The sequence below is a fragment of the Grampus griseus genome (assembly GCF_964374135.1).
Source record: "Grampus griseus genome assembly, chromosome: 18".
NCBI classification, from domain to species: Eukaryota; Metazoa; Chordata; class Mammalia; order Artiodactyla; family Delphinidae; genus Grampus; species Grampus griseus.
The window spans coordinates 79470837-79710801 of record NC_139012.1 but is presented as its reverse complement, the minus strand read 5'-3'; the positions used below and the strand labels follow the sequence as shown (position 1 = coordinate 79710801).

Sequence of the window (239965 nt, the reverse complement as noted above, 5' to 3'; positions counted from 1 at the left end):
GCTGGGACGAAGTGAGAGAGTGACATGGACGTATATACACTACCAAATGTAAAATAGATAGCTAGTGGGAAGCAGCCGCATAGCACAGGGAGATCAGCTCGGTGCTTTGTGACCACCTAGAGGGGTGGGATAGGGAGGGTGGGAGGGAGACGCAAGAGGGAGGAGATATGGGGACATATGTATATGTATAGCTGATTCGCTTTGTTATGAAGCAGAAGCTAACACACCATGGTAAAGCAATTATACTCCAATAAAGATGTAAAAAAAAAAAGACCAGTTCAGAGGACTTAAGAACTCACCCAGGACAAATCTAGATCCAGAGGTGGGTCTGAGCAGCCATGCTGGCTTCAGCCTGCCATGTCCAGCACAGGCCGGGCACATGACACAGACTGTTCTGAAAACGGTGAAAGATTCATTACAGAGTTTTTTTTTTTTTTTTTTTTCACTGTTGGGCATTGAGAGCAAGTTAGATTAACCTACATAGCATAGTCTAATATCTTTCACAGTATCTATCATCATTCCCGTCTACACACTGATAATTTTAAATCAATTTGAGTGTAAAAGACAATCAATACCTATGAAGTTAATAAATATTAATGCGAAAGAAATGCAGTATATGAGTCTAAAGTTCTACATGGCTTCTTAAAGCATACGTACCCCAAACTGCAATATCAATTAGACATCACATTTGATCTTACTTTGTTAATCTTCGTGTTAAAGGAGAGAACAAATATCAAAATTAAAAGTACAAATTATAAGTCTGACACCTTTAATTAAATAATTAATTAGTTAGTTAATTCGTTTATTTATTTATTTATTTATTTGCGGTATACAGGCCTCTCACTGCTGTGGCTTCTCCCGTTGCGGAGCACAGGCTCCGGACGCGCAGGCTCAGCGACCATGGCTCACGGGCCCAGCCGCTCCGTGGCATGTGGGATCTTCCCGGACCGGGGCACGAACCCGTGTCCCCCGCATTGGCAGGCGGACTCTCAACCACTGCGCCACCAGGGAAGCCCCGTTTATTTATTTTAAAGCGGAGCTGACTGTAGTCCAGAGAGGTGTGGGTCTGTCTTGAGTGACCGGTTTCTAAGGGTCAGAGCCCAGAGTGAACACAGGCCTCCCGCCTCTGTGAGAGGCCTCTGCTTCTGCTTCACATCACCGCCGCCATCCACTGCAGCCTCGCTATAGAATCAGAGCTCTAGAATTATGTGAAGGAGAAATCCAGTTCATTCCACAAGACCTTTTAACCATCTTTCGAATATCTAAGGAGGCATTAGGGACTTATAATGTATTTTGTATAGAATTAGGAGATCTACAAGAAGAATTTTATGGAAATTCTGTTTAAAAGTTCATTTTAATGTTAAAATTTTATTATACAAATTTCAGGTTTTATACAGAGAATGTTGGAATTCCTCATTTTCCTCAAGATTTTGAAGTTGCAAAATATAACACCTTGGTAAAAGTAAGAGTCTGATTTCTATTTGGAGGAACAGAACTGTTTGAAAGTTCTGTTCTAATTATTTTTCCTGTTTGATAATTTTTTTGTTGTTTGAAAAATTGTGCATATCCTGAATAAATATTCCTTAGTATATGAGTTGATTTTTAATAGTCAAGAAAATTTTTACATTTAAAATTTAATGTTTAATTTTTAGCTTATTGTAAAAGAAATGCATGCTTATAATAAAAATGTAAACAGTATAAAATCTTAATATGACATTAAAAAATAAAGGTACTCCTCCCTGTTATTAACAGTTTCTTGTATTTTAAGAGTAGACACCAAGTCTACTTTGACACCCAGTATTTATACTATGTTGAATTTCCATTACTTTTCATTAGAAAGAAAAACAAAAAACTTTTCCTGCGACGTCATACAAATGCAAAATAACACCAGCATTCAAAATGATGTTCCGTTTGTATCTTTTAGATATTTTAATAAAATGTTACTTGAAAATAACATTTCTTCTGTGATTAAGAAAGTATGAAAAGTGGTACAGTTTAAACATATACAGGTGTATCTATAGCAAAAATACTGGAAGGAAATATAACAAAATATTACTAGTGATTATATATCTGTAGTAGGACTTCAGATGATTTTTTTCTATTTACTTTCTATATTTTCTAAATTATATCTGCAAATGAACATGTATCAGTTTTATAATCAACATTTTAAAATGGCGTGTATGGTTTGTTATTTAATGAATGCAGCTTATGAAAGAACAACCTGTTTTCCAGGTAGGGACAGAGGGAGGTAAGGAGACGGCCATGGTGGAGCTGAGGTGCCCCCAGAGCCCCAAGGACCCCGGGGACCACAGCTTTCTTATATCCGCACACTTCCTCCCAGCCGACGGCATCGAGGTACAGTCTTCATGTTGACTCCTATGTGTTTATCCACCTTGCTCATAGCTAATTTCTCAGCAAAGGAAAACATTCCCTGGGGTGCAGGTTCCTGCTCCTGTTCTGAGTCACTTATGGAAACTTTCCTAATGTCCACACCTCACAGAGATCCCTTCACACACTTCACTAAGCACCTGCTGTGTAGCAAGCAGCCAACTAGAGACCAGGCCCAAAGATGAAAAGACTTCATACCCCACCCCTCAGAAACTGCCACCTGGGAGGGACAACACATCGTGATCCCATCCCCCATGACTCAACTGATCCTGAAATGTACGCGAAGTGCCCTGGGCTCAGGGACAGCAAGGAGGGCTGCATAGAGGCCACGACCTTCGCTAGGTTTGTGTCAGGTCAAAGGCATGGTTCCAACCTAAAACAATAATGGAACAAAAACAAACCCAGAGCCGATACCTAAAGTTCCAGTAAAATCTGCAGCCCATGTCAGAGTGTCTTCTGTCCAGACACTCAGACTTCCGGAGGGCTCAGGACTCCTCAGCAGCGTCCACAGAGCAGTTCCCTCAGGCTCTGGGAGCTCCTCACTTTGCCCCACTCGAGGTGTCAGCTCTGGTTTGAGGAAGGAGATTCACATCTCTCCAGGGGCCCAGACCTCCTGTGATGCAGCCCAGGGAAGGGCAGTTATGCAGGGCCCTGGGCCCAGGGCTCGGGCTTGCCGCCCACTGTCTGCATTCACTCACTGACCTCCGGTCCCGGGACAGGTTATTAAGGAGAGGTCTTTGATACCCAAGGAGTTTTGCCTAATGTTATATCTGGCATCCACTCTTATCCAGATTCCATGGAAACATATAAAAAGTTAACCCAAGGTCAAATGTGTCCAAGAAGGAGAAAGGCTTTTGTTAACCTTTTACCTAAAAATGTATACCATATTTTGTGGAGAATTTAGTTGTGTGGGTAAAAAGTAAGTAAAAATCAAGTTGGAAACCATGATAGGATGTGTTAAGAGTTTTTTCTTCATTGGAAAGGAAGCCGTCCCTTCTGGCCTCCCTCACTCACCTCGTGCGCGACTGTGAGTCTGTTCCCTCGAAGGGAGTAACCCTCCCTGACCAGATGGACAGAGCTTTTCTGTACAAGAGGCTTTTTGAGCTGGCCCTTCTCCTTTGTTAAACCATTTTGGTGGAAATCTCCCAAAATTATGTTAAATTTTACCTTCCTGAATGAAGTGACTTGGACGTGGTGTGTGCCCTGCAACCAGCGCAGGAGGCTTATGCCGAGCAAGCCCTCCACATTCTCCAAGGTTAAGGCGGGGGCAGGATTTCGGGAAGACAAACACCCCATCAGGACGGCTGGGATGACGGAGGCATTCGCCTATGCAGGAGCCCCTCCCGGCCTGCCATTACCTTGGTTTGCATGACGTGCCAGCATCCCCGCCTTTCTCCTTGCCAAGGGGGATACTTTCGTTTAGACCGTGTCCTGTCTCTAACAATGCCTCATTTCCTTTTTTTTTTTTCTAATTGCTTTATAAAAGACACTATCCAGAAAACAGAGCTACGTGCCTTAGCTGTGGAGGAAATATTTGCAAAATATGTGTCTGGTATAAAATTTGTTTTTAGAATATATAAATAACTCCTACAAATCAGTAAAGAGAAAAACAACCAGATAAAATTATAGACAAAAGATCTGAACACATAATTTGCAAAAGAAGGTATATGAGTGAAAAATAAACACATGAAAAGATGCTCAACATTATTAGTAATTAGGGAAATGTAAATCCAAACCACGATAAGATACCATTACGCTCCTATCAGAATGGCTAAAATAAGAAAACAAAAAAATCCTGATAATAGCAAGTTTGGGCAAAGATGCAGAGCATTTGGAACTCTCATACACTGCTAAGGAGAATGCGAAATGGTTTAGACACTGGTAAACAGCTTGGTACTTTTTTTTTTTTTTTTTTTTTTTTTGCGGTACGCGGGCCTCTCACGGCTGTGGCCTCTCCCGTTGCGGAGCACAGGCTCCAGACGCTCAGGCTCGGCGGCCATGGCGCACGGGCCAAGCCGCTCCGCGGCATGTGGGATCTTCCTGGACCGGGGCACGAACCCGTGTCCCCCGCATCGGCAGGCGGACTCTCAACCACTGCGCCACCAGGGAAGCCCCCAGCACCACTTATTGAAGAGGCTGTTTTTTCTCCATTGTATATTCTTGCCTCCTTTATCAAAGATAAGATGACCATATGTACATGGGTTTATCTCTGGGCTTTCTATCCTGTTCCATTGATCTATATTTCTGTTTTTGTGCCAATACCCTAACTGTCTTGATTACTGTAGCTTTGTGGTATAGTTTGAAGTCGGGGAGCCTGATTCCTCCAGCTCCGTTTTTCTTTCTCAAGATTGCTTTGGCTATTTGGGGTCTTTTTTGTTTCCATACAAATTGTAAAATTTTTTGTTCTAATTCTGTGAAGAATGCCATTGGTAGTTTCATAGGGATTGCATTGAATCTATAGATTGCTTTGGGTAGTATAGTCATTTTCACAATATTGATTCTTCCAATCCAAGAACATGGTATATTTCTCCATCTGTTTATGTCATCTTTGATTTCTTTCATCAGTGTTTTATAGTTTTCCAAGTACAAGTCTTTTGTCTCCTCAGGCAGAGTTATTCCTAGGTATTTTATTCTTTTTGTTGCAATGGTAAATGGGAGTGTTTCCTTAATTTCTCCTTCTGATTTTTCGTTGTTGTTGTATAGGAATGCCAGAGATTTCTGTGCATTAATTTTATATCCTGCAACCTGACCAAATTCATTGATTAGTTGTAGTAGTTTTTTGGTGGCATCTTTAGGATTTTCTGTGTATAGTATCATGTCATCCACAAACAGTGACAGTTTTACTTCTTCTTTTCCAATTTATATTCCTTTTATTTCTCTTTCTTCTCTGATTGCTGTGTCTTGGACTTCCAAAACTATGTTGAATAAGAGTGGTGAGAGTGGACATCCTTGTCTTGTTCCTGATCTTAGTGGAAATGCTTTCAGTTTTTTACCATTGAGTATGATGCTTGCTGTGGGTTTGTCATATATGGCCTTTACCATGGTATATTCTTGCCTCCTTTGTCATAGATTAATTGACCAAAGTGTGTGGGTTTATTTCTGGGCTCTGTGTCCTGTTCTATTGATTTATGTGTCTGTTTCTGTGCCAGTACCATACTGTCTTGATTACTGTAGCTTTCTAGTATAGTCTGAAGTCAGGGAGCATGATCCCTCCAGCTCCGTTCTTCTTTCTCAAGATTGTTTTAGCTTGATTTGGCTTTGAGCCTCCCCTAGGTATCTGAGGAGTCTAGTAACAGTGACAGTAGAATCAGGAAGGGAGTCACCAGCTTTTTCCAGGGAGTCAAAGGGAAGGAGCAGCTGCATTTTCAAGCCTTGAAGGGAGCAGCAACCATCTAATGTAACTACAGCAAGCCGTTGGCGATCTCAAACCACCCCATCCCCAGGTATTAAAGAATTCATACATCAAAAGTGGGCCTCTCCCTAGGGAGAGATTCTGCTGCTGTGAAAAAGTAGATTCTCTCCATTTCATTTCACGAATAATGACTTTTTCATATTAATTGTTTTCTAGTTATAAAATTCACGTTCTTTTCTAAAAGCTTAGAAAGTATGTGAAAACATGAAGAAAATTAAAGATCGCCCAAAATCTCACCACCCAGCGATAACGCAGAGATAATATAACCACTGTTAGCATTTTGGTATAGAACGTTTTCCCAGTTGGATCACTGATGCTTCTCTGCACCCAGAGGGTGCTGGGAAGCCAACTGTCTGAAATAAAAGTTGTGGTTAGTAACATCTGCCGATTTGCTCAGCACGTTCCGGTAACCAGCCAGCCCCCAAAGCCCGGTCCCTCGGCAGCCCCCTGGTCTGTCCCCACACTCCCCATCTTAGTCACCCCGAGCCATCGTCGATTCTCTCTCCCTCGTCCGCACATCCCCGTTCTGTCAGCTCTGCCTCCAAAAGCCGTTTACCCTTGGCTTCTTGCCTTGAGCAGAGACCACGTCCCTGCAGCAGCAGCCTTCCTGATGTTCCTTCCATCCTGCCCATCCAGTTAACTTTCCCCAAACAACCAGTTAGATCTTAGCACACGTATTTGGCCACGTCCAATAAATGTCACCTCCAAAGCAAAGCCTTACTTGGCCACCATCTCTCTGAACCTGGTTGGCTTGCTGAGCAGCACAGAAGATCAGATGTTTGTCACCTTGACTTCTGTCTCTCTCATCATAAGCTCCATGAGGCAGAGGCCTTGTTATCTTATTGCCAGTGCTGGTAGAGTACTAGGCACGGGGTGTATTTGTTAAATAAATGCATGAGTGTTGAATGAATGAACTTATTCAATTAGTATGTTCTATATATTATATATTCGATAAAATATGGGATCATATTTTGCTTAATGTTTTATAATATACTTTTTCTTTAATTAATTAATTAATTAATTTATTTTTTGGCTGCGTTGGGTCTTTGTTGCTGCACGTGGGCTTTCTCCAGTTGCGGCGAGCGGGGGCTACTCTTCGTTGTGGTGCGCAGGCTTCTCACTGCAGTGGCTTCTCTTTGTTGCGGAACACAGGCTCTAGGCATGCAGACTGCAGTAGTTGTGGCATGTGGGCTCAGTAGTTGTGGCTCGCGGCCTCTAGAGCGCAGGCTCAGTACTTGTGGCACACAGGCTTAGTTGTTCTGCGGCATGTGGGATCGGCCTGGACCAGGGCTCAAACCCATGTCCCCTGCATTGGCAGGCAGATTCTTAACCACTACGCCAGCAGGGAAGTCCTTATAACCTACTTCTAACACTTATTTTTTGCTATAAGGTTTGCTTTATACCTTATTTATTTTAAATTTTTTTTAATTATTTATTTATTTATTTTTGGCTGTGTTGAGTCTTTGTTGCTGCGTGCGGGCTTTCTCTAGTTGTGGTGAGCGGGGGCTGCTCTTCATTGCAGTGCACGGGCTTCTCATTGCAGTAACTTCTCTTGTTGTGGAGGGCAGGCTCCAGGCGTGCAGGCTTCAGTAGTTGTGGCACATGGGCTTAGTGGTTGTGGCTTGTGGGCTCTAGAGCTCAGGCTCAGTAATTGTGGAGCACGGGCTTAGTTGCTCCGCGGCATGTGGGATGTTCCTGGGCCAGGGCTCAAACTCGTGTCCCCTGCATTGGCAAGCAGATTCTTAACCACTGTGCCACCAGGGAAGCCCCCCTTATTTATTTCTAAGAGTGTGATTTTTTAATGGCTGCATAGTATTTCCAAGAAATGTTGCATTGTGATTCATTGAATCAGTTCTCTAATAATAGACATTTGGGTTGGTTTGGGTTTTCTGCTAATAATAATTTTTTATTTTGTTTTCAATTATGTAATTTCAAGGTTTTCTTCTAATTCTTACAGTAAGAGTCCAGTGGACATCTTGCAGATATTTAGAGTTGGCCGACTGAGTGAAACCACAGCGTTTTTGAGCCACCTTGGCAATGTGACGCCCTTGCTGCACAGGTCCCCTGTACAGAGCTTTGTAGGAATCCTATCCTGGTAAGAGCACGCCATCTTTAGTTTCCACATTTTTCAGCCTCACAAATGTGTACATGGATCTGTTACATTAAAATCAGCCAGCTTATTGAATTCCAGAGAAAACTGAACACTTTAAATTATAATTAAGTATGTGATTTAAGTCATAGATTAATTATTATACATATTTTAAAGTGTAGTGCATGGATATGAATTGCTTCTTGAAGATAGTATCATGCGAATAGGGGACTCTCTATTTCCTGACTCTTCTGTGTGTATCTATTCTAGGGATAGTCCAGAAATTAAAGTGCCCAGATACCATGAATTACCTATTCAAAACATAGCTCTGATTTTCTGTTTGCTTTGAATAACACTTAATAGTGTGGCTGAAACTGAAGTCACAAGGAGCAGGGGGGAAACATGATTAAATCTGTATCCTTAGTTAAATATCTAAGCAGAAACGTAAAAAGAGAGACTTCCCTGGTGGCACCGTGGTTAAGAATCCGCCTTCCAATGCAGAGGACGCGGGTTCGATCCTTGTCGGGGAACTAAGAGCCCACATGCCTCGGAGCAACTGAGCCCGCCGGTCACAGCTACTGAGCCTACGCTCCACAAGGAAAGAAAGAGCCCATGTGTGGCAACTAAGACACAACGCAGCCAAAAAAAAAAAAAAAAAAAAAAGAACGAAGGAAAAAAAAGAAACGTAAGATCCATCTGGAGGGACTTCCCTGCTGGCGCAGTGGTTAAGCATGGTATACACACACACACACATGCACGTAATTTGGTTATGTTTTTTCAAAAGGCAAGGTAATGGGAAAACTAATAAAACTAATAAAATATTATCTAGAGGGGGAAGGGGAGGAGACAAGGATGGAAGTTAGGTTTCTCCTAATGTACATTGTTTTATGGTTTTGACTTTGAAACTATGAAAATATTTTACATAATAAAGATCAGATATCAGGGAATTGAGATTGAATATGTTAAATTATGCCATGGGGACGTAGTCAGCAATGTCTGGAATACGAGGAAATAAATGGCAAGAGAAAAAAGAGAGGGGGCTTCCCTGGTGGCGCAGTGGTTGAGAGTCCGCCTGCCGATGCAGGGCACACGGGTTCGTGCCCTGGTCCGGGAAGATCCCACATGCCGCGGAGCGGCTGGTCCCGTGAGCCGTGGCCGCTGAGCCTGCGCGTCCGGAGCCTGTGCTCCGCAACGGGAGGCGCCGAAAAAAAAAAAAAAGAGAAAAAAGAGGGGAGGGGTGAAACCTATAACTTAAAGGATATTTGAAATGAGGCAATATGTAGCCTTTGGATCCTGATTTGAACAAAACCCATTGTATTAAAAAAAAAACAACAACAACAATTACAGAAATTTAAACATTACCTGGATATTTTGTGATATTAAAGAATTATTCATTACTATCTTTAAATTTCATGCTTAGGAAAAAGTTCTTATCCCTTAGAGATAACATACTTACAGATGAAATTAAAATAAACTAGTAGGTCTATTTGTACCCTCTCACAAGAACTGATTAAATTCTCTACTCCCAGGGAACTCCCTGCCGGTCCAGTGGTTAGGACTCCGGGCTTTCACTGCCGAGGACTCGGGTTCAATCCCCGGTCGGGGAACTAAGATCCCACAAGACAGGCAGCCAAAAATAACAAAAAAACAAAAAACAAACAATGTCACACAAGCAATATTGTGTAATTGCAGAGGCAGGATTTGAACCCATCGCTTAACCACCGTACTACTCTGATGGCCCTTTCCCAGTTCACAGGGGACAAAAATCAAAGATGGAGAGAATTCTCCGAATTTTCAGTTTCCCCCCATATTCTTTAGTATATGTTACCATTTGTTTGCTAACAGGTTCTAGCAGATAACAAAACAAATGAGGAAGTAGCTAATTAATATTAATGAAAAATCTCAGAATTCTTCTGAGTCTTCAGTAGACTTGAGTATTTGACACCATTTCTGAACACAAATGTGAAGTTGTTACGTTATGCACATTTTACTAGTAAGTTGTTCGTGGTTTGTGTGCTAAAGCTAAACATATGCTAGTTTCTTGGGTGACTCTCGGGTACTTTACAGGTAAAGAATCCAGTTGAGAACTCCTGGGACAGTAGAAAGCAGTTTGCAAAGTAGCGTTGAGCCTGTACTCAAAGAGTGGAAAGGGAGCGACAGCAAACCAACACATGAAGGGGAGAAGCAGCTTGAGTTATGCCCGTCTTACCCCTAGGTTCTTCATGACCTTTTTTTTTTTCTTAGATTCCATATATATGTGTTAGCGTATGGTATTTGTTTTTCTCTTTCTGACTTACTTCACTCTGTAGGACAGACTCTAAAGACACAGACCTACCAGAGCATGGACTTGAGGACACGGGGAGGGGGAAGGGTAACACGTGACAAAGTGAGAGAGTGGCATGGACATATATACACTACCAAGTGTAAAATGGATAGCTAGTGGGAAGCAGCCGCATGGCACAGGGAGATTAGCTGGGTGGTTTGTGATCACCTGGAGGGGTGGGATAGGGAGGGTGGGAGGGAGGGAGACGCAAGAGGGAAGAGATATGGGAACATATGTATATGTATAACTGATTCACTTTGTTATAAAGCAGAAACTAACACACCATTGTAAAGCAATTATACTCCAATAAAGATATTAGAAAAAAAAAAAGAAGCTTGAGTTGTCCTGGAGGCAACAAGAACGTCTGCGAAGCATGTGGAAGCCGGGCAGCGAGGAGGTTACTATATTTCAAATGTTTTGAATAAGTTCAAAGCACCATGTCAGGCCACTGGAAGAACTTTCATAAAATGTCAGAAAGGAAAAGAAAAAAGTCAGAGAGAACTGCTTTTACTAAGTATCATAATTTTTGACAGATTTTGTCTGATATAATGTGCTGGATTTGGTACCACATTACATTTCATATATAATTATATTCTGAAGTTGATGGAAAAATGTTTTTAATCTAGGAATATTCCCTGGGATTTTGAGAAAATAAAGAAAGCAAGTGAATGGCTGAGAAGAACTGAAGGGCAGTATCCATCTATCTGCCAACGGCTCGAGCTGGGGAAAGACTAGGACTCTGCCACCAAACAGCTGCTGGGGCCCCAACCCGGACACACCACTTCCCCTCTTCACAGGCTTCTTAAGTACAGTCAAGGCTGAAGCACATGAACTTGTCTTTTAAACTTTTTTCATGCTTCCATGTATACAATAATCAGATACTAATAGATACCTATAATGAAATCTAATTATGATTTTATTCAGTGTAGCAATCACTTTAAAATAAGTGGAAGCAGTCTATTGTTTTAATGAACGAACCAGCAATTATAAAATTAAAATTCCAGGGAATTCCCTGGCAGTCCAGTGGTTAGGACTCCGAGCTTTTAGTGCCGGGGACCTAGGTTCCACCCCTGGTTGGGGAGCTAAGATCCCATAAGCTGAGCAGCACAGCCAAAAAAAAGTTTTTTTAATAAAAAAATTTTAAATTCCAGTATTACAGACTTTTTGTGTTTGAATACTTTAAGGTGATGAGAGACACATCGGGGTGGTGCTGGAGGCTTATTTCCTTCTCCCCTCTCAGGAGGCTGGCAGGGAGCCGGTGCAGCCAGGCTGAGCAAGCTGGGAGGAAACAAGCCTGTTTCTGGGCCGGGTGTTGAACCCGGGCCCCCCTGGCACTTGGTGTGCACGCTCCCTGGTATGGACCCTCAGCTGCAGATCCCTGCGCAGCTGTTTTTCTTTTTTTTTTTTTTGGCTGCACCACGCAGCTTGTGGCATCGCAGGTCCCTGACCAGGGATCCCACCGGCCCGGCAGTGAAAGCACGGAGTCCTAACCACTGGCCTGCCAGGGAAGTCCCTGGACACCTTTCTTATCGTTTAGAGACACTAGGTGTCTCGAGCAATTCTTCGGTGGATCATGCTTTTGGTGTTGCATCTAAAAATCTCATCACCAAACGAAGGCCATCTAGATTTTCTCCTATGTTATGTTCTAGAAGTTTTATAGTTTTGCATTGTTTGTTTAGGCCTCTGATCCATCTTGAGTTTTTCTTGTGAAGGGAGTGAGGTCTCTGTCCAGCCTACTCCACACGATGCCTTCCAGTCCATTTCCGCTCTGTCTTTACGTAGAACCCCGGTGTCTTTGACATACAGTCTTTTTTTTTTTTTAATATTTCTTTCTTTCTTTATTTATTTTTGGCTGTGTTGTGCCTTCGTTTCTGTGCGAGGGCTTTCTCCAGGTGTGGCAAGCGGGGGCCACTCTTCATCGCGGTGCGCTGGCCTCCCACTATTGCGGCCTCTCTTGTTGCGGAGCACAGGCTCCGGACACGCAGGCTCAGCGGCCATGGCTCATGGGCCTAGTTGCTCCGTGGCATGTGGGATCTTCCTGGACCAGGGCTCGAACCCGTGTCCCCTGCATCGGCAGGCAGATTCTCAACCACTGCGCCAAGACTGACATACAGTCTTGGCTGTCCTCCCACCCATCCTGCCCATCACCCCTCACGCACACAGGTGCAGGGTTTCCTTCCTGCTGCGGGGCCTGCCCGCCTGCCTCTCCAGTGGCTCCCAACACCCTGATGAGGGACCCTGTGAGCCTGCTGGTGCCCGAGGGAATGGGAGGCTTGTGAGGAGCTGCCTAAAGGCCTCCTCCCACCTTCCTCCCCGATGAGGCAAGAAGCTCAGGACCTGTCCCACTACTCACGCTGCAGACGTCCGGCTCCATTCGGGGCCGTGGGCCCAAGGCCAAGGGGAGCTGGCATCTTTGACTACTCTGCCTTTTGCTGTTTATATATGTATAAACCATCTAAATCTGAAACAGGCTTGTTATATCTTTACTGGCCAAATCAGTCAGGTCTTAGCCCTGGCCTGCCCTGCTTGTTTGCTTGACGTAATTACAGAAGACAAACTGGGTACCTCCTTACATTGTTACTGGAGACGTATACTAGTAAAACAAAATTTTGCAATGTTTATCAAAATTTAAATCACAATGTGGTGGTCATTTCATAATGTATAGAAATATCGAATTACTATGTTATGCACCAGGAACTAATATAGTGTTGTAGGTCAATTATGCTTCCAAAAGAAACAAGCAAACTCATGGAAAAAGAGATCAGACCTGTGGTTACCAGAGATGGGGGTGGTGGAAGGGGAGAGTGCGCAAAGGTGGTCCAAAGGTGCAAACTTCCAGTCATACGACAAGTAAGTATTAGGGCCGTGATGTGCAGCATGACGAATAGAATGAGCGCTGCTGTGTGTTACATATAAGGGTTGTTCGGAGACTAGATCCCAAGAGTTCTCTTCACAGGAAAAATATTTTTCTTTTATTTTGTGTCTATTTGAGATGATGGATGTTCACTAGACTTACCGTGGTCATCATTTCATCGTGTATGTAAGTCATACCATTATGCTGTACATCTAAAACTTACACAATGCTGTATGTCAATTATATCTCAATCAAACTGGAAGAAAAAATTAAATCACTACCCTCTTTGACATATAAATTCCACTAGTAGGAATTCTACTTCTAGAAATTCATCTTACAGAAATATGGACACACCAACACATGCATGTATTTTATGTGCATACATACACAGTGCAGTGGCAGAGCATGTGCAATAGAGCTCATTTCAAAAGTTGTATAAGGGCTTCCCTGGTGGCGCAGTGGTTGGGGGTTTGCCTGCCGATGCGGGGGACACGGGTTCATGCCCCGGTCCGGGAGGATCCCACGTGTCGCGGAGCTGGGCCCGTGAGCCATGGCCGCTGAGCCTGCATGTCCGGAGCCTGTGCTCCACAACGGGAGAGGCCACAACAGTGAGAGGCCCGCAAAAAAAAAAAAAAAAAAGTTGTATAAATGGGTGTTTATATATATATGAGATAAAAATCCGTCATGTCATATTCCAAACTAGTTACCTTTGAGGAACAGGAACTTTATTTCTATCTTATACATTTTTGAATTAATTGAAAAAATTTTACAATGAACATATATACTTAATTTCAAAAATACATAAAAGCAGAGTAAATAGTGTAATTAACTCCCTCAAGACTTAAAATGCTTTGTCAAGTTTTTGGACGCTTAGAACGGCCTTTTCTTCCCTCTTTTGCTGCTGAGGAAACGGGTTGGCTCTCCTACAGGATGTCCCACATTCTGGACATGTCTCTTTCCATTTCTCTTTCCCCATATTTCTTGTAAACTGGAAATTAGATCTAAAGTCCTGAGTAGATTAAGGATCAGCATTTCTGTCAACATGAGCCGTGAAGGCTGGTTGTTCTACTGTAATAATGCTAACATTGATCAGCGGGTTTCCACTGTGGCCTACAGCCAACACTCACCTGTGGACAGATACTTTGGCATCCAGTTTCTCTTCAGTCTGTCAGCTAACGATTCTGTTGTCTGAATCATTTTATGAAATATTGTGGTTCTCTATTTTTTCTTCTATACTTGTTAGCTGGAATTCTTGTGAAATAATCAGCTTTCCCCCATCAACTAACGTTGCTTTATAATATTTTTTAAACTTATTTAAAAAAAATATGGAAGCATTAGAATTGCTGTGTCTTCCCTTAGAGATGAGAGTGCCTGGCGGGCAGGCTATGGTGTAGCGATCGCTGTGTTCCTAATGCCTAGGATGCCTTCTGTGAGCCAACTCAAACATCTGGCGCTGCTCTCAAAAGGCGCCTGCCAGATCATAGTCTTAAATGAACTCAGGGAGCCCATTTAAAAGAGTTAATTTTGTAAATTAAGTTGCCAGGTGAAAATTCTCACTCGAGGATGAGGTCATTAGCCACCACAGCTGCGGACCTTCAAGGCCTCCTGAGAGGAGCTCAGGGCGGAGATCAGGAGTGAGGCGCTCTGTGCTCTGGGGAAAGCTGGAGAAGGTTTTAGGAGCCCGGTTCTCGCCTCCCCTCACATCTAGAAAGGCACAAAATCATTAACGGGGTGTCCGCTCCTCGTGGCCAGCAGCAGCGCGTGCTTGACCGCTCGTCTGCTGGCCGGTCACCCAGGCCCTGAGCTGCTGAGGCGCTGTCCCCTGGACATAGGGGACATTTTGCCCCAAATAAAACCCAACTCGCAACTCTCACCTTGTGCATTTATTTTCAGTCGACAAAGTTCACTGTTAAATAAAAAGCTCGCTGCTACAAAGACTTTATTTGCTTATTTGCAATTCAAACTGAGAAATATTTCACCTAGCAACTCTGGGCGACAATTCATTTTGAGGGGTGACTATTTTTGTCAATCATTCATAACGTGTACAAATTACTTTTATCACCTCCTCTGATTTTTCTCTGTGGGAATTAAAAAAACAAAACAAAACCCTACTAGAAATTGGAAAATAAATGTTTTCCTTATCTTTAAACAGCACTCCCTAAAATATAACAGCACTATAGGCTGTGTTTGATTGGATCCTCCACAGGCGTTAATCGAATCAAAATCACCCAGATAAGGGTCACCTGCTCTGGGCAGCGGGCGGCACGAAGAGAACCCGCCACGAACCAGACCCGCGCGCTGACCCTCTCGCCCCGCCCACTTCTCGCCCAAGTCCCGCAATCCCCGCCCACCAGCGCTACAATGCAGCCTCCGCTCCGCGGCTCCCTTCCCCTCAGCCCACACCCCGCCCACGCTCCTCAAGCCCCGCCCACCGGCGCTACACCGCGGCCTCTCCTAGCGCCTCCATCGGCCTGCTCTTCCTTCCGCCCGGGGCATCCCCACCTCGGCCAGCCCACCCGCTTCCTGTGGGTGGTGCGGGGCTCCGGCGCGCCCGCCTGACGTGATTGTTGTGCGCGCGCGTCGCTCTGGGGTCCCGAGCCCGCCATTGGCGTTTTCTAGTCAGCGGCATCCTGCTGGCGGGGGTTCGGGGCCGAGCGCGGGGCGCGCGTCGCAACCGCTCTCCCCGCGGCTGGCAGAGCTCCGTTATGGCTGCGGCGGAGGCGGAGGGGGCGAGCGCGGCTGCAGTTCCTGGTTCGGGTGCCGACGGCAGTGGCAAGTCGCCCGGAGTCGAAGGAGAGGGAGGAGGAGCGGTGGGCAAAGAGAAGGACGCGGCCGCGAAAGGAGCGGAGGCCGTCGGGGACAGTGAGGATGACGGCGAGGATGTGTTCGAGGTGGAGAAAATCCTGGACATGAAGATCGATGGGGTACATGCGGGGCCCGGGCCGGGGGGAGGCTCACGCGCGGCGATCGGCGCGGCCGGAGTGGTGCTGCCCGCTCAGGAGGCGCTGGAGGCGGTGTAGACGGATGTCCACGGCGCGGGGACATTGAGAGGAGGCTTCCTTCTTAGGCTCCGTCCGCGCCATCCCCATCCCCATCCCCGGGGGACGGCGTCTCGGGTCTGAGAGCCTGAGCATCCTCGCCCGCTCTCCCTGTGCGGCGTGTGCCAGCAGCCTCTCAGGAGCCTTGAATTCCTCGCCGCGCCCTGCCCGGCGCTTCCCGCCCAGTGTCTGTGTGAAAGACGTGTTTCACCCTGGTCCCCGCAGAGTGTGGTGCTTCCCCATTTATGCCCTTCAAGCTTATCGTTCTTTACATGTTTGTCTCCTGCTAGATTGTAGGCTCCTTTGGTAGACTATGCTTTTTATTAATTCGTTATCGCTGACACTTTAATCCAGTGCCTAGCATGCCGTGCTTGCTTTGTGTATATCAGATTGAGTGAATGAATTGTGGGCTGGAGGCTGGGGGGAAGGTGAGAGGGTGGGAGGATGGGCAATGGGAAAATAATCTGTTTTAGTAAATAGGTGTAAGATGACCAAAGGCCCTACACGGTGGTCGTTCTGTATATTGTGTTCTTTTTATTTATTTTATTTTTTTGCGGTACGCGGGCCTCTCACTGCTGTGGCCTCTCCCGTTGCGGAGCACAGGCTCCGGACGCGCAGGCTCAACGGCCATGGCTCACGGGCCCAGCCGCTCCGCGGCATGTGGGATCTTCCCGGACCGGGGCACGAACCCGTGTCACCTGCATCGGCAGGCGGACTCTCAACCACTGCTCCACCAGGGAAGTCCCCCTGTGTTCTTTTTATTGTCTGTTATTTCCCATTTGTCATACGCTACCTTATATTTTTTTGTCCATTCATTCAGCAGACTTTTTTTGTTTTCAACTACTGCATGGGTAGGTGCTGTGTTAGGTCCTGAGGATATAGAGATGAGTTGTAGCATACACAGTTGCTGACATTAAAGATTCTCCTGGAGCTTCCCTGGTGGCGCAGTGGTTGAGAGTCCGCCTGCCGATGCAGGGGACACGGGTTCGTGCCCCGGTCCGGGAAGATCCCACATACCGCGGAGCGGCTGGGCCCGTGAGCCATGGCCGTTGAGCCTGCGCGTCCGGAGCCTGTGCTCCGCAACGGGAGAGGCCACAACACTGAGAGGCCCGCGTACCGCAAAAAAAAAAAAAAAAAAAGATTCTCCTGTACAGTGGGGGATAAATAACCGAAATCCAGCGTCATCAATCTTATTGTTAGTTGCAGTAAAGATAGGGACATTTCTATGTATAATTTTCCCAGATACCTTGTAAGCACCTTGAGGTGATAGGTGTATCACCTGCGTTTAACATAGTGCTTGGCAGGTGAAAGATATTCAGAAAATATTTGGTTAGGAGCGTAATATCTTCAGAATTGTTGATTCACTTCTTTTACAATATTCAATTTTGCCAGTTCCAAAGAACTGTAGGCACTGTACCTAAAGCCCCACATTAAAAAAAATTTTTTTCTTTCATTTAAATGGAATCTCACTATATTTGTTTGGTGTGTGTCTGCATTTTTTGCTCAACAATATCTTTGTGAGATTTATTCCATGTTGTTGGAGCTATAGTTTCTTTCCTTTTCATTGCTGCATAGTTGTTGGCCCTCAAACAACTTGGGGCCTAGGGGTGCCTGACCCCTGTACAGCTGAAAAGCCACTTATAAACTCCCCCAGAACCTAACTAATAGCCTTCTACCAGAAGGGGAAGCCTTACCCATAGTAGAAACAGTCAGTTAACACATATTTTGTATATTATGTGTATTGTATACTGTATCCTTAATTAAAAAGTAAACTAAAGAAAAGAAAATATTTAAAAAATCAGAAGGAAGAGAAAATGTATTTACAGTAATTTATACCCTAAGTATACATCTTCTGTTTATGAGATGAATTGCTTGTCAGAACCTACATCAATATTGTCTTATATGATACAAAACACTGTAGATGTTATATGTATTACCAGCACTGGACATCAAAAATGAAAAGATAATGTGAAAAAGTTTATTGATTCATACTTTATGGTAGCCTAGTGTAATCGATAAAATTGCTTCCCAGTAGCCTAGCCTAGACACTAATGAATGAATTGTTAGAAAATTTTTGTGGCGTATGGTATTACAGTCATATTCATAGTACAGTATCAGAAACATTATTACATTTTTAAAGAAGTCACTTACCTGTAATAATCTAATACTCACTTTCTCCAATTAGAAAAGAATATGGTAATATAATTCTTTGAAAGCAAAGTTATAAAACGTTAAGAAAACTAACACATTAATTTTACATTAAATATCACACACCTTATGTCTTTGTAATGACCGACCAGTATTTACATATACTTTATTCATTCATTGCATACCTTTTTCTTAATCATTTCAGTACTTCTGGCTATGTGTTTCGTCTGTGACTTTTTTCAGATTGTTGGAAATCTCCAAAAAATTTTCATATATACATATATATATATTTTGGCTGTGTTGGGTCTTTGTTGCTGCACGCAGGCTTTGTCTAGTTGTGGCGAGCGGGGGCTACTCTTCATTGTGGTGTGTGGGCTTCTCATTGCAGTGACTTCTCTTGTTGTGGAGCACGGGCTCTAGGCGTGTGGGCTTCAGTAGTTGTGGCACATGGGCTCAGTAGTTGTGGCTCGCGGGCTCTAGAGTGCAGGCTCAGTAGTTGTGGTGCACAGGCTTAGTTGCTCCACAGCATCAAAAATGAAACATCAAATGGACATCAAAAGAGATGTGGGATCTTCCCGGACCAGGGCTCGAACCCGTGTCCCCTGCATTGGCAGGCAGACTCTTAACCACTGTGCCACCAGGGAAGTCCAAATTTTCCAATATATTTATTGAAAAATATCTGCATATAGGTGGACCCCGCAGTTCAAACCCATGTTTTTAAAGGGTCAAGTGTATTCAGTTGTATGAACATACTACAGTCTCTCTTTTCTACTACTGTTGATGGGCATTTGGGTTTCCAGTTTTTGGCTATTGTGAATAACGCTTCTGTGAACTTTATTGAACATGTCTCCTGGTGTATTGTGCACAAATGTTTCTCTTGGTTGTATATACCTAGGAGTGGAGTTGTTCAGACAGGATGCATGTGTCTTCAGCTTTAAGTGGAAACTGTTTTTGAAATTGGTTGTACCAATTTACACTACTGCTAATGTTTTATGAGAATTCCTTTTGTTAAGCATCCTATTGGCACTTGATATTGTCAGTCTTTATACTTTTAGCCAGTACTGGTGGGGTATCTGATGGTATTTCCTACTTGTAATTTATATTTCTCTGGATTCTGCACTAGTAATCAGTGTTGAAATCATTGAGCATCTTTTCATATATTGGGTTGGCCAAAAAACGGACTTTTTGGCCAACCCAATACTTATTTTTTGGTCATTTGGTTATCTTTTATGAAGTGCCTGTTCAGGTCTCTTTCTACTTTGTCTTTCTTTATTAATTTGTTGTATTCTAGATTCAAATCCTTTGTGGGTGATGTCATGTATATCTCTTTTCCTGCTATGTCTTTTTTGGTCAGTAGAAGTTCATATGATTAATGTAGAAAAACTTAATCTTTGTCTTGATGTTGAGTGCTTTTTTTTTTTTGCGGTATGCGGGCCTCTCACCGTTGTGGCCTCTCCCGTCGCGGAGCACAGGCTCCGGACGCGCAGGCCCAGCGGCCACGGCCCACGGGCCCAGCCACTCCGCGGCACGTGGGATCCTCCCGGACCGGGGCACGAACCCGTGTCACCTGCATCGGCAGGCAGACTCCCAACCACTGCGCCACCAGGGAAGCCCAATGTTGAGTGCTTTTTATGTCTGGTTTGAGAAATCTTTCCCTACCCTAAATATTCTCTCTTTTTTTTTTTCCTGAAAGCTCTGTTGTTTTGCCTTTCAGATTTTATATTTACATTTCACTTGGAATTGATTTTGTGTATAGTGTAATGTAGGGATCAGGTTTCATTGAGCAAATCTGTCTTTTTATTCTTTAACAATGCCTTATAAATTTTAGAATCAACTTGTCAATATCCTTGCACACATTAAAAACTTTGAATTTTTATTGGGATTCGCATTGAATCTGTGGGTAAATTTAGGATCAATTTAATTTCTTTCAATAATGTTTTATAGCTTTCTGTGTTGAGGTCTTAGTAAGTTGATTTTTAGGTATAATTGATATTTTTGATGCAGTGGTAAATGGTCTTTTGAAAAGTTTCATTGTCTTATTTGTTGCTCATACAATTAATTTTTGTGTATTTACCCTTTGTTAAAGAAATTCCATTTATTTCTAGTTGCTAAATACTTTTATTGCGAAAGGATGTTGAATTTTATTAAATTTTTTCCTGCATCTGTTAAGATGATCGCATAATTTTTCTCCCTTATATCACTAATGTGATAAACTACATTGATTTCCTAATGTTAAATCAACTTTGTGTTCATAGAATAAACCAAAGTTTGTTGTGATGTTACCCTTTTTTAGTGTTAGATTATATATTTCTTTATTTTTTCATTTATTTCTGCTTTTTCTTTTTTTATAAATTTATTTTATTTATTTTTTATTTTTGGCTGCATTGGGTCTTCGTTGCAGTGCGCCACCTTCTCATTGTGGTGACTTCTCTTGTTGCAGAGCATGAGCTCTAGGTGCGCGGGCTGCAGTAGTTGTGGCACATGGGCTCGGTAGTTGTCGCGCATGGGCTTAGTTGCTCCGTGGCATGTGGGATCTTCCCGGACCAGGGCTCGAACCCATGTCCCCTTCATTGGCAGGCGGATTCTTAACCACTGTGCCACCAGGGAAGCCCAACAAAAATTTTTAGCTAATTATCTAGTATATACAACCTAAGAGGATAAGAGGACGGACCATCTGCTGCCATTTAGTTTGTCCCACTGATTAAGCGAAAGATAATGTGGCTACCAAGAAAATAGACATTTGGGGAATTTTGAAGATAAGTTTATAGATCCCAGGGCTATCATGAAATTTCTTAATATACAGCAAAGTCTTGGGCAATATTTGGGTTGACATTATTCCTATAAAAAAACATGTAATTCAGGTTTTCATTTGTTTTGTATACTGCTATACACATAGTGACCCTCAGTAAATATTTGTTGAATGAATGAATGAAGCAAAACTGCTGAAATGAAGGCTGTTAACAATTATCAGTCAGTTAAATCTGGAGCTAAAATTGAGATGTATTCCTTGTACTTGAGAATGATTGTTAATACTCCCTCATTCTCATTGACTAGATCAAACCTAATTGATAACAAGTATTAAATTTATATGTGTTCATTACTGCCTTTTTTTTTAATCATCAGAAAAGTTGCAAGAATTGTGTAGAATCTCCCATACGCCTTTACCCAGATCCCCCAGTTGTTGATATTGGCTTTATTTTTTTCTCTCTTTATTTATATACATTTTTTTCTGGCCCATTTGAAAGTAAATAGTGTTTTTTAAAAGCAACTTTGAGTAACACATTTAGCACTATTTTTATGCACACAAAACTAAGGTGGCCCACAGGTAAGGATCTTTGGTCTCCGAGCCCTGTTGTTGGGTACATTCAGGCATCCCTCCACTCCCCTGTAGTGGTGTAACTTCTCCTGTGGTATTTGTGCCAAGAGCAGGAGTGCCGCCACGAGGACCTAAGCAAGCCGCTCTCTCACCTTGGTTTATCTCCAGTTTTAACTGCGCCTTCATAGAGCTCTTACAGGGTTGTGTATTAATAGTTTTCTCTTTCCACACTGTTTTGCTAAAAAGCATACGCATGCATTTTCAGTTGTTATAATCACTGCCCTGCACCCAGTTATATAGCTGAACCGTTAAACTGACATGCTTTCTCTTTTTTTTGGGGGGGGGCCCACCATGCGGGATCTTAGTTCCCTGACCACGGATCAAACTCACGCCCTGTGCAGTGGAAGCTCGGAGTCTTAACCATTAGACTGCCAGGGAATTCCCAACATAGACTCTTCTTTTTTTTTTTTTTTTTGCGGTACGCGGGCCTCTCACTGTTGTGGCCTCTCCCGCTGTGGAGCACAGGCTCCGGACGCGCAGGCTCAGCGGCCATGGCTCACGGACCCAGCCGCTCTGCGGCATGTGGGATCTTCCCAAACCGGGGCACGAACCCGTGTCCCCTGCATCGGCAGGCAGACTCTCAACCACTGCGCCACCAGGGAAGCCCCCAACATAGACTCTTAATTATTATTTTAAAATTATAAAGATTTTCAGGATTATTTCTAAAAGTTAAGAGACTACTCTTTTCCCACTATTTCTTAGTTTCTAATCCTGTTAGATGCTAATGCTTGGTCTTTCTACAGATGGCAGAATGATTGAAAGGCAGTGTGGGCATGATGGAAGGGTGCAATAGGAGGGAACAGTGGTTGGCAGTCAGTTTCGAAAGTTGATTGCCTTGGTGGTTGTATGAATAAAATCAGACAAGTGTTAAGAGTATAGCTAGAATGGTGCTCTGCAATTCGTGCAGAAAACTATTGCATGAGTATGTTCTTGCTTCTCAGTGAGATTGGGTATTGAGCAGAAAAGAAAAATCAGAAATCTGGAAAAGCAAGAATTTGGAATATATATGACAAAGATTTAATAGCCATCAAGTATTAAAAAGAAAGGGAATTCCCTGGCAGTCCAGTGGTTACGACTTGGCACTTTCGCTGCCATAGCCCGGGTTCAATCCTTGGTGGGGGAACTGATCCCGCAAGCCGTGTGGCAAGGCCAAAAAAAGAAGTATTAAAGAGAAAAATTCTCATAAATGAGCGAGAAAATGGGCAAAAGATACAACAGGTAACTTTAAAATATTGTTGATGTAGTTTATATATATGATTTTATATGTGTATCTTTTTTTTTTTTATATATGTGTATCTTAAACTTTTTCATTTCAACCATTTTTCAGTGTGTGGTTCAGTGGCATTAAGTACATCCACACTGATGTGCAGTCATCATCACCATCCAGCTCCGGAACTTTTCCATCTTCCCAAGCTGAAACTCTGTACCCATTAAATACTAATTCCCTATTCTCCCTCCTCTCAGCCCCTGGCAGCCACTATTCTCCTTTCTGTCTTCATGAGTTTCCCTATTCTAGGTACTTCATATAAATGGAATCATAAATACTGGGTTGGCCAAAAAGTTCATTTGGGTTTTTACAGAACGAACTTTTTGGCCAGTTCAGCATTTTCCTTCTGTGTCTGGCTTATTTCACCTAGCATAATGTTTTTTAAGGTTCATCCATATTGTAGCATGTGTTAGAATTTCCTTCCCTTTTAAGGCTGAATAATCCATTATATGTGTATACCACATTTTGTTTATATATTCATCTGTTGATTGTTTGTTTGGGTTGTTTCCCACTTTTTAGCTATTGTGAATAATGCTGCCCTGAAATGTGTGTTCAGATATCTGTTTGAGTCTCTGTTTTCAGTTCTTTTGGATATATACCTTGGAGAAGAATTACTGGATTATGAGGTAATTCTGTTTAACTTTTTGAGGAGTTGCCAAACTGTTTTCCACAGCAGTTGTACCATTTCAGGTTCCCACCATCAATGTGAGAACGTTCTCATTTCTCCACATCCTCACCAACACTTGTTACTTTCTATGTTTTTGTTTGACCTAGTGGGTGTGAGGTAGTATCTTGTGGTTTTGAAATTTGCGTTTCCCAAAGGACTAATGATGTTGAGCATCTTTCCAGGTGCTATTGGTCATTGGTATATCTTCCTGGAGAAATGTCTATTCATGTCCTTCCTTTGTCCTTTTTTTTTTTTTTTTTTTGCGCTACACGGGCCTCTCACTGTTGTGGCCTCTCCCATTGCGGAGCACAGGCTCCGGACGCGCAGGCCCAGCGGCCATGGCTCACGGGCCTAGCCGCTCCACGGCATGTGGGATCCTCCCGGAACAGGGCACGAACCCGTGTCCCCTGCATCGGCAGGCGGACCCCCAACCACTGCGCCACCAGGGAAGCCCCCCTTTGTCCATTTATAACTGTGTTGTCTCGTTTTGGGATTGGAGGAGGTTTTTTTTTTAAATATATTCTGGATGTTGATCCCTTATGAGATGTCATTTGGAAATATTCTCTCCAGTTACATGGGTTTCCTTTTCACTCTATTGATAATGTCCTTTATTCGCACAAAAGTTTTTGTTTTTGATGAAGTTATTTTACCTATTTTTTTCTTTTGTTTGGGCTTTTGATGTTTTGATGTTGTATATATACCTTGCTCACTTCATATATACATGCTCACTTCATGTCTCTGTGTCACATTTTGGTAATTCTCACAATATTTCACACTTTTTCATTATTTCTATATTTGTTATGGTGATCTGTGACCAGTGATTTTTGATGTTACTATGGCAAAAAGATTACCGCTCACTGGAGACTCAGATGATGGTTAGCATTTTTTAGCAATGAAGTGTTTTTTAATTAAGGTAGGTGCATTGTTTTCTTAGATAATGCTACTGCATACTCAGTAGACCAAGGTATAAATATAAACATAACATTTATATGCACTGCAAAACCGAAAAAATTGTGTGACCTGCTTTATTGTGATATTTATTGCAGTGGTCTGGAGCCAAACTCACAATATCTCTTAGGTATGCCTGTATCCAAGAATTCATTGTCAAATCCAAGGTCCTGAAGATATACCCCTGTGTTTTCTTCTAAGAATTTTATGGTTTTAGCTTTTAAATTTAGGTCTTTGATCTATTTTGAGTTAATTTTTGTGTATGGTGTGAGATAGGGATTTAACTTCATTCTTTCATATGTGAAAATCCAGTTGTCCCAGCACAATTTGTGTCCCTGTTCATTGGACTTGGCACCTTTATCAAATATCAGTTGGCCTTAGATGTGTGGGTTTATTTCTGGACTCCATGTATCTGTTCTTATGCCAGTACCATACTGTTTTGATTATTGTGGCTCTGTAGTAAAATTTGAAATCAAGAAGTGTGAGTCCTCCAAATTTGTTCTTTTTCAAGATTATTTTGCCTATTCAGGACTTCTTCCAATTCCATATGAATTTGCGGTTTGTCTTTACTACCTTTGCAAACGAGGCTATTGGAATTTTGATAGGGACCTGAGGTCACTTTGGTAGTGTTGACATCTTAACGGTATTAAGTCTTCCTACCAAAGAACACAGATGTCTTTCCATTTACTTGTATCTTCTCTAATTACTTTCAGCAGTGTTTTGTAGTTTTTAGTATGCAAGTCTTTTATGTCCTTAGCTAAGTTTATTCTTGAGTATTTTATACTTTAGATGCTATTGTAAATGGAATTGCTTTCTTAATTTCATTTTTGGTTTGGGCATTTCAGATGTATAGAAACAATTAATTTTTGTGTGTATTGTACCCTGCAACTTTGCTGAGTTCATTTATTAGAGATGGTTACTTTCTTGTGTATTCTTTGGGATTTTTTTATAAATAGAATCATATCATCCATGAATATAGTTTCATTTCTTCCTTTCCAACCTGGATGCGTTTTATAGCTTTTTCTTACCTAATTGCTCTGGCTAGAACTTCCAGTACAACGTTGAATAGCAGTGGTGAAAGTGGGCACATAGCAGGTAATTTTTCAAAGAAAAAATGTAAATGGCTTAATGATAATTTTGTAAGTGGATGTGGAATATGGCAGAACTTTTTTTATAAATTGCCATATAGTAAACATTTTAGACTTTGTAGGCTGAGAGACAATTTGGGGGTTTAGAGTTGGTGTTCCTTGTCGTGGTAGAAATGTGACCTCATTCTCCTAAAAAACTTTCGTTCTCTCAAAGACAGTGATCTTCCTTCTTGGGAACTCACTAGAACGTGTTACCCGCATCTGCCTTTGGCATTTACACGTATTGCCTTCACAGTGCGGACTGACTTTCTGCATGCAGCCCAGGTCCTGGGTTTGGATTTCAGCTGTACTACTCTTTTTTTTTTTTTTTTTTTTTTGCGGTACGCGGGCCTCTCAGTGCTGCGGCTTCTCCCATTGCGGAGCACAGGCTCCGGATGCGCAGGCTCAACGGCCATGGCTCACGGGCCCAGCCGCTCTGCGGCATGTGGGATCTTCCCGGACCGGGGCACGAACCCGCGTCCCCTGCATCGGCAGGCGGACCCTCAACCACTGCGCCACCAGGGAAGCCCTGAACTACTCCTTAGCTGTGTAATCATTAGTAGTTAGTCTGTCTAGAAGCTTCAGTTTCCTCATCTGTAAAATGAATATTAATACTTCACAGGGTTATTCTAAAGATTAAGTGAACCAATAAATGAAGAGATTTTGACAGTGCACAACACATTTTGAGGCACTTGATGTAAATATAATTCTTCTTTTGATTTGTTTTTGTGTGTTTGTTTTAATTTTTTTTTAGTTGAAGTGAAATTCACTTAGAATATTACATTAGTTTCAGGTGTAATGATCGGGTGATTTGTTTTCAACCATTTAAAAATGTAAAACCATTCTTAGCTTACAGGATGAGCAAAAACAGAGGCAGGCCCTGCTACAGTTTGCTGATCCCTGCTCTTGTATCGGATGAGGTGAAAGTTGGAGCATCTTTTCTGGAAGACATTTGACAGTGCATTTTTACAATCTTTAAATGGCTTTATTATTTGATCCCGTCTCTCTTTTGGGAATTTATTCTAACAACCTAATCAGAGTCACAGTGTTACTTATAAAAAACACAAATTGGAGACAATCAAAACAACCTTTGGTTTCCAAAGGGAGAGTTTTCATTGTTGTTTGTTTGGTTTTTGTGTGTGTGTGTGTGGTATGCGGGCCTCTCACTGCTGTGGCCTCTCCCGTTGCGGAGCACAGGCTCCGGACGCGCAGGCTCAGCGGCCATGGCTCACGGGCCCAGCCGCTCCGCGGTATGTGGGATCTTCCCAGACCGGGGCACGAACCCGCGTTCCCTGCATCGGCAGGCGGACTCTCAACCACTGCGCCACCAGGGAAGCCCATGTATTTTTTGTTATATTTATATGATGGAATAATGTTCAGTCACTAAAAATTATGTTTCTGGAAGATATTAAAGCAAGAAATGTTTGATATATCAGTGAGAAAGCAAGATAAAACTGATAGTATCCCAGTGTTTTAAGTATATATACATTAAATATATACTTATAAATGCAAAAGGCGAAGGAAATAGATCAAATTGTTGTCAGTATTTTGAGGTGACTTTTATTTGTTTTTTCCTGTTTTTCATTGATTTTCAAAGACTGCACATTGCTTATAGAATCAGAAAAAGACCTCAGTCTTTGGATTATTAAAAACATGGATTGATGGTATTGTGGTTTTATTTGTTTGTTTATTTTAATTTTTTTAAAATTGAGGTATTGGGCTTCCCTGGTGGTGCAGTGGTTGAAAGTCCGCCTGCCGATGCAGGGGACACAGGTTCGTGCCCGGGTCTGGAGGGATCCCACATGCCGCGGAGCGGCTGGGCCCGTGAGACACGGCCGCTGAGCCTGCGCGTCCGGAGCCTGTGCTCCGCAACGGGAGAGGCCACAACAGAGAGAGGCCCACGTACCGCAAAAAAAAAAAAAAAAAAAATTGAGGTATTATTGACATTATATATAACATTATAATAGCCTTAGGTGTACGACATAATGATTTGATATTTGTATACATTGTGAAATGATCACCACAGGAAGTCTAGTTAACATCTAACATTTTTTTCTTGTGCTGAGAACGTTTAAGATCTGCACTCTTAGCACCTTTCGAATGTGCAGCACAGCATTATTAACTGGCCACACGCTGCACATTTGTCACATCCCCGCCACATATTTACCTTGTAACTGGAAGTTTGCGCTTCTTGACCCCTCACCCATTTCCCACCCCCACCCCTGCCTCTGGCAACCACCGGTCTGCTTTCTGTATCTGTGAGCTTGGGTTTGTTTGCTTGTTTTTCTTTTCCTTTTAAATATTTATTTATTTATTTATTTTTGGCTGCCTTGGGTCTTAGTTGCTGCGTGGGGGCTTTCTCTAGTTGCAGCAAGCTGGGACTACTCTTCCATGCAGTGCGCGGGCTTCTCTTGTTGAGGAGCACGGGCTCTAGGCACGCGGGCTCTAGAGCGCAGGCTCAGTAGTTGTGGCTCACGGGCTTAGTTGCTCCGCGGCATGTGGGATCTTCCTGGACCAGGGTTCGAGCCCGCATCCCCTGCATTGGCAGGCGGATTTCTTAACCACTGCGCCACCAGGGAAGCCCTGTTTTTCTTTTTATATTACATGTGTAAGTGAGATCATGTAGTGTTTATCTTTCTCTGACTTATTTCACTTATCGTAAGGCCCTTGAGGTCCATCCATGTTGTTGCACATGGCAAGACTTCATTCTTTTTTTTAATGGCTGAATAATTGTGTGAGTGTGTGTGTGTGTGTGTACATACATATATGTGTGATGTATATGATTATATATGTATGTGATATATATGTGTGTGTCTATATACACATACTGCGTTTTCTGTATTCATTTATTGATGGTCACTTGGATTGTTTCCACTTTTTGGCTATTGTAACTAATGCTGCGGTGAACATGGGGTACGTATATCTTTTCCAGTTAGTATTTTCATTTTCTTTTGATAAGTACCCAGAAGTGGGATTGATGAATCATATGGTAGTTCTGTTTTTAATTTTTTGAGGGTCTTCCATACTGTTTTTCTTAGTGGCTACACCAATTTACAGTCTCACCCAGAAGTGCAAAAAAGAGGTCTTTTTCTCCACATCCTCGTCAGCACTTGATATTTCTTCTGTTTTTGATAATCGCCATTCTAACAGGTGTGAGGTGACAACTCATTGTGGTTTTGATTTGCATTCCTCTAATAATTAGTGATGTTGAGCATCTTTTTAGCTATCTGTTGGCCATCTGTATGTCTTCTTTGGAAAACTGTTCAGTTGTTCTGCCCATTTTTTAATCAGATTGTTTTTTGCTTTTTACTTGTATCAGTTTTTTATGTATTCTGGATATTGACTCTCAGATATATGATTTGCTAATATCTTCCCACTCAGTAGGTTGCCTTTTCATTTTATTAATGGTTTCCTTTGCTGTGTAGAAGCTTTTTAGTATGATGTAGTATGACTTGTTTACTTTTGCTTTTGTTGCTTTTGCTTTTGGTGTGATACTGTTTTTGTTTTTGTTTTTGCCACTTGCTTCAGGAGATTAACATTTTTTTACATTTGTTTTATTGTGGTTATTTAATTTAAAAATTAGTTATTAAGTGAAAAGTAATACGTGCAAAATAGATTGAAGATTGACTCTCCTTCCTTCCTTCTCCCCAGAAACTGTTACAATTACCAGCTTCTCATGTCTTGCAGAGAACATTTTAAGAGAGGCTTTTAGGCTGATTCACATTTGGAGGGGACAGATTAAAATATGACTGATATTTTATTATTCCACTACAGTAAGCACTTGCCCTCAGAGGGAGAAGCTACAGCTGTACTTAGATCGGATGGACTTTCATTATGTATTTTAAGGAATTCACAAATGATCTCAGGAGATGAACAGTCTTTACCATGATTTTAATCTCCATTTCAGGTTGGTTCATGTATTCTCAGCAACTGTATGGCTTTGGAGCTATAGTCAAGTCTAATATCCTCTATTTGCCTGTTTTTAATTTATATAACAGGGCAAGATCGTTTATAAAGTTCGATGGAAAGGATACACATCAGATGATGATACCTGGGAGCCTGAGGTTCACCTTGAGGACTGTAAAGAAGTTCTTCTTGAATTTAGGAAGAAAGTTGCGGATAACAAAGCTAAACCAGTGAAGAAGGATGTCCAGGTATTATATTTTATCTCATAGTGGGTTTTTTTAGTATAATAAGTTTATTATAAATTTTAGTAATATACAGAATGTATAGTAAGGAATTTACAAATAATAATAAAATATACAGCATTCCTATTGTGAGTTCTGTATAGCCAGTTGATTCTCATAGAATGCTTTCATTGATTTTTGCCAGGCTCTTTTTTCTGTAGCCAAGCTGTGATTGCAGGTGACATACAGGTATAGTTGGGGCATGTTGTTATTTTCCTTTAAGTTAAGAGTAAGATGATAGTGGGGAGAAAAGAGATGTGTTGAAACTTTACTTGTTCGTCCATGATGTGAGCATCATGTTTTTGTATACCTGAGGAATATTTTTTATGCTATTCATCATAGTATTATTAACTATGGTCACATTATTATTATTAACTATGGTCACATTAAATATGGTCATATTCATCATGTTTTTGTATACCTGAGGAAAATTTATGTTACTATCACAGATACAACACATACTCTTATATTTAATCAGCATTATTAACATATTTCTAAGTCTGACTTTTCTGCTAATTCAAACAATTCTTAGATCACTTTATAAAGCTATAAATTTTAATCCGTTTCAGATTATTCATAGGTCTGATTATCTCCGGGTCTTCTGTTTTTCTTTTCTATTTCCACTTCAATTTTTAACCACTTTATGGTTTTTTAGTAGCTCTTGTTGGTGGTAAGGAAGGATAAAGAATTGAAAGGAACTCAGATGAGTTAAACTTCTATCATCAGCAGTTTGAAAAAAGACTTGATGGTGGTCTAAAGTGGGATAACATTAAAACTAATGCACAAACTTGGTTTAAGAGTTTCCTTCTATGGATTTGTCCATTGTTTTATCCTTGATTCTCATATTCCATACATTATTGAATTGGCTTTATTTATGAATCTTCTAAGAATTTCCCATTTTACTTTTCTTTGTAAGTTTCATTTATAGCTTCTATTTATAAATTGAACTGACTCTAATTCAACTTATTGCTTTTGCTTTTAGTTTTCTTTTTCATTAGAAATAATTATCATTTTTTAGAATACTGACAGAGGTTCTTGAACTTAGAACTATATAGTGAAAATTGCTCACAATAAAGAGTCTTAGTTGTTGAGGTTATTTTTTAAGGGCTGAATATTGATCCCTTCTTTCCCAACAATTTGAGTTTCAGCTGCATACTTAGTATTTTTTAAATGACAAAAACAGTATTGGGACTTGACTGTGTGTAGCGGTTGTTAACAATAATAGCCGTGATAGAGGCAGCTTCTGCTCACCCAGCACATGTCCTCTGTCTGTGCCAAATGCTGGGCCAGCACTTTCATGGATTAAGATGAGAAAACGGAGGCTTAGGTAAGTTCAGTGCCAGCCCAGATTCACCCATTAGTAGTGACAGAGACAGGCAGCCACACTCTTAACCACTATGGTAGGTTTTCTTTTGGTTTGGGCTGTAGTTTGAAATCCATTTAGAGGAGTAGAATTACCAGTTTTTTAATTGTATGCTGTAGTGGCAGGGTCTTTAATAAATACAGTTTTTAAATTACTAAGCAAAACCTTCAGTACTTTTAAAATTTTTGTAAAGGAAATCCTTCACAAGATGAGTTCAGATTAGAGAATGTTTTCTTTAGTTTTTTGCTGCAGTTATACTTCACTTTTCTAGAATGGGTGCCTACTCCCTCCTTCCCTATTTCTTTCAGTAAAAACACTATACAAATACAAATGCACCTGTCTTACTAAGTGATTGGTTCATATTACTCTCAAAGTTTAGACATTTTGATTGAAATCTTCTTAAATTTATTTCTAACTTTCCTGCTTTTATTAGTGAGATAAGTTTGCTGAAACTTCTCCCAAGAAGTCTTGACTTATAGAATACTGGCTTTATTGGCCCTTTCACTTTATCAAGGCTCTGGTTAAACCCAACTTGCAACTCTCTTGATTTAAAATTATTGATGACAGTCTGAATGAGAATGATTCCTGATCGACTGGTCTGTTTGAGGCTTATTCTTTTTTTTTTTTTACTTTTTTAATTTATTTGGCTGCATCTGGTCTTAGTTGCGGCTCACCGGATCTTCGTTGTGGCATGCGGGATCTTTCGTTGTGGTGCATGGGCTTCTCTCTAGTTGTGGCGCTCAGTAGTTGGGGCGAGTGGGCTTAGTTGTCCTTTGGCCTGTGGGATCTTAGTTCACCGACCAGGGATCGAACCCACTTCCCCTGCATTGGAAGGCGGATTCTCAACCACTGGACCACCAGGGAAGTCCCTGAGGCTTATTCTTAATCCTTGTCCTAGTTTAAGGAAGACACTTGTCCACTTGGAAGTGTCTTTTTCTAAGCTATCCTTACTATTTTATAAGTAACTTAAAATTCTAGGCACTAACAACATTTTGAATTTTTATAAGACTGAAACCTCTATTTCTTATGTCAGGTGAACTTTCTCCTGAATTCTGTCTTTTATAAAGTATTCCAGTATTTATACTGCTATGACTTTTTGACCTAATCATTGAGTAGTATCAGTGGACAGGCATATGGCAAAAATGCACTGGTCGCTAACCTTTTCCCACTTTAGCAAAATAGTTTTTTTTGTTTTTTGCGGTACGCGGGCCTCTCACCGTCGTGGCCCCTCCCGCTGCGGAGCACAGGCTCCGGACGCGCAGGCTCAGCGGCCATGTCACGGGCCCAGCCGCTCCGCGGCATTGTGGGATCCCCCCGGACCTGGGCACGAACCCGTGTCTCCTGCATCAGCAGGCGGACTCTCAACCACCGCGCCACCAGGGAAGCCCAGCAAAATAGTTTTGCTGTTCATAGGTTCTTGTGATTCTTTCACTGTAGGTATAGAAGTAGAGAGCCAGTAGGAGAAAATGCTTTGTTCATCTCGTCATCGTTCTGTTCATGCAAGAAACAAATATTTGCTACCTATGTGAAAACTGATATTTCCCATTCACCAAAATCTTTGTCTTGTGGAGAGGTTTTACTACAGCAGTATTTAAGACTATTTGATTCGTCAGTTTATCTACTTAAATCTGGGAGCACTGCTTGCCTAGGACTTAGTAAGCATCACAGAAGTTAGGAATGGATTCTAAAATACCCCAAAAAGTGATTGTTGATACTCTTCACCAGAAAATATACATGATGCAGAAATGGTATTTGTTCATTAAAATACTTTTTGTCATTTAGCATTCGGATACCTTTTTACCTTTTTGCTGACCATTGGGTATTTGAAGCTAAAAAGAAAAACTGAGGTGCTGTTTAACATTCATTTGTGTGAGACTCTCCAGACCTTCATCTTTAGTGACTGAAAATCTACGGACAAGGCGGCCGCTGGTCTGCCTGAGCTTTGATGATGGATGTCCCATGACACAGAAGAACCTCTACTGGCCTGTCATGGCAACACTTTATTGTTTTTACATTTTTGGTTCTTTTTTAAGAGATAGCTTTTTTTTTTCCTTCCCCAAGTAAATATAGAGTGTCTTAAATGGACCAGACCCTTAAATGGTCACAGTTTTATGAAGATAGATCATATGTATCTTTTGCTCTTGAGGGGCCTTACAAGTTGTCCATGTATGATCTTACTTTTAAGAGTAGTACCATATAAAAGGATTTTGCCTTCTGCCTTTCTTTTTTTTTTAATTTATTTATTTTATTTTATTTTTGGCTGTGTTGGGTCTTTGTTGCTGCTTGCAGACTTTCTGTAGTTGTGGTGAGCGGGGGCTACTCTTCGTTGTGGTGCGTGGGCTTCTCATTGTGGTGTTTTCTCTTATTGCAGAGCATGGGCTCTAGACATGCAGGCTTCAGTAGTTGTGGCACGCAGGCTCTAGAGTACGGGCTCAGTAGTTGTGGCGCACGGGCTTAGTTGCTCTGCGGCATGTGGGTTCTTCCCAGACCAGGGCTCAAACCCGTGTCCCCTGCACTGCCAGGTGGATTCTTAACCACTGCGCCACCAGGGAAGCCCCTGCCTTTCTTTTAAAATAATTTTTTATCAATGCATATTCTAACCAGCAAACACCTGTGTTTTTTTTGTTGTTTTTTTTTTTTTTTTTTGCGGTACGTGGGCTTCTCACTGCTGTGGCCTCTCCCGTTGCGGAGCACAGGCTCCGGACGCGCAGGCTCAGCGGCCATGGCTCACGGGCCCAGCCGCTTCGCGGCATGTGGGATCTTCCCGGACCGGGGCACGAACCCATGTCCCCTGCATCGGCAGGCGGACTCTCAACCACTGCGCCACCAGGGAAGCCCACAACTGTGTTTTTTAATAATCATTTGTGTCCCTACTACTCAGCTAGGAGATAGTTTTGCCTTTATTTTAAAATTTGTCTGAGGGTAGCTTTTTGAAATACTGCCTATAAAATAATATATGTACTCTTTTAATGTAAAATGAATTAGAATTTGTGCACCCAAATAGGCTTTATTTTTGAGTGTACATTTTGTGAAGTAAACATTTATTCCAATAGTTCCATGGCCCTAAATGGTTTTAAATTATTTATTTTGGAATTGTCTTCATAAGAATCTATATGTCATGCAAGAAAATTTCTAGTAACGCCTCCTCTTTGTACCCAAGGAAAGCGTGGTGATGGCTCTAAAAGTGCAGGGGTGAGCTTCCAAAAGTTTTTCGAGCAGCGGTTGCACTATTGAAAAGCTCATGGTTTCCAGAGGTGGTTCGGTAGAGGCAGTGATGCTGGGGTGTGCGTGCCTTGTTCAGTTGTTTTGCCATCACACCTCATGCACAGTATTGATCACCATTCCTGTAGGCTGGGCGTTGAGCAGGTGGGGCAGGGTGACTGACCCTGGGCCAGTCCCAGCTTAAAAGCCTGTCGACCTGGTGTGACTGTGATCAGAGTCCCGTTCATTTTCAAAGTTGTCCTAATTTGGATAATAAATAGTATGTTTACTTTATGTGTGAAACTATTAAAATGAGTAAGAAGACAGATTACTAGTATACTGAAAGTGCTCAGACTTGTGATATGTGTGGTTTTAATTTTGTTCGACTATTTTTTAGTTATTTTAAAAGTTAACATTAATTTCTTTGTATCATCTAATACCTGTTGTTTGATGGCAAACAACTGTTCATCAGATGGTAGCTATTTTTTATGTCCTGACTTCACTCAATCTGGCCAGTTACTCCAGGGCTGGATTACCCTGGTGCAACTAACCTACTGATTCATTAGATAATGCTAAATAATAATTTCACACAGAGTATTTTGAAGCCTAAAGCCAAAGTGCTATATTATTTATTTGCATCAACCCATTTATTTAAAACATACAGGTTGTAACTATCTTGGGAGTAGTCTAATGACCAGAGGAAAAGTCTTGTTTCAAAGTTTTGTGCTAAGGAGCCAGCGTTAGAGCTCTTCCCAGGTGACTGAGGAATTAGGATAGGTAGCAGCAGCTCTCTTCACAGTAGCCAAGACATGAAGCAACCTAAGTGTCCGTGGACAGGTGAATGGACACAGAAGATGTGGTACACGGTGGAGTATTAGTCATCAAAAAGAATGAAATCATGCCGTTTGCAGCAGCATGGATGGACCTAGAGATGATCATACTAAGCAAAGTAAGTCAGAGAGACAAATACCATAAAATATCACTTATACGTGGAATCTAAAATATGACACAAATGAACTTATTTACGAAACAGAAACCGACTCACAGACATAGAAAACAAACTGATGGTTACCAAAGGGGAAGGGGTGGGGATGAATTAGGAGTTTGGGGTTAGCAGATACAAACTATCATCTATAGAGTGGATAAACAACAAGGTCCTACTGTAGAGCCCAGGAAACTGTCTGCATACCCGTAATAAACCATCATGGAAAAGGACATAAGTGTGGAGGTGTAACTGAATCGCTTCGCTGTGCGCCAGAAGCTGACGCGGCCTTGTAAATCAGCTGCGCTGGGCAGCAGCCGACGGGTGACCCAGCAGCCACCACATGGGGCCAGCAGCCTGGCTGGTGGCCAGGACCAGGTGAGACAACAGGGAGGCGCCGAGTAGCTGCGCCGAGAGGAGGCTGACCTCGCGCTGTGGGGTCCCAGCTGTGGATTTCGGGGGGGGGGACCCCGGGGGTCTTTCTGTGTACAGGCGAGAGTCTTTGGAATTGTAGACTTCTTTTAAGTTGTTTTACCTGATGAAAGGGATAAGTCCAGCCTCTTGTTTGCTAATTATTTCATGTTCATTCATTAAAAAAATCCATTTCTCATATGTAAGTCATTAGGAGGAAGAAGAATAAGATGCGCCTCTGCCTTCAAGGCGCTCACGGTACGTGAAGGGGAGGGCCAGGTGGACGGAACCTGAAACATGGAGTGAGACACGATCTCGGGCAGCTGTGAGGCCGCTGTGGAAAGTCAGAGGATAAGCATCAAAGGTGCATTACAGAAGATTCGTCCTTTGGCCGAAGCCCTAAGAGATGAGAAATTCAAGGGTCCTAGGAGGGGAGGCAGGTACAAAGATGCAGAGTTTTGCAGAAGCACAGATTTTGGGGTGATGGTGAGAAGTGCCGGAGCTTTCACTTGGAAAGGAGCAGGAGTGACACAGGGGCAGAAATTGGGAAGAAATTCGTGTGCGCCTGGATTTAAACTCAACCGTCTGGGCAGTAGAAGGGCCGGCAGAAGTTTGGAGGGAAGTTGTGTGATGAGATTTATGTTTTAGGAACTTGCTTTTTTGAAGAATTTTATTAGGAAAATTTGGACATATAAAAATGCAGAAGGCTGTATCGTGAGACTTGAGAATTCATCACTCAGTTCCAGTCACTATCAGGACTTCGCCATTCTTCCTGTCTGCGGCTCCCACTCTCCCCTTTTACTTGCTGGAGTATTTTAAGGCAAATACTTTAGTACTCCAGATGGCATATCACTCTACCCTGCAAAACTTTATTAAATTACAGACATTGTGAAAACATAACCGCTATACCATTATCGTACCAAAAAAGTTTACACTTGTTTCTTAATGTCTTCTATTATCTAATAATGTGTTCCCCCCAGCTGTCTCAAAGAAACAAAACAAAACATGTCTTTGTTGATTTGATTGAATTGGGAATTGAAAATGGTCTGCATGTTGTATATCATCAGTAATCTCTAAATATCTTCTAATCTATAACGGCTTCTTCCTCTAACCTTCCCCTATTTTTCCCCATCATGTTTATTTGATGAAGAGACCACATTGTTTTTCTGTAGAATTTCCCATATTCTGGGTTTGGATGAGCACATGATAGCTTATAACATGTTCCTCTGTCCCGTGTTCTTGTGAACTGGTAGCTAGATGTAGAAGCAGGATTGCTCTCAAGTTTGTTGGTTGATTGATTTATTTTGCAAGGATGGTCATGAGTGGTGCTATAACACATCAGAAGGCCCATCTTGTCTAGCTGACTCCTTTCCAGTGAAGTTAACAGGATCGTTGAGATTAGGTGTTTTCAGTCTTATCTACCATTAGAAAACTCCTCACATTTCGTGTGTAGGTTTTAGGAGCCATTGAAGAGTGTTGCCTAGAACTATTATTTCATTGCAGGTTGGAAAATAGTGATTTTCTAATTCTGACATTCCTTCTGCCTTTATTACTAACATCACTGGGAAGGTGATTCTGAGACGCTGTGGTCCTGACCTGACTCTGGAGTGGGGAGAGGCTGCTGGCGGGGAGAGGTGAGGGGCTGAACTGAGGTGGGGAGGTTGGAGAATTGATGCACATAGGATCGGTGACTGAGCTGATGAAGGAAGAAGTGGTGTCAGAGATGTCTCAGGTTACTGGCTTGGGAACCTAGGTAAGTGATGGTGTTATTCAGGGAACAGTTCCAGTTTTGAACACATGAGATTTTAATTACTTACTTGTCATCCAAGTAAAGATGGCCAGTCTCACATTGGCAACATGGGTCTGAGTTGAAGGAGGGAGATCTGGGCTGGAAATGTGGAGTGTGGGGAATCAGTGGAGTGTGCAGGATAGTGTTTCTTATTACTGTGTTCCAACTAAGAGTCTGATGGATTGTAAGTATTTTGAAAAAATAATTGTTTTAGAATTCTTGTTTAAAAGTTTTTTGAAGTAATATTAGTCTTGCACCTAGCAAGCTTCGTTTATTCTTCCTCTTTTCCCCCCTTTTCCCCTTTACCAATGCAGAAAATTTAAGTAAAATCAGTCTGTTCTGCTTGGAAACAAGGAGGTCAACACTAGTCTTTAGGAAAATGGTTTTCAAGAAGGTGGAAGTCAGTTGTAAACTCTTCCGGATTCAGGGAAATTTGAGAAGTCTCTCTTACAGAACTTGCTTAAACCAAAGGGGTAGCTTTCAGGTGAGCCTTGAGCAAGTTGCAGACTTTGCCTTTGTGTTCCTGACCATGTGTATCATAGGAACACAGACCCTCTGCTGCATCAGGACTGGTGATACCTCAGCAGCATGACAGCAGCAGTGCTGTTGTCCCATACACAGCTGGTGCCTGGTGACACCGTGTGGGTTTCCTGGAGGTCCTGGGGTGTCCTTCACCGCTCTCTGTCCTGCATGCGTTTAGTCTCCCGTCTTCGGTTTCCTCTCATCTAGAGCACTCCAGAGCCCTTTGCCCCCCTTTTAAGACACCAGGCCAGTTGTTTTATAGAAGGTTCTTCACATTGGAATTAGATGAATGGTAATTAATGTTAAATCACAAATAGTATTTTTAAAATTGGAATTAGATGATTTGTGGATTTAGTGTAAACATTCTGGCCAGTGTATTCTGTAGGTAAGGTACGTGACATCAAGAGATGAGCCATGTGTCCGTTATCTCATTGCTGATGTTAAATTATAATTATGTGATAAAGTGAGGTGCATCAGTTTTTCTCCCCTTTTAAAGGTACCTTTTTCCCTTGTAAAATAGTAATACGATAATAAGTAACCTGATAGTAAGCAACCTGATTATAAGTAATCTTTGAGATGGTGAGAATCACTTGTTCCCCAACAACCTCTCATCCATGATTTTCAAATACTTTGAAGAATCTTTTATTCTTTTTTTAAAATTTGTATTGGAGTATAGCTGCTTTACAGTGTTGTTAGTTTCTGCTGTGCAGCAAAGTGAATCAGCTATACGTATACATATATTCCCTCTTTTTTAGATTTCCTTCCCACTTAGGTCACCACAGAGCACGGAGTAGAGTTCCCTCTGCTATACAGTAGGTTCTTTTCAGTTATCTATTTTATACATAGTATCAACAGTGTGTATATGTCAATCCCAATCTCCCAATTCATCCCACCCCTCCACTTCCCCCCTTGGTAGCCGGAAGTTCTTTACATCTGCACCTCTATTTCTGCTTTGCAGATAAGTTCATCTGTTCCGTAAAATACTTTGAAGAATCTTGCCTTAATTAGTTATTACTGTGGTGGCTTCAAATAATGACTTTTCTAATCCTGTTATTCCATATTTTTCATTTTGTATCCTATAAAGAGCAGCTCCTCCCACCCCCTTAAATTTTTTAAATACCAGTACACACTCATGGAATCTTTTTATTTAATTACTGTTGTTGTTTACATTAATGCTAAAACGGTCCCACATTGGCTTGTGAGAGCCCCTTTAGGCCAGCTCCTGTGTCCTCTTGCTATGTCCCTGTCTGTTTTGGGCACGTCTTTGCTCTCTGGCACAAGGTTCCCCAGTAGCATGTACTTTCCTGCTCTGGCCCTGATATCACCTATTTTCCAGGGAATCCTGATTCTTTTTAGAGGAGAATAGAATTTAGAAACCAAGATGTACTTATTGAGACTGGGACATCATTATTTCCAGGCCCTTTAGACAGAGATAAAGGGAAAAAATACACGTTTATTTGTTTTAAGTCAAGTTCACTCCGATGTCTGTAATTTCGGTCCATCATCTCAGCGTCCTCCTATCATTCTCACCGTCCGCAGTTCTGTCTCCCTTTTCTTCCATGAGAACTCTGGTTCTCATCAACATTATATGTACTCATTTACTGAGTCCTACAATAATTAGAAATCAGTTTCAGGTTTGCTATGCCCATTCTACTGTAAAATTCCAAATTCATTTGCAGTTCTTTTTGTCCTTACAGTATATTCACTTCGGGTGTTGATTGTTCAAAAGTTACATGGATTAATTCTTTTTTTCTTCTGTGTGGTCATCAGTTTGATAAAGAGGTTTATTTGTTTGTTGTTAATTAGGACCTGTTCTCCCTGCCCTCCCTTCCCTCCATACCCAGTTTGCAGTACTGCTCTCTAATGACAAATCTGAGTTTTCTTTCTCTTATAAATGACTTAGTCTTTTTACCTGATGCCTCAATTTTTTTTATTTTCACTGTTTTGTAGAAACCAGAATTCAGCTGAGGCAATTTGAAGATCTAATTGACTTTATCCAATTCATGGATCGGGCAGCATCCCGTTTAACAAAGGGAAGGTTGCTCCCAGGAGCTGCATAAAAGGGAAGGTTGTTTTTGGCAGAGGAGGTGGGATAAGGAGGTTAAAAGAGTGGATGATTTCAGGCCGGGTCACCTTCCCTTAGGGGGAGACTGGGGGTCTTACTAGGGAAGTTACCTCACCAGTCCTGACCAGGAAATTCCAGACTGAAGCGTTTAAAATTCCAATCACGGGAGAGGTTAGGCATTAGGTCTTGGTGGGCTTACAATGAGTGACTACATTTGGGGCCTCTTTTTAAAGTAGGCGTGTCTTTCGGACATGCTGTTGTCCTTTTTAGGTTAGTTACTCTATTCCTTAGTCTGTTTTTGGTTTTTTTTTCCTTAGTCTGTTTTTTCTTATAACAGTTTAGTAAAATGTTCTATCCCAATCAATTTCTGTTGCTTATATTTATGTGAAATTTCTTTCTCTGAAACTTTAGAAGGCAGAGGAGGAGAACAAGATGATCTGTTTAGCTTCGTGGCTGCTGGGCAGCCTTCTTTACTGTTTTTCGGAGGGTTGGACAGTCTAGCCTTAGACTCCGTGAGGGCTTTTCCGGCTCTGTTTTCGCCCCACCGCCACCACCACCACTTACGTCTGAATCTTCTATTTTCTTTCTGTTTCTCTGTCCTGCTTTATTTGGAATCTGGTCTCTGCTGCTTCTCACTGTGGACCTTGTCTCGGCCATCCTGGCAGGGAGCATCCCCAGGGCCTGGACCAGCCCTGCACCATCTGGTTCCCAAAGCTCCTCCCCTTTCAGCTGCTCCCCACATGGTCACCTGCCAGACTTTTCAGTGATTTCTCCCATTTTCATTGCTGCCTTTGCTCGCTGTTGTGGAGATATTCATGCTACAGAGGTCTTACGGCTATTAGTAGCTTGTCCCTACCAGCTTATATTTTGGGGTTCCTTGGGATACTTGGCCACCTAATTGGGTTATGGATGTCGTCTGTGGGGGGTTTGTTTTGCTCTCCAGTTGCTCTGTCTTTATGAAGCGCGGTAGGAGGAGTCAGAAAGCTTTGCCAATGCCACCACATTCTGCTGCCTTAGTAACCTTGGTGGTGGTCTTTTAACTTCTAAAAATACACCTATCCTTTCTTTCCCTCCTTTGCTTCCCCAAGTCATTTAGAAGAGAATTTGGGGAAATGGGAACTGAAAATGCTTTGCATAGTGTTTTTGTATCTATACAGAGACTTTATTCTTAAGGGGTTTTGTTTGTTTGTTTAGAATAGGAAAAGATATTTTCCAGAGGGGATATTTCAGATTACTGTATTACACGAACCAAGTCAATTGGGGAAGTAAGATTTCTTTGCAGTCTTGCTAGTTTCTTATGTAAACTGTGAAATGTAACAGCAAGTTTAAAGATATTCTGGGATCCAAAGTCTTAAAAAAATCTTTGCGTTTGGGTTTGTAACTACTATTTTGGCATCCAGTAAAGTCTGTACAAATTACTTCCTTGGTGTCTCTGGAAATTCTGAAGTTGGAATCATGTGCAACCCACCATACATATGACTGTTGGGACCTACAGCAGCGTTGACATTTTCTGTCCCCCTGTGTTTTATCTGTTTGCTTAAACTGACCCTTTTTGTCACCACCAAGACCTATTTGTTAAATCAGAAATATAAGTAATACTGTACAACGTTAACTCACGTAAGTAATTTTAAGGAGTTGAGAAACTGCTTGGAGAAAAAAATTCCTACCAGATTGCATTAGTACTGCTGTTCAAAACCTTTTAAATTACTATGTTAATGAGTACTTAAGTCTTTTTTATACTTTATAGAGACTGCCCTTAAATAATGACATATTTGAGGCAAACTCTGATAGTGATCAACAAAGTGAGACCAAAGAAGACACTTCTTCAAAGAAGAAAAAGAAAAAACTAAGGCAAAAAGAAGAGAAAAGCCCAGATGATCTGAAAAAGAAAAAAGCAAAGACTGGGAAACTAAAAGATAAACCCAAACCAGACCTGGAGGGCTCCTCTGAAAGTGTGGTTTTTGATTTAAGGACAAAGAAAAGAATTTTGGAAGCCAAAGAAGAATTAAAGGAATCCAAAAAGCCCAAAAAAGATGATATAAAAGAAACTAAGGAGTTAAAGAAAGTTAAAAAGGGTGAAATAAGAGATTTAAAGACTAAAAAAAGAGAAGATTCCAAAGAAAACAGAAAAATGAAAAAAGAGAAATGTGTTGAATCTCAGGTGGACCCCGAGTTGCGTGTCCTTAGTGAGTCCCCTTTGCAGGAGGAAGGCGGTGGAGATGTGCGTTCTGACCACAGAACCGAGAAGCAGCCAATTAAAGGTGCAAAAGATAAAGCAGAGCCGGAGGCAATTCAAGATACTGTTTCTGATAAACAGCAGGATGGCACTGTGAGCGCTGATGAGGATGATGTCAAAGCAAAGAGGAGGAAAAAGAAGCTGAGAAGGACAGAGGAACTTACAGAGAGCAAAAAGCTAGAAAACAAGAGCCTCTTAGAGAAGAAAAATACACAGAAAAAGCAGAGGAATCCCGACAAAGGCCCAAGTGGCGCTGAGTTAGATAAGCCAATGGCTGCCTCCGCTCCAGCACAGAAGAGCTCCAGACCGTGTGCGGAGGAGAGAGGCTGCAGGCCCGCAGACTCCTCGGGGGAGGTGAGTGCGGAGGTGAGTGCCGGGGCAGGGTGGAGGGGTGGCTCTGTCTGATCGAAGGGCTGTAGCTTGCATCTCACACAACACACAGATGTTCAGATCAAGCTGGCACTCTTGAGTGGTCGGGAAGCTCCACGAGTAATGAGGAGACGGTAAAGCCCAGCAGAGCAACCTCGTTTTCTTGCACTCCACAGATAGTGCCTTTCTTACAGATTGGAGGTCTGTGGGGACCCTGCGTCGATCAGGTTTATCGGCGCCGTTTTCCCAACAGCATCTGCTCACCTCGTGTCTCTGTGCCGCATTTTGGTCATTCTTGCAGCGTTTTAAACTTTTGTTTTGTTTTGTTTTTCGGCCACCCCGTGCGGCATACGGAACTTCCCCAACTAGGGATCGAACCCGGGCCCCCTGCAGTGGAAGTGCGGAGTCTTGACCACTGGACCACTGGGGAGGTTAATACTGTAGGTGTTACAGTGTTTGTGATCGGTGATCTTTGATGTTGCTATCGCAAAAAAGGCTGAAAGCTCAGATGATGGCTAGCATTTTTTAGCAGTAAAGTTTTTTTTTTTAATTAAGGTATGTACGGTTTTTTAGACATAATGCTGTTGCACACTTAATACTACAGTAAAAACATAACTTTTATATGCCCTGGAAGGCAAAAAAAATTGTGACTCACTTTAGTGCAATATTCGCCTTATTTGCAGGGGTCTGGAATCAAACCCACAGTATCTCTGAGGTGTGTCTGTGTACAAAGCTTTTCTACCATTAGGGAGATAATAGTGTATCAGAAGGAAGAAATTCTCCTCTCCCTTCTAGGTTCGTCTGGCTGGTTTAGAATTGAATTGGCATGAGACAGATGAACAGGGGGAAGATCAAACAAGTTTAATAACGCGTACACATGGAAGAGACCCAGGAAAACGGAGTAACTCGCCAAAACGGACGAAGTCCTCACCTCATGTACCGTCCTCAGCCAAAGACCAAAGAGGATGTTGAAGATGGGGAAGCAGTTAGGGGCAGCGACCAGGCAAAGCACAGTAGACAAGGGCGGGGCCGTCACACAGATGGAAGTCCTTGCTGCTCCACTGATGGCTCTGGAGGTTTGGGAGACACCCTTACAAACGGAGATCTCCCTTACAGATGCAAATGTTTCTCACAAGAGGGCAGCTCCTACTTGGTTTTCAGAGTTTTCCCCATGCCTGCTGTTTCTTGGAAAATAAGCAGCTTAAAAGAAGTAATACGCCCAAGAGACATACTTGGGGAGGCAAATTCTGCTCCCCTTCAAGCCTGATTAGTGAGAGGCAGTTATAAATGCTGAACATCCAGCTTTTGAACCGCCCCAGCAGTCTCCAGACTTACTTTCTTTTGGACTGACCGCAACTAGAAAACTGGGGGCGAATTTGTGAACAAAAGTCAGGGGTTTTTAGAGGTATTCAGCTACTATGTAGCATTGTGAAGTAAAGCTTACAGCTTCCTCAGCTTATTTTATTAGCTTTTCACATCCTACTTGTATGTTCCCCCTGTTGTCTCAAGACTATACCACTTGTGGGACTTCCCTGGCGGTCCAGTGATTAAGACTCCGCCCTTCCAGTGCAGGGGGCGTGGGTTCGATTCCTGGTTGAAGAACTAGGATCCCACATGCCGCGCCGCACGGCCAAAAAAAAGAGAGAAGAACATACCACTTTTTCCTTAAATAATAGCACAGAGTGCGCTAACTTTCTGAGTCTTTAAATTCTTGCAAAGATATATTTAATAGAGCTTATCTCACTATTATAAAAATAATTTTACATGTTTTAGTTTTAATAATTCTTCAAAGAGAGTGAGGAAACTTGGTGTTGGCTTTTGAATATGATATTTTGTAAATTGTCAAGGTTGAGGGGTAAGCTTGACTGAGGAAGCATTTGATGTGAGCAGATGTAGTCATCAGGGGTCATGTGCACAGTGCATAAAAGGGGGACCTGATGCCAGGAACCTGTTTTCCAGTTTTCAGAATCGGTGTCAGCTCTATCTGTTCTTGTTTTGGGTCTTACATGTGTCTTTTTCAGGAGAAAGAGACCAAAAAAAATGAACCCAAAGAAAAATACCCGAAAAAGCATGATTTGGACAAGGAAGAAAAAGGCCGAAAAGAGCCCAAGGCATTAAAGAGTGAGTGTGAATACTGACATTTGTCATTTACATGGGTCTTTCAGACAATGAGTCTAGTTCATTGTAAAGACAGACTCTCTTTTCTAAGCTGCAAGGTCATAGAGCTAGAAAATACGTTTACTGGGGAATTTAGAACCTTATGCTACTTTTTGTTTACCAGTTATCTTAGTTACTTACATAATAATTTATATTATTAATATAATTAACTCCCCCCCTTCTGTTTACCTTGTTCTTTTTCCTTTTGGATATGAGGTAGAATATATTCTCTTTATTTTTATTTATTTATTTCTTTTATTGAAGTATAGTCAACTTACAATGTTTTAGTTTCAGGTTGGGGATACATTATCTTTAGAGAGAGAGGAGATTCGTTATGACAGAAAAGTAAATAAGTATCTCTTTTATAGTAGATGCTGAGGTAAACTACTGTTTAATATGTTTATTTATATATTTAGCTCTGTGTCATTTGTATAAATATAATGAATGTACATTTGATCACATCAGGATACAGCTCAGTTAAGGATCCATAGTGCATATTAGTACTGGAACAAGTACTTTATAAGACATTCACCATTACAGTGTTTGAATAAAACTGGATATTTTAGTTCACACACCAGAAAGTACCTGGAACACATGTTCTCGTGGAAGCAGTGATTTCTAAGAGATGGATGATTTCTTGGGGGTTTTCTCCCCAAAGCTGTGTGTAACTGAGGTAATATTAAAAGTGGGTTTGGGTTCTAGGCCTCAGTTTAGACTTGGCAGTAAGCCTCCGGCTGAGGGACTCTGGGAAGGAGCAGCGGTGCTTTGAGGGGTTGTGTGCAGGTGAGTGTAGTGTAAAGACTGTACCTGTTCACAGCGATGTAACAGCTTTAAGCATCTTTTCTTTAGAGAGTGATTGGAGGTTCAAAATATTGTAAGATTAGAACTGGTTAATAACTTTTTCTTCATCCGAGTATCTTATCTGTCAGTTTCAGGTACATTTTTACTGTAAATGTTTAGTCTTAAATGACTATTCGTTAAGTTCACAAGGGCACTCCAGGGAGTCTGATTTGTAGTATCCCTGAAACTAAAATCTGCTTCTGATCCAGGCCTGGTAGGGTGATGTGGCCTCACGGGCCTCACTGTGTCTTCCATTTTCAATTTTCAGAGTCTGTTGACCGTAATCTTGCTGCTTATGTGTACCTGTGCTTATATCTATGCTTGGCACCCAGCCTCCTGGACAGAAATAAAGCTGGGTTGTTGGGTATACTTTGGAAGTGTGCCAGAACTGGTGAACGTGAGAGTCCTTACGTTTCAGATGCTGTGGTGTGATGGCCTTCAGCATCCTCTTCATACAGTAGCTTGGGAAAATGCCAGAATTCAGTTGCCATCAGATTTAAATATGAGAAAAAAAGGACTTATCTGCAGAAAATAGTGGAAAGAATGGTTAACCCTTTTATCTCTGAACATTGAATGAGATAAATTTCTAGCTGCTGTTCTGTATTTTTGTTATTGGACCAATGTTCTATATAAATAATTAGGATGTCACCATTTAATACTCAGAGTTTAAATATGTCTGTAACAATCAACCTCAGTACTGTCACTATACAATATTACCTTCTGCATATGTCATTCTCTGGTGTCAGATACCTTTTTTTTTTTGGCTGCACTGGGTCTTAGTTGCAGCACGCAGGATCTTTAGTTGTGGCATGCAGACTCTTAGTTGCGGCATGCGAGATCTAGTTCCCTGACCAGGGATTGGACCCGGGCCCCTTGCGTTGGTAGCGGGAAATCTTAACCGCTGGACCACCAGGGAAGTCCCCAGGTACTAGTTTTTAGTGAGGTATCTTTAAGGCACATAGTAGAAAACAAAATTGGTAAATTACTTAAGTTCCTTTCACTGTAATTTGGAAACAGTAAATCTTTATCGAGAGAGAGCTTTTTTTGGACTAGCTTTTTTATTGGAAAAAAAAAGGTTCAGTTTGTGTTGGTAAGGATTGCACTCATATTTAATAATGCTTGCTTTTCCGCTGGCCACACCATTTTGAACATTAACCAGAGTACCTGTACTCTTAGCAAACTGTAGTTTATCACAGGTGTTTAAACTATTTGAAACAAGCCTGTGCAGTTCTTGAGGAAGATAAATGAGAAGTGACTTAAGAGTGCTACTGAGAAGATGTCCCTATTTAACATGAAAGAATTGAGTAAAAAAACCTATCCGCTATGTACCCAAAGTTTATAATAGAGTTTTTCTCATATCTTTAGTTAAAAGCGAGTGGATTTCCACAGGCGTCAGGTGCAGTGTTGCCAGGCCACAGTCAGCGTGCTGACACCCTTACACCCCTCCCACTCTCCACCAGAAGTCCTTTTTGTACAAGGTTACCTTCAGGATACAACTGGAGGCAGCTGTCTCAGCAGAAGGACGGTTGGTGGTGTGACTAGGATTATTCTGAGGCTTGCTGTCTGCAGCGGCCTTTGTCAAAACTGGGAGTGGTTCAGAGCCCCAGAAGAATAACCATTTAATTTGGACGTCCTTTCTGAATATGGAGCGGCCAATAGAAAGATGAATGGAAAGAACTTGATGGCTGTGATAGTCAACCTGACCAGACTTTCTAACCAAGGCAGATATTAGTAAGAATTAAGAAAATATCTGTTTTTTTAACACTAACCCAGATTTTCTTTTGGTTACAACAGAAATTTGTGACTCATTTATTATCAACTTATTTTTGTCACTAGCATTTAAGGAAATCAGAAATGCATTTGATTTATTTAAATTAACTCCAGAAGAAAAAAGTGATTTTCCTGAGAATAATCGGAAAAGAGAAGAAGTACCACCAGATTGTAAAGTCACAGGAGACCACAGGAGCAAGGAAAACAAGCAGCTACTTAAAGAAAGGAGAAATACGAGAGATGAGACTGATACATGGGCATATATAGCTGCAGATGGTGGTCAAGAGGTTGTGGACAGCACGCCCCAAGCGGACGAGAATTCTGGTAGGTGTGTCCGTAGTCATTCTGCGGAGCGTTCTCTGTTCTGTGCACTGAGCTGTCTCCCTCACCTTCCTCTCCGCTCCCACGGTCATTCTGATCTCAGGATGGAGTAGAAAACCATTTGAATCTCCTGAATAAGTAACATTTTGTATTGAAGACTTAGATTATCCTGTGATTGCTGAATTGATCAGAAATGGATGTGGTATGCTCAGCACATTAGAAATTATACAGATTTCTGGTTTGCTGCCTTACCTACTGTTGCCAAGCAGTCTGATGGTATATCTTACTAGATTTCTTTCAGAAAGCTATCAAATACTAACTTATTTGTATTCTTCCCTTTTAACTTTGCAGTAAATAACACTTATTAAATGAGGTTAGATTGTAAGTGCTATCCTGAGGATACCGGAATTAGCTGAGGAGGGGAAGGCCGTGTATAGAGTACATAGGACAGTAGCTGTGGAGAAGAGTAATAAAGGGATAGGGCAGAATAAACAAAAGAGGTTAATCTGATAAATTTCTGTGTAACTCGTGAAACAGCTGAAGAGAAGTTCTGAAATATTTGGGATATATGGCAAAGCAGGTAGCTTGGGGGCCCTATTACTACAGAGCAGCTAGGCTCTGGGATACAGACAAGACAGGCCTGAGCTTGCAGGAGACTGGGACAGTGCCTTGGGGCGTGGGGGTGGGGGTGGGGGCAGTGGGTTGCCCAGAGGGCAAATACCAAATAGCACAGCTGCTGCCATACCAAGCAATAAACAGGAGGTCCAGTAGGTGTTGGTCCAGCCACCTGGGGAGCTCCTGGGTGAACCCTGAAACTATCCCCGTTCACAGAGGGCAGGGAGAGACCCAGGAAAGAGGCAGCCACCCTAGGTGGGGAGGTGGCAGCCTGCACTGGCAGAGAACTTCCAGGAGGCCCGTCTTGGGGGCCGCAGGATGAGTAGACGTCGCGCCCGCCCAGCAGAATCTTAACAGTTTTACGAAGAGGCCTTAGTTCAGTCCAGGTGGTCTTAGCAGCTTTTACTCTTTCCAGGCTGTGTCCTTGACACTGTTTCTACTGTGGGAACAGTGGGCACAACATACAGCCCAAGGACAGGGGAGGATGTGAGGGGCCCCCTCCTGGCCAGGGTGTGGGCGGTGAGCACCTCGGACCTTCTCTCACAGTGGAGCATTGGTAAAGCCTAGAAGCTGGTTCATTGAAAGACTAATAGAATAGAGCAGCCTGGGGCACCATTAGTTTAAGGGAAAAAAGAATGAAGACTTAAACAGTATTTCCAGGGAAAAAAGAGACGTGATTATAGATGGCGTCCAGATTAAAAAGATAAAAATTCTATGAGCATTTTCTTACCATAGATTTGAAAACTGATTGAAATGGGAAATTCCTGGAAAGATACAGTTTAACAAAACTGACCCAAAAAGAAATACAAAAATTGGATAGTCTGGGCTTCCCTGGTGGTGCACTGGTTGAGGGTCCGCCTGCCGATGCAGGGGACGCGGGTTCGTGCCCCGGTCTGGGAGGATCCCGCGTGCCGCGGAGGGGCTGGGCCTGAGGGCCATGGCCGCTGGGCCTGCGCGTCTGGAGCCTGTGCTCCTCAACGGGAGGGGCCACAACAGTGAGAGGCCCGCGCGTACCGCCAAAAAAAAAAAAATTGGATAGTCTTATTACTATTAAAGAATGTGAAATAGTAATTTAAAATAGTCTTACAAATTTATGCAAGAGTTCATCAAACTTAGAAGTCTTCCCGAAAGCAGGTGGGTTCAGGAAGTGAGGTACAAGCATATATGCGACTTAGAGCCGTGCATGTAACGTGGAGCAAAGAAACAAAGGCTGTGCTGTTTCTGTGATGGGACGCTTTTAAATCCTTGAACTTTTTTTTTTTTTTTGAAGTATAGTTGACTTACAGTGTTGAGTTAGTTTCAGGTGTACAGCAAAGTGGTTCAGGTATACATACATATATATATTCTTTTTCAGATTCTTATCCATTATAGGTTGTTACAAGATACTGAATGTGGCTCCCTGTGCTATACAGTAGGTCCTTGTTGTTTATCTATTTTATTTTATTATTTTTTTTTAATCTATTTTATATATAGTAGTTTGTATCTTTTTTTTTTTTTTTTGCGGTACGCGGGCCTCTCACTGTTGTGGCCTCTCCCGTTGCGGAGCACAGGCTCCGGACGCGCGGGCTCAGCGGCCACGGCTCACGGGCCCAGCCGCTCCGTGGCATGTGGGATCCCCCCAGACCGAACCCGTGTCCCCTGCATCGGCAGGCGGACTCTCAACCACTGCGCCACCAGGGAAGCCCTCATTGTAGTTTTGATTTGCATTTCTCTGAAAATTAGCAGTGTTGAGCATCTTTCATGTGCCTGCTGGCCATCTGTGTTTAAATCCTTTATCTCTTACCATCAAATATTTGATGGGCTCTTCACTTTTTAAACTAGTGCGGTCATGTTGAATTATCCCCAGATCCCCTCCACTGCACTGCCCGTAGAGAATGAACGTTTTCAGCCGTGGTGTTGACAAACCCGTGGACCAGACACATGAGGGTGGGAATGAGCGCTGGCTTCGTGCGTGCGGGGGGTGGCTCGGAGCCCAGGGCGCTGGGCCCCCATCATGGTGGCGCTTCCGGGGGAGAAACCCAGCCCAATGCGACATGGCCGCAGGCAGTGGCTCTTCTTTACTCACGGATCTGGTCTCTACGTTCAGAATGCCTGTACCTACATGGAGGCGGGGAGCAGTGTACAGCTGCCCCTCCTGTAAGGTGGCGCAGTGCAGTTGATGCTCTGCATCTGGCCCTTCCGGATGAGGAGGGCTGAGCGTCTGTCCAAGAAGAATGGCCGAAGGAAGAAACGTTAGCGCTTCCTCTTACTGAATCCTTGATTTCTCGCTGCCTTTCAGCTTCCAAAGTTCATATGTTATTATTTTACAGTTAATAGTAAACCTATTTGTCTTGATGCCTCTTTGTGTGTGACCTCTAAAAGTGGATAATTCATGTTACTTCCCAAAGGAAATCAGAAATTTAACTAGAGACTCGGTTACGTAGTGACGTATGTTCAAAGTGTGTGTAACATTCTGATTAGGGCACCATATATTTAATAAAACAGCACTGTATTTTTTTTTATAGTCCAGCAAAATGTATCTTAATAAGGCTCTTCTGTGTTGCAGATGGCAGACAACAGATTTTGAGTTTCGGCATGGATTTGCAGTTGGAATGGATGAAATTAGAGGATTTTCAAAAACATCTTGATGGGGAAGATGAGAATTTTACAACAGCAGAAGCAATTCCAAGCAGTGAGTAGTTCTGGAATTACGGGGATCCCCTTCATGAATCTAGGTATGTAAAACCTAATTTATCTTTCCTTTCATTTTAGATGTATTGAGGGATGCTGTGAAAAACGGGGATTATATTACTGTGAAGTTTGCACTTAATTCAAGTGAAGAATATAACCTGGACCAAGAGGTAAAGTGTCTTTGTAAAAATCTCATGAAAGGAAGATGGAAAGTCACTCTTTTATTTATTTATTTATTTATTTATTTAGAAAGTAACTCTTTTAAAATAATTCAGTTTTATTCTTTCTTTTCCTAACTATAAAAGTGATACATGTTGACTTTATGGGATTCAAACATTCTAGAAATGTATAACGTAGAAAATTATAGGGCTTCCCTGGTGGCGCAGTGGTTAAGAATCCACCTGCCAATGCAGGGGACACGGGTTCAAGCCCTGGTCCAGGAAGATCCCACGTGCCGCGGAGCAACTAAGCCCGTGCGCCACAACTACTGAGCCTGTGCTCTAGAGCCTGTGAGCCACAACTACTGAGCCCACGAGCCGCAACTGCTGAGCCCGTGTGCCTAGAGCCCATGCTCTGCAGCAAGAGAAGCCACTGCAATGAAAAGCCCACGTGAAGCAACAAAGACCCAACACAGCCAATAATTTATTTATTATTTTTTTTAAAAATGAAAGAAAATTATAGGTCCCGTAATTCCAACCCTGTATAATGACCATTAGTTTTAGCCGTGATTTGCCTGGTTTTGTCTGTGGTTTAACCTCTGCACTTTGAAGGGAAAGTGACTCCTCGTTTTCATGTCACCATTTGTGTTTCATTGGTAGTTCCCTATTTACAACAACTGCCCATCTTTCTATTGTTTTGTGTGTGTGTGTGTGTGTGTGTGTGTGTGTGTGTGTGTGTGTCCGCGTCCGTGCTGTGAGGCTTGCAGGATCTAGTTCCCCAACCAGGGATCGAACACGTGCCCCCTGTGGTGGAAGCACACAGTCTTAACCACTGAGCCACCAGGGAAATCACCCAGCTTTCTATTGTTGCTGGGTTTTTTCACACTGATTTGTAAAGATTTTAATGGAAGCATATTAACCCATTCTCTGTTTTTACATTTTTATTTTTTGAGTCTTATTGCTTGGAGGGATTTTTATTTTTAGGTAGTTACATCTGTTGATCTTTTCCTTTAAGCCTTTTGGGTGTCCTACCTTGCTTAGAAAAGATTCTTGTATTTTCTTCTTTAGTTTTCTTGCTTTAATAGTGGATTTGTTAGGTTGAATCCTTTACGATTGCAGTAAAAAGATTATTGGGATTTTCATTAAAACCACATGAAATATATAGATTATTTTAGCTCAGAATGGACACTTTGAGTCTTCGATCCAGGAATATGACAACTCTATATTCATTCAGCTCTTCATTTATTCCCTTAAGCAAAGTTCTTTGGGCTTTTTTCTTCATATAGTTCTTGTATGTTTATTTTAGATGTATTCATACATATTTTATAATTTTTAAATCATTTTCCATATATATGCTGTGTACAAGAGACCCACTTCAGACCTGGGGACACATACAGACTGAAAGCGAAGGGATAGAAAAAGATATTCCATGCAAATGGAAATCATAAGAAAGTTGGAGTAGCAATACTCGTTATCAGATAAAATAGACTTTAAAGATTTAACAATAGATAAGGAGGGACACTACATAATGATCAAAGGATCAATCCAGGAAGAAGATATAACAGTTATAAATGTTTATGCACCCAACATAGGAGCACCTCAATGCATAAGGCAAATGCTAACAGCCATGAAAGGAGAAATCGACAGTAACACAATAATAGTAGGGAACTTTAACACCCCACTTTCACCAATGGACAGATCATCCAAACAGAAAATAAATAAGGAAACACAAGCTTTAAATAACACAATAGACCAGATAGATCTAATAGATATTTATAGAACATTCCACCCAAGAGTGGCAGAATACACTTCTCAAGGGCACACGGAACATTCTTGAGGATAGATCACAGCTTGGGTCACAGATCAAGCCTCGGAAAATTTAAGAAAATTGAAATCATATCAAGCATCTTTTCTGACCACAACGTGATGAGATTGGAAATCAGTTACAGGAAAAAAACTGTAAAAAAACACAAATTCGTGGAGGCTAAACACTGCACTATTAAATAACCAAGAGGTCACAGAAGAAATGAAAGGAGAAATTAAAAATACATAGAAACAAATGACAATGAAAACACAATGACCCAAAACCTATGGGATGCAGCAAAAGCAGTTCTAAGAGGGAAGTTTATAGCAATTCACTCTCACCTCAAGAAACAAGAAAAATCTCAAATAAACAATCTAACCCTACACTTAAAACAACTAGAGAAAAAAGAATAAAGAAAACCCAAAGTCAGTAGAAGGAAAGAAATCATAAAGATCAGGGCAGAAATAAATAGAAACGAAGGAAACAGTAGCAAAGATCAATAAAACTAAAAGCTGGTTCTTTGAGAAGATAAACAAAATTGATAAACCCTTAGACTCATCAGGAAAAAAAGGGAGAGGACACAAATCAATAAAATTAGAAATGAAAAAGGAGAAATCACAGCTGACACCGCAGAAATACAAAGGGTTATAAGAGACTACCACAGGGCTTCCCTGGTGGCTCAGTGGTTGAGAGTCCTCCTGCCGATGCAGGGGACATGGGTTCGTGCCCTGGTCCGGGAGGATCCCACATGCCGCGGAGCGGCTGGGCCCGTGAGCCATGGCCGCTGAGCCCGTGCGTCCGGAGACTGTGCTCCGCAACGGGAGAGGCCACAGCAGTGAGAGGCCTGCGTACCGCAAAAAAAAAAAAAAAAAAAAAGAGACTACCACAAACAACTATATGCCAATAAAATGGACAACCACAAAGAAATGGACAAATTCTTGGAAAGGTACAATTTTCCAAGACTGAACCAAGAAGAATTAGAAAATATAAACCTATCACAAGTAAATGAAATTGAAACTGTAATTAAAAATCTTCCAACAAATAAAAGTCGAGGACCAGATGGCTTCACAGGCAAATTCTGTCAAACATTTAGAGAAGAGCTAGCACCCATCCTTCTCACACTGCACGCGGGCTTTTCTCTAGTTGAAGCGAGTGGGGGCTACTCTTAATTGCGGTGCGCGGGCTTCTCATTGCAGTGGCTTGTCTCGTTGCAGAGCACGGGCTCTAGGCGTGTGGGCTTCAGTAGTTGTGGCACCTGGGCTCAGTAGTTGTGGCTCGCGGGCTCTAGAGCACAGGCTCAGTAGTTGTGGTGCACAGACTTAGTTGCTCTGCGGCATGTGGGATCTTACCGGACCAGGGTTCAAACCCGTGTTCCCTGCGTTGGTAGGCGGATTCTTAACCACTGTGCCACCAGGGAAGTCCCCTTATTTCAATTTAAGTGGATCCTGTTGAGTCTGTCTAAAGTACTACGGCCAAGAATCATTTTTCTTATATTTGTGTTCCCTCCAATTATTCAGACACACAAATTTTGCTAGACTTTAAGATTATAGCTAAATTAATTCATACTACTGGAATTTGGTTTTATCAAATGTTATTTAATAAATTGTTCGGTTTTCTCATATGGTGATTGCTTGAACTAGTGATCGGAAATATTTTCGCTAATAGTTACCTTTTTATCTTTTGTCAGCCTTTTGTAGTTTTATCTCTATTAAAAGCACTTTTCTTTAATTTCTCTATTTTGTTATGGACTCTCAGAAACTAACCATGTCAGTGTCCTGTTTGCCACTTCTGAATTTCCTTCTGTATCCTTAGAGAACTCAAACTCTCACTTCCCAACGGTTATATTTACATAGGCCAACATTTGTCTCATCCAGAAAGCATTCATTTTAGTTTGTAACCAATAGAATGGACTTGTGTGACTTCTCACCGTCATTTCTAGCCTTCTGTCTTTGGGCCAACCAGATGAGTATAATGAATATGTGCGTTTCACCTGTTTTACCTAAAACACAGGAGACTTTTGAGGGAAGTGAGTACCTTTGCCATTTATGTGGCTCATGGTTCACTGTTCATTTTGTATCATGCAGAGTGTTGGTATACCTTCAGAACTTAATAAGTGGATGTTGTAAAATTTTTTGGTAACACATATGGAAAAATTCTAAAGGTGATTAGTTTCTGATTGTTAGGGTATTTTAATGAAAAACCTAAGTACGTAGATACATAAATCAATGTATTTCAGTGATTTCGCATTGAAACATAGTAAATGAAAAAACTTAGTTCTAAAATTTTTCTGATTAAATACTGACATGTTTTTTCATAAACAAAACCAATACAGGATTCCAGCGGGATGACACTGGTGATGCTTGCGGCAGCTGGGGGGCAGGACGACCTGCTGAGGCTGCTCCTCAAGAAGGGGGCAAAAGTGAACGGTCGGCAGAAGAACGGGACCACCGCGCTCATCCATGCTGCCGAGAAGGTCGGCCACTCAAGGCTTTGGTTCGATAGTCTTGGGACCGAGACAGAGTCTGTCTCTGCAGGGAAATGTACCGGTCCTACAGTCACGTAACTAAATTTTCATAGTTCAGTTCATCTGTAACTTGTCATAAATGGATACGTTTTTATTGACAGTCATACTTTGTAATTGAATTTGCAAAATCATTTATCTAGTTGGAAGTGATTTATATTGAAAAAGAACTTCTGATTAAGGTATTAATATTCTTAGATCTTTTAAAAATGTTTTCCAATCTAAATTAAGTGTCCCTTTTGTTTAATAATTTAATTAAAATGTTCCCATATATTATCTTATTAAAAGATCGATATGCAGAGTTTCTTATGCTGAAACCAGTGGTTAAACTTGAGGTTGAAGTTTCCGGCAGACGGTGCGCGGCTGTCCGGGTACCTGTGCTGGGCCTGCTCCCCGTGGCCTCCAGCTTTCCCAGGACCCTGCACGGGGGAGCTGTTTATATTGTGTTCACCATCCTGCTTGGGATAGAATCTGAGTACTTTTCCTGGTGGATAAAAATCCTAAAACACCTAGAAATATCTTAGTTGTAAAGAATTTGGGGAATTAAATTTACTTTTTTTTTCTTTAACAGAACTTTTTAACGACAGTGGCTATTCTTTTGGAAGCAGGAGCTTTTGTAAACGTCCAGCAGAGCAATGGTGAGACGGCTCTAATGAAGGTAAATGCCTCCCGTGGAGCAGTCCTCCCCTCAGATGCAACATGGTCCTGCTGGGGTCTCCAGCTGCTGCTGTGCTGGGGCTGGTGTATGATGGGGACGGGACTGTCTGTGGACCTACAGGTCACAGCTGAGTGGGAGAAACAGACCCGCAAAGAGGCAGTTACTCGGTGTGATGAGCAACGTGGTGGGAATAGCACAGGGAGCTATGAGCTTGTGTACAGTGGACACCAGGCTCAGTCGTGTGGATTTGAGCTCAGCCTTGGGATGGACCTGGCAGGTGGCTAAGCCACATCCTCAAGATGCAGGTCAGCAGGGATGAAACGTGCGAGTGGAAGGGAAGCAGGCTGTGCCCTGCGCAGACCTGGGTGTGGAGAAGAGGGACGTGCACGCGTTACTGTTTCACTGGTGACTTCATCTTCTGTGCTCAGAATTGTGGTTTGCAGACAGTGGGGTTTTTTTGTTTTAATTTATTTTTGGCTGCGTTGGGTCTTTGTTGCTGCGTGCGGGGTTTCTCTAGTTGTGGCGAGCGGGGGCTGCTCTTCGTTGCAGTGTGCAGGCTTCTCACTGCCGTGGCTTCTCTTGTTGTGGAGCATGGGCTCTAGGCACGCGGGTTCAGTAGTTGCAGCACACGGGCTCAGTTGTGGCTCACGTGCTCTAGAGCGCAGGCTCAGCAGTTGTGGCGCACAGGCTTAGTTGCTCCGCGGCATGTGGGATCTTCCCGGACCAGGGCTCGAACCTGTGTCCCCTGTATTGGCAGGCGGATTCTTAACCACTGCGCCACCAGGGGAGCCCCCTGCAGACAGTTTTGAGTGGAAGGTTGTTGAAGCCCCCCCTCCCTGTTTAGCAGTCTTTCATTTGCTTCTAGGGGACCCCACCCAGTCGAGCACTTTCCTGTGGCAGCTCCAGGTTTCTGGCCTGATAATGCTGTCCACACAGCAGGCTATGACCTTGTACCGTGCGTGGAGGCTGAGGCTCACTTGCCTGCTCCCTACGTGCAGCTGTGTGAGCTGCTCACCAAGAAGGTGTGTGTCTGTGGTACCTCTTCCCGACCTTCTTTCCTGAGTCAGGAAGGCAGACTGGTCAGAGCCCCCGGTTGGCGGGGGCCCTGGCCCTGAGTCTGTGCTTGACCGTGCAGTTCTTAAGGCCTGCGTCACCTGCTCCTCGGCCTTCTTCCACACTTGGGGGTTAAACCTTGCTCACTGCTGGTGTTTCTGTTTCATTTTTGATTCATGGAAATGTTTATTTTGTCCAGGAGCCCTCCTTTTGAATTTCAACTCTCCTTGTGTGTTTCTACTGAAGTATGTTTAGAGCACAGGTCGCACGTGGAAGCATGAATTTAAAACTTCATCTTACTGAGAAATCACCAGGCACATTCTCAACAGCAGATGCTCGCACAGTCTGAAGCATGGGGGGGCGGTGTGAGACGGGGGTGTGGGGCAGGCTCTCTGCATCTGTGCCAGGGAGCTAGGGGCTAACCCTCACGGCAGCGGGGAGCCATCTGAAGGGCCAGCCTAGAGAAAGACAGAAGCAGAATAAAGGTTGGGTTTCGCTGCATTGTTTTTAATGTCCCCCGTTACAGTGGGGGGAATGGATTGGTTTGCAGACTTGTAGGGAGGTTCTTAAAATTAAGTGGGATAATAATAGTCTGCACGGAAGTAGTGACAGTGGAGACGGAAGTGGACAGACTGACCAGTCTTAAAGAGGTCAAATTCACAGGACTTAGTAATTGAAGGTGATGGTTGGTCCCCTATTTCCTGAGTTAGAGAACACGGGCAGCACAAATGGAAGATTTTTACACGCACTGGACCTGGAAATGCTTAGGTGTTTTACACGTGGATCTTAAGCTAGGAGAGAGGTAGGCGGGAAACTCAGATTTGGCTTGAAAGAGGTCACCCATTAAGGGTCGGAAAAGGCCAGAGATGGAGGAGGGCCAGGAGGGAGAGGCGTTGGACTGCGGTCTGAATGAGGCGGCCCTGTTTGTACTGCACACTGAGGAAAAGGACCACAGCACTTACGCTTCCCAGTTTCCGACCCCAGTGGTTCTTTTCCCTCCCGTCACGGAGAACTTACTCCCCGCTCAGCGTGGAGAGGGTCACTGAGCACAGTCGAGTAATTATTGCTCCTTTATTCCTGACGCAGGCCTGTAAAAGGGGAAATTCAGACATCGTCCGCCTTGTCATTGAGTGCGGGGCTGATTGCAACATTCTGTCAAAGCACCAGAACAGTGCGCTGCATTTCGCAAAGCAGTGTAACAACGTGCTGGTGTATGACCTGCTGAAGAATCACTTAGAGACGTAAGTGTGGAGTGAATGTGCCCGGTGCCTATTCGGACACATAATTGGAGTGGCCTGTGTGTAACTGCTCAGAAAAAGATTGTCAAGTACAAGTCCTGACGGGTCTGTGGTCTCAGAAGATGATGAATTTTAAAAGTGGTGTGTGAATTATTTTTCTGCAAGTTATTGAGGACTTAGAAACTGTCAAACTTATACTAAGAGTATCATCTTAAAATCTTAATTATGCTTAATTTGGCTCCCAAACATTTTCTGAAAACCATTTAGACTTTTAGAGCAGGTTTTAGGTTCCGAGCGAAGCTGAGTAGAAAGTAGAGATTTCCCGTATACCTCCTGCCGCCACATGTGCATACCCTCTCCAGGTGGTGTGTCCATTACAGTTGATGGACCTACAGTGACATGTGCTCATGACCCAGAGCCCCTGGTTCCCCTTGGGTGTTGTCCATCCTGTGGGTTTGGACAAACATAATGACGTGTCTCCACATCGTCGTCTCACTGCCCTAAACATCCTCTGCGTTCCACCTGTTCCTCTCTCCCAAACCCTGGAAACCACTGATACTTTTCCTGTCTTCTCCAGAATGTCATTTGGTTGGAATCACATTCGCCCTTTTCAGATTGGCTTCTTTGATAGGCATTTAAGTTTTCTCCGTATCTTTACATGGCCTGATGAGCTCGTTTCCTTTTAGTACTGAATAATAATTACATTGTCTGGAAACTACCACAGTTTACGCATTCAAGTTCATGCTTTTTCAAATGAATTCTAAGTCATTTTATTGGAAGTTCATATTAGTAGCTTTTTATTGCTTATTTTGGCAACACGAGCTTCAGGAACAGTAGCTAATGCAGGTAGCGTGTTTATTGTTCATGTAACAGAGTCCTGGGTCAGCAGCCTTGGGCAGGAACAGCCACTCTTCCCCTCTCCTCACCCACCAAACATAGGACATGACTTGGATCTTCACACCTGAAAGATGGTTATTCCCCTTCCAGATGTAGGACCCATGTTCTAAGCAGAAAATAAGGTAAATTTCAGACAGGAGACAAAAAAGGCAAAGGCCGAAAAGGGAGTGTGTGCCTGGGTACTCTGCCCACGCAGACAGCCTTCACCCACCCGGGTGGCAGTGACTGGCGGCCAGCAAGCAGGGTGACCAACCTGCCTGGTTTGCCCAAGGCTGAGGGCTTCCTGGGACGCTGGGCTTGGTTTTACATCTGTGACGAAAGGGTTCTTGGGACTGTATACTCCTTGAAGCAGAGCATCCTGGGATGGGGTGGGTTGGTTACATTCCCAGCAGGGTCGTCTGAAAAGACTTGGAATTAGCAGTAATCACCGTATTTGACTGCTTTCTAAACTAAGTACTGTAACAAGACTTTTCTGTGTGTGGCCGTTCTTGGGTTTATTTTCCGACAGAATTCTTATTTCTGATTCATTGACTCATCCGAGGAGTGTGTATGGAGCTCTGTCCGTGTGCTGGGCACTGGGTAGGGGTGGCAGCGGGGTACAGACTTGCCCACTCGGAGCCTCCAGACAGACAGGCATGTGACGTGTCAGGTGTGAGAGCTACGAAAAAAGCAGGGAAGCAGGAGAGAGGCTGCTTTTTAGCCCCCTTAAGGTTGATCTGGGAAAGCCTCATTGTATTCAACAGTCTGATAATGTTGTAGCTCATGGTGCTTCCCTACACAAATGTTAACAGCGTTTACTGTACTTGTTTATTAGACTTTCAAGAGTAGCAGAAGAAACAATAAAGGATTACTTTGAAGCGCGTCTTGCTCTCCTAGAACCAGTTTTCCCAATAGCATGTCATCGTCTCTGTGAGGGCCCAGACTTTTCAATGGATTTCAATTATAGAATCCCACAGAACATACCAGAAGGTAAGCCTGTGTTTTCTCTCATTTTGAAATGTGACATTATAAACTGATTTTCAGGCAGAACTCTTTATGCTTTTAATAAAACCTTAACAAATTCCATTATGTGTAATAATTATGTACAATAGTTAACAGCACTGCTGCTCTGGCAGAAAAAAAGAAACGCAGCGGATACTCACCATCCCAGGCGACCCCAAGGGGTCCACACAGCAGCGTGTTAGCACTTGTTTTAGAAGTATGCAAGTTGACTCTTAATAATTATACTAGTTTTTATTAAAATTGACTTTTATTAAAATTTAGCTTTCAAGATGATAAGCCCAAAATCAATATTTTCCCTGAATTTTATTATCACTAATAGTCTTGCCCTTTTAAAAAGACAAAGAAAAATGAAAACGTCTTGTCCCATAGTACAGTTTAGTAGCAAGAGATAGAACTTCAGTTCTGCTTCCTAGTTTCTGCTTAACAGCTACTTGGTAGGTAGAGACCATGGCCATGGCCCCTCCTCCAGGACACGGGTGCTCCGTATACAGAGTGGAGGAAAGGTAGGAAACGGGGTTCTGGCTTGTTTTATTTAAAAAAAAAAACAACCCACCTGTTTGAAAAATACCTATTTGTTAATGGAAATTTAGTTGAAGAAAATATAGCTCTACCAATCAAAGCCAGCCATTCACAACATCTCAGTGATAGCGAACTGTGGTCTTGACAGTCCAAGTGGACCGTCTGCACTGCCAGGCATGAGCTGGTGAGCTGAGTCCGTGAACTGGCCGGTTACCTACCTCCACACCAGTGCTTCGGTTCAGCTGGACAGTCCTGGGTTACGTATGGCTGTTTTTGCACGTGCACAATGTATGCATCCACTAGTGGTTTTTTCCAAAGATGCCCTGTCGTCCTCAGATGTGAGATCCTGGTAGATTTTCCTGACCCTCGAGACTCAGAGTGTGGTCTCCTCTCAGAGCCTCACCCAGACCAGGACTCTCAGCCAGCACCTTGGTGAGATCTTGGGTGACCTGAAAGCACTCAAGTTTGACAAACACTGACCTTGGTCTGTTGAGGGGTGTGTGGCTCTTAAGAAATGAAGAGAAACAATTATACCATGAAACAAGCACCAGGCACTTGATTAGGGTCCGTTGTGTCATATTCTCCGTATGGATCAAGTATTTCTCAGTCCGAGTAGAGCTGACGAAGGACGACCATTCCTCTGCTGGATACCACTCACCGTGGTCGGCAGGAATAGAAACATGACCTTCGTCAAAGTGTTTTCTAATAGGATTTCACTGCGGACGGCCATCCCCACAGGCTGTCTGACGAGGTTCCACTGCCTGTTCTGCTCTACAGTCACGGGAACACAGCTGCGTTTTCACAGTGGAGCTGAGGGGAAAACAAGCCTCTATCCTCCGCGGACCTTTTCTTCTCCTCTCATCCTCGGTGCTCTAAGCAGGGAAGCTGCGTCATAAAACGGAGAGCAAAACCCTATGTCAAACCTCACATAGCCTGAAAGGAGATAAAAGAGCCAGGGACCTGGTGTGCCCTTTTTTCCTGGAACCAGGACAAATTTTAAAGCCAGTCGTTCTTAGGGGTCTTTTTATGAAGTCTCCTCATTCGCAAGTTTTTAACATCATATTAAAAAACAACTCATGTATCTGTTTTATATTATCAAAAGTAAAGTTTTTGTTCAGAGAATGAATCTTGCAGAATATTTTGCATGTTCAAAAGCTTCAAATCTTACCCAAACTTTTTTTTTTTCAAAAAATAAGATTTTTTTCACATTGTAAGAAAATTCAGAAAAGGCAAAATAGTATGTGGAAGACAGTGGAAAATTCCTCAAACCCACACTCAGAAACCACAGTCTGCAGGTTTCGCTTCCATTGACATTTATACATTCAGCTGGAACTTTTAAATACCACTTAAAAAAAATAACTTCAGTGTAGAAAAAGCATATTTAAAAAGCCTGCCGATGAGCTGTCAGTAGCTACTCAAACTAAAAGTAAAAAGGGTTCTGTGGTCTGAAAAGCACTAGATAAACACCAGCAGGTTTTGCACCTGGAAGACTGCTCAAATCTTACAATCGAGGGTGGGGTACGGGCCGCTTCCTACCCGCATGGGCCTCCTCCCTCAGGCTCTGCAAAGTGGCCCTGTTGGGTGGGGAATTAAAATCTCTATTTGTATCTCCCCAATTCAGGCTCCGGCATCCTGCTGTTTATTTTCCACGCAAACTTTCTGGGTAAAGAGGTCATTGCTCGCCTCTGTGGACCGTGTAGTGTACAAGCTGTCGTTTTAAATGATAAATTTCAACTCCCTGTTTTCCTGGTAAGTTTCTATAGTTCATTACTGAGTACAGTCTTCTAATCAAAAGCACAGATGACATAAATTCTTCTGTTAATTGTAGTTGCTGGAAATGGCAATAATCCATAATCATAAATTGTTTTAATTGGTATCTGTGCTTTAAATTATGTTTACCAAGTCTTGGAACTAACATTTTGAAGAGAAATTCTTAGGTACAAGAAACATCCTATCTAAATATTATGCCTTTTAATGTCATTATAATTACAAATGTTCACTTAAAGGAAATTTAGGGAATTCAAAAAGAAAAGCATGCCTGCGCACGGTTCAAAAACCGAAATATAAACACTGAATAACACTGGTTGTATCTATGCCTAGTTTAATTTTAGGTAATCACAGTATAATTTTGATTTTTATTCATTGTGAACTTTTTGTCTTATAAATTTTATTTTTGGCTGCGTTGGGTTTTCGTTGCTGTGTGTGGGCTTTTCTCTAGTTGTGGCGAGCGGGAACTCCTTTTCGTTGCGGTGCAGTGGCTTCTCTTGTTGGCAGAGCACGGGCTCTAGGCATGTGGGCTTCAGTAGTCGTGGCATACGGGCTTAGCTGCTTCGCAGCATGTGGGATCTTCCCGGACCAGGGCTCGAAGCCATGTCCCCTGCATCGGCAGGCGGATTTAACCACTGCGCCACCAGGGAAGCCCCACTGTGAACGTTTTAAAATATAAATATATAATAACTAAACTAATAGTGGCTATGTAAATTCTTTAGCATTAAAAATGCCCTTGAAGAATCGTTGTGTATGTTTCCTTTGCCACATACAAAATTCTCTCCTTAGGATGAATTTAATTGGTTATGAAGATTTTTAACATGCATGCTGTATATGGCTGGATACATTCTAATGCTGAAGATTTTTTATCTATATATTGTTTTTCCAGATAAATGTTATCTCTTTAATGCAAGGGAAAAGTAAAGAAATCACAGCATGTTGTCTTATAAAGAAATTCAGACAAACTTGGATTTTCTTCTACATCACTAGTCTTAAAGGTTTCTGGAGTCTGGCTGTGTCTAGATGGAGAAGTCTGTCTGCAGAAATGCTGATCTCTCTTTTGGTCTCTTCCCCAGGACAGCCATTTTGTTTACTCGTTCAGCCCTGCCGCAGGCCTCAATAAACTCTTTATAAGGTTGACGGAAGCGCCGTCTGCTAAGGTAAGGATCTCCTTGCATCTGCTCTCACTGCTCAGGTCGTTCCTTCAGGTCACATTATTAGAGAAGGTTTTCAGGAATGTCATGCTGTTCCTGGTGTGCCTGCCTGGGTCTGCAATGATTTCAACCCTCTTTGATATCCATGGTGTGCAGCAGTCTGGTGATGTTCTGTGCTTTTGATATTTAATTGCCAGATGTATGATCACTAGCTGGACCGGAACAATCTGTGTGACAGTACAATTAACGTAGTAACCTAAAAACCCAATTGGACTTTTTAAAATTTATTTATTTTTGGCTGTGTTGGGTCTTCGTTGCTGCGCGCAGGCTTTCTATAGTTATGGCGCGAGTTGGCGCGCAGGCTTCAGTAGTTGTGGCACGTGGGCTCAGCAGTTGTGGCACACGGGCTTAGTTGCTCCGCGGCATGTGGGATCTTCCCGGCCCAGGGCTCGAACCCATGTCCCCTGCATTGGCAGGTGGATTCTTAACCACTGCACCACCAGGGAAATCCCTCAATTGGACTTTTTAATTAAAATAATGGTAGTCTAACAACCCACACTGATAACCAATTTGACAGTATTGCCAAAGAAGGGAAACAAGTCTTGCCCGTGTGTGCTATTTATTTTTCCCCTCTTCTAACAAAGGGCAACTCTTGAAATATATGCTTTTTTTTCTTTCAACAGGTTAAGTTGCTAATAGGTGCGTACAGAGTACAGCTGCAATGACCAAAGAATTGGGAGAGAGTTATTCTCAGACCTATTTCTAAACACTCTTCAAAGCAGTATGGAATTCTGGCACAGCTCACACTTCCAAATTAAAAGTTTCTTCTGTAAGCCTCTTGCATTTAAGGCCTGTCAGTCTGAGAGATGGGGCATGGTGCATCTAACATATAAAACACAGATGTAAGTATTTGTGCCAGTGCTCTGAAATCTAGATATTGTGTCCAGACTGTATGTTTTTCCACAGTGTGGAATGGTTCATATGAGGATTATTTAAGAAAATTAAAACTTTTTTTTAACTTGAAATTTTTTACTAGCCCTAATGAATTTTTGTGTTTAAAAAAAAAAAAAATCCAGTGGGAATGTTAGGACTAAGTTAATGTGTGAGTTTGCATCCCTTGAAGTAGGACTAATCTAAGGTGGTAGGCGGGTTTGAGGGAGGAGGTCTGATCTTTCCAACGTGCTATTGACACAGATCCCGAGTAGGTGACAACTTTATATATCTGCAGGTTACCCTTTATTGTTTGAAAAGATAGTAAATCAATCTGAGATATAGCAAAAAAAAAAAAACCCCAGAAACCAGACATTATGAGCATAAAAGGGGATATTACATGTGGACTTTATCTTTGTTTTGGAATCCATCAAGTCATTTTGAACAGCCAGATCTTGTTACTTATTTTGAACACTGGGAAGGCCAGCCAGGCTTTGCCACACTCTGCCTCCTGAGAAAAGTGATTGCCCACAGGTCTAATGCTTATATTCTTTCAAGAAATATTTGGCAGACTAATGAATCAAGCTGTCTGGGTTATGGAAATGTATAAAATTGTTAATTTCCAGATTAGTTTTATAATTGCGTGAGTTACAATTTTAATGAAAAAAATTCAGAATGTCACATACGTCATCTCTCATCATCCATGGAGAACTGGTTCCAGGACCCCCTCAGATACCAAGATCGGAGGATGCTCGAGTCCTTGTGTCATATTTGCATTTAACCCCTTGAGTATCACCCCATATACTTTAACTCATGTCTGGATTAACTTACAATACCTAATACAAGGTAAATGCTATGTAAATAGTTGTAAACACAGTGTAAATTCTATGTAAAGAGTTCCTGGTGTGCAGCAAATTCAAGTTTTGCTTTTTGGAACTTGCTGGAAAATTTTTCTTCTTCCCCGGTTATTTGTTGAGTCTGTGGATACTAAGAGCTAACCCACACACACTGTAGAGATATTTCAGAGCACAACTGCCTTTTCCTACTTTCCTCAATAAAATACCACAATGCTGGTCTTGCTAGTTTCTTTCTGAAGTCTCAGGACTTCAAAACAAGGTGGATACGAAATGTATAGTTTAGCTGAACAATGGCTGGGATTAGACTTTTCAACGATACTGAATGCTGTACTCCTGCTGCATCTAGCCTCACAGCCACGAGATCTATTTCAGCGGTGGTGCACCCTGTCCAATACATGGAAGAGAAATGGGTTTTTAAAAAACATTCCCATCACCTAAAAAGCATGCCTAGGTAACACCTTTACAGGAGCACTAGGAATAAAACCTTGTAGAGCTGTGCAGTTTATGACAGGTCTTTTCACCTGAACTTGCTTCTCTATAGCCCTGGGGTGGGGAAATTCTGACCAGGATGATGAGGTCTTGGACTTCTCCACTTGATAAGGCAGCCAATCGCATCAGATACTTCAGTTAATGCTGCTACTTTGATATTTAAAATGTGTGAACAATGACTGTCCTGAAAAAGCAATTCTCCAGCAGCACCTTATCAAAGGTTTGCAGATATGCTAGTACTACCTGTGGAAAGCAAAGCCATCTCCTTGTGGCTCGTGTAGTTATACCGGGCACACAGTACAGAATGCGTAAGTGGAGCGTCACCCTCTAGGCCATGGGCGGGGCCGTAACTTCAAGCGGGATGCATGGCTCTTTTGATCCAGACTCACTGAAATATCATCACGCCTCAGCTATCACTACTTTCCGGTGTATACTGAGGTAAGGACATGATGCGAAGTCGGGTTATCCAATTAATTTAACTTACTAACCATACCACCCAGATCTGGTCACCACTAATTAGTATGCTGCAGTAGAAAGCACCTTACACATCCTTTTGCCTACAATACCCAGTACCAAAGAGCAGTGCCTAGTACCTAATACCCGCCAATAAATGTTGGACTACAGTTGGATGAGGAGTTTGGATTTAGTCCAGGAATACAAGTTACTCAACTTCATACACTATCTTCTCAAGTCATTCCCATCTTAAATTCTTAAATTTGTAGAATGTATTCAGTGGAATGTTAGGAGGTTGCAGTTTGAAGCTCAGGTGCTGCTTTTAGAATTCTACTTTGCAGGGTTACGCTGAGAGCTTTCAGTTACCTTATGAGAATTTACTAGTTCATTAGTAGTAATTTACTACTGTTGGCAAGGTTTTAGCATCCAGAACGTTGACAGCAAGACCTTTAAAAAGCATTAACCATGAAACTCCAGTGTCTTTGCATAAAAACGGGGAAAAACATAAAAGTGCAAGGAGGATGATCAGCAAAGACCAGGCAACAGTAGGACACAGATACAAGGAGAGTACCGCAAGGTGATTTATAAAATGAAATAAGAATTTAGAAAAATTGGGGACTTCCCTGGTGGTCCAGTGGTTGAGACGCTGCGCTTGCACTGCGGGCAGTGTGGGTTTGATCCCTGGTTGGGGAACTAAGATCCTACCTGCTGCGCAGCCAAAAAAAAATGTGTATAAATTTATATGTACAAGAACATATATGTAAGAATTTAGAAAAATTTAATATTTCATGCAGTTAATATGTTTCATAGCATAATACGGTACAAACCCCTAAAGTTATTTTGACATCCTAAAGCTTTACTGAGTAGGATCAGAAGAAAACGGATGGAATCCATACCACTTCCCTCCATCCTCTGCTCACCTGCAGACGGTGTTCCTTTCCAACAAAATCTGGGATTTCCAGGCCTGACTGCTCCCTCCTGGTACAGAAGAGCCTTGCTACTGGGCTGGAAAATGGAATGAGGTTCACAATTCAGTCAGGACCAAATTAAAACAAAATTGGGAAACAGTCATCTGAGCTCCCAGAGAGCCAGCCCCAAGTGGAGTCTAACCCGATCAGCTCCGCTGCTCCACCGCCCAGTCTGTGCCTTGACTCATGTCCCTAAAAGAAAACCCTCCAGTGGTTTCCATTTACTGGGGGGGGGGGGGGGGGGGGGGGTTGGTTGCTCTGTGACCATAACATTTGCCAGCATTAGCCAGCAAGTGTGCCAGGGGGACGGTATATAACTTAGGAAAACAACCTGGATCAAAGTGTCATAACTGCTCATGTATCCACAGACTGTTATATAAAATAATAAATTAAAAAATAAGATTCTTCTGGCTCGTTTCTCCTGTGTCATTAAAATCATTTATCCCGGACCTCTCTGGTGGCGCAGAGGTTAAGAATCCACCTGCCAATGCAGGGGACACGGATTCGAGCCCTGGTCCGGGAAGATCCCACATGCCGCGGAGCAAATAAGCCTGTGCGCCACAACTACTGAGCCTGCGCTCTAGAGCCCGCGAGCCACAACTACGGAGCCTGTGCACCACAACTACTGAAGCCCACGCGTCTAGAGCCTGTGCTCTGCAACGAGAAGCCACCGCAATGAGAAGCCCGCACACGGCAACGAAGAGAAGCCCCCACTCGCCGCAACTAGAGAAAGCCCGCATGCAGCAATGAAGACCCGACGCAGCCAAAAATAATTTTAAAAAAATTTTTTTCTCCCACAAAATGACCTGAAAAGAAAAAACTAATTGTTAGAAAACAGGAAGTAATACTGCATATTTTTGTAAAGGAAGAACAAAGAGGTTTCAGTTATAAAGAAAATAATTTACTGGGCTAGAATTACTGATCAGGAAACCTAAAAAATATTCAAGACCTGAATTTGTATATTCGGCCTATAAAACCTTCTACAACTAGTATTTCATTGTGCCTCAACCCAGAGCAGCACCACATTGTTAAGAAATGAAAATTCCTGGGCTTTTAAACCACAGACTGGGGGCCCAGCAGTCTGTGTTCTGATCCAAGAGATTCTCCTGCACCTTCAAAGTATGAGAACCAACATTTTAAATAAGATTTCTAAAAGGGAAAACTGTCAAGTTACTTCCTTCTACTAGAATTAAATATATATTTGGCATTTTATTTAACTTTCATAAAGTTAATCTCTTCCTGGAATGAACAGTTTCTTTTCACTGACCAGAAAATGAGACCTGGAATGAAAAGCACTTATTTAACTAAAAAAAACCAAAACAAAACAACAAAAAAACCCCCGGAATACTGTTAACCAAAAGATGGCCACATGAAACCACAGCTTCACTATCACAGCACAATTCACCTATGTACATTAGGGGTTTTTTTCCTTATCCGTATATTTTGAGATTATTTCTTCAAATTTTATTTAAGTAAGGAACCTACTTAACAAAACACTTGGAAAATTTAATACCAACAAAATGTCCAAAGAATATAAAGTGATTCTCTGTAAACCTATTTCAAAGGGCAATTATAATTTCATCCATAAAAACCAGAATTACCTGGAGAGATTTTGAAAACAAAGCATGATAAAGTAAAAGGGGGGTGGAGGGGGCGGAGTTCCTTGGCGGCCCAGTGGTGAGGACTCAGCGCCTTCACTGCCGTGGCCTGGGTTCAAGCCCTGGTCGGGGAACTGAGATCCCATAAGCTGTGCAGCACGGCCAAAATTTAATAAATAAAATAAACTGTTGGATCCCACCCCCACACACACACAAACACCCACCCCTGAAGATTTTATTGTTCAGTAGAGCAAGTATGTACCTGGGAATCTGCATTTTCAACAAGTTTCCAGGTGACAGTGATGCGGATCCAGGGACCAGCTTTGAGAACCACGACCCAACGTTAATTTTCTAGAGCTGGATAATAGCGTGAGAAACAGCTGTCACATTTTTGTGCCCATGAGTCGTCAGATACTTTGAAAAGATGACATTTCCCAAAGGTATGGTACCTATCAGTGCTTCTCACTCAGTGTGGACGCACATCCCCTGAAACCACGTTAAACTGGGCGGTCTGATTCGATGAGCCCGTGTGTACCGAGATTCTCACCTTGCGAGCAGCTCTCAGGAAAGGCTGATGCTCCTGGCTCCCAGGACCACAGCGGTAACAAGAATAGATTAGAATCACCATGTAAGGGGGTGGGGGGGTAGGGAAGAAATATACTTAAAATAATACTTCTTGCATCTATTAGGGTGACAACATACCATCATCACAGTTCTATCATACAGATCACGTAGCGTAAATGATTCTAAAGAATTTTATGTCTTTAAGAAATAATGGAAAAAAACAATAAAATAATAGGAAAACTGCTACCCTCTAAAAAGGTGGGAAGCAGCAAGGGAGAAATGGAGCTAGTGTCCCTAGCTTGAATCTGAATTTATGATATTAAACCATTTTAAGATCACACACTTTCCAAAGGACCACAAGACTAAAATTTTAGGCTTGGAATCACTGAAAAACAAGAGGGATTTTTTTTTCCCCTCGTACATAAGACCTGTGTTAACACATCATTTCTATTCCCAGTCCAGTTTTGCCAGAAGACAAATCAATATACACGTTACTACCAGTGGGGAAAGACAAGGGCAATTTGGAGCTAAAAATACCCTCCAATCTTCCTCAAAGAAAAGGGCAGTGACGCTGGGAGCCGCATAAGAAGACAGGCAGAGAAGCAGAGGTTTTAACTGTGCCATGAGCTATGCAGTGTTATCCCACTGACTCTGACACGGGGACCAGGAAGAAGGACAGAGGGAGCTGCTACAACAGGTGCTGACCTGAAGGGAGACTCCAGCGTTTCCTGTCTCTCGACTTCGGTTCACCCCGGAAACCAAATTTCAGGTAGCTTCATCCATGTTTTCTTTTCTCCTAGGATTACAATAAAATCAGACTTAGCCTCTTAAAAACAAGTTTCAACGATCAATTAAAAAACAAGCGATAACTCACTTCCTACAGTCCGTGACAGGAATCGAGTTCCCTTAAGATGCCGTTTAGTCTTTACCTCATCTGATTATGTCCATTCAGTAAGGATTTTCCTTTCATTTCCTCTAAGAACATCAACTGACTTAAAATTCAGCTAAATTTTGTTTCAGCATCAGAGTAAACACTGTTAAATCCACGACGCTGAAAGTCTCCCTCTTATTTTCCATAGGTCCTCTCGTCTGGACTGCTGGTCCCTCAGCACACCACAGCCCAAGACCCTTATAATCCAAAATCCTACATAGGATCCTGATTCCTATCCTATGTACAAAATTTTACTCTGCTTGTACAAGGCAGGGCACACAAACGTGTCTGCTGTGCTCCATTAGAAGATGACCTGCTTACCTACCCAGACAGCAGGCACTCCAGATTTTCTGCTGAGGTCCAGGTTTATGTTTATTGTTACCTCATGCCTATGAAATGTGTTTTGTAACATACCTGAAATATCAGCGCAGTAATACACAATTACAACTGAGAAATAAATACCCAGCTTTGGGCTCAATATTTTTAAAGTGAGGGTACATGACCCAAAGATACTGGAAAGAATTATCCTAAATTGGCAGTTTTCAAAACTCATTTGGGTCTCAAATTCACCTGAGAATTGGATGAAGTATGACCCACCCCCGCCAAAAAGTACGTGCAAAAATTATGTACACAAAATTCTGCATGTGAATTAATCAGACTCATAGATTCCACTAATACGCCACAATGATCCAATAGGATCCATGGTCCCACTTTAAAAACCTTAAATATTTTTTCAAGCAAAGCATGCCATAAATCAACAAAAATTATCTCGCATATTATTTCCATCTGCAACTAGCATTCTTACACTGGTTTTATAACTGTATCACTTATATATACTTTGCCTTTGGTAAAGTTAAGGATGGACAAGAAGAATAAATGGAACCATAAATCAAACTGGACAACTGGATTACTTAATTCTTAAAGACACAATGACACCAGGTCTACTAAAAATTTTAATGGTCTTCTCAACTTTTCAAAAATGTGAACCTGAAAGTTTTACAAAGCACTAACTACGCTGAAATCTAGAAAGGTAATCTCCAGAACTGAGGAACTTCTAGTTGCCAAGAGTCTTTAAAAGGGTAGCTTATCTTAATCCTTTAATAGTAAAAAACAACCACTAGAGTTCTGTTTAAAGAGGTGGTACTATAACTAAGTGGCCAGGTTTATTGTGCACTGGGTTGTAACCAACTCTAATAAGACAGTTACGGATGTGCTGATAACACACCCATTCAGTGATGCTCGTAATATGGAGTTAAGAACCTGGGAAGGCCTAGAAACTTGATGCACTTTCCTATTTTCTGATCCTCAAGAACACCCAAATATGAAAATCAACCAACAACTGCATTTAAAGAAAAGGTTTTCTTTTTTTTTTTTTTTGGCTGTGCCACACAGCTTGCAGGACCTTAGTTCCCCGATCAGGGATCGAACCCAGGCCCGACAGTGAAAGTGCCAAGTCCTAGCCAATGGACTGCCAGGGATTTCCTTAAGAAAAGGACTTCAGCTGAACTCTTAAGCCATAACTGTAACAAATCTATGTGGCAAAAGTAGTCTGCTTTAAATTAATTTTAGGATAAAACTGAGTAAGAACTGAGTTCATGTTTGACTTTACCCTCTCATGCCAACACATCTGAACTAGTTGGTAAAAATGAAAAAAGAAAAGGCTCCTCCAACCACACCCTAAGACTTTTTTCATATAGTCAGAAACGTGAACGGCCAATACCACAGGCACTTTTCTGATGACTTTTCTGAAAGAATAAAACATTAAAACTACAGAAGGCACATTCTTAATGGTCAACTATGTACCAATGTACCTAATATCTCATTTTCCACTGAGTACACAAGTCAATCATTAACAAACTACATAGTCTGTATCATGTAATATAAATTATATATAAATAACAGAAGTACACTCTAAGAAATAACTATGAAAGATAAATACTACATAATTCAACAAGTATGGAGGCTGAGGAATACTCTACAAAAGCTCTTCCAATTACAACACATGAATTGTAAAAACCCAAGAAACAGGATTTTAATAATGACTCAAATTGAAAAATACCTTGCCAGAAATCAGCCTAAAAGGTAATGATCTCCTCTGGAGCAGACTCCCGTGATATCGAACCATAAAGGAACCACATTCTTTATTAGCTTGTTCTGCAGCAGGGCCTCCTTCTGAGAAACAAGTTCTGAAATTTGTAGGTATGGGGGAGGGGACGTCCACATGATCAAAGTCACCATCCGAGATCTTTCAACACACAACAGTGTTCACAACTGAATGTGACCCTCTGCCTTGATGGCAAAGACACAGACCACAATAGCGGCTGCTAAAGTAATAAATAAACCAAATGCTATTACTACAGGCAATTCACAACAGCCAAAATATGCGGTATACTTTGCACTGGAATAAGTTTACTTTTCTGTTACCTAACATTCTCTTTAAGCAACAAAGAATATAGAGAGATAGTTTGTGACTAAGAGAACAATACATCAAAAATTCAAGTCATCATTTCCCAAGGAAACTTGAAAAAATACCCATGAAAGCTGTAAACCTGTAAAACCCATGCTAATACAACTACAAGTTCTTCCTGCTTTTTGATGTAATACAATGTAATACAACTTAAACTGATGAACAAATAAGAAAATATCGGAGCTTCCCTGGTGGCGCAGTGGTTAAGAATCCGCCTGCCAATGCAGGAGGCACAGGTTCAAGCCCTGGTCCAGGAAGATCCCACATGCCACGGAGCAACTAAGCCCATGTGCGCCACAACTACTGAGCCTGAGCTCTGGAGCCCACGAGCCACAGCTACTGAAGCCCGCGTGCCTAGAGCCCATGCTCCACAACAAGAGAAGCCACCACAATGAGAAGCCTGCGCACCACAACAAAGAGTAGCCCCGGCTCGCCCCAACTTGAGAAAGCCGCGCACAGCAACAAAGACCCAAGCCATAAATAAATAAATAAATAAATACATACATACATACTTCCAATCGACTTAATTAATTAGAAGGCTGACAAATTTTCTCAACATGTTTAATTTTCACATGACTCTTTTGGGTTGAAAATCTGCAATAAAAATAACAAACTAAGGCTTTGATTTTCTATCAAATCCATGGATTTTCCACCCAAGTTATCACAAGTTGCCAGATATCACAAGTTCAATTATGTAATAAATAACTTCCGTCTTTCAGCTGGTATTATACAAAAATCCATAATATGAACATTCAGTTTTGGATTCCCAATATCATCTGGCTTTTCAGAATTCTAATAAAGCTACCTAATCTTTTTAAAAAAATGTCATAGGTTATACATAGATCGGTGAGTCTTACATCAGCCGGTAATGAAACCACACAACCTAGTTATAAACAGCAATTAAGAGCATGGTGAGTAAGAGAAGGGCAAATGTACTTCACAAGAAAAGGTCTCTGAATGGCCAAAAGTATATGGAAAGGTGTTCGACATCAGAAGGTACAGAGAAATGTAAATTAAACCACAGTGATATGCCTCCACACACAATAATGGCGAAGACTGACATGACTGACAACACTGGCGCTGGCAAGGATCCGTCTCTGCTCGGGGGGTACGAGGCCGCGCTGACTATGGAAAACTGCTTGGCTGTTTCTAAGAAACAAACACATGCCCTACACTCAGCAACTCCACTCCTAGACATCTTCCCCATGGAAGGTGAGAAGTGTGATTTGTAGAAGAATGCTCACAGCAGGTTTATCTTAATAAGCCCGAACTGGAGACTGCTCCAAGAATGCACCAGCAGGAGACTCAACAGAGTGTGGCACATGCACTCAGCGGTAATAAGACACATGCAGCACCATATGTGAATCTCAGAAACACTATGTCCAGCGAAAAAGGCCAGAGGCAAAAGTGTGTACCTTGTAAGATTCCACTAGTATGAAGTTCAGAAATGAAAACTAACATACGATCGAAACAGACAAATTGTTGCCTCTGACACAGAATGGATGGACTGGAAAAGAGCACACAAGTTCCAAAGTTTATGAAAACTGAGGCTGTCAGTTTGTTTTGCCAAACAAAACTCACAAATTTTGCACAACAGGCAAGTCCAAGTTTTTAAAAAGCAAAATTTTAAGTATTTTTAAATTAAAGAATCAGAAAAGAATTTATTTTAAAGTTCACGTAGCAACTCAAAATTAAGAAATAAGTACATAGGGTTTCCCTGGTGGAGCAGTGGTTAAGAATCTGCCTGCCGATGCAGGGGACACAGGTTCGAGCCCTGGCCCAGGAAGATCCCACATGCCGCAGAGCAACTAAGCCCATGCGCCACAACTACTGAAGCCCGCGAGCCTAGAGCCCGTGCTCGGCAACAAGAGAAGCCACCTCAATGAGAAGCCCGCGCACCACAACAAAGAGTAGCCACCGCTCGCCGCAACTAGAGAAAGCCTGCACAGCAATGAAGACCCAAGGCAGCCAAAAATAAATTAATTTTTTTAAAAAAAGAAATAAGTATGTAAGATAAGGTCATGTTCAAGTAAAGAGGTAAGAATCATCTATCACTGATAAATATTACGTAACACTGAAATCCGGAAAATACTGAAGAAACAAATCAAAGAGTTAAACTTTTTCTGTTTTAGGCACAAGGCACATTTATTTTTAAAGTTTCTTCAGCTTTGGGATTTCACTGTTGGTCCAATGGTTAAGACTCTGTGCTTCCACTGCATGGGGGCACGGGTTCAATCCCTGGTCAGGGAAATAAGATCCCACATGCTGCACGGTGCAGCCAAAAAAATAAAATAAAATAAATTCAGCTTTATTGAGGGCAACTAAAATTTTCAGGAGAATAATTTACTGATACTACATGCCATCTTTTTCCTCAAAGGTCATACATAACATTTACTGTAGTTATCAACATAAAGTTCAGCAAAGACTCATATAAAATCTAATAAAGTACAAATTGATAATTTTATGAAACATAATTAGTGCCTCTAAGAAAAGTTAACATTAACTCAGTTTCAAAGGCCCGGACCTGTATCTATTTGCCATATCTGCAAGGCAACTGTGATGAGAGAAAAAAGGCCTTGGAAGTGAAAGATACCACTGAAAATTTTCAAACTGAATTTTGTCCCCAAATTCCTACGAAGGCATTTCTAGTTAAACAAACAAACAAACAAACAGAAAGTAAAACTGTTCAAAAGGAAAAAACCCAGCAGCGTTAACATCTTGCGATCACCTAAGATTTCTCAAGTGCCCAAAACCCAAAAGGTTTTCTCAAAGAAAACCTGCCTCTGTGGTCGCATAATGAGGTTAAGTTTTAAAAACAAGTTCAACTACATCAACAAAAACTGCATTTTTAGTTCAAGATGACATGATCATTATGAACTTACATGTTCAGCGTCCACGGTTTTCTGTAAAAGTTCAATATTCCAAGTAAATTATTGCCACATCGAAGAATCCCACAGTAGTTATTTCACGAATTAACCATGTTCATATATAATGAAAAGGAACTAGAATGAACTACCAAATGATAATGTGATAATTATCAGATTTTTGATAATAAGTTTTTTTTTCAACATATACTTAAAACCACTTAAAAACAGCATCTACTGTTACTTACTTTGAAGATACCATGTAAATCAACGAACTAGGAAAAACATTACTGGCAGAATCCATTATGCGTTCATATGCAGTAAATAACATCACAATGTTGTACTGGGGAGAAACTACTCAAACACCAAACAAGTTTAATGTGAATTGTTGTGAGCTGATCATCTATTCAGATGTACTTAAATACAGGGTGGAAAACAGCTGCTGCGCTATGTCAGTGGGGAGGCCAGGTGCTCTTTTGCCCTGGGCACCTTCTACCAAGCCCTCCTTGCTGGGAACCGCTTCTGAGTTAGTGTGTCCTGAATGGTATTTACATGAAAATACACTGAGGTGGTTAAACATTTTAATGCTTTGTTCTGAACACAAGATGCCAACATTTCATCTAAAAAAAGGGACTGAAAAGTCTAAAAACGGAAGGCAGAGTTTAAAACAAAATCTTGTCATATATTTAAAATGCACAGAATGTCCTGGTTACTGATTACCAGAGTTTGAGAAATTACTAAGACTGTGCAAACCAGGCACAAAACCCCCATAAAATACAGTCATAAATCTCACTTAACTTTTTGTGACTGTACATCATTTAAACATGCAACACACCCGCCTCAGCAAAGCTCAGAGGCTGCCCCCTGTCCCACTGCTCGGCCGGGGACCCCGAGCCCCCTCCTCAAAGACAGACAGGACCTCCCAAGTGGTGTGGGTGCCTCAGAGCCCCCTCGACTCCCTTTTTTAGACCATATATGCTACTTCCCGCTTTCAGTCACCACGAAAGCTTACGAGAACACTCAGCTTTGACAAAAAACTGTGTGATATTAAAAAATCTCACTTTGACTTAACTCCAGTGTGAGCCTGGAAAAGCTGCCTGTTCACAGATTCAACAAAATGCAGCGAGCACGTGCAATGAGAGCCCCCACGCCTTAGGGAATTCACAGCAGCATCCCTCAATACGGTGGTTCAGAATCACTGAATTCTAACAGAAAAAAATGGAATTCAACTGAAACTGTTCACGTTACTAATGCATGAGCACTCCTACTGCAGTAAAGCAAAAAAGAGTAGGCAGGCGTTTCAATAGACTCCCCAGAAATCAGTCTGGAATCAAAGGCACAAAATACAGAAGAGCCTGCGCGCAGCAACAAAGACCCAACGCAGCCAAATATAGAAAGGAAGGAAGGAAGGAAGGAAGGAGGGAGGGAGGGAGGGAGGGAGGGAGGGAGGGAGAAAGCGAGATGAAATAACTCGAGTTTTGACCACTGTAAATTTGTGTGCGTGTGATCATCTAGCTATATCCAAATGACTGAAAAATAGGAAACTTAAATGGTATCTAGGTTGAAAATCAGACTCAAGTTTCTCCTTCCGTTTCCTGGCTACAGTTCAGTGGGGCCCATAGGTAACCTCCCTGTGTGTCTCAGGGGGCACCTGCCCCGAGCTGCCCTGAGCATTAAACAGACACCTTTTATTTATGACCATCAATGCGGTGCCCATCTACTCTCCCTCCTCTTCCGTATCCCGGTCATTAATAGCCTTGGTGGACCAAGCCCAGCTACCGTCCACCCCTCTGGACTGGTCTGAATGGTCTGCCTGCCCCCTGGGGTCTCCTTCAGTCACTGCCCAGCCCAAGCCTTTCCTACAGCTTCTCCTTTCATCACGTGAGCCTTGTGGCCTTGGCACATGCTGCTCTAGTCTTGTGTTCTCAATGGGCCAGAACGGCCCCAAGAGGGAGCAAATGAGTTAGATGGCAAAAATCTTAACTCTCTTTTTTTTGTGTAAAGCACAAACACAGTATATAAACAGCTATTTGTGGTGCTGAAGTTTCACTGAATGGGAGGCTTGGCGGTCTCAATCAGACAAAAATGGGAAAAAAAGAGGGCTGAGAACATCCTTGGGCTGGTTCACTCCATTCCCAGCCACAATCCCTTCCTTGCTAAATGGTACGCCCTCAGCCTGAACTGGGCTCGCCTTCAAGTCCAACTTTCCAAGTCTCCTCCTCCTGTCACTCACATCAGCTCAGAAGCCACCTCCTGCCCGGGGAGGCCTCCCCGGCCATCCGAGCTAAAATGGACAAATATGTCTCCCCAGCCCAGTGATGTGCACTCCCGGCTGTGTCTACGGCCCTGGCCCAGCCACACCACGTGCTGGAGAACACTGCTCGCCTGCTCTAACACCCACGACACATGAGGAAACAAAACCACCTTTCCTCTCTGGTCACACCTTGGAGAGAGAACACTTCACAATGACAATGGATACTGGAAAAAGTGACCTGTGACTAAGGCGATTCCAATTTTTCAAATAGCAAACTGTACTCATTCAGTCCTTGGGTGTACAAAGTACACGTAATTACTACTATCTTAAGAGACAGAAACTTTTTAATTAAAAAAATCATTTCATTTTGCTATGAAGTGTTCAAATTTATATAATAATTCACTGAATAACAAACCATAATTCTTTGGGAATGAACACAAGTGTTTTTTAATATTTTATTAATTCTAGGTAAAGCTAACTTAAAATACAGCTTAGAGACTCCACCTTTTAGGTGTGTAAATGAAGTATCTCCCCCTCCAGTATTTCCAAGTAATATAAGATTTAAAATTCAAAGTGAAATTTTAATATGAACAGCAAAGGGGAGGGGAAGGATTCTTCTAAAAGAAAGACTTTTCGATTCTTCCTATTCTTGATATTTAAGAAAGGAACTTCAAGTCAGGCACACCAATGTTAACAATATTCATTCCCATCGCTGAAGAACTGTAGAATTTTTTTAAAATGAAGATTTCTGAATTTGAGTCAAACACCCTCCTCTATCACAAAGAACACACTGAGCCATTATTAAACTCACGCGGTACCTCTAGTAAGGGAAACTGTTAATATTCACCACGTCATCTAAAACTCTAACATACAGAGAACTCTCCCCAGGACATTAACACAGTTTATTTAATGAAACAGGCATCTACTTATGTAACCTAATATTTAAAACACAAGAATTCTTGCAATTCTCATTAGCCAACTTTAGACTTCTTCAAGGCTCTCCCCAGTTCACTCGTGTAATTTCTCTTCCTAAACTTTTACTACTACCTGCAATGATGCCATCAGTTCTTATCCACATCTGACCTTTACTGACTTTATGCCCTTGGCTGGGGACCAGCGGGAATAACGTTAAGTTCTCACTGTCCACAGTAAGGACAGGCAGCACAGCATCTAAAAAACATTAAAGGGACTTCCCTGGTGGCGCAGTGGATAAGAATCCGCCTGCCAATGCAGGGGACACGGGTTCGAGCCCTGGTCCGGGAAGATCCCACATGCTGCGTAGCAACTGGGCCCGTGTGCCACAACTACTGAGCCTGCACTCTAGAGCCCACGAGCCACAACTACTGAGGCCACATGCCACAACTACTGAGCCCACGCGCCTAGAGCCCGTGCTCAGCAACAAGAGGAGCCACCGCGATGAGAAGCCCACACACAACGAAGAGCAGCCCCCGCTCGCTGCAACTAGAGAAAGCCTGCGCACAGCAACGAAGACCCAACGCAGCCAAAAATAAATAAATTTTAAAAATAAAAAACATTAAAAACACACATACCCAATGACCAAGTGATGCAACTAGTAGAAATTTTACGCTATAGACATATTCACACACATGCTCTATCTCATGTATCCAACAACATGCTATAAAGCATGTAACGGGGAAAAACGAAGCATCAGTGAAACACTGTCCCCAAAAGACCTGGTAAACGTACCTAACAATGACCATAAGAAGAGAGAGGGATCTCTCTTATACTCACTGAATTAGAACAATATCCAAAACAGAATATTGTGAGGCAAATGGTAAAGTGTATACAGTGTGCTTACATATGTATTAAGGATGTACACAAATATGCCTGGGAATGCACAGAAACTTCCGGAAAGACACGTAAGAAATTAGTAACCACAGCTGACCCTGGAGAGAGAAGCTGGGTGACGCGTAGACAGCACGAAGAAATTTTCACTGGGTACCATCTTTCATTTCCACGTTTGTGTACCAGATGCATATTATTCAAAAAATTCAAAAATATATTGAACTAGTTTATGCCATCAATAGTATTTGAAGGCTAGATGATTTTTATTAGATGTTAATGCTTTCTAAAATACAATGGTGTGCAAAGGATTATTTCTAGATCTCCAAGAAGGGCTTGAATGAGGCTACAGAACAGGGCCTATTTAGGTTAACTTTTAAACTTGAGGAATAAGAAAAATAGGGGTTAATCCACCCCTGGTTTCCACATTGCTTCATGCTGGCCATTAACCAAGTATGAATAAAATGAGTAATTTGTATTAAATGCCCATTTCTATAAAATGCTTTTGTCTGTAATTAATGAATGCATTGGCAGTATTCTATAAAGCCTTAAAGGCTTCCAATATGAGACTCAGTCCACCAAAAGTTCCAAGGTTGACCTAAACAGCCATCTACAGATGTGTAAAGGGTGTACCAGCCCCCATCCTCTATAATTTTTGCACTGGTGAACTATTTGTTTCATACTTTCATTCATCAACTGGTGCTTACTTTGTTGATGACAATCAGATTCTTGAGCCAAGACCATTTCCTAAGCAGAATGATTTTACATACGCAGCACCCTTTCTAGACGTCAAAGGACCTGAAGACCTCAATCCTGACCTTGCTGCTCTGTTCTTACAGGTTGGTAGCACCAAAATTACCTGCCTTGGGGTTCAAAACCAGTCATTCTTGCCTGCTTTTTTCCATGTAACCTCCCCAACATTCAATTAACCACCCATATTCTGACTTTTATAATTCACCGATACATCTTGATTCCTACTCTTCTTCTCCAATCCTTTTCCAGATCTCAACTGGTTGTCCTGCCTGCAGTCTGAGTACAAAGCCATCCTTCCACGATTAATCTGGTTAACCTTTACGAAATGCAAATCTCAGGACCCTCACTCTCTTGCCAAAAATCTACTAGTGGTCCTTTATCATGGAGTAAGAGCTGACTAGTTTTCCAGTCTCATCTTCGCTAACTTGTTGCTTCATACACCTTTACTAGCCCCCAGCCTTTGTTCATCGTGGGCCCTCTCTGATACCGCCTGCTCCTAAAACAAGACGTAACTCATCCTGGAGATGCCACTCGGACATCTCTACCTCCCCAAACCCTTGGACACGCTCATTCAGTAATTCTCCCCTTGTGTTCCGAAGGGTCCTCTAACCCTCCTACCCTAAGCAACAACGTTCCCTCTCATTCATCCTTTGCAAATCCTTCCCAATTAGTTTATCTTATTTCCATTTCTCTTCTCCAAACTCCCTGTAACAATTTTGGACAACAGGTTCCGTGTGTAATACATCAAGTCTCCAAGTATACCCAGCTCTGCCACTGAACTGTGCACATAGCAGGTGATGTTTTAAAACGGGTAATGGGATACTAGGTAACCTACTCCAATAAGCCCATCACAACAAAAGACATTCTTTTCTGATAACAAGATTCCAAGACTTATTCTATATTCACACGTGCTTTCTTGAATTTTTCCTTTCTTCTATCTGCTTCCCAATTCATGCAGATGTAACACAAGTCTCAAGTTGATTATTAAAAGGTGCTACCCTGCTGGTGTTCACCCCCCTTTCCTGCACTGTCCTTTAGTTACTGTGCTGGATTCTAACCGAGAGAGTCCAAGGTGCTCAAGAACAGAAGCACCTCGTGTCTACCCCACACTGGCTGCCTTGGTCTTAAAAGAAGCAAATACTTTCTGAATGTAGCTGATAGACCTTCTTCAGAATCAGTGATTCAGAATCACCAGCGACTTTCAGCGTATACTAACCTAGGCTCTTTCCAAAAATAACAATAATATATTCCTTTACAATTCATTCATGGGCCCTATACATTTTTAAAAAATCATTTTATTTTATTGAAAAATACAGTATTAAGTTATCATAGGACAGCAACAAAATGTGTACATTAAATTAGCATTTTAATACCTATGTTATTTTTAATGATGTGATAAAATTCCTTTTAAAAAAGCAACACTCACTGTAGCACTAGCACCCATGCTGCCTGAGTGTATGTGTGCTCACAGGCCGTCCAAAGGAAAAGAACTGTTTAGGGACAAACAGGAAAAATATTGTAGTTAACTGTCACAACGAATCCTCCAGTGTTCATTCAATGGTAACCTCACCGAGAACACATACGATCCAGAAAAGCACTGGAGCTGAAGGGGCCCGGTGTCAGTGTCGCCACCACTGTTCTACCAGGGACAGCTCAGGTGGAAGCAGAAAAGGGAGGCTTCCAGAGGGGAGTCTAGGGTGAGGAGGGAGCCACATAAAGACGGTGATGAAGAATAATGGAAACTGAGGAAATGGTAAAGATAAAGGATGCTGGGGAAAAATTTATGGAAAACTTAAATCGTTCAAACACCTAATTAATTGGTCTTAAAAACCAATTCTTTCTACACTATTAAGTATATAGAAAATTTAACCATGGTTCAAATAAATGTATTAAAATATATTTGTATTTCAAATACTACATATTAGCTTATAGAAAAAATTAATTAAAAGTCTGTCTAGGGCTTCCCTGGTGGCGCAGTGGTTGAGAGTCCGCCTGCCGATGCAGGGGACGTGGGTTCGTGCCCGGGTCCGGGAAGATCCCACATGCCACGGAGCGGCTGGGCCCGTGAGCCATGGCCGCTGAGCCTGCACGTCCGGAGCCTGCGCTCTGCAACGGGAGAGGCCACAACAGTGAGAGGCCCGCGTACCGCAAAAGAAGAAAAAAAAAAAAGTCTGTCTAACTCGGCCTGGTTACACTTATTTGACTCCGATAGAAGTCAGACAATATATATACAACTGTAACATGCTGATTATTAACCAAAATGGCACCATAATGTAAACTAGAAAAACTTTTCAGACCTTTCCAAATATTGCATTATACATTTATCTCCCAACTTTTCAGCAGCTATGAGGTCAAGGAGAGAAAAAAATCTCAAAACAGAAAACTGCTTCTTGCAGGTCCCCAGACGATGGAAACCCCACGCTTCCTAACTTGCACACATTAATTTGTATTCACTGTAAAATACCTAGTGAGGAGACTTACAAGAATATACTATGTTTAGCAAACAAAAGGCAAAAACCAAAATGCAGGAACTAAGTACTATCTATGATATAATTAAGAAAAGGGTTAACCTATGTTCTAGAAACATTTTAAAGGCAACCCAGAAAAGCAAACAATGCCTATTTCATAAGTAATTTTTAAAATCCTTCCAATCCACCCAACTGAACAGTAATAAATGTTAAGCAAAAGACCACAATAATGGAAGCAAACAAGTAAAAACAGGATGGGGTGGAAGGGAGCCGGGAGCCTTAAGGACCCCTCAGAGTACGGAAAAATTACACACACTTGAATAGAAATTAACAACACAAAAGACCGAAAAAGAGAAAAGTTTCTTCAAACTATGTATTACATGCTTTTTTGCCTTCGGTTCACACAATCAGAAAAAACCTGACTCTCCTGGAGAGAACACTTTATAAACTGCTTCCATTTCTCCCCAATGCCTGGGGGTCCGGTCCTCCAGTGTGCAGCTCAGCCAATACACAAAACATGCCCTGAGAGCTCTTAAGTTGAAAGATGTAAGAGCCCCTCGAGCACTGTTCCAGTTGTGAGACGCTTGTCCTTCATACCACCAACCCCACCTCCCCTCCCCTCTACCCAACCCAAATCACTCCCTTTACTTTTGCTCTCCTTCTTTCTCCTCATACTTTCTTCTCAGACATATTTCTGTGGAGACACATGTAAGGGTACATACGTACGCTCCCAAATTCTACTAAACACTGGGCCTCCCTCACATTCTCTGCTGGCTCTTCTTGCTCTGAGTCTCCACTATGATGACAGCTGTCTAAGAACTTGCATTTCTCCCCCTGGTTTCTCTCACCACCCACTTGACTTCAAGCACACAGTATGCAGGGACCAATTCCACTTTCTTCATTATTTATGCACAGGCTGAGACAAAAATTGCTCAATAACCGTCTACTGAATGAATAAGCAATCTGGGATTCTTGTCCACACACATTAGCTGGTACTGAAAACTCAAATTTATGCCATTACTCCCTATTTTCCTCCTGGATTTTTCCTCAGACCAGCTCAAGACATGCAAGTGGCAACTGTGCTGAGATGCTGGGAACACTGATAAAAGATGAATAAAATGCACGCAGAACACAGACGACTGCCATACACTGAGAAAGCGACAGGAACGAGGAGGGGTGGCATCCAGCTCTGTGGGATTGGAAATGCTCTTCCTTAAGGGACCTTGCGAGACAGAGGAGACAACTCAGTGCTCATTGAGCAACAGACAGCAGGTCAGTGGGGTTGGAAACACAGAGAGCACATCCAGTAAAGCCCTGTGGCCTATGAGACCAGCTGGGATTTAATTCAGACGGGAAGTATTGCATTTGAAACAGCAGAGGGACTTTTCAGAAGGAAGCACAAGATACTACGTGCAGAATAAGTCCAAGAGCGACAGTAAAAGCAGGACCAGATAAGAGGGTCTTGTAGTCACCTTCAGTGATAGATGACAGGGCCTTGAGAGGTCACTGTTTACCAGGTACAGAAGCTTTATACAGTTTTTAAAACCCCGACAAACCACTGTAGTAACTCAAAACCAAAATATTACAAAACCCAGCGGACATACGTTCCCTCTCCTTAGAGCAGCTACACCCACCCCCAGTCCTGAACACTTACCTTCCGTGTCTCAGCGAAGGGCATCACCACCAGCCCAGCACCCAAACCAGACGCTACAAGGCTATCCTGCATCTCCCTCTCCCACCAAATCACTACAGTCGCCCTCAGTATTTGCAGGGCACTGGTTCCAGGACCCCCTCAGATACCAAAACCCAAGGATGTCCAAGTCTCTTCTATAAAACGGCACAGGATCTGAATATAAACTGTGCGCACCCTCCTATGCATTAGGTGTCTTCGGATCACTTACGGTACCAAACGCAATGGAAATATTATATAAACAGCTGCCTGTGGCAAATTCAGGGCTGCTTTTCGGAACTTTCTGGAATTCCCCTCCTCCCCTCCAAATTTTCAATCGACTGCTAGTTGAACCCGTGGATACAGAACCCAGGGACACAAGGGCGACTGTGGTCTGTTAAACATGCTCTACATGTGACATGGTTCTGTCTGGAATCTGAACAACCCTCACAGATACCAAAGATCCTTCCCAGCAGCGTGTGCAGCTGGGGGCGGGGGCTGGGGAGTGTACCGGCGGTCTGTGTGGTCTACCGGCTCTCTATTTACGACCCAGCCACTCCTGCGCTCAGAACTGTCGCGACTCCCACTCCCTCACCTTCTCGGTGAAGTCCAGACTCCACAGCTTGGAGCCACCTTCACTTCCCGGCTCTTACCTGCTCACTGACGCCCCAGCCTCGTCCTCACCACCCACAGCCCTCCCTCCCGCTCCCGCCTAAAAACCTACAATGGGCAAGTACTTACTCACCTTCAAGACTCGCTCAAAAGTGATCATCTTAGTGAAATCTTCCCAGCGTGAGTGGATATTCGCTTCTGGGTTTTCAGAGCATTTCCCAGTTGCTTCATTACTACCACCTGGTCTAAAGGTTTGATTACAGCTCTACGTATATCCATAAACTCCAAATCCCAAGAGGGCAGGTGCCATGTTTTGTTCATTTTTGTATTCCAGTTAGTAAATACAGAGTCTGTTCTACAGCTGGTGTCATTCACTCATTCACTAAACAAGCATTTAATAAGGACTTGCTAGGAAATGAGGATAAATCACTAAATGATGGATAAGGTCCCTACTTTCTCAGAGCTGACATCCTGGATTAAATTAAGTAAATAAATGAAGAAGAAAATTTCACACAAAGTTTTAGGAGAAATCCTGTATGACAATAAAGCTTCTTCAGGACTTGTAATATTAAATATTTTATGAAGAGAGTATCATAGAAAATAAAAGAAAAGCTACAAAATGCAGGGAGTAAAATGCAGACAATGTGTACAACTACTTCTTGAGAACTGGGAGCTCTGCCCCGTCGGCCACTCCCATACAAAACACCAGCTAATCACCCCACAGGAAAGCAATCTCACCGACACCTCATGGTGAGCATATACTTAGCAAACCCTAAAGTTCAACCTCAAGTTATTCATTTTAAAAGATAAAAATTAACAGATTCAGGGGCTTCCCTGGTGGCGCAGTGGTTGAGAGTCCACCTGCCGATGCAGGGGACACGGGTTCGTGCCCCGGTCCGGGAGGATCCCACATGCCGCGGAGCAGCTAGGCCCGTGAGCCATGGCCGCTGAGCCTGCGCTCCGCAACGGAAGAGGCCACGGCAGTGAGAGGCCCGCGTAACGCAAAAAAAAAAAAAACAAAAAAAAACAAACAGATTCGTAATTACAGACCATGTAACAAGATTAGGGGATTAAAATCATGTAAGGAAAAGAATAAAATCTGGCAGTTACTATCCTATCCTAGACCAGCATTTCCCAGAAGAAAAATAATGTAAACAAAAGAAAATTTGAATTTCTTAGAAGCTACATTGAAGGGGGAAAAAAGCAACAAATGAAATTAGCTTCATAGTATACTTTATTTAACCAAATATACCCAAAATATTATCATTTTAACAAGTAGCCACATGAAAAATTGAGATATTTTACATTCTTTTCTTCATACTAAGTCTTCGTAATTCTGTGTGTATTTTACACATCTAATTCAAATGGTAAATTTTCTTCAATACTTATGTGTATTTAGATTTCATTAAAGATGCAGAAGTAAATTCACATACCCAAGTTGTTCCGAACATGCTTAACACTGTATTGATAACGGAATTTAAGGTAATTATAATACAATTAAAACCCAGCCCCAGCCTCACCCATCCCGTGGCGAAGGCCCAACAGCGACCTGTGGCCGCCACAGGAGTGGGGCTCCTGCAGTCAACTGACTGCACCACCCAGCCCACGACAACTCCGTCCCATCAACACGGACTACATCAAAGAGGATGCTGTCCCTTACCTCCTGAGATAGTCATTTTCCAGTCTCCTTATCTAAAACAGCCGTCATTTTCTCTACCCAGATGACCAGGTGATAAGTTACCTCAGTTATCTGTCACTTTGTTTCTCCAGGTCTAGAATGCAAGTGCCAGGGAGCTGAGGGCTGGTGTGCTTTGTGCACAGCTGCATCTGCAGTGCCCAGACCACAAGATACCACTGCCAACATGGCAACTGTTAAAACCAGTACTGTTTTACATGTTGCTAAATTATTTAATCTGTATTATACTTATATGACCTGTAGAAAAAGAATGACTAGGAACTGGTTGTGACAGGCACTCTTCTTCCGTATTGTTCAAGTAACTGCAAGATAATTCAAATTATCAGATCTGTATTTTTAACCCAGAGAATTCATCCAGTCATTGGTCTAAAAGATCATAATGTGAATACCTTAGCTTACCTTACCTCTAACACTAGAGGCACAAATACTAGGATATGGATTAAATGTACTATTCTTCAAACATAAGCACATTACACTGCAAGGCAGAAATTAAGAATGTGAATATGTATTTTCTATACTGTACTTCCCACCCCCCAAATCTGGAGCAAGAACTTCTGATCACCCTCTTACAAATATTTTACAAGATTTAATGGCTCCAGACAAAGGTCCATTAAGCATAATACACAGCTAAGAAGCAAAAAAAACCAAGATCTTTTAAATTTTCCTAATAAATCATCATGCATAAGTCGAAGTAGCAGCAACAGATCATAACCCTTTTACGACTCCCTAGAAGAACAGTGGTGGGGTGCTGAATAGGGGAGGGTGGAGGCAGCAAGAAGGACAGGGAAATCACAATCTGAGTCAGAAAAATTCACTATGTATAGACTGGAAACAGAAATGCAAGACAGTTTCCTTCTTCAAAATTTATCATTTTTCTGCATTCATGTGCCCAAAGATAGTTAAGCACCGACTTCTGCAGAGATATAATTCACTGGAGTGTCCAAGTACTGCCACAGGACTTCAAATCATACTTTGGTTGAAGAAAACTAGTAATCAACAGTTAAACAAGAAAAACAAATGCATCTAGAAATCTATCCACATAAATTTGCTTTAGAGGATGGATGAAACAAAGCTTTACTCTCATTATCCTGCATGAATTCCTGCTGGAAAATAGGTTAATGAGTCACCTTGGGGTAGAAGCTGAGCCTCCTAAGTCCTGGACTCCCAAGGAGCAAGGAATCTGAATCCTTAATAAAAACGAAGGCAGGGTCTGTGGATGAGAGGACTTCCTTGATCACAGATAACATGCCTTCCCAGAGCCACACCCATTTCTGTCTCACAAAAACAGAAAAATGCTTGGTCAAAGTGGATTTCCTGGTGTTAGGGTTAGTCTGTGGGAAGCGGGACAGAGAGGCACCCAGGAGACAGCTGGGTTACAATAAGAAACAAGTCTCCACACTTGTTTTCTATGCACTGACACTCTTAGCTAACACACACCACAATGTTTTAGAAACTATCTTCCAAGATATTTAGAAGGCTGCAAACCAGGCGATTATTTCTTTGCACTACCACAGTCACAATTTTTTTTGAAGAAACTACTTACTGTCAATATATTAACTATGTGCTCTCATTATGGACCAATTTCGTTGTTTCAACGTACTATGTGATTTTGAATAGACTTTCAAACACATATATACGTTAGCATAAATCCTCGTAAAGTCTCACAAGGCAGGTTATAGCTCTTTACAGCTTAAAATTACTTAACAATTCCCATTTACTGAACTCCTCAGTGGGCATTACTTTCTAAAGTGAGTAACGAAAATCGAAGCTGCAAAGCAAAGGAAATTACATTTAATAAATATACTCATGGTCTTAGAAAATATATTTATCAAATCTTTATCCTCAATCTAGAAAAGCAAAAGACGAGCTCACACAAAGGCCATCATTTTAATCCATCAAAATAGTGTCATATTTACCAGGATGGTAAGCCAAGATCAGGAGTTTTCTAGCACCTTCATCTGGCACACGCATGTTCCAACACACTAACACAAAAACAAATTATTACACCGTTTCATTCTCATACTGGTAAGGAGAGTTGAAAATCAGTTAAGTGAAAAACTTTACAAAATTTTCAAAATGTATTTATATTTCTCTGTATTCCCTCTTCACTTGAATTAACTAGATTTGTGAACACAACAATAAAATCCCAGTTCAAAACGAGCATTATATAATAAACACACATTATGTCCAAGACCCAGCACTCAATAGCCATGACACAGCCTGGTCAAGAATAATGGACTTTTTGCAGTTCTTGCCAGTTGGCAGTAGCTGGGAGAGCTTGAGAGTGTTTTGGTTTGTCTCAGCAATTGGCCAGGGGTCCTACACAATACACAACGTACCAGGACAATCATGTATGTCACCACTAACGAAAATCAACCAACCAAAAATGTTACCGTGCCTCTTTAGAGTAACACTTTAAAAGCAGAGGTTCTCAAAGTGAGGTCCCCAGACCCAACGTATCGGTATCACCTGGGAACTTGTTAGAAATGCCCATTATTTAGCCCCACCTGAGACGGGCTGAATCAGAAACTCTTGAGGTGCAGCCCAGAAATTTGTGTTTTAATGAGCCCTCCAGGTGATTCTAATGCACACTTATGTGGGAGAACCATCAATTTAGAGGGACATCCACGGCTCCTGTATTTTAATTTAAAGCAGGGATTTTTTTCCCCACTGTTGTATCTCGGCCATGGAAAGGGTCCAGAATGCACTAGGCCCACTCAGTACAAAATCAGTACAACAAATAAATGAGTACAGTGAGATTCTCAATGACATGGCTCCCCATAAATTCTTTATGACTGAGAAAGTACCATTTTGTAGACAATTACTCCAACTATTACGCTCAGTTTGCTAAACTGTTGGCTCCATAGTTATTCTGTTTAAGATATTCTAACCACATCCATGAAGATGTAAATGTTCTAACCAACTCAAAGAGTGAACATTATAGAATAAACAGCCACTGAGCAAGTTACTACTGCCCCCAACAGTAAAAAGATCAGAAATTATTAAAAGAGAATCACAATGTCAAGTTGTTTGCTTTTCTTAATATATAAAAACCCAATGCCACACTTGTATCACATTTGATATGAATTTACATTATATAATAATTTAAATATACCCTGAGGAGAAATTAACTAAAATTATTCTGGCAAAATGTACAATAAAATAAGATGGTTTCTCTATTTTCATGTATTACATAATATGGATAATTTGCAGAAAATAAATTTTTTAAACAAACACACAAAAATAAAAATGTATGTAACTTGGGCCAAACATGGCAAAGATAAACATATGCAAAATCTCATTCACAGAAGTCTGGTTGGCTGACATTTTGCATAAAAGAAGTCAGAACTCCAGGAAGAAAGTGTCTTAGAGATCCAGTCACAAAAATATGACATGAAACTTTACGGATTTCTGTGGCTACTCATTTAAGTTTTTTATACTACCTCATATATATAAATTTTCTACCTTAAACTGAGATGTATAACACATAATAAAAATGAATTTGATTTTGAAATGACAATTTCAGAGTTGGAAACAAATTCCAGGTATAAACATCAATTCCAAAACCTTCAATACCACCACCACACTTACATGGACCATCATTTAAGACATACAAGATCCACTTACATTATTACTGAAGGAATCAATGAAGAGCTCTTGTATTTAATGAGTAACTGAAAACTATACTTTTTAAAAAATAAGGAATATTGAAAAGAAAAAATCATGTATTCAAACTAAATACACATCTTAATTCTACCTAATCCTAATAATTCGAGTCTTAATTTTTAGACAGAAGTACCTTGCATAAAATTTGGGTGATTATACTCTATGAAACAGAATTGACATTTTACTTACAAGCAGAATACCATTTCTTTTGAAATTCATTACTTTAACTCAGAATGACAAATTTATACAGTAATTCTAACTGAAGATTTTTAAATAAACATAGTCAATAAAATAGAGTACCTGTTGCAGAGGGAGGAGTTGGTAACTATAACAAGTGATTTGAGCCAAATACAATATACTTGAAAAAGAATTTTTTTAAATGTGTATTATGAACTCTGGCTATATTACTCTAAGAAATGCAGTATCCTTCATCAAAAAAATAAAAGCTTCTCTTACTGAAATAACATTTAAAAAAAAGTACACACTGCTAATTCCACCAGGTAAATAAAAATATAATCTAATAAGAAGTTTCAACCAAAAGGAATACTTAAAGATATTTATAATCTAAACATGGTTTTATACAAAAAGATAAAAAGTCAAATAATGTTCTCAAGGGAACATAGCACTCTGGACCTTTAAATATTCAGTCATGTAAGATTCAAACTTCAACCAGTAATAATGTTATTCAGTAATCAAGGAAACAAAAGAAACTTTCAAAACATTTTTCCTACATTCAGAAGATAGTGCTATTGATTAAAAAAAGAACTAATACAATATATAATGCATAAATCCTGATTTTAAAGATCAGCAAACTATTTAAAAAAGTTATGATCAGGAGGCTTCCCTGGTGGCGCAGCGGTTGAGAGTCCGCCTGCCAATGCAGGGGACACGGGTTTGTGCCCCGGTCCAGGAAGATCCCACATGCCGCGGAGCGGCTGGGCCCGTGAGCCATGGCCGCTGAGCCTGCGAGTCCGGAGCCTGTGCTCCGCAACGGGAGAGGCCACAGAAGTGAGAGGCCCGCGTACCGCAAAAAAAAAAAAAAAAAGTTACGATCAGATACTATTAAAAATAGTGAAATTCTTCACCGTTTTCCCAGAGTGACATTCCATAAGTTACTTAACCACGTCCAACGGGGAAACTGCGCATACTTCATTTTACACAGCTGGGAAACCATACTTTACTCACATTACAACTGCTTCCCATTTTTAAAAATTTAGTAGTGAAGGGCGCTGGAAAGGAAATAACACTTTTGGAAAATATGAAACTACTGTCAATTCATTTAATCCTGATTTATTTATGATGAGATAACCCACGCTGGGCTACACCACTTAAGAGATGGCCTGGCTGCTTACTTGAAGTAGCACTTCTGCCCCAACTCCACGAGCCCCTGTCTAGGAGTATCTAACCAACTAGGAAGTAAAGACAGGAAAACATTTACAACTGTGGAATCTACGAGTCAGGTATGTGGGTGTTCACTCCCTTATTCTTGAAAACAAGTCTGACTTTAAAATCACTGCTACCCTCTCAAATTTCAGGAATATATTTTAACATGTTATTAGATATTGTAACAGAACTCTTATCAAAAAAAAAAAACCCACCACATTTAAATATCACACTACCCCCCAGGAAATTTCCTCTGTTTTTCCAAGTAAAGTGTCCCTTTCATTTCTGACTAGTGCCATTTGACACCAATATCAAATTTTTTAAAGGTTAAACATACATTTGATCACATTCTTTCACAAAACATTTCCCTTCAATCACATATTTATGTTCTTTCTCTCATCCAGAATCTAAGTTGTAATTATAAACCCAACCCCAAATTATTAATAAGTGACTATTAACCATTCATCGTGACATTTAGCAATTACTATATAGAATTTACATATAACACCAAGTTTCTGAAATATTCAACAAGTACGTTTCTGAATAAAATGTGATGGTATGATTTCAATTAGTATTTGGGAAACAAGATCCAATTCAGTTACTGTCATTGCTGATAATCTCTATTTCTATTAAACGGCAATTCCAAGTAAAACAGATATTTTTCTCCATTATTGATATTGTAGGATTAAAAACAAATATTTAATCTCTTCCAATGAACTCTCAGCACTGATTTTAAGCAGAAAAATCCAAAACCTCAATGAAGAATAACAAATTAAGCTTTATGAAATACAAGTGAACCAATAGTTCTTTAAAAACTGGATCTGTCAAGAAGAAAATGAATACATTTATTCTCAAAATAAACAAAAATGGGGAAATTAACAAAATACATTGCTAAAATAAAACAACTGGAAAATGGGTATTCCTTTATTTGTGCATGTTAATAATAGCATATGAAACCTAAATCCTGCAGACTTTAAAATCAGTGTTTCAAATCATTACACAAAAAGAAACATAATATTGTGATGTTATAATACTAAAACTGTTTCATATTATTTTATGGAAAGAATTATGGGAGCATATATGACAAATTCACAGTTATTTAGAAAAGCTAGTACTATTCTTTATTTTTATATTTACTGGTTTTAAGCAAATGACATTCAAATGTCTTCCTTGGTATATACTCTTTCACAAGAAAAAACAATGACTGAGCGAGCCACAGAGTTGTTTAACTGGACAAAAACACTAAAAACTGAATAACTAGCAATTCACAGATGCTCCACTTGACTGTCACTCAGAAGCTGACTGTTCCCAGGGTAAACTTGGTAAGAACTGGAACAAGGGCTTTCTCGATGCAGGGACAAAGCTGTGCAGAGCTCTGTTCTTGGAGCCAGAGTGAGCCGGACACTAGAAAGTTCAGGAGATTAGGGCATCTCTTTGTGCAATGCTTTCAAATGTTCTTGAATGAATCGTATAGAATTTCACAGCCTTGGCCAAAGATAGCTTGGAATTAACATCAAGGATAAAGTTTCTCCCAATCTTACTTCAGCTTTGAAGCAAAATACAATGCTAAACATTACCTAAGAATTATATGAATAAAAATAACAGATGATGGGAAAGGTATATATTTAGGTGCAAGAGACATCACTTAAAAATCATAACTGATGTTAAAACTCCCCGCACTGCAATTAATGTCACAAATCAGAACAAATCCCACTCCCTGCCAACTCACACTCACGGAAACGTGATGAGAAGAGTCTCTGATTATTACTTTACAATCTCCATTACCATGTTTTCAAAGATTTGCCAAAAACAAAAGAATACTGCAAATTTTAGAAAACAATTCCATCCATACTGTTGTGTCTAAAAAATAGAACATAAAATAGTACATAAAAAAAGTATGATACAAAAGCATGCATCTCAATCATGCTTTACACTCAACTGCTTTTACGCAAGAATTTAAATAAGTAACCAAACTTCTTTCTTTCCAAAGTATGCCTTCCAGCAAAAACAGAAACCATGCAAAGATGAGGTAATATTTACATACTGTTCACTTTAAAAAAGCACATTATTCTTCAGAAAAATGCTAAAAGCATGATATACTAACACACTGAAATGTTATGTGAGAAATAACTATGCTATGACCAATGCCTGATGCCTCAGATTTGTGGTTTACATTAAATACATGATTCCTCAAATGTAATTCTAAATTAAACATGTCTAACATACAGAATTTTAAACATAACGAGGACTTTGTTTTGGAATAAAAATCCCAATATGATAAGATGTTTCTCCATACTATTGGAAATCAATCTTCAAAACACATATTTGACAGTAGAGAGATCTGATTCCAATAACACTAGCCATACTCAAGTTAATTCTGTTTTTTAAAATCACCACTTGAACTGTATTCCTGGGAGACAAGCACACCTAGCCTGTCAGACAAGTTTTGCTGGAGAGACTCCTGAGCGACAGAAGAACATTCACAACCCTGCAGAGTCAGGCCACCTTGAACACTTCTAGAAACCAACATGCTCAAGAAATGCCCAATTTCTTCTAAGTCACACAGCAAATCCTCACCTAACATCCAACCTAACAGTATTGTTTGATTTTAAAGAAAATTTAAAGGGTAAGATCTAGATATTGACACCAAATAAATAGCACATAAGATTAAAAATAAGACATTATTTTATAAGCAAAAGAGATTTGCCTTCAAACAGGTTTTTTTTTTCCAAGATTCAAAAGATTTATTTGGAAAAATCAGCACAGGACAAAGATATCCTTAATATTCCTCCTCAGAATATTTGAATATTCAGAATCTATATGAAATGTAGACAGCAACTCTGAGTTCACAGGACATCAACGGTGCATACAGATGTAATCCCCATACCCGCCCTCCCCAATGTACTACTCTGTCTGCCCCTTAGTGACATCAGTTTTCACTAAGCTTCTACCTTCAGGGCAACTTGCACAAACTAAAAAACAGAAAATCATTTGCATTTTTAAATGGCTGGGATTAGTTAAAGCAACCAAAGTATTACTGTTACAGCAAAGTTTAGTAAAACTATAAGAGAATACCACTAATAACATTTTAAAATTATCCAAGATGATTTCTTTATTGAGATTAACTACATAGAATTCACAGTACTATGGCATACTTATATTTAGCTAAAGTCACAAACACATTTGAACATTCACAATGATGAGTATCATCATTACCATTCTAATCTACAAAGCTTATGAATAAAGAAAAATACAAAAACCTCAAGTTTTACAAAAAAAAATTTTAACGTCTACATACAATAACAATAAAACCACTTCTAGGTAACAGGTAAAAGTGTATTGTTTTCCTCTAAGTAGTCAGGAATGAAAGAATGTTTAATACCTACGACGCTTATTAGGGCCTTCAAAGTTGCCCCCTTGGCTTCCTCTACCAAAACCACCAGGACCACCACTACCAGGACCTACACCACTCATCGGTGCTTGGGGGGTCTCAGAGCCTGTTCTACTACCCATAGGTGAGCCCATCTGAGACGGTGGTCCTTGTGGAAATCTATCATTGTGCTATATAATACCACATAATACATGTGAAGTCCATTTGGAACACACCAAATGTAAGTGACAAGAAAAATTGGCAAAATCCCAAGTGGTGGTGTCATGAAGTTCAGCAGAAAGTCCAGCAGAATCAGGATCACACATAGAAGGAAGAAAGGAGCAATTTAATTAGTTACTATGTTTAAAAAATAAAAGAAGCATCTGAATGAAGAGTTACATTTTGCTAATGCTATGCCCCAATTTCATGAAAAAAGAACTGATTTTATGAAGTGAATGCCATCTTAAACCTAATTAGTTATTATTATACTGTTCTGATCTCTCTTTTTTTAATTATTATTTTTTTTGGCAGCACCGCACAGCTTGCGGGATCTTAGTTCCCCAACCAGGGATTAAACCCAGGCCCTCAGCAGTGAAAGGGCCGAGTTCTAACCACTGGACAGCCAGGGAATTCCCTCTCTCTTTTTCATTAAAGTTTATACTGCATGTAACAGCGCCGTGTAATAAAAATACTGTTTTTTTAAAATCAGAGAGACAAAACTAGGGAGCAGCATCACATTGTTTGAAAAAGTAAACATAAAAATTTCAATAGCAGTGCTTTTAACATAGAAAGCATGAGTATAAACACACAGTTATAATTTCAGTATGAAAACTTATGAGGTGTTTTTCTGGAAAGACTATCACTGGGAAAATAGATTTAGTTTTTAAAAGCTGACAATTAGCGTGTACTACTAATAGCAGAATTAAAACACTTGAATTATGTATTTTGTAAAACTTCACAGTAATAACCACATATATTAATCTCAAAGGTTGAACAGAACTCCCTACATGCAGCAGTAAAATATCACTGTGAAAAAGACTAATGGGGATATTTAAATAAACTTTACCATTTCTGCGGGAGGTATGGAAAAGCAGGCCAGTTACTTTTACTTTTAACTCTCTGCTGATGATTATATGCTACACAAAATTTAACCAAAGTATTTACAAATTTTTACTAGCTCTCAGACATTTTACTACAAAATAAGCCTCCAATGGAGGAAACAGGAACACTAATTAGTATGCAACATCTGACCTGATCACAGTCGGTATTACGGCACTGCCTCATTATCTCCCTATATTAACACTCATTTAAAAAACCTGTTTGCATGTCCAATTTGTCCAAATTCTTAAAGGACTGTATTTAAAGTAAATAAAATTTAAAATAATAGAACACCGCATCCATCAGTTCTAAGACGCACATTCACTGCTCACGTCTCTGAGATCAGGAGGGTTTAGAGCTGATGGCACGTCTGCGTTTAACAGTAGCACCTTTTCTTTCTCAGCAGCAAAGGCGCCTTCAGTTCCAAAATTGAACTGCCTTTTCCAAATATACGATCAACTAATTTCCCTTTTCTAAATGTTACTTAGGACAACCATTAAAAAGAACCAAATGAGAAAACGTCTTAGGAATATAACGTCTCAAAAAGTGACAGACTTTAAGGGAAATGAAAAACAGTAGCAGTCTTGCCACTGATTCTCAAATATGAATTACAACTGAAAAACGTTTTTATAATATTTAACCCACACAAAGATATCTTCACACTCTGAAACCAAGAAATGAAATTGTCTACTTTAAATTTAGTATCAAATTTAATTAAAATTAGTAAGTCTATAGTAAGAATACAATGTAAGTTTAAAATATATTTTAAAACTTTAATGTAAATTTTTTACAGTTAAATTCTCTGAAATTACTCATAAATGATTTTTTTACGAAAAATGACAGAAAACTGTGTTTTCACACATATTGAGGTTTTGTACCCCACCAAAGGTAAGGAGTTCACACAGGAATAAGAACACGATCACAAAATACTTGACCATTACACTGAATGCTGGTAAAAGGTGTATACAAATTAAATTAAAATCACTGTAAAATCACTAGAATTAACATACATACCTGCTATATACTTAAGTACAAAAGCATGCCATGGATCATAATCCTAACTCTTGGGAAACTAAAAAACTGCCTCTCATAATCACCATCTAACTTCACAAAATTACCTTTTCTTCACTGGATACTGATCTTTACTGACAAAACAAATGATGCCAAATTATGTTAAGTGTGAAGTTACCTTTGGGGCAGAAGTATATATTATTGAATATAATCACAATAATGTTTATGATACATTACCACTGCTCCATTATCTGGCATCATTGGAGTTCCCATATTTGCAGCTCCTTCTGGCCCCATGGCAGGACCAGGACCCATTGGTGGGCCAGGTATAGTTCCTCTGTTGTTCATATTCATACCCATCATTGGAGGAGGACCTTGGTTACCAGCAGGTGCTGGGCTAAACGCATCTACGTAAAACAATCTATACTTAGAGCTGTCCTATCTTAGTTGATAAACATTTAAAATTTAACAATACTTAGGCAATCTATATAACAAGACTATTATCAAAATTATTTTACTTCCTTGAGAATGGGAAACTCAATTATCTACTCTGATAGAGCATTATATTTGCTAAACAAATGTACATAAAACAAATGAGAAAACTGTCAATTATTTTTAGCACATTTGAGACTATAAAAGCTTGAAAGTTTTCTTTAAAAAATCAGTATTATTTGCTGTAGTCTGCTTTTTAACCAAATACTCCCTTACGAGTGGTGACAACTTTCTACCAGTTTAAATTAATGGCAAAGGATTAGCACTTAGGAAACCACTTAATTTTCTTACAGTCATGACTAAAAATACTAGCATGTAAAATTATATTAAATTATGAAGGGAGAAACCATGTCCTCATACATACATACACAGACACACACACACAAAGTTCACTGTAAATAAATTCTTGGCTTTTATATAATTACTGAACATCTCCCAAAATTATAGGAGGTACTCTTTTTTAACTTTATATAGAACTATGCAATAGAAACAAACAAAAAAATTGAAATGATTCATCATGACAAAACTTATTTCTAAAAGCAACTGCAACCAAATACAGATAAAATATTAATACAGCTGTTTGAATTTTTTCAACATGCTGAAATTCTGGAGATGAGAACAATTGGATACTTCAAATTTTTTCATCAAAAGACATCCATCCACCTGCTTCATGTTAACTGCAATAATGTTTAAGCTGTAACACATTTATAATGGCCTCAAATACAACATTTTTGGGTATCCTCTTTGAACTTAAAAATTTTTTAAACTACTCATACTTGTTTATCATTAAAAATTCATGACAAAGACTGATTCTGAGTTTTCTTCTAGTATTTCATTATCTAGTTAATTTCATGACATTCAGAACTCAATTTCGCAACAACACATCATAATAGGAGTGGCAGTTTTCATTCAAACTCACAACTCTACACAGCACCCAATGCAGCTCAACCGGCACAGGACTGGGTCCAGGGAGCTGAGAGGAAGAAATCTGACTCCCTGCCAGCCCCTAGCAACAGACCCCTGCTCCTTCTGAGCCCAATCCCCAGGACCCCAGCCACTTCCTAGGGAAGGAAGTAGTTCCTTAATGCCCCAAAGTTCTTGTTAGTTAATCTACACTTTAACTACACAAGAATACTTCTACTCCCTTAAGATAGCTATAAAGAAAAATTTTTACTAGTCTTCCACAACATCTCCCATAAGTGAAATGAGGAAGGGTAGAGACAGTATCCAGGAGGAATGTTACCTCAACTTTCCCCAAAAAGAACAGATCAAGGATTAGTGGTTTTTCTTCTCTTTTAATAGAACATAATTATCACACCTAACTTATGAGATACGAATATAACTATACAAGTATGGGTATAATAAAATAAATGAAAAATATTTAAAACTATCATTAGTTGAGGTAGACTTAGTAAGTATGTCTTCTACCAGATGGCTGTAATTAGACTAAATTTAAAGATCTAAGGAATGTTAGAATTATCTGGTCCCCTGAAAAGCAGTTATATAAACTATGTTCCACTTCATACACACTGGTAACAGACCAGAAAATCTGTCATGTTTAATCCATGCAACTTGACAGGATATGACAATCTACCAACTTAACAGTGACATTCAACTGCAAGATAAGGACTTGTAGCTCCATGGATCCATAACTATCATGAGGATAAAATCTCACTTCGAATAAAATGTAAAGAGGAGAAAATTAAATGGCGTGGATGTTAGGGGAGCTAATTAAATGCTCAAATGTAAATATGGTTCTCTGGTGAATAAAATGACATTAAAATTTTTAATTCTCTTAAATTCCTCACTAAATAAGGAATCTAAAAGTACATTCTCCCATTTCTTCTAATAAAGTTGCTAATCAAGTAAGAAAGTCAGAATGTTTTCATGGTCTCTGAAACATCACAAGTGTTTCAAGTTTGGTTCTGATGTTAATGACACACTTAAAATCCTTAAATCCAACTGGATTATATTATACACCAGCCCACAACTTACTTTGAAAAAGACATTAATACTGAACTACCTGTACATTACTAGACCCTCAACTGTGCTTTCTAATTTAGAACTTCTCAAGTACTCTTGGTGCACTAACTTTTTTCATGTATCCATTGTACTAACTTCACAATTAAGCTCTTTTGGTTAAGGGTTATGTCTCGTGCTTCCTTTGCATATCAGAGATGCTCAATAACTACTTTTTGGTAGATAAGAAAAGTGACGAAGTAAACAGCAATTGTGTTAAATGATTTAGATTATCTAACTGGCAATGGCAAGGGAACTGGCATGGGGGAGGGGTGCTTGGTCATGGAAAATGCTCGATCCACATATTAGAGGCTTTAAGATGTCTTACTCTACATACTACATGTACATTCCAAGTACAATCTGGATTTCCTCAGTGGGAGTGCATGTGATGCACACTGGAATGTTAAGGTAATGTCATCTTTACAACAATATGTACATTTGACTTCATATAAAGATTCTAACCTCAGCTTCTGTGGGACAATGTGAAATTAATATATAAAATTTTATTATTTACCTAATTTTCAAACGTATGACAGTTCAAACTTAATAAGACATATGAAAACATCCCATACTTATTTTTCCCTTAGCCTATTTACTTGACATTGCTGCCCTAACAACCTGGTTATACAAGCAATCAATATTAAAGATGCTAATATAGGCACTTTCTTAAAAACTTCACATCAACTCTAAACATACACATTAGTCTAAATATGCAAGACACATCTCATTTACTTGACAAGTCATAGATGTCTCCGAACAGTGCAGTTCTGTGCACAATACTGTGGGTTAGGGCAAAATAAGTTAAACATTCAGTAAAAGGAATAAAAATAGCCTCAAAGCTACACAAAAAATTATCTTAAAATAGAAATAAAATACTCTCAAAAAGTTTATATACACTACAACTCAGAAACTATCAAAATTCCAAGATAAAAAAGCCAATTTCAAGGCAAGAAATCTGATTTTTTAAAATGCAACAACATAGCTTTATTACACCATGTGATGACTCAACAAGTTTCAGGTCATTTCAAAACCTGTTTACAGGTTTCTTTTTGTTATATCTATTAAAACATAATACCTCTTTTAGCCTAAGAATAAACAAAATAAAAATGTTCTTCCTAGGCATGTATTTTTAATATACTGGTACTTTTTTTCTCATTAAATAAATGTAGGAAATTTCACCACTTACAAACGCTGGTTGCAAATTTTTGTTTGTTACTGATATGTAGATAACACAAATAGCATGTACACGTCCCTGAAAAATGACAAGTAAGTGACAGAAGGGTTTGCTTCAAATCCCTACCTCCCATGTTTATTGCTCCACGGGGACCCATATCACCCATTCTCATTTCCTGTTCTCTCTGTAAGTAAACATAGTTGTCACAGTCAACCTATCGATCTTAGGACTTTACATTTCCCATCTAAAATCAAAAAGAAAAGAATAAATTGCGACATCATGTTCCATTAAAATATTTTTAAATTTCCAACATCATTTACTTAATAAGAACACTGAAAAGAAACTTCAGTCTCCCAGGCTTAATTAATATACTGCAAGAGCTTAGAGCACCCAATTTATATTGCTATATTATCAATGAGTCATACAAAAAACCTACTACAGGATATTTGTAATGTTATTATCCCTAGAGATCATACACACATGCCTAGATTCTAAGAGAAGAAAAATCTAACAATAATGACCACCAGGACCAACTATTTTTCCCTCCCAGGTCTCTAAAGTCTTAAAACAGAAATGACCGTTACCACTTTCGTATTCAAATGTATTCAAACACACAACACAAGCAGCTGTGGGGTACTAAACCAAAAATAATGTTATAGACAATTTTCATTTTTGAAATATTATAATTCACCTTTGCATTTTTATTCAAGTACTCAAGTATTATTTCACCCAGGACCTACAGATATACCATGAAAGCCTCCACTACACACAAACAATTACTGAAAGCTCAACATAATTTTGCTTCCTTTATTTGAACAAGAATTTTTCTTGGAAACCAAAATAAAAGTGTTATTACACAGTTGGAAAGTTCTGAAACAAAATGCTCTTGAGGTTACCTGTGACATAAAAAGCCATACAAATGTACAAAACGTTTTAAGTTTCAGTATAGAAACTACTTCCTAGAAACCCATTTACCAACAATAGTTATATAGAATTAACTTCAATGAAATCTCTAGGTGAAATTACCCAACATATCATAATTGAAATTTACACTACTATTTAATGATCTTGTGCAATACCAGACAAGTGTGTTAAATGTAGCAATCATAAAAAACATTGAGGCAAAAGTAGCAATGTCTAAATCTAAAGAAAGCATCATTTTTCTACTTTTAAAAGCAGTCTTATTAATAAAATGGGTTGGTTTTAAAATATAGTGAAAAACACCTATAAAGCTAGAAATAAAAGCCTATGATAGATAAATGCCACTAAGCAGCAAATCAACTGTCCATCTAACCTAACAGAGATGCCTCAAAAGTTAACCTTTAATGAAGCTATGATATGAGAAAAATACCACTCACATAATAGCTTCACGAAGAAACATTTCTCATTGCCTAGAAAACGTAAATACCAAAGCTTTCCCAAAGCTAACTTTTAACTTTCCAAAAAATAAATTTCTTTCATCATAAAACATTTGACGATTAATGGATACTATTACTGACCAGCAAAAAAGCTATTTTATAAAACTGACTACTGATGAACTCATATAATTTTGCAATTATAGGGAAAATACTATTCTCTAATCACACTTAGCACTATTCTCAATAAATTAAACCAAGTTGTCATTTCCTCATCAGCAAAGCCTACTGACAAAGTGTGGACTGTTTGCGCATACCCAAAATCTTCCAGGTACTATTTATAAGAGATACTCTTCAAGAAGAGCTGCTTGCACTCCAGCACCAGAGAGTAAAATACATGGATTTTATGGCCCCAACATTTTTAGGGACAAAGGTGTAACATATTTTTTGACTTGTCTTAACTATGAAAGACTAGAAAGGCAATATCTAATCACTAACAGAGAGTAATTATTAGTCTCACTCTTTGAGACTTCAATTTTCAAATCCCCCTTAAATACCCCAACACCCTAGCTTCCTAGTCATATTTTAAGGTTATTCTTTCTATAAACCCGCTACTACATACATCTAGTAAAATGCAAGAGGCAGAAGTAATATTTAAGGGTAGTGTTATCAACAGAAATTAAGACAGTACTTCTCATTATAACTTGATATATCAAATATCAATAAGGAGAATCACTTGAGTAAGCGCACTTTAACTATGTACCCACCCCAATAGCAATACATAAACAAGGCCCTCACTTCTCCTAAGAATTCTTCTAATATATTTTAAATTAGAACTGATACATGTGTGATATTTTTATAATACAAATTTTAATGATGCTTTACTTTACCAAAAATTATTGTGCTTTAACAGGCAACAACTTATATGTAAAAATCTCAAAAGACTGCAGTGCAATATAAAATGATAAAAGCTATGACGAACACTCCATTTTAATTAATTCAATAAATCCTCATAGCAACCCTATGAAGGTCTACTGTTATCCTATTTTAGAGATCATAAAACTGAGTCATAGACCTGCTCAATAACTTACTCAGGGTCATACATGTAGCAAGTGGTTGAGCTGACCTATAAACTTCTGCCAAAATAGAGTTCACAGAATTTTCTTCTTCACAGGGCACCTTCATTCTTCAAGAATTCCAAGACTAACAAAAGGCAAGATTTCTAATGTATTCTTACCATGTTTATAAGAGACTGTGCCTTTTGATTAAAAGAATTCTGCACTGTAAAGCAATTATACTCCAATAAAGATGTTAAAAAACAAAAACAAACAACCAAAAAAACCCATGTCTACTAGTTAGACACATTTTGCTTCTCTTGTTCAAGTTCATTTCCCAGGAAGCTGAAACCTCTCTCACATTTCACTGCCTTTAAATTGAATAATAAAATGTTAATTTGTATTTTATGGAAAAACAAAGAAAAAGAATTCTGCATATGTATTCTTGAAAGCTGGTCAGTGAAATATGCCTAAATTTACCCAAAAAGAAAGTAAAGTACAACTGATTCCAAAGCCGCATATCAAAGCAGCATTCCATCAACAAAAAGGTTGTTCTCAAGGTGTGGTTCCTGGATTGAAGAGAGTCCCCAAGACACATCCAAGACGTGCACAAACTCAAAACTACTTTATTAGAACACAGTTCTAACACTGGTCTAATTGGGCTTTTCACTGAGACACTCGCAGGGATGGTGCAAGAGCAATGATGGGCAAAAATCCTGGTGTTTCAGCACAAACCAAGGCACTGGCGTTCAATTTTTACCAGTAATCATTGTACTCTAGACATTACAATACAACTACATTTAAATGATTTCAATTATGGCTGTCCCAGCCGAGCATCCAGAAAAGACTGAAGATTAGATTGTAAGAAAATAAAACAGGACTTCCCTGCTGGCGCAGTGGTTAAGAATCCCCCTGCCCATGCAGGGGACACGGGTTCGAGTCCTGGTCCGGGAAGATCCCACATGCCGCGGAACAACTAAGCCAGTGCACCACAACTACTGAGCCTGCGCTCAAGAGCCCACGAGCTGCAACTACTGAGTCCACGTGCTGCAACTACTGAAGCCCATGCGCCTAGAGCCCACAACAAGAGAAGCCACCGCAATGAGAAGCCCGTGCACCCCAACAAAGAGTAGCCCCTGCTCGCCGCAACTAGAGAAAGCCCATGTGCAGCAACGAAGACCCAACACAGCCAAAAAATAATTTTTTAAACAAATAAATAAATAATTTTAAAAAAGAAAACAGAAGCCATGTTTCAAAGAGCTGGATTTTTTTTTTTTTTTCTTTCTGGCTGAGCCACAGCATGCAGGATCTTAGTTTTCTGACCAGGGATCGAACCCAGGTGCCCCTGCAGTACAAGCGCACGGTCTTAACCCCTAGACCACCAGGGAAGTCCTCAAAGAACAGCAGTACAGGTAGTTCATCAGTTTCTAAGACATGGGTCTGAAACAGCTACCAGTTTGGTTCTGAAAAGATCTCTGACTCATGTTCAGTTACTTCATCGAGTAGGTCAGGACCCTGTCATGAGACAGGTGGAAAGAATAACCCTGTCACAATATTTTCTCTGGCAGCAAATGAGATGTGGCCGATCGGGGAAAATGAAGCACACCAAATGGGTGAGGTCAGTCAAAAACACGGCACAGACTTTCAGTATTCTGACCAGGCCTCAGAGATGTGGCATATCAGTATGTGAAAAAGGGGTCTCGAATTTATGTGGACGGGAAGGTAGACTATGGTGAATATATGGATAAAAATAATGTGAGATGACAAGCAACAACAATTACAGCTGATAACGTATTTCCGAGTGACCAGACAAAGAGAAGGCATAGAATGGACAATTCTTCTTTGGCCATTGTTTGGTACAGTCTCATTTCCAAATCATGATTGTCTTTATAGTTTATAAGGACAAGAATTAAAACACTCTTTTATATTAAAAAAAAAATAATTTCAACTATGAATACCTGGATGAAGCAGTAAAAATGATTAATTTTATTAAATCTCTAACTTTAGGTACATGTCTTATTATTATTCTATGCAACAAAACATATACATTAAGCATTTCTGCTGCATTCTGAAATATGGTGGTTATTTCAAAAAAAAACCATTCTTATGATTGGGCTGAAAGCTGAATAAGACACATTTTCTTGGAGCAAGATTTTTACTTGAGACAGCATTTGACAGACAAACCGAATAGTGACCTGTGTACCTGGCAGTGATTTCTGATGAGTGGCTGATATTAAGAAATGTGATTTGTTTCTAACTTTGTATAACAAAATACATTAACATTTTTATGATTTGTGTAACTCAACTGGTCAATATTTTTCAGCTCAGTACATGACATTACAAACTCATGCATAGGGAGAAGATCCACTCAAAGGTAGACCAATGGATTCTAATGCAAAAGAGTACTTTTAAGAAAATACTGCTTGTCAAGTTTCACTGCAGCATCAAACAACAATATTCACAATTAGCTGAAAAGGTTAAAATATATATACCTCTCTCCACTTACTTATCCATGTGAAACCAGATTCTCTTCGTATTTTTTAACCAAAAGAGCATTTTGCAATAGGTGGAATAATGCAAAAGCAAATATGGGAAGCCAGTCATTTTCTTATAAAGCCAAACACTGTAAAACAGTAAAATAACACTCTTCCCACTACACAAAGTTGAGCATTAAAGAAATTTCAAAAAAAATGTAAAAATAAGGCCACTCTTCCCACTAGAACATATATTCTTTTAAATTTATCTTTTAATTTCTTACATGGTGAACAATGATATAACCTAAACATAAAGCTCTTTGGGGTCTTCAATAATTTTTAAGAGCTTTAAAAAAGGATTTGAAACCAAAAAGTTTGATAACCACTGTTTTTAAATTCCAGTCAATATTTACTCGTGAAAATGTAAAGTGGCAGAAATTTTGCACTAATGTAAATTAACTAAACCAGTATACCCCAATGTGCAGAACCTGACATTATTTTATGTATAATATTGATTTTTTTTCCTTTAATACTTACTACTCAGGATATCAATCTGTGATTTTTGAAGCTATTTTATGGTTTTTCTAGGTAATCTAATTTAAACAAATATTGACTCTATGTAATTATCAACTGGAATAACATTCTGCAGTCAATGACAAAATGTGCTCACCTCACACACTGATCAGTCTAAGTCCTAACAGCCACCATCATTCTTCTTTAATTCATAAAGTCCTCTCTCATGTATGTCTCTAAAGAAACTTCTAAGGATTTTCTAAGGATCACAATGTGCCACTTAGGTTCCATGTCTTAATAAAGAAAATGCTAAAAATCCTGATATAAAAATGCTGAAATAAAACTTTTAAATCTAAAAGAAATATAATTCTAGAGAAACATGTAAGTTTTGGCAAGTAACAATATTCAACCTTTTTATCATTAAATATTCCTAGAAATTTTCCTAAAAATAAATTACTCTTAGCACTTGGAAATATAGCTTTTCCTTCACTAGAGAAGTTTACATACAAGAATAATAAGACTGTTAGATAGCTAGTCAAACATTCATTGGAGAAAACAAACAAACTGTCAGCATCTGGAAATACTAGGTAACAAACATATTTACAAGAATGGAACAAAAATCAATTATGTGAAATATTTTTTAAAAATAGGTATAAACAGGGCTTCCCTGGTGGCGCAGTGGTTGAGAGCCCGCCTGCCGATGGAGGGGACACGGGTTCGTGCCCCGGGTCCGGGAAGATCCCACATGCTGCGGAGCGGCTGGGCCCGTGAGCCATGGCTGCTGAGCCTGCGTGTCTGGAGCCTGTGCTCCCCAACGGGAGAGGCCACAACAGTGAGAGGCCCGTGTACGGCCAAAAAAAAAAAAAAAAAAGGTATAAAGAAAACTAAAATCACAAAAAAGTAGGCCACTTTGCCAAGAAATTATCCACTCATTTAAAAAGTGTTAAGTTATGGAAAGGTGTGCATCAAGAAATTAATCTTCTAATAAACTAAAAAGGGAAACAAGAAATGTTCCTATTAATAGAGCTCAAATAATAGCATGCAAACTTTCCAACATAACCAACAGAGAAAGCGTGGAAGACTTAACATTTTTAATTCAAGTAATAAAAAACAACACTTTCCAAGACATTATATCACTCACTGTTATATTGGGGGGGGGATATTTTAAGTAACATAAGACAATCTTTAAAATATAAAATTTATAGTGGGTTTTTCCCTTCAATTTGCATTCTAAAATGCCTGCCCCCATGAGTATTGAGGAAACGTTCCTCAGGTTTATGATTGCTTAAGTGAAACTTTACATCACATTTCATCAGGGAACTGCTAATTAAGACAAAACAGTTACCACAACACATCTATTAAAATGTCCAAAATCCTAAATGGTGACAATAGGAAATGCTGGTGAGGATGTGAAGAAACAGGAATTCTCATACACTGCTGGTGGGAATGCAGAATGGTATGCCTGCTTTGGAAGACAATTTAACAGTTTCTTACAAAACTAAACATACTCTTACCCTATGATCCAGCAATCACGCCTCTCGTTATTTACCCAAAGGCACTGAAACTTATGTCCACACAAAAACCTACACACGGATATTTGTAACAACTCTATTCATAACTGACAACCAAGATGTCCTTCATTTGGTGAATGGATAAACAAACTGTGGCACATCCAGATAATGGATTATTCAATGTTAAAAAGAAATGAGCTATCAAGCCATGAAAAAACATAGAGGAGGGACCTTACTTAAATGCATATTACTAAAAAGCCAATATGAAAAGACTTCATATTGTATGATTCCAACTATACGACATTGTGAAAAAGGCAAAAATATGGAGACAGGAAAAGAATCAGTGGTTGCCAAGAATTATGGGGAGGGAGGAATAACAGGTGGAGCACAGAGAATTTTTAGGGCAGTGAAACTACTCTGTGTGAGACTGAATGGTGGGTACGTGTCATTTTCCATTTGTCAAAACCCAGAGAGTGTGCAACACCGAATGTAAACTATGAACTTTCGGTGATGCGGATGTGTAAGACACAAGTGCACCCTGTATGCTGTGGGAATCTGAGGTTGGTAGGAGTCTGATGTGAAGGCATTTGTACGTACGTGGGGTGAATGGGGTGCGTGGGAAATGTCCCTTCTGCTAAATTTTGCTGTGAACCTAAAACTACTCTAAAAAATTTACTTTTTAAAAACTTTAAAAATGTTTCTTTTTGAATAAATTATATCTTAATTTATGTCACAAGTTTTAGTCATGAAATAATAAACATTTCTTACTTGTTAAATATTGAATCAGAAATAGAAGGAACCACAAATACAAGTAGGGGGCTTTATCCTTAGTTTACTGTACTGATTAAGCTAAACACATGCGCCTCTTAAACTACATTCACTCAACAGTGTATTTTTATTTATTTTTTTTTGCGGTACACGGGCCTCTCACTGTTGTGGCCTCTCCCGTTGCAGAGCGCAGGCTCCGGACGCGCAGGCTCAGCGGCCATGGCTCACGGGCCCAGCTGCTCCGCGGCATGTGGGATCTTCCCGGACCGGGGCACGAACCCGCGTCCCCTGCATCGGCAGGCGGACTCTCAACCACTGCGCCACCAGGGAAGCCCCCAACAGTGTATTTTTAAAGCCTGGTTCAGGTAACTTTGTAAACAGATTGTTCTGAGGTCACTGTCAAATTCAACTGACCATGTAGCAAAATTAATTGCCACTTTTTAAAACATAGGATGGCTTTCTAATTGAAGATGAATTAAATATAACTACACATAATCTAGCATGCATCAAGAGACAGAAGGGAATAAATATTTTAAACAAATCAATTTTTAAAACAAATTTATATTGAGCTTAGAATTTTATTTCTAATCTATATACCTGAGGGACATTTTCAAGTTTATCCTTTTCAATTGTCATGGCAAACTCCCTCTGAAAAGCTGCTTTTAAAAACTGAAATTAATTAGGAATATATATAATTATTTTTCAAATTTAGTTATTTTATCCCAAACTCTTAAAGAAATCAGCAATCTGAATACCGACTACAACACAGACTACTTTCAATTACATCTTACCAAGGCACATATAATACTGGTGACTGGTTTGCATTTCTTTACCTGTAACCTCTTACCCAGTACATTTCCATATCAAAATCAAAACAACTATCATGACTGGCCAGATCAAGGGATGAAAGATTAAAGAGCAAATATAAGCTGCATAAGAAGCAATTCCAAATCGGTCCCACCAACAGAAGAAAGCAAACAAAGCACATGTGTTCCAATGTATGAAGGATTAAGAACGTATTTAAAAGAGGAGAGTGTCTTTTTCTATTCATGATACTAGACATAAAACAAGTTATCTTAGCAGTCTACCAGAAGCTTTGAAATCCTGACAAATTATATATTGTTTCTAAGTAGATAACTCAAAGCAACAGATTCAAAATATAGTAATATTTAAAATATTTAAATAACTAAATACAATTCAAAAAGTTATTTAAAATTTACAATTATAAGCTAAACTACTATACAAGCATTTCTATTGTTTAAAAGCAGGATTTAGAAAAAGCAATAATACGTCAAATTAAGACGTTATATATATTATGAGAATTGTGGCAAATTTATAACCAGAAAAGACAGGATTTGAAACGTGGTACACAGTGTAGTGGAGGATATCATAAGACAAAGAGGCAAACTCACCCATTTTACTCTAAATTACTTGAAATTTCAAACAGAAGTAAATGCATTTCATCAGCAGAGCACGCTTACAAACCCAAGTTTTTTGCTCCCTGCCACTAGCAGTTAGTTAATAATTACACATGGATATCGATATTCACATTTATCTAGTTCGCTTTGGTAGAAAAATTCTGACATTTCAGGTGATACTACAGAGCTTCATGCCCTCAACATGAAGTACAAAAGATACGGGATACTGATTGGCCTAAAAAAAATTTATTTTTACATAATCCCCGTGTAGGAGAACTCCTGTAGGGGGCTCTAAATATTACAACAAGAAATCACAAAGCAGAACCAACAAGTTTTTATGTCTTCCTAGAACCTTCTGTTATTACTTCAAGCTATTTAATTACTGAACAAAATTCCTATTGTTTGCATTGCATGTAGTGGACATTTCAAAAACATGTTCACTTTAGTTCACTTGTATTCGCCAATCTTGACTCTCCTCTTCTCCAACCCCTCTAAAAACGTAAACGTTACCTACAAGATCTGACCATTCTGAACCAAGTAAGATTAGAACTTACCATTTCAAATGAAAAGACAGAGGTATACCTGCAACACAGTGGAATAATAAACCAATCACATCAGTTTTTAAAATGCACCCAAAGAGCCCCAGAAGAGTGCAGAGACTACACATTCACTCTCCAGCATACAATTTTCTCTAAACTCTCAGAACTTTTTAGCTGCGTCTCTTAACCTACCCCACATAGGTCCCCGGTCCCTAAAATACTCTAAAATCCTCAAAGATGTGACTCTGCGCTTGATTCCCCTCTGTATCCTCTATGAAGCTCAGGACTGTTTTGAACACAGGAAAAACAGGGAACAAATTTTTCCTACTAAAGGGAACCTCCAGTCTTTGTGTAAGACTAACTATCTTGAAGGGATAGTCAAGTGGAATCTGAATACTAAAAAGTTACGTGTGCTGAAAACCAAGCACAAAAAATGGTTATTTTACTGTTTAAAATTTACTCTTGGGCTTCCCTGGTGGTGCAGTGGTTAAGAATCCGCCTGCCAATGCAGGGGTCCCAGGTTCGAGACCTGGTTCGGGAAGATCCCACATGCCGCAGAGCAACGAAGCCCACGGGCCACAACTACTGAGCCTGTGCTCTAGAGCCTGTGAGCCACAACTACTGAAGCCCGCATGCCTAGAGCCCGTACTCCGCAACAAGAGAAGCCACCGCAATGAGAAGCCCACGTACCGCAACGAAGAGTAGCCCCCACTCGCCACAACTAGAGAAAGTCCGCATGCAGCAACGAAGACCCAATGCAGCCAAAAATAAATAAATAAATAAATTTAAATTTTACTCTTTACTAATGTGACTCCATTATGAACTCTACAGAAATACATCAATAGGTGTGTTTCAATGCCACCTATGTTTCAAAACCACTGATGCTGAACATCTGAAATGTTAGTATTAAATAAAAATACTGAGGTTTGGTGGCTCATAAAGAACCCTCAAAACTATGATTGAGCTGCACGCTGTCATCTGAAAAAGAAGACATCAAGCAACTATTTAACTCTCCCAATTTACATCTCAGTAACTACAATATAACAAATACAAGATTCCTGACCTCAAAAAGCTCAAGAAGGCTCAAATACTGGACAACTGTGAGAAAATATTTAGATGGCAATGTAAGTACTAAAAAAGAATCATATTAAAAATGATATAGGATCACAGCTGGGGTGAGTAGTCAGGGAAAGTTATGTATGTGCTGAGTATACACACTCCCCAGGAGGGAAAAAGGGATATGGGAATTTTTGTGGAATATGAGCCCCTCTGTGACTCTAATAGGAGCTAAGGCTGATGAAGACACTAGAGTCATCTAATATGACATAGAAATAATTAAGTCCAACAAAGTGTCCTCTGATGAAGTGGTTAAAGAATATAAAGGACATGGTAACCATTTCAATCTGGATTCATTCAAAAGACTCCTAACCGTGAATGATAAAACAGAGGGGGAATATGCTACTTATAATCGTAACATATGATTAGGGTGACCACACACACATCCTGGTTTGCCTGAGACAGCTTATTTTATGCCTGCTGTTAAAAAAAAAAAAAGTAATTTTACATAGTACTCATATTCACTTGTCCGAGTTTGGATGAAAATTTTATGCTACCAGAAAACTACTAGAGCTAATCAATGAATCTGGTAAAGTAGCAGGATACAAAATTAATGCACAGAAATCTCTTGCATTCCTATACACTAATGATGAAAAATCTGAAAGAGAAATTAAGGAAACACTCCCATTTACCACTGCAACAAACAGAATAAAATACCTAGGAATAGAGCTACCTAAGGAGACAAAAGACCTGTATGCAGAAAACTATAAGACACTGATGAAAGAAATTAAAGATGACATAAACAAATGGAGAAATATACCATGTTCTTGGATTGGAAGAATCAACACTGTGAAAATGACTATATTACCCAAAGCAACCTATGGATTCAATGCAATCCTTATCAAACTACCAATGGCATTTTCCACAGAACTAGAAAAAAATTTCACAATTTGTATGGAAACACAAAAGACCCCAAAGAGCCAAAACAATCTTGTGAAAGAAAAATGGAGCTGGAGGAATGAGGCTCCCAAACTTCAGGCTATACAAGGCTACAGTAATCAAGACAGTATGGTAGTGGCACAAAAACAGAAATATAGATCAATGGAACAGGACAGAAAGACCAGAGAGAAACCCAAGCACATATGGTCACCTTATCTTTGATAAAGGAGGCAACGATACACGCTGGAGAAAAGACAGCCTCTTCAGTAAGTGGTGCTGGGAAAACTGGACAGCTACATGTAAAAGAATGAAACTTAGAACACTCCCTAACACCGTACACAGAAATAAACTCAAAATGCACTAAAGACCTAAATGTAAGGCCAGACACCATAAAACTCTTAGAGGAAAACATAGGCAGAACACTCTATGACATAAATCACAGCAAGATCTTTTTTGACCCACCTCCTAGAGAAATGGAAATAAAAACAAAAATAAACAAATGGGACCTAATGAAACTTAAAAGCTTTGCATAGCAAAGGAAACCATAAACAACACAAAAAGACAACCCTCAGAATGGGAGAAAATATTTGCAAACGAAGCAACTGACAAAGGATTAAACTTCAAAATATACAAGCAGCTCATGCAGCTCAATATCAAAAAAACAAACAACCCAATCCAAAAATGGGCAAAAGACCTAAATAGACATCCCTCCAAAGAAGATACACAGATTGCCAACAAACACATGAAAGGATGCTCAACATCACTAATCATTAGAGAAATACAAATCAAAATTACAATGAGTTATCATCTCACACGAGTCAGAATGGCCATCAACAAAAAATCTACAGACAATAAATGCTGGAGAGGGTGTGGAGAAAAGGGAACCCTCTTGCTCTGTTGGTGGGAATGTAAATTGATACAGCCACTATGGAGAACAGTATGGAGGTTCCTTAAAAAACTAAAAATAGAACTACCATACGACCCAGCCATCCCACTACTGGGCATATACCCCGAGAAAAACCATAATTCAAAAAGAGTCATGTACCACAATGTTCATTGCAGCTCTATTTACAATAGCCAGGACATGGAAGCAACCTAAGTGTCCATCGACAGATGAATCGGTAAAGAAGATGTGGCACATATATACAATGGAATATTACTCAGCCATAAAAAGAAACGAAATTGAGTTATTTGTAGTGAGGTGGATGGACCTAGAGTCTGTCATACAGAGTGAAGTAAGTCAGAAAGAGAAAAATAAATACCATATGCTGACACATATATATGGAATCTAAAAAAGAAAAAAGAAAATGGTTCTGAAGAGCCTACAGGCAGGACAGGAATAAAGATGCAGATGTAGAGAATGGACTTGAGGACACAGGGAGGGGGAAGGGTAAGCCAGGACAAAGTGAGAGATTGGCATGGACATATATGCACTACCAAATGTGAAACAGCTAGTGGGAAACAGCCGCATAGCACAGGGAGATCAGCTTGGTGCTCTGTGACCACCTAGAGGGCTGGGATAGGGAGGGTGGAGGGAGACGCAAGAGGGAGGAGATATGGGGATATATGTATATGTATAGCTGATTCACTTTGTTATAAAGCAGAAACTAACACACCATTGCAAAGCAATTATACTCCAATAAAGATGTTAAAAAAGAAAATTTTAAAGTTTTCCTTACAAATAATTAGATATTATTAAAATTATTAAATAATCCTTTTGAGAAGTGATCAAAGATTTCAACAACTGGTTAAAATTGGTATTATATCTTCAACACAAATGCCCCAAATCATCACAATCCTAAGGATCACTTCCTAGAGTATATGTTAACATTATAAACATGTATCTTTGTTTTCATTTGATGATAAAAGTCTAAGTTCCAATTATGTACCATCCTTAAATATTCAGAAAAGTTCTTCGCTCATTGTAGGAAACCAAATTATTTTAGTAAATAAATAAAACATATTAATAACAAAAAATTGGGCACAACTACAACATTCTATGCGAGGCCACTGCAGTATAACTGTTATTATCCATTCTGATTTTTACCATCATGTCCAAACCATCAGAAGCAGGCTGCCATTATACCAGTGATAGGTAATAACCTTCCCACACCTAAATCTGACTCCAAACACTACAGCAAATAATTCTTCAGTTATTTCCATAGGATGATGAAGAGGCTATAAAAACCCCCTGTGAAATATGTCCTTTGTTCAAATGTGTCAGATATTTAGCCTTCCAAAATAACGCAATCTTCTACTTCAATACAACCAAATTACTTGTTAAAGCTAAATAATTTACTGAAAAAGAGAAGTGATGGCCATGTTAAAACCACAAAATGGCAGCTTCTCTCAAAAATTCACAAACTATTTCAGAAAACGTATTTGTACCTCCTCATTAGTAAGTGACACCTGGGATCGGTTGGCTCTGCCAGCACCTATTAATGAAAGTTCATTACTGGCTACAGTTTCTGCCCTGAGTTTTGTACAGCGAACATGGGGGGAAGGGTTAGGTTATAATTAAATCAAGGAATGATGATAAGAGAAACAATACCCACTCAAGAAGCAGGAAGGGACTGGCATAAAATTAAACAACAGGCCCAATGTGGCAGCTCTTCCCATAACTTCTGCTGATTTATAACCATGACTACTAATGAACCTTCTGAATACTAATTTGGACTCTTCAGAACCAAGAACCAAGGTTCTAGGATATGAGGCACTCTGCTCAATAAACCTTCTAAAAACACTGAAAAACAACACATAAGTTAATACAATTACATTTTAAGTCACAAACTCTTTATGAGTTTGGTTAACATGAGCCGCTTTTTATAGATTTCCCCCCCAGCTCTCAGACTGGCCTGAGATCAGAAGTCGGCAAACTTTTTGGGGAAAGGGCCAGATAGTATTCCAGGCTCTGCTGGCCATACAGTCTTGACACAGCCTCAGAGTTATGTCACCACTAGTCAACGCTGCCATTTTGGGGCAAAGCAGCCATAAACAAAACATAAATACAGCTGTGTTCCAAAAAAACTGTTCAGAAAAAAATAGGCAGTGTTCAGATTTGGCCTGGCTTACCCTAGGCTGTAGACCTCCAGTCCAGATGAAATATTTTAAAAACTAAAAATTAATGTATCATTTGAGGTAATACTCCCTTCCATATATAGGATGAAAGCCCAACTAAAAGTTGCCACACCAAAATCCCACAGAGCGCGATTCACAGAGAATGTTGTGCCATTTATACTGTTAACTGTATGAATTGTGTCTGCCTTGTCCAATGACCCTGAGCTCTCCCTTAAAACTCCCCAGGTCCCATAAAAAATTCAACTGCTACTACTATTCTCGTCTCAACATATGTCTCACTGCAACATATGGCCAGTGGTTTTCGATCTTTGCCAAGGAAAATAAGCAAGCTGAAGGGCTTTTTAAAATGCAGATCCCATGGCTCCAACCCAGACCCACTGGATTAGATCTCAGGCATTTTTCTTTTTTACGTTCCACAGATGTGCTGCAAAGATTGAAAACTACAGTATTTAGTCGAAACTGTCAATGGACAACCCATCAGAATCTACTGGGATCACAAATGAATCAATTAAGTAGGACGGAGACCTGAGAACCCACATTTTTTGAAAGCTCCCTGAGTGCTTATGATGCACAACTTGAAACACTACCGTGGAAGAGGTGTTACCCTCTTAGCCAGGCTACATCTGCTGTGGCCTCTCTGCTCAACAATTCCAGAAGCTACAAAGGAATACCTCTAAGGATTTGACATGGGTCAAATTACTGCCTTGGTATATAAAACACATTCGGGTCTTTATGCACGTGTTCATTTCTCGAGGGCCAGTCTCACCTACTCAAACAGGAATAAAAGTTATTCCATATCAATTCATGTATATATCTTAAAACAGATATGAAGGGCTATTCTCTTCTTCACTAAAAACCAAACATTAATATTTACCATGCCAGATAAAGAAACTTCTTAAGTTTTAAAACAAAGTAGCATCCAATCTAAGCACTGCCCCAATTTTCCTAATCAAAGTATTTTTATAACTACATGATGCAACTACTAAAGCCAGAATGACATTTAGACATTTTATGACTTACTCATTTTTCCAAGAAAACAAAGTTTACTCCAGGAAACTGTGTTTTAAAAATATTCTAATTAAAATCTCCCCTGTACTCCAAACCAAACTGCATCCACAAATGAAGACTAGCACACAGCAGTACTTAAATGTTTAAACTACTGAATCTACAGTAAGTGAAACAACCTAATAGTAAAAAGTCACAAGACAACCATAAACAGTCTCACAAATTCTTACTGTAACAGAATAACCTCTGTGATGTGTTCAAAAGCTGTAAAACTGCGATAAGTAGAAAATTTCAACCTAGTAAATACTATCTAGAAAATGGTTCAAATACACTATGGTAAAGATAAACCTAAATGCAATTAAGGCACAGAATAAAAATATATACATTGTTATGGGAGTCAAAAATGTGTTATGCTACAGGAGTGAAAACTAACATGTTTAATCTATAATTACCAGATCTATTACCAAAGAGCATGACTTCCTCTTAGGAGGAATAAGGTATGAAATTAAAATGACAGCTTCTAACTGATGAAGAGCTGGCATATCCTTGAAACTCTTAAAAATATACACACATGGGGCTTCCCGGGTGGCGCAGTGGTTGAGAGTCCGCCTGCCGATGCAGGGGACACGGGTTTGTGCCCCGGTCCGGGAAGATCCCACATGCCGCGGAGCGGCTGGGCCCGTGAGCCATGGCCGCTGAGCCTGCGCTCCGCAACGGGAGAGGCCACAGCAGTGAGAGGCCCGCGTACCGCAAAAAATATAGATAGATAGATAGATATTCACATGTATGTCATAATATTATGATAAATTTGAAAGCTAACCAAAAAAAAAAAAAAAACAACAACAACAACAACCCAAAAACCATGACCAGACATGACGCATCTTTTCTTTTGGTAAGGGCAGGAGCCGCGCTATGCAGCATGTGGGATCTTAGTCACCCGACCACGGTTCAAACCCGTGCCCCTTGCATTGGGAGTGAGGAGTCTTAACCACTGGACCACCAGGGAAGTCCAGATGTGTCTTTTGTTACATTAAAAAATATATATATTATTCAAGACAAAGTATTTATTTTATACTTAAAAGCCCATACTATTAGTTGTGCTGGAATATTCCTAAAAGGAATATTAGAAAGAAATGTGAGGTGGCATCTTAAAACGAACCAAGTAAACCTGCATGACTTTTATTACCCAGGCAAGCTGAACACTTACCATTTGATTCCTCCCTTTATACTGAACAGTGAGAAAAGAGAAGCACATAAGAGGGCCTAATTTCAAAGCTTTTAAAAACAAAAACAAACATTAAAATTGTTTAACAATTTTTGCCAAAGACAGGTTTCAAAGTAAAAATGAAGAATAACTAATGCAACAATGGCCTCAATGTTTCTTCTATTAACACAGACCAGTCAAGACTAGTATAGAGCTTTTGTTAATATTTCTTTAGTGCTTGATTAGTTTATATTAATAAGCATTATGGAGCTAGGAACCAAATAAAACTGATACCAAAATGACGAAAAACTTGTGTCTATTCATAATTTCTAATCTCAAAAATATCTAAAAATAGAACAAAGACTATATTTTCCCCTAGATATTTAATTCCATTACTACATACTATGATTCCTTTCCAGAAAATTAAGAACATAGTAACTTTGTGGCCTAACATGAGTATTAATTTTTAAAAAAAGTCACCAACTCTCCAGCCCAAGATTCAGCAAACTTTTTCTATAAAGGGCCAAGGAGTATTTTAGGTTTTGTGGGTCAAAAATACTCTGTTTAGTAGTCTTTTTTTTTTCTTCTTGTCCATCAACCCTTTAAAAATGTAAACACCATCCTCGGCTCTGTGGTATGGTGGTATGAAAATGGGTGGAGGTTCCAGGCTACAGTTTGCAGACCTCTGCTCCAGCCAAATTAATCTTATGATGCTTCAAATATGCAACACATACTTTAAGTAACTACTTAAAAATATCTTAATATTAAAATATTTGATCATCTAAGTTTTCTAAGAGCATACTTATGAAACAATAAATGATCTATTTTTGAAATGCCAATAAATCTGTCATATTTTTAAATATCTAATTTGTTTATTCTCAAAGTTCCTTGGCTATCTATAAAATTTTACCCACCACTAAAATGATTCTGAAACATTCGAATGTTTTTAAGAATTTGCAGTATTTCAATTTTAAACTGTAGCAACATTTCTAAATAGTTTTTCAATAGAAAAGTAAAGTCGAAACTATCTGTTGTCCTTTATTAATTATACCTATATTAAATACCACTGAACATATTAAAAAACACTGGTGTAAGTTTTTGTAAAACTGAAACTTCAAAGAATGAAGAGAGTCTGCAATCAAGCTTATGATGTAGCCAACTTAAGTCTAACAGAGTATTTTGTTGAATCATTTCCTTCTGGTCCCTAAATGACTGACATCACTCCACACAGTTACACATTTGCTCCAAGAACAGGAAGTGTATGCCAGAGAAATATTAAGAAAGCTAATTCCACCAACTTTACTATAAGCAGGCAGTTTAAGAAACGATACGTTGAGGTACATGAAAGAACTGGGAAGAATTTCCTAATCCTCAATGGAATGAAATAAAATTTCCCTAAGAAATATATCACATGTGGTTTACATCTTGACTGTATTTTAAAATAAAAACGCTAGTTTTCAAAATATATGCGCCTGAAAATTTTTTTTAATTCCATTCTTTTATAACATCATAAAATATCCTCACATTGATAAATCCAACAGATTTATGTTCAAATGTAACTATGAAAAAGAAGACCACCATTTAAATATGTCACTATGCAAGTGCTATGCATCCAAGAGGAAAAGAGAATTGCAATAATGCTAGAAATTATTCAAAAAGAAAATTCAAAATGTACTCAACTAATTTTCTAATGGGATTTATAAATCTATTAATTTAAACTTTTAGTGTGACTTATAAATAATAAGAAAATTTCTAACTGAATTTAAATGCCATATAATTTTCATTCAAAGGATATTTACTTGATGGAAGGTAAGATAAAAAGTTCTTGTTGATATTCTACTCAGGATTTATTTTGCTGTCTGTATTCATTTTAATTTAAGTATTTTTTTAATTTTCCAGGGACAAAAGAACAGGGACAGAGACAGTCAGAAAAGACACCAATGACTGGAATTAATACATTTAGCCTCAGAAACTTACTTACTAAAGAATCATGGCTTTTGAACAGCTAGAGGAAAAAAATACTGGTAAGTATTTTTTAGAGTGAGTTGTTAAGCTGGCATTCATCTAAGGTGAACAATGAGACTCTGTTAACTATTATTAAGACCCTGTGGGTTATAACCTACTTGAAGTATCCTTTTTTGCCCTACCATTTTGCCCCCCCAAATCAAAACCCTGAGTCAGATAATGTCTTTGGAACTAACTCCAGTTTACAAGAAATTCGGGCATAAACAAACTTGCTGAACATCACTGCAAGGATACAGTCAACAAAATCCAGGACTTGAGATACTCTATACAAGGAGCTGTTTCTTTAAAAAAAAAATAAGGAAAAAAAGAGGGAGAGAAAACCTATAGACTAAAATGACTGGATTTACCAACCGATCTGAAGAAACCAACTACTTTAAAAAAAAAAAAAAAGTAAGACGGGCGAACTGGAGCTTTTACTAGTTAATATTAAATAACTGGCAATTTTTAAGATATGATAAAGACATTTTTTGAGAGTCCTTATCTTTTAGAGATACATACTGAAATACAAATGAAATCATATGAAGTCAGGGATTTCATATAAAAAAATTAGGGAAAGTGGGTATACTTAAAGATGAAAAAGATCTGCTAAGTATTGATAACTGTTATGGTTGAGTGATGAGCACATACTACTTCTACTTTTCTATATGTCTACCAAACTAAAGAATTTTTAATATCAACGGTGAAAATCAGTCAAGTGGAGATGATGAATTTATCAAGATTCCTAGTTTAGTAGGAATTAAAAAAAGATAAAGTAAAATGGAGAAAAATTTAATATTCATTTCATAAAGCATGATTATCTTCAGAAACTAATTTTAATTTATTACCTGTAAGAGGTTAAGAAATTCGTTAGTTTAACATAAATATGACAAATTCAGAAAGATTAGAAAATATATTACTATATAAAGCAGAATCTAAAGAATTCTAAATATATATCATCCACCTGACAATGTAAAATCATTTTAGTTAACCAGTATTTTACTTACATTTTCCATATAGTTTGGCTTAAAGCCCTCCTGCTGTCTCCTCAGCTCCTCCTGTTCTCTGTGTCGGATCATTTCCTCTTCACGACGACGGTGCTCTTCTTCATGCCTGAGAGATTTTTAAATAAAAACTCAGGGTGGTTGACATATAAGCCATAATACGGTATTTTATTTCAGGTAAAACAAAATCATTTATGTATATCATTTATTTATACATTATGCCTAATCTGTGATAACGAGTGGCTTACCAGATTTACCTTCCTTTTATTTTGCTCTAAACCATTAATAAATCAAACAAACCAATAAAATAATTTATCTAGGGTAAATCAAAAAAGTAAAGTAAGAGCATATAACTAGGATAATTATATGCTTACAGTCAAAAAATCCAGAAACCAAAAGCTCAAACCAGTACTCTATTACTGTACAAAGAGAAAGCCTGGGATTCACAATCACTGGCACAGCAGAGTTAGTTCTTAGAGACACTCAGAACCTATTCCAATACAAGCCACTGCAAAGGACCACATTGCCTAGACAAAAATCCTACTACGTGCAAAAGGAAGCCTTAACATTCTCTCCCCCATTTCATTAATGCACTGAGGAAAGTATGCACCTGGAACAGGTGTCTGATTACCACCTGTTTTCGCAAATTAAGTTTTATGGGACAATCATTCCCTCACTGTCTGTGGCTACCTTTGGGCTAGAGCAGTGCTGAATAGCTGATACACAGACCATATGACATGAAAAGCCTAAAATATTTACCATGTAGCCCTTTCCCAGGAAAAGTATGCCAACCTCTGCCCCAGAGATATCAAGCATGGAACAACAACTACAAGACAAACAAAAAAGATATGTATGTGCAGGATTACTATTAAATCATAATTAGTTACAATATGATTACGAAGGAAAAACCTACAAAATAATATTAAAGTAATAGTCTGACATTTAAATCAATGCAAACTCAAATATACATGCTCTCCACTCAAAAACAAAGAAGTAATTTAAACAGCAAAGACTACACAATGCTGCTGCCCCCTCCGTAGGTCTCACTTCCCAGGCTACTCTTACAAGCACCCTTTCACACCAAGTATAGACACTTCGCTGTTGTTCTGTACACCAAACACAGTGCCTGAACTAAAAGAAATGGCGGTTTCACCCACAGCCAGCAAGAAAACAGGTTGTTAGGACTTCATATCAGACCATGTGCAAGTAACAAGACAATGTTCCTAAGGTATTTCAAGCAAACTCTGGATTTTGAGATATCTACGTCCCCAGTATAGATCTCTATTCAAGGAAACAGAATATTCCAATAAACCGGTTAATCCATTTCTAGTACATTAACACACTCATAAATTTTATGGTTAAGAAAATACTTTCATGTTCATACACTGCTGAAAATGTACACAGTGACAGGAAAAATTCTCTTATTCAAAAACTCTAAGGCCACATGTGTTTTTCAGACTTTAAAAAGGGTTTAATATACTATTATGATATCTCCAGTAGGATCTATTATGATATCCCAGCAGTACCCAATAATCAACACCATTAATACTTCTGTAGTAAGATGAACATTCACATTCTACGAATACAACACAGGTTTGGCATGACCACAACGTAAAACAGGTCAGGTTTTGCATCATACAGGCTCATGTCAGATCCTGCCACTAAATGATACTCAAAGCTTTTTGGTCTTCAAGATTGCAACAATGACTTTGTTGAGGACCAACGTGTAGCAAACAATTTTATGTGTGCAAATCCATTCCCAGTAAACTAAACAGAAATATCTATACATGTGTGCAAGAATGTATACACACAGATACAAGACTGTACATTAATTAAAGGCAAAAGGTTGAAGACATTCAATTACAAATGAGGGACAAGGAATACAATACAACCATTACAAAGGCAGATTTGCATTTACTGACATGAAACAATGTCTAAGGTACAGTGTCAGAAAAAAGGCAAGCAAAACAATAGTATTCCTATTGCTGCATCTAAAAACCATTTGTACGAGCAGAGAAGAGAGTATGAGAGTTTCTATCACACTGGGGATAATCTGGGGAGACAAGAGCATTGCCCTTTTTCTTTTGTACACATACGTATCATGTGAGTTTTTTTAAACATGTATTGCCATAACATTTTTAATTTAAAAGATATTTTAAACAAAATTTATAATGTACTTCTCCCTATTGTTAGAGCAATTTTTTTCTGATAAAATGTGAGACTACATTTATATCTGGAGAAAAAATATGGTAAAAAGGTATAAAATCACTTTAAACATTTGCTATTTTTTTCCTTCCATTCCATTGCCTATAGATTCCAGAGTTTCTACTTTATTTTGTGATTACACCACACTGACAATTCCATAATATAAATTTACAGGCAACATATAGGAACATTCCCTACTGTACATATGTTTGCGTTTAATTTTTTTCCTTCCACAAGATGCTTTAACAATTATCTTTATATTTAATGTCTCTTTGGATCAAGGATAATTTCCTAGGTTATATTCACAAATGTAACTAATAAGTAAAGAAGCATGATGAATTTTAACTTCCTTCATGTTATACTTAATTGGAAATTGATAAAACCTCTATTTTACAATTTATTTTAATTGGAAGCCCACTAATTGTCTCATATTTTAATAGGACTTTGAAACCTGAGAGGCTTTAGGCACTAAGCTATGATACAACTGATATAAAAATGTCCTGCTCTTTGTTCCAGTCCAGCACTATGGCCTCCACACCCACCAAAGGCCTCAGTCCATCTGATGATCTTTATACTTTGTCAAATGACATAAAAAGGGAAAGAATGGATGGATGATGGGTAGATGAGTGAGTAGGAAGGAGTAAGGGAAGGAAAGAAGAGAACAAATGAACAAGTACTAAGTGGGCCAGTTACAGCCTGAACCAGCCCATCTAAGCCCTGTCCACCTTCACTGTCACAGCCTCTGAAGAAGTGACCCACGAAAACCTAACTTATTTGTAGCATTGAAATGAAAACCAGAAAATTTTGTATACTCCAAATTATTTAATTTCTTTCAAATATATTTTCTTAAGCAGTTTTTTCAGTCTCCCAACTAAGGTAAACAGAAAGGCCGTGTCCAGACTCTCTGGCTGTCTCACGTGGCAGCCTCCTGAGTCAGACCAACCTCTGCAGGCTGCTGTATTTTTATCTGCTTTCTGCTGCAAGGGCAGGATATATTTGACAATTATTAGTAAAGTAAGTTCCTAGACACTATTTTTTTCCTTTCCTTCATACATGCTGCAAAATTACTCAATTTTAACACATTATTTACATTTCTTAAATCAGGAAACAATTCTTACAATTAATTTCAAAACAAACTCCACAGGCACAAGAAAAGATTAACAGATTTATCACTGGCTGTATCTGCTAAAATACAGCCAACCATAAAAGTTACGCATCAAATTATCACTTAATTGTTGACATATCTTTATATTGTTAGTACACACTTATCTGAATTTCAAATTGAATCTGATATACCTCTGCAACATTAAATAAGATTAATGGAAGACCATTCGGTGAAAAATTACCAGGTACATAGAATACTTATCACGTCAAGCAACCAATATTTCAATTATTAAACAAGTAACCTATTAAAAATTCCAGTAAGTACTGCGTTCTATTTTGTGCGCTTCACTTTCTTTTTAATAATCTGATCATATTCCAACTAACGTCTGCCTCCCTCCCAGATTACCTAAGTGCCACACCAGCAGAGCTTGTGTCTTTTGTTTTCCATTGTATCCCCAGTACATAGAGTCCTCTTTTTCATTTTTCATTTCCAACTAATTTTAAACTTACAGAAAAGTTGCAGAAATAGTAGAGTTCCTATATCTCCCTCATGCAGCATCCCCTAATATTAACATCTTCCATAACTATAGTACAATTATGAAAACCAAGAATTCACACTGGTACATTGCTACAGTTCAACTCTAGGTCTTACTCAAATTTCACCAGTTTCCCCACTATGTCCTTCTTCTGTTCCAGGACCCTATCCAGAATCTCACATTGCATTTAGTTATTATTTCTCTTTAGTCTCCTCGAGTCTGTAACACTTCAGTGTCTCTTGGTCTTTCATGACCTTGACACTTTTAAAGAGAACTGATTATTTTGTACAGTGTCCTTCAATTTAGGTTTGTCTTAAGTTTTCTCACGACTAGCATAAGGTTATGAAGCTTTGGCAAGAACACCACAGAAATGACAATGTACACTTCTGGGTGCATCATATCAAGGGGTGCCTGGTGTCCGTGTCTTATTAAGGGTGATACGAACCTAAACGCTTGGTAATGGTGGTATCTGCTGGGTTTCTCCACTTCAAATTTACTATGTTTCCATTTGTACCTCATACAAATTTGAGACTCCACAAATCCTGTATCCCAAGTTTTGTGCAACAACCTTAGCACCTACTGGGAAATCTTGAATGAAACAACTATAGGCGTGCCTCATTTTATTGCCCTTCCCAAAAATTGCATATTGCTTTTGCACACTGAAGTTTTGTGCCAACCCTGTGTTGTCAGATGGTTAGCATTTTTTAGCAAGAAAGTATTTTTAATTAAGGTACACACATTGTTTTTTAAGACATCATGCTATTGCACACTTAAAACACTACAGTGTAGTATAAAGGTAACTTTTATATGCACTGCGAAACAAAAAAATTCACTTTATTGCAATATATTGTGCTGGTCTGGAACCAAACCCACAGTATCTCCAAGGTGTGTCTGTATTACTGCAGTATTCACCCATTGGTAATTTTTCTCTCAGACTCATTTCACATTTATTATTTGGAATTCTACTTCTAACAACTAAGGAAGAGTTGTCCATTCTCCCCATTTATTTACTTACTCATTAAAATAACTTCTATCAGCACAAACTTATGGATATTTACTTTATTCAACAGTGTAAAATCTAATACTATCATTTTTTATTTTGTTGTTGAAATTGTTCCAACTTTGGCCCTTAGGAGCACCTTCAGTTTGGCTCCTGTGTTCTCTCAACATGCCCTAGCATTGTTCAAGTACTTTGCTTCTCTCTGACACAAGATTTGTCAGGCTCATCTTGGACTTTTCAAATCCTGGAATCAACCACTTCTCCAAAAAGCCCTGGTTCCCTTTATTGGAGAATGGTGCTCAGAAACAAAAATCTGGGCATTAGATGAGCTCATTGTTCCTGAGGCATCACTGCTTCTAGATGGACAGGGCTAGGAAATATGTATATATATATGAACCGATGTACATATACATGTCTATATTTCTGTATCTGTCTAGATTAAATGCCACTCAGTTCATACTGATACTTAGAATCCCCATTAAACATCACAGGAGTCGTTTTAATTTTAGCCTTTCTCCCTTCTTTCTTTCTCCAACAATGAGAAACCTGGTTCATACTGATCTGTACTAATATATTCACTTAAAAAAGTATATACATTATTTTCAAAGTCTTGATCAAAGAAAGAAAAAAAGTATATACATAAAGTAGTTTCAGAATTGCAAACCTATATCCCTATGAGAAATACATTTACTAACTAGATTACAGAATTTATATATTGTTCTTGCCACTAGCCTATAGTATTCAATCAAGATACAGTTATCCAAAGTTATTCAGGTTCCTTATTTTCTTCCCCATCTCCTTCCAGTGTGACAATGCTGTCCATTTATATATAATATAGTTAAGTTCATCTGTTATATTTTTATTCCCTACTTTGGGTTCCCCCACATTGATTGTTTTTTTCTTGGTTTGTTTTTGTTTTTCTTTTTGCTGACTGAAGTACAGTTGATTTACAATGTTAGTTTCAGGTGTACAGCAAAGTGATTCACTTATACATATATATTCTTTTTCATATTCTTTTCCATTATGGCTTATTACAGGATATTGAATATAGTTCACTGTGCTATACAGTAGGACCTTGTTGTTTATCCATTCCATACATAGTAGTTTGCACCCCACACTGTTTAGTTTTAATTACTTATTATTTTAGCACACTAGTATAGGGCACTAATTTTAAAAGCCTACTTGTCAAGGATAAATGTAAGAGAAGAAAGCTGGATTCAGGTAGGTTTATATTAGGGGAGAGGAGGTTTCCTTTTCTTTGTACAAGTAGAGGAGACTTTAACACGTTTACATGAAGTGGAAAGAAGCAACAAGAAAGAAACTGAAAAAGGTCCCTCGTGTAAGAAGTTCATGGCGGGAGTTATTTACACCAGTGGTTCTCAAAATTTAGGATGCACCAGAGTCACCTGGAGGATTTACCAAAGCACAGGTGAATCAGTTTATGATTCGGTAGTTCAGAGGGAAGGCTTGAGACTTTCTAACAATCTCCTAGGTTAGAATGCTGATGCTGCCTGCCAAGTACCATAAATTGAGAATAAGTAGGTTAGAGTAAAATCAGAGAAGTACCAAGACAGAAATACACAAACGTTGGTATAATCAGGTATAAAGTTGGAAGAAAAACACTAAAATATATGGTCTAGTACCTATCTCCTGACCGTGAAGACACTTCAAACTCATTAACAGTTTTTCACTTTCTTTATTTCCCATGAGCACCTAACTTCCTGTCACAAGCACTTACTACTTTTATAGCACTTTCAAAACAAAATTTTAAGTTTGCTTTAATCTATAATATCTTTGTTTATAACAATTCCTAATTATGTTTTTGTTTTTTTCTTTTTTTGCGGTACGCGGGCCTCTCACTGTTGTGGCCTCTCCCGTTGCAGAGCGCAGGCTCAGCGGCCACGGCTCACGGGCCCAGCCGCTCCGCGGCATGTGGGATCTTCCCGGACCAGGACACGAGCCTGCGTCCCCTGCATCGGCAGGCGGACTCTCGACCACTGCGCCACCAGGGAAGCCCCTAATTATGACTTTTGAAACTTGTAAGAGTAATACTTATCTCATATTTTACAACTGAATATTGCAGGTACAAGAAAAGCTGTTAATTTTTGTTTTTACATCTTGGATCAACTACTCCCTTAAACTTCCTTACTTAACCTAAAAGATTTTAAGTTGCCCATCACAGTTCTCTATTATGTACTGAGATCTTTAATGCCCATACCCTTTTTACCATGGATTCCAGATATCTTTTTTAAACAAATTATCACAAGTACAAAAATGCTTAACGGCATTCAGAGTAGTATTATACACATGAAAAAAAACTCAGATCAACGCAAATATGTCCATCTCTGGAAAAATGGCCCCATAAATCATGGTGCATTCTTACAATAAATTATACGAAACAATGCCTAATCCCTTTATGTAAGTTCACATTGTCTGCAAAGTGTCCATAATCAGCTATAAAAAACATAGAATAACAAAGATTTATGTTATCTCAAAGATTTATGTTATCTTCTGGAGTAATTCCCTAAATGTGGTCAGAAATCGACAATTTTGGTTTCCTCCCCTGTATTTTCCAAGTTATATAACTTGTTGATAACAGGCATTGGGAGTTTTATTCATAACATACATAATGAAACCTACATATATTCACGTATACGTTATAGTGATGTTCTTTACCTCAGTTGTATTTGCTTCCGTTTTTGCAGCTCTTGGTTTCTGAGTTCTTCTAAGCGTCTGAGTTCCTCTTGACGCCTCATTAAATCTACAAGATATTGATTATAGATTAATATTTTTAGCTTCCCCTTCTGTATTTTTATATTCATAAGCATACAGATTCTCTATGACTGGCAATATATGTAGTAACTTATTCATACTCATGCACCTAGCTTCCCTTTTTGTCTATCACATCATTTTACAATGAAAGATTATAAGCTGTGTAATAAATTAATATCACTTCTGGGCCCATTTCTTCATGTGTATGAAGAAAATAATAAATCCATCCTTATATTAAGAAATTAAAAAAAAAGAAATTAAAATGGGCAGTAACTGTTTTAAAACAGGGTCTAGAACATATTAAAAATAGAATAGTAGCTACATTTTCATTTACATAGTTTTAAACAAATTAGAATTTTTTTCAGCAGCAAGCTCAAAGCCCAAAAAGATGCCTTGGCAACCATCAGCAGAGGGCATGTAAGAACCAGACCAAACAGTACGAATAATGAGATAGGACATGGCATAAAACTCAAAAACATCCCTCCCAACACAATCAGCAGGTTTCCTCCTGCATCAGGTCTGTGTCATATGAAGGAGGGCAATGAGGAGACAGTTCCTGAAAGGGGAAAAGGGCTGAATACTGATATGAACAAGACCACTTTAAACAGGACGAGCATTCCCACTGTCACCAACCCATGTCACATCATCAAGAACAGGGGTTCCATAAACAAAAACAAACAAACAAAAAAACAATAAAATATATTTCCAGAAAAAAAAAAGAACAGAGGTTCCACTGCAGAATAAGATAATGAAAGATACATTTGTTTTGCACATCTGAGAAGCAGTGGATAAACTTCCCAAGTATTAAAACTCTTTGTAATATCTTACCAAATTACATGTGCACGCATGCATAAAATATATATATACACATATACAGATATATGAATACCCTGAATAACACAAGTATTGGTTGTTTTTATTTTCTTTTTCTAAAATCATGTTACCTGAAATTTCTAAAATAAACATATATTATCTTAATTGAATGTTTCTTAATAAATTGCTATATTCAGAATTCACTTAACGTAATACTTAACAGTTAAAGTTAATATTTCATGTGCCAATAACTCTAAACATCTTAACCGTAACAACACAGGCATAATTATAACAAGGTATTATCCTCCCTACAGATTGAATTATGTATTAATTATGTCAAAGAAAAAAGATCCAGACAGATTATAAATGTGTTCTAGCCATCCAGCCACTATATGGTTCAACTGGGATGTATAGCCAATCTATCCTTATTCCAAAGCTCTTTCCAAAATGCCAGCATTGCAAGCCTGGCTGTTCAGCCTCAACTGAGAAACTTAAAAAAAAAATTTTTTTAAAGATTTTCGGACTCTGCTCAGGAAAGTCTGCTTTGGTATATGGGATAGGAACCAGGCGATTCTGATAACATGCCAGTTGAGAAAACATTTAGCTATCTTAAAATCCAAACATGACTACAATTAAGTTCAAACATTTTTACCATTAGCCGTCAACCTTGACTGCTCATTAGAATTACTTAAGTACCTTTTAGCCATAGACCAATTAAATCAAATCTCTTGGGATGTGGACCAACTATGAGTATTTTTTTTTGAAGCTCCCTAGATGACTCCATTCTGCAACCAACATTGAGACCCCATAACTATCATATAATTTCTATAGCTGGCGAGACTTGTAAAGACCAAAAATATACAATCTATTTCTATTCCTAAGGGGAAATGCTTCAATAAGCCAAAGCATGGGAAGTATCTTACTATCATTAATTACCCAAGAAAGTCAATACAGTGCATCCTGTAACAGTTTTATTATTGATTTTGTAGGTTAGTTGTTCTTAAATCAGGGGCACATATAGTAATAAATGTAAAATTACATTTTCTTCCATGAAAAGGAATAAGAAAAGAACATGAATGTTTTCTGACAACTGGATCTTCTCCTTTTAAGCTGGGCCAGTTAAGACAGGTGCTTTAACCTCTCAGATCGTGCTTTCTCACCAGTAACATGGGTATAATAATTAGCTCAAAGGATCTGACAATCAAATTATCAGATAAGCACATTATCTAACAGTCATGAGGAGCACTATCAACTTAAAACAGAACTACCATTTTACATCTTCCAAATTATTTCCTTTAAGTTGCTAATATCCAGGGTTCCTGAAATTTCACTAAAGCTTATATATTTGTATACTGCCATGATAATATTCTTCTGGAGGAAAATATTACCCAAAAAACAGGTAACCTGAGGTGCTTTTAATCCTTTAACCCAGTAAATCACACTCATAGGAATTTTTCTTATAAAAATAATCCAGGGAATTCCCTGGCAGTCCAGTGGTTAGGACTTGGTGCTTTCACTGCAGGGGCCCAGGTTCAACCCTGCCGGGGAACTAAGATCCTACAAGTCGCACACGGCCAAAAAAAAAAAAAATCCAAAGGCATCCACAGACATAAAGTATCAGCTGCAGCACTACTCACTAACAGACCAAATAACATTTAAAACTGTGTACCTAACAAACACAAAAGACGTAAAACTGTATCTATAATTGCAGTATATCATAAACACGGGTATACAGCAAAAAGGGAATAGAGGGGAATATGGACAAATTTTAAGTCTGATTTGCTAGACTGTAGGAAAGTGTTCTCTCAATGTAATATCCTTCAAGTCATGAAGACTAAACATATGCTCTCTGATCTAACACAGCTCCTTCCTAGAAATATAAGAACTGAATCTATAGATTGAAAGGGCACATCTGGTCCCAAGAAAAGTATGATGGTGTACAATAAGATACATCTGGAATATAAGACTGGACAGATGGAAAGATGTAATAAAACAAGTATAGTAAAATGTTAGTAACAAAATCTAAGTATTAAATACCTTAAAATTCTTTGAATTTTTTTTTTTTTTTTGGCCACATCATGCAGCTTGTGGGATCTGTTCCCCAACCAGGGATCCAACACATGCCCTCTGCAATGGAAGCACAGAGTCCTAACAACTGGACCACCAGGGATTTCCCCTCTTTCAACATTTTTATGTTTAAAATTTCTCATAACAAAATGTTTGGGCGGAAAACATATCCTGGATAAGTTACTGAACCTTAAAAGAATTCACATGGAAGCCTGTTAAAAGGATCAAGTCACAAGAAGGGAAAAAAATCCAGGTTTATCTCAGACTTTCCCACAGAAACATACTATCAAGTACTTAAGAAAGGGGAGAAAGAAGCATGAATTTTACACCATTCAAGAGAGGGTTTAAAGTATAAGATCATGAGGACTTCTCTGGTGGCGCAATGGTTAAGAATCCACCTGCCAATGCAGGGGACACGGGCTTGAGCCCTGGTCCAGGAAGACCCCACATGCCACGGAGCAACTAAGCCTGTACGCCACAACTACTGAGCCTGCCCTCTAGAGCCCACAAGCCACAACTACTGAAGCCTGCATGCCTAGAGCCCATGCTCGGCAACAAGGGAAGCGACCGCAGTGAGAAGCTCGTGCACTGCAACAAAGAGTAGCCCCCGCTAGCAGCAACTAGAGAAAGCCCGCGCGCAGCAAGGAAGACCCTACTCAGCCAAAAATAAATTAATTTTTTTATAAAGTACAAGACCATGGATGTTTTAGAAGATGCAGGAACACTGTTTCTGTGAACCTTCTGACAGAAATCACAAGGATAAACATCAGAGAATCAAGTGATGAACAGAAAAGTCATGACTCAACATATTTAAAATAGGGCTGAGAGAATTATGTGAGAAACGTGTGAGAACTACGGTTAAGGAACATTAAAAAGAAAACAGGGTCTCAAAGACACATTTGCACTTCCATTGTCCGTTGCACTATTCACAACAGCCAAGGTAATGGAAACAAACTAATGTCTATCAACAAATGAATGGATAAAGATGTGGTTGTGTACATACAGACACATAATGTACACACACAAAAAATGCGGTATACAGAAATATAGACACACACACTGGAATATTATTCAACCATCAGAAAAGGAAATCCTGGGCTTCCCTGGTGGCGCAGTGGTTGAGAGTCCGCCTGCCAATGCAGGGGACACGGGTTCGTGCCCCGGTATGGGAGGATGCCACGGAGCGGCTAGGCCCGAGAGCCATGGCAGTTGAGCCTGCGTGTCCGGAGCCTGTGCTCTGCAACGGAAGAGGCCACAACAGTGAGAGGCCCGCGTACCACAAAAAAAAACCAAAAAACAAAAAACAGATAGTGAAGCAAAAAAATAACCTGTATTAAGTATAATGGGATTTGGATCTAGAAAGGACTACATAAACAGCAGTAAAATAGAAATGAAGCAATTGTTAAAAGGAACTGGTGTAAAAAAAAAAAAAAAAGGAACTGGTGTGTCCAGTAAGAATCAACATTTACAAAAATTTGCTAAGATATATACATATTGACTGCAACACTGTTTTTACTAACAAGCTGGAAAGAGAACTAGACATCAATTAAAACAGGATAAGCAGGGCTTCCCTGGTGGCACAGTGGTTGAGTCCACCTGCCGATGCAGGGGACATGGGCTCGTGCCCCGGTCCGGGAAGATCCCACATGCCGCGAAGCGGCTGGGCCCGTGAGCCATGGCCGCTGAGCCTGCGCGTCCAGAGCCTGTGCTCCACAATGGGAGAGGCCACAACAGTGAGAGGCCCGCGTACCGCAAAAAAAAAAGAGGATGAGCAAAACTAATTATAGCCATTTAACAGAGTATCATTAAGCCATTTAAAAAATGAAGCAGATCTATACATACACACTTACACAGAAAGTAAAATAGCAAGGAGCAAAAAAGATCTTCTTGGTTATAAATAAATACACACACACACACAGATCTACTGACATATGCATAATTTTTTTTCATTAAAGGATACAGAAGAAACTTAAAATACAGAAGAAACAGTGACTCCTATAAGAAAGCAGAAGGCGGGGCCAGGGAAAAGGACAGTTTTCTGTGCTGTCTGAGCTTTCCATTTCCAAGATAGGTGAACTAGAAAGCCCTGTGTCTCTGCAGAGCCAAAGAACTAAGATTACTTCAAGTTGCTCCCCAACCTGAATACACCCTTAGAAGCGCTCGATAAAATATAAAATTGTAGAACAAAAGAGAAGATTGTAAATTTTTTTTTTTTAAACAAACTAACACTGAAACGAATTTATCACCTGCAGACTTTTGCTGAAATACAGGATGTACTTCAGGAGAAGTAAACCCAGAAGCAAGGACTAAGATACAATAAGCAATGTGCTTTTCTAATATTATAAACCAAAAACTGTTAACATGGGTTATAAATAAGCACACAAAAAGCAATAAAATGAAAGCTCATAGGAAATAACTACAAAATTACTCTGCTTCAAAAGTCAAAACTCCCTTAGGGGTGAGGCAAAGTTTTCTAAGAGCTCACAAGAGCTCTACGAGGCCTAAAGAAATGTTGTTCTTTGTCATCACTACATCCTCAGTACCTCACATGGTGTCTTCTACAACCAACATTCAATATGGGTTCAAGTAATGACTGTTACACTACTGCCTGTTAGTAGCAGCAACAAATATCTTTCAGCACAAATGCTTACACATCTAATCAATGTTTTTTCCTAACTATGGCATGACCATAGATAGCAGGAAAATAAAGTGGCAAAGTGCATGCCAGGCTAAGAGCTGAGAACAATTCATACTCGACAGAAGTGCTAGAGCAACCATGAGGCCTGGGAAATTAAAATTTTTTTAATTTCCCAGTAGATTCTGGTGTGTAGCCGTTTTTTTTTTTTTTTTTTGGCCATGAGGGGCAGCATGAGGGATCTTAGTTCCCCGACCAGGTATTGAACCCGGGCCCGCTGTAGTGGAAGAGCAGAGTCTTAACCACTGGACCACCAGGGAAGTCCCTGGCCAAATTTTTGAATCATAAAATCTAAGGCTGGATAAACTTGAAGCTCTCTCTTCCAGGTCTAAGCAGCCTATGATTCTAAAACTTTATCTTAGATAACAATTTTCAAATTTCTGCAAGAGACCTAGTATAAACGTAACTAGTTTAAGCATATTAGTATATGATATGAATGACTTCAATTTTATTAGAAAAAGAGTATTTTACAGTTTATAGAAACGCTAGGTTTAGGGTCCAAATGAAATCAGAAATGTCTGACTAGTTTCTAACGTTTGCTGAGTTTGTTTTAACTTATTTAGCATCAACGCAGTTATTCAGTGACTTGACCGTAATTGCTCAATTGCTCAATAAACATTTACTGAACAGTTAAAAAAAAAACTAACCTGGATTTTACCCAAAAGGAAATGAGAATCTACCAAAAAGATTTACAGATGAATGATGATCAAATTTTCACCTTTTAAAGAAATACTGGCTCTAGTATAAAGAATACTTTAGGGACTTCCCTGGTGGCACAATGGTTAAGAATCCGCCTGCCAATGCAGCAACTACTGAGCCTGCGCTCTAGAGCCCGCAAGCCACAACTACTGAGCCCATGTGCCACAACTACCGAAGCCCGCGTGCCTAGAGCCCGTGCTCTGCAACAAGAGAAGCCACCGCAGTGAGAAGCCCACGCACCACAATGAAGAGTAGCCCCCACTCATCACAACGAGGGAAAGCCCACGTGCGGCAACGAAGACCCAACGCAGCCATAAATAAATAAATAAATAAATTTATTTTTTTAAAAAAAGAAGAAGTCTGCTGCAGAAATTGGGCAGCTGTCTGTGGCGCCATGACCTCTGGGGGCAGTCAAGAGAAGGTACACAGAACTTTACTGAAGTGCTAAGTTAAAAAAACAAGTGCAAAAAATTTAAGAGCAAAATAGAAAGCAATCAGATGCTTTATTTTAAGAAATACAAAATTTTGGGAATTCCCTGGGGATCCAGTGGTTAGGACTGCGTGCTTCCACTGCAGGGGGCACCGGCTGGATCCCTGGTCAGGGAACGAAGATCCCACAAGCTGCACAGCATGGCCAAAATAAATAAATAAATAATTTTTAAAAAAAGAAATCCAAAATTTTACAGATAATGGAAAAGATGAGTAATAGGAAGAACCAGAAAAAGTTATTTGGAGAATTAACAGGAAAGAAGAAAGGGTAGAGATGAACAATACAGACAGGGATAAAAAGAAACCTAGAAACAGGAATGGGAAGAAGTAAGCTTCTGAGATATATTTAAGCAGCTTGACATGTTAGGTATCTGACCAATGAATGCGAGTAAATGTTATGTTATGTATAACACCTGTTATGAGTGCTCTTAAAAATTCAGTTAGCTCTGCCTCAAGTGTTTAAAATGTTCTTGCCAAATACTCAGAATTTAGTATTCCTGAATTCCCATACCCAACAGCACACATGAATCTTTTTCATCTCTGCCAAGGAATATCCATCTGTAAATCTTTTGACATGTAGTAAGAATCTTAAATAGCCAGCATTTGCCATAATTTTTCTTTCCACCAAACGAAATCTTGATATGTGACTTTATGCCACAACTACATACCCAGAATCACCCCACTGGGCTTCTCTTTGCCAGCAGAAGCATGTACTCACTTCTGGCAAAAGTTAACAACCTTAATCACCTCCAACAATACTATTTATGTAGGTAACTTATTTTTAGTAAGTTTTTTTTCCTAAGGAAGTTCTCTCAGAGAAGTGAAATGTTTCTTTCTAGCATTTTCAGTTTCAACTGTCTCTAAACCCCTAACTAGCGACTTAGTAATAGGTGTCAACGGGGACACCTACACGGAAACGCGTCTTACCTTGCCGCATGAGCATCAGCTGGTGCTCATGCCGGGCCGCTTCCATTTCCGCCTCCAGTTTCTCTTTGGCTTCTCGGATGTTTCTATCAACCTGCTCGCGCTGCTGCTTCTCCATTTCATCCAGAGCCTTCCAGCGAGATGCATACTCAAATTCAAATGTCCCAGGCTGAGCAAAACGCGGCGGCTGTTCTCTTTCCCTAAGTTTACAAGGAAAGACACACAGAAATGTTATGTTTCAAAGGTAAAATGACATGTAAGAACAACAAACACTACCATTCACTGAGCTATTACAATGTTCATGGCACTGTTGACAAGTACCCTCCGTGAAATATATCACGGCAACATTGTCAAGCAGGTTTTAACAAGCCTAAGTTTGAGAAACTGCCCAAAGATGCCCAACTAATTAGTAAGGGCACCAGGATTCAAACCTAGGCAATCTGATGCTACAATCTGCACTCCCCTAATTAACAACTCCAATAAGGCCTTCCTGGTTTTCACTCAACAATTTTATATAAGGTAGGCTGCAACGTATGACTCAAGTGTCCCTTAAGTTAATTGGCTGAAGTCAGATTTTTCTCTCTAAAAGTATAACTTTTAGGGATAGTAATACAAGCAGATACAGTTAACTGTTATGTACCAGGTTCATTGGCTAGGCCAAAAACTGTAGGCCTAATTTACTACAACTGGCTTAATACTTGTTTGCCTTGCTAGACTATAAACTCAATGAGTACATGAAATTTCTATTAACCACTGTAACTGTAACTAAGTACCTAGACATACCTAGCACATTGTACACATTTAGTATTTATTTCTTTGAATGAATGAATAAATGACCGAAAAAATTTAAGACCTGTGAATGTACCTGACAGTCAAAGAAATTCTTCAGTTATTCAAAAGTACTGATAAGAACATAATTCTCACTCATCAATAAAAGTACAGATGGCATGCAATCACAAATTTTAACTTTTATTGTGGGGTGGGGAGGGGAAGATGGTGGATGGGACAAAGTTGGGAGATAAAGGGAGAGGTTGTCACAGAGGGTAAATGTAGTGACAAGAAACAGCTGTGGGACTTCCCTGGTGGCACAGTGGTGAAGAATCCTCCTGCCAATGCAGGGAACATGGGATGGAGTCCTGGTCCAGGAAGACCCCACGTGCCGTGGAACAACTAAGTCCATGCACCACAGCTACTGAGCCTGCGCTCTAGAGCCTGCAAGCCACAACTAGTGAAGCCCACACGCCTAGAGCCCGTGCTATGCAACACGAAAAGCCACTGCCATGGAAGCCTGCATACTGCAACGAAGAGCAGCCCCCGCTGGCCGCAACTAGAGAAAGCCCACGTGCAGCAACAAAGAACCAACGCAGCCAAAGATAAGTAAATTTATTTTAAAAATAATAATAAGAGGCACCCATATTTGTCATTTAAATCAACTACAAGGAAAAACATCCATCTGCACTAAAATCAAGGAATGCTCATTAAAGCATGCATAAAATGTCATCTTGAGCCTACACTATCAAATCTTAACATCATAACATCCATCTTCTGTCAGGACAAAGAAAAATACTTTTATACATACACTCATAAGTATAAATTGGTATAGTATTTGGGGAGAACCATCTGGCAGTATTAATCACAGTTAAATATGCATACCCTTTGATCTAAGCCATCAGACCTCACTTTCTTGGTTTTAAATGGTATTTCTCACTACTTCATATGTTTTATAATCTTTGGTTCATTAATTATTGTATAGCCCCACCATGAGAAACGTTAAGCATTGTGAGGGCAAAAACAGTTCTAAGTTGCACTGGCAGGACCAAGAACAGTGCCTAGCACAAAGGCATTCCAATATTTGTTGAACTCATGCATGCAAATATTACAGGTTTTTTGTTTTTTTCTTTTGGGCCACTCCATGCAGCATGTGGGATCTTAGTTCCCCAACCAGAGATGATCAAACCCACACCTCCTGCTTTGCAAGCACAGAGTCTTAACCACTGGACCGCCAGGGAAGTCCATTACAGTTTTATTTACTATAATAAATGAGTGACTGGTTAAGAACAATACAACATATTCATACAGGCCACTTATGCAAAAATATCTGAATCACACTGAGTGAAAAGTAATTCAAAAAGAATAACATATAACATTTTGAAAACAGGCTATTTTTCTTTTTCATCTTTAAGAAAAATTCTTAACTCTTTGCCAAGTTATTTAACTAGAACCTTCTCCACTCCACCCCTGCCAAAATGTCTCCTAACTCATGGCACTTCCCTGGTGGTCCAGTGGTTAAGACTCCACCTTGCAGTGCAGGGGACGCCGGTTCGATCCCTGGTCGGGGAACTAGGATACCACATGCCGCGGGGCAAGAAGCCCACGTGCCACAACTAGAGAGCCTGCGTGCCACAACTACAGAGTCCACACACTCTGGAGCCCACGGGCTCTGGAGCCCATGCACCACAACTATAAAGAAGCCCGCACACCGCAACGAGACCCCATGTGCTGCTACTAAGACCCAAGCAGCCATAAATAAATAAATAAATAAATATTTCAAAAAGTCTCCTAACTCTTAATTCATAATACACCTGAAGCATACTAAATACAGAAATTTACATATCTAAAATTCTTTATTGGGGCTTCCCCGGTGGTGCAGTGGATAAGACTCCGTGCTCCCAATGCAGGGGGCCCAGGTTCGATCCCTGGTCAGGGAACTAGATCCCACATGCATGCCACAACTAAGAGTTCACATGCCACAACTAAGGAGCCCACATGACATAACTAAGGAGCTGCCGAGAAGCAACTAAAAGAGCCCATGAGCCGCAACTAAGGAGCCCACCTGCCACAACTAAGAGCCGGTGCAACCAAATAAATAATAAATAAATATCAAAAAAAGAAAATTCAGGGCTTCTCTGGTGGCACAGTGGTTGAGAGTCTGCCTGCCGATGCAGGGGACGCGGGTTCGTGCCCTGGTCTGGGAAGATCCCACATGCCGCGGAGCGGCTGGGCCCATGAGCCATGGCCACTGAGCCTGTGCGTCTGGAGCCTGTGTTCCGCAACGGGAGAGGCCACAACAGTGAGAGGCCCGTGTACCGCAAAAAAAAAAATCATTGTTTCTCTGGCATAAATACTACTGACAGTATCCTCTTACCTACCCCATCCATGCCCCAGTTGTAAAAGTTGAGACTTCAAAGTCAAGTTAACATTTTACCAATATACACAAGAAAACTAGCATTCCATGTAGACCAGCCCACTCTACTAACCAGATTGTATGACTAAACAGCACACCTTATAATCCAACAATACTCGATTACAAATGTGAAGTAATAAATACCCTTGAGAGCACAGATCTAAATTATCTTTGTTAGTAAAATCTTACTTATGATACTGCTGAGTTTTCTGCATTAGCTTCTCTGGCAAGCCATCTTCATCATCAAACTGCTCCATGGGCTCCACAATGACTGGACGAGGGGTCCTGGACAGGTAAAAAGCATTAATAAGAATTAATACAGTATCAAGAATTAACGTCCTCCTAGAAATCTTTTATAGTAACTCCAAGATACATACTTGGAAATTTTCTTTCCTGAGTAAAATGTCTGAAATCAGTCAAAAACACTGGCTGCACAGACACAGGTGAATGTCCAAGTCAAAAATGAGTGTTTATTTTTAGAGAATGGAGTCTATTCAAGGTGACAGAAAAATACATCAACCACGAACCTGCGTGAGCACCGCAGTTAACTTTTACAAAGCACAATGCAGAAGAGCGAGTACCTGACTCTCATTCTGTGTGTGTCGTCCTCATCCCCCCAACCCCATCACCTCAAATTCCCACCACTGCCCACCTGCCAGCCTCCCTCTGTGTCCAACCGGTCTTGTAAAGAAAAGTCTTTCTAAAACCCAAAATGAGACCTAAAAGATTATCAGCCAAGAAAAAGGGAACGAGGCGGGGCCAGAAGCAACACATGCAAGGAGGAAACGGGGTGGGGGGACAAGAAGAGTGGATGATGACAGATCTGACCTGGAAACCCTCCTTTATTGTTTTCCAAAGGAAGGGAAAGCTCACTGAGGAAAGACAAGAAAGAGAAGTAACTGCAGTAGATGATATACTGATATTAAAACTTTCCTTGCTATCAGTCTCTCACCATGCAAACAGACTAAAATCTATTTATACTGCCTTCTGAACAGAGATGCTTCAGAGACAAAAAAGTCACGGTTAATTTTTGAGGTGTTAACAGAGGAGCTAGAGAGGTGAAAGGGCTTTCGCAGTTCAGAATGCTTCCCTTTACAAATAAATAAAGGTCCAGAGATTAAGAGACTAAATCCTCCACTGTAGGGAAAGGAAAGATATAAATCGGTTATTTATAAAGTTATTCCTGGGCTAATGAAGACATTTTAGAGAGAAAATGAATTAGAAGCAGATGTGGAATACCTTGGGGTGATGAAGACAGCGAGATTAGAAACCTCAGATAAAATGCATGGGAACCCAAAAGAAAAGGGACTCACAGGCCTCATTTTCCAGGGTGAGATCTCGTGTCCAACATATAAAAACAGAAACATAAGAAAGAATAAGTAAACACAGCCTCCAAGAGTACACATAACCCAGTGAGGTGTGAGAAAGCAGCCAAGAATTCCTGAACCCACCCAGCCCATAGGAAGATCTAGTATTCTAAGAGCACCCAAAGGGGCCCAGGGACAAAATGAAGAAGATGCACTATATGGACCACTTAACCACTGGAAGCCTTGGCAGGGCCACAAACATTCGAAGAGTAACAGAGCCAGGTAAGAACTACACCTGAACCGAGGCCAGCAACGACTGAAACCTGCACCCTCCACTTCAACACCACGAGGCCACCACCACCCTAGAGAAAAATCAGAAGAGACCTCAAGAGGAAAATGTACTGGGGCTTCCCCTGTAGCACAGTGGTTAAGAATCCACCTACCAATGCAGGGGACATGGGATCGAGCCCTGGTCTGGGAAGATCCCACGTGCCACGGAGCAACTAGGCCCTTGCACCCCAACTACTGAGCCTGTGAGCCACAATTACTGAGCCCGCATGCCACAACTACTGAGCCTGCACTCTAGAGCCTGCCTGCAAGCCACAACTACTGAGCCCACGCGCCACAACTACTTAAGTCCACATGCCTAGAACCTGTGCTCCACAACAAAAGAAGCCACCACAATGAGAAGCCTGCGCACCACAACGAACAGTAGCCCCTGCTCACCGCAACTAGAGAAAGCCCACGGGCAGCAACGAAGACCCAACGCAGCCAAAAACAAATAAATAAAATTTAAAAAAATAATAATGCTAATGTCATAACACTGACATTTTTGTCATTTGGGGAGCTAAAACAGATAAAAGGAAATAACAGATGTAAATAAATTCAATGTGTGATCTTTGATTGCAAAAAATAAGTTATAAAACACATTACTAGGCAATGGGGAAACATAATATTCAATTAAAATTAAACTTTAATATTCAATATTAAATAAAAATATTGGATAAACATTGTTTCCTCAGTGTGACAATTATATTGTGGCTTTATTCATAGAAGATACATGCCAAGTACTGTAATCAGGGGTCAAGTATGTATCCACTGCTGACTCTTAAATGAATTAGCTAAGAAAAAAACAAATTTGTACACATAGTGAAAAAACTATGACAAAATGCTAACAATCAGTGAGTGTAGATAACATTTATATTAACATTAAAGGATTGTTTTAAAGGGAAAATATCTTTCTCTAAACTGAAATTAAAACATACACTTTTTCCTCCTTCTAAGGAAGCAACTCCAACATCATCTTTAGGGTATCAGTTGGAAAATAGTAAGAACAGACCACTATATCTTCATTGAAGTTAACCTGAAATGATCTTTAAAATAACAAACCAAAGAAAAAAGGGAAAGGGAAAAAAATTTGAAAAGTGAGCACCTATCATTATGCCTCCCCAATTCCTGTGAGCTCCAGGCATGAGCACCTCTGCTGCTCTAGGTGTGATTCTAATGTTTAAAGATGTGGACATACCTTTATTATCATAGGTGAAGCTTTTTAATTTCCCCTTTTTTCTATTTTTCTGCCTCTTTTGTAATTTCAAAACAGCACAGACATATAATTTACACATAGTTTTGCATACTGTGTGGTAATCATTATATATACTGTGTACAAGGTCATTTACCTAAAGGCACGTGTAGTATACAACATTTTATGACAATTTAAAGGTATTTTCAAGAGAAATTTTGATTACACAAGATGTCTACATTTAGAAACTAAATCCCTGTGATACCACTCCTATAAATCACTTGTATTACCTCAGATATCTGAGATACAGTCAGTCCATCAGTAAGTATTTGATTACCTAACAGGTACCAAGACTGCAGTTGGGGCTAGGGATACAATGATAAACAATCCCTGAAAGTCTTCTAAGAGACCCACCCCCTCCAAAAAAATGAGTAAACAAAAGAACCATTTTAAGACCTAAGAAGAAAAAACGATGCTGTCAGAAAGAATAACAGAGGCGCCACTTTAGATAACGCAGTCCAGAAAATCCTCTCCATAAAGCGACCCTTCAGCTGAGACCAACTATTCAAACAGCAGGGAGAAGAGCATCCTGAGCTCCATGAGAATGTTTAACAACAAAGGACCTGAGTAAGGAGAGTCTACAGAAAGAAGAAACCACTCCACCTGCAGCACAGTATAAGAACCAAGGGAGGGCTTCCCTGGTGGCGCAGTGGTTGAGAGTCCGCCTGCCGATGCAGGGGACACGGGTTCGTGCCCTGGTCTGGGAGGATCCCACATGCCGCGGAACGGCTGGGCCGGTGAGCCATGACCGCTGAGCCTGCGCTCCGCAATGGGAGAGGCCACAACAGTGAGAGGCCCGCATACCGCAAAAAAAAAAAAAAAAAAAAAAAAGAAGCAAGGGAGAGACTTCCCTTGTGGCACAGTGGTTACGAATCCACCTGCCGACGCAGGGAACGTGGGTTTGATCCATGGTCTGGAAGATAAGATCCCACATGCCGCAGAGCAACTAGGCCTGTGTGCCACAACTACTGAGCCCACGCGCCTAGAGCCTCTACTCCGCAAGAAGAGAAGCCACAGCAAAGAGAAGCCCACGCACCACAATTAAGAGTAGCCCCGGCTCGCCGCAACTAAAGAAAGCCCGTGTGCCCCAACGAAGACCCAATGCAGCCATAAATAAATAAATTTACTTAAAAGAAAAAAAAGAAGCAAAGGATTTGGCATCAGGCTAAACTCCACCATTTATCTGCTGTGCAATCTTAAGCAAATTACTTAACATCTCTGGGCCAATTTTCTCACCTGAAAAATGGAACAAATAATAACCAGTGTTGTTCTGGAAATCCATGAAATAAGACACATAAAATGTTCAACACCTTGCCCATTCCCTCAAAATTGTTATAAATTATTCTAAAAGCTACCCGTGAGAATTAAATATTTACCAATGCCTGGCTATGACTTTAAAAAACAGCAATTAAAGCCTGCAGTGGAAAAAACATACTAACCACACACCTTGCCTACTGCTTTAGTCCTTGCCTTCCTTCACTCTTTAAATAACTATTACAAGCTTACTATGTGGCCAAGAAATATTAGAATACAAATGTTAGGATTATAGTGTTAAGCCGGACAAAGTCCCTGCCCTAGTGGAGCTTATATTCTACCGCAGAGAAAGACATGCAACTTAACACTAAGTGCTATGAAGAAAAATAAATTGGAGAATAAAGCATCAGGCTATTTTAAGATAAAACAGTCAGCTTCCCTGAGGAGATAACATCTTAGCAAAATGTGAATAAAATGCAAGAGCAAGGCCCATGATGATCTGGAGAGAGAGCATCTCTAAGCAAAGGGAACAAGAGCCAAGTCCCTGAGAGAACAAGTTGGCAGAGCTGTAATTCATGCTACATCTGCTATAAAACAGCTTTCGCACAAATGCTTAACTGTCAAAAACAAACTGAAAAATGCTTTACAAATCACCAAACGAAGCTCCTTGGGGCCAGGAAACAATTTTTTTACACTGTCTTTGTATCCAATTCCCCAAATCCTAAAATATTTGAATGATCCCAATCAACAGCACAAGTGCCAGAGGTGGGCACAGTATCAGATAAAAGAAATCAATTCAGTAATCAACTAAGGAACTTTTACACCAAATTCAGTCTGAAGACTAAGTAAGAATGCATATCCAGAGCTTTCTTGTGGGCAAACTGAAAGGAAAGACATATTAATATGGCAACAGGTTTAATGCCCATCATAATTACTTTAAAATATTTTTAAGTAAATGGAGAGATACATCACATTCGTGGATTGGAAAAGGTTGATAGAAGATGTTAATGTTCCCCAGAATGATCTGTAAACTCAAAGCAATGCCAATCAAAAGCCCAGCAGATTATACACAGAAACTAACACACCACTGTAAAGCAATTATACTCCAATAAAGATGTTTTAAAAAAAAAAGGCCCAGCAGAATCCTTTTTATTGACAAGTTGATTTTAAAACCAATAAGGATATACAAGGAAATGATAATAACCAGAACGATTTTGCAAAAGGAATAAAGCTGGATGATGCTATCTGACTTCAAAGCTTAGGGTAAGGCAATTAAGAAAGTACAGTACTGGTGTAATAGACATACTGATCAATTAAACAGAAAAAAGAGTACAGATTTTTTTTCCAGTTTTTTGATAAAGGTAAAAGGTAACAAAGGGGAAATCATAATCTTTTCAATTAATGGTGCCAGAACACCCAGATATCTATGTTAAATAAATAAACTGTTACCTCCCAACATACTCAATACGAATCACAGGTTTAAATAAAAAGCTATGAAATTTCTCAAGAAAACAAGAGAAAGCTTTGCTACCTGAGGAAAGGCGAAGATATCATACAAGGATTCAAAAAGAACAAAGCATGAAAGAAAATAAATTGATAAACTGGACTTCACCAAATATAAAAACTTCTGCCTTTGAAAACCACTATTTAAAAAATTAGAAAGCAAACCACAGACTGGGAGAAATAGTCTTAATACAGACCTGTACCCAGATCTGTTAATAATGTAAGACAAACAAGTCAATTAAAAAACAGGCAAAAAATGTCAACAGACATTTCACAAAACACATAAAAATAGCCAAAAAGCACATGAAAAGATGCTCATCATTGGTCATTAGGAAAATAAAATTTAAACCACAATGAGACACCACTACACTCACTAGAGTATCTAAAAGGCTGAAAATACGAAGTGCTGGCAAGGCCACGATCAACTAGAACTCTCTCATTCGCTGCTGGTGGGAATGTAAATAGGTACAAACATTCTGGAAAACAGGTTGGCAGTTTCCTATAAAGCTGAACATATGGTCATTTCCTCCTAAGTATTACCCAAGCCACATGAAAGCATAATGTTCACAAGAAGCTTTGTACACAAATGTTCATAACAGCTTTATTCACAATGGCCAGTAGTTGGAAGCAACTTGAACATCCACCCACAGGTCACCGGACAAAGTTGTAGCTCGGCCATAAAAAGGAACAAAATACTGATACAATGATATGGATGAAATCTCATAAACACGCTAAGCAAAAGAAATCAGACATGAAAGAACACACACTATATGATTTCATTTCTATGAAATACAAGAAAAGACAACTAATTTATAATAACAGAAAGATCAAGAGCAGTCTAGGCAGGGATAAGAGGTGGGGAGTAACTGCAAAAGGACACAAAGGAACTTTTGTTGAATGCTGGAAATGTTCTATATCTTGACTGTGGTAGTAGGTTACATGACTACATACATACGTTTTTAAAAACTCATTGAGCTCTACATGCAAAATTGGGTGCATTTTAACATATGTAAATTATACTTCAAAGTTGATCAAAATATCATTCATTCATTAAATGTAACATTTTGCTTTGCACACAATAGACGTTCAGTAAATTGAACAAAAATTGTAGTACAAAACATTCCTGAGATTCATGTAGAACGGATCAGTACACTGAAGTCTGAATAAAGTATGACTCCTGACGGTACATAAATATACCCTATTTGTATTCACTGAGTATTTACTCAACACCTACTTACCACATGCCAAGACAACATACAGAATGCACTGCAAAGAAAGAAGTGAGAACAGAGAGAAGCCCATGTGTAACTGTACAGAAGAATGACAAGACATTTAAACTCACGTTGTTAGCAAGAATGCCCCATCACCACATCTCTCCAGAGCCTTTCGTGCAGGAGGTTTTGCTGCAAATTCCACAAAGCCTTTTCCTGTAGCTCTACCACGGTCATCCACAACAACCACAGCTTTCTCTACTGGACCAAACTGGGAAAATGCTTGCTCCAGAAGCTCATTGGAGACAACCGGAGAGAGGTTCTTGACAGTTAAGGCTGCTCCATGTGTAGCAAAACGAATTCGGAGAGGTCTGCTCTTCAGAATGGTGCCGTCCAGCTCTGCTTTTGCAATTTCAGCCAGTGTTCTGGACTCCTTTTTAGGAAGAAAAAAATCACCTTTTAAAAATTACAGTAACAAAAAATTTTAAATAGTGGTTTGTTTCTAGGGAGGAGAGCTGGGCAGCTTTAGAAAATGACTGATAAGGTCATTCTGTTTTTGCGTCATTCAATGATGGTATCACATGCATTTTATTAATATTTTAAAGATAATTAATTTTAAACATTTTAAGTAGAAAGTTCCAACCTCAATGTCGTGTAAAAAGTCATCACTTAAAGATGATCTACTCATAAACAAATTGCCAACTATTAAATATTCAAAGAAATATCTTTTATCAATCTCCTACATGTATTAAAAGAAACACATAATACTTTTTGAGACCAATTACCAGTTACTAGAAACTATTACTGAAAATATATTAGCTCTCTACACACTCCATGTTTCTGATATTTGTATCTTAATAAAGCATACCGCCTCTCCGATGCCAGACAAATCCCTTTCCATTTTTATTTCCATTTCTTTTATATTATCTGTAAGAAAACTACTATCAGGTGTTACTAATCACCTCTTTTGAAATACTTTCATGGGCCACACATTTCTCACCATTACAGTGAGAGAAGCAAACACACATTCATGGGCTATAAGAGTTCTCTCCCAAAAAAAGAGTTCTCTCCATTATACAGAAAAGTGCACATACACTTATTATAAACTAGAAAATATGTTCATTGCTGAAACTACAAGTTAAGAGAACATCCTTCTTGAAGAATTCAAAGTTGGTATAAAACAGGCATCTAAAACAACAAACTGGTAAACTTACTACAAGTATGTTCTTCCTGTGCTGTGAAAACTTCCCAGCAAAAACTGAAAGAGGCTTTATACGCATTTGTGAGAAAAGTACAATGTACTTTCTTATGAATAAGGTCACAATAGCTTTTTATTCAATCCCTAAAATGTTCACAACAGCTTTAAATTACAGCACTTAGGCAAAAATCTACCTACAGAACCAATTTTACAAAGACAAATGAAACTAACCTTTTTATAGATACTCAAAATAGCCATTCTGTTTATTACTCTTAACTTAGTAACAGTAGTAGTAGTACCAGCAAACATTTCACGAATATCTAACAAGGGATATGTCCTTTGCAGCTAAGATGTCATGTAATCCAGCAACTCTGAGAGGCAGATTTTAGGAACAGAGTCTTGAATCAAAATGCTGTCACACATATAACTGGGAATGGGAAGAAACGTGAGGAAATTTCATGGGGTGATGATAACATCTTGATCTAAAATCATGAAACCATACACTTAAAATTTGTGCATTTCATTATATGTAGATTTCAAATACCTTAAAAAACAATATTGGACTCTAGTTAATGATAAGCATGCTGAAGTGTTTAAGAGTCATCGACTGATGGACGGATGGAGATAAGAAATACAGATATGTGAAAAAAAATACAGCAAAATTTAACTGTAGAATCTAGGTGTTGAGTGTATGAATGTTCATTTCTATACTCTGAAATTATTCATAATAGTATGTTTGCAGGCAGGGGAATAGAGAGAGCCTGGAGGACTTTGTAAAACTGTCAAGTGTTTCTAGAGGGCATCTCCTGCTCAGATTCAGTCAGACATAGTGACAATGTCACGTATCTTCTTTTTTTCAGGATGAGCAAGAAATCTCCGTTTTTATGTTAAATCAAGTACTTTTTTACTGTTGACAACAAATTCAATTTTTAATACTTTCTGGCCAAATAAAATGTTTATGCTGTCCGGAATTTTCAATGCCACAGTCCACCTTCAAAGTTTATACTTTTTATGGTTTTAAATGGTTCTAACATCAGGGTTCCCCCAACCTCAGCACTAGTGACATTAGGGGCAAGATACTTCTTACCGTGGAGGGCTGTCCCGTGCATTGTAGGATGTTTATGCTAGTAGAACCACCCCCCAGTTTGACCACCAAAAATGTCTCCAGACATTGCCAAATGTCCCCTGGGAAGCAAAACCACTCCATTTGAGAACCACTGCTCTAAACGTGTATCAAAGAAACTGTGAAGTCAATTAAAATTATGTATTTGAAATGAACCAGATTTCTTTACTTCATAGCTCCCGATAATGACAATAAGATAACTTTTATTAAGTGGTTATTACATGCCAGCCATTCATTCCTCCCCCCATATATACACATATACACACACGTGTGTGTGCACTATCTTTCATTATCCTTACCAACAATCTAACGAAGTGGGTTTTGTTACTATCCTCCCTTCGCATATGGGGAAACAGGCTTATAAAGGTTCAAGTACCCTGCCCAAGATCACACACAAATGCTTATTTCTATCTATACAAAATTCACAACCTCCATCAATACACCATGAATACAGCCTTCCAGCTGGTATCTCTGCATCACTGTTCATAAAACGTAAACTACAGGTTCTTAACTGAAAGGAATACAAAAAACAAAAAGAAACTGAAGTGACTACCCCAAGACAGAGACTGCTTCAACTAGGGTCTAATGATTTCCACTGGCTCCACTTTCACTTTCCAACAGCTCTTTCCAAAGCACAAGATCTTTTCTCCCACTGTTTACTAATGGTGAAAATTCCCCACCGCAAGAGTACTAATAAGTTAATAAGTATAAGGAAATACACTGACGCAAAATGAAAAAATCCTTGTAGTCATTCAGTAAAGTTGCTTAAGTAGCCTGCAGTACATTCATACTGCGAAATACAATGTGGTCCTTAAAAAGAATCTAGCGCCATGAAAAGATGTTGAAGATGTTTACATTAAATAGAAAACTCAAAGCACAATACAATGTGTATGGTACAATTTGATTTTTATGGAAAAATTACACAATGTTTAACAGTGATCATCTTTACTAAATGTACTAAGGTAGGGAAGATCTGCTAATGTTAGAATTGTAATTAACAGAATGTCTCTGAAAAAAAAGAAAAGAGAATGTCCCTGAAATAAAAGATGACTTCAAACTATACGCTGGGCAGGCCCATTACATTCTCTGCTACGTCTCCTCTAATATTTCAACGATCTATAAGAAGCACATATCATTTCATAATTAAACATAAAAAAGCACTAGAGGAGGGGGTTTAGTCCCCAGTGACTGACTAAAAGTAAATTCAGTTGATTTTAATTCTTTAATTAGAACAATGGTTCTCAAACTTTAACAAGTATCAGAATAACACGGAAGGGTGGTTAAATCCTAAAATTGCTGGGCCCCAACCCCAAATTTTCTGATTCAGTAGATCAAGGGTGGGGCCCTAAAATTTGCTTTTCTAACAAATTCCCAGTTAACAATTTTTGAGATGGTTTAGGGTCAGCATTGCTAGCATGAATGGCAGGGAAAATCATTTAAGTGGACTTCTGCTTACACTAGGAAGAGATCTGAAGTTACTGGACGGGGACCAACCACACTTTTGTGAATCACTGCTCCAGAAATCTGGTTTACTAAAGCTAAAAGTAGGGGAAAATAAAAGCAGAAACCAAGTTCCAGTCAAACTAATGACAGTTTTAACTACAGTAAGCTTGCTTTAAAATGAACTACAACTTTTCAGTAAATTTGTCCAATCTAAATTGTCAGTAACCATCCAAAACCTAAAATGCAGCGTCTGGGTCTAAAATTCCACAAAATGTGTCCAAAATACACACAGTGTTTCTCATCGCTCATGTACCATGGACTCAACAATATGGGTTAGAACCTCACGCGTAGCTGCCACTTATATTCTTTTCCCCACCATTACATACAAGGAATGCTGACCCTACACCATCTCAAAAATGTTGCCTCGGGCTTCCCTGGTGGCGCAGTGGTTGAGAGTCCGCCTGCCGATGCAGGGGACGCGGGTTCGTGCCCCGGTTCGGGAGGATCCCACATGCCGCGGAGCGGCTGGGCCCGTGAGCCATGGCCGCTGAGCCTGCGCGTCCGGAGCCTGTGCTCCACAACGGGAGAGGCCACAACAGTGAGAGGCCCGCGTACCGCAAAAAAAAAAAAAAAAAAAAAAATGTTGCCTCACCTCATCAATTAACTGGAAAACTACAATTAACTAGAAATAAATTAAATATTAACTACTTAACAAGTAAAAAGAATTCCTAAAAACACAAATCAGATCAAATTATACCACTATTTTAGAGCCTCTACACCACCAGTACACACTACAGCCACCATACGATTACTTATATTCAGATCAGGTATGCACTATGATTTTTCTAAGGAGAAAAAAATACATAACTCAGAAATATTTAAAGCTCTTAAATACACCTGTTAAACACAGAGTTCAGGTTAAACAGTAAAATTATCCATGAAGTAAATCTCATAAACTAAATTCTAATTTCCAACTGACAAATTTTTAACATTCCTACACAAAAATTTAGGGTGATGGAGTCTAGGAGCATATCTCAAAGGAGCAGACAACAGCAGCCCTTCTCACCTCCCCATTTCATAATCCCACAGATAATTTTTTTAAAGAAAAGAAAAGCGAGGACCTGTATTTTCCTATACAGTAGCCACAAACCACATATGGCTATTTAAATTAAGAATAAAAATACAGTGGGTGTGAAAAAGAATTAAAAATAAACATGGGGAAACTGAGAAAAAAATAAATTACAAAAATAAATTAATTAAGAATAAATAAAATTTAAAAGTCAACTCCTCGGCCGCAATAGGCACATTGCGAGTGCTGAACACTCACATACGACCAGTGGCTATTCTATTGGACAGTGCAGACACACTGAGGGAGGAAGAATTTTTAGTAGCTTTAAAATTAGGAAGGAAAAAGATTTTTCCACATCAAAAAAGAAATGTTTATTGGCTTAAGTATAAGGCTTCCAGAACAGGGAAATTCAGCCTTACCATTCTTCCTCCAGAATATCAACTTCAAAGTAGAACAAGATGGTGCCAGAGGCCAAAGATGGTTAAAATGTTAAATAACACCCTTCTGGAAAGTTTACTAAAAGTTGCCTATAATACGTTATTGTAGAAGCCTAAAAGTCTAACTTCCTTTATTTTAAGATAAGTTTTGGATTTACGTTAAAAATAATTTTAGCAAGTGAAAGGCTGTTTCTCTAATGTCCAAAGGATAATTAAACATACTTATAATTTCATGTTCAAAATGCCAATTATTAAACTTGAATTTTAAGAAAATGTCTAACCCTTCTCTTGAAGACATTTAGATCTTCAAATGTTCTCCCTAATACTAGTGTCACTGAATTATAATCAGTTTTCTCTACATATTAAAATTCTGCCTTTGTCTACTCACGGAGAGAACTCGATTTTGAAAGTTTAAGTTCCAAAAAGAAAGCTTCGGGAAACTGCAATGAACATAAAATTTGAGGATCAAACTAGAAAGACAAAAGACACAAAACCCACTTATTTATATAAAGCGGCCTCCCTCTAAGAAAGATATTCTGTTGGAGAAAACAAAATCCATCTAAACACGAATTACATTAATGCTGTATAAGTGACACTGTGAACACAAAGCACATAGAAAAACCTAATAAAGTAGCTCTTTTGTCCTGTAAGTGTAAACTCTCACCGCTCAAATTTCTTTTAAAGATAATCAGGGAGGCACAGTTTATGCATGATGTCGGAAAACCCATTAAGGTTTAGACTGAAAAGGGGTAAAATATGTGCTATTCTAGTATCACAATGTATAAGCGGGACATAAAATAGCAGTAAGTCCCCGTGGGAAGCACGAGGCACGCGCTGAGGAGAGGGGAGGAGAAGGGATACGAGGGGAGGGGAGACGAGGGGAGGGGAGGGAGACGAGGGGAGGGGAGGGAGAGTAGGGGGAGGGAGAGGAGGGGAGGGGAGGGGAGGGAAAGAAAGGAAGGGGAGGGGAGGGAGAGGAAGGGAGGGGAGGAAGGGATGACCTCTCGGCCCTCGCGGCCCCGCGCCCCGCCCCCGTCCGCCCCTCACCAGGCGGATGAAGCCGAAGCCGCGGTCGCGGTTGATGAACACCTCGCTGGGCTCGCCGTAGCGCTCAAACAGCCGCTTGAAGTCGTCCTCGGTGATGTCCGTGGGCAGGTTCCCCACGAAGAGGCGGCAGCGCTGCGTGTACGTCTTCTCGCCCGGCTTGAGGAAGCTCTTGATGTCGATGGTGAAGCCGCCCTCCTCGGCCGGCCGGTCCTCGGCGGGCACGGCGGGCGCGGGCGGCTCGCCGGGAAGGGCGAGCGCCATGGCCGCCGGCTCGCCCTCGCCGGCCGCCGACTCTAGAGCGCGGAGGCGCGCCGGATTCTTCTCGATGCGCACTTGCTTCAGGTTTCCTCTCAGCATCATCTCAGCGCGTGCCCCCCCGGACCCGGCCTAGAGCTCGACCTGCGTGTCGATGTCCGCGCACGGAACCCGGGTCGGGAAGGACGCGCTCGGGTACGCCGCCAGCTCGCCGCCCGCACTCACGCCCCGGCCGCTCGCCCAAGATGGCGCCGCCACAGCCGCGGTGGGAGGGAGAGACGCCGCAGAAGCCCCGCCCCTCCGCCGAAGCCGCGCCGGGGCCAACGCGCCTGCGTACTGCTGCGCCCACGGCACCATGGTGGCGCGCGCATGCGCACCGTTGTGCGCGCGTCCCTGTTCGCAGCCTTCCCAGGGCTGAGAGGAAGGCAGATCCCTAGCACCGTAGGAGACAGTGATGTTGGAAGTTGCAGCAGTGTGTGAAAACGCAGTGATTCGGGAAATGTCCACATTCTCTTAGATGCCCAGCTCAATTTTCAATGACAGCAGAAAGTGAAAACTTGCAGATTTATACATAGCGTTGAATGACGAGGTATTTCCCAGTAATTGAAACAAGTAAAAACACATTTCTGCCCTTTTCAAGAGCAAGCTTTTATTATATTTCCTAATGAAAAATCCAATTCTATAAAATAATTGTGATGTTGATTATTCACCTCAGAGAAGGACTCCGTGAACACCTATGGACCACACCCTAGGACAGGGTCATCAAACGTTTTCTGCAAAGCGCCAGATGGCAAATATTTTAAGATCTTCAAGCCATAATCTGAGTCGGCCAAACTACTCAGTTCTGTCCAGTACCGCTCCTGGCACGTGGTAGGTCTTCATTGGGTATTAAAAAGAAATGAATTCACAGTCACTTTACAAAACCGTTCAGTTTCTCGTGAACTTAAACAAATGCTTGATTTAGAACAGCAATCCCTCTCCTATTCATCCAACTGAAATGAAAACTTGTGTTCACTCAGAAACCTGTATGAAAATGTTCATACGGCTTTATCTGTAATCAACGAAAACTGGAAACAACCCAAATGTCCAACTGGTGGATAGTCTAACAGTGGTACATTCATGTAATAGAATATATTCAGCAGTAAAAAGGACTAAACTCCTGATAGATGCAATAATGTGACTCAAAGCCTACATACCGAATATATGACATTCTGGAAAACTAGCTACAGAACACAGATCAGTGGTTGCCAGGAGCTGGGAGGTAGGGAGGGGTTGACTAAGTAGAGATACAGAGAAATTTTTGGAAAGATAAAAGTACGTCTTGGGACTTCCCTGGCAGACCAGTGCTTAGGACTCCACGCTTTCATTGCCGTGGCCCCGGGGTCAATCCCTGGTTGGGGAACTGAGATCCTCCCCACCTCACTCACAGCTGATATTGTCAAATTTATTAATTTCACCGAAAAAAAAGGCACAGTAAATAAAATTGGCTCACTATCCACACCAAATCAACCAACCTAATTCCATATGTAGCCACATGCGCTGCCTTCCCTCCTGTTACAATGAATGAATGGTCAAAAATCCCCTCTTAGGGCTTCCCTGGTGGCGCAGTGGTTGAGAGTCCGCCTGCCGATGCAGGGGACACGGGTTCGTGCCCCGGTCCGGGAAGATCCCACATGCCGCGGAGCGGCTGGGCCCGTGAGCCATGGTCGCTGAGCCTGCACGTCCGAGCCTGTGCTCCGCAACGGGAGAGGCCACAACAGTGAGAGGCCCGAGTACTGCAAAAAATAAATAAATAAATAAGAGATTTGTAGTTTTCCTCATATAGATCTTGTAGATAAATTGTTACATTTATATCTAAGTATTCATTTGTTTTGGGTGGCAATGTAAGTGGTATTGTGTTTGTAATTTCAAATTCCACATGTTCATTGCTGGTGTGTAAAAACATTACTGACTTTTGTGTATTAACCTTGTATCCTGAAATCATCCATTTACTTTTTTTTTTTTTGGCCATACCACGCGACTTGTGGGGTCTTAGTTCCCTGACCAGGGATAGAACCCGAGCCCCCTGCATTGACAGCATGGAGTCTTAACAACTGGACTGCCAGGGAAATCTCCCCCCTCCATTTACTTTTAATCTATATATGCCTTTATACATTTTTTTAAAGATTTATTTTTTTACATTTATTTATTTTATTTTTGGCTGCATCTGGTCTTAGTTGCAGCACACGGGATCTTCACTGAGGCATATGGGATCTTCCCTTGCGGTGCACGGGCTCTTTGTTGTGGCATACAGGCTTCTCTCTACTTATGGTGCACAGGCTCCAGAGCACGTGAGCTCTGTAGTTTGCAGCACGCAGACTCTCTAGTTGAGGCACACGAGCTCAGTAGTTGTGGCGCACGGGCTTAGTTGCCCCACGGTATATGGGATCTTAGTTCCCCGACCAGGGATCAAACCTGCGTCCCCTGCAGTGTAAGGCAGATTCTTTACCACGGGACCACCAGGGAAGTCCCTATGCCTTTATATTTAAAGTGGGTTCCTTATACACAACATAGAATTGGGTCTTGTTTTTTGATCAACCCTGTCTTTTAATTGGTAATCTCTGTCTTTTAATTGGTGCACTTATATCAATGATGTTCAAAGTGATTACTGATATAGTTTGATTAATATATACCATATTTTTTATCATTTTCCATTTGTCGCCCTAGTTCTTTGCTCCTATATTTATACTTTTTAATTGAAATATAGCTGATTTACAATGTTATGTTAATTACTGCTGTACAGCAATATGACTTAATTATACATATAATACATTCATTTTCATTCTTTTCCATTATGGTTTATCATGCTCCTATTTTTGTAGACCACACTTTCTGCCTTCTGTGGTCTTAACTAAGCATTTTATAATTTAATTTTCTCTCCTTCTTAGCATATCAGTTGTACTTATTTTTCTACTTTTTTAAGTGGTTGCCCTACAGTTTGCAATATACATTTATTTACAACTAATCCAAGACCACTTTCAAATAACACTGATAACTTCACAGGTAGTGTATTTTGTAATAGTAAAATAATCCTGATTCCTCCCTCTCATCCCTTGTATCATTTCAGTCATTCATTTCATCCATATACAAGCCTATATATGTATAATTTAATATATTGTTTCTATTATTATCTTGAACAAAGTTATCTGTTAGATCAATTAAGAATAAGAAAAATAAAAGTTTTTATTTTATATTCACATTCCTTCTCCAGTGCTCTTACTTTCTTTATATAAATCTGAGTATCTGACATATATTATTTTCTTTCTCTGTAAAGCACACCTTTCAACATTTCTTATAAAGCAGATTCACTAGCAACAAATTCCCTCAATTTATCTTTGTCTGAAAAAGTCTTTATTTTTCCTTTGCTTTTGAAGGATAAGATTGCAGGGAACAGAATTCTACAATGGTGTTTTTTTTCCTCAACACTTTAAATATTTCACTCCACTCTCTCTTGTTTGCCTTGTTTCTGAGGAGAAGTCAAATGTAATTATAATCTTTGTTCCTCTATTGGTAAGGTGTTTTCTTTCTCTGGCTTCTTTCAGGAATTTTTCCTTTAATTTTCTGTCGTTTGAACACGACATGCCCACGTGTAGCTTGTTTTTGTGTTTATCCTGCTCTCTGAGCTTCGTGGATCTGTGGTTTGGTATCTGACATTAATTTGGGAAATTCTCAGTCATTATTGTTTCAAATATTTCTCCTGTTCCTTTCTTTCTTCTTCCTCTGGTGTTCCCATGACTTGCATTTACACTTCCACAGTTCTTGGATATTCTCTTCTCTTCCCCCCTGACCTCCCTCCTTGTTTCATTGCTTTTCAGTTTTGGAGGACCTTTTGGTTTTGCTTTTGTTGTTGTTTTATTTTTATTATTTATTTATTTATTTATTTATTTATTTTTGGCTGTATTGGGTCTTCGTTGCGGTGCGCAGGCGTCTCACTGCGGTGGCTTCTCTCGTTGCGGAGCACGGGCTCTAGGTGCGTGGGCTTCAGTAGTTGTGGCACGCGGGCTCAGTAGTTGTGGCTTGCGGGCTTCAGTAGTTGTGGCACGTGGGCTCAGTAGTTGTGGCCCGCGGGCTCTAGAGTGCAGGCTCAGTAGTTGTGGCGCACGGGCTTAGCTGCTCTGCGGCATGTGGGATCTTCCCGGACCAAGGCTCAAACCTGCGTCCCCTGCACTGGCAGGCAGATTCTTAACCGCTGCGCCGCCAGGGAAGCCCCGGAGTTGTTTTAAGGTCACAGTTCGATAAGGCGGCAGGCACGGGCCCCGTGTTCTCTCCCCGCTCCCGCAGGCGCCCCCCAGCGTCCCCGCCTCCTCCGCCCCCACCACCCACAGGCGGGGCTCGGCCCGCGGTCTGTGCGCCAGCAACCGCGCCCTGCGGCCCCGGAGGAGAGGTGCCAGGAGGAGGGGCGATGCACCTGGGCCCGGCTCCTGGAGCCCCATCTGCGTGATGGGCGGCGGCGCAGAGGCTGGATCAGGGCCGAGGCTTCCAGGGTGGGGTGCGCACTCGCCCCGAGAACCCCGCGGGAGCCTGACCCCTCGGACCCTCCCCTGTGAAAGCCTCCACGTGCCCACAGCAGGCGCGGCACCGCCTTGCGGAGGCACTCGGAGGCCCTGACCAGACAGCGCCCTTCTCTGCAAAGGGAGTGACAATCTGGGCCACCAGGGAAGCCCGCAACTTACGGATAAGCAGAGTTTCACCCACAGAAGGAGGAGGATGCAGGACCATAGAGTTTTTGTTTGTTTGTTTGTTTTTGCGGTACGCGGGCCTCTCACTGTTGTGGCCTCTCCCGTTGCGGAGCACAGGCTCGGACGTGCAGGCTCAGCGACCATGGCTCACGGGCCCAGCCGCTCCGCGGCATGTGGGATCTTCCCGGACCGGGGCACGAACCCGTGTCCCCTGCATCGGCAGGCGGACTCTCAACCACTGCGCCACCAGGGAAGCCCTGACCATAGAGTTTTTAAACTTTGATTGGAGCTATTTAGCGGAAGAACACAAAGAGATGCAGTCATTCTTCAGTTAAAGAATGTAATACGAATCTGCGGAGAGTGAAAACGCAAGCCACACCAGCACTGATACGGGAAGAAGCTCTTGGCCTGCAAGCCTGCAGTTCTTGGTCATGCCTTCCGCCTGTCGATGGTGCCTAGATGATCTCACGTGATGTAACCAAGATTGAGAGCTACGGACCTCCCCAAAGCCTCTCAGCACTGCCAGTTACCTTCTTTCTTGAGGGGAATTTGTGGATTTCAGATAAGGATACCTAAGTCGTTTTCTGAAACTTATCAGTTATGAACACATAGCCGGGTTCTGCTCGCAAATAAACATGCAAACAAAAATAAGGGAGGCGAGGAAGGTCAAACCAGCTAGAGAGACGACTTACACAAAACCTGGAGTCGTGACAGGGTCTGCCTCTCGGGGAAACAGGAAGTTTAGAAAGCCAAGTCCCTGGAGGGATGGGTAGGAAGGAATTACAGGTGAAGCTGGTCGAGGCTGCTGGGTCCCAATAGTAAGTGTCCTTGTGCCAAGGCGAAAGCTGGTGTGTCCTCTCGAAACCCCCTGCATGTTAAAGTCCTGACCCCAAGGACCTCAGAATGCAACTGCACTTGGAGATGATATTTTAAGGAGGTAGTTAAGTTTAAATGCCTTCATTAGGCGGGCCCCAATCTGATATGACTTAGTATCCTTACGCAAATAGGAGTTTGGGGACTTCCCTGGTGGTCCAGTGGTTAGGACTCAGCACTCTCACTGCCGTGGGCCAGGGTTCAATCCCTGGCAGGGGAACTAAGATTCCCATGCCACCCCCCCCCCAAAAAAGTAAATGGATGAAAGAGGATGGCCTGTAACTTTTCTTTCTTGTATTATTCTTGTCAGGTTTTGTTATTTCTTTGATATTCATTCAATACCTTTGTCAGGATGTTTCTGCCCTTGTAAAACAAGTTGTGACGTGCCCTTTTCTTTCTATTTTCTGGGAGCTTATGTTCAAGATGGGTATTATCTCTTCCCTATGGAAGATTTCACCAGAGAAGGAATCTGAGTCTGCAGTTTTCTTTGTGATAAGGCTTGTAATTTCAGAGTCAATTTCTTAAACAGAGACAAGCCATTCAGATTTTCTATTTTTTCTTGGGACAGAGGTGGTAAGTTGTTTCTCAAGTGATTAGTCTATCACATCAAATTTGTCAAACTCTTTGACCTAAGTTGATCATAATACTTTCTTACGTTTTTAGTGTCCATAGGATCTCCAGTGGTTCTTCATATTGGTTATCTTTCTCTTTTTTGCTCCCTTGATCAGTTTCAATAGTGAAACTGAGTAGGACCCTGTGCCGCTTTCCGGGTATAAGCTTCTCCATGTTCCCCACCTTTCGTTTGTAGGAAAAGCTTTGAGCTCCTAGGCCTTCCCCGAATTCCAAAGAGTAGACTCAAGCAGCTAATAATTAGCGAAGTGAGAAAATGCAGAAACAAGTAATAGTAGCTTGAACAACAGTTGAACCATAAATCAGTTGCAGGACCTCTAGTTCCTCCTCAAGGGATGTAGGTAACAATCTGAGCAGAGCCTTGAGTCATTTCACAGAAACCAGGGCTCCACCACATGCAAACTGCTTAACAAAGTCAGAGACCCAGGCAAACTGGAGCCAGACTGACAGAAATCTGTGTTAAGACCCAACCAATCAGAAGAACCATGAGCTGATCACACACTTAAGACTCTTACCCTAATTTTAGTCTTTAAAAACCCTTACCCTGAAGCCACCAGGTCATTCGGGGCCTTCGAGGGTTGGCTGCCAGGTCTCCTTGCTGGTGCCTTGCAAGTAAATGCTACTTTCCTTCCCCACAAGCCGGGTCAGTGGATTGACTGCTGTGCCTCGGGCGGGCGACCCGAGTTCGGTTTGGTAAACTGGAGGTTTACAGTTCTATTAATTTGTAAGCACATGACTTATGAAAGTCTTTTTAACACGCGTGAGTGAGCTGTTTCTCGCATTTCCCGGGTTTCAGGTTTCCCTTGCTCTATCTGTAGGCGTGAACTGGAATAACTGCTCTTCACTCCAAATGTGACTTCCAGGGCAGTGATGCATAACCATCTACTCTCCAAGCTTAAAAGCTCAGCTGCTGGGACTTCCCTGGTGGTCCAGTGGTTAAGACTCCATGCTTCCACTGCAGGGGGCATGGGTTCGACCCCTGGTTGGGGAACTAAGATCCCTCATGCTGTGCGACGTGGCCAGGAAAAAAAAAAAAAACAACTGAGCTGCTTAAAAAAAAACCAGTCATAAGCTTTTGAACACCTTCTCTAGTGCAGAATATCACACCACTGTTTTCCCAAACTAACTTCTCACTTTCTCAAAAACAAAGACTTGCGTAGGTGGCTCAGATTATCCTTTCAACTCTAGTTAACTTCTCAAATTCTTAATTTCATCCTAACGTGGTCACACTTTATAGTTCAACATTATAAGAGATATGCTCCACTTCTCAAATTTTGTACTTCACGTTGTCTTTACCCACCACCTCTTTCCCTATGGCCTACCGCTGATGCCAAGGAGCTGGAGTTTCAACCTGAAAGCAACGGGGAACTTCAGGGCTTTGAAACAGAAGTGATACGACCTAAAATAATACAGCGTCATTCCCTCCACCAAAATTGACTGAGCTCTTTGCTCCAATTACTCATTCACTTCTCCATCCTGTACAGCGAACTATAACTTATACATACACAGTGGCTATTAGCAACTCTTACTTGACTACAGTACTGAGTAAGGGAGGGACAGGGGATCACAGGAAGAAAATGGCTCAAGGTAAGAGTCTTTAATTCTTTATTTTTTAATAATTTATTTATTTATTTTTGGCTGTGTTGGGTCTTCATTGCTGCATGCGGGCTTTCTCTAGTTGCGGGGAGCGGGGGCTACTTTTTGTTGCTGTGTGTGGGCTTCTCATAGTGGTGGCTTCTCTTGGTGTGGAGCACAGGCTATAGGCACGCAGGCTCACTAGTTGTGGCGCACGGGCTTAGTTGCTCCGCAGCATGTGGGATCTTCCTGGACCAGGGGTTGAACCCGTGTCCCCTGCACTGGCAGGTGGATTCTTAACCACTGCGCCACCAGGGAAGCCCCAATGTAAGAGTCTTAAATACAGCAATTTTGAAAATCTGAGGTTTATGAAAAAAATTCAGTTGTGCTCTGTGAGATGACAAAACCAATAACTTGCCACTTCTTGAGGGCTGTTATTCTGAATTGCCCTTCCTAATTTTTGATATTAAATTTGTAGTAGGAGATAATTTTTTTCTAATGCCTTTTCTCAGTGAAATTAAAATGATGGAAACAGACCTTGGGTATGTCCAGATCAGAGGTGACAAATCCTGCAGCAGGTGAGTGGGGGACGGTAAGCAGGACTTTCACTTACTGTTTTCTTGCTTCCTTCTTTCAGGTGAGTCCATACTAATTTTACAATGTGAAAAAAAGAGCTAGATAAGGAAAAAGAAACTAAATGATTCACCAGGCTAAAGAGATTTACTTTTATCATCTTCTGAATTTACAGTTGACTTTTTCTTCAACATCTCATTATGAAAAATTTCATACACATCAAAAAGTTGAAAGAAATTTACAGTGAACACGGATAAACCCAGCACCTACATCTTTTGAATTTTTCACATTTAACTCATTACCACGTGCCTCATAGGTGTGCCTGCAGTATGCTGAAGAAATGAAAGAAGTTAAAAGTTGAGGATCTAATTTTGTCTTCTCAATGGATAAAGTAGCCACTGGTGGATTTCATTAGTTTGCTCAGATACACAAGCGTCTATCTAAGACAATCACATAACAAATCTGTCATTTGATTAACAGGTAAGTGTTCATGGAATAACAGGCACAGGAACCATTTGCAGAGGGACTTCAGAACTGGATATGCTCAGAGTGTCCCCACAGGCCTCTAGAGGAGGCTGGATTTTGGAAACACCCCAGAGCCCCATTCAGACCCAAATATGAAAGGCTGAAATGGTCCAGCTGTCAGAAAACAAAACGGTTATAAACTAATGAGAATGATCTTCCTGGTTATTCCCCAAACACTTTTCTGCGCTGGCCTCGCCTAGAGAGTCTGCAAGCGCTCCCGTGTTGGCCCTACCAAGGACGCATCTCGATCTGCTCAGGCACCGCTCACAGGAAAAGCCTTGAAACAAGTGTATGTAAGGATGGGATACACAACAGAACTGCTGTCAGAAACCAGAAACAAAGGGAGAATTAGTCAATACATGGTGAAGGGAACACTGATTAACCAACTGAAAAAACTGACACCCTTAAGTTTCGTAAGTGTATTTTTCTTTCAGATGAAAAGAAAAAAATGCCACAACACAAAAAGGTTAACTTACTATATTTTTATTTTAATATTTCTTATATTTGTACCAACATAAAAATAGGTATACACTCTTTATGCTTATAGTTTTTACATGACAATAAAAGCTAAAACATTTACAAATTAAGTTAAAACAAAACCAATAAAACACAAAATTCATCACTTTAATCTATTTAACATGACAAATGATGCTGCTTTGCTCAAATAATAAAATAACATTTTGCCCAAATGAAATGAACCGTAAGTATTTGGTTTAACGGCAGAAAGCGGCAGTCTCAGATCCCGTCTCTCTCTGAACAACAACGCTTGTCCACCTAAGCACCTTGTTCCACTGGTACTGATAAATTCAAGTCTTTCCCTCCCTCCCTCTTTCAGAGTATTAGCCACACCAGTCAAATGTCAGCCCTGAAGTGCCCAGTTTATTATTTATTTATTTATTTATTTGCGGTCCGCGGGCCTCTCACTGTTGTGGCCTCTCCCGCTGCGGAGCACAGGCTCCAACGCGCAGGCTCAGCGGCCATGGCTCACGGGCCCAGCCGCTCCGCGGCATGTGGGATCCTCCCGGACCGGGGCACGAACCCTGGTCCCCTGCATCGGCAGGCGGACTCTCAACCACTGCGCCACCAGGGAAGCCCTGAAGTGCCCGTTTTAAAAGGTGTGAATTGAAAAACTGAAAAGATCAACAATTGCCTTCACTGAAATCGGCATTAATCACTACAAATCCAATTAGCTTTAGAATCTGGAGCAGAAACCATCTTCACTAGTTACTTGCTATGATACTTATTGCTAATGAGCTGATGAATCACTCCGTCTGGGAGCCTCAGCACAGAGGCACCAACTGTCAGGGTACAGGCCTGAGTAAGTGTGCGACCTCATCATGTCAGATCAGGTCTAAGGTGTACAACAGCTTCACGCCCTCCTTTCCCATGTTCTCCTGTAACCTGTGTTCCACAGTTTTACTTTTTTTCAAATCAGATTTTAATTTTGAATATTTAACACTATTGTTGATGTGCATTTCACTCTCCTCATGTTTGCTAAGAATATGTGATAAATGCTGCCAATCTTTGCACCCATTCTCATTCTTTAGTTGATTTTTTCCTTCCCCAAAGAGTTTGCAATATAGACAAAACACAGAATCTTTCGAGGTCGAATAAAGTAACCAGGATCTAGTGTTTTTTTCACCATTTGGAAGAATTCTTGTATAGTAAGTTTCTGAAAACTTCCTCCCTGTACTGTCCTTTGGAAAGTTAAAATTTCTCACTTGAGGTGGATCATTTTCAACTAGAGTGTCCCTTTCTTTAATACTCAAAATTCGGGGCCATGTACCCGGATCTGCAGAAAGCACAGCTGGTATAATGGAGTCTTCTGCTTGTTTCTCTTCCAGTTGCTCTTGAAATTTATCAGCTATGGTTGACACAGAAGGAGGTAAATTCACATCCTGTTGGACCAATGGTGTATCTTGGCTACATTCTGCTGAAACTTGTAGTTCTGAAGTCTTTTCCTTTTTCACTGGTATTCTTTCTATTTTTTCCAAAAGTATATTCAATGACCCATACAATTCTCTTTCATTTTCTTCTCTAACAGCATTCCTTTTTCTGTTTTCTGATGCTAGCACTTTTTTTGAGTTTGTTTCCATCATCTGAGGAAAAATAGATTACAATTTTATTTTAAATTATTAACACTGAAAAAAATTAATGTATATACAAATGCCCAATAAGCACATAAAAAGATGCTTATCATTAATCATCAAAGAAATACAAATCAATACCACCACATACCCATTCACACCCACTAGGATGGCTGTAATGAAAAAAGAGATGATGACAAGCATTAACAGAGGTGTGGAAACACTGGAACCTCCTCAGGAGCTGGTGGCCATGTAAAATGGTGCTACTGCCTGGGAACACAGGGGCAACTCCTCAAAGTTACCAACAATGCAAAAATGAAGACATATGTCCACACAAAGACTTGCACAAAGTGTTCACAGCAACACTAGTCACAGTAACCAAAAAGGAGAAGTAACAATGTGGTGTTATCCATACAATGGAATATTATTTGGCAATAAAAGTTAAGTGCAGTAAAGATATATGCTATGACTTGGATGCACCTTGAAAACAGTTATGATATGTGAAAGTCCGTCACAAGGTACCACACAGTATATGACTCCATCCCATGAAAAGACACATTAGCTCTCTGGAGTCAATAAAATAAAAATGCAAAAACACAGTCAAAATAACACAGGTGCATACACTGTGAAGGACATCCTGCTAGCTGTAACATTTTAGTACAGGGACCACGGTATCCGACGGCGCTCAAGGAACTAAGAGCATTGTTGATTCAGTCCCGAACGCAGACACAGCGCTGAGCTAAGAGAAGCAGGAGTGACACGATCAGGTTTGTGCTCAAGAAAGACTGCTCTGATGGCACAGCCGTCTCCGGTGCTCAGGAAGGCCGGGGTACAGACAGGCCAGGAGGCTGGGGGGCAGTTTGGGCAAGAGGGGAGGGCGGGCACGTCGAGGGTGTGGTGCTGGAGACAGCGCCGGGAGAGGGTAGGGAGTAGAATATGGGTTAGCTGGTAACTGAGCGGCTCTGGGGACGAAGACAGAGGAGCAAACGTAACCGAAGTTTCTGCCAGGATGGGGGAAGTTTCTGACCGGATGGGGCTGTTTACTGATTTGGGAAACAAAGAAGGAAAGCAGGTTTGGAGTTTCAGTTTTAGACACAGAGTTTGAGATACCTGTGGAACATTCAAATGGAAATTAGATGGATGTACTAGTGTGAAACTGAAGAAATACGATCTATCGATATATTCCGGAAGTCATCAAAATATGTATTCACTGAAACTATGGGATTGGATAAGACTATACCAGAAGAGCATATTTAAGAAGAAACAGAACGCCAAGGACTGTTAGAGTTATTTTTTTTTTTTAACATAACCAAACCCAAGCCTTGGGCTTATTTCTTCCCTTCCTGAGTTTCTCGGTAGTGAGTAGGCAGTCAAGTTGTTATAATTCCCCACACATCTAAGACTCATCATCCTGGAGATCACTAAATCGAATCCAATGTAGATCCTAGCCTCAGGGAACTCATGGCGTTTGTATAATTAAATGTTGGTATCAGATGCACTAGAGCATATATACTATGTACATTTTTTTGGCCACACCACGCGGCTTGCGGGATCTTACTTCCCCACGTTAATTAAGGTTTCAGGTATGAGGTCAAATCTAGCTGTGTGACTTTCGGTATGACACTTCTCTGAAATTCAGTATCTTTAACATAGTTCAAAGGTTTTATTTATTTGAAATTGAATATACATTTAATAAAGAACATCAACTAATGATACCTAGCTAATTAAAACAAATAATTAAACTAATTAAGCCCCCCCCGTTCCCAGAAGTTAACAACTTTCAACATTTTTAGCTGATTCTTTTCGTGTTCACTTCCAAATATCAAAATAACATGTTTGTATTGCTTTTACTGATTTTTCCTCCCAGTTTTAGGCATCACTATTGACTTCTCAATGAGGAAGATGCACAATTTTAGTTCTCCTTCTCACTGTGCTTATCACACACACTCACTCTCCAGCCACCTACTCATCCTTTTTCAACTCTGGCACCACTGATACTTGGCCAGATAATGCTTTGTTGTGAAGGCCTGTCTGGCCCCCACTCAGTGATGCCAGGAGCACTCTCCCAGTTGTGATAAAAAAAAAATGTTGGAAAACCTTGACAAATGTCCCCAGGGGGACAAAATCACCCCCCATTAGGTCAGTGGCCAAGACCCAGATTCCATCTTTACACTGATGACTGTGCATGCTATTCTGAGATAAGCCACTAACTGATAAGCCAGTTTTTCCTTAAGGTCCTCATGTATCACCAAGGCTTTCTATCGTGAAGGCCTGCCACTAACCACTTATAAACACTAACGTGGTACGGGGAAAGCACATTTACAAAACTTCTGTATTATACAGAAATATCATTCCTGTGCTTGCCAACTGCTTATGAGCTATGTACATGACTGACACATGCATGGTAGAAGACAAAAAGACACTTTGGGGGGGGGATCAGAGTGGCAGTCAGGATAGTTATTCCAGCAATTCTGAATAAGTAGCTGCTGCCTGTTTCGACTATGTTCACTTTCCCATTTGTACCCCCTCCGGGGTTCGTTTAAAAGTAAAGACTGATAAGCTATGAGCCATCCTTACGTTCTTCAGAGGGTAAGCAGTGTATCTGTCTGAAGTTTATGAACTCATTGTTCTTAACTGAGCAAAAGCACAGAGCCTAAGCAGGTACAGGTCAATCATCCACACACACATACACACCCACGTACAAATATGACTTAAGATAGTTACTTATTACCAAAGCAGAGAGTATTTTTTTAATTTAACCTTTTATACCCAAAATATTGTCATTCAACATGTAATCAATATAATTTTTTTTGAATTTTATATACAGCAGGTTCTTATTAGTTATCTATTTTATACATATTAGTGTATATATGTCAATTCCAATCTCCCAATTCATCCCACCACCACCACCACCCCTGCCACTTTCACCCCTTGGTGTCCATACGTTTGTTCTCTACATCTGTGTCTCTTATTTCTGCCCTGAAAACCGGTTCATCTGTACCATTTTTCTAGGTTCCACATATATGAGTTAATATACGATATTTGTTTTTCTCTTTTTGACTTACTTCACTCTGTATGACAGTCTCTAGATCCATCCACGTCTCTACAAATGACCCAATTTCATTCCCTTTTATGGCTAAGTAATATTCCATTGTATATAGGTACCACATCTTCTTTATCCATTCGTCTGTCTATGGGCATTTAGGTTGCTTCCATGATCTGGCTACTGTAAATAGTGCTGCAATGAACACTGGGGTGCATGTGTTTTTTTGAATTATGGTTTTCTCTGGGTATATGCCCAGTAGTGAGATTGCTGCGCCATGCGGTAATTCTATTTTTAGTTTTTTAAGGAAACTCCATACTGTTCTCTATAGTGGCTGTATCAATTTACATTCCCACCAACAGTGCAAGAGGGTTCCCTTTTCTCCACACCCTCTCCAGCATCTGTTGTTTGCAGATTTTCTGATGATGCCTATTCTAACTGGTGTGAGGTGATATCTCATTGTAGTTTTGATTTGCATTTTTCTAATAATCAGTGATGCTGAGAAGCTTGTCATATGCCTCTTGGCCATCTGTATGTCTTCTTTGGAGAAATGTCACTTAGGTCTTCTGCCCATTTTTTGACTGGGTTGTTTGTTTTAATATTGAGCTACATGAGCTGTTTATATATTCTGGAGATTAATCCTTTGTCCATTGATTCGTGGACAATATTGCAAATATTTTCTTCCATTCTGAGGGCTGTCTTTTCATCTTGTTTATAAAAGCTTTTGCACAACAAAAGAAACTAAGTTTCATTAGGTCCTGGTTGTTTATTTTTGTTTTTATTTCCATTACTCTGGGAGGTGGGTCGAAAAAGATCTTGCTGTGGTTTATGTCAAAGAGTATTCCTCCTATGTTTTCCTCTAAGAGTTTTATAGTGTCTGGCCTTAGATTTAGGAATTTAATCCATTTTGAGTTTATTTTTGTGTATGGTGTTAGGGAGTGTTCTAATTTCATTCTTTTACATGTAGTTGTCCAGTTTGCCCAGCACCACTTATCGAAGAGGCTGTCTTTTCTCCATTGTATATTCTTGCCTCCTTTATCAAAGATAAGGTGACCATTTGTGCGTGGATTTATCTCTGGGCTTTCTATCCTGTTCCATTGATTTTTGTGTATGGTGTTAGGGAGTGTTCTAATTTCATTCTTTTACATATAGTTGTCCAGTTTGCCCGGTACCACTTATTGAAGAGGCTGTCTTTTCTCCATTGTATATTCTTGCCTCCTTTATCAAAGATAAGGTGACCATTTGTGCGTGGATTTATCTCTGGGCTTTCTATCCTGTTCCATTGATCTATATTTCTGTTTCTGTGCCACTACCATACTGTCTTGATTACTGTAGCTTTGTAGTATAGTCTGAAGTCAGGGAGCCTGTTTCCTCCAGCTCCGTTTTTTTCCCCCTCAAGACTGCTTTGGCTATTCAGGGTCTTTTGTGTCTCCATACAAATTTTAAGGTTTTTTGTTCCAGGTTTGTAAAAAGTGCCACTGGTAATTTGATAGGGATTGCATTGAATCTGTAGTTTGCTTTGGGGAGTATAGTCATTTTCACAATATTGATTCTTCCAATCCAAGAACATGGTATATCTCTCCATCTGTTTGTACCATCTTTAATTTCTTTCATCAGAGTCTTATACTTTACTGCATACAGATCTTTTGTCTCCTTAGGTAGGTTTATTTCTTAGGTATTTTATTCTTTTTGTTGCAATGGTGAATGGGATTGTTTCCTTAATTTCTCTTTCTGATCTTTTGTTGTTAGTGTATAGAAATGCAAGAGATTTACGTGCATTAAATTTGTATCCTGCAACTTTACCAAATTCATTGATTAGCTCTAGTAGTTTCCTGGTGGCATCTTCAGGATTCTCTATGTATAGTATCATGTCATCTGCAAACAGTGACAGTTTTACTTCTTCTTTTCCGATTTGTATTCCTTTGATTTCTTTTTCTTCTCTGACTGCTATGGCTAGGACTTCCAAAACTATGTTGAATAACTGTGGTGAGAGCGGACATCCTTGTCTTTTTCCTAATCTTAGAGGAGATGCTTCCAGTTTTTCACCATTGAGAATGATGTTTGCTGTGGGTTTGTCATATATGGCCTTTATTATGTTGAGGTAGGTTCCCTCTATGCTCACTTTCTGGACAGTTTTTATCATAAATGGGTGTTGACTTTTGTCAAAAGATTTTCTGCGTCTTTTGAGATGATCATATGGTTTTTATTCTTCAATTTGTTAATATGCTGTATCACACGGATTGATTTGCGTATACTGAAGAATCCTTGCATCCCTGGGATAAATCCCACTTGATCATGGTGTATGATCCTTTTAGTGTGTTATTGGATTCTGTTTGCAAGTATTTTGTTGAGGATTTCTGTATCTATATTCATCAGTGATACAGGTCTGTAATTTTCTTTTTTTTTTTGGTGTCTTTGTCTGGTCTTGGTATCAGAGTGATGGTGGACTTATAGAATGAGTTTGGGAGTGTTCCTTCCTCTGCAATTTTTTGGAAGAGTTTGAGAAGGATGGGTGTTAGCTCTTCTCTAAATGTTTGATAGAATTCACCTGTGAAGCCATCTGGTCTTGGACTTCTGGTTGTTAGAATATTTTAAATCACAGTTTCAATTTCATTACTTGTGATTGGTCTGTTCATATTTTCTACCTCTTCCTGGTTCAGTCTTGGAAGGTTATACATTTCTAAGAATTTGTCCATTTCTTCCAGGTTGTCCATTTTATTAGCATAGAGTTGCTTGTAGTAGTCTATCTTAGGATGCTTTGTATTTCTGCAGTGTCTGTTGTAACTTCTCCTTTTTTATTTCTAATTTTATTGATTTGAGTCCTCTCCCTCTTTTTCTTGATGAGTCTGGCTAAAGGTTTATTAATTTTGTTTATCTTCTCAAAGAGCCAGCTTTTAGTTTTATTGATCTTTGCTATTGTTTTGTTTCTATTTCATTTATTCTGCTCTGATCTTCTATGATTTATTTCCTTCTACTAATTTTGGGTTTTGTTTGTTCTTCTTTCTCTAGTTCCTTTAGGTGTAAGTTTAGATTGTTTGAGGTTTTTCTTGTTTCTTGAGGTAGGCTTGTATTGCTATATACTTTCCTCTTAGAACTGCTTTTGCTGAATCCCATAGGCTTTGGATCGTTGTGTTTTCATTGTAACTTGTCTCTAGGTATTTTTTAATTTCCTCTTTGATTTCTTTAGAGATCTCTTGGTTATTTAGTAACATATCATTTAGCCTCCAATGTGTTTGCGTTTTCTACATTTTTATCCCTGTAATTGATTTCTAATTTCATAGCGCTGTGGTCAGAAAAGATACTTGATATGATTTCAATTTTCTTAAATTTACTGAGGCTTGATTTGTGACCCAAGATGTGATCTATCCTGGAGAACTTTCCGTGTGCACTTGAGAAGAAAGTGTAATCTGCCGTTTTTGGATGGAATGTCCTATAAATATCAATTAAATCTATCTGGTCTATTTTGTCATTTAAAGCTTGTGTTTCCTTATTACTTTTCTGTCTGGATGATCTGTCCATTGGTGTAAGTGAGGTGTTAAAGCCCCCCACTATTATTGTGTTACTGTCGATTTCCTCTTTTATAGCTGCTAGCCGTTGTCTTATGTATTGAGGTGCTCCTATGTTGGGTGCATATATATATTTATAATTCTTATAAATTCTTCTTGGATTGATCCCTTGATCATTATGTAGTGTCCTTCCTTGTCTCTTGTAACATTATTTTAAAGTCTATTTTATCTGTATGAGTATTGCTACTCCAGCTTTCTTTTGATTTCCATTTGCATGGAATATCTTTTTCCATCCCCTCACTTTCAGTCTGTATGTGTGTCTAGGTCTGAAGCGGGTCTCTTGTAGACAGCATATATATGGGTCTTGTTTCTGTAACCATTCAGTGAGCCTGTGTCTTTTAGTTGGAGCATTTAATCCATTCACGTTTAAGGTAATTATCTATGTGGATGTTCCTATGACCATTTTCTTAATTGTTATGCATTTGTTTTTGTAGGTCCTTTTCTCCTCTTGTGTTTCCCACTTAGAGAAGTTCCTTTGGCATTTGCTGTAGAGCTGGTTTGGTGGTGCTGAATTCTCTTAGCTTTTGTTTGTCTGTAAAGCTTTTGATTTCTCCGTTGAATCTGAATGAGATCCTTGCTGGGTAATCTTGGTTGTAGGTTCTTCCCTTTTATCAGTTTAAATGTATCAGGCCACTCCCTTCTGGCTTGTATTCTGCTGAGAAATCAGCTGTTAACCTAATGGGAGTTCCCTTGTATGTTATTTGTCGTTTTTCCCTTGTTCTTTTCAAGAATTTTTCTTTGTCTTTAATTTTTGCCAGTTTGATTACTATGTGTCTCAGCTTGTTTCTCCTTGGGTTTATCCTGCCTGGGGCTCTCTGTGCTTCCTGGACTTTGGTGGCTATTTCTTCTCCCATATTAGGGAAGCTTTCGACTATAATCTCTTCAAATATTTTCTCAGGTCCTTCCTCTCTCTCTTCTCCTTCTGGGACACCCCCTATAATGCGAATGTTGTTGCGTTTAATGTTGTCCCAGAGGTCTCTTAGGCTGCCTTCATTTCTTTTCATTTTTTTTCTTTATTCTGTTCTGCAGCAGTGAATTCCACCATTCTGTCCTCCAGGTCACTTACCCATTCTTCTGCCTCAGTTATTCTGCTACTGATTCCTCCTAGTGTATTTTTCATTTCAGTTATTGTATTGTTCATCTCTGTTGTTCTTTAATTCTTCTAGGTGTTTGTTCTTTAATTCTTCTAGGTCTTTGTTAAATATTTCTTGCATCTTCTTGATCTTTGCCTCCATTCTTTTTCTGAGGTCCTAGATCATCTTCACTATCATTATTCTGAATTCTTTTTCTGGAAGGTTGCCTATCTCCTTCATCTGGTACAAAGTCCTTCATCTGGTACAAAGTCCTTCATCTGGTACAAAGTCCTCTGCCTTTTCATTTTGTTTATCTTTCTGTGAATGTGGCTTTCCTTCCACAGGCTGCAGAATTGTAGTTCTTCTTGCTTCTGCTGTCTGCCCTCAAGCAGAAGGTAGTTTTGACATGTACTCTTTTGAAACGATAACGTGACTGCAATCTTCTATAAGCTGCACCCAAAAGCTTTGTTAAATATGAGGCATAATATATACAAAGAAGATAATAAAGATAACGTAAATAAGCCTTCCTTGCAAAAACTAAAAAATCAACTATGGGTATCCACTGTTTCCTCTACTGTGTAATAAGCCTCGCACTTCAGAGTTACTTTTCCTTAAAAGCTAACCATTTAAACCCTCGTCCAGTGAAATGGGGTTAAGAACATTCCTGGTTTTACATTGAGGATCCATGTTAAATTATTTTTTTTTAATTAATGTTTGTGTGGGATAATCTGAGGTCTGGCTTATTTATGTCCATACCAACAAAAAAATTGTTCCAGCACCATCTGCTGAAAAAAATCTTGCTTTTCCCATCCAAATGATTTTGTACTTTCTTCTAAAATCAACTGACTGTATTTGTGTGGTTCTATTTCTGGCCTGTCTATTCTATTGATCTATTTGTTTATATGCCAATACCATACCACTTTGATTACTATGGCTTTTTAATGTCTTTTTTCCCAGGTTTACTGAAGTAAAATTGATAAAAACTGTACAAATTTATGGTGTATGATGCGATGTTTTGAGGTTTTTAATGTCTTGAAATCAGGAAGATGACACTTCCTTAATCCCTACCTCACACCATACACAAAATTAACTTGAGATGGATCACAGATGTAAACATAAAATCTAAAACTAAAAAGCTTATAAGACAACATAGGTAAATATCTTCATAACCTTGGTAGGCAGAGTCCCTAAACAAGACACAAAAAGTACTAATCAGAAAGGCAAATAGTAAACTGGACTTTATCAAAATTTAAAACTTGGGCTTTTCAAAACCAACATTAGGAAAACGAAAAGACAAAACATTGTCCAGGAGAAAAATCTTCTAAACACATTTATTTTACAAAAGATATGTATCCAGAATATATAAAAAGAATTCCTACAACTCAATAATAGAAAGACAATCCAATAAAAAAAGTGAGCTAAAACTTGGATACTTTACAAAAGAAGATATATGAGTGATGAGAAAGGAACAGTAGTTATCAGGAAATTAAAACCACAATGAGATAATCATTTCATACCCACTAGAATAGATTAAATCAATACAGACAACACCAAATTTTGTTGAGACTACAGAATAATTGGAACTATCAAGTTGTCAGTGGGAGTGCAAAACGGTAGAGAAAAGAATTACTCATTGTAACGTCTGCAAAACATAAAGACTTAAAACAAGCTTACTTACAACAATTAATTTTAATACTCATTTGAGTATGAGATGAGAGACTGACAGAAATGGAACCATATGAGATTCTAAGATAAATATGCTTCATGTAAGCTATCAAGGGAGAAGTTACTGCAAACTTGATCATTTAAAACTCATTAAAAAAGAATTACCTGTTTATATTCGTTAACACAACTTTGGCAGCAAAATCTCATCTGCTGACCTTCAATGACTAGGAGATTGTTTCCAGCACCTTTGCTGGGCAGGTACTCCCCACACTGCTCACAGCAATTCATCACTAGACCATTGGCCAACCTGTACTTGTTAAAGCACTGGTTACTGCACAGCTTATGTGTTACATTGTTAACGCTGACTTCATGCCGAATCTAAAAACAAAAACCAATTTATTAAATAAATGAACTGGATTAGCACCATACACGAGATACCTAGTTTTTTCAACAGAAATAAAGAACCTTTAGTAATTTCTCAGTGGATGAAACATTCACGTAAAAGACTTTACAAAAGCACATTTCACTATTCTTTCATTTTTATCTTTGATTTCTTTGTAAAATTGTGCTTTGATTTTATAAAAGGAAAAGTAAGATTCATAGAACAAAAAGCAACAAAATCAGACATTTTAGAATTACAGGGGCTTCCCTGGTGGTGCAGTGGTTGAGAATCCGCCTGCCAATGCAGGGGACATGGGTTCGAGCCCTGGTCCGGGAAGATCCCACATGCTGCAGAGCAACTGAGACCTTGCCCCACAACTATTGAGCTTGCGCTCCAGAGCCTGTGAGCCACAACTACTGAGCCCACGTGCTGCAATTACTGAAGCCCTCGCGCCCAGAGCCCCTGCTCTGCAACAAGAGAAGCCACCACAATGAGAAGCCTGCGCACCACAATGAAGAGTAGCCCCCACTTGCCACAACTAGAGAAAGCCCATGTGCAGCAACAAAGACCCAACACAGCCAAAAACAAATTAAAGAAATAAATTTATAAAAAAAAATTACAGGAAATGGTTAGCAGGTTTTGATATGACCTGCTTAAAAATAAGTGGATTGGGAATTTGTAGGTATTATAAACTTCACTGCCCTAGAAAACTGGGGTGGGGGGTGGGCGAAGGGAACCAGTATCACCCACATTCAGGATGGAGTCTGTATATACCTAAGTTCTTGCTTTGCTCAGCTCTATGGTAGCTAAGATAAAATTGTGTCTGGGATTTACACGGCTTCAGGGTAATCCAGACCAAATTCAGTTACCAAAGACCATGTTAAGTGGGGAGTCCCTGGATGCCTGGGAAGATGGCAATACCGCCTAAGAAATGTGAAGTGACCTACATACTTTCACTCCACCTGTTCTACGTGTTCTTGTAGGACTGGTTGTTTCCTTCATGTCCTGAACCTACATTTTCATTTACTGTGGCTAATAAGAACAAAATCCACCATAAAACTACTGCTCTCTTTATGAATACATTCAGTTCCACACAAATGGATGATTACCCCCCATACTATGGGGTGGGACATTTGTTATGAGACAATTCTAACATATGCTTATTCTTCCCTTCAACTTCACTGAGTAGATTCAAGACTCATCCATTAGGTAGATGGCAGAACATATAATAGCACCTAAAAGTTAAAATTATCGCTGTTAACCTAGATAATAACTTAAGATATAAAATCACAGACCTCTGTTAGTTTACTGCAGATTGTACATCTTGATTTATTCAGAACTCTTTTTCGAAGATTCTGGTTATCTTCATAGGGAGACAAAGACGTACCACAAAATTTTTGGAAGGATTCACTTGACTCCCCTTGAGGAACAAGAGTAGCCTGTTTTGCAGGTGCACCTCTGAAACACAAGGGATAGACACAATTTAAGAACACTGCATTCTTATTTTTTGGCCATGCTGAGTGGCTCATTTCCCCCACCAGGGACTGAACTCGGGTCATGGCAGTGAAAGCCCAGAATCTTAATCACTAGGCCACCAGGGAACTCCCTAAGAACATTGCATTTTAATAAAAGTCAAATATATATGAACAATAATTGACATTTTTCATTTTCTCATGATTTAATCCTAAGAATCAACTATAACTTTTGGATCTAGAAAAATCCACATTTTGGTTTAATTGCTAACAGTTCCTAAATAATATGGCAAGATATTCAGAGATAAAAATATTTTGTTGTCACAGGTTATGACCTTTAGGACCTTGCCACAGGTTATGACTTCTAGAAGCATTCAAAAAGGGTGTTAGCAACCGGGTAGAACCAAGGTAGAGGATGGGGAAGGGGGTAGGGAAAGGCAGTGGTGGGGTAGGGTTGATTTATTTCTATACCTAAACTCTATTTTCCTGCCAAGAGTAAGTACAATACAAATAACCCACAGCTCTGACATATGCTAGGACAACTCAAGCTCCATAAACTTGAAGAAACCTGTGCATCAATTCTATCCATGAATCTTCCGCAACTCTCTAAGTACATTCAGGACACAAATTCATACTGCCAGTATCCAATCATATGGAAGCATGTTGAAAGGTACGGCTTACTTTTTACATGTCACCTTGCGCTTCTTTGGAGTACGCTTATGAGAGAAGGAAGAGAGGCAGGTGGTAGAACAGAAGAGGTGAGCTGATCCTTTTCGCTGATAAGCTGTCTGTCCCTTCTGTAAAGGCTTTTTGCAGTTTGCACAAGTGATTTTAGCTGGTTTAGTGGGTTGCTGTTGGACAGAAGGCTGGAAGATCTGTTTAGGAAGTGAGTCCACTGGTGATAAAGAATCCACCCCTGGCTGTTTCTGATTACGGGGAAAGGATGCTGACTGGGAGATCCAAGAATCTTGAAAAATAAAACACATAAGAAAAGTCACGGAACAGTTAAAAACTCCCATCAGAAAAATATTTAAAATTTTCATTTTGCACAAGTCTAAGAGAATAGTGAGGAAGCCTTGCTGTACAACCCCAGGGGGACTCTCCCCTTTGTACTCTAAGTGAATGATGCTCTATTGTGCCAACACTGGAAATGGCGGCCCCGGAACTGTGCAATGCGGTAGCCAGCATCTCCAAGTCAGACCCTCTGTGCTAGAGATTGTGCAAGTAATTTAAACTAGGTCTTGGTATTCTCAGCTACAAATCACAATGATACCCAACCTATTAGTGTTATGAAGACTAAATGAGAGGGACTTCCCTGGAGGTCCAGTGGTTAGGACTCTGCGCGCTTTCACTGCCATGGCCCAGGTTCAATCCCTGGTCAGGGAACTAAGATCCCACAAGCTGTGCAGCAGGGGAAGAAAAAAACTACATGAGATAATACATATAGTAAAGCATTATGTTCTGTACACAGGGTACTTCCTAAGGTACTTTTTCTTTTCTAAGAGAAAAGTATTAATACATTATAAAATAAAGCAAATATACAAATATAAAGATTATAGTCTGGTGTATGATACCCATTTTCATAACAGCTTCCCCCCTAACATTTTATTATGAAAAATTTAAAGCATATAAACCTGAAAGAATTTTACTGTGAAAAATATGTCCATCATATAGATTCTATACTATTTTACTTTTTGCTTTATCACGTTTTCTATTTATTCACCCCGCTAAATAATCTATCTTCTCTATGTATTTCAAGTAATTTGTAGATACTAGTGCACTTCCCTCCAAAATACTTGCAAGTACATGTAATTTAGACATAGCATCTTAAGGCAACTCTGTCTACAATTACCTGCCAGCCTTCTAGACTATTTCCCAGGCATTAGTGTAGGTGGTGGATTACACAGGAGACCCAGCTTTCCTACCTTCACACGGGGACTCCATCGTATATTACTGTTAGCTTCAAAATGGTACAATATTATGTACAGGTAATAGTGCCTCTCAAACCTTAACATGCATACGATCACTTGGGAATCTTGTTTAAACAGAGATTCTAAATCAGTAAGTCTAGGGAGGGGCCTGAGATTCTGCATTTCTAACTACCTCTTGAGTAATGTTGAAGCTTTGAGAAACAAGGCCCGAGAGCACTGAATTATTCTGTCATCTCTCTTCAAAAATAGCTTTTGTCGTTAGGTAAAGGTCTATGGCCCCTCCACCTATTATAGCTCTAAGCGCCTCTCATAATACTACCAACACTAACAACTCTGTTTTCACTTCTAAATTCCTACCCATTGCTGCTTCTAATTTTGTCCTTTTCCAGATATTTTTATCTTAACAGGCAAAACCAAAACAGAACAAGTAACCAAAGGAATTCTTTCACTCCGCAGAAAGATACGCTGGCAAATATGAAGTATATAGCATTAAGTTTTGTTTTTGTTTTTATTTTGGCCGCGTCACGCAGCTTGTGAGATCTTAGTTCCCTGACCAGGGATTGACCCTGGCCCCACAGCAGTGAAAGTGTGAAGTCCTAACCACTGGACCACCAGGGAATTCTCTGGGCTTTTTTTTTTTTTTTTTTTTTTGCAGTACGCGGGCCTCTCACTGTTGTGGCCTCTCCCGTTGTGGCGCACAGGCTCCGGACGTGCAGACTCAGCGGCCATGGCTCACGGGCCCAGCCACTCTGCGGCATGTGGGATCCTCCCGGACCGGGGCATGAACCCGTCCCCTGCATCGGCAGGTGGACTCTCAACCACTGCGCCACCAGGGAAGCCCTGGGCTTTTTAATTTTGTACACTTACCCATACTTAAAGGGGATAGAGTTATATATAATTATGTAAAGTGAGACATCAACTATACTGCTCAATAGATTCTGCAGGGTTTTTTTCACTTTAGCATTGGTGCATACATAAGTAAAGCAAATGTTTTCTTTGTTTATACTGCAACTATTGAATTTCTCCTAATTTCAAAGTTTCTTATTTCATCAAATTCTTATTTTATCGTGTTAGTTTCTACAGGCTAAATAAAACAGGGTCCCCAACCCCTGGGCCTGGGACCAGTAGCAGTCCAAACGAGCACAGCTTCACCTGCCACCCCCCATCCCCCCATCGCTTGCATCACCTCCTGGAACATCCTCCACCCCCCACCGTCCGTGGAAAAACTGTCTTCCACAAAACCAGTCCCTGGCACCAAAAAGGTTGGGGACTGCTAAAATAAAAGGTCTCTCAACCAAATTCTTCCATGCTCTATCCCCAGAATAAATTTTAAGAGAAGGGGCCCAGAAGGATTTAATCCAAATCCCTCCTTATATGCAAGGAAAATTAAGGCCTAGAAGCTAGAGGTGATTTGCCCAGAATTCCAGTAAGTACCAGACCCACTATTTGAGTTTTAGATATTCTTTTTTATTTTATTTATTTACTTATTTTTTGGCTGCATCAGGTCCTAGTTGCGGCGTGCGGGCTCTCTAGTTGTGGCGCGCAGGCTCCAGAGCTCGCGGGCTCAGTTGCCCCGCGGCATGTGGGATCTTAGTTCCCCGACCAGGGATCAAAGAGGCACCTCCTGCAATGCAAGACGGATTCTCAACCACTGGACCACAAGGGAAGTCCCAAGTTTTACAGATTCTTGATTTCTTCCTGCATCTAAACTCTTCTGCCTAAAGAACAACCTTTTAGTATTTCTTTAGTGTTGGTCTGCTAGTGAAGTTACTTCAGTGTCTCAGGGGGGTTTTTAGTTGTTAAAGAGTAACACATACACATGAAGTTTATAATCTTAAGTGCACAGCTCAATGACCATCTTCACAAAGAATATGTACTTCTATGACCACCACCCAGATAAACACACAGAAAACTTCCAGGATTCTCATGTCTTTTCCACGCAGTCACTCCCCTCCTTTCCCACAAGCCATCCATATCCCCACTTCAAAGATAAGTTCTGCCTTATTTTGAACTTCGCCTATGAAATCACGTAGTATGTACTCTCGTCTCAACATCTCATCTGTTTCACTCACACTGAAGGTAGTTGTTCATCTGTTTCCATTGTTGAGTATTCCATTGTGTGGCTGATACTATTTATCACTCTACTGCTGATGACATTTCGATTGCTTCCAATTTTTTTTTGGTGGGGGGACATCAAAGGTTTATTGGGTAAGGGCTATTGGGTTTATTGCCCACAGCAAAAGTTCCTGGAGCAACACCCCACTGTGTACAACAGACAGGAGGCAGGACATGGGAGCAGTCTTTGCTACTCAGGGGAGAAGGAGGCTACCATCTACAGGCGGATGATTGCTTCCAATTTTTGACTATGATTTCTCTACATGTCTCTTAAGGGTCTCTTGCGTATTTATCCTGCTCAGAATTTGTAAAGGTTCTCGAATTCAAGGGTTGATGTTTTTCTCCATTTTAGAAAATCCTCAGTTACACCTCTTCTGCCTCATTTCTTTTTTCCTCTTTCTGGGACATTAATTACATGTCCTTTTCATCAAATGTCCTAAGTCTCTTACATTCTTTTCTGTATGTCCCCCTCTTGGTTCTGACTCAGTCTAGATAATACTCTGATACATATTCCAGTTCATTCACACTCTCTTCAGCTGTGCCAAACCTACAGTTAAAATGTAGACTGTCTGATACTCCTAGTACCTGCACCCCTTGTGGGTTCATTTCTATTGTCTGCTTTTTCTCTTATTTCATTACATGGCCTGCCTCCTCATATCCCTAATAGTTTTACATGAAAAACTGAAAAAAAAACCTGAGACTCTGGATTATGTTAGCATCCCCAATCCAAAGGTCGATATATATATATTTTAAATCAGTGTCCGTCTTTGTTGGCCCCTGTGAGTCTGTTGAAAGTTCCCCTTAGATTCTTAGCAGCCTTTTCTGGAACTGAACACATACCCGTTAGAGAAAAGCAACCCCAAGTAAGAGATGACTCCTCTGAGGCTCCTTCTCAGATATGAGAAACATTTTTTTAGTGTATTTGTAGCTCTGTGATGCTTTCGATATTTTATATGTTTTGTCTCCCTGTCCCCCATTATTCTCTGCAGGAGGGACAGGAGTTACCTATCGATTATTAAAGTCTATTATTATCAGAAGAAGAACTTCCTAGAATCAGTATCATAGCCAGAAATGTTTATAATCCAACAAAAATACAACACAGATGCAAGCACAATTTCTAAGTCTGAGTATTTTCTTTGATGAAATTTTGCTGTTTACATAAAGATACATGATGGCTGAAGAACTTTCTCTGAAATACAGTCTACCCTAGAGGTTAATGAAAAGATTAAATGACTCAAAGGTCCATTCTAATGGACATGATCTTATTTTCATAAGATATTACACAGTTTTATTTGTACTTTATGCAGAGCCATAATTTTATAGGATAAAATTTGAACCCTTAAGCCCTAGATTCAAATATAACTCAACTCCAGAAATCCTCATCTTGCTCTTATTTTTTTTTCTTTTTTCTGTGCTGGAAATCCTTCATTCTATAGAAGTGGGAAGCACACAGCAACTAAAGTAAGATACTCTGGGGGAGCTCTGACTCTAAATAATAACAACAATTACAATAGTAATACAATGGTCACCATATTATTCTGTAAGTCTTCTGGTAAAATTGGTTAATTTTACAAAAGCTGACAGCAAGCAAAAACAAAATTTAGGGTTAATACTAAAATTAGACAGCTTTCACTATGCTACATCCAACTTAAACAAAGAGTGAAAAGAGCAACAACAAGAAGACAGTCCTGGGGCTTCCCTGGTGGTGCAGTGGTTAAGAATCTGCCTGCCAATGCAGGGGACACGGGTTCCAGCCCTGGTCCGGGAGGATCCCACATGCTGCGGAGGAACTAGGCCAGTGTGCCACAACTGCTTAGCCTGCACTATAGAGCCCATGAGCCACAACTACTGAGCCCACACGCCACAACTACTGAAGCCTGTGCCCGTGCTCCGCAACAAGAGAGGCCACCGCAATGAGAAGCCCGTGCACCGCAACGAAGAGCAGCCCCCGCTCACTGCAACTAGAGAAAGCCCGCGGGCAGCAACGAAGACCCAACGCAGCCAAAAATAAATAAATAAATAAATAAACTCCTTTTTGACAAGTGACTCCACCTTTCAGAAAGCTTCAGACACATCTTCACCATCACTCTTTACCTGACAACTCTGTAGACCCTCTTTTTAGAATTCTGGGCCAAATGGTATTATTTAAAGGATAGGGCCTCCCTGGTGGCACGGTGGTTAAGAATCCACCTGTCAATGCAGGGGACATGGGTTCGAGCCCTGGTCCGGGAAGATCTCACATGCCGTGGAGCAACTAAGCCCGTGCGCCACAACTACTGAGCCTGAGCTCTAGAGCCTGCGAGCCACAACTCGAGCCCCACACGCCTAGAGCCCATGCTCTACAACAGGAGAAGCCACCACAATGAGAAGCCTGCGCACAGCAACGAAGACCCAACTCAGCCATAAATAAATAGATTTATTTAAAAAAAAAAATAATAAAATAAATAAAGGATATAATTCTGTAACTTTTTTCCCCCGAAATAGAACTTTAGAGAACCCAGGAACACTGTAAATTCATCCACACTTCAAAGATAACAGAAATTCACTGCCACAGCACAAACAAAATAGTTTAAATGTAGTTAAGAACGTCTTCATATATATGAATGAATGTCAGGGGAGTCCTTTAATGCTTTTTGTCTGTTACTTTTTAAAATCATTGATACCTCACGACATGAGAAAATTATCACTGTAATATAAAATACAGTTTTGAATTAATGAGATAAAAGGATGACAAGAATAAAAATACATCCAAGAGCAGTCAAAACTACTTTCAAACAACTTTTGCTAGTCTCAATTATGTCCACAATTTGAGTGGAGCAACAGTATAGCATCTAACTACAGTATGATTTTTTACAGTTAAGTATCAGTCTATGTGCTATGCTTTTAAATTGATCCACTTCATCATTCAATACACAACTTCAATTTACTCCAGAAGGTGAAAAACGGTCAAGGCTGAAACATAAAAGAAATACATGGCAAGCCTTCTGGTTTTAACTTCACTTAAGAGCTTATATGTACATAAGATGTAATTCATGCTTGTAAAAATATACATGTAAAATTTAGGAAATAATTACAAAACAAAAAATAAGTGAAAAAAATAGGAGTGAAAGAAACAAATCAATTACACTGCAATAAAAAATTTTAAAAAGAAGAGTGAAAGAAACAGAGATCCAAAAGAATGATTTTCAATGGACATTATTTCAAGTCTTCAACATCATCTTCAACCGCTTTTAAGCTTAACACATCACTCAATACAGAAATCACAAGTTTTTTATATTATTTTTCAGGTTTCACTCAATTAATAAACAAAAGATGTACATAGTAATAAGTAGATGACAAACATAAATGAACAAATTCATAAAAAGTCTGCAAAAGTATTTTTAAAAGTTCAATGATCATTAAGAGGATATCACCTCTAAATGATCAGTTTAGCAAACATTAATAATACTCCTACCCCTGAGGAGAGCTTACAATATTATAACAACAAAAAAAAACACCATAATTTTTTGGTGAGGACCATTCTGTATTAACCATGAAAAGCTTTAAAAATATGTTGACATCTGACTTGGCAATTTCACCTACAGAAACTTTTCACTAGAAAATATGTGTGACAAACTTAGAGATATTCATGAGAAACCTGTTTATAACTGCAAAGACTAAGACACAAGCTATTAAATAAATTATGAACATAAAAAGCTTACTATATTTGACATAAGCGAATACGCTAAATGATGAAATGTCAAATGCTTCCCCTCCACCCCAGGTCAAGAACAAGACAACAGAAGGCGCTTTCACTGCTGAGTGCCTGGGGTTCAATCCCTGGTTAGGGAACCAAGATCTTGCAAGCTGCGAGGCATGGTCAACAAAAAAAAGAACAAGACAAGACTTTATACTCCGATCACTTCTATTCAACATTACATAAGAAATAAAAGGGGATCTGCCAGGCCAAACTATTTCCATAATAAAACTAAGATTATGTGCCTTTTTCATCGTGTTGGCATCTGCACTAATGGGGCAGAAGCAATGATGTTAGGTAAAACTGCTGGCAGTGGAACCAAACTGTACTAGTAAAATTTTCTTCACTATCAGGCACTTGCACAAAAGAAAGAAAAAGTAGCACCTGTACTTCCTATTGTTCTTCCAACAACAACTGGTCAACACAATTCTGATGCTATAACTACCTGGAGTCAGCACCAGCCCCCATTCTGAAGGCAGAGTCCACAAGACTGCCCTCACTTTACATGCCACCTGGACTTCTGGCCAACTGGCTGTAAATGTGGGAGGTTCCTAAGGCCCCTTCAGATTTGATAATTTGCTAGAATGATTCAGAGAACTCAAGAAAGCTCTATACTTATGATCAGTTTTATTTAAAGGATACAAATCAGGACCAGCCAAATGAAGAGACATACGGGGTGAGGAAGGGTCCCAATGCCAGAGCTTCTGTGCCCTCTCTCTGAGGAAGCGGGTAGCGTCACCCACCCGGCACAGATGAGTTTTTACTGGGTTTCATCGTGTGGGTGTGACTGGTGGGATTATTCGCTGCGTGTGACTGGACTCAATCTCCAGCCTCTCTCTCCTCCATGAAGGCTGGGCTGGCTCAAAGGCCCAACACTCAAATCACACGGTTGGTCTTTCTGGTGACCCTCAGCCTTAATCATTAGTTATTAGGAATCTGGTAAATTTCAAGGATTTATTCTCTCTCCCAAGAACCAGGGACAAAGGCCAGTGAAATTATTTATTATGCAACAGAAGTCCTTAGTGAAAAGGTAAAAATTAGTATTAATTTTACTAAATTTCAGCCTCTGACTACATCTTAATACTCTGTATGATGAACAGGGAAGCATCCAGAAGCCACTTCTGTTTCATACCAAAGAACAATGAGAAAGAGTGGAAAAGCACTTGTAAAATTGTTGCACTGCAAGCTGAACTAGCCTTAAAGGAATGACAAAACAAACTGGTTATTGACATTTTCTTAAAATAAGCCTTTCACTTCAAAAAAATAACAGTATTTGTTGCCAGTGAGAAAATTTGAGCTTTCCAGTGAAAATCAGAGTCTTTGAAAACCTGTATCCACCACTGCTAGCGTGACAGCTTTCTAAGGTGTCAACATTTAGAAGACATAGGTAACTCAGTGAATCAACACTTTCCAAATAAGTAAAGCACAATGTTACCAAATCATACAAAGGTAAAATTCATTCAAAGATAAATGAATTTTAATGTAATAAAGCATGAAAAGTTCATTATATAGTTTCAGATTCCACACTGTAAGAACTTTTAAGAAACTACCACTTATCAAGTTTTGGTGCTGTGTCAAAAGGAAAAGGAAAAAACTATCCATAATTAACTAAAAAGGCTACTAAAATATTATTCCATTCTACAGCCACGTATGTATGTGAGGCCAGATTTTCTTCTTATACTTCAAACAAAAGAAGATATTGCAACACATTCAATGTAGAACTAAATTTGAGGAGCTAGATATACCTTGCTGTTTTCTATCAAGCCAGACTTCCAAAAAATTTGTGGGGCTTTCCTGGTGGCGCAGTGGTTGAGAATCTGCCTGCTAATGCAGGGGACACGGGTTCAAGCCCTGGTCTGGGAAGATCTCACATGCCGCGGAGCAACTAGGCCAGTGAGCCACAACTACTGAGCCTGCACGTCTGGAGCCTGTGCTCTGCAACAAGAGAGGCCATGATAGTGAGAGGCCCGCGCACCGCGATGAAGAGTGGCCCCCGCTCAATGCAACTAGAGAAAGCCCTCGCACAGAAACGAAGACCCAACACAGCCAAAAATAAATAAATAAATAAAATTTTAAAAATAAAATGCTTTATAAAAAAATTAAAAAAAAATATTTCTGTAACTGTAACACATCACTTTTCACTAAATTTCTTTAGTGAAAGTAGTTATCTTTCATTAAAAATATGTCACATAATAATTTTGTTCAATGAATAAATACCTTTTAAATTTATGTTTTAATTTCTAATATGATAACAGATTAAAAACAAAACAAAAAACTTTGGGATCCTCAATCACTTCCAAGACTGAAACTGAGACCAAAAAGTTTGAGAACTGTCCTATAGAAATTAATAAACAATACAAACGAAGACATTTAGTGTGTAGACTTTCAATAGTAAAAAATGAAAAGCCATACAAATGCTTAAAAAGTAGAGGAATAAATATCTCAGACAAAGGAATATTTTATAGCCACTGAAACCTCTACTTTTAAAATGACATAACAGGGGCTTCCCTGGTGGCGCAGTGGTTGAGAGTCCGCCTGCCGATGCAGGGGACGCGGGTTCGTGCCCCGGTCCAGGAAGATCCCACATGCCGCGGAGCGGCTGGGCCCGTGAGCCATGGCTGCTGAGCCTGCGTGTCCAGAGCCTGTGCTCCGCAACGGGAGAGGCCACAACAGTGAGAGGCCCGCATACCGCAAATAAATAAATAAAATAAAATTTAGATTAAATAAATCAAGAGAACACAAAACTAAATACAATATGCTCTAAATTCTATTTTTAGAACCACGGAGGCACAAGACTGAAAGCAAACAAAACAACATTTTAAGTTGTCAGTCACTTCTACTTAGTAAGGTAGGTGACAGATACTATTTTCTTATTTCTAACTATGATTTCCTTCAAACGTTCTGTAGTATTCTCATAACCAGAGAAAAAGATTAATTAAAAAAAATTTTTTAAGAAAAAAAATACTAGCATTCCATTAAAACAACCAGTGATTCGGTTCTTAGTTCTAATTACTTTCCAGTCCTTTCCTAAAATTCTAAGTTGGTCAATAGCTAAAAGCACTAAAATGACCCAAAACAAACAAACACAAACAAAAAACAAACAAAAATCTGAAAAAACAAACAGCACACCAGGTCATGAAAAATCCACAAAAAAGATTTGCTAAATTTTAAATAACTTTCATTATATTTTACCAGAACACAACTGGCCTCATAAGAGTCTTTAAAATACAGATATCTGATTTGGGACTTTCCTGGTGGTCCACTGGTTAAGACTCAATGCTTCCACTGCAGGGGTTCAATCCCTGGTCAGGGAACTAAGATCCTGTATGCCACGTGGTGCGGCCAAAAAATAGGGGAAAAAAACAAGTCTCTGATTTAAAGGTAAGAAAGTTTTCTAAATTTAAAATGAAGCAACTAATAAAATGCTGATTTAAAACCAAAAATCAGAGACAAGCAGTCTAAAAGTAAACACTTGAAAAGCAAAAATTGAAAGGTCAGATTATGTAATTACAAATTAAATAAAATTTAATTGTTATGTAATTATTACTTTAATCCTTTAGTTCACTATCCATCTTTTTATTCTATGACTTTTACATTAAAATAAAGATGCTAGTAAACAAAGATGGAGGTAGTAGTTATGGGAGTTTTCAATTAAAACACTTCACATATAAATCACATTGGGTAAAATAGAGTAGACTGCACAGTTTTATTTAGCAAAAAATTCTATTTTAATATGAAAGTTGACAAAAAATATTTCACATATAGAATAAAATAGATATAGGTACTAAAAGTAACAGCCAAAAGTTTATTTACTTAGGGTGGAAAGAAAATATTTACTATCACTTACTGCTTACCAGGATTGTGATGAGCTGTAAATCCTCCGTTCTGAAAAACGTCTCCTGCCACATTCATTCTACCAGGATTAAAAGGTCCTACTGCAGTCTTGGTCTGTGAAGTTAAAGACGGGGTGTATGTTTGCATATTAACACCAAAGTTACTCGACTGCAGTCCGTTAGCGACATCTCCCAAGCTGGTATTCTATAGTGATGTTATATTTGTAATCATTAAGTTCATATCTCGCCCATCATTCAGAGCTTAATACCTCTTTCTAAGGTTGTAACATTAGTAATATGAATTTCAGAGTCGATTCTGTAGTGATAACACCATTACCCATTCCAGCATTTACCTTACTTCTTGAAAGACTGGAAGTGGAGAAATCCAAATCTTTGGTTCTGTTTTTACTTCCAGGAAGTGCCCATTCAATAAAACTAGAAGAAATTGTCTTTTCCTTTCCATTTGTTTCCATGTCCTCTTCATCATCAATGACAATTGTCTCACTTATACTTCCCTTCTGAGAAGCCAAACCTCTTGAGGAAGGAAGAATTATGGAATAATTTCCTTGTAGCTTTTCATTTCTTGATGCAGCAAATATAAAATTTCTTTGATCAGCTATTACTGGAGCAGAACTTGAAGGAGGTTGTATAGATTCAATAAATACAACATCATCATCATCATCCTCTGCTGACGAGTTTCTAGATCTATTAACTAAAGGACTAGCTGGGTCACCAAATGCCATGTCCATGAAACTAGTTGCCATGGCTTTACTCCCTAATAAAACAGGAGTCTGTTCAGTCAAGTCTAATCCTCCCGCTGAACATTTATCTATGCCAAAGAACCTATAACAGAGAGAGAAGAGAAAAAAAAGTTCTAGTGTACTATGATCATTGCATTTTATTGCAATTAAATAGCACAAGTGAAATTTTAAATTATTTTATGTGATTTTATCTAAGTCCTTCCTTGAAACAGAAAATTGTTCAAAATAATTCCATCAATTACCAATAACTCAGGGTCCAAAAACAATCATTATACTAAATATACTTTTATCTACTAAAATGACTATGATATTGTCCAAACTCTATTTCCCTAGGGTCTTCTGTCATTGTTTTTCAAATTCTCTGCTTCCAACATTAAACCTTTCTGAATCTTTTTTTTTTTTGTCCTTGTTGAGGAATCACCAGACACTATGCTATAGGTTTTTTATACAAAATTCTGAAAAACCCATGATGTAGATATAATTCAATTCATTTTACAGATTAGGAAACGAATCTGGGTAAGGCCAAATAGGACTCAAACTCAGGGCTCTAACTCTAGGCTCCAAATTCTTAGCCACTTTGTTTTATTCAGCAAACACCTCTGTGTACCTACTATGCACTAGAGAATGACAAACGAAAGGATCCAGCAGAGACATAGTTGGAAGAATCTGGAGAAGTGACCGACCAATGAAGCACAGCTCTGAAAGCAGATGAGAGAAGAGGAAGAGGAGTGCGTGCACAGCTGGTAGTGAAACTGATCATGAACAAAAGTCACCTTTATCTCAAAAGCGAGAGGGGAAAAGGTAAGTGTATGGCTGTCCCTTGGTGTCCACGGAGGGACTGGTCCCAGGATATCCATGGATGCTCAAGTCCCACAGTTAGCCCTCCGAATCCAAGGTTCCATATCCGCAGATTCAACCAACCCTGGATCGTGCAGTACTATAGTATTTACTGAAAAAGATCTATGTGTAAGTGGATCCGTGCAGTCCAAACCCATGCTGTTCAAGGTTTTGTCCAGTTGTAATTAGAACGTATGTAAGTATGTAGAAATAATAGATGGAAAGCTGAGGTAAGTTTATACATCCTGGCTTCAATTTTCTCAGAAGCTCAAGACAGTGAAGGAGGTAGGATCTGTATGGGTGTTGAATAATAAAGAAAAGTCACTCATACAGCAGTCATCATTCAATTTTAAACATCTCATATTGAAATATACTAAGTAACATTCTATTCTAAAATTTTCCCAACTAATTTTAAGTGATAGTACTTACAGTCATACATTCTGTAATGTTTATTCTTAATAGGCGCTATGCCGTTAAATATAGCAATTCAGTAAATGCTTATAAAGGTGAGGCAGGAACTATTCTTTTTCCCATTTTACCCATCAGGAAACTAAGACTCAGAAGATAAGAAGATAAGTAATCCACCTGGCCCGCCCAAGTCTCCACTGCTGGAAAGGGTAGAGTCAGGACTCAAATCCAAGAAATCTGACTCTATAATCTATTTCACAGCCACTACATTATATGCAATTACTGTATACAATTTTTTTAAAAATTACTTGTTTTATTAAGATGAGTGAATTCATTAAAACAAAATCAACATTCAAATAACTCTAGTTCAAAGATAAATAACAAATCTAAGGAACCAGTTTAAAAGGGTTATAAAGGAAATACAAAAATTAAGATCATGGTTAACACTCATCCAGTAAGCTTATTATGTGGTTGACTTTCAGAGAAAAGAGGCAATAATTCAGCCTAAACTGAATTATGAAATGTAAGAGCTGTTATATACGAATTCTCTCTGTCCTTTCTGTATTTGAATAAACCTAGAACAAAAAAGAACAATTTCTGGAAAAGAGCTATAGCTGACTCCACAGTACCCTCTGGTGGCTGTTAGGCCCTATTTTAATCTTCCCAAAGGAAATAACAGAAAGAGCATTCTTTATGCTCAGCTCATTGTAGTCATCTATTTCTGATAAAAGATTTAAGTATTCACCTATTTTCAAATTCCAGATTGTAAAAAAATTAAAACCTAACCCTAACCACTATCAGAAGTCATTGTGTATATAATTTAACCATCAAACACTTTCTTAATTCCATAAACATAAGACTACAAAAAAGTTTTAACCATTTCTATAACATTATCTAAAAAGAGAAAAAGTTATAGTTTAGCTAAGACACTGAGCCAATTACCTCACTTCATTGAGTTTTACTTTTTTTTTTTAAAGATGTTAGGGGGTAGGAGTTTTTTAATTAATTAATTTATTTTTGCTGTGTTGGGTCTACGTTTCTGTGCGTGGGCTTTCTCTAGTTGTGGCAAGCAGGGGCCACTCTTCGTCGCGGTGCGCGGGCCTCTCACTATCGCAGCCTCTCTTGTTGCGGAGCACAGGCTCCAGACGCGCAGGCTCAGTAGTTGTGGCTCACGGGCCTAGTTGCTCCGCGGCATGTGGGATCCTCCCAGACCAGGGCTCGAACCCGTGTCCCCTGCATTAGCAGGCAGATTCTCAACCACTGCGCCACCAGGGAAGCCCGAGTTTTACTTTTCTAAACTATAAACTGCAAATGGGGATAAAAAGGACTCTGAGGTTTTAATTGTGATAAGTGAACTTGCAAGTCCCTAGTCTCTCTGCCTGGACATATTACAGAGTGCAAAAAATGTTAAATCCCTCTCCACTGAGAGGGTATTCAGGCAAATACTTTGCCTACACCTTAGGATTTCAACAAATGTCTAGTTAATCTTAAATATTTACCTACTCTTCCTGGGGTATCTTATTCATCTACAACTATTTAATGTTTAATCGATCTTCATTTTGATGCAATGAAAATTAATATAAAATCAAAGGAAAATCCACACAGAGAAGTGCAGAATCTAATGGGCGTTCCCTGGTGGCCTAGTGGTTAGGATTCCAGGCTTTCATTGCTGTGGCCCACGGTTCAATCCCTGGTCGGGAAACTGAGATCTCACAAGCCTCGCAGTGCAGGACAAAAAAAAAGTTGTCCTAAGAACAGAAAGTTAGGCTGAAACCCCAGCAAGACTCTTAAATGCAAACTATCTCTAGGTTATGGGTAACAACCCTGCAAAGTTAAGAAAGTATTTAATTAGGGGTAAAAACAAGAGTTAACAGTAAAACAAAGACACAAATAAGGGTAGTTTGCCCTATTGTGTTTACTTTTAGTAACATCTCATAGCAGTTTTTATTTCCTAAAGGTTGCTACAATTATCTTTTTTTTCAAAAATTATGGTAAAATATATACAACATAAAATGCCATTTTAATCATTTTTAAGAGTGCAGTTCAGTGTTAGTTTTTTAAATATGTTTTTTTTTTTTTGCGGTACGCGGGCCTCTCACTGTTGTGGCCTCTCCCGTTGCAGAGCACAGGCTCCGGACGCGCAGGCCCGGCGGCCATGGCTCACGGGCCCAGCCGCTCCGCGGCATGTGGGATCTTCCCGGACCGAGGCACAAACCCGTGTCCCCTGCATTGGCAGGCAGACTCTCAACCACTGCGCCACCAGGGAAGCCCCTTAAATATGGTTTTTTAAAGTTGTAAAAATTTCTGCTGAATTCTTAAGATATAACTGAGTATCATGAATTTTCTTGAGATCACCTTCTATTAAAAAAAAAACCAATTGAATAATTTAGTAGCCATTCAATATTCAATTATGTTTGTGTACAATTAAGTAAAACTTACATATTAAAATGAATCAGTTAAAAAAACAGCTGCTAAAATAGAAATGGTGAGATATTAATATGACAAGATTAGTATGTGATGAGAACGGTAAACTAACCTGCTCATGAGTCTTCAAATGTTAAAATCACCAAGAAAGTATTTTCAATTATTTAATTATTGCTTCAAAGGTTTATTTTTTGGCCACCTATAAGCACACCTATATTTTTACGGCTCTATAAAAGATAAAGGATGCATGCTACAACAACCTGTTGAACACTAATGAGTTTTATGACATGTTCTACAGCACCTCTGGACTTAATATTGTCACAGAACAGATCTTTCTTAATATTAAAATATTTATATATTTACCTAAAAATAATATCAATTCCAAAGCCAGCTTCATGATAGTGAGTATATACTACAAGCATTCCCATTTAAAATCAGAAACAAAATAAAAATGTATGATGATTCTGGAGGTTTTACTCACAAATGTAATGAAACAGGAAAAAAGAAAAATCAAATGAACAGTTATGACAAACAGCAAGAGAATTACTTAAGTGTCTAAATACAAAACTACTATCTAGAAATCAATAGCCTAGTAGGGATTAAGACTGTAGACTGATCACACACAACTAACTTCAATCCCTTCTAAAACCTCCATAACAACAGTAAAGTTCCTACTGACAAGGAAAAGAAAAACAAAAAGAAGAAACAAAAGGAACAAAATTTGATAAGCTAAAGAGCAGGTGGATAAGCAGTTAACCAACTCTGCTGAGATAGCCAAACTCTAAAATAGTGATGGAAAAGGCTGAGAAATATCCTGACTTATGCTCAGAATCTTCACGAGACTCAAAGCCTATAGCTCCAGATATCACGGGACTAAGGAGCAGGTGGCTAAAACAGGAGGATGTGAAATCCCAAATCTCTTCCCTCCCTCTATTTTGGTGATGACAGGTCCTTCCCCACCCTGGCCCAAGTTCTAGACTTTTATTCTTTGGAGAGAATAGAACATAAGGTCTTTGTCTCAGGTTCACCAGACACTGGTGAATGCTTCAATAGCATGCATATGAAATGCCCCCTCTCTCACTTGATTTCCAGAGAGCTGGCATCCAGACTTCTATCTTGCAAGCAGCAGACTATTATTCCCTGGAAAACTTCTTTCTCAGAAACACTCCTTTCTGTGGAATTAGGAACACGAAAAAAGGAAAGACCTAAAAATAACGACTTTAAAGATTCTCCATCAACTGGCCAAAAAAGAACCATCCTACAGTGAAGCTCCAAGCTGAAAGTTCCATTCACTCTTCCAATCTATTCTCCATTTCCCAATTCTTAATCATGAGTAGACCTGTCAAGAACTATGAACTATCTGGAAAAAGCTTCTAATAAGAAAATTAGTTGTTAAAAGAGAGAGAAAAAAAAAAAAACACAAAGGAAAGAAGAAAAGGCAGGAAAAAGAAAACGTAAAATGAAAACCCACAAACTATTAGTACTCTAGACAGACACATGACAAGCAAAGACCATATAAAACTAATATTTCTAGTATAAAAAAGAGCTTTTGGAAATGAAAAGCTTAGCAGAAATGGAAAACTCAGTAAGATAAAGCGGAAGAAATATCAGGAAACAAAACAAAGATAAGAATTGCAGCCACCATTAACTCTGTGTGTGTGTGTGTGTGTATGTGTGTGTCCCACATAACTTATGTGCTAGGCGGCGATTTACAATCTTCATAGCAATCGGGAAGACAGACACAATTTACTCACTTATAAAATGTGCATAATAAAAATGTATTTAATTGAATAAGATGTGCATCTATAAAGATGCATTTATTGACTCTTACTTAGTTTGCACTTGCCAAAGTAGTAAGAAAGCAGAGATGTGAACCCCAATATGGCTGGCACTAAACCTAGTCCTTTGCACACTGCGCTCAACTACGCTAGGAACACACTGCTGAGAAAGTGGCTTTTCTAAGTGGTAATACCTGAGTCAGTGACTTGATCTCCCGCCAGTCTTTAAGTCCCTGCTAGTTCCCTTTCCCTATGAAGGTCCCTCATAGCTCTAGCATCCTACCCACATCCCTTCATCTCACAAAACTATCAAGTAACGTGAAATATCAGCACTTCAGATACCCGATGAACATTACCCAGTTGAAACAATATCCATTCCTAAAAGCTGTCTAACTAATGAAGTGTGCTGCGACGCCTAACAGCCTATGTGCAAAGCCAAGTTTGTCAAGGATTTACAAGGGCAGAGGGAAGGCAGGAACACTACTATGAGAGATGCACTAATCACAGGTTTCTTTTTGATGACCAGTGGAAAACTGATCCAAAAGGACAAAATAGGCAGGACCTAAGACTATACAGAATCCCAGATAATACATGGAGAATCAGATTTAGGGAAAAAAACACATCATTTTCAGACTCTTAATAAAATTATTGATTCAGGCAAGGATTGGTGTTAAAGCCATTAACTGAACAGCTGACAGAGCACTGGGCATTTTATTGCACCAAAGTGAACAGCACATAGGTTACTTCTTAGTAACAAGGAAACAACACATTAACTTCATAATGGAGGCTGTCACTACCAATTCCGTGGTCAGTCTCAGAATCACGGCTAGGGTGAGAACTAGATTATCTCCTCTTTTTTTTTTTTTAAAGACTATCTCCTGACTTGACCCTGGCTAGAGAGCTGCCAGGGTGCGTAAACACAAATAAATCTTCCTCAAAGAGACGACAAACTCACACAGAAGTATCGCCTCCGTCGACCTAACAACAGTACATTCAGTAATTTTTCTTAATCCAGCGATGAAGAAAAAAATTATTTCTATCCATAAGAAGGCCAAAAAAACCCCAAAGCTAACCAGAAAGCATTAAAAACGGAGCTACCTTTAACTCTTGTTTTAGAACCCTAGACAATACAAGCGGTGTGAAATGTCAGCGCCCGCTCCCAGTGCGTTCCCAGGGTTCAGCCTGGCCTGGCTCTGGCGACAGGGCCCGCCCCAGAAACCCGCTGAAGGTAAGAGAAAGAAAGGCAAGCGCCACAGAGGCGCACCCTGGCGCGGCGCTCACGGTACTGGACAGAAACGCGGGGACAACTACTCACAGTGGCGGCGCGGTCCTCCTCAGCTTCAGACAAACGTCCACCAGACTGGCCTGAAGGCGATTCCTGGTCCTAGAACGAAGAATGACAAATGATTTAGTGCTAGCCAACCTGGACGCAGCACCGGCTCGTAACCACCAGCGAGACGGAGCAAAGGGACAAGAGGTCAAGGCGTCTCCGCGCTCTCCCCCCCTCCCCCAACGCAATGCCGCCGAGACGCCAGGTACAAACAGCAAGGCCCCGCCACGACCACAAGAGACTACACGGTCCCTATGAACAACAGGAGGGAGGTGGAGGGCGAGCGCAATCTGGACGCCAGCGGGGAATCCTAGCCCCCGATGCTGCCCACCCTCCGCCGTCCCCGTCGCGCCCGGACCCACTCGCGGGCAACTCGCGTCGCCGCGGGGCGGAAACCCCCGCACTGGCCCGGAGCCCGAGACCTGCCCGCTCCGCGTCCGCCATTAGAAACTCGCCCAGATAAACTGTGACGAGAAGACGCGGCGCGCCGCGGCCCCGGCGGCAGAGGAGGGGACCGGCGCGGGGGTTCCGCGCCCTCGCCGCCAAACTTGGGGACCTCGCGCCGTCGCCGCCGCCAGGACGGTGCGAGCGCTGCCCCGAGCACCCACGGAGGCGCCCCTCCCCCCCGCCGCCGGCCCCCGCCCCGGGCGGCCCCGAGCGACTCCACCCGCCGGCGGCCGCCTCACCCGGCCCTCGCGGCCGCGCCAGCACCCCCGCAGCCCGCGGGCCGCCCGCCAAGGCGCCTGGGACATCAGCGGAGCCGCCGGCAGCCCGAGACGCCGACGCGCTAGCGGCAACGGCGGCCGCGCCGCGGGGCGCCTGTCCCGCGTCAGTGGGAGGCTCCGGGGGCCGCCCTCACCCATCTCCGCCTCCCGGCGCCTCCGCCTCCGCCTCCGGAGGCTGCGCCGCTCCCGGCCAACCCCACTGTCGGCGGTTCTGGGCTGGAGCCTAGGCGGAGACAAGCCTCACCCGGTTCTGGCTGCGGCTTCGCGGAACGAACCTCCCCGCCCCCAGACCCCGCGCCTTGGGCAACAAACGCAACTCCGCTCCGTCCAGTCCCGGCTTTAGCGCTGGTGAGGAGGCGGACGCTGCGACTGCGGCGTCGCGGCGCGGCCCGGAAGGCCCCGCCCCCACGCCCTCATTGGGGGCAGGGGAGGGCGGGCCGGGCGGCTCGGGCCCGCCCATTGGCTGCGCCCACCTGTCTCCAGGACCCCCCCCCTCGAGGGGGTGGTCCGACGCCCCGTCCATCAGGCGCAGGCCACACCCCCGCACCTCTATTCCACCCCCACCTCCTCCTTCCCGGCTCCACCCCGGCCCGACCCGTGAGAGTCGGGTCGCAGACGGGCGTGCCCGCTGCACCTGCCTCGGCTTGGCCCCAGGCGGCCCGAGGGCCTGAGCCGGGCCGCCTGCCCCCGCAGCGTCTGCCCCCGCAGCGTCTGCCCCCGCAGCGTCTGCGAGGGACGCCGCCCGAGGATCGCCGCGGCCTCGATGTCCCCCACCCCCTCCCTGTCCAGTGTCTGGGAGCCCCGTGAGGGCCGAGCGGGCAGGGGCTGCGGTGACGCGGGCGGGAGCCGGGGGCCGAGAGGCCGGCGGCGGGGGTGCCCGCGCGCTCCGAAGGCTGGAAGCGCTCTCCCTCGCCTCAGCCTGGTGGGGAGGCGTCCCTCGCTCCCGTCATGGCTGCGGGAGGAGACGACGTCCTCCATCTTGTCGGGGCCGCGGGCGGAACTCGGGGCAACTCCGACTCGTCCCGGCCCGGGCTGGGTCCCGCCGCCCGGACGCGAGGACAGCGCCCTCTGCCGGCTCCACACCTGGCCCCGGCCGGCGCGACGGGGCCCGGCCCGGATGCCGCTCCCGCCTCCGCCAGCCAAGATGGAGGCGGCTGCGGGTCCACGAGCGGGGCGCCCGCCTGTCGGAAGGGCTGGGCCGGCCCCCGAGCCTCTGCCCTCGTCGGCCCCCAGGCGGACGAGGCCCCGGGCCGGCTCCGCGGCGGGAGGGAGCGCAGGTGCGGACCGGGCTGGGCCGGGTCGGGCGAGCTCCGACCAAGGAGCCACCTGGGCGGCGGGTCTCTGCTTTTGTTCGTCGTCTACCACCTATGTCCCGGGCGCACATCACGGGCTGTGCGGGTCCCGAGGTGTCACGTAGGAGGTGAGCGGGGAGGCGGCCCTGGCGGCAGTCGGTGGGACTGCAGCCGACACTGTTGGTTTTAATAGAAGTTGGTGAAACACCGTATGACCATGATTTCTGGAAACACGGCTAACATGATTTTCCTTCTTTTTTAAAAACAGATTGAGCCCCCTTTGATTATTTCTTCTGGAGACTGGTAAAGGCACGGGTTTACTGAGTGACAGACACAGATCAACGAAGACAAAAGCACTGTTAATGGATTGATGAGAGTCCCGTGTAATCTAAGTCCTGTGGTACTTACTGTACCGTCAAGACCATCTTGATTCAGAAAATGCAGAAACACCCTTCATGATAAAACCACTCAACTAACTAGGAAGAGAAGGAAACTACCACCACAGAATAAAAGTCATGTATGAAAAACCTCAGCTAACATCATTCTCAATGGTAAAGGACTGAAAGCTTTTCCTCTAGGAACGGGAACAAGGCAAGCATGCCGCTTTCACCACTACTATTAAACATAGTACTGGAAGTTCTAACCAGAGCAATTAGGTAAGAAAAAGAAAGGAAAGATATCCAAATTGAAAAGGAAGAAGTAAAATGATCTCTCTTTGCAGATCATATAATCTTACATACACAAAACCCTAAAGACTCCAGAAAAAAAGCTTTTAGAACTAACAAATGGGGACTTGCCTGGTGGTCCAGTGGTAAAGGATCCACCTTACAATGCACGGATCGCGGGTTCCATCCCTGGTCAGGGAACTAAGATCCCACATACCGAGGGGCAACTACGCCTGCATGCCACAACTACTGAGCTTGTGCACCTCAACTAGAGAGCCTGTGTGCCACAAACTACATGTGCCTTGGAGCCTGCAGGCCACAACTAGAGAGAAGCCCGCGCCCCACAATGAAGAGCCTGCATGCGGCAACAAAAGATGCTGCATGCCTCAACAAAGATCCCACGTGCCGCAACTAAGACCCAATGCAGCCAAAAATAAATAATTTTTTAAAAAACTAATAAATGAATTCAGCAGAGTAACAGAATACGAACTCAAACCCCAAAAATCAGTTGCATTTCTGTACACTAACAGTGAACAACCTGTAAAGGATATTAAGAAAACAATTCCAGGGAATTCCCTGGCAGTCCAGTGGTTAGAACTTGACGCTTTCACTGTGGTCGCCTGGGTTCAATCCTGGGTCGGGGAACTAAGATCCCGCAAGTGGCACGGTGCAGCCAAAACAACAACAACAACAAAATAATTCCATTTACAGTAGAATCAAAAAGAATAAAATACCTAACGAACATAATCAAGTAGATGAAAGACTCATACAATGAAAACTACAAAACATTGCTGAAGTAAATTTAAAAAGACATAAATAAATAGACATCCTATGGTCACGGATTGGAAGACTTAATATTGTTAAGATGTCAGTGTTACCCAAAGCAATCTGTAGATTTAATGCAATCTTTATCAAAATCTCAGTGACATTTTTACAGAAATAGAAAAATCCATTCTGAAATTCATATGGAGTCTCAAGGGACTCCAAAGTGTCAAAACAATCTTGGAAAAGAAGAAAGCTGGATGACTGACACTTCCTGACTTCAAAACTTACTATAAAAGTTCAGTAACCAGACTTCCCTGGTGGCGCAGTGGTTAAGAACCCACCTGCCAATGCAGGGGACACGGGTTCGAGCCCTGGTCCGGGAAGATCCCACATGCCACGGAGCAACTAAGCCCGTGCGCCACAACTACTGAGCCTGTGCTCTAGAGCCCGAGAGCCACAACTACTGAGACCCGCATGCCTAGAGCCTGTGCTCTGCAGCAAGAGAAACCACCGCAATGAGAAGCCCGTGCACCGCAATGAAGAGTAACCCCCGCTCTCTGCAACTAGAGAAAGCCTGCGTGCAGCAATGAAAGATATTGCATGCCTCAACGAAGATCCCACATGCTGCAACTAAGACCCGACGCAGCCAAAAATAAATAAAAAAATTTTTAGAAATGACACAAATGAACCTATCTATGAAGGAGAAATAGAATCACAGACATAGAGAACAGACTGGTGGTTGCCAAGGGGGAGGGGGTTGAGGGAGGGATAGAGTGGGAGGTTGGTGTTAACAGATGTAAGCTTTTATATATAGAATGGATAAACAAAAAGGTCCTACTGTATAGCACAGAGAACTATATTCAATATCCTGTGATAAACCATAATGGAAAAGAATATTTAAAAAAACATATATGTATAACTGAATCACCTTACTGTACAGAGTAATTAACAAAACATTGTAAATCAACATACTTCAATTAAAAAAACAAACAGAAAACAGTGTGACACTGGCACAAAGTTAGACATATAGAACAATGCAACAGAATCCAGAAATAAACTCAGTCATACATTGTCAATGATTTTTGACAAGGGTGCCAAGACCATTCAATGACAAAAGAAGAGTGTTTACAATAAATGGTGCTGGGAAAACCAGATATTCACATGCAGAAAAATGAAGCTAGACCATTACCCAACAACACATAGAAAATTAGCTCAAAATGGATCAAAACCTAAATGTAAGAGCTAAAACTCTTAGAAAACAACATTGTGTAAAAGCTTCACAATATTGATTTGGCAATCATTTCTTGGATATGACACCAAAAACACAGGTAACAAAAGATAAAGCAAACTGGACTTCATGAAAATTAAATTTGGGGGGCATCAAAAGACACTATCAACAGAGTAAAAAGGCAACTCACAGAAAGAGAGAAAATATTTGCAAATCATGTATCTGTGAGGGATTAATATCCAGAATATATAGAGAACTCCTGAAACTCAGTAGCAAAAAACAGCCCAATTATAAACTGGCAAAGGACATAAATAGACATTTCTCCAAAGAAGATATACAAGTTGCCAATAGCACATGACAGGATGCTCAATATCAGTAATCACTAGAGCACAGTAAATCAAAACTACAAGGAAGAATGTCAGGGTTCAATTTCTGATTCCACATCTAAGGCACTTGGAAGTTGCCACTTTGTCCTAAAAACAAATGAAAAGCTAAATAGACCGGAAAATCGACAACTCTACCAGGATCCATAAGTGAGTTGAGGACACAAGGCAAACCACATCCCTCAGGACTGGAGGAACAGACCGTCCAACACAGGGAGCCCTGGTTGGCCGGAGCAAGACCGGGAGTGGAACTGCCCATGGGAACCAGTGCTATGGTCGGAAAACCTGAAGAGTGGCTGGAGGCTCAGTGTGGATAATTTTTTTTTAATATTTATTTATTTTTATTTTTGGCTGCGTGGACTCTCTAGTTGTGGCACGCGGGCTTAGTTGCCTGGCAACATGTGGGATCTTAGTTCCCCGAAAGAACCTGTGTCCCCTGTGTTGGAAGGCAGCTTCTTAACCACTGGACCACCAGGGAAGTCCCTCAGTGTGGATAATTTTGAGAGTTAAAAAGCTGAAGAGGACCCAGTCGGGGAAGGGGGTGGGCACAGTTCTGTGAGTTTTACATCCAGGAGCTTGACCAGGTTCTTACAGTAAATATCAGGAAAAATCCCTTCTTGCTTCCTGCAGTGGGCAGGGAAAGGGAACTGTTTTGAAGCCAGAGCACACCGTTCTTTTTAACAACCTGCCCTCAGGAGAAACTATGTAACCAGAGCCTAACCTGACCTGGGGGAAGGGAAACACCCAGCTTCAGCCCCCTCTGGCCTCTCACCTGAGAGAAGGCAAATATCCAACTCCAGCCCACCCTGACCATCCTCTCCCGGGAAATGTGAAGAAATAAAACAACAGAAAACGCTTGTGAAGTTCACAGTCCCCAGTTCACAGGCTCCTTAAGACCAAGACCCAGTCATAGGGCTTTGGATGGCTTCCCCTCTCTCCCCACCTCATTACAAAGGGCCTAATCACAGCAGTTCCTTTCACCCAGCATATTATGTCTGGCAATCGAGACATATAAGGCATACCAAAAGGCAAAAGACAGGGGTAGGGCCTTCCCTGATGGTCCAGTGGTTAAGACTCCGTGCTTCCAGACGTAGAGAATGAACTTGGGAAGGGTAAGCTAGGACGAAGCAAGAGAGGGGCATGGACATATATACACTACCAAATGTAAAATAGCTAGTGGGAAGAAGCCGCATAGCACAGGGAGATCAGCTCTGTGCTTTGTGACCACATAGAGGGGTGGGATAGGGAGGGTGGGAGGGAGACGCAAGAGGGAGGAGATATGAGGATATATGTGTGTGTATAGCTGATTCACTTTGTTATAAAGCAGAAACTAGCACACCATTGTAAAGCAATTATACTCCAATAAAGATGTGAAAAAAAAAAAAGACTCCATGCTCCCAGTGGGGGCCGGGTTCAATCCCTAGTCAGGGGACTAGAACACACATGCCACAACTAAGATCCCGAGGGCCGCAACTAAGACCAGGCGCAGCCAAATAAATAAATATTGGGAAAAAAAAAAGGGGTAAAGAAGGGCATTAATAAGTCGATTTTCCAAGAAGACTTACAGCTCTTAACGTGTACATTCTTCCCAAGCTCATATGGGTAGATCACTTTCTGGGTCATTGAACACACCTTAAATTTAAAAGAATAGAAATTCTACAGTGTCTAATCTTAGACCACAGTGTAATTAACCTAGAATTAAATAACAGAAAGATAACTGGAAAAATCCCCAAACAAACGGGGACTAAACAACACACTTTTGGATAACATGAGTCAAAGAAGAAATCCCAAAAGAAACTAAAGTATTTTGAACTAAATGAAAATGGAAATACAACTTACCAAAATTTGTGGGATACAGTGAACGTAGTACTTAGAGTGAAATTTATAGCACTGAACGCATATGCTGGAAAAGAAGAAAGATCTACAATTAGTCAAAGAAGTTTCCATCTAAGGAAACTAGAAAAAGAAAAGCACATTAAATAAAAAGTAAGCAGAAAACAAGAAATAAGAATTAGAGCAGAAACCAATTAAATTTGGGCATAACCTACTTGAAATAGACCAATTCCTTGAAAGACACAACCTGCCAAAACTCACACATGGAGAGACAGACAACCTGAATACTGTGTAATTAAAAAAAAAAAACTTGAATAAAAAGTTTTTAAAAAGTACACATGAGCCAACTTTAAATGGGTCTCACTAACTGTAGTAGACTGAATAATGTCTCCCAAAGATATCAGTTTCTAATCCCTGCAGTCTGTAACTGTTTCTTTATACGGCAAAGGTTTGCAAATGTAATTGAATTAAGGGTCTTGAGTTAGGCAGATTATCGGAGAATCAGTGAGGGCCCTAAGTGCAGTCACATGTATCCTTATACGAGGGATCCGTGTAAGATCTGACACACAGAGAGAAGAAAGCAACGTGACCATGGAGGTAAACGTTGGAATGCAGTGGCTCCAAGTGAAGGTGCGCGGTGCCCGCCAGAAGCTGGAAGTGGTAAGGAATGGGTTTGGGCCTGAACCTGCAGAGGGAATGCAGCCCCGCCAACACCTCGCGTTTGGCCCGGTAAACTGATTTTGGACTTCTGTTATCCAAAACTATGAAATTATATATTTTTTAATTAAAAAGAACGCAATGATTATTCCCCCGTGTCTTTGGGTTGGAAACCCAGGTAGGACTTAGCTGAGTCCTCTGCTTCGGGGTCTCACGAGGCTACAGTTAGGGATCGGGGGCCGGGGAGGCTGCATTCTCACCTGTAGGCGTGACTGGGGAAGACCCCACTTCCAAGGTCATTCAGGCATTTACAGCATTCATTTTCCGAAGGCTGTCTGACTGAGGGCCCCAGCTTTTTGCTGGCTGTCAGCTAGAAGCTGTCTGGAAATCCTGGAGGTGGCCCACGAGTCCTGGGCATGTAGGTTCCCCCCAAATAAGCGCTCATTTCACTGAGCCAGCAAAGAGAATATCTCTGCAGTCTGCTAAGAGGGGTCCTTATATAATAATAATTAAGAGGGTAATATCCATCACCTCTGCCATGTGCCGCTGGTGAGGCTCGAGTCACACTAAAATCGTTTTCCACTAAAAAGCCCAGGCTCGGGGCTTCCCTGGTGGTGCAATGGTTGAGAGTCCGCCTGCCAATGCAGGGGACGTGGGTTCGTGCCCCGGTCCGGGAAGATCCCACATGCCGCGGAGCGGCTGGGCTCGTGAGCCGTGGCTGCTGAGCCTGCGCGTCCGGAGCCGCTGAGCCTGAGCGTCCGGAGCTCCGCAGCGGGAGAGGTCACAACAGTGAGAGGCCTGCATACCGCAAAAAAAAAACACCACCACACACACTAAAACCCCCCCCAAAAACCCTCAGGCTCCCTGGAGAAATGACTGCATCAGGTGTGGGGCAGGAAATGTATCAGATGATCCTGGAACATCTTGTCATAACAGAGAGCGAGGAAACATGAAGGTTGACTCAGATCATAGCGAAAGGGCTTAGGAGCAAAGCTGAAATGACCAGGGTGACACATTATGACCATCAATAAATGATAACTACAGAGGATTAAAACCATCATGTATGTTTTAATCCCTGAGTTAATCACATCCTAATAAAATAATCCCTTAGACGGATAATTGTAAAATAATTCATCATCTTGAAAACTGGTAACTAAAGAGAAATAATTGATTTTTTTTCTGTAGAAACTATCTCAGAATTAGGAAATTACTAATACAAAGATTCTCTCTATAAATATTCCAACTAATAAAGTATTATAAAAATTTATAAACTGTAACAGGTGTGTAGTGAACGGAGGTCTGGCCTTTACCCTCAGCTCTTGGGAGTTGATCTCTTGGTCTACGAAGTAAGGGGAGTCTTTGTCTGCCTGGAGCTTTGGCCACCAGACAGTCTGAGAGTGTGATTTAGGATGGGGGCTTTGGCTGTGCCACATCCGTTCCAAGCTCAGGAGGAAGTGGAGACAGAGGATCAGCCCAGCCACCAGAAAGGGCTGGAGACTAGAAGTTAATTCTGCCCACAGGGGCAGAGTGTGATTGATGGCTAATAAAAACAGACACCAGGAGTGTGGTGAGATGCCTGGTTGGCTATCACACCCGGGGGCGGGGAGGCAATGCCCCCATGTTCCCACATGGGGAGAACAACCGGAGATCTGCCTTTGGACCCCCGTACTTCGCCCTGGGTGGATTTCACCTGTCTCCTTTCTCTGTAACACACCGTGACTATAATAACTTCCTGTGAGTCAGTCACGAGCCACCACACCTGAGGGGGTCTGGGAAGCACGGGAAGTGAGGACGGTCTGAAGAGCTCCTGGCCCTCGAGGTGTGACTCACTCCTAGAACAGGAGGCGGGGTGACAGCAACTGGCTGGCGAGGAGGGACGAGACCAGAGTGACAGCGTGAGGAGCGGCTGCCACCTTCAAGGCTAAGCAGAGCCCCCAGGAAGACCCCTCACCAGCAGGGTCTGTAGGGTGTGGTGTGACCATAACTCTCAGAGTGTCGGAGAATGCTCGTTAGGGCGGCACCAGCAGAACTTTCTGGAAATCTACTCACCCCCGGGCTGCAGGCGGCCTCGCGTACAGCGCGGGGCCTGGAGGTCAAACATCCAGCCGGTGCGAGTTCTTTCCTTCCTGCAGTGCGCTCTCCCGCGCCCCCTGCCGACCGCCTCGGCGTCGTGCAGGCTGGAGGAGAAAAAACACCAAAGGACCCCAACCCATTTCACCTGGGAGGCAAAAGGATAAATTTGGAGATGAGAGGCCATCAGTCCTAACCAACCTGGGTGACGTCATCCTGGCCCGCCCGCTGTCACTGCTGTCACCGCTGCCTGGTGGCCTCCTCAGCCACGGAGGCTGACCGCCAGGCCATGGCCTACACCTCTTGCCACAGGGGTTGCCTTAATTTAACTCTCCTCCAATTAGACATGATTCTTATCACACTTTTAATTCATGCAGTGCATGATTATTTATATTTTCCAGCATATATACACATATGCTTTCTTTCTTTTTTCTTCTCCTTTTTTTTTTCTTTTATGCACATGTTCTTTCTCTACCATGCTTCCTGAATGCCACTTTTTGGTTCTTGTTTAATATTCCTGCTTGTTGAAATATCGCATGTATTCGTTCTTTCAGTGAGGGTCAATGGGGAAACCGCACAGCCTCTGTCATGGGAAGTGTGTGTTTGCTCTCACTCTTTTTTTTTAATTTTTTAAAAACATTTATTTATTTATTTATTTTTGGCTGTGTTGGGTCTTCGTTTCTGTGCGAGGGCTTTCTCTAGTTGCGGCGAGCGGGGGCCATTCTTCATCGCAGTGCGCGGACCTCTCACTGTCGCGGCCTCTCTTGTTGCGGAGCACAGGCTCCAGACGCGCAGGCTCAGTAGTTGTGGCTTACGGGCCTAGTTGCTCCGCGGCATGTGAGATCTTCCCAGACCAGGGCTCGAACCCGTGTCCCCTGCATTGGCAGGCAGATTCTCAACCACTGTGCCACCAGGGAAGCCCCTGCTCTCACTCTTGAGGCGTCATTTAAGTAGATATAGAGGTCTAAGTCGACCATTATCTTTCCTCAGCACATTAAAAATACTATTGCATCATATTCAGATATGTATTGTACCTAATGAGAAGTTTATAATTATTATAATTTGACTTTTTTGTATAAACACTTTAATTTCTCTTTTGGAAATTTTTGTGTCTTAGATATTCTGTCACTTTACTATGATTTTTGCTGTGAGGACTTCTTTTAATTATCTTGTGCAGAACTAAGTATGCTTTTTCATTCTGGAAATTCATATCTTTCTTTAATACTGGAAAATTCTCAACTATTTAAAAAAATATTGCCTCACCCTTCTTATCCCTAATTTTTCCTTTTGGATCTCTTAACAGACACATAAAAATTTTCTTAAGGGGCTTCCCTGGTGGCGCAGTGGTTGGGAGTCCGCCTGCCAATGCAGGGGACACGGGTTCGTGCCCCGGTCCGGGAAGGTCCTACGTGCCGCGGAGCGGCTGGGCCCGTGAGCCATGGCCGCTGAGCCTGCGCGTCCGGAGCCTGTGCTCCGCAACGGGAGAGGCCACAACAGCGGGAGGCACGCGTACCGCAAAAAAAACAACTTTCTTAAAAAAATTTTTTATGTGGTAAAATACACATGACATAAAATTTAGCTTTTTATTTTTTTGGCCTCGCCCTCAGCAGTGAAAGTGTGGAGTCCTAACCACTTGACAGCCAGGGAATTCCCATAATTTACCATTTTTAAGTGTACAGTTCAATGGTATTAAGTACCTTTATATTGTTATGAAACCACCACCATCCAGCCCCGTATTTCACCTTGTAAAACTGAAACTCTGCCCCCCATTAAATACCATCTGTCCATTCTCCCCTCCCCCAGCTCCTGGTAACCACCATTTACTTTCTGTCTTTATGATTTTTGACATATAAGTGGAATTATACAGTATTTGACTTTTTGTAACTGGCTTACTTCACCTAGCATAATGTCCTCAAGGTACATCCATGCCTTGTTTTTTGCTTTTTCTTGCTAATTTCTCTGGCAATTTGGGAAAAGAATAGTTTCTTCAACAAGTGATTCTTGGACTACTGGATGTCTATATGGGAAACAATGAAATGTGTACATTTTTACAAGTGGTTTATATACAAAAATTAACTCAAAAAACACATTAACTCAAAATGGATTAATGACCTAAATAAAAGAGCTAAAACTATAAAACTTTCAGTAGAAAACGTAGGGTAAATCTTCATGACCTTGGTAGATCTTCATGACCAAAACCTGAGCAATGAAAGATTAAATAACTTGAACCTCATCAAAATTAAAAAAAACTTGGGCTTCCCTGGTGGCGCAGTGGTTGAGAGTCCGCCTGCCAATGCAGGGGACACAGGTTCGTGCCCCGGTCCGGGAAGATCCCACATGCCGTGGAGCGGCTAGGCCCGTGAGCCATGGCCGCTGAGCCTGCGCGTCCAGAGACTGTGCTCTGCAAAGGGAGAGGCCACAGCAGTGAGAGGCCCGCATACCACACACACAAAAAAAAATTTAAAAACTTGTGTATCAAAGGCAATTGTCAAGAAAGTGAAAAGACAACCTATAGAATGCAAGAAAATATTTGCAAATCATATATCTAATAAGGTCTAGTATCCAGAAAATATGACGAACTCTTACAATTCAACAACTAATAGGCCCTCATATCTATCAAAGGTGACCAATTTTTTTTACAAGAAATATCATAAAGGGCTCATGTTTTTAAACATATCTGATGTGTTTCAGTCTATGGAAATTATTTTATTTACTGCTCAGATTGCCTTATCTTTGTCAAGTGGGAGCCTCTTCAATTTAGCTTTCAAGTACTTTAAACATAACACGACTATGGTCCTCACTACCTCGGGTGACAAGACACTCCAGGCTCACGGTGTACATTTCCCACCCAAGACCTGGAATCAGTCATCCAGTCCTTGCGCTTCAATAGACAAAGCTGGGAAATCTGTCTCCATCTATACTCCCTCCCCTGCAAAGAGGAAACACTTCTTGAGTTCATACCAATACTGTCAATTCAAATTTAGGACTAAAGGTGTTCACTCAACCTATTCTATTGTGGATCTGTGCCTTCTTTTTTCACACTGAAAATATTCATTCTCAAGGACATTAGGAGTGATATAATTAGAAACTCCTCTTATGCTGTAGCCCATAATATGCATAAAACAGACTTAGAATAACAATAACAACACTAACACCAACATAATTACTGAGAGTAGTTTTCAAAAACATGTTTGGGGTTTCCCTGGTGCGCAGTGGTTAAGAATCTGCCTGCCAATGCAGGGGACACGGGTTCAAGCCCTGGTCCGGGAAGATCCCACATGCCACGGAGCAACTAAGCCCGTGCACCACAACTACTGAGCCTGAGATCTAGAGCCTGCGAGCCACAGCTACTGAGCCCACATGCCACAACTACTGAAGCTCGCGTGCCTGGAGACCGTGCTCTGCAACAAGAGAAGCCACCACAATGAGAAGCCCGTGCACCGCTACGAAGAGTAGCCCCCACTCGCCGCAACTAGAGAAAGCCCGCGCATAGCAACGAAGACCCAATGCAGCCAAAAATAAATAAATGAATAATAAAAAAAAAAAAAACAGAATATCTGGTGACAATCAGTTTTCTTTCATTACTTGTACTTTGGAACCCAGAGACTATTTCCTTTTTCATTTCTTTTTTAAAAAGTCTAACAATTTAAAAAATATGTTTCCATGTATGTCATTCAGGGTCAGTTTTCCCAGATGCAGAGTGTTGTCCTTTCAATTTTTAAATTTTGGTACAAAATTTTCTTGAATTATATATATATATATATATATATATATATATATATATATATATATATATATATATATATATATATATATATATATATAGCTGCTCCATGGCATGTGGGATCTTCCCGGACCAGGGCTCAAACCTGTATCCCCTGCATTGGCAGGCAGATTCTTAACCACTGCACCACGAGAGAAGGTCCTAAAATGTTTCTTTTCTGAATTATGTTACTTCATCCCTGATTTTCTCTGGTTCTTATTTACATTGTTTTTTCAATTCTTTATAATTTTTAATGTCTTTTAACTAGTTTTGAAACACTAGGCCATTGTTTCTGTCTGTTTTGTAAGCATGTCTTCCTTTTATTTTCTTTAGGGAACTTATCTGGTTTCTTACTCTCTATTTTTAAAAAATATTAATCTTATGTAAGATTCAGCATGGATCTGTTTCAGTTATTTATTCTTACATTATAGTAGTTTCCCAAACTTTAAGGTGGGAGGTGTAATTTGTTTTCCTGACTTTACAGCTCTATGGCGCCATCTTCTGTTGCCTCTATGAAAAGTTAAATAATAAAAGGCCGCTGACCTGAGACTAAAAGGACTGCCTCGCAATCCACCCTGTTTTATCTGGACTCTCTTTTTCATTTTCCTCCTTAGATCCTGAGCTGCTTAAATCTTTAACACTCCTAGGAAGAGAGACTAGGCTGGTTAGTTTTGAGAGTTTGGCGGGGCAGTCTCTTTCAGCACCTTTGTATCTTACTGACAACACGTGGTACAAAACGCTGGTGTTTCAGATTCTGCTCTCAAATTGGCTCACAGGCCTTCCTGGGAATACCGACTGGTCTTTGGGGATTTTGCTTTTCTCTGGGGCTGTTTCTTCCTCTTGCTCCCTCTGGCACACATGCTGATACCATTTGCCTCTTGCAGCGTTAGGTGGCTCGCTGCTGTCTGCTCGTGTTTTGGAGATCTTGGGGTTGCTGTACCATCTAATTTGGTTGTAGATATCGTCCGAGGATTTTTGTTTTCTTCATCCTAGTTGTTCTGTGTGAGCTTTTTAAAAAAAAAAAAAACAAAACAGAAAAATACTAACATTTTCTCTAAACCAAAAGAGATATGGTTATATTTTCAGAGCTTGAGCAGTCTTTGTTATTAAGTTCATGGCATGAAATATACTTGTCATCTTTTCATGGGATGTCAACAGCTGTCAACAGGATATCAGCATTTTTAATCTCGTTAGGGTTTTGTTTGTTTTAGGTCACGCCATTTGGCATGTGGAATCTTAGTTCCCCGACAAGGGATTAAACCTGTGCCCCTGGCGGTGGAAGCACAGAGACTTAACCACTGGACCGCCAGGGAACTCCCTTGTTAGGGTTGTTTTGACGTAACGAGGTTAGAAATATGTACAGGACTACACCTAAAACTGTCAAACTTCATGAAGAGATGTGGCCATAGCATTTAAATGAGAATATCTATTTCCCTTGGTTTAGATATTCCTGCTTGGGACCCATCTTATAGGAATTGGAGCTTCAATATCAAGAAATATATGCACAAAGATATAAAAGCACATCACCTGCAGTGCTAAAAAGTTGGAAGAAAACCCTGTCAGTCCATAATTGGGGAATAGATTATTTGTAGAACATTTGCACTGTGGATTAGTCGTTCAGCTATCAAAATGAATTAGAGCTTTATCAATTAACCTGGAGAGATGTCCATAATCTATTTTGTTTAGGAAAATCTTCCAAAATTTGGAAACAAAAAAAGGTGATTACATAACAATATCTGGCTCTAGCACTTTCCAACGAGCTAGCCTTAGTGTCTTCTACTTCCGGCAATATAACAAATTGCTGTTTACAGATGATGAGGGGCCACGTGCCACAACCACTGAAGCCCGCGCACCTAGCGCCTGAGCTGCGCAACAAGAGAAGCCACCGCAGTGAGAAGCCCGTGCACCGTAAGGAAGAGCAGCCCCCACTCGCCGCAAATAGAGAAAGCCCACGTGCAGCAATGAAGACCCAAAGCAGCCCAAAAAAAATTAACCTGGGAATTCCCTGGTGGTCCAGGGATTAGGACTCCGGGCTTTCACTGCCGAGGGCCTGGGTTCAATCCCTGGTCAGGGAATTGAGATCCCGCAAGCCACGTAGCATGTTCGCCCCCCCCCCCCCAAAAAAAAAGGTTAACTTGTAAAAAACTAGTAAGATGTGTGCCATGGACTGAATTGTGTCCCCCACCAAGTTCTGTTGAAGCCCTGACCCCCTGTGTGACTGTTTGGAGGTGGGGCCTCTAAGGAGGGAATGAAGGTGAGGTGAGGTCACTGGGCGGGGCCTCGGCCCGGTAGGCCTGATGGCCTCACAAGAGCAGGAAGGGGCAGGAGAGCAAGGAGGCCTGGTGTGGACACGGTGCGAAGGCGGCCACTGCAAGCCAGGAGGACAGACTTCACCATGCGCCCATCCTGATGGTACCCTGGTCTCTGGCTTCCAGCTTCCAAAACTGTGAACGAATAAATGTCTGTTGTGTTAGCCACCCAGACTGTGGTCTTCGGTTTCAGCAGCCTGAGCTGGATAACACAATGTGATAAATTTTTCCTGACTAGTAAAGACTATAACCCCGAAGGTTCTGGTTTTATTTTGCTATAGCGTATTAACACTGATTTTACATATAATCTAGCAGTCACATGACAGCATCCCTTTTATCACTGTTCATATAAATCCACATTAATGATTCAAGTAAAATTTTGACAGATGCTCAGTATTATTTGTGTGGGAATTTTATCTTCCCTAATTTGAGAAATAGGTGGTGCTTTTGCCCTTTTAAAAAATTTGTGGTAAAATATATTTAACTTAAGATTTGCCACTTTCATCATGTCACGTGTACAGTGCAGTGGTATTAATTACATTCACAATGTTGTGCAGTCATCACCACCATCCCTTTCCAAATTCTTCGTCATCCCAAACAGAAACCCAACACCCACTTAGCAATAACTCTCAGTTTTGTTCTTCCCTCGTCCCTGGTAACCACGATTTTCCTTTCTGTCTCGACGAACGTGACTATTCTAGGTGGTCCATGTGGCTGGACTCGTGAAATACTTGTCCTTTTGTGTCTGGCTTGTTTCACTGAGCACATTTTCAAGGTTCATGTTGTAACGTGTACAGAACTGCCTGCCCTTTTGTGGCTGAAAAATATTCCATCGTGTGGATGGACCACATTTTGTCTATCCATCGACTACTCATGGACCTTAGGGTTGTTTCTGCCTTCTGTGAATAATATTGTAACTTAGTGTCCAACTATCTCTTTAAATCCCTGTTTTCAATTCTTCTGGATACATACCTGGGAGGCCAATGACTGGGCCACAGGGTAATTCTCTGTTTAGCTTTTGAGGAACCACCGTGTGTGTGTTTGTTGATAGACTTTATTTCTCAGAGCAGTTTTAGGTTCACAGCACAACTGAGCAGAAAATACAGACATTTCCCGTGTGCTCCCTGAGCCCACAAGCCTTCTGCACTATGGACACCGTGAAACAAAGTGGGACCTTTATTACAACCAGTAAACCTACACTGAGACGTTCTCATCCCCAGAGTCTACAGTGTACACTCGGAGTCATTCCTGGTGTTGCACGTTCTGTGGGTTTTGGTGCCTGTATAATGACACATATCCACCATTAGAATAAAGCAGAAGAGTTTCACTGCCCTAAAAGTCCTCTGTGCTCCACCTGGCAGCCACTGATCTTTTCACTGTCTCCATAGTTTTGTCTTTTCCAGGAGGTCACATGGTTGGAATCACACTGCGTGTGGTTTTTCAGATCAGCTTCTCTCACTTAGCAATATGCACTTAGGTTTTCTCCATGTCTTTTCACGGTTTCATAGCTCATTTCTTTTCAGCACTGAGAACATTCCACAGTATGGATGTACTACAGTTTGTCCACTCATCTACTGAAAGACAAGTTTTCAGCTTTAGCAGCTATGAATAAAGCCGCTATAAATGTTTTTGTTCAGGTTTCTGTGTGGACATAAGTTTTCAACTCATTTGGGTAAATGCCAAGGAGAGCATTTGTTGGGTCCTATGATAAAAGTGTAGTTAGCTCTGGGCTTCCCTGGTGGCGCAGTGGTTGAGAGTCCGCCTGCCGATGCAGGGGACACGGGTTCGTGCCCCGGTCCGGGAAGATCCCACATGCCGCGGAGCGGCTGGGCCCGTGAGCCATGGCCTCTGAGCCTGCGCGTCCGGAGCCTGTGCTCCGCAATGGGAGAGGCCACGGCAGTGAGAGGCCCGTGTACCGCAAAAAAAAAAAAAAAATGTAGTTAGCTCTGTAGAAACTGCAATCAGAAACTGAATACGTTGAAGTTGTAAACCCCAAAGTGAGGGTGTTAGAAGGTGGGGCTTTGGAAGGTCGTTAGGTCACGAGGATGGGGCCCACGCGAAGGGGATCACTGTCCCCACAGAAGGGACCCCGTCTGCCTTGTGAGGACACAGTGAGAAGACCTCTGGCTTTGAATCAGGAAGGGCCGCCCCCAAACACCATATCTGCTGGTACCTTGATGTTGGATCTTTCAGCCTCAAGAACCGGGAGAAAAAAAAATTGTGTTGTTTATAAGTCTACTTTATTCTGTTGCAGCAGCAGGAAAAGACCAAGACAACTGCCGGGCTGTCTTGCACAGCAGGTGTGCCGTTTGCATCCCGACGGGCCGCGGGTGAAGGTTCCTGTAGCTGCACAGCCTCAACAGCGTTTGCTGGCATTTGGGTTCCTCAGTGTTCTGGATTTTGGCCGTTCTCACAGGTGTATAGTGGCATCTCATTGCTGTTTTCTTTCTTTTTTTTTTTACCAAGGGGATCCATGTTTCTGTTTGTTTGTTTCTCTTTTGGCTGTGCCATGTGGCTTGCAGGATCTTAGTTCCCCGACCAGGGATTGAACCCAGGCCCTCAGCAGTGAAAGCGCTGAGACCGCCAGGGAAGTCCCCTATCTTAATCATTTTTAACTGCACAGTTCAGGGGTACTAGGTACCTCCATATTCTTGTGTGACCATCATCACAATCCACCTCCAGAACTTTTTCTTCGTTCCAAACAGAAACTCTGTCCCTACTGAGCGATGACAGACCGTTCCCTCCACCCCAGCCCGGGTCACCTCTATTCTACTTTGTGTCTCTACAAAGTAGGACGGCAGGCATTTTTATTTCTGTATGTGTCAACAAACATTTATAAACTCTACTGGGAATTACTGCTCATTACAGGACACCCTCAAACACAGTAACCACTGGAGGGCTCCAGGAGTGCTAGCTGTCACTGTTGCAATGTTTGTTCAGAATTTTGTACTTTCCAAACCAAAGTAAAAAAACACTGAAAAGTAGCACTAGATTTGCTGTAAAGCTCTCCTTCTTGAAAGACAGTTAGTATCTCCAGCTTTTGACAGGTGGTCCCCACATCTCGGTGTAAAGGGGGGACTCCATGTGATCAGAAGTCTGCTGCTTCTGGAGCAAAAGGACATGAACCACATGGAAGCTACTTGGCATTTCCCTGTTCTGCTTGTTGGTCACAAAAGACACTGTGATTGTCACATTACTTTCTGTTGCAGACACTACTGGACACTCATAAAGGTTTTCTTTCTTGCTCCATAAATGAGGTACCAGGTCACCAGAATGGCCAGCAGGAGCCATGTAGTCTGCCAGGGTCTGGCCATGGTCCCTCAGCTGGGAAGAAACAGGAAGCGTCCCCTCTTTGCCCTTCAAGGGGCCAAGGAGGTGGGAATTTTTATATTTTGTTGATTAGTGTATCCTGAGCTCCTAGAAAAGTGCCTAACATAGTCAATAAATGGAATCAATTTAAGAAGAAAAACCATACAATCATTTCAATGGATTAAAAAGAAATATTTTGGGGAATTTCCTGGTGGTCCAGTGGTTAAGATTCTGAGCTTCCACTGCAGGGGACACAGGTTTGATCCTCGGTCAGGGAACTAAGATCCCACATGCCATGTGGCCAAAAAAAAGAAAGAAAAAAAAGTCATTATAGCAAAGTTGCAGGATACAAGGTCATTTGCTATCCTATATGTCAGCAGTGAACAGGTGGAATTTTAAATTAAAAACAAAATACCACTTACATTAGCACCCTTCAAAATTAAATACTTAGGGGGTGGAGTCAAGATGGCAGAGTGGGAAGACGTGGAGTTAGGTCTCCCCACAACTAGGGTGTCTGCCGGCCGCTGGTGGGGGACTCTGACCCCCAAGAGATGGGAGGAACCCCCAAGTGAACTGGTAGGACGTAGGGAGACAGAGGGTGGAGGAGAAATGGAAGCCAGACAAGGTCAGCACCCCCTGAGGCCAGGGAGATCAGGAGAGGCAGGCAGGAGGGACACTCCCAGACCCCAGACCAGAGGAGCAGGAGAGGAGAGGAGGGCATCTGTGCTGAGCACTTGAGCCCAGGAAACCTGCTGGGCTCCCAGGTGAGGTCCCTGCCCTCTGAGACCAGGGTGGGGGGCACGCCTGGGCCCCTTCTGTTCCTTGAGCCTAAGCCCCAGCCCCCATAGCTCCCAGGGCTTTTTCCAGCCCTGTGGGCCCTGAGAATTGGCCCTGCCCACTGCCCAAACCTTGCCCTTCCTTAGGCCCCGCCCTCCACAGCCAAGGCCTTCCCCCCACCATTTTTTTTTTCTTTTTTTCCTTTCCCTCCTCCTCTTTTTTACTATTGTGGTACTGATGTACCTTCTGGTTGTTGATTCATCTATATTTTTATTTTTACATTCTTTCTAACATATCTGTTAGTTTCCTAGTCTAATTTTGGTTTTTTACTTTGTTATTTTTCTCTCTCTCTTTTTTTTTTTTTTGCCACCCCACGTGGCTTGCGGGATCTTGATTCGCGAGCCCGAGGTTGGGGGGAAGCTCCTGTGGTGGGACCTCCGAGTGCAAACCACTGGACTAACAGAGAACCTCAGACCCCAGGGAATATTCATTGGAGTGAGGTTTCACAGAGTTCCTCATCTCAGCACCAAGACCCAGCTCTCCCCAATAGCCTACAAACTCCAGTGTTGGAAGCCTCAGGCCAAACAAACAGTAAAACAGGGACACAATCCTACTCGTTAAAAAAAAAAAGAGAGACGGCAAAAAAATATGTCATAGATGAAAGAGCAAGATAAAAACCTACAAGGCCAAATAAATGAAGAGGAAATAGGCAATCTACCTGAAAAAGAATTCAGAGTAATGATAGTAAAGACGATCCAGAATCTCGGAAATAGAATGGAGGCACAGATTGAGAAAATACAAGAAATGTTTAACAAAGATCTAGAAGAACTAAAGAACAAACAAACAGAGATGAACAACACAGTAACTGAAATTAAAATTACTCTAGGGCTTCCCTGGTGGCACAGTGGTTAAGAATCTGCCTGCCAATGCAGGGGACATGGGTTCAAGCCCTGGTCCGGGAAGATCCCACATGCCGTGGAGCAACTAAGCCCATGCGCCACAACTATTGAGCCTGCACTCTAGAGCTCGCGAGCCACAACTACTGAGCCCGCGTGCCACAACTACTGAAACCCATGTGCCTAGAGCCCGTGCTCCACAACAAGAGACGCCACTTCAATGAGAAGCCCGTGCACCACAATGAAGAGTAACCCCCACTTGCCACAACTAGAGGAAGCCTGTGCACATCAACGAAGACCAAATGCAGCCAAAAATAGATAAATAAAATAAATAAATTAAAAAAATACTCTAGAAGGAATCAATATTAAAATAACTGAGGCAGAAGAATGAATAAGTGAGCAGGAAGACAGAATGGTGGAAATAACTGCCAAGGAGCAGAATAAAGAAAAAAAGAATGAAAAGAATTGAAGACAGTTTCAGAGACCTCTGGGACAACACTAAACGCACCAACATTCGAATTATAGGGGTCCCAGAAGAAGAAGAGGAAAATAAATGGTCTGAGAAAATATTTGAAGAGATTATAGTTGAAAACTTCCCTAACATGGGAAAGGAAATAGTCACCCAAGTCCAGGAAGCAAAGAGAGTCCCATACAGGATAAACCCTAGGAGCAACACACCAACACACATATTAATCAAACTAACAAAGATTAAATTCAAAGAAAAAATATTAAAAGCAGCAAGGGAAAAACAAAAAATAACATACAAAATAATCTCCAGAAGGTTAGCAGCTGATTTCTCAGTGGAAACTCTGCAGGCCAGAAGAGAGTGGCAGAATATACTTAAAGTGATGAAAGAGAAAAACCTACAACCAAGATTGCTCTACCCAGCAAGGATCTCATTCAGATTCCATGGAGAAGTCAAAAGCTTTTCAGACAAACAAGAGCTAAGAGAATTCAGCACCACCAAACCAGCTTTACAACAAATGCTAAAGAAACTTCTCTAAGCGGGAAACACAAGAGAAGAAAAAGACCCACAAAAACAAACCCAAAACAATTAAGAAAATGGTAATAGGAACATACATATCGATAATAACCTTTAATGTAAATGGATTAAATGCTCCAACCAAAAGACAAAGACTGGCTGAATTGATACAAAAACAAGACCCATATATATGCTGTCTACAAGAGACCCACTTCAGACCTAGGAACACATACAGACTGAAGGTGAAGGGATGGAAAAAGATATTCCATGAAAATGGAAATCAAAAGAAAGCTGCAGTAGCAACACTCATATCAGATAAAATAGACTTTAAAATAAAGACTGTTACAAGAGATAAGGAGGGACACTACATAATGATCAAAGGATCAATCCAAGAAGGCAATATAACAATTATAAATGTTTATGTACCTAACATAGGAGCACCCTAAAACATGAGGCAAATGCTAACAGCCATGAAAGAAGAAATCAACAGTAATACAATAAGAGTAGGGGACTTCAACACCCCACTTACACCAATGGACGTGTCATCCAAACAGAAAATAAATAAGGAAACACAAGCTTTAAATGACACAATAGACCAGATAGATCTAATAGATATTTATAGAACAATCCACCCAAAAATGGTAGAATACACTTTCTTCTCAAGTGCACATGGAACATTCTCCAGGATAGATCACATATTGGGTCACAAATCAAGCCTTGGAAAATTTAAGAAAATTGAAATTGTATCAAGCATCTTTTCTGACCACAATGCTATGAGATTGGACATCAATTACAGGAAAAAAACTGCAAAAAACACAAATATATGGCGGCTAAATACTGTGCTACTAAATAACCAAGAGATCACTGAAGAAATCAAAGAAGAAATAAAAAAATACATAGAAACAAATGACAATGAAAACAGGAAGACCCAAAACCTATGGGATGCAGCAATAACAGTTCTAAGAGGGAAGTTTATAGCAATTCAATCTCACCTCAAGAAACAAGAAAAATCTCAAATAAACAATCTAACCCTACACTTAAAACAATGAGAGAAAAGAGAACAAATAAAGCCCAAAGTCAGTAGAAGGAAAGAAATCATAAAGATCAGAGCAGAAATAAATGAAATACAAATGAAGAAAACTATAGCAAAGATCAATAAAACTAAAAGCTGTTTCTTTGAGAAGATAAACAAAATTGATAAACCCTTAGTGAGACGCATCAAGAAAAAAAGAGAGAGGACACAAATCAATAAAATTAGAAATGAAAAAGGAGAAATCACAACTGATACTGCAGGAAAACAAAGGATTATAGGAGACTACTACAAACAACTATATGCCAATAAAATGGACAATCACAAAGAAATGGACAAATTCTTGGAAAGGTACAATTTTCCAAGACTGAACCAGGAAGAATTAGAAAATATAAACAGACCTATCACAAGTAATGAAATTGAAACCATAATTAAAAATCTTCCAACAAACAAAAGTCCAGGACCAGGTGGCTTCACAGGCGAATTCTGTCAAACATTTAGGGAAGAGCTAACACTGACCCTTCTCAAACTCTTCCAAAAAATTGCAGAGGGAGGAAGGAACACTCCCAGATTAATTCTACAAAGCCACCACCACCCTGATACCAGAACCAGAAAAAGATATCACAAAAAAATAAAATTATAGACCAATATTACTGATGAACATAAATGCAAAAATCCTGAACAAAATACTAGCAAACAGAATCCAACAGCACATTAAAAGGATCATACACCATGATTAAGTGGGATTTATCCCAGGGAGGCAAGGATTCTTCAATATACGCAAATCAATCAATGTGATACACCACATTAACAAATTAAGGAATAAAAAACATATGATCATCTCAAAAGATGCAGAAAAAGCTTTTGACAAAATTCAACACCCATTTATGATAAAAACTCTCCAGAAAATGGGCATAGAGGGAACCTACTTCAACATAATAAAGGCCATGTTATGACAAACCCACAGCAAGCATCATACTCAGTGGTGAAACACTGAAAGCATTTCCACTAGGATCAGGAACAAGACAAGGATGTCCACTCTCGCCACTCTTATTCAACATAGTTTCGGAATTCCTAGCCACAGCAATCAGAGAAGAAAAAGAAATAAAAGGAATACAAATTGGAAAAGAAGAAATAAAACTGTCACTTTTTGAGGATGACATGATACTATACACTATACATAGAAAATCCTAGAGATGCCACCAGAAAACTACTAGAATTAATCAATTAAGCATTAATTCATTAATGAATGAATTTGGTAAGGTTGCAGGATACAAAATTAGTGCACAGAAATCTCTTGCATTCCTATACACCAACAACAAAAAATCAGAAAGAGAAATTAAGGAAACACTCCCATTTACCGTTGCAACAAAAAGAATAAAATACCTAGGAATAAACCTGCCTGAGGAGGCAAAAGACTTGTACTCAGAAAACTATAAAACACTGATGAAAGAAATCAAAGATGACATAAACAGATGGAGAGATATACCATGTTCTTGGATTAGAAGAATCAATATTGTGAAAATGACTATACTACCCAAAGCAATCTACAGATTCAATGCAATCCCTATCAAACTACCAATGGCATTCTTCACAGAATTAGAACAAAAAAAATTTTACAATTCATATAGAAACACAAAAGACCCCGAATAGCTAAAGCAATCTGGAGAAAGAAAAACGGAGATGGAGGAATCAGGCTCCCCGACTTCAAACTATACCACAAAGCTACAGTAATGAAGACAGTATGGTACTGGCACAAAAACAGAAATATAGATAAATATAGATAAATGGTACAGGATAGAATGCCCAGAGATAAACCCACGCACATATGGGCACCAAATTTATGACAAAGGAGGCAAGAACATACAATGGAGAAAAGACAGCCTCTCCATACAATGGAGAAAAGACAGTGGTGTTGGGAGGGCTTCCCTGGTGGCGCAGTGGTTGGGAGTCTGCCTGTTGGTGTGGGGGGCATGGGTTCGGGCCCTGGCCCGGGGGGATCCCACATGCCGCGGAGCGGCTGGGCCCATGCACCACAACTGCTGAGCCTGAGCTCTGGAGACTGCGGGCCACAGCTGCTGAGCCCATGTGCCACGGTTGCTGAGGCCTGCACGCCTGGAGCCCGTGCTCCGCAGTAGGGGAGGCCGCGGCAGTGGGGGGCCCACACGCCGCGGCGGGGGGTGGCCCCTGCTCGCCACAGCTGGAGGGAGCCCGTGCACAGCAGCGGGGAGCCAACACAGCCAAAAATAAGTAAATAGATAAATTTATATAAATAAATAAATAAATAAATAAATAAGTGGTGTTGGGAAAACTGGACAGCTACATGTAAAAGAATAAAATTAGAACACTCCCTAACACCATACACAAAAATAAACTCCAAATGGATTAGAGACCTAAATGTAAGACCAGACACTATAAAACTCTTAGAGGAAAACATAGGAAAAACACTCTTTGACATAAACCACAGCAAGATCTTTTTTGACCCACCTATTAGAGTAACGGAAAAAAAACAAAAATAAACAAATGGGACTTAATTAAACTTAAAAGCTTTTGCACAGCAAAGGAAACCATAAACAAGACAAAAAGACAACCCTCAGAATGGGAGAAAATATTTGCAAATGAAACAACAGACAAAGGATTAATCTCCAAAATATGCAAACAGCTCATGGAGCTCACTATCAAAAAAACAAACAATCCAGTTAAAAAATGGGCAGAAGACCTAAATAGACATTTCACCAAGGAAGACATACAGATGGCCAAGAGGCACATGAAAAGATGCTCAACATCACTAATTATTAGAGAAATGCAAATCAGAACTACAATGAGGTATCACCTCATGCCAATCAGAATGGCCATTATCAAAAAAGCTAGAAACAGTAAATGATGGAAAGGGTGTGGTGAAAAGGGAACCTTCCTGCACTGTCGGTCGGAATGTAAACTGATACAATCACTATGGGAAACAGTATGGAGGTTCCTTAAAAAAACTAAAAACAGAACTACCCTGTGACCCAGCAATCCCACTGCTGGGTATATACCCTGAGAAAACCATAATTCAAAATGAGACGTGCACCACAGTGTTCACTGCAGCAATATTTACAATAGCCAGGACATGGAACCAACCTAGATGTCTATCAACAGATGAATAGACGAAGAAGATGTGGCACATATATACAATGGAATATTACTCAGCCATAAAAAGAGATGAAATTGAGTTATTTGTAGTGAGGTGGATGGACCTAGAGTCTGTCATACAGAGTGAAGTAAGTCAGAGAAAAACAAATACTGTATGCTAATGCATATATATGGAATCTAAAAAAAAAAAAAAAAAAAGGAACTGATGAACCTAGTTGCAGGGCAGGAAAATAAAGAGGTAGACATAGAGAATGGACTTGGTGACATGGGGTGGGAGGGTGAAGCTGGGGCAAAGTGAGAGTAGCATCAACATATATACATTACTGAATGTAAAATAGTTGGCTGGCGGAAGCAGCAGCATAGTACAGGGAGATTGGCTTGGTGCTTTGCGATGACCTAGAGGGGTGGGATAGGGAGGGTGGGAGGGAGGCTCAAGAGGGAGGGGATATGGGGACATGTGTATGCAAATGGCTGATTCGCTTTGTTGTGCAACAGAAATTAACACTGTATTGTGAAGGAATTATACTCCAATAAAGATCTATTAAAAAAACCAAAAAAACAAAATTAAATACTTACATATAAATTTAACAAAATATGTACAAGATCTATATGAGGAAAACTACAAACCTCTAATAAATGAAATCAGAGAAGAACTAAATAAATGGAGAGATAGCCCATGTTCACCGATAGAAAGACTCAATATTGTCACCATGTCAGTCTTCCCAACTTGATCTATAGATTCAATGGCATCCCAACCAACATCCTAGCAAGTTATTTTGTCGATATGGACAAACTGATTTTTAAGTTTATGAGGAGAGGGAAAAGACCTAGAAGAGTCAACACAATACTGAAGAAGAACAACGTTGGAGGACTGATGCTACCTCACTACCAGACTTACCATAAATTTACAGTAATCAAGACACTGTGGTATTGGTGAAATAATAGACAAATAGATCAATGGAAAAGAATAGACAGCCCAGAAATAGACCCTCATGGGTATAGATCAACTGATCTTTGACAAAGGAACAAAGACAATACAATGGAGCAAAGATAATCCCTTCAACTGAGGGTGCTCAAATAACTGGACATCCACATACAAAAAAGAATCTCGATACAGAACTTACACTCTTCACAAAAATTAACTCAACATAGATCACAGGCCTAAATGTAAAATGCCAAACTATAAAACTTCTAGGAGATAACATAGCAGAAAACTCAGCTGACCTTGGGTATGGAAATGACTCTTTAGATATAACACCAGAGGCACCGTCCTTGAGAGACATCAAAGATAAAGTGGATTCCATTAAAATGAAAAACTTGTGCTCTGGGAAAGACAGTGGCAGGAGAACAAGAAGACAAGCCACAGACTGGGAGAAAATATTTGCAAAAGGTGTGTCTCATAAAGGACTGTTAGCCAAGATGTACAAAGGACTCTTCAAAACAGAACAATAAGAAAACACACAACCTATCTGACACATTGTAAATCAACTATATTTTAAAAAAAAAAAGGGGGGGACTTCCCTTGTGGTCCATTGGTTAAGAATCCATCTTCCAATGCAAGGGACACAGGTTCAATCCCTGGTCTGAGAAGAGCCCACATGCCACAGAGCAACTAAGCCCATGTGTCACAACTACTGAGCCTGCACTCTAGAGCCTGCGAGCCACAACTACTGAAGCCTGCACACCTAGAGCCTGTGCTCCACAACAAGAGATGCCACCACAAGGAGAAGCCCGCGCACCACAACGAAGAGTAGCCCCCATGTGTAGCAACAAAGACCCAATGCAGCCAAAAATAAAATGAAATTATAAAATATAATAGTAATAATAAATAAATAAAGGGACTTCCCTGGTGGTCCAGTGGTTAAGAATCTGCCTTCCAATGCAGGGGACCCAGGTTCAAGCACTGGTCAAGGAACTAAGATCCCACATGCTGCAGGGAAACTAAGCCTGAGCACCACAACTACTGAGCCTGTGAGCCACAACTAAAGAGAAGTCCATGCGCCACAAGGAAGAGCCCACGTGCTGCAACTAAGACCCGATGCAACCAAAAATAAATAAATAAAGTATTTTTTTAAAAGAGAAAGAAAATACACAACCTGATTTAAAAAATGGGCCAAAGACCTTAACAGACACCTCATCAAAGAAGATATTCAGATGGCAAATAAGCATATGAGAAGATGCTCCACATTATATGTCATTATGGGAATGCAAATAAAAATAGCAATACGATACCACCCCTACTAGAATGGCCAAAATCTGGAACACTGACAACACCAAATGCTGGAGGGTATGGAGCAGCAGGAACTCTCACTCACTGCTGGTGGGAACGCACAATGGTGCAGCCACTTTTTTTTTTTTAAATAAATTTATTTATTGACTTATTTTTGGCTGTGTTGGGTCTTTGTTGCTGCGCGCGGGCTTTCCATAGTTCCGGCGAGCGGGGGCTATTCTTCATTGTGGTGCACGGGCTTCTCACTGTGGTGTCTTCTCCTGTTGTGGAGCACGGGCTCTAAGCATGTGGGCTCCAGTAGTTGTGGTGCGCGGGCTTCAGCAGTTGTGGCGCACGGGCTTAGTTGCTCCGCAGCATGTGGGATCTTCCCGGACCAGGGCTCGAACCCGTGTCCCCTGCATTGGCAGGAGGATTCTCAACCACTGCGCCACCAGGGAAGCCCCAGTGCAGCCACTTTGGAAGACAGTTCGGCAGTTTCTAAAAAACTAAACCTACTCTTACCATATGATCCAGTAACCATGCTCCTTGGTAATGACCCAAATGAGCTGAAAACTTACGTCCATGCAAAAACCTGCACACAGATGTTTATAGCAGCTTCCTTCCTAATTGCCAAACTTGAAACAACTAACATGTCCTTCAGTAGGTGAGTGGATGAATAAACTGTGGTGCATCCAGACAGTGTAATATTAGTGTGAAAAACGAGCTATGATGTCATGAAAAGGCATGGAGGAAACTTAAATGTAAGTTATGAAGAGAAAGCACCCAATCTGAGAAGGTTTCATGCAATATGATTCCACCATTATGACATTCTGAAAAAGGCAAGGCTACGGAGACAACAAAACGAAAAGATCAGTGGTTGCCAGGGGATGTGTGGGGAGAGGGATGAACAACCAGAGCACAGAAGACTTTTAGGGCAGTGAAAATACTCTGTGTGATACTATAATTATACATGTTTATAAACCCATAGAACGTACAACTCCAAGAATGAACCCTACAGTAAACTATGGGTTTAGGGTGATTATGACGTGTCAGTGTAGGTTCATCAACCGTAACAAATGTATCCCTACAGTGGGAAATGTTGGTATCCGTGGATGATACACGTGGCGGGGGCGGGTCTATGGGAACTCTCTGTGCCTTCCTCTTCATTTTGCTGTAAACCTAAAGCTGCCATGGAAAAATAAAGGCCTAAAAAAAAAGAAAGTTTCTCAACCTAATAAAGGGTTTATTATTCAGAGTTTGATGCAGACAACAGGTGCCCTTCAGGTATTCTAATCAGGAGAGGATTGTTACCTACGTGTATTTGTCTCCCCACACCCATTCTCCACTTTCTTCCATCTTGCCCTCTGATCTGCGAAGGTGCACGTGCATGGACCACACCACACAGGCTCCTGTGCCTTCTGACCTCCAGTTGAGTCTGGAAGGAAACTGGAGGGAAGAATAATGTTGCTAGATAAGATATGGATGTCCAGTTAAACTTGGATTTCAGATAAGCAATGAAAAATTTTTTAGTGTAAGTATGCACCAGGCAAGGTTTGGAACACATTTATGCTAAAATATCATTCGTTGTTTAACTGAAACTCAAAATGAGCTAGGTGTCTTTTTTTCCGTTTGCTAAACTTGACAACACTAGGGAGGAAGGAAAGTGAAGTGGAAACATCCCCGTGGGGTCACTGTGGTTCAGCTGAGTCCCTTGACCAAAGGCCACAGTTCCACCTCGAAGCCTCTCGTTCAGCTTTCTCCCTCCGGGTCGGGTACCACCCCGCTGGCGTCCTCAGGGCACACTCAGTCCCTGGCTCTACATGACATTCTCCTCTGTGGTTTCCCTCCACCTTGTAGTTTCCCTTCATCCTTTAAAATAGTACTTTTATTAAAACGTCATCCAGTTACTGAATGTCTTATGAGGACGCTCACTGATACAGGATTCAGTACTAGGAACTAGGTGCTTTTAACATCACGGAAGGGTTGGAGGAGTGGAAACTAGGCTGTGATGGCTAATTTAACATACCAGTTTCTCTGGATTATGGGGTGCCCAGATATTTGGTTACACATTATTCTGAGTGTGTCTTGAAGGGTGTTTCTGGACAAGGTTGGTATTGGAACCGGCAGTCTGAGTACAGCAGATATAGCCCCCGTCCCCAGTGAAGGTGCCCTGCCCCCAGTGAAGCGGGGTCTCAGTCAAGGCACTGAAGGCCCGGCGAAAATACAGAGGCCGAGCGAGGGAGTGTTCCATCTCCGCCTGACTGTCTTCAGCCTGGGATGCTGGTCCTCACCTGTCTTGGGACCAGGACTCAGAATGCAACTTACATCATCTCTCTGTTCCTAGGCCGCAGGATTTGGACTAGATTTAGAGCATGACCTCCCCTCTTCTCAAGTCTTGGGACGCAGCTGCAGCTGTCCTGTCGGCTGTCTCTGGCTGCCAGCTTGCTGAGTGCAGACAGTCACGGAGCCAATTCCTTAAGGTCTCTCGGTCTCTGTTTCTCTCCACCTACCCTATTGGTTCTGTTTCTCTGGAGAACCCTGACTAATAGATTTTGGTGCCAAGAGTGGCTCTAGAGGAGCAGAGTATTAAAGATGAGTTTTCTGAATTGGTCTGCAGTTTCTAGAATTGGCCCCTAATCTAATTATATAAAGACGCTAATGACTCTAGTTCCAGTAGTAAACAGTTTACCAATGGTCCATGGTGTGACCTGGCGATCGAGACGCACAAAATATATCCATTGGATACTCCTAACAGATCGCCTGTGAGAAGCAAGGAGGCAGATGACTGTGTATATGATATTTGTGAGCATTCTCTTCCTCTGCAATCTCTTGTATTTTTATTTATTTATTTTTTATTAATTGATATTGAGTACAGTTGCTCTACAATGTTGTGCTACTTTCTGCTGTGCAGCAAAGTGAATCAGTTATAGGTACACACATATCCACTCTAGTTTGGATGTCCTTCCCTTCTAGGTCACCACAGAGCACTGAGTAGAGTCCCCTACGCTATGCAGTAGGTTCTCATTACTTATCTATTTTACACATAGCAGTGTGTATATGTCAATCCCAATCTCCCAGTTCATCCCACCTCCCTTCCCTCCTTGGTAACTGTAAGTTTGTTTCCGACATCTGTGACTCTGTTTCTGCTTTGCAAGTAAGTTCATTCGTATCATTTTCCTAGATTCCACAAATAAGCAATGTTATATGATATTCGTTTTTCTCTGTCTGACTTACTTCACTCTGTATGACAATCTCTAGGTCCATCCATGCTGCTGCAAATGGCATAGTTTCGTTCTTTTTCATGGCTGAGTAATATTCCACTGTATAGATGTGCCACATCTTCTTTACCCATCCCTCTGTTGATGGACATTTAGGTTGCTTCCATGTCCTGGCTACTGTAAATATTTGCAAGCATTGTGGAAAAACTAATGAACATAATGAGATCGACTAGTTGCTGGACAAAGTAGTGGAAGAAAAGGGTGAGTTCAGGTACTCAGACTCCCAGCTCAAGTGTTGTATAATGAGCCGAAGGTGGCTGTGTCTTCCCTGAAGGAGACCCTTATCTCTTGTAGCGCCAGGGCTGAAGTGGCTGAAAACAAAAAAGCACAGTCTCCTCCTGTGACTTACAGTGAAGCACAAGGCAAGCTGAACTGCCAGTCGCACAGTGTTTGCTGTGGAGGTGAGGGTGCTGCTTTGCGAGCATGGGATTCTGCGAGGTGGAACGGGGGGGTGGGAAGACCCTGGGGAAGGTGGAGACACTGAGCCCCGAGTTCTGATGAGTCTTTTTGACAGGTGGAGAGCCCCACACCCCGTGGAAGTAGCCCCCCGGCCCCCATCCCCTTCCCCGGTGGAGTCGGGCTCTTTGCCCCTGCCTGGCCTGAGGCAGTTCACAGGGGGTTCTCCTCAGGAGCCATCGCCTCGCCACCCTAGCCCCGTGACTCGCTAGTCATGTACCAACGGGTAGCTAAAGGGGGGGTACGAAGTGTGGCCCCTGAGGAGGTGCACTGCACTCCAAAGAACTCCTTGAGTCTCTAATTTTACAGCCAGGAGTCTGGGGGAAGGGTGGGGACGGACACTGAGAGGCTGGGAGAACGGTGGAGGGAATGTGAGTCCAGATCAGGCTAATTTATTGATTCGAGTGCACGAAGCAGAGAATCTACACTGAACGCTGCTGCCTCGGAGTTGGAAAACGCTATCTGGTTGGTTGGCTGAAACGTGGACCAAAAGTTGCCCGAATCGTGAGCTGGAAATAGCAGAACTGCCTTAGTTTAATGAAGAGGCAGGGAGACAAAGGCTTAGGGAGATTCAAATGTTAAGAGTGGATTTGTCTTTTAAGACGTACTCACCAGCACTGGGAAGGTCCAGAACACCTACCTTTCACTAATACTGGAAGAAATACATTTGTGAGGGGAGAGCTGTCACCCTTGAAGAGCTCCGTGGTCACTCTTCTCTGTCGGCCGGACCTTCCAGTGGGAACTGCAGTCATGCTTTGGGAAACCGAAATGCCAGGGAATAACTGGATCCCAGGTGGGAGGGGCCCACTGCCAAAGGCTAGTTGATGGTGTTCCTACAAATAAGATAGATAGGAAGACTATTGCGTCCTTACTTTATGTGTAGAATCAGAAAATTTCTAGGTCAGTTGAATAGAAGTCTCACCTGAATCAGAAAATCAGGGCGTCATGGCCCGTCAATCAGTTCCCACACTTGAGCTAGTTTACAGGCTCAGGGCCCTTGAATGAACAAGAGAACAGGTCCTCAGAGCAAGGTTCCCAGGTCACTGCCTGAAATTCATGCTGTTAATCTTCCTCCCAGCCTTCACCAAAGGCACCGATGGCCTTTTACCAGGTTCACTGTGCTTTAGGGAAAAGGAAATGATCAGACTTTTCAGGGACTACTGGACACTGGCTCTGAATGGACACTGATTTCAGGAGAACCCATGTCCCTGTGGCCCCCCAGTCAGAGTAGGGGCTTGTGGAGGTCAGGTGATCAATGGAGGTTTAGCTCACGTCTTTCACACAGTGAGCCCCGTGGGTGAGCCCCATGGGTCCCCAAACACATCTTGTGTTTTTCTCCCAGTTCCACAATGCATAATTGGAATAGACAGCAGCTGACTGTACCCCTTTACTGGTTCCCGGACTTGTGGAGTGAGAGCTTAGGGGTGAGAAAGAACACGTCCCTGTCCATAAGGCCCACCAGGAGCAGTTTGCTCTCAGCTGGCAAAGCTGGCAATTAGACCTTCACTGTCCTACCTCGGAGGATATCAGCTCTCCAGCCCTATGTCAGAGTTTAGTTCACAGGGGTCTTGATCACATTTGTAAGTGTACAATACATTATTGTGAAGGAGCTCTTTATATATTCTGGCTATGAATCCCTTAACAGATACATGGTTTATAAATATTTTCTCCCATTCCATAGGTTGACTTTTCACTCTATTGATTGTTTCTTTTTCCCTTTTTTTTTTGTTGCTTGTTTCCTTTGCTGTTTTTAATTTTGATATAGTCCTATTGTCTATTTTTGTTTCTGTTACCTGTGTTTTTGGTGCCATATCCAAGAAATAATTGCCAAATCCAATGTCATGAAGCTATCCCCCTATGTTTTATTCTAAATGTTTTATAGTTTTAGCACTTCATCAGAGGTCTTTGATCCATTTCAAGTTAATTTTTATATACGGTGTAAAGTAAGAATCCAACTTCAAAAGAAAAAGAAGTGGAGGTGTCATATGTCCTGATTTCAAAACATGCCACAAAGCTACAGTCATCAAAACAGTGTGGTCCTGACATAAACACAGACTTGTAGACCAATGGAATGAATAGAGAACCCAGAAAAGAACCCTCAAGTACATGGTCAAATGGTCTTTGATAACAGTGCAAGGGTCCAAAATGTAGTTGCTTATGCTAAGCCCATGTCACAAAACTGACACTTAATTATAGTTTTAGTTGTCTTACTTAGATTATTACTAGTTAAGTAATCTGCCTTATAGACCCCTTCCATCCCCTAAAGGAAAGTAACTTTGTAATAACCAACATGATTTTTGCAGTTTTGCCTCATATAATTTCCCTGTTCCTGCTCCCTTCTGCCTATAAAAGCCTTTCATTTTTTTTTTTTAACATCTTTATTGGGGTATAATTGCTTTACAATGGTGTGTTAGTTTCTGCTTTATAACAAAGTGAATCAGTTATACAAAAGCCTTTCATTTTGTGCAGCTTTTTTTTTTTTTTTTTGCCGCACTTTGTGGCTTGTGGGATTTTAGTTCCCTGACCAGGGATTAAACCTGGGCCCTTGGCAGTGGGAGTGTGGAGTCCTAACCGCTTAACCACCAGAGATTTAAAAAAAAATTTATTTATTTATTTGGCTGTGCTGCGTCCTAGTTGCGGCAGGTGGGATCTTTAGTTGTGGATGCAGACTCTTAGTTGCGGCATCCAGGATCTAGTTCCCTGACCAGGGATTGAACCCGGGCCCCCTGCACTGGGAGCACAGAGTCTTAATCACTGGATCACCTGGGAAGTCCCCTTCTGTACAGCTTCTTGAAACTCCTTTCTATCTGCCAGATTGGATGCTGCCAAATTTGAATCGATTTTTGGTCAAATAAACTCTTTAAAAATTTTAATATGCCTCAGTTTATCTTTTAACAGTCTCTTCAACAAATGGTATTGGAAAAACTGGATATCAACATGTGAAAGAAAGAAGCTGGACCCTTGCCTTACCCCATATACAAAAATTAATTCAAAATGGATTAAAGACCTAAATGTAAGACCTCAAACATATAAAACTCCTAGAAGAAAACAGGGGAAAACTTCATGGTATTTGATTTGGCAATGATTTCTTGGACATGACACCAAAAGCACAGGCAACAGAAGCAAAAATAGGAAAATGAGACCACATCAAACTTAAAAACTTCTGCATAGCAGAGGAAACAATCAACAGAGTGAAAGGCAATTTACATAACGGGAGAAAATATTTGCAAACCATATATCTGATAAGGAATATATAGAACTTCACAATAATATAGTGTATACTTTAAAATTTAAGAGAGTAGATCTCGTGTTAAGTGCTCTTAATATAACAAATAAATAAATAAATTTGGAACTCTCATGCAATATTTTTGGGAATGTAAAACAGTGCAGCCACTATGGAAAACAGTATGGAGGATCCTCAAAAAATTAAAAATTTAATTAGTGTGTGATCCAGCAATCCCACTTCAGGGTATAAATCCAAAACAATTGAAAACATAGCAGCATTGGGACTTCCCTGGTGGCATAGTGGTTGAGAGTCTGCCTGCCAGTGCAGGGGACACAGGTTCAATCCCTGGTCCGGGAAGATCCCACATGCCATGGAGCAACTAAACCTGTGCACCACAACTACTGAGTCTGCGTTCTAGAGCCCGAGAGCCACAACTACTGAGCCTGTGAGCCACAACTACTGAGCCCATGAGCCACAACTACTGAGCCCACATGCCACAACTACTGAAGCCCACGTGCCTAGAGCCCGTGCTCTGCAACAAGAGAAGCCACAGCAATGAGAAGCCCACACACTGCAATGAAGAGTAGTCCCCGCTCACCACAACTAGAGAAAGCCCGTGTGCAGCAACGAAGACCCAACACAGCCAAAAAAAAAGAAAACATAGCAGCATTATTCACAATAGCCAAGAGATGGAGGCAACACAAAGGTCCACCAGTGGATGACTGGATAAACAAAATGTTGTACTGTGTATACATACAATGAAATATCATTCAGCCTTAAAAAAAGGAAATCTTGTCACATGTTATAATATGGATGACTTGAGGACATTATGCTCAGTGAAATAAGCAAGTCACAAAAGACAAATACTATATGATTCCACTTATATGAGGTACCTAGAATAGTCACAATGTTAGGAACAGAAAGTAGAATCATGGTTGTCAGTGAGTTTGAAGAGAGGGAAAAAGAAAATTGTTCAATACATACAGTTTCAGTTTTGCAAGATGAAAAAGTTCTAGAGATCTGCTGCAGAAAATGTGCATATAGTTAACACTATTGTAGCATATATTTTTTAAATGGTTATGATGGTTTTTTTTTTTTTTTTTCTTCTGTACATGGGCCTCTCACTGTTGTGGCCTCTCCCGTTGTGGAGCACAGGCTCCGGACACACAGGCTCAGCGGCCATGGCTCATGGGCCTAGCCACTCTGCGGCATGTGGGATCTTCCCGGACCGGGGCACGAACCCATGTCCCCTGCATCGGCAGGTGGACTCCCAACCACTGCGCCACCAGGGAAGCCCAATGATGGTGTTTTTTAACCACATAAAATAAAAAAATAATAATAAAAGAAAAAAGAATCCAACTTCATTCTTTTTCATGTTGACATCCAGTTTTGACATCATCATTTATTGAAAAGGCAGTCCTTTTCCCATTGAATAGGGAATGGCGCCCTTCCTGAAAGTCATTCGAAACTGAATCCAGCAGTATATTAAAAGGATTATAGGGCTTCCCTGGTGGCGCAGTGGTTGAGAGTCTGCCTGCCGATGCAGGGGACGCGGGTTCGTGCCCTGGTCCGGGAAGATCCCACATGCCGCGGGGCGGCTAGGCCCGTGAGCCATGGCCACTGAGCCTGCGCGTCCGGAGCCTGTGCTCCGCAACGGGAGAGGCCACAACAGTGACAGGCCCGCATACCGCAAAAAATAAAAAATAAATAAATAAATAAATAAAAAAAATAAATTAAAAAAAAAAGGATTATAGGGAATTCCCTGGCAGCCCAGTGGTTAGGACTCTGCACTTTCACTGCTGAGGGCATGAGTTCAGGGAACAAAGATCCCGTATGTTGCACTGCGTGGCCAAAAAAACAAAAAAAAACAACAAAAAAAACAGGATCATACACGATGAGCAAGTGGGATTTATTCCTGGAATGCAAGGAAGTTCCAATATACAAAAATTGATCAATGTAATATACTCTATTAACAGAATGAAGGGAAAAAAGAAAAAAAACACATGATAATCTCAAATGATGCCAAAAAAGCATCTGGCAAAATTAGCAGCTTTTCATGATAAAAACACAATATATACTAAGAACAGAAGGAAACTATCTTAAAATAATAAAGCCCATATATGAAAAATCAACAACTCAATGGTGAAAAATTTAAAGCTTTTCCCCTAAGAACAAAAATAAGATGAGGATTCCATTTCCCCCACTTTTATTCAGCATAGTATTGGAGGCAAGAAAAAGAAAAAAAAGGCATCCAGACTGCAAAAGAAGAAGTAAAACAATCTTTGTTCATAGATAACAAAATTTTATAAGAAATAAGCCCTAAAGATTCCATGGGGGGAGAAAACAACTGTTAAGGCTAATTCAGTAAAATTTCAAGATACAAAATCAACACACAAAAATCAATTGCATTTCTAAACATTAAAACTGAGCAGGGAATTCCCCGGCAGTCCAGTGGCTAGGACTCCATGCTTCCATTGAAACCAGTTTGATCCCTGGTTGGGGAACTAAGATCCTCACAACAGCATGGCCAAAAATAAATAAATAAATAAAAGAACAATCTGAAAAAGAAATTAAGAAATCAGTTCATTTACAAGATCATAAAAAATAATAAAATACTTAGGAATAAATTTGACCAAGGAGGTAAAAGACATTTACACTGAAAACTGCACAACATTGCTGAAAAAATTTAAAAAGACACAAACAAATGGAAAGAAGTTTTCATCTTCCAGTCTTCAACAAATGGTGGTGGCAAAACCAGATAGTCACATGCAAAAGAATGAAGTTGGATCCTTACCTAATACCATATACGAAGTTTGACTCAAAGAGGATCAAAGACTTAAATGTAAGAGACAAAATTATAAATCTGTTAGAAAAAAACCATAGGGCTAAATATTTATGACCTTGAATTTGGCAGTGATTTCTTGTACATGACACCAAAGGCACAGGCAACAAAAGAAAACATAGACAAATCAAACTTCATAAAAATGTAAGCTTTTGCACATCAAAGGACTCTATCAACAGAGTAAAAAGGCAACCCACAGAGTGAGAGAAAATATTTGCAAATCACATATCTGATAAGGGATTATAATCTGCAATATATAGAGAACTCCTAAAATTCAACAAGGAAACAATCGAATTAAAAAATGGGCAAAGGACTTGAACAGACATTTCTACAAAGAAGATGTACAAACGCCAACAAGCACATGAAAGACACTCAACATCACTAACTATTAGGGAAATGCACATGAAAACCACATGAGATACCACCTTTCACATCTATCAAGAAAACTAGAGGAAATTCCCTGGTGGTCCAGTAGTTAGGACTCTGCACTTCCACTGAAGGGGGCAGGGGTTCAATCCCTGGGGGGGTGGGGCGGTGGGAAATAAGATCCCACAAGCCACGCGGTGCAGCAAAAGAGAAAAAGAAAAAATATTACAAATATGTGGAAATTAAACACCACACTCTTGGGACTTCCTTGGTGGTGCAGTGGTTGAGAGTCCGCCTGCCAACGCAGGGGACACGCGTTTGAGCCCTGGTCCGGGAAGATCCCACATGCAGTGGAACAACTAAGCCTGTGTGCCACAACTACTGAGCCTGCGCTCTAGAGCCCGCGAGCCACAACTACTGAAGCCCACGTGCCACAACTACTAAAGCCCGCGTGCCTAGAGCCTGTGCTCTGCAACAAGAGAAGTCACCGCAATGAGAAGCCCGTGCACCGCAACAAAGAGTAGCCCCCATTCACTGCAACTAGAGAAAGCCCGCGTGCAGCAACGAAGACCCAACGCAGCCAAAAATAAATAAATAAATTTATAAAAAACAAACAAACAAGAAACACCACACTCTTAAAGGGTCAAAGGGTCAAAGAAGGACTCACAAGGGAAATTAGAATATACATTGAGACAAATAAAAATAAAGACACAACACACCAAACCTTATAGAATACAGCAAAGGCAGTGCTAAGAGGAAACCTTATAGCCCTAAATGACTAATAGTAAAAACGAACAGAGGTCTGAAATCACTAAGCTAATTATATGCCATAAGTAACTAGAAAAGGAAGACCAAACGAACCCCAAACTTAGCAGAAGGAAGGACATAGCAAAGATTAGAGAAGAGATCAATGAAATAGAGAATAGAAAAACAACAGGGAAATCAAAAAACCCAAAAGTTGGTTCTTTGAAAAGATCAACAAACTTGACAAATGGTTAGATAATTTACTAATCAAAAAATAGAGAAGACATGGGACTTCCCTGGTGATCTAGTGGTTAAGACACCATACTTCCAATGCAGGGCATGTGGTGGGTTTGATCCCTGGTCGGGGAACTAAGTTTGGGGAACTAAGATCCCACGTGCCTCGAGGTGCAGCCAAATAAATAAATAAACAAATAAATCTCATTCAATAAGATTTTTTTTAAAAAATGGAGAAGGCAAACTACTAAAATCAGAGATGGAAATGGGGACGTTACTATTGATTTTAAGAAATTAAAAAGAATTATAAGAGTATCGTACAAACAATTGTACACCAACAAGGTGGATAACCTAGATGAAATGAATAAATTCCTAGAAATACACAATCTATGACAACTGAATCATGAAGAAATAGAAAATCTGATTAGATCTCCTAACAGAGTGATTGACTCAGTAATCAAAAACCTTGCAATAAAAAAAAGCCCAGGACCAGATGTCTTTACTGGTGATTTCCATCAAACATTTTTTTAAAAAATAGATTTATTTTATTTATTTGTTTGCTTGTTTATTTATTTTTTGGCTGTGTTGGGTCTTTGTTGCTGTGCGCGGGCTTTCTCTAGTTGCGGCGAGCGGGGGCTACTCTTTGTTGAGGTGCGCAGGCTTCTCCTTGCGGTGGCTTCTCTTGTTGTGGAGCACAGGCTCTAGGCACGTGGGCTTCAGTAGTTGTGTCACATGGGCTTCAGTAGTTGTGGCTCGCGGGCTCTAGAGCACAGGCTCAGTAGTTGTGGTACACAGGCTTAGTTGCTCCACTGCATGTGGGATCTTCCCGGACCAGGGCTCGAACCCATGTCCCCTGCGCTAGCAGGCAGATTCTTAACCACTGCGCCACCAGGGAAGCCCCTCCACCAAACATTTAAAGAAGAAATAACATCGATCCTTATCAAATCCTTCCAAAAAATTGAAGAGAAGGAAACACTTCTTAATTCATTCTATGAGGCTACCGTAATCTGCTATCAAAGCCAGACAAGGACACTACAAGAAAAGAAAACTAAAGCTCCATATCATTTACGAACATTGATGCAAAAATACTCAATAGTAGCAAACTGAATTCGGATTCAAAGTTTTTAAAACCTTAAAATCAAAAGAATGAAGAGAAAAAAGCACTCCATCATCTCAATTGATATAGAAAAAGCACTTGACAAAATTCAACATCTCTTTATGATAAAAATAGTTGACAAGATAACTTCCCTGTTGGTCCAGTGGTTAAGACTCTGTGCTCCCAATGCAGGGGGCCCGGGTTTGATCCCTGGTCAGGGAACTAGATCCTGCATGCCACAACTAAAAGAGGCCACATTCCGCAACAAAGATCGCACATGCAGCAACTAAGACCTGGTGCAGCCAAAAAAGAAAAAAAGTTGATAAACGAGGAGTAGAAGGAAACTACCTCAACATAATAAAAGTCATTCATGAAAACCTCACAGCTAAATGGGGTTTTAACCCATCATACTTAAAACTTTTCCTCTCAAATCAGGAACAAGGCTTACAAACCGATTCAGGAAAGTAGTAGGACACAAAATCACACAAAAAAATCAGTTACTTTTCTATACACTAATAATAAGCAACCAAAAAAGGAAATTAAGAAACATAATTCCATTCACAAGAGCATCAAAGACGAATACAATGCTAAGGAATTAGGATTAACTTAACCAAGGAGATGAAAGACATACAATGAAAACTACATAATATTGCTGTGAGAAAATAAAGCAGACCCAAATAAATGGAAACATATCCTGTGTTCACTGGAAGACTTAATATTGTTAATGACAATATCACCCAAAGTGGTCTACAGGCTCGATGCAATCTCCAACAAAATCCCAACAATGATTTTGCAGAAATAGAAAATCCATCCTGGGACCTCCCTGGCAGTCCAGTGGTTAAGATGCTACACTTCCATTGCAGCGGGTACAGGTTCGACCCCCGGTGGGGGAACTAAGATCCTGCATGCCACGCGGCCAAAAAAAAGAAAAAAAGAAAGAAAGAAAGGAAAAGAAAAAGAAAATCCATCCTGAAATTCATATGGACTCTCCAGGGACCCCAAAGCCAAAGTCATCTTGAAAAAGAAGAAAGCTGGAGGACTCACAGCTCCTAATTTCAAAACTTGCTCTAAACTATAGTAATTAAAGCTGTGGTGGTACTGGCTTAAAGACAGACCTATAAACTGTGGAATACATAGCCCAGAAATAAGCCCTCCCCAGTGCTGTCAAGTGACTTACAGGGGTGCCAAGACCACCACAGTAATATTTTAACAAAATTTTTATGACAAAATTCTTCCAAAATTGATTTTAGTGGTGAGGGAAGCCAGCATCCTGTGCTAGTTCCCCATCTTAACAGAAACGCAGGTATGATTTATTGTCTTTTTCTAGCTCCTTTGCATCAAGAAAGCAGCAAGTTCAACTGCAGTCAATTTCTGATCACCCAAATGCTGATCTCTGCAACGAAAAATATTTTTGTCCATTTTGAGACACTCCTGGTTAACAAGATGCTAGCTTACTTCATTTCCTCAGGGGTTGTAGTATCTCCCCACAGTAGTTAGAGAGCATCTCAGAGGAGGGAATGACACCTCAGCTGTCAAGTGAAATCCCTTCTACATCAAGTTTCTTACCCCTGGGACCAAAGTCACGCTGCTTCCAGCCCAGCCATAAATAATGGCTGCTAGAGTGAGGTTTTCCTCATCAATTCTCTGGGCCAGAGTCGCTGCTCAGTAAACTGCTGCAATTTTCCTAATGTAGGATACAGAGGAACGACCTAGGAAGGGTTATCAAATAGTATACAAGTCTAGACGGTTTGTTCTAGAGTTCCTTTTCATTGAAATAAAAAATGACTATTAGCAAACACCAATTAGCTCTGTGAATGGCAAGGGTTTTAACCTCTCTGTAACCCTTTTCAGCTTCTATGTCACTAATCAAAAAACATTATGAGGAGGGCTTCAAGAGAGTCTTTAAAATTCTAAGGAAATTCTAAGGAAATCTAACAAGCACAAATCATCTAAGGATGATTTGTACTTATTGGATGGAATGAGGGCTTCTCTAGCCAGCAACAATAAAGTTTTTGAAAATCTGTGTCTCTTCTACGCCTTTTAATTAATTCTCAAAGTCCAACGTGTAAAGGATATAACACAGAAGAACTTCTCTGTAATGCTATTTTCTAAAGAGTAAACTTCATCACGAAGATGGTGTGTTTCAGACTTTTCCAGAATTAACAGATTGTATCATATGTAATTTTTCCCATAAAATAACCTCATCACACGGATCTTAGAACATTTAGTGGTTTTGGTAGATATAATATTTTATTCTTGTCTGCTCATTTAATCATGGATTGTACTAGTTAGAGGCTAATTTTTGCAGATAAGCGATTTTCTAAGTGAAGAAAAGGCATGCAATTTTTTCAAAAGATGAGAAAGAACTTAAAAAGCATTGATGAGTAGTCAGTCAAGTAAGAGGTTTACAGTTTCTTTCCTAGAATCTACTAATTGCTATAATTTCTCAGATGTACTAGAAAAGGTTTTTTTTTTTTTTTTTGTCTGAGCAGCATATAGGATCTTAGTTCCCCAGCCAGTGATCAAACCCTCGCCCCCAGCAGTAGAAGCCCGGAGTCCTAACCACTGGCCCACCAGGGAAGTCTGGAAACCATTCTTTTAATGGTTTTAATTCTTTTAAGTCTCTGAAACCATTGTTTTAATTAATAAATTAATTTATTTATTTTGGCCGCACCGGGTCTTGGTTGCAGCATGCGTACTCTTAGTTGTGGCGTGCGAGATCTAGTTCCCCAACCAGGGATGCAACCTGGCTCCTTGCATTGGCAGCTCGGGGTCTTACCCACCGGATCACCAGGGAATTCGTCCCTGAAACCATTCTTTTGACATGCATCTTAACTATCCAGGGCCAGTATCCTGTTTTCTCCCTCCTGAATCCCCTCAGGGCACACCTTGGGATGGGAGTTGGGATGCCATCCCTGAGGGCTTTATGACCACAACGTCTTTTGTTTACTGATAGGACATTTTTTTGTCCACATGACCCAAGTTAATATTCCGCTTTGACAAAAGAAAAAATGCATTTGGATTAGCTTTAAAAAGTTTTCTCATAAATATTTGATTTAGTACATAAAATCTAACACCTATCTGAATTTTTGAAAATTAGTCTATATCTGTTTCTGTAGATTAGAGTCCTAAAGTTAGAATGAGAGATCATTGCTCATTTCAGCAGCACATGTACTAAAATTGGAACGGTACAGAGACGATTAGCACGGCTCCTGTGCAAGGATGACATGCAAATTTGTGAAGCGTTCCATAATTTTTTTAATTTTCAAAATAAATTTAAAGAAGTATGAGATCATAGTATGTGCAAATTTTACCTCGAACAGATATTTGTACTCATCTACCAGTGTGCATCCCAGCGATTAGTACTGGAGAGTAACTCTTTTTCTCAGACTTCATCAGCATTGGTTTTCAACAGTTTTTACTGTTATTTAAGAAGCAGAAAATTGTAAGAAGTTAAAAATTGTAAGACTTTTGTTTCAGGATGCCTACTGCAGCGAAATTTGTGATTGTAAAAAAATTGAAAATACCCTAAGCAGTAATTAATATATAAATAATTACAAATTAGGGGATATACTTATTGCAGAATATCTACTATTAGCCACGAAGAAGGAGGCGGAACTCAGGGTATTTCTCCCAAACTTAGGCAGTTCATATCCCGTGTGCCTCTCCTAAGTTCTTCACGTATATCAAAGCTTCCAACTCTCATTACAACCCCATGTGGACAGTACTATCATCACACCTAACTTGTGTTTAAAACAAAATTCACCTAAGTTTGGAGAGCTAATTGGCTTTATTCAAAGATTCACGAAGCAGGCAGCATCCCTTCTAGCAGATGGAAGGGCCCTCCGCAGAGCTGTACAGAATGGAAGGTTTTTATAAGCTGGAGGGTGGGGCAAGTAAGTCATTAGCAAAAGAAAAGAAAGGGTTATTTGGGGCCAGGACATCACTTTTTGGGATAAAGGACTGGGCAAGGGCTTTGTCATGCAGACTGCCTCTCCTTCCTCTTGGTTGGGGGCGGGGGGAGGGGCGGGGGTGAGGATGGTATTATTTCATTGGTGCCAACCAGAAAATTCCAAACTGGTTGGTTAAGATTACATTTCTGGGGAAGGTTGAAACTGTAATTAGATTAGGTGTTAAATCTTGGCTTTAGCACAAGTGATGCCATTTTGGGCCTATGGTTTTTTCCTTTAACAATTATAAATAAGGGAACCAAGGCAGTACCACATAGCAATACTGTAGACTACTAAGCAGGAATTAAAAAGGATTAGGGGGGGCTTCCCTGGTGGCGCAGTGTTTAAGAACTTGCCTGCCAGTGCAGGGGACACGGGTTCGAGCCCTGGTCCAGGAGGATCCCACATGCCGCGGAGCAACAAAGCCCGTGAGCCACAACTACTGAGGCCGTGCGCCTAGAGCCCGTGCTCTGCAACAAGAGAAGCCACCACAATGAGAAGCCCGAGCACTGCAACGAAAAGTAGCCCCTGCTGCAACTAGAGAGAAAAGCACGTACAAAGACCCAATGTAGCCAAAAATAAATAGATAAATAAATAAATTTATATATATAAAAAAAGGATTAGGTGGACCTATTTGTACTGATCTGGAACATGTCTGTACCATATCATTAACTAAAAAAGCCAATGTGAGAGTGATAAATGATACGATTCCATTTTATATTTTAAGAGTATAAATGTTTACGTAAACATACCTGTGTAAGCATAGAATCAAATACAGAATATTATTCTATTAATAATTTGGACTTGAAAGATTTGTGAAGAGGGTTCCGACTGATGTCTTAATGTCTAATTTACCTAATTTTAAAGGAAAGAAAGAAAAAAGAGGAGGAAGGAAAAGAAAGAAGTAAAAGAAAGAAGTGAAATAGGGTTCATCCTTGGGACCTCCCTGGCGGTCGAGTGGTTAAGACTCCACACTTCCAATGCAGGGGACGCGGGTTCGATTCCTGGTGGATCCCACATGCTTCGTGCTCAAAAAAAAAAAAAAAAGTGTTCATCCTTATGGTAAGCCAAAATCGGGTGCCAC

General features: G+C 40.7%; 3 protein-coding genes, 1 long non-coding RNA gene and 1 pseudogene across 15 annotated transcripts; 2 read left to right on the top strand and 3 right to left on the bottom strand.

The window, feature by feature from the left end:
- Positions 1 to 15657: 15657 nt before the first annotated feature.
- On the top strand, positions 15658 to 65193 carry MPHOSPH8 (M-phase phosphoprotein 8). 3 transcript variants are annotated; one of them, XM_082676030.1, is made up of 14 exons: positions 15658 to 15990; positions 29636 to 29791; positions 41905 to 42747; positions 44784 to 44883; positions 47596 to 47853; positions 51011 to 51136; positions 51217 to 51305; positions 55430 to 55570; positions 56190 to 56276; positions 58416 to 58570; positions 60279 to 60433; positions 62607 to 62734; positions 63829 to 63912; positions 64590 to 65193. In XM_082676030.1, exons 1-14 carry the CDS (start codon positions 15772 to 15774, stop codon positions 64629 to 64631), a joined length of 2583 nt encoding a protein of 860 aa, XP_082532156.1. In that variant the 5' UTR covers positions 15658 to 15771; the 3' UTR covers positions 64632 to 65193. The 3 variants fall into 3 exon arrangements, with proteins under 3 accessions (XP_082532156.1, XP_082532155.1, XP_082532157.1); XM_082676029.1 differs by having other exon boundaries at positions 41905 to 42759; XM_082676031.1 differs by lacking the exons at positions 60279 to 60433; positions 62607 to 62734; positions 63829 to 63912; positions 64590 to 65193 and adding an exon at positions 59441 to 59611 and having other exon boundaries at positions 41905 to 42759.
- Positions 46001 to 46220, top strand: LOC309835733 (protein kish-A-like; annotated as a pseudogene). Its single transcript has one exon. The product of its transcript is annotated as a protein kish-A-like (transcript).
- PSPC1 (paraspeckle component 1) lies at positions 60470 to 153568 on the bottom strand. 9 transcript variants are annotated; one of them, XR_014298116.1, is made up of 11 exons: positions 153075 to 153568; positions 146889 to 147190; positions 140093 to 140188; positions 136723 to 136919; positions 128937 to 129021; positions 121419 to 121524; positions 70471 to 70561; positions 69749 to 69781; positions 69464 to 69558; positions 67556 to 67640; positions 60470 to 61870 (listed from the first exon to the last, which is right to left on the bottom strand). XR_014298116.1 is itself a non-coding variant. In XM_082676032.1 (9 exons), the coding sequence occupies exons 1-9, from the start codon at positions 153432 to 153434 to the stop codon at positions 95707 to 95709; spliced, it is 1560 nt and encodes a 519-aa protein (XP_082532158.1). In that variant the 5' UTR covers positions 153435 to 153568; the 3' UTR covers positions 93477 to 95706. The 9 variants fall into 9 exon arrangements, 3 of the variants coding, with proteins under 3 accessions (XP_082532158.1, XP_082532159.1, XP_082532160.1); XR_014298113.1 differs by having other exon boundaries at positions 69651 to 70561; XR_014298114.1 differs by having other exon boundaries at positions 69749 to 70561.
- Positions 153569 to 162726: 9158 nt separating this feature from the next.
- Positions 162727 to 195912, bottom strand: ZMYM5 (zinc finger MYM-type containing 5; the record flags this gene model as incomplete). The annotated part of the gene is made up of 9 exons (XM_082675645.1): positions 162727 to 164322; positions 173823 to 174035; positions 175335 to 175497; positions 176193 to 176478; positions 187148 to 187241; positions 187480 to 187969; positions 194650 to 194718; positions 195351 to 195407; positions 195665 to 195912. The coding sequence occupies 9 exons, from the start codon at positions 195910 to 195912 to the stop codon at positions 163564 to 163566; spliced, it is 2379 nt and encodes a 792-aa protein (XP_082531771.1). The 3' UTR covers positions 162727 to 163563.
- A 28097-nt stretch (positions 195913 to 224009) lies between these two features.
- LOC309836185 lies at positions 224010 to 227419 on the bottom strand. The gene is made up of 4 exons (XR_014298119.1): positions 227346 to 227419; positions 227064 to 227256; positions 225924 to 226084; positions 224010 to 224135 (listed from the first exon to the last, which is right to left on the bottom strand). It is a non-coding gene; the product is annotated as an uncharacterized lncRNA (long non-coding RNA).
- Between the last annotated feature and the right edge of the window lie 12546 nt (positions 227420 to 239965).

What these genes read in the sequence shown, in the direction of transcription:
- MPHOSPH8 (XM_082676029.1), top strand. Translation starts at nt 15,772, where the DNA reads ATGGCTGCGGCGGAGGCGGAGGGGGCGAGCGCGGCTGCAGTTCCTGGT. An exon ending in CCAAGCGGACGAGAATTCTG is followed by an intron (nt 47,854 to 51,010) that starts GTAGGTGTGTCC and finishes TCTGTGTTGCAG; the next exon opens with ATGGCAGACAACAGATTTTG. An exon ending in CCCACAGAACATACCAGAAG is followed by an intron (nt 60,434 to 62,606) that starts GTAAGCCTGTGT and finishes TCCCCAATTCAG; the next exon opens with GCTCCGGCATCCTGCTGTTT.
- PSPC1 (XM_082676032.1), bottom strand. Translation starts at nt 153,434, where the DNA reads ATGATGCTGAGAGGAAACCTGAAGCAAGTGCGCATCGAGAAGAATCCG. An exon ending in GCTGATGCTCATGCGGCAAG is followed by an intron (nt 129,022 to 136,722) that starts GTAAGACGCGTT and finishes AATATCTTGTAG; the next exon opens with ATTTAATGAGGCGTCAAGAG. An exon ending in TGGAGCAATAAACATGGGAG is followed by an intron (nt 98,218 to 101,621) that starts GTAGGGATTTGA and finishes TGTTTTACGTAG; the next exon opens with ATGCGTTTAGCCCAGCACCT.